The sequence below is a fragment of the Copidosoma floridanum genome, unplaced genomic scaffold (assembly GCF_036245765.1).
Source record: "Copidosoma floridanum isolate Cflo_tuat_1 unplaced genomic scaffold, Cflo_Japanese_pri ptg000019l, whole genome shotgun sequence".
NCBI classification, from domain to species: domain Eukaryota; kingdom Metazoa; phylum Arthropoda; class Insecta; order Hymenoptera; family Encyrtidae; genus Copidosoma; species Copidosoma floridanum.
This window is the reverse complement of record NW_028321896.1, coordinates 7,264,058-7,548,498: the sequence shown is the minus strand read 5'-3', so window position 1 is coordinate 7,548,498 and position 284,441 is coordinate 7,264,058. Positions and strand designations below refer to the sequence as shown.

Here is a 284,441-nt window from a genome sequence, read left to right as displayed (position 1 = left end):
CTACACACTATATATATATGAATATGCAGCTATGGAAAACCTCCCGGGCCCTGCCAAAATACGGTTCCCCTTTTCTGTATTATGATATATTATATACTTGGGCGATCGGTGAGTCCCGTGTCACATATATGCATGATGGTGCCTATTTGCTCACAGCACTTACTATTTTCTATTCTACAGGTGAACGAGGCGTGTACCCGTGTTTACCCATACATATACTTATATGCTCTCGGTTTTGAGTGTGCGGTTGATGCGCATAAAGGGGGGACCCCACAGTATGCACAAAACGCATATATATCGCGATGGTATATATATATAAATATATTGACGTACACAATTGCTTTTATAGTGGGTACGACGTAGGTATATATTTATGTATGATAATTATCACGTGGTGCGAGCACGCGAGATCCTAATCAAGGCATCGATAATTGTATATATATGCCATGTAGGGTGAGGGTGACGCGGTCTTTGTCTACCATACCTGTATATGTATATGTATATACGTATATTCGGCAATCGGTCGTCCCTATATGCGTCGATACGCTATATTTTTTTTTTCTCTACGTTTTCTCCATCAACCATCGTAGGTATAACTAAATTTATATGTATATACGTGCAAAATATATTTATTTCGTGTACAATGCGTACAGAACACTTGGTGCTTTTTCATTTACATGCATTTACCAATATATATATATACACCCCCGAGAGACGACTCGATTCTCTCACTCTCTTTTTTTTTTTTTTTTATAGTGTGTTTTCGTTGATCATACGTCAAAGTAAGTGCATTATTAGTCTCAACTGTTTTTGTTCTCCCTAATAATAATAATATCCTGGAATATTATCTACTATAGACACATTATTTTTGTTTCGATCGGCGCAGGATGTACTTACATATGTATATACACGCACTTTGTTGGTACCTCATGGGTAGTAATAAGTGTATTACAACAATGCGTCCACTTTGCATCTGTCAAAAAATATTTATATCTCAGGATGTATTACCATCGTTATTATTATTATTATTATTATTATTATTATTATTATTATTTGCACGCTCCGTTTCACGTTAAGCTGCGCTGGGCCATGACTCATTTCTGCAGGGATAAAACAATCATGCGCAACATAATAGACTATCTTTTGGGCTAAATAGGCTCAAACCATGGGGACTCAGCATTGGTGCTCAAATACTAAACGCAGGTTTATTTTTCCGTATACATATAATATGTCCACGTTCCCGAGCGAGTACGTAAGTATATGTATGTGCATACTAATGATGTTAGATAAAACATCGAGTATTCGTGAATCTTGCATTGTTTCGTTCGAGCGACGAGTGAGGGATATGGTGGGCTCTCTTATTAATATACATCTCGCGAAATCCACAAATTGCAGACGAAGCACAACCTTATAGGATATACAATACATATAATTTTACCTATACGAGTAGAACTTTCCTGCTATACTCCCTACACGCGTGCAAAGCATTTTTTTTTTACAACTTTCTGCGAATAACAAAAATTTGCAAATTATTTTTTCGAGGGAGACTCTATAAGCGTCCAGGAAGGAAAGAAAGAAAAAACGATTACCATCGTCCCCGAGCGTCCGATGAATTATGAAAACCCCACGGGTGGAGAGAGAGCCCGGCTGCACCTGCGAGCTTACATAACTGTATTTACCCCGCAATCGAAGATCACCCGCCCACACGATAATATACAGTCATAGACTAACGTGCATGTTATACCTATATGTGGAGAAAGAGAGACGTCTGCGAAGCCCTTCCTCCCAAAGTCGTGTAATATACACAGTTATCCCCTTTCTTCGACTATCCATGTAATACACGCTGCAGAGGAGCATCGGATCTCTCTCTCACTCTCTTCCTAATTATCTTTATTAATGAACGAAAGCTTCCGCGAAACCACGACTTCCCTTCCTCCCCCGCATAGCTCCAACCCTCGCGGCGTGCCTATATATATGCGGGTAAATTCGTTAATCGCGTCTTGCATCCGTTCGGAATTCACCGCCCCTTCCTCGATAATTCAATGTACCCCCGCGCCTATATACGTGTGTAAGGTACACGATTGCCGGGAGATTTTTTTTTCTCCGTTTACGCGTAGTCGTGTACATTTGTTTGTAAAATGAAAAGTATGCTTACTTACGAGTTGTTTCGATGGAAAGTGCTAATTTTTCCCATTTCCTCTTTTTGCTTTCGAACAGCCACACACGAACTATCGTCGGAATTCTCGATCGACAAGTGCACGAAAGTGCAAGTTGTACTTATACTGTGGACTTTTTTTCATTCATTCGTTCGTCCTTAAGGAAACAGCCGGCAGCTCGAAACACGTCTACTAACGATACTCACGAAGAATGTTACATTCAAACTTATATTGTGTACTTGAATAACTATACCTACGTAACCAACAAGTGATTTTTTTTCTAACCACATAATAACCCAACCTTACCTCATTCGCGAACCGCAAAACTTAAAATCTCATACCGCCTATAGATTCGTTGCATAAATTTACTCAATGTAAGTATACAACCCATGGAGCTTTGAAATCGTCGTTATCAGCGAATACATGTATGTACGCCTTGACCTTCAAAGTCTGGCGAACGCCATCTTAAAACGTCACCTTGAAACCACCCGCGCGCCGGTAAAACATATATGTATACGGTCACCGAGATAAATACATTGCACAACTCAACATAGCGGCTGTTGCTTTCAAGAATATAAAACATCTTCCGCGTACGAAACACTGTATGTACAAAACTAACCTCTAACGACGGGATTCGCTAAACTAACAACTTTAATGCTAAAAGCTCATGTGTCTCGTATAAAAACATGTTTAACCGCAACCCCTGCACGCATAAAGTAAGTATCGACTGCACTAACCTATAATCACACGTCGCGCATTTTTAGACACCTGTACCACGTCGTCACATATATATATACATATAATATATGCAACGTCGGTTAAAACTACGAGATACGATAAAGAGAGACAACAATCCTTTCTGCAGCCGTGCAGGTGGTTATTTGTAATTAAAGTAAGTAGGGGTATAAGTGTATCGGCCTACCTGGCGTATGTAACCACCATGAATTGATGAGGGACGCGTATTGGTGAGAAGAACCGCGACGCCGGTGATGGTGTTGTTGATGATGATTATGTTGTTGTTGCAGCAGCAGTTGTTGTTGATAGTAGTTACTGGGGCCGCTGCCAACCGGCGCGTACATCCTTCTCGGACTACGTCACGCCCGTCACTGCTTGCGCGCCACACTCTCTTATAGGTATGTATCCTTACACGAGCGATACCTTACACTTGGGGTACTCGGGCGCCCGCGCGTTATTATATATATCTACATATCACTGTACATATATAGATACACACAAAACCCGCAGTCTCTTGCGCTCACCCCTGTGTGTGCGTCTGTAGGGTGGGCGAAGGAAGCCGGCACACAAGTTGCAAGCTCGACCGCCGCACCTACACCCCCTAGCTACCGGCGTCGGTGGTCGGTGGCGGCGCATGCACGGGCGCGCGCGCGACCCCCATGCTTATATGTGTATACACATACGTGCGAAGCTCCCTCGTCGTATACCTATATACTTGGTACACGCGCAGTCGACCCCCGGGATATCTCTCTCCCGACAGTCATTTCCCCTTCTGTTTTCCTCCCTCTCGCCGCCCTCTGGCTGGACGAGGTGTGTGTGCGTAAGATAAGGGAGGGGTGTGTAGCTATACTCTGCAAGGTTACGGCCGACGCCTCCTCCTCCTCCCGCGTCCGACAGCGCCACCGTCGCCGAGTTTCCTCTCCTCGCACCCCTCGAGCAGCAGACGCTGTGGGTGGTGGAGTACCACCACCCCCCCCACCCGTCCAACCACTTTCGCTAAAAAGTACTTTCTCTCTTTCCCTTTCGAATAGGTATATATGCGTATACTACTTGCGTACCTGTACCTACGCCCATCCTGCAGAACAAGGGCTTTTTTTTTTTTTTTCCTTCCCGGCACCCCTCGAGCCTATATCCACATCTTGTGTTGATGCGAGCTTTTCTTCCTTACGTGTGGACATAATATGTGTATGATGCAGTTGCACCTATATACTCGCACACCCGTGTAGAACAATGAATCGACCACCACGAGAGTGGATTGATTTAGAAGAGGTGTAGAGGTATGTATAAACGATAAAATAACGTCGAGCGCTTCCTGGTTTTTTTTTTTTTTTTTTTCTTTCTTCTCGTTTAAAACAAAAAAGAAAAAAAAAAAAAAAGGGTTGAGGGAGGGAAAAGAGAGTTCGATCCTACGATGACGACGGTTGCGAGACGAAGAGGTCGAATACAACGTGTACGTATGTACAAGCGAGACAGAGAGAGGGGGGCTGAAAAAAGTATTGTGAAAGCTCGGGTCCCGGGCGCAGTGGTGAATACGGATGAGTGTGGAATCGGGCATACGATGTTAATACACACACACACCACGGGCGGGCGAACTAAAGTGCACGCGTCGAATGCATTATTGTTCACTTTTACCCCCCTCTCACTATTTTTAGGTACCTGTGCGATCCTCCTTGCCGATAGGACTCCGTACGAGGGGTTTAAAAATGTAAAAAAGTGAGTTTTCGCGTGGGTAAATGGCTCGGAGAGGGAGGAAGAGAGCTCTCCTTTCGTCTTCCCCTTTCAGCTCGCCTGACCATTTAGGTACGTATCTACTGAAGATAAAAAGCCTTCCCCTCGTTCTCAACGGGCATACGCGCACACATCGTATAATATGTCCCGTGGCAAATTAATTTTTCATTTCCCGATCCTCGAGTAAAGGGGGAACAAAACAACAATTGCTGTTCCAAACCATCATGCACTTTAACGATCGATCGTTGACATCGCGTGTGTGACACTTGATATTTCGTTGGGAGCAAAAAAAAAAAAAAATAAAAAAAATAAAATAAAAGGAAGCTCTTTATCTCTCTCTCTCTCCGCCTGCACGGCGAAATCAATTAAACGCGAAACGGGCCCGTACTTATTCTTCTTCTCCCTCGCCGAGCGACCAAGATAACCCCAGACAGGTAAGTGTACGCCCCCTACATATATATATATATATACATACACGAAAAAGAGCGAGCCTAATAATTTATGCAAAAGCCAAAAGAGGGTGCGCGTGTCAACCGGGAACGCAATAAGTATACACACCGCGGTGGTGGAGCCGGGGGGGGTCACAGACACACGGAATATCATATTTCACGTGCCCACGGGCAAGACCTTAAACAAAACAATGCAGCCCGATAAATCAGCTCCTCGCGAAGCGGTGGTTTGTAATTTTCGACGAGTGCGCGCTAATAGCTCCTGGCGATGTCGACCGCGAGCACTTTTCCTCTACCTGCATTTTTGCACGTCCATGGAAAGGGGGGGAGGGGGGAAATAGAAAAAAAGAGAGAGAAGCACGTACGTTCGTTTTCTCGGCTGTGCCATAGCACATATATATATATATATATATATATATATATATATATATATATATATATATATATATATATACACGGTACTGATCATGAGGGTAGATACAGAGGCGTACAACGGGGGTAGGCGTCGAGGCGCGAGGGGCAAGAACAACCTTGCAACCCCATCAGAGCTCTGTCCGCAAGCTTAGCCGTCCGATGTGTAGTATATGTACGTGCAGGGGTCGAGTCTGCTGGCTGGCGGGAGCCCCGAAATTTTCAGAGGTCGCCCCCGCAGAAGGAGAGAAAGAGAGAGCGAGAAAGTTCAGTGTACACGCACCACCAGCGAGCGGAGTAGGGGAAGTAGGGGTAGCGCAGACGACGGCGCGACGAAGGGCGAGCTTCCGGGGGGAGGGGTAGGGCGCAGTTAGAGCTTGCAAGAGGGAAAACCGGCGCGCTCTCTTCTACTCTCTTTCGCCTTCTCCTTTCTATGGTTGTACATATATACGTACACGGAACGCACATGCGTGCCGGGGAAAAATTTTAGGAGGCCAAAGAAGAGCGGAGGGGGGGGAGGCGAGGAGTAGCGTAGGCCGGGGAAAAAATGGCAGCCACGTGTATATACGTATACAGAAGGTAGGAAAAGAAGGAGGACCTGCACCCGGCAACAGCCGCTTCTGTCGGCCCCCCACGACCCCCCATGACCCCCCGCGAGCGACCGGCGGAGGACTGATCATTAACCTCCTTACACACGCAACCGTTCTCCTCTTTTTCGGCTCCTGTATTAAACATAATACATGTGTGCGCGTGGGGCGCACGTGCGTCTACACTCGACTGCTCGCGATATCAATAGGGATCGGCATGATATGTCTGCCGTCGGTATTACCTGGATCTGATGATATATATATATATATATAGATGTGTACGGAGAAACGCGATTTCGGAGCTCTATGTGTATACATACGCGTGGGTGACCACTGGACAACCGATATATATGATGACCCCTTGCTCACCTGTGCATGTGTTGTCGTATTATGCTTCCCCCTACCCATCAATTCCCCTCGCCCCCTATAATATTCACGACTGATGTAAGTAGGTATTACGTACACATATGTGTAATATATGGAACTCTTGTGTTTTTGCAATACCCCTCAATACGTATCTGGACACCGACATCAATATATATACTATATTTCCCTTTTGTGTACTTTCTTTTTTTGCTATCACTTTTTTTGTCCTCCAGCAGGGCCAGGGAGTGGACTGTTCCTCCTTCCGCTTCGTTTTTTTTCTGTACGTTCGTGTATATACTCTTGGACCGAGTTGTCTTCCCCCCCCCCTCCCTAATCTACCCTTTCCCTTTTGCTCCTGTTGCTGCTGTTCCTCCTTACTTTTTATGGCTAAGATACCGAGACACATTACCTATACACAGACGTTTCGCAGCTTTGGCCTTGAGGCCGTCCTTTCGCGCTCGCCCTTTTGACCTCGAAAAGTCGACCGATTCGTTGCATCCCTCGCAATACCTCCCCCACTGTACTTTCAAAGAAGATTCGAGAGACGATGTCGTTTACCAAGTGCTTTTTAAGATGAGGACTTCAAATTTCGAGTGCTCGTCCAGAGCATTTTTGAGAAAATTAAAAACAAATTTAACGACTACGATTGTTTTCCACATTTGTTGGTGCTTTTGCAATTATTTTAATGGTGGTGCAGAAGTTTTTGGTCCTTAATAATTGTTCTGGGCGAGCGCTCGAAACTTTAGACTCGGATAAAAAGTTGCAGTGAGCATTGACTAACTACCTGCGATTCGATAACAAGTGTACCTTCGACTTTAGTTTTGTTTCTTTTGTTTTTTTTTATGTTTTTGTTATATTTAAGTATACCCGTACGTATATTATACTCGTGAACTACAACGTAAAATGTGTAGGGGCGAAACGGGGGCAAAGTTCACCGATCTCCAAGTCAATGGAGTTAAGTTTGTAAAAATATGGGAAAATCAACGAAATAGTCTTATTGTTACCCCTATATACTTTTTTTTTATATTAAAGTGTACTAACCCGTAAGGGTATGTACATACCCCTATATACACAAGATGTATATGTGCTTGTGTCAAGTAAAAATAAATAACAAGCTTGCACGCGCGTGCATGTATAATATACATATATATTATATGTCCTGTATCGTAACCCCACCGCCCCACGTAAAAAAAATCAAGTTTAAAAAACTTAAAAAAAAGTTTTTTTTTAATTCTTTCTTGAGACAGAGCGAAACTTGGTCAGAACTTTAAACGCAAGTTTTAGAAAAGTTTCTCCAAACTTGGTAAAAAGTTTTTTTCTAAATTTAATAAATTAAATTAAAATAAAAAAATAATAATAATTAAAATGAAATAAATTTAATTAATTTAATTAAAATAATCTAAAAAGATAAAATGCAGATGATGTTGGAAAAAGTTAAAAAAAAAAAAAAAAATAATTTCAAGCAACACGATAGGAAGAATTTAATAATTTGAGATGATTATCGCTTACGTTTTTGTTCTTTTTATGAGCTGCTTGTACGTAACGAATGTTTGTTGCTATTATTAGCATTAGGCACATAAGAATACGCGCAGTTAAATTCGTTGAATATATGTAATTTATAATTCTTAAAGTTAAAATTCACATTTTGCACAATAATTATTGCATACTGTATTAATGAAATATATCACATGCAATAAATATATTGTTTATTTCATAAGTTTGAGTATAAACTTTGAATAAACTTATAAATAAATTTTTTTAAACTTTTTTTTAAGTAACGTTATAGTATGAGCTTCAATATGTTCCATTTGAACTTTATAAAAAATTTGTTTAACTTTTTTTTAGATACATTTACTTATAATTTAGGCAAAGTTAATTGACGAAAAGCCAAAAAGAATTTATTAAATTGAGTAAAAAACTTTTTACAAAGTACAGAGAAACTTTTTTTAAACTTGCGTTTAAAGTTCTGATCAAGTTTCGCTCTGTCTCAAGAAAAAACTTTTAAAAAACTTTATCTGAACAAGAACAAAAAACTTTTTTTAAAGTTTTTTAAACTTGATTTTTTTTACGCGGGGCGCGCTCAATTTGCAATATTTCCGATCACCTCGTGTCTCCTTGTAGGCAACTGTACGTTTCTCCATCAGGAACGCTTGCACATGAGAAAAGGGGACCTCTTTGATTTTCGTTTCGAAACGAAAAGAGAGCAAGTATACTTATACACGTATCGCACGAGGAGCCGAGCTAATTATATGAAAGCTCGAAAAAGCTGCGCTCCATAAAGTACATCAGAGAGAGAGAGAGAGAGAGAGAAAAAGTTGCACATCGCGTACCTACATGTACAATATCGTATATATATATATAGGTGCACGTGTAGGAGAATAAGAGGAAGAGACGAGCGAGCGAACGAAGGGAGTCCCGCAGGAGTTTGTATTATGTGGTACAGTAGCTTTTATAGTATATAATATATAGAGAGAGAGAGAATCGATTTTTCGGCATGAGCAGTATATGCAGGCGGAGGGTAGAGACTTTGGTACGTTTATGTATACATACAGGCGCACTGGGGTTGTGTACAGCCGAAAAAGAGCGTAATATACCTACGGGGATGTAGGCGCGAGCTAGAAAATAATATATACTTAGGTATATATTTAGAGTGTGTGGGTGTATACGCAATACATGTGTCCATATACATGCACGCACGGGAGCGCGTTGTAGATGCTATACGGGCCGAGGTGGAAGGTGGAAGTAAAGAGAACACGGAGAAATTTGCAAGTGCACTTGGCGCGTGGGGGTTGTTGCGCGCGGAGGAGATGTATTAAGGTATACATATATATATATATATATAGGGAGAGATTCGAGCAGGGGATGATGAATACTTCTTGTCTACCTATATATTTTATGTGTGTGTGTGTGTGTGTGTATGTACCTACCTATCGTATATGTATATGTATATATGGGTATGATGTACGGGATATGTGTACCTATGTATAAGTACACACGCGAGAGAAGAAGAAGAGATAGGCCGAAAAAAAGGGGCACGTATATAGGTGTGTACATCGAGGAGGAGAGAGAAAGGGAGACAAGGACGTGGGGGAGGAGGAGGAGGAGGTGAGCCAAAAGAGGCGAGAGGGTGGCAGTTAGGCGAATATGTACATATATATACAAGTATATGCGTGTACACGCACACTGCATTATAGTGTCATACCATCGCAACCCCACGAGCCATGAGTAATATAACACACACACACACACACACACGCACGCATGGTACGCAGTTGGTGTGGGTACACACACACACAGTAGAGAGAGAGAGAGGAAAGAGGGGTAAGATGTGCAACGCGCATCTATTGATTGTTGCCAAGGGGCTATTTCTCCTTCGCTCTCTTTCTCTTACTCATTTGCTTTCGGCTGTATATACATGCGTGGCCCACTCACTTTCGAAAGCGCACGCACGCACAACGATACACACAAACGTATATATACGTAACATTCGATTTTCTCCCCCTTTGGGGGTTATTTCATTGTGCGTTTGAATCTTCGAAAAATCTTTTTTTTTTTAAAGACTTTTTTTTATATGAAGCTATATAATATATATACATATTACTTAACACTATGTGTGCGTTGGGTTATCCAATTATATACGCAAGAGTAACCGCGACTTCTTTACTTTGGGCGCTCGAGTTTTCAAAATATATCTCCCTCAGCCTGATCAATGACAATTTATTTACCCTCATATACCTACATAATATATCTAATGTGCAAATCACGAGTTTTGCTGGCTCTACCGGTGTATTAGGCTAAAAAAAGCTATACTATATTATTGGTTATAGAAGATTTTACGGTTGCGTGAAAAAAAAAAAAAAAAAAAAAAAAAAAAAAAAAAAAAAAACCTGGTCTTTGTAAGGTACCCTATTGGCGATAAAAAGTGTTTTTTCTATGAAAAGCGATGATTTCATTGAAAATAGAATGAGAATTCGAGAACCCACAATTTTCAGCTCTTATACATGCAGGTACTTACAACAATAATAATACTCGAAGCGCATCTCAAGAGATTTTTTCACTTTTTTTTTCAAACAGCAAGAAAAGTGACTTTTTCAAAGTGGAAACAACAAGAGTATCCCGCGAGGCACGACGGACGTGCGATTCTCGAAAGAGATAACATCCAACAACGCCCTCCGAATAATTTGATGATTTTTCAAAAATTTCGGCGTATGGGTACATAATATATAACAAGCTGATGCACTAGACGTAGGTACACACGTGCCTGTATGCATGTAGGTAGGTATGTACATATAACATGTTCCAACGAAACTGTGTGTCAATTTATATTGGAGAAAAAGAATAAGAGCCAAAACAGGGGAGGGGGGGGGGGGCTTTCAAGTTCCAGACTTGTGCCCCCGCTCAATGGGAAGCCGAAAGGAAAAACTGGATTCTCTCTCCACTGGAGTGCAAGTATACAATATAGGTATACGGAGGCTCGCGGCGAGATGATGGGCTCGTGGATTACATTTCGCGATGCTGCTTTGTTTGCTCTCTACAAAAAAAAAGTTATTTGCATGTTTAGGGTGACTGCTTGTAATTTTACTTGTGGCAGTGCTTGCGGAACTTTTGCGAAAGCTCGAGATGGGGGCTTTTCGGATGATTTTTCGTCGAGCACCTGATTACTCAGATGCTTTTGAGGTGGTCCGGCGAAACCCTCTATCTCCCTCTCCGGTTCTTTGTATCTACTCGAGTCAACGGTTGTTTATTAATTTTTGATTCAAACAGGTTTTCTTTTAGGTACCTACTTACCCCGAAACGCTAAAAACTCGAATGCCTCTCAAACATTTTACTTGCAAGTCTTTTTTTGCAACAATGGGAAGAAAATTTTTCATGTCATCAACAAAAACAAAAAAAATATTTTGAAACTAGTTTTCCGTAACGTTTTTCAGTTGAAAAATACATTTATTTTATATGCAGATCACCCATATGTAGAATATAACAGTAAAATTTAAGTAATTAAATAAAATACGCATTATTTCTAAATGTAACAGTGTAGACGGGACTTTCAAAGTATTTATTGGGAAACGACTTTTCGTACGGAAATTGCTACTTATCAAGAGATAATGCGGGTAAACTGATCTTGCACAAAATTCGTAATCGGATAATTTTTTAAAGGAATAGCTAAGATTGGTTTTGAATGTACCCTATACGTTATTAAAAAAATGTGAGAGAAAATGAAATTAAAAATATTTTTTTCATACATAAGTAAATATGATTTTCGTAAAATTTACTAATAAGTTACTAACGCATATCCATGTAACGTACATTTGCTTGCAATGTTGACCAAATAAGTATAATGAACAAGTAAATCTATTGTATAATGTACACACTTGACAGGTGCAAGTGTGCATCACACGTGCAAATTTATAATAACGTCCATGACGCATAAACAATTAACAATAGTTGCTATAGGTTGGATATAGCTACAATAATAATAGGTACATATATAATACTTATCTACCAAATTGAGTACTACGAATAAAAAAAAATCAACTTACCTTTTTTTCGATTCTGAAGTTCCTCGAGGCTCCTCGAGTCGATGCAAATCATAACAAAAGTTCCCTCGCGGTACACGAATTATGATACAAGTGTTAGGTATACACGTCTTTGTAAGCCTTGCATTTGCATAATAAATATGCATGTATAACCTATCAAACTACGAGAGACTATAAGTATGCATGACGACGACGTTGACGAGGACGACAGCATAAGCGAGGACGACGCGAGTGCCACACGATAGGGCCGAAAAAACAAATTTCTGTATCACCCGAAAGGTTTTAAAATCTAATGTGTGCAACCAAAAAACAAAAAAAAAAAAAAAAACAAAAAACGAAACGAAAACAAACAAACAAAACGAAAATCACAGAAACAGGACGATAATCAACAAAAGCGTACCATCATCAATCACAAAACAATAATAATAATAATTATGCACTTGTTTACGACCGAAAGAACGTGGTAAAAATTTCGATGCACTCGCGTCGTTCCTTGCGCTGCCGGCAGCGTTAAGGGAGCCCCCGAAGCGACCGACCGATCGACAACTGCACGCCCTAGCCTCTATGTACGCGCGCGCGCGCGCGAATAAAATGCGTTTGGTAAAGAAGCAAAGCAGGGACGTCTCGTTTGGTGCTGCGTGTGCAGCCACTTTAGGGCTATAGGAACCCTCTCTACTTGCCTCCCTCCACCTCTATAAAACCCTCCCTTCCGCCCTTCCTTTCTCTCTATATCTGTCGCACACAGAAGGGCCGGCCGGCCGGCTCCCCCTTTTTTCGTGTGTACTGCATACTGCATCCCATGTACAACTGTACAAGTACAAGTACATTTTATGTTTGTGTATTCGCGACGCTTGTATATATGTATAGGTACTCTGATGTGCGTATGCGTATGCGTTTGCGTATGGTATGGAGGAATTGGTGAACGGTGAAGTAGTAGGATACATTTACTTCGTTCCTTCGTTGTACCACCATAGCGGACCATACGTGCATGGAATACACATGCAATACCCTGCAATGGAGGGAGGAACGACGAGACGTCTAAGCGCATATATTGCAAGGGTAGGTATATACATATATATGAAAAGAATAGAATGCGCCAATGCAAGCGCCACCCTATCGCGTGCGCAAGTTTTCTATGCATACGCATATTATAATCTTGGCGGCCCCGTATTATTTACATATAGACATCGAGGGAAAGCATAGAAGAAAGGCCATGTAGACTCTATTAAAGAGAATACTGCGTTATTGGATGTTTGGATCGCAATGTCATTAAGTTGTCAATTTACTGTGTAATTTAATATTTATCTTTTACGAAACGCATAAATACAATTATTACGTCAATCTTTTTTACTTTTTTTTTTCTCAATTGGTTTTTATTGGTTTGTTCACACATACTATACTGCAAGTTTTCTACTGCTCTCGGGTTGCGGAGCTTTTTATGTTCAATTGAAAACAAATTCAAACACTATAGTTGGAACCCCTTCGTGCTTACCAGCGTATCGTCAGTTTTCAAATTTTCTTTACAAATGTGTTAAAATGACGATGCACCCAATATCGTTGTTCTGTACGAAAAAAAGGATACACATATACCCTACTATCACGGACAATACAAACAAATTAAAGTATGTAATATAAGTACGCAGAGCTGGTCATTTTCGGAACGTATAAGTTGTGTTTTTATTCGCAGATGGTCAAGTGCTTATTCGTGATACACCAAAAAACTTATATATATATAGCTTCAGGAAAGGGATCGATCAATCGTCCAAGTAAATGTATCGATAGCTCGACGCTCGATTCAAAAGAAATCGATGCTTTGAGAATCGACTTCTATCAAGTATCGAAATCGCGTTTTTACCGAATCGATTTAAATATCAAATTCCTTCGACTTTTACCATGTGTATTTTTCACAGCCTGCATGCTGTGCTTTATACAATCGTCGAATAACCTTCTAGTAAATATTATATTTTTGAGAGATTGTTAATTTAAATAAATATAAGAAAAATGGCAAAATCTACACAAGAAGCTCACAGGCCTGGTGTGTTTAAAAAACCCCCCAAGCCCCACAAAACTGGAAGACACCGTAGCAAAGGTGCCATCGCCAACAGTGCTGGGGGTATGTTATTTCTGTTAATCAATTTTTGTATCTCAAACCAAATAAGATCAGAATTAAGTAATGATGAATATTTGTTTGTTTCAATGATTTTTAATTTATTATATTATAAGGTCTAGAAATAATTTTAATTTGATTTCTTGTTTTAAGGTTAATTTTTAAACTTGTTGACATTTTTTAAACACTTTCTTCTGATATTTAATTAAGATCAAAAATAACTTGAACTTATGATTATGTAGAAAAGTGTGTTTGAAATAATGTGAAGCTAAAGTACTTGCAATGTCTCAGTGATCATAAATAAACTACTTATTACTTGATAACCATAAGTACTAACAAATCATCAAAATCTTTATAGGCAAAGTTACTGTCAAGCAAAAAACCAAACATGTGAAGAAAGAGCTGAGTAAAGTTGCAAAAAGACATCAAATGATGCAAAATCGAACCAACCAACGAAACAAATTTTTAGATGAAAAACGAAAGTTGAGTGGAAAAAATAGTTCACCCATGCTGATTGCTGTGGTTGCGCTGCAAGAAGATTTGGATGCGCATAAGATTGTTGATATGTTGTCAAAAGCAGATGAAGAGGCAACTATTAAAAATGGGGACAATACGACGCATATCAGGTAACATTTAGTTTCTTAGTATTTGTGTATGGAAACATCATCAATCTTCATCACTCACATTTTTAAATTATTACTTAACAGTGTGCCAAGCTTGAAACAACGTTTCTCAATTGTTGTACCTCCTCAAGGAGATCTTTTTGCAACACTTGATTTAATTAAAGTTGTTAATACTGTATTATTTGTCACGTCTGCTACGTATGAAAGTGATAAAAGTCGAAGGGAGGAAGTTATTGATTCATGGGGTGAACAGGTAGTTCAATCGGTAGCTGCTCAAGGATTACCAACTCCAATTCTAGCTGTAACAAATTTGAAAAATCTTCCTGAAACAGTAAGACATTTAACTTGCCAATGCTTTTTTCAAACTTCTTTTGAATTTAGTTATATAACACAAAATATTTATTGAATTTACTAGAAAAGGCAAGCTCACAAAAATCATATTCAAAAAATCTTATTTAAATGGCTACCAGAGGAAAAAGTCATGGATCTCAATGACACTAATGCAATCAATATTCTAAGAACTGCAGCATCTCAGAAACAAAAAACTGTTATCTACAGGAACAAAAGATCATATCTTTTGGCAGAAGACATTAAGTTTCATTTGGATGAAAACGATGTAACGTGTTTTTTTTCTTTGTCTAAAATTTTAGGATTAGTAAAACATACAGTGTTGTCATGAAACTCATATAATTCTTCAGGATAAGAAAAATTTTGGAACACTTGAGATATCAGGGTATTTACATGGTATGCCTTTGTCAGTGTATGGATTGGTTCATATTCCAGGTCTTGGTGATTATCAAATGTCTAAAATCATGAAACTTGAAGATCCATTTCCTTTAGTCCGAAAATCAAAAAAGTCTAATATAGATGTTGAAATGGATAAAACAAATACAGTTGAAAAAATCTTTAACATCGAAGATTCATCGAAACAAGTAAGCTTTGTAAAAATATTTGTTTTTTTTTTCAATTCCTTGCAAAATGAATTTACATTATTTTGTCTTTAGGAATCACTGGAATCGGAAAATATACCAGATCCAATGGATGCAGAACAAACTTGGCCCACTGAAGAAGAATTAGCAGAAGCGAAAGCTCAACAAAAACAAGTAGTTAAACTCGTACCCAAAGGAACATCTGCTTATCAGGCAGCTTGGATTCCTGATGAGGAAGGACGTAAGACATTTTAATTTTTATTGTACATCAAATACTGTTGTCATGGAATAGCACAAAAAACCGTTTAATTGTAATTTTATAGTAGATTACGATGAAAGTAGCGACGATGAGGAAAAAATGGTTGTTGATCAAGCACAGAGTGAAATTAACAGTGATGATGAAAACACACTGACTGAAGACGATAAAGAAGAATACGAAACGATGTCCCTTTCAGATACAAATGAACAGCGTTATGATGAAAAAATGGATCTGTACAAAGAAAAAGAAGCTCTTTTAAAGCTCAAAGGTAAATTATAGAATCTCATTTGATTCTGCATTTTTTATCCCTTTGATAATTAATTTTTTTCCTACAGAAGCAAAACAAGATTCCGAATTTCCGGACGAAGTCGATACACCCCAAGATATTTTAGCCAAAGTGCGCTTTCAGAAATATCGAGGTCTAGACTCATTCCGTACAACATTTTGGGATAGACTTGAAAATCTGCCCTATGATTATGGGAGAATATTCCAATTCCAAAACTTTGATCGTACTCGTAGGCGTGTCGCTCAACAACGGGAAGACTTATTAAACGAAGAAGAACATGCACAAGTAGGTTATTTAATTTTTGTTTTGTTTTTCATTACGTAGTCTATTATTTATGTTTATGCAATTTTCTCTAGCCTGGATCATACTTGACAATTTCAGTAAAGGGTGTGAGTAAGGAACTATACGATTCACAAGTCTTGAAGAACAACCTGCCTTTAGTTGTGTTTGGATTGTTAGAATATGAACACAGAATGTCTGTGCTAAACTTTGTTTTAAATCGTACCCTAAACAGCAATTTGCCAATCAAATCCAAAGAGCGTCTTATTTTCCAATGTGGATTTAGAAGGTTTTCAGCTTGCCCCATTTTTAGTCAACACACCAATGGAAATAAACATAAAGTATGGTGTTTGATGTCTAGTAGTACACTGCATTTTTCCAAGTTTGTAATTTTGCAAAATATTTTCAGTACGAAAGGTTTTTTCAACCGAATTCAACTGTTGTCGCAACTACATTCGCTCCAATTACGTTCCCGCCATGCCCAGTCTTATGTTACATGCAAAAAACCGATGGAAGCTTGGTATGTCAACGATTCCTTTTTTTCACAATTTGCCAGAGAGACATTACTGCCGTAATGTAATTTTGTAACTATTGCATAAAGACTCTTGTATGTAATTAGGAAATGATTGCCACTGGAAGTCTCATGTCTGTAAATCCAAATCGACTTATTATAAAAAGAGTCATTTTAAGTGGTCATCCGTTCAAAGTTCACAAAAAATCAGCTGTTGTAAGATTTATGTTCTTCAACAGAGAAGATATTAGGTGGTTCAAGCCTGTAAAACTACGGACGAAATGTGGCCGTAAAGGACATATCAAAGAACCACTTGGTAAGTACTATTACGATAAAAATTATCTTCTAAAAAAAGTATTCCAATTCTTGTATATGATTGGATTATTTTGTACACAGGAACGCACGGACACATGAAGTGTATATTTGATGGACCATTAAAATCGCAAGATACTGTGTTAATGAATCTTTACAAAAGAGTTTTTCCAAAGTGGACTTACGAGCCTGCGTTGATGACAATTGGGTCTGGTGAGGAACCAGCTGATAAGTCAACTGATGTACAAATGGAGTAAAATTAAGTATAGAGTTGTACTTGAAAAAATGTTTTTTAATATTGAAAACATGTAATTTATATTAATACATGGAACTAGTAAAAATGAATTTATAGTTATTTCGAAACCTCCCTTTTGAAAGGATTATAAATAGTTAAAGATTTATCCAATTTACGTAAAAAGAGATTTGAATGAATCCAAAGCAATGTAAATTTGATAAGTATTATTATGCTTGATCACAGCATCGTACTTTTTTGCACATTTTCTATAATGCAAAGTTGATGTACATATCTTGAGTAGTTAAAAAGACTACCTTACAGTTCAAGACTATTCATAGACAACAGTCACGAGTTTATATATTTGCATGTATTTATTTACACGATTGTATTTGTAAATATTACTAATATTCACGTAGCAAAAAATAATTTACTTAAAAAATAAAAGGTTGTTTAAAAAAAAATATATTTCATTGGACAGATTAAAACTGTAAGCACAAAATTGTTTGATACGTAAGTGCTTACGTGTGATAAAAATAAAAAAAAAAAAAGTTAAATTGGAAAAACTAACTACATTTTTACAATCAGAAATAACTATACCTTCGCGTGTGTTAATTTTTTAAAGTTAATTCAGCAAAAAAAAATTTACGATGCTTACATCATTAAACTTTCAGTAACACTGAAGTTCGTCGATTTAAATTCACTGTAATATGTTATATCTATACATGCATCGCACTTCTTCATAATACACCTAAGTTTTAGTCTTTTATGCTTTTATATACATATTACACAATTCACACTATTTCGAGGAAAACGTTTACATTTTTTAGTAACAAAAGTACAAAAAAAAGTGAAATGCTCTTCGATAATTCCATTGCTAAAATTGCGATCGTCTTTGAAGGCGAAGTACTTCGCGTTTATTGTTTTCTTAAGCAACTTAATGCCTCCTTCTTCAGGTCGACAGGTAGAGCCGATGATAATCGTTAGCTCCAAAGGCGCAGTTGCACTTGGGACACTTTCGCTGCCGAGTTTCGTAACGAGTACGTAGACAATCCCAACAGAAGACGTGGAAGCACTTTGTAAGCACTGCGTCTTTTCGCTTTACTTTACAAGAGGGGCATGTTAACGTTTCTTTGTATTCACGAAGTTCTTCAGCCATTACTTCATCTACAGTCTCAGCCAATTCTATCTTTTTCATTCTCTCAACTTTCCGTCTGAGTTGCGCTATTTCTTCCTACAATTGAACATTAAAATTTAAAATTCGATTATGAAAACTCATGATCATATGAAAAATCAAGTAGACATACTTGTAATCTTTTTGTTTTGTATGCTTCAGCTTCCAAGGAACTTGTTTTCTCGGCTACAACTTGCTGAGCCTCTTTCATTTGTGAATGGTACTTTTCTACAATAATAATAGATTTATTAAACCGTTTCTATGGGCCAATGATCACTTTTAGTGAGTAAATAATACATCAATAATTTATATTTTTCAAGCTTCTGTGGTATTAAATGTTTTGAAAAAACTGATAATTGACACCAGCAAATGCAGAAAATTAATTACCAAGATGAAGTTTGAGGTCTGCGGCAGATTGCGCGCTTTCAATGGCTTTTCTTTTGTGCATCTCCATAGCCTGCTGACGCAATGCCAATTCTTTCTCCACGGTAGCCAGTGAATTCTGCAGCAAACGCTCTTTTTCCTCCAACTTTCTCACAACCAAGTTGGCCGCCTCAACTTGGGTGGTCAGAGTCGACACTTGTTCCTTCAAGACATCCTTTTCCTCTCTTGCCAGCTTGTGCAACTGGTTGCTCTTGATCCTCTCTGTCATCAATTTAAAGTTGGCGTCGTCCTTCTCACGTAATTGTTGTATTAGCCTAGAATTTTGCTCTTGCATGTCCTCGAAAGCTTGACCCGTGACCTCCATCTCGTTGAGGAGAGCCTCTTCCTCCTGCAACCATGCGTCGTTCTATTTAACGTTACATCACCGTTCCAGCACGAGCAAGAACGATGTCGACTTAGTACACCCATTAGCTACTACAGCTGCATCAAACCATGATTTCCAATATACAAGTAGACTCCAAATAAAAATTAGTAGATATTAGCAGTTGACATACGTTTTCAATGTAATTTTTTCATTATATTGAAAAACTTCTACTATTGCAGCTTGTTAATTTTTATTAAAAGTTACTTTGTACAAGAAATTTGTTAGATTGCAGATTAGAGGCAATGCATGCACCAAATAATTATGCATCTATCCAAGCCGGAGTATAAAGAACTACCTGTTTTTGAGTAGCCACCTGTCTTTGTAGTGCGTATGCTTGCTCCTCAAGCTTTTTGATCTTCAGTTGAGCATCCTCGTCGGCAAGTTTCTTTCGTTCTTCGCGTTTGCTTTCCTACAACATGAACATAGAACAAAAAAAAAAAAAAAAAAAAAAATCAAAAAAAGCGCCAATTAGATTGGGAAAGTTATTAAAATATAATGAAATCTCGTTATATTACAATCTGTACTTGTATTTTTTTGAGCTGTTGCCTCATGTCCTCTAACTCTGCTCTTGTTTTGCGCTCAGCAGCCATGAGCTGAGCTTTATCGCGTTGCTCTTTGCCGATGCTTTTGTACATGTCTAACAGTAGTTTCAATTCTTTCATTTCGTTCACAGCCTTTCTATTATCGTGGAAGGAAAAAAAAAAAGCTATAAGTACTTTAGAGAAAGCAAAGTAAAGTTTTACTGAATAAACTTACTTGAGTTGCGCCTTGAGATCCCTGACTATTTCCGACTCAGCAGCTTTGGCATCTTTAGATCTATGCATTGGATCACGGTGTTCCGTTTTGACTGATTCTTTTTTAATATCCTTTTCACGTTTAATATCTTTCTCTTTTTTGAGAGTCGGGGATGAAAGAGCGTGTTCGGAATTTCCTTTTTCTCCTTCACCTCCTTCATTGTCTCCATCTTCATCTGCTCTTTCCTTTTTAATACCCCCTTCTTCTTTAATCTTTTAAGCCATAAAATGATCATGAATATTATATTCAATACTCGTACGTGGATAAAGAAATTATTGAATACAAATATTGAAAAATTTGCCATTGCTAATAAAATTCAACTTACCTGCCCTGGCAGAGAATTTGAAGCATCTTCTTCTTTTCCACTTCCATCAGAATTGTTACCTTCTTTATTTTCTTGAGCCATTTGTTGACCAAGTTTAGTTGTCAATTCTTCCACCTCTTTTTTTAACTACAACACGATTTTTCAAAGTCAATTACTAAGAAAAACACAATTTTACTTAAAAATGACAAACTGCACGTACTCTTGGAACTTCAGCAGAAATCTCCTTGTATTTACGTTTATATCGATGAACTTCGCCTTTCAACTGTTGGTTGTGATTTTGTAATGAAGTAATGAGATGTCGCATTTCTCTATTAATTGGGCCAGTTTGTTCATTAGCAGCTAAATTCTGTTCAAACTCGATGCGAAGCATTTCATACTCTTTCCTCAACTGCGCTAGAACATCCTCTAATTGTATACATTCGCCTCTTAGTTTCTTTTGTGCCATCAGTTCTTCACTCTAAAAAAGTAATTATTGATAACAAATGAAGTCCAAGCAACGAACAGGTGATAAATATGTTGAGAGGACAGAGATAGATTTCTCAGGATCAGCAGATCCGGCAGATAGGGAGTGAAAATATGGACCTTCTAACTGCTAAAGTATGTGCAATAGCGTACTGATGACATGACTTGTTTGCTTTCAGTACGTAATGTAATATTTTTATCGTTATTTTACACAATTTTTAGGAACTGATACTATCAAAACGACAAGTTCTTTAACAATAAATTTAAATAATTAAAATCTAATATAACCCATGCGAAAGTTCTTTAAATTCTTGAGGATGAATGTATAAAAAAAGCATTTGATATATATGGAAAGATATAAAAATGTTTACTTACTTCCATCATCTCTATGTGACGTAGATGAGCGTTTTTGCTTGATTGAAGTTGTTGACGAGCTTCGTCTAATTGAGTTTTCAATTGCATTGACTCATTATACAAAACTGAGAATTGGGATTGTAAACACTTGTATTCTGTTGTCTCGACAATAACGGATTCAGGCAATTGACGGATCTACAAACATAATACTTTTTAATGCATTTTCAACATGAAAAATTAATCATAAAAAAGGTAAAAACACGTACATCCATCTTCAACTTTTCTACTTCTTTTAATGTATCACGATGTTGTTGATGTAATTTATCCAACTCTTGCAATCTGTTATTGGACAACTCACGAGTTTCTTCCAATTCCCTTTGTAAATCTTCCAACTGAATTTTGGAAAAATGTTTTTCATTACAAAAAAATTGTAAGTTGCTCTGAGTCTTTATAAGAAAAAAAAAAAAAAGAAAAAAAAATTGTCTCACCTTAGTTTGCGACACACTTGTTGCAACTATAGCGTTAGACTTGACACATCCTTTTTCATCTGAACCATGAATTTGTTGGAATGCTTTCAACTTTTCAATCGCATCACCAAGATGATGTTCTAATTTATCGTTTCTTGATCGCACTTTATTCAACTCGTACTGTAAATCATCTACTTGATTTCGAAGTTCAGCAGCTAATGTATCTTTGGCAGTAATTGTATCTTGCAATTCCGACATTTTTAGTGAAATTGTATGATACTTTTCATGCAGTTGGAGGTTTAGCGCTTGTAAATTTCTGTTTTCCATTTGAATTTCAACATTTGCTTTTTTTACCACTTCATCGATGTTGGGTGCTTCTTCTGTAAATGATGTCATAATGAACAATAATAGAAATTTTGACTTATCATTAAAAAATTGTCATTACCATTGAACTCTCCTTTGAGAGCAAGCGTGATTTTTTCATTTCTTTGGGAAAGCCTATCAAATGCCTGTACAACTTTCGAAACCGCTCGTTTCGACACTTGAACGCGGTTTGCAAGTTTATCATCCAACTCCTCTTTATCCCAGGAAGACAATTGCATGAGAAAAGAAGTCGTGGCTTCACTCTCATCTACAAAACAAGCAGATACATTAAAAGTCCTGAAATCCATGTATTTTTAAGCTCAGGCATAAACAGATGGTTGTATACTTTTATTTTCAGACTCATCTGCTGTTTCTGCATCAAACCTTTGTAGCAATACACGAATATCCTCGTTTAATTGATTCCAATACCTATTGACTACGTTTAGCACTGCATCATCCTGAGTTTGTCGTTTTTCTAATTGTTCTATTCTTTGCCTTAACTCGATTTCCAGACGCTGTCTTTGATCTAACCTCTTTGATCGGAAGCAATAAAAATATACGATAGTTTTATCACAACATAAAAAAATAACTTGAATAGTTTTGGAAAGTGTATGACTTATAATTTGAAATATTGTGTCTGCACATGAATCAACATGTCACGCATCATTCGATACTTCAACTTAAACTCACTCAAGTATAGATTATAGAATTAAAAAATATTATATTGTTGTGAACTTTAAACTTAGTCTATAAAGTAATTAGATGTATAAAAATGGCATACGAACTTTTAACCTTTACTTAAAATGATTTGTACAAGAACTTATTTGTGACATTCAATGATACTGTTTAGCATTAAACCAAATTCTTTCTAAATGGTTTATTTTTCAATATGACATCAGTCAAAATAAAGCTGATTTAGCAAACAAACGAGAGAAAATACACACAATTGTTTAGACCACTGATTTGTAGTTGAGGCATTGATAATATTATCTTAAACACATTCATCATTACCGTAAAAAATAACAATGTCGCAGTAAAAAGGTGATTATTAAAAGCCGTCTGCCGTAAAGTATAAAAATAAATAATATTATATACCTAATAAAACATTCAAACAAAACGATGAAAACATTGAAAACCATGACATTACCAATCAGTTTTCCCAATTAGTAAACAATAAGCCCAAGGACGATTAAATTAACGTATACCTGAGCCAGTTTCTTGTTCTGAAACTGCAGAACCTTCATATCCATCTCTTCAAGGGTGGATATAGGTCCAATGATCATGGGCTCGAACTGGACCTTCTTGATGGGTGGCTGGGAGCCCGAGTCCGCGCTGTCGGCCGGTCTCTTCGACATTTTGCTGCCCTCGTTTGGCGCCAACCTGATACTCTGGGTGTTACTCGTGAAGAAAAACCAAGGTCAGCCTCTGCAAAGTAAAGAGCCTTCATTTCGACGTCGCCCATATCGATTGAAACGAAATGCGTAGGCAAATTGTAAATCTTTTTGGAGATGTATCCAGGGGGACGAGCTGTATCTGGAAGTCTACGTACCTAGAGCCTTGCTGGCAGTATAGCCTTTGCTCTGCTCTTGTCCAGATAATGTGTCCTTGTAGCTCGGGTGGGTGCAAGAGTTTGTGTGTGTTTATTTATATATTACATCATGATCCTCGACGTCTTCCTCGAGCCAAGTGGATGAGGTGGTCAGCGGGAAGAGTCCATGTATACGCAATCGTGAGCTCTTTCGCTTGCTTTCACTCTCTGCTTGGCCCAGGGGCTGATCTGACAATAAGGACTCTGCAATTCTCTTGTGTGTGCGTTGGCTCGATTCGTCGACGACCAACTCTTCTTTTGCATTTTCGTCGACTTCGAGAGATGCGAGAGAGAGCTCTATACACAGCTACAGTGAAAGAGAGCTCATGCAGAAGACGCCATTGTAAAGAATATTTGCTTTTGAGAGTTGCACAGCATATTGATGCTGCTTTGCTGTTGGAGTATAGATGCACATACCACACATGTATATGTGTGTGTGTGTGCTCTTTATTCATGGATCGATTACATTGATCCCTCGATACCTCTGTGGTCGATTTATTTCGATACAATAATCGATACGTTTAAAATAACAAAGAATCAAATCAACTAGCGGATTTTAAAAAATATTAAATGTTTGGTGTCAAAGTTAAATAAATTCACAGACAAATGTTTTAGAACTTTTTATTACAAAATATATGCATGGCATCATATTAATCATAACAATACTTCGTTGTATCATTTCGAACACATGTAATACTATTGTCATCGCTTTACTCACGCATTAGAATTTTTTTTTTTTTTTTTTTTTTTTTTTTTTTTTTTTTTTATAAATTTCAAACATGGAAATCAAAAAAGTACTCTAAATTTTTAATGTAGCACGACTATTCAAGTGACTAAACATTTTTTTAAAGTTTTTCTCAACTTACACTTATTGATGCTACAAATAGGAAAAGAAAAAAATCGTGGCATATTATCAAAATACTTTACCGTTGCATCAGGTAACACAGTATATTTATTATATACTAAGTAAACAAAATATTTAGCATTTCTTTCGGGATTGTATTTCTTTCTGCACAGTAAGTTCCATATAGTGAAGGAAAATATTAAGGCTACAAGGAGTCGGTATAACATATCGTGCGTGTGTTAAGAAAGGAATTTTTCTCAACATCCTTCCACTCAGGCCAACGGAATTTTCTGCTATAGGGAATAGTGGACCAGCATCAAAATATCTCATGTTCTCATTTGTTTGTTGCATTAATAACTGTACAATAGCTACGTCCAATACTTCTTCAAATAAAATAAAGTTTGTCTGTAAATAACGTTAAAAAAATGCATTTTTAAATAATCCAAACTACACAAGCGATTTAAAAAATCAAGAGCCATTACTCTCATCAATTCTTGAATACAACTAAAGTAAATCTGGTAAATAGCTGTCACATTTGGCTCAGGTATAAATTGTTTGATATCCGCACGGTCGACGAATGCCACATCAATAGCTTCTGTCAAATTACTCGTGGTCAAAATTAAAACGTTCGGATGACGTTTCAAATTATCGAGTTGCGTTAACAACGCATTAACAACCCTTATGGAATCACTTGGTTCTGTGCCATTAGCACAAGAATTACGGGCATGGGCCAGTGACTCAACTTCATCAATTAGGACACATACTAAAACTGTTGAGTCTTCCAATAATTGTTTAATTTCATTGAAAAGATTCATTACAAGCTTCCCACTCTGTAAGAGGTAAAAAATGAATTGTTTCATTCAATGCAATTATAAGAGGAAATTTAAAAAAAATTATTTTGAGCTTACCTCAGAAAACCATTTAGAAAACAGGCTGTGACTATTTATCTCTATCAACTCTGTGCGTTGAAAGCGATTATTCAAGCGTACAGAAACTTTTTGTGCCAAAGCTTTACACAAACTTGTTTTGCCTGTACCTGGTGGTCCGTGTAAGAGAACTACTTTGTTCCAACTGATAATGTGAGTATTCACCTGCTTTTGTGAATACAGCATTGCGGTTTCGACAAAGTTTAGTAACTGTAACATTATTAAAAATGTATACGTATTTAAAAAAAATATATTTACAGCCGTTTTGACAAATTATTATTATACACATAAAGACAGATGTTTTTTTGAACAAGTGCCAACTTTGTAATTTTAAATGTACTTTTATCAATTTTTACTGACTTCATTTTTTTTAAACAAAACAAAAACATAATTTTTCAAGATCTAAGTACCAAAAAATGATTTGAAGTGTGCTATATGAGGGCTCTTATTTTTTTGTAAAATAGCAAAACTCTTAAGAAAGAAGGCTCTGCAGGGTAGACTATAATTATTCGTAATTGTCTTTTTAGTTTTTTGACAACTACATCGTTAACAATTCATACATAGATTTTAAATACCAATAATTTAAATTACAAAAAATCGATTATTTTTAGTTGAAATTTATAACTTTATTTTTCAGTGTATTTAATGATTTTGCATCACAATCTTGTTGAATATTGGTATTTGTTACTTTCCTAATATACATTACGAGATAAAACTAAGAAAAGGATTTTGTTAACGTAACATAGAAAAAAGAGGCCGGCAAGTGATAGGTGTTGGAACATGATACATATACTTTGTTGCTTTAAGCCTAAAGACTGTTGAAAAGTCTAAATGTAGACACTAGATGAAGTTAAAAGCTTGCCCTTGTTATATTTGAAGTATAGACCCAACACTTAAGGACTTGTGAAAAAAATTATAACTCGTTGAGTCTTAGTCAAATACAGATTGATAATATTTAAAAACGAACTGTGCTCATACTCTAAACTCCAATCAAAATTTAATGTATTTTTGTGTATGAAGAAGCCATAAGCCCAAAGAAACTAAAAAGGTGTGCTGTGAGTCCAACAAAAAATATTTTCTAACAATTTTACAGTTATGTTGACACCCATGATTTATAAAAAGTCGATATCAAGATAAATTTGGACAATTTTTGGACAAGACATATGACGACGCACTTTTGAATGATAGCCTATTAAGGTCCTTATAGAAATACATATTTGGTGCTTATAGGGTATTGGTGAGTAAAAAAAATGACCAAGTATTCAGCATTAGTAACTTGATTGAAATGCCGAACGTTTGCAAATTTTTTCATAAATTTGAGCGTATAAAAAATATTTCTAATGAACCACAAAATTAAAAATCACACTTACGTGTTCTTTGATGTTATCACCATAAAATAAATTCTCCCAAAGCCCATGAAACTCTTTTGAAGGCAAAATCCAATGAGTCGAAGTTGATATTTCTTCGCCATCCTTATCTATAGTTTCCATTGCTGCCTCATCTTCATTCAATCGATAAACGAAAAATTTACAACTATTCACTTGACTTAGTTTTATAGAAACTGACTGCAAAATAATAATATAACGACAAGTGCTGCAATTGTCACTCTATTCATAAATAAATGTATATAAAACATGAGGATACATACATCATCACGTCCAACAGAGAAATAAAGGCACTTTATATGCTTTTTTGTACTTGATTGCTTTGGAGAAAAACTCTCGATTGTTAGAGTTCTATTAACAAAAATGTCGTCTCTCGATTTTAGCTCTTGAAACACTATACTTTGTATATCTTCTGTAGACATCGTACTGCGCGAGTAAAACAATACGATGAATCGGTATTTATTGTAAAAAAAAAAAAAAAAATATTAAATAAAAAAACACCGATAGACACAAGTAACACAATTAAATTAGTTAAAAGTAGTTAAGGCAAGTACTGTAATCAAGTATATCGAGTCTACACTCACCTTCCGGTTGTCTGACAAATTTCCACGAACAACGTGTGCTTCACCAAGGGTGTGTGCTTGTACATGTCGGTCGAACGGCTTGATTGTCGTTTCCCAAGAACTCTTAATTTACTCATGTAGACAAGAGTTGATATTAATAACCGAATGATAAAATACTTTAACGAAGTAGGGAAGGATTGCATCAATGGCATGCAAGAACACCAGGTAAAAAAAGGCACGATGTGCACAAGTGGTACTTCAACAATCAACAAGTGCTGCAGAGAGTTGTCGTTGTTTTCAAAACGAAACGGACAATGGGACTCTACTACAGGTTGCAACGTGATATGTGATAAAACAAAAAATCATAGGGGGCGCGCGACAGACAGGACACACGACATTGGTGCACTACTGACACTGCTGTACAAAGCTGTTGCGTATAACCTGCCCTGATTGGACGATTTAAAGGCTTCGATTAAATTCAACCAACGAAACTTCTCGGTATGAGAAAAAATTAACCATTTAGAAAGTAGGAGGCGTCAACCTAATTTAAACTCATCGAGGACAAAAAAAAAATTTATCTGTCACCACCTCCACGTGATGTATGAACAAGTGAATTGTGTAATAAAAAAAAAAAAACAGTTATTAAATTTAAATTTAAATGTACAATCATGTATTCATGAAATAGAAAATATTAAAAATTTGTTGTTAAATATGTTACAAGTTGGAAAATTCGTGTCACCCAGGCGGATCTGCGACAATTCTACAGCGATTGAGCGTATAATGTGTTATTGAAAAAAAAAAAAAAATTATTACATGCGAATTAAAAAAAGTACCAGGGAATAAAGCAACCATCTATGTAGTAAGAATTAATAAACAATTTCAAATTCCAGATCTTAATTCATGAGTCTCTACTGTGTTTATGATTCTTTATAACTACTTTACACAGTTGTAATAAAAAGTCATAATTGAAATATTTTTATTACCGTCAACGATTATTTTACAAAAGTTATTCATGTATTAAATTTATTGTTACGTAGTATTAAATTATGAAATTGCCATCCAGGTTGTGTTGTTTGATTCCTAAGCCTATAGGCTGAGTGCATACTCACATTTTACAAATAATTATTCACACAGACAAATGGCACCTGTTCTCATAAGGTTGCAGGTGTACGGTTTCCCTAGAAACCGTAAACGATAAAACATACATCTTGGACCTTACAAAATTATTTCGTTCACTGGTCGACTTTTCCAAGGCTTCATTTACCTCGATAAATTAATAATTTCGACTTTAAAAAAATGGTAAATTCAATAGTTGAAGGAAAAACCGAGCCCAACTCGACAAATTTGGAAAACTTCAAGTTTACCTTGCACGATTGGTACACCAGCAATTGTGCTAGGTACGTACGTAATATACATATATTTTATACACCAGGGAGCACACGATTTTATGGATCTTCCAAAAGCGTAAAACTATTGATTTTACGATACAACGTCATTGTTTTACAGACTCCATTGTTCCGAAGCTCAACGTAATTTGGCTCGTCTAATCATCGCGAAATCCGACAAAGTATGCGAACTCACAACCGAAGCGGTCAAAGCCAACCGAGACAATACCAATCACCAGTTGCAGCAAAGAATAGAACACATTGAATTTTGCAAAGACGAGCTCGAGCGGTACCGCAACGTTTTACCCTTGGAAATAGACACCCTTCAAGTTTACAGGGAACGCCTGACCAATTCTCTGACTTCGTTGAGAAAAAATGCTCTCGACATTTGTCTAAAGTGCTTGCTGACTAGGTAAAGGCCTTATTTTTTTTTTGTTGCTTCAGTTAGTTTGAAATTACCCAGGTTTTGAGCTATGCACATTTATTTCCAGGGAGCACCGGTTGGGAGTAGATTTGGCGATCGACAAGGTGGAAACGGAGCTGCGCAAGGAGTGCGAAATTATCAAGTGCGCCGATAAATTGATGTCCAACACCTTGGACCAGACTCAAGAGCAAATTCGTCGGCTGAAGGCTACATTGTATTTCATCGACCACGACATTGAAGACAAGGAAAATAGTTTGCGCATCGATAGGCACAATTTGACTCTCAAGGAAACCAGTCTTCATCTCAGTATTTACCAGGGGAAATCTGCTTTGGAATCTTCGTACGTATGGAGTTTCTCTTGGATTTTTTTTTTTACTTTTTTTTTTCAAACGAAACGATTGATTTGGCAGAGGCATTAGCATTGACGAATGGAAAATGCAAACGAGAAAAAACATAGATTCATTGAAACAAGATGTGGAGATCGCCAAGAAAATTCGTCCCCACATCGATCAAATACTCCAGCAAGTGATAACAAAATTGATTTATCAAAAAAATGCCACGGATGAAGCTTTTAGGCGCAGAATCGAAGAAACAAAGCTCACTAAAGACAAGCTGGAAGAACAGCACTCTGAGGTAACTGTTTGCAATAAGTCGACCAACTGTACATAGTATACAGGTGTGAAAGTCATTTGTTCGTGATCAAAAGAAAATTAATTTCAATGCTCAATAGATCATGCAACAGGCTAACGAAATGACGAGTAACATAACGCGTTTGGAGAAAAAAATTGCCGAGAAGGAGGGATTCCTAGCGCTGGCACACACGAGATTGGGAAATCGTTGCCAGAGGCCGGGCTTAGAACTAACTCGCGACGAAGTGGAAGAAAGCCTTGCAAAAGAAGTTTCTGATTTGAGGGAGGTTGTCATCTCGCAGCTTCAGCAAACGTTATTCGAAGTGAGTTTACGTAAAAATTTTATATACTCGTTAACAGCGATCAACGTACATTTATATATATTAAATATTTGTTATTATAAATACGATAGGTATATACAAATATAATACAAAAAGTTTACACTTAAAAATCAAACTCTTTCAGGCTCAAGCGTCACTTCGTTTTCTGTTGAAGATGCAAATGCAAATTGAAGAAGAAATCAATATAAAAACAAACACACTAAAAATCGATGAAGTTCATTGTATGTCCATGAGACAAAGCATAGATTATCACGTTTTTTAAACTCATGATGGTAACCTTTTAAGTACTAAACATATTTGCGAGTTTTTTGTATGCCTTATTCCTTTCTTTGACTGAAGCAGCAAACGCTTGCAACTCCTTATTTATACCGTGCTGAAGTGATTTATCTAGCTCTGCTGCTTTAGTTAAATCCGCAATGGCTTCTTCCTCATTCCAAACTCCGATATGCGCTTTTCCTCTTCTGTACAGAGCTTTGACATTGTCTAAAAGAATTTTTGTACAACTTACTGAATAACGAATTTGTGATCAGATGCATTCATTTGCAGTATACTAACTTGGATCATATTTCAGCACTGTAGTGCAGTGCTCGATCACAACATAGTACTCTTGATTTATCAGTTTGCATTGAGCAAAGTTTAAAAGTAAGGGTAACTTCATACTATTCAGTTCTAGCCATTCCGTATCATTTGGCTTTTCTCTTGTAACAAAATAAATTATTGATACATTAAAAACTAAATAAATAGTGCCACATACAACCGACAAGTCATCATTATTAGACTCACGCCAGCATAAGCTGTTCTATTATTCCAATTGCTTGGGCATAAATGTTTGCCGCTGCTTCGTACTTTTTGTCTCTGAATAAAGCATTTCCTTTTTCTTTATAAACTGGAATAATTTTCAATTTTTCGTCTTCCGTCATTTGCCATGATTCTTTATCATATTCGTGAGGTAAGATCACATCTAGTAATTCTACGAAAAAAATGTTACCTAGGATGACGAAAAAAAAAAAAAAAATTCAATTGTAGAATATCTTTTACCTATGGTAAATTCCAAATTTTGAGCATTTTTAATGAGATCGTCTAAATCAGGGTAACCTATTCCTTCATTCTGCAGCGTTACACCACAACAGTGATGACTACGTTTTTCCCCCTTTGGTTTATCAGCTTCTCGCAGAGTCTTGGATACAAAAGGGTACGCTGTGACCAACTAAATTTAAGCGATCGATGAATCAAAACAACTAACCACCTTTGTAAAGTGCAATAAAAAATTGTACATAATTACACTTTTATCAACAGTAAAAGTTGCAACTTCGTTTACAGACATTTTCTGCACAATAGCCTCCCAAACTTCGAGTTTGAACTGTTTGCCTAGAACCAACTCCATTGGCTTGCCCATTTTTTTGCTGTCATCGATGACAGTCTTGTCTGAATCACATTTTGTTGTTTTAAAGTGGAAAATCACCTTTAAAAAAAAACAATACAAGAAACATCGATTGATTCTTATTAGTGTAAAGCACAGAAAATTTGGTGTTGAAGCGTCTCCCAAAAATAACCTATCAGTGAGAAAACTCACCTTAGTTCCGGGTATAAACGTAACTTCTTTGTTTCCGGTATGAAGTACTTTCTTAACGATTAAACTATCCATTTCGAGAAAAGGAAAAATAAATCAGCTTGATTGTCAAACTTTAAAAGAATAAGAAGTGCAAAAGTCAAGCTTTAAGCTGTAGTGTCAATGTCATATATATATAAATGTTTACGTTCACACCAGCTGTCTAGCAGACACACCACTATGTGAGCGCTCTCTCTCTCTATTCACTTCGTTGCGCGGGAGTCGTTTGAAAAAAAAAATGGTTCATTTTGACGAAACAAATGACATTTCGACAATTATAAAGTTTTTCAAAAGTAAACATCATGGATGATCGGCTCAATTTGCATCGTCGCTGTTTTCAATTTTTTTATTAATAATGTTTTAATCGTTGATTGAGGGAAGGATCCATCATGTTATGAACATAATCAATTTTTTATACTCTACATTTACAGTCAGTATCGAGAAGAAATGTAAAAAAAAAAAAAAAAATTTACGTTAATTATATAATTATCAAAAATACGGTTACCAGAAGACAATTGGTTGATTGGAATAATATCATCGGTTTGTATTGTTTTGAAATTTATTAAGTGTACACCGTATTGATGATGGCGATTTGAAATTTATTTTAAAATTTTCTCCTTTTTTTTAAATCTAATTACCGACTTAAAGAACAAAAACTCTTGGATATGTGTTAACGCTGATACTATTTATAAGTATCGGTGAAGTGAATTCCATAACTTAAAAATACGTTTAAAGTAAAATATGTATAATAGTGTGTAGTAATTAAAAATATGAAATGTATTTAAATACGTTTATCGTCTTAACAATTGTTTACTCACGTTTTTTTTAAAATTTTTATAAATTTTATTTCAACAAATGTAAAACTAGCAAATAATTTTAGGCATGTCTCAATATTGTTTTTAGCTTCAAAGAATGATTTTTTTTTTTTTTTAACAAAAGTAATCGTTGTGATGTTTTTTCCATATGTTTTTACTGGCCAATCAAATGTTTGAGAATAGCTGAAGTGGCTGCAGGGTTATCGGAAGGTACCTGTAATAAAAATACATATATATATTTACTACAAGGGGAATGTATAATTATTATACCTAAGTATCAAGTTAATTCCTTCTTTTTTATACTAGAAATATGTACATATTGCAAAAAAATTCATCCAAAAACATGTTTACAAATTTTTAAAATTTATTACCATGTGTCCAGATCGGCTGACCCAGATGAAGCTGAAGTTATTGTACTTTTTTATATAACCCTCAATAATATTGTTAACGGTCAATGGTGACCTTATACTTTTTTTCCAATCATCGATGTTGTTCCATTTTAGTTTTTCAACCCACAGTAATGTTCCTGCAAAATAATTTTTTTTTTTTTCAAAGGATTAAACGGATTTATCAAATAATTTAAACTTTTGCTCATTATTTGTTGGTTGGTTGGTTTTTTTTTTTTTTTTTTTTTTTTTTTTTTATCAAAATAGTTATTTGTAATCAGTACAATTTTGTTTTATTCGAAATAACAGTGAATCAAAAGGAAACAAATTTACCTGGTGTGTCAACAATCAAATCCAAATGTCCAGTGTAAACACATACTTTGAGATCGGTTTCTTCTAGTAAACGGTCAACTATACGTCGAAAAATTTTTTAAATAAAAATCTGAATATTAAATTGCACACACATTTGAATTTTAGCACGAAAATGTAATTAGCTGCTCAATAATACCTATGTGAGTGACTGGTTTCATGAAATCCTTAGAAAGATAACTGAAAACTCTGTTTCCCTGTGCACCCCAGGATACGTTGAGCTTGAGAGTATTTTTTACCAAACCGTTCATTAATTTATTCAAGGCAAAATCGTCATCAACCTCAACTCCATCTGAAAAATTAATTTTTACTTTTTCTCTTGGTGATTTTAAAATAATTAAATTACTCAAATTTGAGCCAATGATGCGTATGGTAATGATGCGATGACATAAATTAATTATTTTCACGCAACGTGTATTTTATATATTTCCATTAAGGTTCGTGGTGGGGGGAAGAATACCTCGAGTTTCTGCTTTCGCGAGATCTTGGGCTGTTTTTTTGTAATAGCTTCTTTTCTTCGTTAAAATATTATAAAAGTCAATGCCACCGGTTTCCGCTGAAATAACATTTTCCGTACTAGACCATAGCGACGTAGCTGCCAACCATTTTCCAGCATCCACCGCCGCCTTCGTGTCCATGGCTGACTTTTGGATTCTTTTGAAGCCCTCCGTGTCAATCATACCCTAAACCATATCGTGCGTTACAAAAAAAAAATTTTCTACATGACGTCTTCTCAGGTGTCACTTTTGTTTTTACCAAAGATGAAAAAAAGTCATAGCCAATTAAATAAGCATGGCAAAATTGGCATATAAAGGTTCTTCAATTTCTTGTTATTTCAATTTTAAATTTGATTAATTTAGTTGTTGTTGTAGCTGGCTTCGTTTGCTCGTATATTTTACACTAATTATCAATTTGAAAAAATTTTTTTCCAAATTTAAATCAGCGAAGCTAATAAGTATATTTGGGTATTGACGAAAAAAAGTGAATATTAAAATATTAACTTATGATTGTAGTTTCAAACTATAGTTTAATTATTGAATATGTCACTCAGTAAATAAATTTCATTTAATTTGTCAATAAATCAAATTCTCGAAAATGATGAAACAGGTTGTTTTTTCACAAAATGTAAATACTCTTAAAAAGTTATTAACCGAGTATTCGATGTTCAATCGTATAAAATAACTTTTGTTAAAGAATTTTAAGGCTCATTTTTTCGGTATCTAAAATGGATGAGTTTATTGAATAACGCAATGAGGTTTTCATTCTCACCTGAATCATATAAGATATTGAATATTAAAAAAACCCCTGCAAGAAATAATAAATATTTTTTTGACAAAAAAAAAAAAGAAATGGCTTACAATGACCTGCGTAAGAAAAAAAAAATTTTGTTGCTTTGCCCACTGATTTACAGAAAATTTAAAATATTAAACTGTCATTAATTAAATATTGAAAAATCAATGTCCCTCATGAAATGGAAATTCTGCTTTAAAGCTTGCTTACATGTTTGAGAAATAAAACGATCAATTTACTCACTGTTTTCAAAAGAAATGGGGCCCACGTAAGAACACTGTCAATCGGTGAAATCCAACTGTCACCAAGCCCGACACCCATTAACTTGCTGTCAATGGTACCCGATGTTTGTGCCTAAAGTTAAAAAGGTGGAGATTTTTTTTCTCCTCAGTAAGATAAAACTTTTTTATTTTACTGCCAAAAATATTGTTGAATCCAATTGCGTTTACCTTGTACCATTCAAGAGCGAATTCCGCAGACATTTTTCCTCCGTAAGACTCACAAGTAATGTAAGTTGGAGTGCTACGGAATTTCGGAAATTTTTTAAAAAACTGTCTCATCGTTTCCACTAAGTCAGAGGCGATCTGAGCGTTTGTTGTGGCATAAGCATTATTTTCGACGTAACTGAAACCAGTGCCCACGGGGTTGTCGATGAAAAGTACATTGTAGTCTTTTACCTGTACTTGAAAATAACTGCATTGTAACTTTTTTTTTTTTGTTACATTGTCATTTGAGAATTAAATACATGATTGATGTTATGTTACAATCAACATTGTTGTGTTAATAACTTTGTAGGTACACTACTTTGATAACACATTTCTTGTGAAAAAAAAATTTTTTTTTTAATGATTTTAAAACATTTGTTAACATTAACAACCAATTGATAATTCTTATTGTATGTACTGAGAGAAAAAAGTGATAAAAATTAAATAGCAATTCCAGCAAAAATTACCATTCCGCACAGTAAATCGGATGCAAGCTGGCGAAAAAGGAAAAAAATTACCATTTTTAACAGTAAAGGTTATTGTTTTAACAGATAAAAATTGTGGTTCGAAAAGTAAAAATTATTATACTGGAACAGTAAACCTTAATAGCATCGGTTAATAAATTTTACCTGCCCGCATCGAAATTTTTACAGTTCTAACCATAATTTTAACAGTTAAAACAATAACATTTAATTTTAAAAAATAACAACTTTTTCCTTTTTTGCCAGCTTGCATCCGATTTATTGTGCGAAATGGTTATTTTTGCTAGAATTTCTCTATTATTTTTATTATTTTTTTCTCTCAGTGTAAATTTCGAGCGCTCGTACCTATATATTATGTACACTTGTAAATAATAAAAACAGAAAAAATTAGAATGAATGGTACGTACCCAAGTATAATTTCGTGGATTCATGTTGACATCGTAGGGCCCGAGTTCCTCAAAATTGCCGAATCCAGTGGATGAGGCACCTGGACCACCCTGGAGCCAAATGAGCAGAGGCTTCTCGTAGTGGCTTGCGACGTCCTCGTTCGTGGTGAAGTACAACCACCAGAACATGTGAGCACCCGGACGCACAGTTGAATAATCCCATTCTTGCTCGCCCGATCCTACACCGGCTCTGCCCTGAACTGATTTATCGAGATGACGAGTTTTTATTTACCCTCTATCATTAGGGTGCTGTAGTTCATTTCAATTTTTTTATCCTTAGGATGATATGATTTTTCTATCTTTTTATGGACGGCGAATCAAATATATATGGAAGTTGAGATGTATGGTAAGTGATGTAAGTCGAACAGGGGTGGCTTGCTGGTGTGTCATATATATATATATTTTTTTATTACAATTCTGTTAAATATTTATACGTTATAACAAAAGAAGTGTCAATAACGAAGAATGCGCGAAGCGTTTTTAACGTAACTGTAGGACATTTAAAATTCAGAATAATAAGAGTGGATGGGTGTGTGTGTATAATGTGTGCATAGTTTTTACTCACAATTAATCGTGTTGATTGTAACTGCGTCTGATATAATATTTTTCATCTACATATACATGTACACTTGTATACACATTCGTTTTTCTATAATAAATTCTACGAAAAATCATCCCTTGCGGAGTTAGGTATTGAAAACAATTAAAATGAAAGTTTTTTTTTAATGCCTCTCAAACTGAGTTAACTTTATTCGTTACAATATTATTTGAATTAAAAAGCTGATGTGGAAATTTTGATTTGATATATCATCCGATGTATCACATTTATAAACAGTAGAACAAAAAAATAAAATTAATCTCGAAGAAGCTCAAAAAATTTAATAAAATTTTGAATCCGAGCTCAAAGTCCATCCCCTTATTAGACAATAGGTATGACTTTTTTTTTTTTTGTAGATCTGCTTGTGTAGTTATTTTTGTTTGAACAAGTTATTCAAGAATTCAAAGCACACAACTGACCCAATTAATGATCTCCAACCCGCATGAACAACAATTAATATTTACGATTTCAGACAATGACCTCAAAGATAAAAGAAATGTATTGCGTTGGATAATTGTTTCATCTCTTTCGAAAACACTGTATGTTGCAATTTTTTTTTCTCCACTCGATTTTTCCTCTCAGGCTGTTGGGCTTAGAACGTTTTGCCTGTACAATACTAAAAATATACTATGGTTTTTTTTTTTTTTTTATAAATTATGACTCGTCACTTTACTCATTATTTACTATTTTTAACAAATATGTCATTAAAAAATACCATAAAATACCGATACCACGATACTTTTACAATGATTAGTGAAAATGGAAAAAATATGCTTCCTTACAATAAAACAGTTCGAAATGCTTAGCAGAAATGTACGAATCATTATCTTAAATTAAGTTAAAGATGTATAAAAAAATATGAAATATTTTAAAAAACAATTCAAATGATAATGAATTGTCAAAACAGATATAATCATGAACTTGAAAAATTTTTATTTACGAATACGTAATAATAACTTACCATAAAAACCACTAATAGTTAATTAAGACTTTAAAATTTAATGGAATACGTACAGGCATGAAAAAAGTAACTTTTTGTATAGCAAAAATCATTAAAAGAGATTTATATTAGATTATATTTAAAGATGTACCAAAAAAGAAATAGGATGTAGGGAACACTGAAATATCATAGCTCTAAGTATGATACTTACTGTCTCATATTTAAGGTAATACCAGGAGTAAAAAATATACTTTTATTGTCTAATGAACATGCAAATGAATGGAAATAATTTTACCATTTCCGAAGGAAAAAAGGTAGAGGGCGATAAAACCAGCGATGCTCGGGTGTGCCATTATTACTGCCACAACTAATAGGATTGACTAAATAAGAATAAAAGTAAAGACGCGCTACTTCCACTATATACCCGCACATCCACCGTTCTAATCTACGTAAGTACCGAGATAAGATTACATTGTATTTGAATAAAGATTTATCATTTAAAAATCAGTGCTCGATTTCTCTCTATTTTTTTCTGATCGTTGTGGTTTATAACAACAGATAAAAATAACGTATTCTTGATACTGTAGTGTATACGTATAATTTAATTTTTTTCTTGATGTATAATGAACATTTTTTCAAGAAATTTATATCTTCTTTTCAAAAGATACAGAAAGTATCAATCGTTAATAGTGAATCATATTAAATTATTTAAAAAAGTTAGTTAATTAAAAAGGATTGTTTATAGTCAAGATATATGTTAACTGTTAACATACACCTTTTTAATTTAAACATGTGTATGTTAACAGTTAACATATATCTTAACTGTAAACAATTCGGTCTCTCAGTGTATTAACAATAAAATAGGTATGAATAGGCGATTGAACTAGTTGTATCAGAAACGCGCGGTACGGTTTATTAAAAACAATTATGAATTTTTAATTTGAATGTCTTGGTAAAATAAGTATATTAAAAGTTTTAAAATTTTTTAAAATGAAAACGTACGTGTAGTGCACTATAGAAGCAGTTTATTGAATGCAGTTCTACCCAATTTATAACTGAATTTAACATTACTGTATTTAGATGTATTTGGATCATTTTAGAAAAACTGCCATATTTTCACGCCATACTTAAGATTTTTTGAATTGAATGTTTAGAATTTTTTAATCAAGTTATATAAGGTCCAAACTAGTTGGACCGCTTATTTTAAGTCATGTAACAGTTGATCTTTTAATGTAGGATATATACATATACACCCTATGAAAAGTATGAGTTACTTATGGAGATTTCTCCCAACGGACAAAACTTCATCTTTCGTACAGTAAACTTGATTCGTGTCGTTGGTTTACCACTAAGTTATTCGAAGTTGCTATTAATGGTATATTATTAGTATTAACTAAATAAGACAAACGTAAATAACAAAATTAGATCAGAAATTATTGCGTAATTAGGTATAATACATAAATTCCTGTGGTATCCTGAAAAAAACTCATAGTTTGTAAATTATAAAATAAATATAAAAGCTCAGTTCCTTGGGGCAAAGTTCTCCCATTGCAAAAAAATTAAATAATCGTGCATTAAAAAAAAGGTGCTCCTTGCGCAATGCCCTGGTTGGATGCGCACCAAGCGCGAACTCGATTTTTTCTACCGAGGGTGCAGTAAACGTCCAAACGTTAAAAAAACGCCCAAATTAGGAAAAAAAACATGTTTTTATATGGTGTAAAAACTCATGTATACGATCATTTTTTACATTATAACATTTATTTTTCTTGCAATATTAGCACAGAGACATAATATATGTTGTATACACTGGAATTTATTTTGAAAAACGTTGCAAAATAAACAATATTCTTTCTACGAAAACTATGAATAATTCCATCACATGTTTGACCATTCATCGCTTTTATTATATTGGACTATAATTTATTGTTTGTGTTCAAAATATTTCTTCAAGAGCATGTAGAAGTTCATAGCAAGCTTCCACAAAGTTTCAAATGGTTAAAAAAATATTTTACTTTTTATTTCTTTATTAAATCAAACGAAAATGGAACAATATTTTTTTTTAATAAAAAAAATCAAAATGATACACCGATGATTTGACTTATAATTGAGTTTTGAAAAATATGGAAAAGATTCTAAAAAATATCGAAATCGAACCTTTTGCATCTGCGTGTACTATTGTCAAAGATCTCAACTCTGATATGGCATTGGACGAAAATACATAAGATATTTTTAATCTCAAAAATTTGAATGGGATCAAACCAAAGTAAGTAAAATATCAAATTAATGAAAAATTTTTTCCTCTACAAGTTAGTATTTTTATTTTCAGCCTATCTTTTGCCGTTTACCAGATGTTGGCGAAACAAACTTAAAAACCTATTTTCACGGCAAATGACTAAGCTTTGATAATATTCACTATTTTTATCGTGATCTGCGGGTTTCAATCCATATTGTGTCAAAAATGACCCTTTGGACGTTAACTTTTAATTTCAGCGGTTTTTTATTAGGACATGTAAACCCATAGAATCTCTATATATATACCTACCTATACTCTTATGTGTATGGCATGGTCCTATATATAATTTACTTTAGCCCAGCCCACATTGTTGTTGTGGTGCATGCTAACAAATTCGTTAATTATCAAGTAGGTAATAAACATGATGAGCACCCAAGCGAGGCCTTTTCAGCGGCTACCTGGCAATGTCAAACCCATTAACTACAAGACCGAAATCGAACCCGACATAGATACCTTTACTTTCAATGGTAAACAAGACATCACTGTTGAGGTTAGTCGATTTAGAGTCACAGCCAAATCCAAAAATTTAGTTTATTAGCCATTAAAATTTTGGGTAAAATGAGACTGTACGACGATTAATTTGCTACATTATTTCAGATCTTGGAAACTACTAATTCAGTTACCTTCAACTGTAATGAAATCGATATCAAGTCAGTTGTTTACGTCAACAGTGGTGGAAATAATGTTGAGTCCTCATCCGTCAACGTTGATGAACAAAACGAGGTGGTCACTGTTACTTTCCCAGAAAGTTTACCCATTGGAGGAACTGGTGTTCTCCGCATGGAATTTCAGGGACACATTAATGATAAGTTGAGGGGTTTCTATCGCAGTAAATACACTAGGTATTTTACATTTTTATTTCTCTTTTTTTTACTAGTTAGTTATATATTTTGTCCGTCATTATCATCAATAAAATATTATTTTGGTACAGTACTGATGGAACTGAAAAATATGCAGCAGTCACACAATTTGAAGCCACAGATGCACGAAGATGTTTTCCCTGTTGGGATGAACCTGCCTTGAGAGCCACATTTGATATTACATTAGTTGTACCAAAAGATTTACTGGCCTTATCAAATATGGTTTGTTTTTGGGGAGTTACTCTACAAGCAAAAAATATCAAGTTATACGTTTATTCACATTACGTGGCGTTTATTTTAATTTCAGCCTGTCAAATCGAGCACACCAGTTGCCTCATCAAATAAGATTTGTCATGTATTTGACACTACACCAATAATGTCAACATATTTAGTGGCCATGATTGTTGGAGAGTTTGATTACATCCAAGAATACGATTCAGATGGTGTTTGTGTGCGAGTATACACTCCAAAAGGAAAAACCGAACAAGGTGTATTTGCTCTTCATGTAGCCTCCAAAGTACTTCCTTACTGCAAGTCATATTTTGGAATACCATATCCATTGCCGAAAATGGATTTGATCGCGATTCCAGATTTCGCAGCTGGAGCTATGGAGAATTGGGGATTAGTTACTTACCGCGAAACTCGTCTTCTTGTTGATCCTGACAATACTTCAGCAGTCTCCCGGCAGCATGTGGCCTTATCCATTAGCCACGAGCTAGCTCACCAATGGTTTGGTAATCTTGTTACCATGGAATGGTGGACACACTTGTGGCTGAAGGAAGGGTATGCTTCATTCCTTGAGTTTTTGTGTGTGGACCTTCTCTTTCCAGAATACGACATTTGGACGCAATTCGTCACCGACATGTACACCACAGCATTAGAATTGGATGCTCTTAAGAATAGTCATGCCATTGAAGTGCCAGTTGGCCATCCCGATGAAATAGATGAAATTTTCGATGACATTTCGTATAATAAAGGTGCATGCGTCATTAGAATGTTGCACTCTTATATTGGGGATGATTGTTTCAGAAAGGGCATGGCTCTTTATTTGAAGAGACACATGTATGCTCATGCCAAAACAGAAGATTTGTGGCTTGCTCTTGAAGAAAGTAGCAACAAGTCAATTCGCCATGTGATGTCAAGTTGGACGAAGCAGCAAGGTTTTCCCCTTCTCACGGTCTCCGAAAAATCCTGTGATGGAAATAAACGGGTACTGAGCGTTTCACAAGAAAGGTTTTTAGCAGACGGCTCTGTAGATGCAAATAACAGCTTGTGGGTCATTCCCATAGCAATAAGCTGTTCTGACAATCCGGACAAAGTTATAAAGAATGAAATCATGGAGACTAAGACAAAGGACATAGAAATTGAAGGTGTAGCTCAAAGTGCCTGGATTAAGGTGAATCCTGGAGCAGTTGGCGTGTACAGAACGCTGTACAGTAATCAATTGCTGGAATGCTTATTGCCTGCCATTGAAAATCAAAGTCTACCACCTTTGGATCGTCTTAATTTATTGAATGACTTGTTTGCATTGTCACAGGCCGGGAAAGTTTCATCTAGTCAAATACTAAAACTGTTAAAAGCATTTAAAAGTGAAAACAATTGTACAGTGTGGACCAGTATTAGAAATTGTTTAAGCAAATTTAGCGTTCTTTTGGCCCATTTAGATGTTTACTCAAAGTACAAATCGTTTGGAAGATCACTTCTACAGGATATTCATGATTATTTAGGATGGGATACAAAGGACAATGAAAACCATTTGGATACCTTACTTAGGTACATAATAAAATTAATAAACTGACTGCCCTGAATGAAATTTATGATTTAGAAAACAATATTTTATTCTTAATTACATTTTTGCAGATCTCTAGTTCTAGGCCGCTTAGTGGCTTTTGAAGATGAAGCTGTCATAGCGGAAGCCAATCGACGCTTTGAAGCTCACATCTTTGGCAAAGCTATTTTACCTGCCGATCTTCGAAATTGTGTTTACAGGGCGGTATTCGCTAGTGGAGGCCCTGACATGTTTGAAACGTTTGTGAAGTTGTATCACGAAGCCGACTTGCACGAAGAAAAGGTCAGAATTCTTTGTGCCCTCGGCGCGACGAACGACAAGGATATGCTAAAACGCGTACTTGAGTTCTCGATAAGCGACGAGGTAAAACATCAGGACATGCCAATGGTTATAATGTCTGTTTCAAGCTCCTATGAAGGCCGTGTTATCGCGTGGAAGTTTTTGAAGGAAAACTATAGCCTATTGACCGAGCGCTACAAGAGCATTTCCCTGCTCGCGGCAATCGTCAAGTGCACTTCCGAAAAATTTGCCGAAGAGAGCTATGCTCAAGAAATCGAGCAATTCTTCAAAGCCAACCCTACCAAGGGAATTGAAAGAACTGTGCAGCAGAGTATCGAGAACATTAAACTGAATGTTGTTTGGTTGAAAAGAGACGAGAAGGCTATACGCGATTTTTTAGATAATATTGATTAGAGACTTTTGGAATGTTGAATGTTGGAACTTTTTATCATTTATGAGAATTTTGATGAGTCGAAAAATTTTATCATCTAGAAACATTTGCATAGGATAACTTGAACAAAAATTGAAAATTTTTAAAAGACTGTGGATTTTTTTTTAGATTGCCGTAATTAAGTCAATTTTATATTGAGCATAAACAACTTAGAACTAGCACAAACGAATCAGTAGAACTCAAACAAAATGTTGGTACTTGTATGGAAACTCGACAAATGTTTTATTCATACAAAATCGTTCGTTGAAGCCATGCCATGATATACTACGCGAGGTGTCCTACTGTTGAAATAACATTAATTACACCACTTGAAATGAGTGAAAAAAATCAGAGCAAAAAGTGCAACATTTATGCATGTGATTTTGTATACTTTTGTGATCAAAACAAATTAAATTTAATGATCTGTATTGATACTTTTTAATAAGCAAATTTGTAAACTGGTACATAAAGAGTGCAGCCGGTGTTCGAAGTTATTAGTACCAACGTTAAACGATTCATTTGTTCCTAAAAATGTTTGTATTCAGTGAGTGAGAGATGACTAGTATTTTCATAAACTTAGTGTGTTGAAAAAGCATTTCCTTCAAAAAAAATTTTTTGTTTTTCAAACGACTGAGATGGTTCCGAATGTCAATTTATAAATCTTTACGAAAGGTTTATAAAGAAAGGTTTATAAAGAAAAATTTTTTTGATAAAAATAAAGTTTTTTGTCGAACTAATAGGGTTTTTATTTTATTGTGCATAAGATGATTTATTAGAATTTAATTTTATAATTGAATATAAGTATTTAAAGGGTTGAGTCTTGTGTGTAGAATCAATCGTAACAGTCAAGTAGTGTGCTATGGTTTTGTGCACAATACGTACAACTATTAAACGAAGTAACGACCATTTTTCATGTTTATTTGTTAGGAAACTACTTAAGAATTAAAATTTCCTGGACTGCAAATCAACATCTAATGTATACATTTCTTTTGAAAAAAATTGACTAGGAAAACTTACTATAGGTCCGCGTCCGTAGGGGAGGGTCTATTGGAGCCGATCTATTAGACCCTCCGCTCACTTTATACAAATTAACTAGGAAAACTTATAGGCTATTATAAATATGTCCGCTGCAGAGGGTCTATTGGAGCCGATTTATTAGACCCTTCGATTACTTCCTATGTATCCACTAGGCCAGTGTCCGCTGTGGAGGGTCAATATTAAAGCGGCTCAGGGGTGGTAGGTATTCCGTAACTTATTTTAACCGTGCACGGTTCACATCATCACATCTTCACATGTGAGAGCTTAATTATTTTGTAGCATAGGCTGATGTACAGCAAACTAGTAATTTTTGGATAAAAGGAAAATTGTAAACTTGCCGCAAATAACACAAAAAATGTCAACTTTTTATTTTATATTTTCAAGATTAGTTGCGGCTAGTTTATAATTGATAAAGTGACTTTACTGTAGATAGCAATAATTATTTGGATCAGCGCCATCTAGCGGTCTTGATTTTTTGGCCATTGGTGGCTCCTAAAATTCTCAATCAGAGCAATTTGGATTAGAGCCATTTAGCCAATTATAAACCAGCCGCAACTCATGGTGATGCTATAAAATGAAAAAATAACATTACATGTGTTTTTGGCGGCAAGTAAACAATCTATTTTTTACCAAAAAATTGACCTCCTATGTATTTATACTTTTGAAGATGAATTTTCGAGCAAAAGATAGATTGTTAACTTGCCGCCAAAAACACATGTATTGTTATTTTTTTATTTTATAGCATTACCATGAGTTGCGGCTGGTTTATGATTGACTAAATGGCTCTAATCCAAATTGCTCTGATTGAGAATTTTAGGAGCCACCAAGGCCAAAAAATCAAGACCGCTAGATGGCGCTGATCCAAAATAATTATAGCTACTTACAGTAAAGTATCACTTTAGTAGTTATAAACCAGCCGCAAATAATCTTATAAATAGACGATAAATAATTGACATTTTTTATGCTACTTGCGGCAAGTTTTTACATCAATATTCTACATATCTTATATGGCTCATAAAATCGACAATATTTACAAAATTACAATACTCTTGACCTTTTACCATTAAATCATGTAAGCACAAATTAATCAGACCATTAAAGAGACAACCGAAGAAAAAAGGCCTGAAAAAGAAGCACAGTCACACGAAAAGTCTCATACAAGAATGGAGCATTGGATCTCACTTGATCAGAGAGAAGGTTGGGTTCTTTGTTTACTTAAAACACTTAAAATTTACATCTCTGTAATAAATGTATTTTTCAATTAGTGAGATCTGATGCTCCCTAAGACCTTTTTTCTTCCGTTGTCTCTTTTCGACTGATTAATTTACGTGTATATTTGATCGTGATTTACGATTTCTGTAACACAAATTTTGTTATGTACATATTATATAAGTTAACTGTTTATTGGAAATCTAAATTTGAAGGGCTGTTCTTTCATTAGTTAATGGTAAAAGGTCAAGAGTATTGTAATTTTATAAATATTGTCGATTTTATGAGCCATATAAGATAAGTGGAATATTGATAGTTTTGGAGGTCGATTTTTAGGTAAAAGATAAATTGTAAAGCAATTTAAATTAAGTGAGATCCAATGCTCCATTTTTAGGAGACTCTTCCTGTGTAACTGAACTTCTTTTTTAAACTTTTTTTCTTTAGTTGTCTCTTTTGGACTTATTACTTTACGTATCTATTTAATCATTGTTCAAGATTTCTGTAACAAATCTTGGTATGTACATATTATATAAATTGATTGTTTATTTAAACTATAAAGTTGAAGGGCTGTGCTTCCATGAGTTAATGGTAAAAGGTCCAAAGTATTGTAATTTTGTAAATATGGTAGATTTTATAAGCTGTATAAGATAAGTGGAATATTTGTACTTTTTAGGGTCCATTTACAGGTAAAAGACATATTGTAAACTTGCCGCAAACAGCACGAACCTCGTTAACTTATTATAATCTATCTATAAGATTAGTTGCGGCTGGTTTATAGTAATCAAAGTGACTTTGCTGTAAATAGCAGTAGTTATTTGTATCAGCGCCATCTAGCGGTCTTGATTTTTTGGCCATTGGTGGCTCCTAAAATTCTCAATCAGAGCAATTTGGATTAGAGCCATTTAGTCAATTATAAACCAGCCGCAACTCATGGTAATGCTATAAAATGAAAAAATAACAATACATGTGTTTTTGGCGGCAAGTTAACAATCTATTTTCTACCAAAAATCGACCTCCTATGTGTTTGTACTTTTAAAGATAAATTTTTAAGCATAAGATAAATTGTTAACTTGCCGCCAAAAACACATGTATCGTTATTTTTTCATTTTATAGCATTACCATGAGTTGCGGCTGGTTTATAATTGACTAAATAGCTCAATTCCAAATTGCTCTGATTGAGAATTTTAGGAGCCACCAATGGCCAAAAAATCAAGACCGCTAGATGGCGCTGATACAAATAACTATTGCTATTTACAGCAAAGTCACTTTGATTACTATAAACCAGCCGCAACTAATCTTATAGATAGACGATAAATAGTTGACATTTTCTATGTTACTTGCGGCAAGTTTACAATGTATCTTTTACCTGTAAATTGATCTCTACAAGTAAATAAATATTCCACTCATCTTATATGGCATATAAAATCTACCATATTTACAAAATTACAATACTTCGGACCTTTTACCATTAACTCATGGAAGCACAGCCCTTTAACTTTATAGTTTAAATAAACAATTAATTTATATAATACGTACATTCCAAAATTTGTGTTACAGAAATCTTGAACAACGATTTAATAGATCCGTAAAGTAATCGGTCGAAAAGAGACAACTGAAGAAAAAAGGCTTAAAAAAGAAGTTTAGTCACACAGGAAGAGTCTCCTAAAAATGGAGTATTGGATCTCACTTAATGAGAGTTGTTTCAGACATACAGAATGTGAAAATTCATTATTTTATGCTAAGGATTTGCGTTTATTTGGATAATAAAAAAAATTTGTTAATCAAACATAGAGCTTTATTTGCTTTACATTTAACAAATAATTGATGATGATTATACAAGCAGCAAGTAGTTTTATATAAAAAATTCATTTTAATTAATCCTGAAAAATGTTGTAATGGTCCATGTTGGATTGAAAAACTTTGAGTCGCTGAAATCTGTAATATTTTTTTTCTTATGTACATATTATATATGTTACTGTGCAATATGTCACACATTCATGTTGTGAAGTTTGAATATACAATAATTTGACAACGCACAAGTTAAAAGTCTCAACTAGCATCGTAAATAGTAGAATATATACGTAAATTAACCAGTCTAAAAGAGACAATTAAGAAAAAAGGCTGTAGAGAGAAGCACAGCTACACCAAGAGTCTCCTAAGAATGGAGCATTGGATCTCACTAAATAAAAAATACTTTTACTACAAAGAAGTAAATTTTAAGTATTATAAATAAACAAAGAACCCAACCTTCTCTGATTAAGTGAGATCCAATGCTCCATTTTTAGGAGACTCTTCCTGTGTGACTAAACTTCTTTTTTAAGCCTTTTTTCTTCAGTTGTCTCTTTTCGACCGATTACTTTACGGATCTATTAAATCGTTGTTCAAGATTTCTGTAACACAAATTTTGGAATGTATGTATTATATAAATTAATTGTTTATTTAAACTATAAAGTTAAAGGGCTGTGCTTCCATGAGTTAATGGTAAAAGGTCCGAAGTATTGTAATTTTGTAAATATGGTAGATTTTATATGCCATATAAGATGAGTGGAATATTTATTTACTTGTAGAGATCAATTTACAGGTAAAAGATACATTGTAAACTTGCCGCAAGTAACATAGAAAATGTCAACTATTTATCGTCTATCTATAAGATTAGTTGCGGCTGGTTTATAGTAATCAAAGTGACTTTGCTGTAAATAGCAATAGTTATTTGTATCAGCGCCATCTAGCGGTCTTGATTTTTTGGCCATTGGTGGCTCCTAAAATTCTCAATCAGAGCAATTTGGAATTGAGCTATTTAGTCAATTATAAACCAGCCGCAACTCATGGTAATGCTATAAAATGAAAAAATAACGATACATGTGTTTTTGGCGGCAAGTTAACAATTTATCTTATGCTTAAAAATTTATCTTTAAAAGTACAAACACATAGGAGGTCGATTTTTGGTAGAAAATAGATTGTTAACTTGCCGCCAAAAACACATGTATTGTTATTTTTTCATTTTATAGCATTACCATGAGTTGCGGCTGGTTTATAATTGACTAAATGGCTCTAATCCAAATTGCTCTGATTGAGAATTTTAGGAGCCACCAATGGCCAAAAAATCAAGACCGCTAGATGGCGCTGATACAAATAACTACTGCTATTTACAGCAAAGTCACTTTGATTACTATAAACCAGCCGCAACTAATCTTATAGATAGATTATAATAAGTTAACGAGGTTCGTGCTGTTTGCGGCAAGTTTACAATATGTCTTTTACCTGTAAATGGACCCTAAAAAGTACAAATATTCCACTTATCTTATACAGCTTATAAAATCTACCATATTTACAAAATTACAATACTTTGGACCTTTTACCATTAACTCATGGAAGCACAGCCCTTCAACTTTATAGTTTAAATAAACAATCAATTTATATAATATGTACATACCAAGATTTGTTACAGAAATCTTGAACAATGATTAAATAGATACGTAAAGTAATAAGTCCAAAAGAGACAACTAAAGAAAAAAAGTTTAAAAAAGAAGTTCAGTTACACAGGAAGAGTCTCCTAAAAATGGAGCATTGGATCTCACTTAATTTAAATTGCTTTACAATTTATCTTTTACCTAAAAATCGACCTCCAAAACTATCAATATTCCACTTATCTTATATGGCTCATAAAATCGACAATATTTATAAAATTACAATACTCTTGACCTTTTACCATTAACTAATGAAAGAACAGCCCTTCAAATTTAGATTTCCAATAAACAGTTAACTTATATAATATGTACATAACAAAATTTGTGTTACAGAAATCGTAAATCACGATCAAATATACACGTAAATTAATCAGTCGAAAAGAGACAACGGAAGAAAAAAGGTCTTAGGGAGCATCAGATCTCACTAATTGAAAAATACATTTATTACAGAGATGTAAATTTTAAGTGTTTTAAGTAAACAAAGAACCCAACCTTCTCTCTGATCAAGTGAGATCCAATGCTCCATTCTTGTATGAGACTTTTCGTGTGACTGTGCTTCTTTTTCAGGCCTTTTTTCTTCGGTTGTCTCTTTAATGGTCTGATTAATTTGTGCTTACATGATTTAATGGTAAAAGGTCAAGAGTATTGTAATTTTGTAAATATTGTCGATTTTATGAGCCATATAAGATATGTAGAATATTGATGTAAAAACTTGCCGCAAGTAGCATAAAAAATGTCAATTATTTATCGTCTATTTATAAGATTATTTGCGGCTGGTTTATAACTACTAAAGTGATACTTTACTGTAAGTAGCTATAATTATTTTGGATCAGCGCCATCTAGCGGTCTTGATTTTTTGGCCTTGGTGGCTCCTAAAATTCTCAATCAGAGCAATTTGGATTAGAGCCATTTAGTCAATCATAAACCAGCCGCAACTCATGGTAATGCTATAAAATAAAAAAATAACAATACATGTGTTTTTGGCGGCAAGTTAACAATCTATCTTTTGCTCGAAAATTCATCTTCAAAAGTATAAATACATAGGAGGTCAATTTTTTGGTAAAAAATAGATTGTTTACTTGCCGCCAAAAACACATGTAATGTTATTTTTTCATTTTATAGCATCACCATGAGTTGCGGCTGGTTTATAATTGGCTAAATGGCTCTAATCCAAATTGCTCTGATTGAGAATTTTAGGAGCCACCAATGGCCAAAAAATCAAGACCGCTAGATGGCGCTGATCCAAATAATTATTGCTATCTACAGTAAAGTCACTTTATCAATTATAAACTAGCCGCAACTAATCTTGAAAATATAAAATAAAAAGTTGACATTTTTTGTGTTATTTGCGGCAAGTTTACAATTTATCTTTTATTTAAAAAAGAAGCACTGTCACACGAAGAGTCATCTTAGAATGGAGCACTGGATCTCACTAAATAAAAAATACATTTATCACAGAGAAGTAAATTTTAAGTTTTATGTTTATCTTTCGCCCGAAAATTCACCTCCAAAATTATAAATATTCTACTTATCCTGTATGGCTTATAAAATCGACCATATTTACAAAATTACAATATTCCAGACCTTTTATCATTAACTTATGGAAGCCTTTCATTTACAGTTTCAAACTAAAATACACCATATTCCTTTGACAGCTCTGAACTATTATCTTTAAATTTTGCCCTTCAATCTTCAAGGCTGGCGGCCGATATAGATATTTGGTTTTCAGGGCCCTGTCGTACTTTCACTTTACGAGGTCGATGTCGGACTATGGGTATCTGTTGTACCAACAATAGGTATTGTCTACGGTCGATGAGACATGGCCCTGCATCAATTGACCTTATCGGCCATTTAATATCGATATGACAGGAATTTTACATTTCCGTCTACATAGCAGGTTCCTGCGACAAATCTCTTATCGGTCGTTGCGCGAAATTTCATATGATATTATTATTTATAAATATTTTTTTTTTGTATTAGGTAAATTAGATTCGAGGTTCTGACCTCGAAAGAAGTATGAACATTACAAATATATAATGGTTATAAATATTAACGTTTGAATTGTAACCATACCTACATTGCCGGATTTGTACAATTTGTTCTTATACACAATACAAATATACAAATAAAGGACGCGTGTAAATATACATTTATTTGGTGGTAATCGTAATTTTAAGTAGTCACAATTATAATGTTAGTTGGTACAGTATAAAATAAAGAGAGCAAGTTTACAACAGCGTCTGTATTATATATCTGTACACATCACGCAAACACCGACTGTGAACAGAAGTTGCGAACTGCGACAAGTTCACAAGTAGCGACAAAATTATCTCCGTACACTTTTGTATATATATATATATATGCGCGGCCGAAAGTTAAAAAAGTGTAATACGTTTACCGCAACTTTTGGGCCCTGATTGAGCCGGGCAGAGATTGGTAAGCCGTTAAAAAAGAGTGTCCCTCTTCCTGGACCAATCTAGCTCGCGGTCGCCTGTTACCTCCTCGACGGCATCGTCCGACTAACAATATTCCACAAAGATAACCTCAAAGAGCGGGAGCCCGACGAGAGAACTCTTTTTCCCTGTATTTTCTTTGTCGCTCGCTCTTTTTCTCTCGCGCCTTTTGACCCCGTGCCCGAGTGCGACACCGGTTACCAAAAATAGACCGGTCACGAGTAATCTGCTGTCGATCACCAGTAAGGATTAAGGGGGCAATTATCTTCATCATTATCATCCCTTGTTTGCCCTCTCGCAGCTCATCCGCTCCGCGAATCCTGGACTTGCGTAACCCCTGGCTGGCTGGGTACTTTTTTAATTACCATTTTTTTGTCTCGGCTGCACTGTCAAGGGTACCGGGGCCACAACCGCCCCCTCCTCTCGAGGCTGTTGTGATTAAAAAGACACTGGTGTGCGTGTGTTTGTGTTTTTGTTTTCACTGATAAAAGAGTTGCGGAGCACGTAAACTTTTTACTCTTGAAACTCTACAACGTATACTTATTTCAAAAAATCTTCATACTCTTGCTCCACCAGTGCAAAAACTGCACAAGGAGGTGAATAACTATCAAGCAAATCGCCTGGTTCTTTTGCTGTGGTTGTTGCATTCTCGTTTGTTTTCAAACGAAATGCTTTTTATTTTTGTTTGTTTGGAAACAACAACAGAGACACACCACTCTTCCTTTCTATCTTTGTGTGGCACTCGGGCGCGCGTTAAAGTAGTTGTTTTGCACTTGCAATTTTAGAGGATGTAGGTAGCGGTGGTTGTGAATTAATGTAATTATTACGCTTTTTTAGATAACCATTCAGAGGATTACTCCAAAGACGAGAAGGACAGGCTAGCTGTAATGCGAGGCGGTGGTGGAGGAGGCAAGGCACCCGCGAGGCCGCTCTATAGGCCGGGAAGCGGGCCACTCCGGAAATCTGACAGGGTTGATGAGTACGACAACGAAAACAACTCGCAGGATCGGTACAAGGGGTCGTCCGTGCAGGATCGCCTGAAGCAGACGCAATTTATGCCACCGAGCGGCAGTGGCATTGGCAGCAGTCAGTCCCATCAGAACAGCTCCAGGTCTCAGGAGATCAACAGCATTAGTGAAAAATTAAAGGAAGTTCAACTTAGTTACGCGAATCACAATGACAATCACAGTCAGAGTGGCACTAAGAACAATCATGCCGGGATCCATGATCCTAAGAGAAAGAGCAAGAAGCCTGAAAAGGAAGTATATGTACCAAAAAAAGTCAAGGAAGCTATGGCAGAGCAGGATACATCAAACAGGTAGGCTGCAAAAGTTTTGTTCAAACAAGTAGATAAGCCAAATTTGTCTAGATTATTTATTTTTTATTTTTGTCTTGATGACAGTGCTATTTGTGGTTTGTTTGTGATTTTTCCTTTGACATTTAGTATTCAGTATATATTACAGTAACATTATCACTGCAAGTATTGTATAAATTATTTATCAAAAATAACGGTACTAAAAGAATTCATTTTATTAACTGTCAAATTTTTGAAAAGTTTTATTTAGATTGAGTCAAGTATAAATGTTTTCTGAAGTTTGGTACTCATAATTTATAGATGGAATTAACATTGCCTTTCAGTAGCTAATGAGTTAAATGTTAATTTGTTCATCACTTTCACTACCAAACAAATTTTTTGCGTTGTGTGAAATGAAAATTTTTTACAATCAATTAACTCAATTTCAGGTACTAAAATTTAATTTCAATCAGTAAACAATTAAACAATGTTAAAATGTTTTCTACAAGACAAACGCATTTTCATCACGTAATTAATTGAATGTCTAATTTTTTTCAGATCTTCACAGCAAAATAGTTGGGATAAGGATAGGGATAGAGATAAATCAAATAGTAGAGATTGGGACACTCAATCAAATCGTAGTAACCAGCGGAATGATAGTTATCTAAGTAGAAATGTTCCTAATAATTATGGTGGAAGTCATAATGATAATGGTGGTCGTGGTAGAGATGATCATTCAAAGCGTTACTTGTCAAATAGGAGAAATCGTAACACTCTAGAAAGTGACGATCGGAGGAGAGCAGAATCACCTGCATCTAACAGAAATTTTGGTAACCGTAGTAGGGATCGTTCTCACGAAATGAGACAGGTATGTTGAATAGAAAAATTATAGTTAGTAATTCATATTCAAGACATTTTGTTTTTCTAGTGTTCAGAGCCGCTTTATATACCGAGGAATTCTAATGATTCTAATCGATCTCGAGACTTGCGCAGCTTAGAATCTTTTGCATATTCCGACAAATTTCAAGGTAAACCCCCTTCTGGAAAACGGGGTGGCAAAGATAATTATAATTCTGTACAGAAATTCGAGAACTTGCCACCTCGTCTTCGCAATAAATACCTGCAAGAAAGGGGGATAATTCCACCACAAAACATTCACCCAGAAGAATCTTGGGATGGTAATTCTGTAACAATAAAAGTGAGTAGAACTTCAAATAACGAGATATATTATGTAAAAAATATAACTGTGATCAACCTGATACATTTTTGCATACTTGCATGTTTTGTTATGAGTTGAATAATAAGTTTAAGATATCAAATTGTAGTTGTAGTGTTTTAAGACACATCTATCATATGATCAATGTTTTTACCTATGATGTCATCAAATATTTTTGAGTCTCAATTTTGCTTATTGCAATACCATTAAATTTAATATATTTTGTTAGATATAATTTATGTATTCAATAAGCCAAGACGTGATTTTTCATCAAATTGGGGAACTGATGAAAATTTCTCATTTTACAGAGCTCAGCTCCATCCTATCCACCAATTCAACATTCACAAACCATGCAAAGTCTACCGCCGCCTGGTCCTCCGCCACCTCAATCAAATTGGTCTAATACTATACCAGCCAGAAGTAGGGGGCGAGGCAGAGGCAGATTAGTAACGGAAGAGTCTGAAATACCCCCAAATTTTAGACCCCTTACTCCGGATCAGTTTTCTGTACCGAGTTCAAGATCTCAAACACCTAACCGAGAGTACAATAGGTATAACAAGTTTTTCAAAATATGATTCAACAAAAGTTATTTAACAAAAAATGTCTGTTACCATTCTAGGACATACGACCGACGTGGCAGCAATAACACAATGCATACAAGTATGGAAAGTTTAAACCGTGTTGACAGTGTACTAATGCCTCCACCTGCTACTTCACCGGGATCATATCGTCCTATTGTCAACAGATGTCAATCACCTGTTGATAGCCATAAGCGAGAATCGATGTCTTTGTGTAGTTCACAACGTCCTTCTCATCAAATGTAATAATTTTTATGTTTCATTTTTTTTTGTCATTCCCGACTTGAACATTTTATAATTTTAAATTTATTCGTGTCAGGTACAAGGCTAATGATAATTCAAATAATTTTTATGCTGTGCAAGATAAAGTGAAACCTTCACAACCTACAAGTAGTCCACCAAAAAGTGAATCTTGTAGTCCCGTGCCTAACGATAAGTCTGAAGTTTTGGTACGTGTTTTTTGTGTGGTATAATGAATGTTGTTGTATGCTCATCATCTTATTACATTTATTAGGATTGGTATGAAGAAGTAGAGTTGAGTGAAAGGCTAGAAGCGGAGCAAATGAGTCGTAGTTCTTCAGTAATGAGTTTACGTGACAATGTGAATGCGCCCACGAATCCTTCATCAACCAAAAAACGAAGTTCGAAAAAGAAAAAAAATAAGCGAGGAGGTGGAGACAAGTGTGTATATTTTATTTTATAACAATTAAGTTGATTATTAATGGTTATTTGATACTTGTTTAATGGAGAGCGAAAAAGATATAATAATAATGACTTGTTTGAACGACATTTTTAGGAGTAAAGATAAAATAGAAGAGATAAGCAAAGAACGACAAATTAATCATCAAAATCGAGAAAATGATAATTTCAATAACAATCAGAGAAACAGTTTGAATAGTGTCAATAAAAGGTTTGAGGGTAGACGACGTGGTCATCGTAGTCGAGAAACCAGTAAAGACAGAAACTTCCGCGGTCGTGGCCAAGACGATTTCTTTAAAAACAGGTATTTTTCTATTATTTTTTACTTTTTTAAACCATTTTTTTTCGGACGTTGAAAATATTTCTCAAAAATTATCATTCGACGCAGGTTATCTCAAAATGTAGACGGCATTGAAAATTGGAGGAGTGGTCGAACGTCAATTTGCGAGTCGGACGATGGCCGACGTACCCCATTGTCACATTCCACATCAGCAACAAATTCCGGTCCTAGTTCGCTTCATCGACTATCGCCTACTACTCACACAAATGCTCAACCACCAGGTGTTCTTGTTTTGCCTGATCCAATTCAATCGTCGTCCAATGTACCTTCAAGACCGCAGCATATAACGCAACAACAGAAAAAAACGCTTTTCGATCCCAATAATCCCAACAAACCTATTGTAGTGACTTCGACAGGAAATAGAGTTGGTCCTCAGTACAGGTGACGCAAAGCTTATTCAGAGTGTTGAATCCTCTTTTTTTGAAAACATTTTAATTGAGAAGAATATTTGAATACTCTTTTGCAGAGATAATGATTTTCCCGTCCAAGGATACCAACCACCATATGGAATACAACAAATCACATATACTGGTTATCAGAGTGCCCTAGATAGTACATCCCTATTGAAAATGTCAGATCAGTTTGGTGGTGTAAGACCAGCGTGGTATGATCCATACACTGATAGGTAAATATTAAATTATTTGTCAATAGCTTTATCCACAATTAAATATTTTTACAAATGATCAACTTTTTTTTCAGTTTTCGGTCAGCTAAAAATCCTCACTTATTATTGGATATTAGGCGTGCTGATTTAGAATTACAGTGTATTATTAGTACTAGCAATGTAGTTACTAGTTGGGATAAGATTATACATATTAGGAATTTTTACCAAAAGAGTTTGCAAGACCTTCTTATCACTGATCTTAAATTCTGTGCTGCTGAAAATGTAGAACAGCATATATGGAAAATTATATTTTATAATATCATAGAAATATTGAGAAAACCAGTTTCAAATGAAAGTGCTGAGCTTCTAGAGCAATACAAGAAACTCTTATTGAGAATAGTCGATGAAGGAACGGCGTATTTCACAAATTTACTCACCGTTTTGGAGGGCACATACAATTTCAAACTTGATGCGTTTTTAACGTCGTCCATACCGCCAAAGGGTCTTGGTGTGTTAGGCTTGGCATTGAACAGTGCTCAAAGAATATTATTAATTTTGGGTGACTTGGCAAGATACAAAGATCTAGCAAATGAGTCGTCCAATTATGGCAAGTCGAGACAGTAAGTGTTAAACTTTTAGCTCAATTATCAAGTAAAACGTGTAAACTTTATTTAAATTTATTTTCAAGATGGTATCTGAAAGCACAACAAATCAACCCCAAAAACGGGAGACCTTACAATCAATTAGCCTTACTAGCGTTTTATGCCGTGAGTAAATCGTACGAGTTTCACTTCAAATATACGTTCATATCAATAAAAATAATACATCCACTTGCTAACAACGTTACAGAGAAGAAAACTAGACGCCGTTTACTATTACATGCGGTCTCTCATGGCTTCTAGCCCCGTCCATTCTGCTCGTGAAAGTTTGATTGCCATGTTCGATGAGAACCGAAAAAAGGTGGGTAATGATTTAAGGTCGCAAATAAGAATAAGTATCTGTTGTCAGTAAAAAATAAAATCTTTTAACATAATATTTTGATTTCGTGTCGCTGCCAGTATCTACATTATGTAAGTAAAGTTTAGTACTTGATGTGAATTCTTTCACCAATTCACCAATCCTCATAGCCATAGAAACTATTTTCGGTTTTAGTAGACTTCATCTATTTTGCTACACTTAGACAATATTAAATTATTTTAATTTTCGCTTTGGTATTTCATGCGTAATTTAATTGCTCTCCGTTTCTGCACCCCAAAGTACATTAACTATAACGACATTTTTTCACCTCACACAAGTTCTCAAAATAATCAATACTTGGCAGTATTTTTTGTTTATAACTAGGTATAATGTATATCTTGTAATGGGTATCAGTTATTAGTTTATTATTAAGGAATGGCTGTTTAGAATTTCTCACTCTCTACCGTAAATAAAATGCTTATTTTTATTTCCTGCACAAATTCCGAGTACTATAAGTTTGTTTATTCAAAAAAAAAAAAAAAAAAAAAATCATTATGGCACATGGCAGCTGACAAAACTTGCAATTATGAGTAATACTCTGTAAAAATTATTATACCCCCGTTAATAATTTGCCCATCGGATTGACTGCTTGAAGTTACTTAATTTCCAAAAATCGTTACAACAATTCACGTATAGTTACTCTGTTGTTAATTGCGTTTATTTTTTTCTCAAAATCGACACCATATTCCATGTGGTTAATGTATTTTTAGTGCAACACAACACATGGGTGTACGAGCGTACACATACACAATGCAAAACGTACACTCTTGATTGTCGTTTTGTACACACTGTGCACGCAACATGTAGCTAATAGAATTTAGTATGCACGAACACTTGTACAATAAAAAAAAATTAAAAAAAAAAAAAAAAATGTCGCATTTGTCGCAAAACAGTACGAATCAATGGAACGCAAGCGTAAGGAAGAACGAGAGTTGAAGGAAAGGGCTCGGATGATGGAAAAAGAAGGAGCCAATCTTGCAGGTGGTGGCCTCAGGAGGGAGATTTGGATCCATCCTGGTGGAAAGAGAATGAGGCGCACTACGTCAGCCACGACAGCGACCGATTCGAGATTGGATAGTGACATAGAGGATCTTGCGCGGCTGACAAGCGTGGAGGTATTGGAGATTCATAAATTTTGCGCTTATGTGTATTTTGTTTTTATTTTTCACTTATTTTTTTTTTTTTTTTTTTACTGTACAGCGAAGAAAAAGTTACATCATTTTAATGATTAAATATTTGCTTATTTTTCTCATATTTATCTAATTTTGCATAAATTTAACAAATTTTTTCCAAAAAGTAATGAGAAATACTTTTTTTTTTTTTTTCAGCTAAATAAGCGATTCGTTACCTCGTATTTGCACGTACATGGAAAGTTGATAACGAGAATAGGGTAAGTTTTTTCGACTCATTACTGTTTTAGAAAAAATATGATGATGAGCTTCAGTAAAAATGAGACTTGAACAACCGAATCCGTCATTTTATCTCAAAATAACAGCCTATGGCTGCAGCAAAGTACTTTTCGAGAGAAAAAAAAAATCAAAGTCTTGTGGTCAATGCATGCACGTAGTCTTGCCTAGGCGAGAAAAGTAATAAAAGAAAGTAAAAGAAAAGAAAAGAAAAAAAAAAAAACAGTAGCTGATGTGCGGTTTTCGCGAGCATTTCTTGGAAGAGGTGCCTGCAAGGGTGTTTTCATTCCTTTTTCTATTGCTCTGGCCGAGAGTGCGGAGCGTGTCCGGTCGAATGTCATGGAACTATGCATGAGCGACACGACTCGACTGGAGCCTTACAGTCGTCGACATTCGAGCGACCGAGTGCCTTTAGCGCATTCCTCGATCCCCCGGGTGAATCGTTAAATTGTACGCGCGTGTGCACACACCTGTGCCGCACAGCTCTCTTGCACCCTCGAGTTCATTGACGTGCTAATTGTTATGCTCGTTTGCACGTTTTCAACTATCCGTCGAGGATTTTTCCTGCTTATTAAATTAATTTTGTAAAATTTTAAACGTTTTACGCTGTCGAGTATAAGATTAACTCTTGTAAATTCATCTTGTATTTTGTTCTCGAAAATAATATCTGAATTTATTGTTGCATACACTCATTTACCGTTACACTCTGAATGCTGTATTAAAACTTCCATTTTTTTTAATACCTTTTCTCTTCTCTAAATTGCATGAAACTTACTCGACTTTTTATGCACCTGGTATTTAATGGCAGTTTAAAATAGAAAAAAGAATGAAATAAAATTTCTACGTTACTTACAGATATATAATGTGATTTATCGAACGTTAAATAATGAATTTTAATGCGTTAAAGTACGGCTATTTATTTTCAATTTTGAAAACAACTCTGTTAGGGCGCGTTCGAAATCTATCGTTCGTTCCACAATAAGTGTAGCTTGAACCGAATACGGAACAAAACAATATTGTAGTAGGATACATAATAGTCTAATGTTTGTGTAAACAAACTGCATTTAAACTCGATGCAAATTCAAAGGTAAACATTTATCATTTTCAATTATTTACACATTTATCGCATGCAATGACTACTGCAATGATACGTTTTATACAATGAATGTCATATAACTAGATGTATGACCTCTTTGATACATTTATTATAAATGCTTGCGGTTCCCGATATGTAATGTCGGTGATCCTGCTATCATAATTGGTAGCTGCTATCACTTGTAATTACTTTTACGATGAAAGAGGTTAATTGAGTTTAAAAAATGGCCCTATATATTGGCTGATAATTGTTTTAGAACCGTTTTTCGAGAGGACCTTTTTTGGTTTTCTCAGCGGAAACACCTATTTTGTTTCTAAATTATAGTTCTTAATATTTATTGCAACAATTATGAATTTTTGCAAAAGTTATGAATTTAAAAAAGATGGCCAGAAGATCGATTTTTTGCTATTTGCGAAAAAACTGCTTAGGTGATTTGGGTTAAACGCAGTTCATTTTTTCGTCTTTAAATTACGCGATTTTTTTCATACAATCCTTTTTATTGTATGATTCTTTGATTTTTTCTAGACGCAAAAAATCTGTTTCGGCCATTTTTAATATTTTTTTTGGGGCTTTGTCTGGCATTGTTACCTGTTAAAAAGTACTTCAGTTCAGTACGATGTTGGAAAACTAGTGTTTAAATTTTTTCCATCCTAATATAAGTTTTCCTACTATTGATAAGATTTTCAGCTAATTCCATCATACTAAGAGTCAAACATCACACGGCTCGTTGAGTTATGCCTCTGCCCAAAGTCCGACATGGTCCTTCAGTAAAAGATAACTTTTAAAAAATATTATTTATTCATTTAGAATAGAATAGGTTTTCTCTGATCATATTTTTCTACAGTTTTGCAAAAGTTTCTAGTATGACGCCAGTTGTTGTTTTTTCTGAATTAAATTATTTCTATCACTTATCAGTGTCGTACAGCATTACTATATAAAAATAATCGAATAATCGTTAATATTTAGATTGTTAAAACATCGTTTCAACGTAAGAATACTTTCACTTTGTTATTATCTCAGTTGCATCGTATGATTACTATTAGTAATGCCTGAATGCAAGCTTCATTTCAAACCTGCAGTTTAATCGAAGCAAAATTTGCATGCCCTCCCTGTGTAAAGAAAGTACACCAGGTCTAACTATTTTCGATTCCGACTACAACATTTTTGTATCAGGCCGTAATAGTAAAGTAAGCAAAGTGCCATTTGTACAACAGAAAAGGAAGTGACGATGCGTTATATGCACTTGACGAAACCTAATAGAGCATCTTCCGTCGAGAGGGCGGTAGAAAACAGTGACAGTAACTTGCTGTCTGGTCTCTGATAAAGCGAGGAGAGCATTCACCAAGTTCTTTCTATATCTCTTTCGCAGCATCACCATATCACTAGCAATATCAATAACAATAGCATTAGACCCCTAAGGAATCTATGTAACTGGACAAAGTTTTAATTTGAAAGAATTACTGAGTGATCTTGCTAAAATTGAATAACAATGAGATGACGATAAGTTCTTTGGTTGTTAGGAAAAAACTTTTTCTCCTCGCAGCATATTTATACATGGCAACCCTTGAAAAATGCATCAAATGTTTGTTATCAATTATTTATATTTACTAAAAACTGTATTTTACTCTTATCAAAAATTTTATCATGAAAGCGTCTGTTTTTCATGAAGATAAATTTAAAAGAGTTGACAAGAATCTTTGTAGGAATGCTTTTTTCGTACATTTTGTCAAATTTACTAATATTTACTCACCAAAATTCCTTCGTTTATTTATTACACTAATTACTTTCCTATGGAAAAAACTAATTCCTAAAAATTAATAATAAATAAAAAGTAGCTAAATAGTTTATCATTAAAATAATTTGTTTAAAGAATTGTACTGTTCAAATATGTTGTATGAAAAATTTTGCAAACAAAATGTTATTTACGCAGAAACTGATAATACATTATTTTGTTTTCATTAGGTCCCTGGTAGCATTTTTATTATTGATGTAAAATAAAGGTTTTTCTAGGGTTGAGAGCTTTCCTAATGAAAAGCAAAACACAATCACGCATAATCTGGTGCATATTGCGTAATCTGTCGGTGTTCTTCGGTAAACCACAGCCATTATATTCAAGTAGCTTTCCCATCAGTGCTCGTGTTTCTCATACGAAAATTCAATACGTATACATGATGTAGTTATCTCTTGAGTCCAGAAGCTACTCCCACACGCTACATGAGGCTTATACCTGTGACTCCATCTGAGCGCAAGCAAGTACATAAATATATTATATACGTGTATGGCGGGTACTAACATATATGACAATAATAGTAGTTTAAGTAGTATTGGATGTTTGTATTAATTTTGAAGGATTTATAAGAGATATCTCTACTAATACTATAGGTATCCCACAATACTGTAACTACGTCATCTGGCTTCAGAATGTATTATGTATCCATTTGTCATGTGTGTGTTTTTTTTATCTGAAAATATGTCAAAGTACGTGTCAAAACTGAAGAGTATATGCGGGGAGTTTTACTGTACTTTTCCAATTCGAAGGATAATTCAGCCGAAAGTCATTGGTTACTATTGGTAATCATACTCCATCGATTTTGACCTATAAGTACAGCTTACGTCGCTATAAAAGTGTTAATTTTGACACGGTAGACGAAGAATGTCTAGGACAGCCAAAAAGTTTGAAGATGAATAATTAGAAACAATACTTGATCAGGATTCGTGTCAAACGCAAGAAGAACTTGCAGAATCATTCAATGTTGAACAAGCAATAATTGCCAGATGGTTGAAGGCATTGGAAATCATTCAAAAGCAAGGAATTTTGATACCTGTCAAGTTGTCGAGAAACATCGAATGGCAGCTCACATCCGAAATGCTGCTTAATCGCTAAAAAAAATATCCATTCTGCCCAAGTAATGACGTGCATTTGGTAAGGTCAGAAAATAGTGATCTATTGTAAGCTGCTGAGAAGTAATCATACAATCGATGGACCTCTTTACTGACAACAGTTGATGTGTTTAGACCAAGCAATAGGCAAAAAACGGCTGGATTGGGAGACTAGGCACGACCAATTGTCATCCATATAGTCCAGATCCTGCACCGTCCTATGACCATTTGTTTCGATCCATGCAGAATTCCCTTTCTGGAATATGGTTCGTATCAGTAGGAGGCATCAAAAACTGGCTTGACTTGTTTTTGGGCCCAAAATGTGGGAAGTTTTTGTGGACTGGACCGAGCTGGAGAATGCTTTGGATAAATTACTTTTATCCATTTCATTGAAATAAAAGTTGTTTTTTTTTTTTTCATCAAACAATCCTTTAAAGTTGATACACACACCCAATAGTGGTGGCAGCAGTAGTAACAGGGGTTCGAAGTTCCTCGCTTGCTTACTAGTAATCACTTACTTTCTCTTTTGGCTCGATTTTGCTTTATCCTTGAAATGTGGCAACCTTGCCCGTGAACGCGCACAACCGAGAAAGAGAAATAGCTTCAAGCACGTTCACGTAATACTACCGCTCGGTACGTCGACCTCGTTTGTATACCTGCTTGGGCTTGTGTGCAAATCCATATGCGGGTGTACATGGGTCGTTCTACCAAAAAGGGTCCAAGTCATGTACCACTCGATTACAATGTCGTGCAAGGAGATATCGATCTGGAAACTTTTTTAAATAATCAAGGGATGCTTTTTGTTGAAGGTGCAATGGAATGCACACCATAAAAAAAAGTATTGCTTTAGTTTTAGATGCAAAAAAGGGACCAAAGTAGCGTTACGGGCTTGTGTCTCACTTAAAAATTTACAATTTTGACGATGCCTAGAAGCAAAATACGGAGTTTATAATTTTTCTACGGCATGAAATCTTAAAGTTGCAAACGCAAACAACATTTTGACGCATTTTAGAGAAATTAAAAAAATTGTATCCAAGACTTGGTTGGTGTTCAAATTGCGGAACCAACATCTGACGAATGTAATATTCTCTCAGAAAATGCTCTCGCAAATGCACACAACTAAATTTGGGGACTCCAATTCGAACGTTTTGTATTCTATGGAGCTCGACAATTTTGCAGGGATTTTTTCCCGATTTTTCCATCCCAACAAACCAGTGCTTCAAGAATTTGTAAATTCAATCTCCCTAAAATAAAAACTGACAGCCCGTAACCCTATGGAATTTCATGTAACTTTACGAAGATTTGGATTATCGACTCAGAAGAAAGTGGGTTAAAATAAGCTGTTTTGCATATGATATAAGTGCAGTGGCAAATTTTTATGGAGAGCGCCGTTACCTTGATTATAACAAGATCTTACAAGAGCCCGTAATGCTCCTATTTTTTCCAAGAGTAGGTACAAGGTCTGAAACAAACAAGTCGTGGTAAAAATTTTTTTCGTGCAGATCCAGCAGGGCCCAAAAAGTTTTAGTTTATTTTAGTCACGGCTCGGGTCACGGACAATACGAAAAAAATATTAGAAAAATAAAAAATCCATTTTAAGTGTTTGTCCATTCCGGCCTTTGGACTATGCCGGTTTTTGTAGAACGACCCACGTGTTATACACTACCAGACACACAGGAGATGTCGTAACTGTGTGTGCAAAAGACTGAAAAGTAATCAATGGGATGCAGCGGTATTGCAACACTTTGCTCCGAAACAATAACAATGACTAAGGTATAGTAAAATCCATTTTTTTCCAGTTAGAGATATTTTTTATGTTTGAATGGTAAATTTTGATGTACACCGTTTTTCCATCATTGCATAGCCAAGCGTATCCCGTGTTATAAAGACAGACTAATAGCTCATCATGATCCTACTCGCTAATAGCTGAGGATATGATCCTGCACCGCTTATAACAAGGACGCGCGACATCGTAAGTACATCATACTGGCATTCAAACTTTTTTTCCCCGCCAGCCTTGATAAGATACTATAAAACAAATGCTACGCATCACGAGTAAGTGTGATGATGCACGTAGCACTTACGCTTCGATCAAGCATTTTGTTTTTGTTTGTGTTCCACCCTTTTTTGCGCTTATTTACTCGCAAATTGAAACAACCACTTGAATTTTATGAATTATGAAATAACGACATGTATCAATGGATGAATATACAAACATGCTATTTAAGAACAATAAACTATTTATTTGTATTGCCTATAAGCCGATTGATACTACCGCTTCTCTAAGCCTCCCTGTGTTCTGATCAACTCCGTCGATCACGAAAAACTTACCTTATGTATTCATAGGAAATTAGAGTAGGAAGTGGCTGAATAAACGCGACAAGCTGCCATTAAGTATTCATCTTCGCTTCCCTCCTTTGCCAAACAAACGTGTTGTCAAAAGCAACCCAAATCCATTCCCAGCTTTGCATCAATTTCCTTTAACACCGATGGTTCGTTGTTCACGTCTCCGAGTGCTTACATAGCTGCTTTATATTATACGTATAGTACTTACAAGCATCTCTCCTCCATCAAATATTCATTTGCTCAATTCGTATCTCACTTGCTCATTAATTATTTGCATACCGGCAAGGGTGCCGATGTTATGTCCTCCCATCTGCCCACACTAATGTCCCCGACTGCTGTACTTGACTCTTTTTCCGTCGCGTCTAAATGTACGTGCACGCATACATACGTGCAAAAAATAGAGATGACGGAGGGAGAGAGAATAATATGCTCCATCAATGATCTCTCATAGCCATGTCCATCTATATATATGCTTTTCACACGTGGTGCTGAGTGAGGTGCCGGTGAGTGCCTAATTCGTTGAGCTGCTGTGGCATTATTTAATATGAGGGGAGGATAAATTAAAACGTCATTTTCGAGGTGATACCTGTTTCCAAAAAGTTGTTGATGCTGAACAAATATTTTTACGCTAGTATATTAATACTGAAAGGCTGCGCACCCTTTAAGTCATCAAAAAGACTTTATAAGTCTTTCAAAGACTTCAAAAATCTTAAAAACACTTTAGACGTTTTATTAAGACTTCAAAAGTGCTTATAGCTTGAAATCATTTTAAAAAATACTTCAAATCTTCAAAAAAACGACTTCATATATCATTCAAAGTCTCAAAAATACTAAGAGTTGCTATAGCTTGAAATCAATTAAAAAAATACTTCAAATCTTTAAAAAAAGGGCTTCATAAGTTATTCAAAGTCTTTTAAAGACTTTAAAAATCTCAAAAAAACATCAGTCGTTTTATCAAGACTTCAAGAGTACTTACTTGTAGCTTGAAGTCATTAAAAGACATCAAGTCTTTACAAAAGACTTCAAGTCTTCAAAAACAAAGAGAGAGAGAGAGATAGTCAAAATCGTCATATGTCTGTAATTAATATGAAAATTAACTTCTTGTAATATCCGCTTATTCACAATAAAGCATGGACATTGGATGCTGAACGACTTTACGATCAAATTAAACTTCGGAGTGGGCGAATAGTTTTAATTAAAAGATATTGGCATGAATTGTATTCGTTTTGTTTGTCAGATTGTTTTTCTCCACAAAATCAATACCAGGGTAGATTGAGCATCGCCATCGAATTAATTGAAAGGTGTAGAGCAAACACATGGCGAAATAACTTCGCGAAGAATAAAATGATGTTCAGCAACACGGACGAAACGCCCTCGTCTTGACTAATGGTTATCACTCCATGTAAGCATACCTGAGTACGGAACAAGTTTTATCGATTGAAACATTTAAATAACTTCTATATTATGGAGTTACTGAGTCGGGGAGAGAAGGGTGGGGTACGAAATTCCGTTTGAGATCTCTGATGGGAAATACTCCTACATGATATAGTTTATAAGCCACGAGCTCTAATAGCTTTGCTCCGTGTAAATTGGCAAACACTTCAATGCTAATAATATTATACTGATTTTCAGCATCACTCGAACTATCTCCCGTTCATTTTTTTTTTTTTTTTTTTTTTTTTTTAAAGAGAAAAAATTTTCAAACTAAAACATTGGATGGAATAGATTAAGATAAACGCAATTAATATTGTATATTGTAAAAAACGTTAACTTTCATGATTCAAACAAAAAATTATAAATAAAGTACGTCGAAGCAGTAAAAAAAAATAATGAAAAAAAAAATAGGAAGCTTTGCACCGATAATTTTATATGCTGTCGTATATTTAAATTTGTAAAATTAAAACTACTTCGCAGTGAAATCGTGTTCAAAAATATCTCGGTGTAAAAACATTTTTTCATTCAAACGTTGTAATTATACTGGTATGAATGTAGCCTGTAAAATCATCATTCAGCGTATGGATTTTGAATAATAAACGAAAGCCATTTGATTTTCACAAAACGTTTTATGATTTGCCATTGCTTGTTTCATTTTTAAATTAAATAAATATATAATTTGAGAGAAAAAAATCACTCCAGAACTACTTATCCTTAAATTATTCAACATTAAAGCTACAATTGTTTGACTTATTAACATTGATTAGAAAAAAAATTTTGCCTATTAGTCTCAGTCACGTCCTAGCTTTACTGACTACATTTCAAGAGTGTAAAGAGGCTTCATAACTTTTTCTTGACACAATGAATTTCCAAAGAAAAATTTTTTTATTTTTTATTTTTACGATTGATTGTATCCAAAGTCATAGTGTATTGAATGTTTCGAAATATTTTGCGAATTATGCGCAAAAAAATTTAGTAGTTCCACAAATAATATTTCTCATTTCCAAAGATCTCTTTTCGGCTACTTCTGCACAAATTATTAGTGAAGTGTCCAAACAAATTCCAACTACGATTATCAGTATGACAGAATTAAAAGTTCAACGCCGGAATTCTAGGATCAAGAGTATTAAAAAATTATTACTTCGAAAATATCACAGGAATTCCGTATTCGGATTTATTGTTGAAAACTCTGTTGGAACGAATGTTATAAGTGCACTCAAGAAATTTATAGAATTTATAGTGTATTATACTCGAGAAACACCAAGATCCAAGTGTGCTATTTTTTTAGTTAATAATCGTAAAAAAACTAACTTTACTGAGTTTTTTGATTTCAGTTGGTCCAAACGATTCTTAAACGTCGTTCTATTTGAGTTGATAAAACTTAAAAATTATAATTCAAAGCAAATACTTACTGATATATCAAACTTCCAAGTCACGGTATACCAATACAATCCATTTAACCGTTCGTTAACAGTAGACACTTTTCCTCCTAAATTTACATTATTTTACGACAAGTTGAGGAACTTTTATCAGTACAAGTTACGAATTAGAACAACAAAAAAAACTTTGCCTTTAAATAAAAAAACTATTTCAAATGCAGACGTACTGATGACCTCAAAAGTGTCAGAATCTTTTCCAGCCACAGCTACAATGATAACTTTAATGGAAAGTTTAAATTTTTCAGCGCAAGTAGTCAATGCGTCTAAAAAGATGAATGATTATACATTGGTTGATTTCGCATTTCGGTGGGCTTTTTTGTGGGGGAAGTCTAAATCTTGTGAGAACGTTTTTTTATTCCCGGAAGTTCGTTCATTATTAGTTAAACAGTATGGTACGCACATTACTAAAGTGCCATATGCTTCATTATTAACTGCGTGCTTGCTCATTATGTTCATTTTACTAATTTTAATCGGTGTAAGACTTATGAAATTCGACAAAAAAATTTGGTCTCTGTACAACATAATTATTCTTATTATTGGTAATGCTCGAACATTCAGTCTTCGACAATTTTTCGATAAATTTCTTTTAATAAGCTTGACTGGCATTGGTGTTATGTTTTCAGCCCAAATAATTGAATCATTAATCAGTTTTCAACTTTACAATGAACAGTTTCGTGAATTTGATAAATTAGAAAGTGTGATTGCAGTAAAGATAGATCTGTCGATCAGTAACATAACAAAATTTTATCTAAGACGATCTGATAACAAAGACCATCAATATTTGATAAAATCATCAAGTACTTTTTATGCACTGATGGAACGCATGAGGTGTATAAGATTGTTGATTATGTCTACAAAACCAGGTGGGTGTGAGGTTGAATACGAAGAAGGAAAGTTATTAGTTACTCAACATTTGGATAACGTTGTTGGTTGGAAATTAAATCTCGTGAAGGAACAACTTTTAAGTGCGTGGAGATACATTCCGTTTGTCAAGACTTCTCCGTACGTTGATAAATTTCAACAAAAAGTCCGTAGCTTGCAGGAATCGGGCTCTATAGATATGTGGGTTAAAAAATCGTGGAATTCTAAAATCTTCAGTGTATTAAATCTAGAAGACAAAAAAATAAAAATTTTCGACACCAACGAAATTTTGTCGCAGTATTGGAAAGTAATATTTGCTTTCGTCTTTTGCCTTTTATTGTCTTGTTTAACTTTTATAGGTGAAGTCATCTTGAATCTAATCAAACAATAAATCGTAGAGATTGTGTGGAAGTTTAAAAAAAAATTTTATTACAATGACTACATGCTACAAAAGTTTATGAAAGTAAATGAAATTTTTTAAGGTTCATTTTGAATGATAAACTTGAAGGTACATAATATGTAAGCTGTGCAGAGACATCGAGTCGGAATAACAAAGACAACAATTTAAATACAGAACCTTAATTACAAATGTAAAGACTCATTGATGAAGAATGAAAAGTATAAATTTTATGTGAGGACAAAGTAATGAAGGCCGAAAATAGAGACCGAGTCATGAAACCGAAGTTTCAAAAATATAGTTTTTTTTCAGTGACAGAAAGATACCGAAATATATATAAACTAGTGGGGCTGCGCCCCCTCCTCTACTAATAGACAATGATTTAACCATAATCATTTTTTAAAGCATGGTAAAGTAAAACTAAAAAAATATTTAGAATAGATTATGGACAGCATAGAGACTCTTAAATTAGTTATGCATTAATTGACTAAGATGCACTGAAGTTTTTTGTTAGTTTTAGTTGTTATAGTGTGATATAATTTACAGGTTATGCGTATGTGTTTTTCTTCGTTTCTTCTCTATTTCTATCTTAAGTCGAGGCTAACTACATATTTCTTACGCAGCTTGGAGATTTAAAAGTTTCTGACCTTATGCGTGCAAAAAAAAAAAATAACAATCATATTAAATGTAAAAAATTTATTGAAAGATCGACGAATTTAACAAGACATGTGAGAAGTCATCTTTCGAGCAACCGAATAAATAAATGTGTAGTTTATGTGTTGAAAGCTTTTTGAGATTGCGCCATTTATGTAGACATAAAAAACGTTTTAATGCAAATAAAAACGATGAATTAAATAAATTTTGTAGTCATTATATTATTCTCCCTGTAAGTATTGTGTCTCCCAATTTAATAGTGGTAAATTTATGAGCTGCCCACGCTGTACCGCAAAATTTTTGGTGTTTATGTGACTGTTCGTTTTTTTGAGATTTATAATCAATTATTTCATACTAAATCCAATCAAGACGAGTTTTAGTTTTCTATTGGTACATCTGTTACCAATTTATTTTGCGACCATCTTTATTTAAAAATATTCCGCAGTAACATACTAAATGCAAGCAAATTAAATGTTATTTTGTTCAGTTTGCGAAAATTTAAAGAGGTATAATACGATCCTAAAAATGTGCAGTGATTCAAAAGTACTAAAGGTCACTCTGCTATTTATTGAAAAAAAGAATTTATTTTTTATGACCTTTTTCAAATATGAATACAGAAAATTCTAGATATTATTATCATTATTGTGAGGTATTGACCTAGGATTAGGCCAACAGAACACAGCAAAATCCCTTGTATTGTGACTTGATATTGTAAACTAGGATGTCAAGGACAGATCGATACACTATACACCACGAATTCACGTTCCTAAAAACATCTAATCTTTTACTGAAGTTTCGAAATAACCAGTGTTCACTCATTCATGTAGTGCCCACAGTCGTTGCTACTTATAAATTCAATGTCCGAAATAAGTTTCTACCAGTTTGTTGGCGTATCAATTTTTTTTTTTTTTTTTTACTTTTAATAAAATTCTTTTACCTGTATTTTTTATTTATACCCTTAATCTATTCATCGTAGATAATTTTTGTCGTGAATACGTGGCACCTTCTTAATTATGTATTTTTTTATGAATAAACTAGTTTCTCCCAGTTTCGATTATAAATTATTCAAAGCAAGCCTCCGTTTTAATAATATTATTTTTTGTGCCCATTTACAATTGATTTTTAACAACTTTCAAACGTCTTTTTTTAATTATAATTTTTTTTTTTTCATTGATTTTTCTTCTTCATTTGATGATTTTTACGTGCACCCTATACCAACCGTATACTGAGATTTTTAAATCTAATGCCATTCAATCTACCAAGTTTTTTCTCATCCTCCATCTCCATCTTCCAAATTAAAGCTGAAAAAAAAAAAAAAAACAACTAAAATGTTCAAGTTGACCCAGCTCCGCCCCATTTGAGCAGTCAGTCATCTGTTTGTCTAAGCGATCAACGCGCACACGCCCTATGTTACTTGGCGACTTGACAAACAATCCAAGCAACAAAATCATCCATCCCTTGAACGTGGTTCATCGGAGTTGACCGCTCATCGCCAACGACATGAACCACTCCGACATTCGAGCCCCTTGGAGCAAATGGTTATTGAAAAACCAGGCCCGGTGGTAAACGTTGATCGCAATCCTTCGGTCCGGCCTCTCACTCACGGCCGCTAAAACAAACGAGCTCGTGCAATGGCGCAATATCAGTCTCGAGGAAACGTCGGAGGATGCGATAATGGAAAACGTCCGCTGCCGCATGCCAGACCCCGCATGCACACTCGCTCAGTCTCTCGCAGTATATGTGTACCATTGCTCGTATACTTAGCTCCGTTCGGCTGATCCCACGCTCGATGGCGGCCGATTACAGCTCAAGAATCTCATTGAGGGAATCCCTGCTCGCACCAAGCTATGAATGAAAATGATGCTTCTGTTGCCACGGCATACCTCGCGTCACCTATATGTACATATACACACACAAGCTTGCAGTACATTGTCGGGTACAAGTGTTTTGCACGTACACGCGCGCTTGTGCGCGGATTCGTATATCGATATCCCCCGGTGGGAAGTCGAAGGGGGCATCGATCGCAATCTCACCGCCGTCGGGGCGTGTCTGTCCGTCTGTAATACGCGTTGTACGCGCGGACAAGAGGCTGGAGTATATACGTGTGTAGGGGAGTATCGCGTGCCGTCGCGGAAATGAGGATGTTACGGGCCGGGGAGCGATTCCCGCACAAACTTGCCGATGCTAATGTAACGGGAAATCGTTAGGGCCCGCGATCACCCACCTCCTTCATTTTTTTTTTTTTTTTTTTTTTTTCACTCTCCTCCCTTTTCCTTTTGTTTCCTCTAGCGCGGGCACGTTTGTTTCGGTTTTATCATCCCCCTTCGTCGCTCGGCCGAGCTTGCGATTGCTTCTTAATATAAACCGCGGGCCGTACGACGATGATAATCATTTTTCGAACGAGCGACCGTAAAGCCAACAACAAGTGCGGATAATGAAATCGCGGAACGAGCAGCTTCTCCCCCTCCCTTAGAGGGTAATCCTCCGGTCGCCGCGGGTGTGCGTCGAGGTTTACAGCCCACCGATTCTTTCCTCGTTTTTCTTAGCTCGGCGGGGACTTTTATTGAGGCGATTACTCGAATATACGGCGAAAAGATACGATGAATTTCGCCGTGCTTTGCCGCACGCGCGTTTTATTGTTTTTCGGGAAAATCGGCCCACGTACGAGGATTTTTCCCTACCTCCCGCCTTGCGTTACTGCCGCGGGGTAACGGTGCATAATATTTCTCAGAGTCCAAGTATAGAAGGGCCTCCTACGTTTTGCGTTTGTTATACTTGTCATGCGTACCTATACTTGGGTTTGGAAAATAAAGGAAATCTCTCCGCATTGCTTTTTTTATAGCGTTTTAACGCGATTATTTCAAGGTTTCAATATTTCGGATGCTTCGAGGATGACGTGATTGATGGCCAAGTCACTTGTCGTAGAAGTATTTTATAATATCATGCAGCACAGATTTACGAATAAAAAAAAAAGCTTAAGGGATTCTGACCTTGTAACTTGTAATTAGGTGAATAACAGATAAATAGGCGCTTTTTCGAATAAATTTAAATGTAATCACATCTTTCATGTCTCTTTTGGTGAACAAATGTAAAATATCTTGTGAAATCTAATAAAATATTACGATTCAAAATGTAGTGAAACAAAAATACGACTCCCAGATTTTCGAAAAAACTTTACTGATGATAAACCATAAGTTTTGAATGTAAAGTCATGGTTATTCTCATAACATCGGTTATTTAATTTGTATAATTTTGAGTAGGACTTACAATTTTTAATTGATTATTTACTGTTACTGTTATACTACATAATATGAACTTCAAAATGTACACAATGTGATGTAAATGACTAAAACTATTATCATCAAGTGTCTCACATTTCTTTTGCGTATCAAGTAAATATTTTATGCGCAGGTATACATTCAAGTTGGTAATATATGAGGCATTGGGTAGAGCATTAATATTTAAAAAGATATCACCACAGTGTAAAATATTCCTTATTTCTAAAACTTTCCATATTACACTTTTATGAGTATTGACTATGCATGTAGAAAATGACTTTTAAATAAATAACATTGTAGTTGTGTTTCAACGGATACTTTACATTTATTTTAACTAGTGTAAAATTACTGTTGGAGTGCGTTTAACTATTTTTTTCCAATACGGTCTCCAGTATCGTTAAATTATTGAGAGTAAATATGATTCAACAATTTGACCATTCTTAAAACAGTTACATACATAACAATGTGAACTATATTGACAGAATTAATTGACATTTTCGGTTTTGTAACTTTTAGCCCAATACAATGTAGTTTTAGAAAAAAATTTGTTTTTTTTTAACTCTTATATTTTCGCGTTGAAATTTATAATAGGCCAAATTTGACAAAACATTTTCATGACTTTCAGAAAAACTAATGTTTTAAATTGCCAAAACATTTTTCTCATTTACAACGAAACAATTTCTACGCAATAACAATTTTAAAATTTGAAACCGACAACAGTTTTTGTTATTCATGTCAGATAGTCAAGATTTCATAAATTTACTTCATTTAGTTTGAAATATGTAACCTCGTCCTTAAACTACTCTGAAGTTCAGGAAGTACTACGATCCACAGTGGTAAAAACTAACATCAATTTCAGAGCAGCGAAAATGTCTGTCATTGAGTCCCATGAGTTTGGATTCCAATTTCGATAAAGTATACTAACATCTTTTATATCTTCATACAACTTATATGTCAAAACAGAGTATCCAATGTCATCAGAAATTAGATAATAAAAAAAATCGTCAATACTCTCACAGTGACTTTGTGTTTCCGCTTCCAAATTAGAAGAACCGCGTAAATGATTTGAAAAAATGTGCCGAGTATGCTCTCTCCCCATTACCAATTCCAGATATACAATCCAAACGAGTTCGAATCCCAGTACCGTGCATTAGTTACGCGTTGGAGGAAAAAAAATCCTATACAGCTTCCAACAGAGCCGCCCGAGAGCCCCAGCGAGTCGAATAGTAAATTCCACGTGCGACTGCAAATTATCCCCGATGACCTTCTTCCTAAGCGTGAGAACCGCTCGAGTGTCGGGGCACCGTTCGCGCATTAGCACACGGACAGGCGCCAAAAAAAACAACAAAGTAAAAAAAAAAAAAACAAAAAACAAATGCGCAGTATGGGTAGCGGCTATACTTTAGACCGTACTGTGCATATGCATGTATTTATATATATTTATGCATGCATGTGCCGGAGCCTCCGATTTCGCTTGCACATATATGCACGCGAGCTCCAAACAGCTGAGCTGCTCTCGGAAGTACACAGTCGCTCTTTTATATAGTGTGTATTTGTACGGGCCGTGGCCGAATGATAAGTGAGAATCGGGGAAAGGAGGCCAACTGGACGTTAATGCAGGCTCCGGAAACTCGATGCTCATCGCGCCGGTCGCACGCGCGATCGGGGGGGTATCATCATTATCGCTGTTAGTTCAGCGTGGAAAAAAAAAGGCAAACCAAACCCAGCCCACGCAACGTCTCGCCGACACGGAGAGAGAGACTCGCCGGGAAAGGGTCAGAGAGCCGATCTGTATACCGAGAGTTGGTCATGGTTATAGAAAGCCCACTGCAGACACACGCGCGCGCTAGAGATCACGGCTGATCTATGGAACGCGCCGACGATGGCCCGTTATGTGCGCCAAAGTGCAAACTTGTTTTGGTCGTATGTGTAGCTCGTTCCCCTGGCTATATATTTGTGCACTCGGGGTTCGGCACTCGTTAAACGCTCGGCTCTCCTTTCCCGCGCTGTATCGACACAATCACCCGCGTTAATATAAATACGCGCTCCGAGTGTGCAAACAAAGCTCGGGGGACAGAACGCGTGCGGCCGAGGAAAGACAGAGTGGATGTCGAGAGGAGGGGGAGTTTCTAGGTGCGATTGAGGCACTTTTTCGATGGTCCGAGGTTTTTGTATAGTCTTACAGATTTTCAAAAGAATTTTCGGATCGAGGCAAGATCGGGGGACAATTTGGGAAAGACGAATTGGTCATGTTTGATAATCCTTCCAAGCCTTCGTATGGAGTCTCGATGGGTTTAAAGTCGTCGATTAGTTTTCAAAAAATCTTCCAAGTCATTGTAAATTTCTATATGATATTTAAGTCTTTATCGAGCCTCAATAGCTCTTAGATTTTATGCGTGAGGTTACGGCTGCCATTGTTTTTGTACTTGATCCTTTGATCTTGCGGCCATTATCTTGCTGGCACTTGCCAGTGATTTTGAGCTATAGGAATGAAACCAATGTTATTTTTATATCAGGTTGAAAAAATGGTTCGATCTCTTTGAAGTTAAATGCACAAAAGAAAGTCGTCGATGTACCATTAAACCGGGAAAAAGGATTCCTTGATACAATTTTTTCACTTATCGTAGTAAAAATCGAAATGATCAGTAGAAACATAAACTAGGTAAAAGAAACGGCCAACTCAAGATTTTAACGAAGAGTGAGTTTACTCATGTTTGGGTTGAAAAAAGGATAACTAACTGAACAGATAATTAAAGAAAATTTTTTTTCTCAAATTTCATAATGGTACTTTAAATTGATCCAGAGAGCTGGAAAGGTTTGCTATTATTGCGCCCACCAATAAAATGTCAAAAAAAAAAAAAAAAAAATTCTGGTTATCTATTTCTTTAACCTAAATCTAAATTATCCGTTTCTTTACTGACATTTTAAGTTGTCTATTTCTCTTTCCGAGTCATCGATGGGATAAAAATTGATCCACAATCACCACGAAAACAAAAACGATGCGTTCGAGCGAAAAGAAGAGCGAAAGACCCCATACATGAAATTCGATGGTTTCAACAACCACAGCTGACTTTTACGAATCGATTATAAACCAATACCCATAAAACTGTGCGCACGAAATTCATCAGCCAGCAGCAGTATCCGAGAGTACAGGTGCACACACGCCCGGACGTATATATATATATATACGTAAAAAACTGAGGAAAAGAAAAATAATAACCCTACACGTACCGCTGCGGGCTGTCGGGAATGGGCCACAGGAGAGATCGCATTGCGCATTATCACGCCTCTGGCGAATATAATACCCCCAAGGAGGGCTCGTTACCTCCATGCCATTGTGTCGCCGGGATGATTTTACAACGCGGGAATCCACGCGCCAACACAACAACGGATACAAAGAGAGCTTGTAACAGTAGAACACCTAGCTGTTCGCGAGGAGTTGGGGGGGGAGGGGGCATCCTTTTGTATCGGTGGAAGAGCTTCGATTGTACGGCAAACGAGTGCCTATTGATGTAATAGACCCGGGGATCGTTTTGTCGTATAATAAGTAATGGCTCGTATACAGCGACGGAGTAATGCGCTGGACAAAAAGATGTATACGTGTGCGGACCCAATAGGAAAACGAGTGGCTTATATCCGCGGACAACGCGCTCCTTTATTCGGTCCGCCGCGGTGACGATGAACCACGGCTGCAAGCGTCTAGCTTCTCCCTCCTCCCGCTGCTTGCTTCGCTATCTCGTATGTGTGACGTGAGAGGCAACTTTGATTCCATACACCAGCCATGCATGCGACTGCTGTGCCGTTATGCCCTAAAGTGCAATCGTCGTCGTCGTCGTCGTCGTCCACCTCATCCTGAGCCTTATTATTCCTTCCTTGTGTGGTGTGTGTCTGTGTACCAGTAAACTGCACTCCTACAGCTTCCTTCGAGGACGTATTTGTACACAGCCTGCTGTTCTTTTTTTTTTTTGCCTTATTTCTTTCATTATATCTTCCTCTTTTTGCTTGTATATGCCACTTTTTCTTTCAACCATATTCGCGCGCGTATGTGCTCACTCGTATTATATATATAACACCTGGGTGCTGGAATCTAGGATACAAGGCTATTATTAGCCCCGTGGGTGTGTAGTACAACAGTCAGAAAACGATGCAAGGGTAATAAATAATAATTGACGTGCTACCAAACGTGACATTTGATTTCCTAAACATCCAGCCCTTAAGTAGATGACAAGTCAAGTTTATGCGCCTAAGCATCAACGTATACTAGAAGTACAAACATATCTTATTGGCCGAGGAAAGTTCAGGGTTGCTTTTTTTATGCATTTATTGATAACTTACCAATTTATTATTTCTGTTGAGAAGGAGGACACTGAAATAACAAATATTTATAATTATTAAAAGAGCCAAATTAATGAAAAAAAGTAAGCTTTTGCATGGTAAGCATTTAAAAAAACGCTGCTTAATTATTTACCAGTTGAAGAAGTATAAATATTATTAATGGTGTTGCTAAATTTTCTAAGAAATACTTTTTTTCCTACCTCGGGCGTTTTTGAGGGTTGGGTGAACCCGCGGTAAGAAAAATACCTGATGCGCATCCAAATAGGGCAAGCCCTGCTTGCAGGTCTTTCGGGCCTGATGCTTATCCTGGCGATGTGCGCCTCCAGGTACAAAAACTACCATTATTTTTCCATTACATGAATTTTTTTTTTAAATTAAATTATATAAAGCACTCCCATGCATTGGTCGTGCCTAAAATTTATGAATTACTTTGTCATGCGTATATATTTTAATATATCAATCATAATTAAATTCTTTTAAATAGCCATAATGTTAAGATAAATAAAATTGCCTTTAGAATTCAGTGTACGTTTATTTAGCACTTGCAATCACAATAAGAAATACAATACATTAAAATAACAAAAGAAATCGATAATTATATTGAAAATAGCTTAATTATTACACACGAATCTGAGAAGCAAAACTTACATTGTATTATTTTAGCCAACTCTGTCAAAAATGGTGACTTGATAATTTATACACAAGTTCAAGATGACTTCACCTATAAAAGTTAGACAAGCCAACAAAAGACAAAAAACGAAAGCGTAGATTATTTTTCTGTACTGTGATGATATTTCATTGGTAGCGAAAACTTTGGTTCTCTTGTATTCTGGTTTCAATTCCTCGTATGAACTAGTTTTCAATGCTTTTTTATACCACAGATCTATGAAACCTGTTTCCTTTAAGCGACGGATTTTTTCCTGAAATTTTCCAAAGTATGGAGAAGTTGCGGGAAATGATATGTATCTCGACCGAGAAAAAAGTTCCTCCTTCACAAGACTTAATTTCCAACCATCAGAATCAATCCCGTACTTGGTAACTAGTGAAATTCCCTGTTCGAGATTAATCTCACATCCACCTACTTTCGTGGAATCAATCAACCATTTGATACACTGAAAACGTCCACTTTCTGTACCGAATACACGCGATGACCTAACAATGTTTCTACTATGTGGATGTCGAGCCATCCATAACAAATACTTAGTTTCCGAATGGATTGACGTATTCATCTTTAATTCGATTATATCTTTTAAGGTATCAATTTTTCGAAACTGATCATGATTAAGTTGAAAATTGACGATTAATTCAATGATTTGCGCTGAAAATGTAACGCTAATAATTGTCAAGCTTAGTAAAAGACATCTGTCGAGAAATTTTCGGGGACTGAATGAAATGGCATTGCCTAGCATGAGATTTGTGATGTTATAAATTGACCAACCCTTTTCTTTGGATTTCACAAGTCGAATACTGATCAAAGTAATTAGAAAAAAGGTAGCGAGAATGCACGCAGTAAATATAAAAGTATAGGACACTTCAGCCTCGTGTGTGCTATACTGTTTAACTATTAACATGAATTTCTCAGGATATAATATGATATTCTGAGAATTTATGTTTTTAAAATGAAAGAAATCCCTATCAAACATAAAATCGAGAGAAAAATTTTTATATCTTTGAAATTCTGCTTTAATTACTTGCGTTGAAAAATTTAATCTTTTCATTAAAATGTTTATTTTTTTTACATGTATGGGATACAAAGGTATGTTTGATAATGAAACACTAAGATGAAATATTTTTTCGCTGAGATGTAAATCTATTCCAGCAACCAAATTTCGTTGATGCAGGTTGTTTAACTTGTCGTAAAAAAACTTTATTTTAGGAGGAAAAGTGTCTACTGTCAATGAACGATTAAATGGATTGTATTGGTATACCACAACTTTGAAGTCTGCTACTACCTTAAGTATTTGCTTTGAATTATGATTTTTAAGTTTTATCAGCTCAAATAGAACGACGTTTAAGAATCGTTTGGACCAACTGAAATCAAAAAACTCAGTAAAGTTAGTTTTTTTACGATTATTTACTAAAAAAATAGCACACTTGGATCTTGGTGTTTCTCGAGTATAATACACTATAAATTCTATAAATTTCTTGAGTGCACTTATAACGTTCGTTCCAACAGAGTTTTCAACAATAAATCCGAATACGGAATTCCTGTGATATTTTCGAAGTAATAATTTTTTAATACTCTTGATCCTAGAATTCCGGCGTTGAACTTTTAATTCTGTCATACTGATAATCGTAGTTGGAATTTGTTTGGACACTTCACTAATAATTTGTGCAGAAGTAGCCGAAAAGAGATCTTTGGAAATGAGAAATATTATTTGTGGAACTACTAAATTTTTTTGCGCATAATTCGCAAAATATTTCGAAACATTCAATACACTATGACTTTGGATACAATCAATCGTAAAAATAAAAAATAAAAAAATTTTTCTTTGGAAATTCATTGTGTCAAGAAAAAGTTATGAAGCCTCTTTACACTCTTGAAATGTAGTCAGTAAAGCTAGGACGTGACTGAGACTAATAGGCAAAATTTTTTTTCTAATCAATGTTAATAAGTCAAACAATTGTAGCTTTAATGTTGAATAATTTAAGGATAAGTAGTTCTGGAGTGATTTTTTCCTCTCAAATTATATATTTATTTAATTTAAAAATGAAACAAGCAATGGCAAATCATAAAACGTTTTGTGAAAATCAAATGGCTTTCGTTTATTATTCAAAATCCATACGCTGAATGATGATTTTACAGGCTACATTCATACCAGTATAATTACAACGTTTGAATGAAAAAATGTTTTTACACCGTGACATTTTTGAACACGATTTCACTGCGAAGTAGTTTTAATTTTACAAATTTAAATATACGACTGCATATAAAATTATCGGTGCAAAGCTTCCTATTTTTTTTTTCATTATTTTTTTTTACTGCTTCGATGTACTTTATTTATAATTTTTTGTTTGAATCATGAAAGTTAACGTTTTTTACAATATACAATATTAATTGCGTTCATCTTAATCCATTCCATCCAATGTTTTAGTTTGAAAGTTGGTTTTTTTACGATTATTTACTAAAAAAACAGCGCACTTGAATTTTGATGTTTTTTCTATTAATTTGTCAATAACGTCTAAACATTTTTTTAATCTTCTTGTATCAGTGGTCACGACAGTATTTTCAATAACAATTCCATACAACGAATTTTCGCTATGCGTTTTGTGTAATAATTGTTTTGTACTCTCACTTTTACTGTCGCGACCATTCGTCATTGATTGCGCAATATTTATAACCGTAGTTGGAATTTGATTTGATATTTCTTTGACGATTAGCACATAAGTGCTTTTTTTTTTTTTTTTTTTTTTTTTTTTTTTTTTTTTTTTCTTATCGATGCAAAAACCGAAGCATACAGAGCTGATACTTTTTAAAACATTTATTTAAATTAAGAAAAATAATCATAAAATCTGTATTTTGAGTCATGGGATGTGTTACATTGTAATATTTATATATTCTTTAAGATTGTGACGAATCAGCCGTAATAATTCACTCTAGGAGTTGGTTATAGGTTAGCTTACTTGTGTAAATATTTGATGGCATGACGGCGTCGAAAGAATTGAATATCCCTTGTTTTCATTTATCCTCGAATTAACTCATTACTATATTTACGCGTTGCCTCGTAGCATGTGCATATTTATTTTAATTTAATTATTTTTTTTAATTCTTAAAGACCATCGTTGTGGATCAGTGCTTATTAATTTTATAATCGATTACGCAATTAAAAATTATCTTTCCAATTTCAAGTGCTACTGACCTAATAAAAATTAAAATATCTCTGGCACATGGGTGCGCTTACCCAGAGAATATTGCACACACATGTTTAGTAAGTAAACACCGTATAGCATTAAATTCCATCGTTTTATGTGAACGAAAATCTGAAGAAAGAAAAAAAGATAATCGAAAGGTTTTTCTGCTGATAAAAAAAGTATAGGGTGCAGGAAAAACAAAAAGGAAGAACGGATGAATGCATCCGCTATCGATAGAACTGTTGATCGTCAAATTGATTACGATTTGCTTACATGCTTTCATAAAACCATATTACAGTGACCATAAGACATTTTTTTTCAATTGGAATCTTTTTTTCTCAGAACGTTATTCAAGCGTTTATATGTACCTAACCCACACGTGATCCAACGACGAGGAGCATGTAATACCTCGTTGTCTCATGATTTTGCTCTTACACTGTTCACAAAGTATTTCTTACAACGCTCGTTTTCCCAGCGCGCGATAATACAATTTTCATCTTGTCCCTCGACTTAGAGAAAAAAGTATCTTGATGTCATTTGCGTATGCCTATAGGCGTTGACGTTAAGCTCACACTGGCGGAAGTTGGTAAATAACACTCGTTATGATTCATATAGCTATACATGCACGTGTGTGATGCACATTTCCGAATGACGAGCCTGTTTTTGCTTTTTTATTGTGGTGGACTGTCGTAAAATTCGTCGTAAAGTTAATAGTTATAGACCTACATGACCGCGAGAGAGGATAGCTTCGAGATCTTGCTCGCGAATAGCTCGTTTGAGCTAAGATTCCTTTACGCGGGTTGAGGTGAGTTTATGTATTATCAGCCAAATCTCAGCCCTATATATGTCCCTGCTGAATTTGATAAGATCGCGATAAGATTCCTCTCCCTGTAATGTATCTAACTGCTTATTTATTTCTGTACAAGAGGGGGAGATGCATGCAATATGCAAATTGTTATTCTTTGATGTTTGACACGTTCGTGATGCAGTTTATTACTCAATCATATAAAAAAAGCAACTTAGAATAAGATTTTTATTTGTTATGCGATAAGCTAAAAATTATATGTTACTGGTTAAAAACTATAGTCGTTTAACTGTCGAATTTTTAAAAGTCGAATAGTGATTAAAATGATTAAAACAAGTTTAGCACAATAAGATTACACGAAGTAAATAGAAAAGTATACATGGCACCTCAGCCTTGTGCGAACTGTATGATCTGTTTAACCGACAACAAATGATTTTCAGAATACAAGTAATGTTTTTACCACAACAATATATAATATACTTGTCAAATCTGAAATCGACAACTAAACTTTTACGTGGTAGATAAAATAGTATAGATAATGGTAATTAAAAACAGAAATTATCCATTAAAATTCTAACCGTTTCAACATAAATTAAATATAAGGACATGTTTGTCACAGAGATAATAACTTTTAAACATTTTTCTTTTGGGAAATGTCTACTGACAGCGAATAGTTGAATGGATTATATTAAAATATCATTATTTTGAAGTCAGCAAATCTGGTTAGTTAATGCTTGTAATTGTAATTTTTTAATTGTATCCATTGAAATAAAAATGGTTAGGAAATTTTTTTGTTCAACTGAAATTAAAACTCTTCGTTCAATCAACTTTTTTTTACTCCTATTGACTAAAATAATAGCTCATTTGAATATAAATTTTTTTCTATAAACTTGTTAATATCTTTAAAGTTTTTGATTGTTCTTATAACGGTGATCTAGATAGTATTTTTAAGAATGACTAAATGCAGTGAATTACGATAACGATTGAATAATATTTTTCTTTTCCTGTTTTAATTTAATTTTTGCGGCCATTTATTTCTCATTTAGTAATGATAACAATCGTATATTCAATTTATTATTTCTTTCATGATTAGCGCCGAAGTATCTGAAATACTTATTTTTAGAAATTAGTCTTAGTGATGGATAAATTACGTTTTACAGATACCGTGAAATATTTTGTAATTATTGACATACCATCGCTTTTTATGATTAGAAAGTTGAACATGAGTATTAAAAGAACACAAATTTTCTTTGATTTATTCCAATTGAAAATTTTTTACTTTATACTTTATTGTTTAGTTCTGTACATTATTAAGAACAATATGGAACGTCATAACAAAATAGACCAAGTACAACATAAATATTAATATATTATGTTAATTGTGTACCTTTTGACGACGATTGATGAATGAATGAAAATCATGTCCTAGGATTTATTTACACAAAAACCTTACAAAATTGTTCCCTGAGGTTTTTGAAGATTTGAAAACAAGCCCTGGTATGAATTTATACCTCAGAGTTGTGCAAGTTAAACAAAAATTTGATGTCACTTTACAAAAATGTAACCTTATAACATTAGATATGCTGGTAGCGTAAGTGGTTCTTGAGATCCTTCTTTTGCACAAAAGTCAGCGAACACTCGTCGCAGGGGTTGGTATGGACGATGCCCATGTGCTTCGTAAGATTACTTTTCTGAGTGAAGGTTAGTGAACATTCGAAGCAGCTGTAAAGCCTTTCGTTGTTGTGGGCCCGTTCGTGCCACTTGAGATAGGCTCTTTGGGCAAAACGTTGCAAGCATCTCGGACACTCGTATGGTCGATCGTCCGTGTGAGTGCGCAAATGATTCGTGAGATTGTAGTTTCGGCTGAATGCTTTGGTACATATGGAGCATACGTAGGGCTTCTCCTTCGCGTGAGTGCGCTTGTGCCTCGTAAAGCTGCTTTTATCGCCGAAATCTTGCGAACAAACATTGCAGTTGTATGGTTTTTCGCCGGTGTGAGTACGCTGGTGACCCTTGAGAATTGATTTTGTGGTGAAAGCTTGCGCACATACGTTACAGATGTATGGCTTTTCGTCGGTGTGCGTACGCTCGTGACCTTTGAGAATGGATTTTTGGGTGAAAGCTTGCGAGCACCATTTGCACCCGTAAAGTCTCTCAACCGTGTGGATGCGCTCGTGCAATTTGAGATAGGCTTTGGTGGCGAAAGTTTTTGTACATAAGATGCAAGGAAATGGCTTCATGCCTGTGTGAGTCGCCTCGTGCACTGTCAGATGAGCTTTTTGAGTAAAAGATTGCAAGCACTCAAGACAGCTGTAAGGCTTTTCCTTCATGTGAGTTCGGGTGTGCAATTTAAGATTGCTTCGGTCGTTAAAGGCTAGCGAGCATATAGTACAGATAAATGGCTTCTCTCCAGTATGGGTGCGTTTGTGACGTGCAACATGATGATGAGAGGTAAAAATTTTTTGACATACATCGCAAGTATTGGACCTTGTTTCCGAAAAACTCCTTTCCATTTTTATTTCATTGCTGAAGTACAGCTTAAAAGCTCCGAGCATGTTTTCTTTTTTTTTTTTTTACTGTCTGCCAATGAAATCTTGGAAATGGTAATAACGGTTTCTGCGATTTGAAGATGGGAGCTTTTTGGTAGAAAAGCTGATTCCTGTTGGAATGAAAATAGGCAAAATTGTTATCACATTGAAAATTGTAGTAGGCAAGTATTCTCTATTTTGAATGGTTATTGAAAAATTTATTATAAATATTTATTTGTATTACTATTAGGATAATAGTTGAATATCAAATATTTCCTTATTTTATCGGAAATGAAAATTAATGTTGAAGGACTTTTTCGTAAAGTTATGATTTTGTACGACAAACGATGATATGTTCATCAATTAAAGGGTTGAATAACTCCATCTTTGAAAATGTATATTGCCGTACCAGCAAAGCAAAACTTTTTAAATATTATTAACATTATAACAATATCGAATTAAGCAAAGCCTCAGATCACATGCATTTTTTAAGGACAGTACACAGGATTTTGCTGCTACTACAGAGGATATTTGTAGTTTACCACAAAAATTACAGATTTTCCCTTTACTGTATACCGTAATAAACATCGAATAAGAATAAACTGGGCAGTCTTGCTTTGTTTTTAATAAACGATTTAAAATAGAACGTATGCGTCATTTACCAAATTGATGTACTGTACTTACAATATAATTTACTTTTAATATACTGAATTAGTATGCTGTAATTTAGTTAACGTACTGTTTTTCTCTATTATCTACGAAATAATACCGATGGATAATTACTTAAAGCTGGAGACTATCCCCTACTTGTCTCAAGCTTCTATTCCAGTGACATACGTTGCAATACTTTACTAATAAGCAACAAATGCAATTTTTCCGTGGGAAGTTACGCTGCACCCTTAATCTTCAAATCAAGAAAAAAAATGTATTCTCAACAAACGAAGAATAAAACTTAAAACGTCTTTCGAGACTGGTCTGTCGATAAAACTCTAGATAGAAAAAGTTGAAACGAAGCTAGATTTTAAGTCGATTATATCAAAGTTTTTTTTATTGTAATTTCATTTAAAATCTGAAATACTTCATAGGATAGAAGTAAAAGTATATTTAAAAAAAAAATAGTGTACTACGCACCAATTGGGAAGAAATCACGGCATTCCCTCATGCACGTGAATTACCATTTAAGGCGGGGACGATTTTTTAACCTTCATCCGCTGAAAATATGACTTTTTTTTTTAAATCAAGGTTGAGAGTGCAACACAACCTTCCAGATAAAAATTGCATCGGCTGGTTTATAGAAAAGTATTTTTGGAACTCCCGCGTAAAGACACAAAAAGAACGGAAATTCAAAAATAACCATAATATAATTTCAAAACTAAGACTCACTCGTATCAATTGTGTTGTCCAAGTGTTTGATGTAGCAAATTTTTTCTATTTTGCATTAGGTATGTTCTATAGTTTCTTCCGAAGAATAGGCGTTTCCTCGTATTCAACCAAATCAATCAATTAATTTGGAAGCCGTACGTGTGCACTTGACATTTCTTTGTAAAATAATACTACATAAGTTTTGCGAGAAATTTTTAAAACACTCTTGTTGTGGATGAGTGGAAAACTGTGGCTTGTATGACATATGATACTCTAAAACAAGAGTTCGGTATTTAAAAAAAAATACACACGCACAATTGTACGTACACGATGAAAGATATGAAGTTAATATTTGGATAATGAACTACTAATGATACTGCTGCGCGTGTTAAGTGGGTCGGCTCTCACGTTGTGCTTCCTGACAACACTGGCCTGACTAAAGTCAATCGTACGCACTGTATAAATGCATACCATATACACTGTTATGAAATTTGATTCATTAAACAAAATGATAAAGTAGACTTGTGTTGGAAAATAATATGAATTATCAAAGCAGTTTCGCCCTACTTTGTTGCCTAAAATTGTGAAACATCAAAAAGAATAAGAACTATTTAAACGTTTTCATCGCCAATTCTTTAAATTATGAGTTACATCGAATGTTATTCCGGAAAAGGAATCTTAGCTTATAATAGTTATTTACGTATCAAGTGCAGAAAAGACGATTTCCCACAAGTTGCGTACAAGATTTTTCGCGATAAGTGTGAGAAAAATAGTAAATACGTTGTTGATTTGCAAGAAAGGTTGTGTGGAGTCCAAGGGTGGAAACAGGGGGAACAGGGGGCGGAGCCCCCCGTGGAGGGGTATGGGGGGCAAAGCCCCCCCCCCCCCCGACTGCAAAAATACCAAATGATCGTCCAAAAAAAAAATTGTTTTTATACCCAAATATAAAAGCAGAAATTTGATTATATTGAAATTTTATTTGAAAAAATAAACTTTGAATTACTTAAACAAAAACATTTTCAAAGAATTTTATAAGAGTAACAAATTTGGTTATAGAAACCCGCACCAACACAATCTCTTTTTTTTTGGACGTTCATTTGGTATTTTTGCAGTCGAGGGGCTTTGCCCCCCATACCCCTCCACCGGGGGCTCTGCCCCCTGGTCCCCCGGTTTCCACCCCTGGACTCCGCACAACCTTTCTTGCGAATCAAGCTACTCGTGCGAGTCAATCAGGACTCGTGCGGGAAATAGTCTTTTCCGTACTTGTTACGTAAATAACTATTAATGTAAAAAATCCATTGTTGTTGAGATCATTATTCTTCAAGTTCTTACCTTATAACGTCATGCGTAACGTCAAGGTCTTACATTACTGCGTACATTTACACAAAATATGAACAAGTGTTGCCGAACAAGCTTCCTGTCAGTGTCTCCATTTATCATCCACCACACAGTGTACATTAAAAACGAAAGGAAAAAAACGTAGCAGCAACAAGAATAATCTCTGTCTTTCGACTTCATCATACTTGTTGCACGCACGCTTCAACTTCCCGGGCCTTCGTTTCCACTATCTCCCCGTACACCTCCGACAATTTTCTCAATCCTCACATCCGCTCCCAGCTTGTCCAGCCAATCAACGGGTAAGTGTCAAGGATTAGCTGTACAACCTTTCGAAGGGACGTGCACACAGTCAAGGGTCTACGAACTAGCATCGGTTCCTCCAGCCCCAACAAGGGGATGGGGGGGAGTAACAGGTCCATGGCCGGTAAGTCGCGGAAGCTCGCGTGTTCCGTGGCATTTGGGAAAACGAGATGCGAAGGCGTGCGTGCCCGCGTAATCGAAGCCGGGAATGGTCCGCGGTAGTGCAGGGGTGCCGAGCGTGGGGGCGCGCGATGGATGCTACCGGTATACCCCCGTGTATGTAAGTATCATCATGTACGCGTGCTCGTGGCTTCCGTTTGTGCATCATGTACTGTTCGGTTAATAACAGGAGGTAAGCATCGGCTCGGCCAAGTTCAGGCCGTGTAAGTGCAGCGCGATGACGAACGAGAGGAGAAGAAAAGGCCCCTCTCTCTCTGTAAGATGCTACTGTTTGCGGTAATTCCTCGCGCGGTGTGGGAACGTGCGGGATGTTGCTGCTGTTGTTACTGCATGTACATGTATATGTATGCGCGTGTGTATAAAGCTGGGCTCTCGCGGGATGGATTGTATATAATTTCGGCGCTAAGCCTCCCCCATAGGCCGACTCTAACGGGAGAAGGATTTCGTTTAGTTCCGATGGATATACGTACACGCCGCTAGTTAGGATAGGTGTCGATCATCGTCTTGTGCCTTGTTGCGCTCTCTACTGCCGTTGCTGCGATTATCGACGATAATGCGTGCTCTACTGCAACCCGCTTGACTCAGTGGTTTTTTGCTGGCTTGGATTTTCTTTCTTCTTTTTTCTTTACGAACGGTACGTTAATATAACCGTTGAGGTAACGTCGGAGTTCCCCTTTTTTTTCTCTCAAAACTATTACCTATCTTTCGAAATCATCCCCCCGGTGTTTTGCATAATCATCGACGCGATAACTAATTGGGCACGTTATTTTTCAGCTCGAGTTTCCTGTTCGTTTTCATCATTTTCCAATTAAAAAATAAATTGTCTGTTGAAGCATGTCGTTAATGTTCCGGTTAACATCTTGCTCATCCTCCAAAGTTTCAACCTACGCGATATTTTTAAAGATGCCTAGTTATTTTACGAAAAGTGTTTACGTGCACATGGTATGTCGAGTGGAATTACCGTGTAAAATTGTAATTTTGACTTCGCGTTCACCCACGCATGCCATCTCATAATCATCCTTCTTTCATTTGCCATAAATGTGGTTCATAGTCTTTAACGTTATTAGTGCCTGAATGTTTAGAAATTTTCAGCGAAGATGATAACCAGTTGCATCTCTTGCAAGAAACTTTGAAATGAATTCGTTGCTCTCTTTTAGTCAGCTGTCGCACCCACGTAAGTAGATTGTATACCCATGTCACGTTCAGTCTGATGGGCTTAGCAAACATCTTGGCCAAAAAAAAAAAAAGAATTTCTGTATATTATGGGAGTTGAGAGTTTCTTACGTATTTTCACGACGGCATGAGAAATAAAATGAAGATCCCGACGAAGGGTGGCTTTTCGCATCGAAATTTCAAGTATTGTCTGCCACGCTGTTATCACTGAGCTGTTTGGTAGTTTTCCTACGTCTTGTATTGACAGGTGTGACAATGAACTCTGTCAGGTTCCAGAAAGTAAAAGCTCTTTCGAGTTATTGGGAATGGGATTTGTTGAGATGTTTCAAGGACTTCGAGGGTTGCGGAAAAAATTTGAATGTCAAGATGAATTCATCGTGGATAAGGAGATGAGTTTGTTTCGTAGTTATCGTGCAAAAGTTGTGAGCGTGACTACTTTTCAGAGTTTTTCTTCCCTTTGAAAATCATTCAGTTTTTTTAACACACCTGTATCTTACACATTTTCTTCTCTGATATTTCGACAAATTTTTTTACAACTTGTTTTTCCTATTCTTGTTTATTTTCTCAATTCATTTTCTTTATTGTATAACTAATTTTTCATACAGGTATCAGGAAACACGTGACTTTTTCACCCCATCTCCATCATACGTTTTGCATTTAGACAATCTTACTCTCATCCGTCTTTTTTCATCCCTCTACCATACTAATTATACCATCTCTGTTGCATTTCTTTCTCCTTCGTCTAATAAAGTCTCCCAATAGTATTTTCTTAGTCACGACCTTATGTTTCCTCGCTAATTCTTCGTCTACACTGAGAGAAAAATATAATAAAAATTACTGTGCCAGAATGGTAATCTGGTAGTGTTCCGGCGTCTAGGGACTTTTTACTTTGGCTAACCTAATTTATACTATACTCTGGACAGTAATTTTTATTGTACAAACATTAAAAATCACTATACTTACAACAAAAATTACTGTTCTAAACATTAAAAATTATTGTTCCAATAGTAAAAAGTCCCTAGACGACCGAACACTACCAGATTACCATTCTGGCACAATAATTTTTATTATATTTTTCTCTCAGTGTACGGATCGCCCTGTGGTGCAGAACCGGCTGCGAAGGAACCCCCGCCAGAAACAATTCAGAAAAACTCTAAATCTCTAATGTCCCCACTTAACCAATAAAGCTATAGATGCTCTCATTTTAATTTTTGTAACCAGTGGGTTGTCTTGGGCACCGAAAAATTGGTATGCCTTTCAAACAATGGAGCTATCGACGCTCAAAGTTTACAGGAAAGTATCGATGAAACTTATTTATCAATATTTTATTTTTATCGAAGGTTAGTTTCCCAGTGACTTCAAAAACAGTAATGGATTTATACTAAAAAATATTAAATACTCATAGCCGTTCTTGACTCACAATTGTTTTTATCAAAGTAAAAACTCTTATCACAAAAACGGTAACACCGTCTAAGGTGTAAGTACTAATCATCGTTGTGTGATAATTACAGTGCTTCATACTCGACGTATAATTAAAAAATATTGCGAGTATCGAGTATCATCGAAAATGTATGGAGTGTTTGGTTCGCTTCTTAATTAGACAGGGCGCGCAAGTACCGTTTTGTTACCACGATGGTTGATCAGCTACCGTCTACTTTAACACCACGAGGCAGAGGGGGGAAGGCAAAAGCGAGGAAACGATCGCTTATTTCTCAAGCGCTATTCACACGAGTGGCTCTTACACACACACACTCTCTCTCACGTACGCTTGTTTATATAAAACTAGGAGCTCTTGATGCACAACTGGGCTCAGCGTTTGATCCAAAATGAGGATAAAGCGCCTGCGGGAAAATACGTGTATGTGTACGATAGCCGGTTGAATATATATATATATTGGCCGTGGAAGCTCGGCGTTAGGAAAAGTGTTTCGAATTGTTACTTAAGGTGGCTCCAGTGGCCTCAATGTTAAAATTATAAATAACCCAACCGAGGTTAATAAAATTGAATTATATTCTTTGAATTTCCATCTTTCTATTCGTATAAAAAAAAATTAAGATTGACGATGAAAATTGTAAGAAATCATGCTTACAAAATCGTAGTTTTAAGACGGGTTCGATAGGAAATGCAAGCTTACGCCATATACAACCTACTGCTGCACTTATATAAATAACCCGTAAAGTGTAAAAAATATACTATCTTGTATATATTATTACGCAGTTTTCGATGACATGAGAAAAGTGTCTTGTTATCGAACAAAATCTTTAAATAATCGGAGACTAAGTATACAGTTGCGAGTGCAAGTCAGCTCTCAGCTGTCTGCATTCTGCAGAGTACATATATATATATAGGTATAACTACTCTTGAACTTAGGAGCGTACCGTAACAGTTCATCAATTAGGACACCATAAAACTTTTTTGCTTTTTTATATTAACTCACTAAAGTAACAGATAAAATGTAGAATATGGCTTACAACAGTCTCTACGATAATTTTATACCATATTTTAAAGAAAATAATGATTAATTTTTAGTCTCCCCATTATGATACGGCACTAGGCGCTGGAGCCACCTTAATGCCTGGCCATTATTTATCTTTTGCAATATATCGGATAATTTTTTGGAACTATGAAAGTTTTTTTTTTAATTACTTTTGAAATCTTTCAATTTCAAAGTGTTTCAAAATCGAAATTACTTTAATCACGTGCAATTAAAGGAAAAATCAAATTAAGCACAGCTGTACTAATAATCAGCTAATGATACTTTTTTTCCTTTACGTAGTTGGAACCCGCGTACAATGTGCCATGATATTTTCAATTTGCATACAAAATCCATCCTTGTCGAAAATCGTCAAAAACTCACTTATCCGCACCAACTATACTCCCATTTGCCATTAATTGTTGTTCATCTAATGCGTTAGAAATTCATTAAAAATAAAGCGCGTGGATACTAGTGAGCCCCAAAAATGAGAAATTATACGGCGTAGCTGTGCCAACAGAGAATTAATGATCAATCAATTTATCAATGGCCACCTAAAACTTGATAATCACCAAAACAAGTGCATCCATCGCTCATAACGTGCTCTCATTTTGCAATATTCTGTACCCAGTTGTAAACTCGCCGTGTAAATATAACGTTAGTCTAATTGAAACCATGAAAATTCAATCGAGATATCGATTACGAGGAATCGATTTCACGGCAGCTCACTCAATACGCGCGTATGTAAATATTCATACGAGAACTTTGGTTCACAATATACGCACGTGTACCTTATCGCATTCCGTGCACATGCAAATAAACGAGTGCGCGGAGAAAAGGGACCTGACCTGATCGTATGCTTGTTAATCACAACGAAATCAATCAGCGCCCGTGTAGGTACGTATAACACAGTGGCGTATATTGCAGATCATTTATTGGGGCGTCAATTATGATAATTATCTTTCAAACGTGCGAACCAACCCGTGCCCTTTCTCGTTCTCTAATTTCTTGTTTTTTTGCTACATACATTTAACGTGTCCTCTGGTGGACTACAATATTACAATTTGTACAGCCTCGGAGTGTACAATATATTAGAAAAAAAATAATCAATGAATCCAAGGTGACATGTTGTAGCCTCTATTCGAAAACGTGGTCGTGACCCATTCCAACGATCGATCACGCCATGAGAGCCGGTGTACTAGCGTATTAGATACCCGAGATGCCTCGTCATGCTAGATCCACCGCTAATTTTACGAGCAGTTAACTGCAGAAAAAGCAACAGACACTTGAGAGGGAGGACTGTACGGAAGGAGGGGCCCGTCAACGGTTCATGTTGACACGCATAACTCACGCGCGTAAATATGAGGGAAGGATGTCAGCTGATTCGTCGTGCAAGCATGGTATAGGTACGAGCACAATGAGGATGAAAAAAAAATCACTACAACAACAAACGATGACGACGACGATGATGATTATTATTATTACGAAAATCTTCGTCATTGACCATGACGAGGTCTAGTATATAATATATACCCCTCTCTCGAACGTTCAAGTATACTTTTGCGCGTACAATGCACGGAGGATGTAAGAGCGGAGAGAGGATGGCGCTGCCCGTCTGAGGTCACTCGGTAAGTTGGACACTGGACCCCCGTTCTCATCCACATGTGTATATACGTAATGTCATACTCCCCACGAGCCGCACTCGAGCCGATCAAAAGTCACTGCACTTATATGCGCGTGCTATCTTTCTCCGCCTCGAGTATTCGGTACGATGAGTCGGTGTGCACATACAGGGCTAACGGTATGCCTGCCCGTTCGTGGACACATCGGCTCGGCTCTTAGTTCTCAGCCTGCGGCTTCGGGGTTTAATGCTTAAAGGCGTCCACGCCACACGTGCACCACGTATCACATTCTGCTTGCGTGAGCTTGTTGTCTGAAGTAGGCCGGTTCTGTGGGGCGAAAGAAGCACCTGATTCGACGTCAATTTGCTTCTCATGGTGCAATTTTTTGTCCCGACTAAATTGCCCTGTCAGAAATACTGACTTTCAGCGCGAAGAGTGCCATTATACTTATTTTTGCACCAGAGCCTTGAGTTTATATAAACGAGTGGCTAACAACTTCTGAAAGTGTGTATAAAACGTCTTGAGGAGTATTCAAAAATCATCGAAAGTCCAACAGTCAATTTTTAACTGACCCAAGACATTAAATGATTTCAAATGCGTCAGTTCCCAGTAAGAGTTTACCGATTGAAAAAGTCTTCTCTTGGGTATTAGAAATTGTAAAGGAGCTTTCTGGAGTATGTAAAACGACTTTTAAACCATTGTGATTTTACCTTGATCTAAGTCTGACTTGACATGGAGTTATAAGTCTTTGAATGTCTCTAATTAATTTTGTAATCTTTACCAAGCTTTCCAAGTTGTCGATGCCTTGGTACCTGATCTTTAGAAATAATGGGATCAGATACGAATACGTGCAACGAAAAAAAGGGATTTACTCTCAGTGGATCGCGTTTATGGAATCTACTTAATATGGATTACATGCCCATCTTATTAGGGTATCGGGATTTGTTAAAAATGGCCATTTTAGATGAAATTGGCCAGTGTTAAGTAAAAAAACTAGCACACTGATAAGTTTTTACATCCAAATTTTTCAGGAATCTTCTCAAACGTAATGACGTGCCATTTTAAGTCACACAATTAACGTCATGAAGTAATGTACTCCTAATGTTTTGGTCACCTCGTTTTATCGACTGGTACGTTTTCGTGTTTATGGCCGAACAGTGGCTGAATTCTCAAACGAGATTAGCTTGCGAGTAACCTTCCGAGAATCCCTTACACCTAAAACACGAGATTAAGATACGTTATCCACGTTAAAAAGTAACCACGTGTTAAGAATCAGGCAGTAACTGCTTGAAGTACCTGTTTGGTCTGTATATTTTTCAACGCAATACGTGCATTGGTACTTACGTATAGATAATTGTATGATAAAGAAGTAGAATTTATTTCGTATTTAGCAAGTCAAATCTTTGTGGTAAGAGTGTAATACAATAAATCTGATTAAAAATAATATGATATGGAATAGCATTGGGATTTGTCGACTTGTACAGGGAAACTTTGTCGTGCGGACGACAATTTTTACCGTGCTGCACGGTAAAATTTAGTGGTGGCTCGGTAAATAGTCCGACGCGACGTTTTGTCCCACGATTACCGAACTGCACGGTAAAAATTGTCCGTACTGTCACTATAAAATTTTTGGTTTTTTTCGCTCAGTGTATCCATGCTCGCAGTGATGTCCTTTTTGTTCTTAGGTACACAAAAATATCACGAGAGTATGTCAGTAATACTATTCACTATGTTTTATTCTGAAGCGCATTATTATAATCCCCAGAGTAAAAATTACTGCCACCCTTCCGTATCTTTTTAAAGTTCAAACGAATATTACAATTACAAATTCGACTTTGATGTCTTAACTCACTGTATGAGACTTTGCTCTAGTGTATTTGTATAACCAACCAAGGATGTACAGCACTCGTGGTATTTATTTTTGTTTTTTGAATTGGTTTCTAAGTTTTTTTTTCATATTCAAACAAACTGCGGCTTTGACAATGATTTTCTTTTGTTGTTTCGCCGTCCACTCTGTCCGTACAATGGAGCAGTGACCGCAGCACAAAAAATCATCACTATTGCTTACCTTTTGTATGTATATGTACGTTGTACCGTACCACAAAACTCTCGCTCCTCTGCCAGGTAATTTGCCACGATATAGGCAACTATATGCTTGCTCATACGTGTGTAGGTACGAAAAAAAAACAATTGTATGTGTGTGCTCTCGCCCACGGCAGGTATTCAATTTCTGATTTTTCAATTTTCTGCGAATACATAGCTTGCGGCCTCGTTTCGTGGTGGCTCGTTTACTTTTCCCATTAAACGAAAAAAACTCTCTTCCCTTCCTTCTTTCCTTTCTTTTTTCATTTTTGCATTTTTAAAAAACAATTTTTTTTTTGTTTTTCATCGGGAAACACGACGCGCAGAATATTCGTTCCCCCGACCGCTTAATGGAACACGTAATGCTTGTTATTTGCACTCGAGATACAGGGCAATTTATTTTTCCCCCAACTTTCAACGCTGCGTCTGCAACTATGTTGTGCGATGGTGTGTATATTTTTTTTCTCGCATCACGTCAAGCATCAATTTGTATGGCATGTGCAGTACGACGGTATTTGTAACTTGAGACCTTCTTCGTTCCATCCATATGTGTACACGTGAATAAAGGACAGTGGATATCCTGCACAGGTGATGATTAAAAGGTTATTTACAGAGAGATTTTTTCACTCAAATGGATGATCACGCCAACGGAAATGATAGCGATGTAAGATTTAATTAGTTTTAACGACGCCACTCGAAATTCGACCCTCTAATGACACCTCGTTGAACAGCGTACACTTGTACAGGGGTGCGGTTCATTTTTCTCTGATCAAAAACAAACAAATCCCTCTTTATCCTTCACCAGTCAGTAAAGGCACTATATAATCTTATCCGAAGCTCCGATTAAAAGCTACGCGCAATATTAGCATCGAGTTTGTCACTCAGTGAAAAAGGATAAATTGGATAAGCGCTTTACACGCTCGTCTAGTTCGTTAAGTCATATAAGCTCGAGAGGTGCGAGGAAGGTAAACGCGCACCTCGAGCGAAAAAGCCGCAAATACGCAGTGCACTCGCGTGAGGTAGCATCAGTGGCTGCGAGGGGGTCGTCACGAGTTCCAGGGGTAGGTGTAGCTATCAAGTGAGACGTTTCGTACCGTACATTTGCCACCGGCGTGCGCGCTCGGCGAAATGGGCGAGGGGCTGTGGGAAGATAGTGGCTTTCGATGCTCAGCCCTCTCTCCGTCTTATGTGTACACTTTGTATACTTATTACAAGCCGAGAGTGGAAGAGGGAGAGATAGGCAGCCGCGTCCTCCTTTATCGTTTCCATCTGCCGAATGCGCGCCATTACTTTCTCACATCTCGAGCGAGAGAGTCTCTGCTACCACATATACCTACTAGTAGGTGCTGTTTAGCCGAGTACGTATGTATGTATGTATGTATACACGAGAGAACAGTATATATACGCTTTTCACGTGCGGGTATGCGCAGATAGTTGGTTGATTCTGGCTGCTGTGTATTATATACATATATATACTCGTCTCCTTTGCAAGCAGCTCAGCGAGAGATCCTGCCTGGATAAGCCGTGCTTATCTCGCACGCGCTCCCAGTCACGAGTGTGTATAACAGTGCGAGTAAAAGGAGAGAGAATACAGGGGGGGGGGACACTCCATTTGCCTTTTCATCGATCTTCTTTTCTTGAGCTTGCGACATGCTTTGATGTTATTGTACGCATACGAGGTGATACGTCGACATTTTCCGGGACATCAAGAATCAATGGTGATGGCGCATTGCGCGAATGGTTTAACCTTGGTTTGGCCGAGCGGTTGGACCCTTTTTGCTTCGATATTGTGATACATACATATATGTATATCAAAGGAAAATACGTAAGGTAGAAACCGTGGCTCTACTTTTCCAATTACAGCTCACTTGAAAAGGTAGTTCGAGTGCCGTATACCTGAAAGCATTTAAAAGTGCCTGAACTTGAGCTCTATTCGCGCCAAAAATATTGATTCGACGTCCATATGTACTATATGGGCTTCTTAACTGTATTACGTTCACTCGCGAACAACCTGTTCTTATCATCTCCGGCATCCCCATCACGTATACTTCTCTCGAGTTGTACGAATAACGCGTGAGTGTTTGCTCATTTGTAAGCTTGATGCCTAAGATATACGTATATACGATCATACCATCGCACAAGTATCTTGTGAGAAAGACTCACTTGCCGAGCTGTTTTCATTTTTTTTACGGGATGAAGAAAAGCTAGAGTACACGTAACGTGGAAGCTCCGAATGATGAACGCAGGTACTTTGATTTTTCTTATAAGCCGATTTAAGTGTGGATAATGCCGGTTCTCCTAACTTGTTACTGGAATTGAATATCGATGTTTAGTGTGTACATGCAATTGGTTTTTTTTTTTTTTTTTCCTCGCTTGATTACATTGGAAAGCGTTTTGTGCCGTTCGTTAACATCGCACAAATAGGCGATACGCGCGAGCAAAGTGTTTGTGGAAGACGCTTTCGTTAATTTGCGTCGATTTCATATCACCAAGATTATGCCGGTTTGGCGATAAAACAATATAAAAGACCGACACCCCTCAGCAGCGTATATTTACGCGTCCCGAGGTATCTCTATCCAACCCGTACTGGACGCGTCTTTTTGCGATGTGACGCCGATACGGCTGTACATCATAAAAACATTTGCACACGCGATGTTGCGGAAACATTAGATGAAAATCTCTCGTGTAAACAAACCGTGGAAAAAAAAGTGCGGGTCTGCGCTCTCACGCGGCCTAATCTCCGTATACACGTGAGCCGGCAAATCTTTGAAATAAGATTACAAGCGTATATGATACGCGCTCGGCAGCAGACGCGCCATCAAATTTAATGGACAACACGCGCGGACGTTATAATTTATAGATTAAGGCGTCGTTGTCGTTTTGTCGAGAGGCCCCGAGGAGGAGGTCCCCGCTTCCACGCACCGAGCTCCGGATAATTGATTTCATTACACGGAGCCCTGCTCATTAAACATCACCAATAAAACGCAAAATCGAGCCTCCGGCATCTCGATCTGCTTCTCTCGCGTTCCTTCGTCCGTCAAGTATATCTCGCCGACTCTTCGGGGGTTATGCGTTACGAGCCAGCGCATAAAAGGCTAAGCGCGATCGGCTTGTCTTTTCCCCTCGCATACGCTTATACTTCGTTATACCGTCGGCCGCTGTTGCGTACACACGCGCGCGCGATCGGTTGTAAGCCGTAACTCGCCGATAATCGAACTTCCGCGTGGATAATTCAAGCCCCCGGTCACACCCGTGCCGCTACCCCCGTGTGCCGAAGATATTCCTCCCTCCCCGGAATTTGCACTCGCTCTCTGTTCATGTTCCATCTATCGGTATATTTATATACCTGGTACAGGTATTACCAACCACCCCAGCGACGTAGGCTCTTTTAAAGTATAATCGATCTTTTTGCGTGATCTAAAGTTTTTTTTTTTTTTTTTTTTCCAGCACTTCAAACAAATCTCTTTTCCAGCAGATGTCTTAGGGTTTTCTCTCAGCTAAATTTGTTTTTACTCTCTCATATACCGGTCGCTGGAAATTCAAACTGTTACAAAGTCGTTTTTTGCCCAGGATAACTTTGATCTCGCAATAATGAATCAAATTTTTTTACCCAAATGTTTTGTTGTGTGAATAATCATGAGTGCTGTACTAGGGTACTGCGATCGTCGTGTAAGTGTATATTGTACTTAAGTTGATGATCTTACAGATTTTTAATTATGTTACTTTGACTTTTTTTTACCCCCAATTCAAAACCGGTACTACTTCTTTATTTCGTTTCAATTAAGGTACTTTGCGGGTCCAAGTTTTCCGTGCACCTCGGATATCATAGTACAGGTACTGTACCCAACACACACCCTTTATTGATTAGGCTGGCACTTACAAGGACTTTTTTGGGATTATTCAGACACACCAAGTCCACTTAACCGTAGAATGTGCCGTATAAAAACCAAAAAAGAAGTTCTGCACTGCATGGGACCTGCTGTTGATGATTATAGATGAGACTGGATCACAATTAGATAAGACAATAGAATTAGGCAAGACCTTCACACGGAGATGGTGAAGGTTCCCCGTTAGTAAGGCCGTTATGATGCGTTCTTGGCAACATATGAAAACAAATTAAAAAAAATTACTGTTATTGAATTTTTAGTGAGTGCTTAATAAATAATCCATCATTATGTCTTAATTAAATGGTGATTAAACTCGAATTTCATTACAATATTTTCCACTTATTTCTTGGATTCCAGCTATCGTTCTTGTCAACAACTTTACATTAATAATAAAAATTGAATCAACGCAACAATATTATGTTTTCTCGTTTCATTCATCGTACATATTAAAATCAAATTAATCTTGTATTTGCCCTTTACGTATACCAAGCCCAATTTAAACAGTACCTTTAACGCAAGTAAAACCCGATATTTATTAATCATAACTTTTTCCTCTTCCTCTGTTCGCAGGATGGAGACGTTCCAAGAAGCGGCCATTCAGATGCTGCGAGAGTTCCGCACCCTGTTGTACCATTCGCCTCTTCCTCTGCCAGGCTCGCGGCTCCTGCAGCTGTTGGCCCTGAATATGTTCGCGATCGAGTCGACACAGCTGAAAGGTAAGACAAAATTTATCCGTTGAATAAAAATTGGAAGGAAATGAAAGAAAAAAAAAAAAAAAAAAAAATCAAGGGGAGTTTCGTCGAGCTTCGATAAATCCCCCGGCAGATAAGAGCCGCGACAGCTCTATCTGTGTGCATATATATATATATGAATAAAAAAAGGGGCAAGAGGAGAGGGTGAAGCCGAGCTCTGCCGTATATACTTCAGATTGGATTGGCTCGCCGCCCCGACTGTTCCTTATTTAATGTTACGGCGCCTCCTCCCCCCTCCTTTTTTTTCCTAGACGCGGCGACTTTCGGTACATTGCAGTTCAATCGGCGCGGGAATTCCTTTTTTGTTTTCGGTATCTCCTGCCCTTCCCGGACAAGAGGTGCTCACCGTAAATCAAGCTCCCTCTAACTCCCTCTTTTTCTCTCTCTGGACAAGTACGGAGCACTTACACGCAGGGAACACACCACATTGCCCGCGATTGCTCCTCGATTCAATTTTGCGGTTCTTCCGGCCTCGAGCCCAACTTTCGTAATTGAATCTTTTCTTCTTCTTTTTTTTTTTTTTTATTTTGCACTTGGCTTGAATAAATCTCAAACTTCTCGGTTATAAGGTGGGCCTATCTCTCTGCTCTTCCGTTCTTGCGCGCAACAATAGCTCGAGCGAGGTAATGAAAGTTCCTTCCAAGTCCTTTTATAAATTTATTGACGTCCGCGTGTTTGTTCATATTCATGTAAGGAGTGAGTGGATGCAAGTCCCGCGAAGTCGTTCAAATTAACGCAGAACCTCGAGATAAATTCAAACAAATTCGTCCCAATGGAATACTATTTATATTACGTGTATTTATGCGCTGTTTGCACGTAAAAACATTTCCAATACTTGCAGAAAAGACCCTTTGGGTTTGAAAATCTTTTTATGGGCCATCAATAAACTAGTACAACGTAAAAGTAGCGTCTATGGTCTGTTGGCAGATGCGAGTTTTGAAGGTCTGCCCAAAATGCTCGGGTGATCTTGAAAAACGACTTTCAAGAGAGTCGTAAAAGTTGACGCTTTTTTGAAACAAAACTAAATTAGGAAGTATCTCGGTATACTGCGTGGGTGTAATGTGTATTTTGTGCATCGTTGCAATATGTTTCCTCAAGACAGTTGTTTGAATGGAATTAAAATGTGTATTTCATAGGGTTACCGTGGTGGAATATATATCCCTCTGACTTGACTTTTGTTGTAAAAATCGAATGATTAAGGGAGTTCAATCGGTTACAGAATTAACAACGAGAATTTGATGAAAATTCTTGACAAATTAATAAAGTCATGAATATCAGTCTGGCACGAGGGTTCCTAAGAGCCGAGTAATTAATATTAATAATCATCCAATTTTTACATGTAAGTTCATATAATATGCTGTCGTTCTTTTGAGCACTTGTGCTGTATTTACCTCGCTTGTTAGCAATGAACTTTCAATAAAAATTTTACCAAAGACAAAAAAATTTACTATTTTTTTGTTGGTTATTTTTTATCGTGGTATTCAATTATATAGTACCAGAAAAACGAACTGATAGTGAATGCTCATCGTGAAGTTCTTGGGTGTTCTAAACCAAGCATCCAAGACTAGCGAAAGAAGGAGATAAAATAAATAAGTAAATCAAGGGCTATACTGTTCATATTATTTATTGATATATAGTCACCTACATATAAATAAATATATGAACAGCATAGCCCTTGATTTACTTTTTTTTCTTCTTCGGTGTTGTTACCACAAACATTTTTTTTTTCTCAACAGATTTTTTAAACAACAGAAACCTTTCACGCGCACCTGTCCATTTGATGTTGTAATGGTTAGTTATGAAATGATAACACAAACATATCGTTCCAACGCGGACGTGTAGAAACGAATTTTCGAGACCATTAAAGGCGCCACAGTGAAGTAGTACGCGAGCGTATATGCCATTGCACTATTTCTCCCTGTTTGCATTTTTGCTCCATCCTTAACTAATACATACAGTTACAATTGTATCAAAGTACATTGAACGGTCGAGTGTAGCTTCGATAAAACTACACACTCAAAAACACGGGAGGGAAAAAAAAAAAAAAAAAAAAGAAGGGAGACAGACCGAGGGAGAGAGAAAGAGTCGTGCTGTGATGTCCCGTTACATTCCACGCAGCAATGCAAGTTAAACCACATAGCTCTCGCGCAATTGCCAGTGCTGTATACACACACTCGTGCTCGCGTACTCGCCGCTGCTTCTTATAATACATACAGTTTTTGTCCGCAACGCGTTTTGAATAGCTCAATTGCTACATGGATATACGTACCATCCTCAGCGTCAGAAATGACGAGAGCTTGCGGTTAAATGAACATTTCACCCTCACTACCAAGTTACGCGCAGCGTCTATCTCCAACATAATATATACGCGTGCTTACATCACACGACGTATCGAATTTCGCAGAAGCTATAAATATACACTCGATTCGCGATGCTCTCTTACCTTTCCTTTTTTTTTTTTTTTTTGTCGAGCTTTCGTTATTAATACTCGAAAATATCACAATCCGTGCGAGCAGAGCCGTGCACTTGCAGTCAACGCGCTGTAAGCGATACGCCAGTATATTATACGCGTAACGCACGCACGTACGTGTACCCTATAGCTTGCGGTGGAAAACTGGTCTCGTTCGGACATCAGGCGGAATAAGAGGTTGCCTGGAAATTTTATCGCTCGCTCGAGCGAGCGCAATTAGCCGTTGTTGCTGTTGGGCATATATACACCTCGACACGGCGTGTATGGGGGGGTGGGGGGTGGGCATACCTTATACACACTCGACACGGGTGTAATCAAGGGGTATAGGGTGTCGCCACCTTGACGCGTCAGCCCGGTGCCGTAGCTGCGGCCCAAGGGGAGGGATGCGGAGGCGCCTCCTTATTGATTTACACTCTAGGGAGACCGGGGAGATGATGGTCGTGTCGATGTACATCGGAATTGGCCCTCTGGCTATCATCCAATATCTCCGCGTACGACAACTACCGAGTTGTCGTTGGCGTCTGTGTCGCGTGGCCGCGAGCAACATATACGCCGTTGCTACTTACTCCTCTCCCGGCCCTTTTATTGACTCTTTTGTTTCGTTTCTTCTTTTTTTCGCTCCATGAAAATGCTGATCGGTTTTATGACGTGTTCTCGAGTTCTTACGCGACATCTATTATTCATTCAATCTTGCCTCAAGTGCTCCGTATGCGTAATTCATAGCGTGTGCTGTTGTGCGCTTCTTTTCCGTATACTGGTACCGCAGTTTTTGAGATTGAAGTTTTTTTTTTCGGGTATATAATTTTTGTACAACGTCAGTAAAGTTTTTAAAAGGTTTCAATACAAAATTGATTACCAAAATTTGTCCTTTGAACGTATATGTACAGCATGACACGACAATCAATCGCTTATTTGAATGAGGATTCATTTTTTCGCAGTGATGTAGCACAGTAGTATAACAATGGGTTTCAACGTAATAAATCACGAATCAGTGTTTATAGCGATGCAATATATTTGTACACTTACAATCATCGTGACATAATATTCTTGGATAAAACCTTCCATTGGATGTACCATGAGTATTTTATGAGTGTTGCCATGCATTTAAGTACAATAACAATTACATCAATTATCATCTGTTTATTTAAAATTTGTTCTTAACCCATCATAACCTCGTTACATAAGATGTGCATTGCCGAAATTAAGACTAAAGTACAAAAAGTGTGTGCACATAATTATTACCTGCTAGATATAATTTAAATTATACCCGAGATTATACTAGACTTTAACGTATGCAAGATGTGTATATTTATTTGCAATGAGAATTTTCAAACAAATATGCTTGTTATTGTTGTTGTCCACTATTTTTTGCACATATAGTTTCAAACATATTTTCTTATACGTTGCTCTATCCCACCATTCTTATCTTCCTTATCTTTAATCTCTTTTTTTCCCTATTTTTTACGCCCTACTTTATTTTCCATATTTTTTACCTCCGTTACCTACCTCTATGGACCCTATCAGTATTTTTCACTATCTTTGTTCGAAAGAAGTGTCGTAATCGTAGTTTTTTTTCAGTCTAAGGGTTTAGAAAAACGTGGTGGCTATTCGCTTATTGTTTTCTCGCTATTTGACATATTACTTCGATCACCCTACTATTTTTATCACTAGGTATCCAACCTCTTTTTTTTATATCACCCACAATCTCCCTACTTTTATTACCCACCTGTAACCACTACTCCATTACTTTATTGGCATTTACTTAAGTATTATATCGTTAGGATGAGAAAACTCAAAAAAAATCTGCAAAGTAGTTATGAAAGGATTCAAACTCACGAGTCTTTGATCAAGTCTGATCAGCCGAGAGGTTCGCATGTTAACTGCTGGGTGACCAAACTCAAAACGTTGGAAAAATCCATTAAAAAATCATAAACTTTTTTAACAAGCAATTAAACAGATGGAATCATGAAATTTTTTGTATTTCTTTACAAATTTTTATAACCTCTACTTGATAGTTTTCCATACGTTTTTCTCTCCAGTCGAAGTATCATAGAGCCGATGGAATATTCAAAGTCACTTGACTCGACGTCGTTCATTTTATGTTTGTATCCACCTGCAGTACACCTGTAGAGTCAGTCGCTTTGGTTACTTCGCACTCGCTCGAAGCAAGGGAGTGCGAACTACAGACCAGGGTCGGTAATTGAATTCGTACGGAGGCCCGCTGGCGATTGGCTGGCTTAATGAGCCGCCTGCCACTGCTGTCTGTGGTAACGGAGTCGATGTGTATGCGCGTGCACGACGATGTCGTATATAGCCTCTTCTTCGGCGAGCCTTCATCAAGTTTAACACCCCTGCGGTTAACCGCGCTGGAGGCTGAGTGACTGGTTAACTAGCTCCTTTGAGAAAATCCTCGTTTAAGGGCTGGCTCGCTCGTTTGCTCTCCGTCTTTATTGGGCTGGCTTCACTTGGCGTTTATATCCTAGTATGAAATTCGTTAGAAATGATAAATTTTGCCTCACTTTGACTCCTCCTTCTCATCCTGGGATTGAAAATACAGATTTGTAAACACCACTTCCTGTTTACAGATGTACTTTTACGTGTACGTTTGTTTACTTTTTTCCCTTCGATGACAAAATTTCTATCATTCATGGGGTGTTTGTTTTGTTTTGTTTACAGCATTTTGGAACATTTTTTTTACGTATTAGTGGTATTTTTTAGGAGAATAATTCACTTAGAGCCCATATTTTATAATCCTGATTAATGATACCCACTCGTTTTTAAGGATCGGGTGTGCTTCATTCATCACTCTAAGTGACTTGTAGGAAATATTTTGATTTGTCCATTCATTATCCATATACAGGTCCCAGTCTTTTTACTCTCTTACTCACACATAACTAGAAAAACATGAATGCAACACCTAGCTACGCAATTGTCGTTTCATATCTCTCTCTACCGCGTACAGAGAAATTTATTATTTTAAACTTTGTAAAAAAATTTGTCTATTTTTCAAATCAATTTGTAAGAATCTTTAATGTGAATGAAAACTGAACATAAGTAGCACATGCAGAAGGTGCAACATAAGTAGCTAAAAAAAATTTTTTCAATCAAAACTACAGTTCACACCATTTGAATTGAATGACCTTCGAATACATACTTATTTAAACTTGTAAAAATTATTATATGCATCTGATCAAATTATAGTTCTGGTATTCTTCTATATAATCTTTTTGAGAGTCAAGAAAAATGAGTAAAATGGTGAAATTCAATATGGTTTAAGGTGGCTTGGGCAGTTGGTACCGCACCTAGGGTAGGGTACCATAAGGGCCCCTAAAAAATCGACGCTTTTCGACGGTAAATTTTTCAATAAATATAGTTATTTCGATAAATCTAAAGTACCAGATCAAGAAATTGCCTGAAAAATATCGTGAATTTAAATTGTGAAAATTGGGAGATGTTATGAAGCAAGACAAATTAATATTTCATACTTTTCTTCTGATTTTCTCTTAAGTTAAGTCGTTGACCCTATATTTTTAAGAATTCTTTGTAAAAAAAATAGACAACAACTATTTCAAATTTTTGAGGCTAATAAAAGATTTCCGGAGATATAGTCGATTTTGTGACCGCTGTCCATAAGAATAGGTGTTAGATTGGTGAATTTTCAGTAGTGATTTGCGAAAAAATTGAGTCGTTGACTTCAGTATTTTCTCATCGCAAATGAATTTGGCATACTTTATTTACGTAATTCCAGAGTTTCAGAGGTTATGATCAAGCTGATAAAAATGGCCGAAGCCACCTTAAGACTTTCTTGTTTGTGAGTTTTTTTTATTGAAAATCCATAGATGTACATTTGTTTTCTGGTTTGTTGAAAGAAAACATTTTTCATTCTTTTACTCGAATAAACTATAATCACAACCTTAGATATGCTAAGTTTCCTTCTCAAGAAATGGGGATTTGCTCGACTCAACAGTATTTACCCTCAAATATGCAATGCATTAACTTTAAGCTAAAACCAATCATCTTATCGAAATCTATTTCCGTTAAGTCAGCGAGTCTATGAAATCAAATTCCTTGATAGTATCCCAAGTCTATGGGACGCGACGTAAGTTTTCCTCGGGTTTCCGAGCCAAAAGAGATAATCCTACCTCCCCTGCGTTCTTTCGAGAAAGAGTATTCCGCAGGGTAAACGACCCTTCGACCCTTTTTTTTCTTATTCCTGTGCCTTCTTCATCTGCGCGAATACAGCTCGCTCAATGTAGCCTAGCTGTGAATAAAAGAGCCAAGGCAAAATCTTGGCGCCTTTAGCGATTGCAGCTTGCGTATTTTACTTAACAAAGTGTTTGCATAAGATTCTAGAGCCAAAGAAGCAGAGGTAGAGGATAGAGAGAGTGAGAAAAACATAAGAGCCAAACTGACCAAACATCCTTCTTGCTTATTTATGTAATCAGTTGGCGTTGCTAGTGCGGTAGAACTTCGGATGCGCCCCATCGGCTCTCTTCCTTTTCGTCTTTTTTTATGTTTTGTTGTGTATTATATTCCTTCCCATTACAAATGGAAGGTTAATTCCTGGAATGCATTTTGAATAATTTCAAAAAACATGGATTGTTTATTTTAAGTGGTGTTGAAAGCTATGAATTTATGTGGACTCATCGAGCAAAAGAGGAAAAAAAAAGACATATTGTATATGTGTGTACTTAGGTAAAGGGGTGAGACCTCATCTGGTTGTGAGAAAAAATAAATAAAAAAAGAATTTAAAATGAGAAAACATATTATGTACAACCCGTAATTTTTATATTTGTAATAATTATATGCTAATTCAACATGTTATATCGAGAAGTAGTATTTTAGCATTAGAAAAACGTTCCAAGAGGTAGTAAGTTTGCTTTTTTTATGTAGACGTACTTTTTTACACATAAAGAAAGAGCGAGAGGCAGACTGTATGATCGATTCATACTTTTCTAAGTCATGGGGCTGTGCCCCTTTTGACCAGTATAGTACATGCATTTTCTTTGTGGAAATTAAATTAAATGTGATAATCCAAAATTTTTTGTTAAAAGATAGAGTTGTAGTATTAGACAAGTCTTCCAAATGCTAGTTTTTTTTCTTTCTTGTGTTCATATAATGCATTTTCCACACAGAAAGAGAGAGATTGATCAATACTTTTTCGGGTTACGAGGCTCTGCCCCATCTGGTCAGTAATAATCCAGTTCAAGCAATAAAAAAAAGCTGGATTAATAAGAATTGAGGTAGATTAACAATAAAAAGTAACATTTGAATGTAGAGAAAACAATGATATTTTCTTTTATATGAAAACCTTTAGGTGCATTTTCTAATGCGTTTTTCAGTACGCAATATATGTAAACTATGGGCAGCGAGCAAGAAGAGGCGTTGAGCACTATTTGTGTGATTACGGTGCCTAGCGCATACTTACCTGCAAATGTACGTATAAATATAGCCACCAGCCGCGTGCGTTCACATATGCAGTATTGCAAGAGTACACGTAGCGTGTACGACAAGTTGTACAACCTGCTTCCTATTAATAGCTCTCGCTCGCTTGCCCTTCATTTTCTCTCTCTTTCTTGCTTTTCTTCTTCCTCTCAACATCCGACCGTATTTACCTGGTTCTGAATATTATTGGCTTACCTGTGAATCTCGTGCTTGTACTCGACGTGATCGCTTTTCTGCCGCTGCGACCTTCATCCCTTTCTGCTCCTTCTTGCGTTACTAATGCTCGGTTTTCTCTTGGTACTTGTTTATGCAAGGTTGTTTTTCTATCGGGCGAAGAAAAACTTGGGTATTCGTATTAATAAAATATATAAAGATTCTTTTACACATATATTACCTTAGGTTCGATGTTTGTCTCCAACAAAAGGGTCGTATATATAGTGTCGTGCAAAACTAACTTAAGTAAGAAGGTTATGATCGTGAATGCAAAAAAATTAAAAAGATATATTTAAAATTTTTTTAACAGAAACTTTGTACAATCAAATAAAAAGAATCCAAAAAATTAAATAAACGAGAAAAAGACTTACTTTGTTGCTAATGAAGCCGAATATTTTCACTTTTTCTAGGAAAAAAAAAAAAAAATCAAATGAAGACTCGAGCCATAGTGCCGATATCATTTGAAAAAGGTACAAAATACTGAAATTACTATAACGTACAACGTACTCAAAAGCATTATAAGGATTAGAAATTTCCAAACAGTTTTTAATTTTTACATCAATAATTTAATATTTTTGACAACTCACGTATTTCAGGAGCTCTGTCACAGTATTTGATAAATCGCAAAAGTGGTTTTTTAAATATTTATATTAAATTATCGTACCAACTATACCTATAATTTGATGATTTTCGTCGATCGAATTCTGTATGGGATTAGTCTCGAGTGCTGACATTCAACTTGCTACCGTATTATCAACCGTATATATAACTAATCCCTTCTGTCGACTCGTCACGCCGTAAGTTCGCACGTATATCAGCACTTCATGAAGCCATAAAACGCAGTCAAGCATCGCATATACCTACCTATATGCAGGTACAGTGAGTAAGGGGGCGACTTCAGTTATGCATGTGACCAAGGGCATCACTGTGCTGCAGATTACACGAGGTGGTAGATATGAGGTGCATTACTCTTCTCTATTATCTGCGCGAACGTTATACTGTCCCTTCGAGCTCCCGAATAATGCTGAGTCTTTTCATTTTCATGTTAGCACTACTTGTGAGAGTAAATATTTTTCGATGTTCGGTCATCGAATCATTGCGGCTTTTTTTATAACATTAAAACGGATTTAAATGATAAGTCAGATATGTTTTAATCTTTTAACAAACTATACTGCAATTTGTAATATTTTTGGTCGTTACTTGATGAAGATAAACAATTATATTAAAATAAATAAAAAACGAGTTTATAAATCAATCTTCACAATTTACTACTAATATACGAGTGTACCGAAACAGTTGTAACACTCGTATGTTGGTAATAAATTGTGAAGATTGACTTACAAACTCGTTTTTTATTTATTTTAATTATTTTTTAACCATTCTATTTATTATTATTATTATTATTTTTTTTTTTTTGAAGAATTTATTTTAAAAAGCTTATTCAGTCCCTAAAATTATATTTGGATCACCATCCTTAACAAAATCGATTTAAAATCAACAGAAATAATTTATTAATTTACATAAATTGAGATATAATAAAATATTATCAAAAATATTATTAAATCAATTAAATTATTAAACTTTACTGCAATAAAAATTTTAGTGCACCATGAACTAATAAATATTTTAGTTTCCTTTTAAAAAAGTAAAAGTAAGTTTTGTTTTTAATGATCAAAGTATACTCTACGTAGTTGGATTAACAACTCTACTCAACTTTATTGTTAAAAATTATAGATTTCGAGATCTTTCTTTTATGATTAATATCGTGACGTGAAATATTAGCACTTAAAATATTTTTGAATAACTTTTGCATATAAATATTATTGTGTAAACCATCTACTACAACTCGAGTTTTTCGTATAATTTGATATTTATAATTATTTTTTAAAATCACTATTAGAATCATAATATTGATTTACTTATTATAATGCACGGGCCATGACTTATTTACGAAGAAATCATAAATCTGTTAAATAATTATTCAACTACCACAACGCAACAATCGCATACTTACAATTTATTACTATTGATTCATTCTTACATTGATTAATGTTTTAAACTCGCATTAATCACAACGACAAGTTTCTTTTTCGACAAGACGAACAAAATTTTTTAGAAATTGGTGCTACTAACTGTATACTTGGTGATGACATGAATACCAGACGAGTTTTTTTTATGAATAATACAAAGAAGAGTGAAGTTTTCGCATAAATAATGCAGCGAAGTACGAAGAGATCTGTATCAACCGGCGTGTCAAGATTGTCAATTTACTGACTACTTGGTTTTATTTCTTTAGACCCCCATTCAACCAAACGTGTATGTTGTATCATGTCGTTATCAGTTTGAATACTCACGTTTTCCATGAAATTTTTTGTTATTACATGCATTGATTATTATTAGGACAGTAACGTCAGTTAGCATATACATAACCTACACTATTTTCTTTCTTATGGTTAACGAGTCTGTAATAACTTTTTCACTATATTAATCCAGGATTTTGCTCTCACATATTTTCGTGACGTAATACTGTGACAACCTCACACAATACACTGTATATCCCTTGAAGGAAATATAATTTGATGTACCGATCCGTATGATGCAGCAAGCCATAATTCACGCCATCTGCAACAAAGCACCTTTCCGTACGAGGATCAGTTACTCGCCCTACAGTTATTAATTAATTAAGCCCATGCATACATGTCAGATTCCAGCGATCTTCGTTGTGTCGAGTACTTCTCAACAACTATACTTCAACGAGCAGTCTCTCGTGCTCGTTCGTCGGAATATGGGAATTCGCACGAGTTCCCTTTAACAAGCATGGCCACGCTAGACAAGAGCACCAGCCTTTCATTAAGATTTAATTGTACGCGAAATCGGCGGAGAATGATGATGATGATGATTATCCATCTCGAGCGACGATGAACGAGCGGCTTCTCTTTGCTTCCTAATAATCGAGAGCATAAGGGAAGGCAATCGCGTACGGTGGCACACGTGGAGGTGCACATGCGTGCCGGGACACGAAGTTCGTTATAATAAGCCCAGACGCGATGTTGATCCCTCAAAAGCCGGGTGTCTTTTTTTCTTCACAGTGTAGACTATCTCACGCGGTGGTAACTCGCGCATCATCCTCCGGAGGCTCTGGATGATCTTATCTCTGGCAAAGCTTCCGGAATTACGTATTGTGTCGTAAACTGGAATTTTGATGGCTTTTTCGCGTGTGTTAATACATGCTTTTCCTTCTTCAACATGTAAGACAATTAAAAACAAAATGCAGAGGTTCTCATACTGATGATTTTTTCATCGTTTATCAAGGTTGGACTATCGGCACGAATTTTCGTGAATAAAAATTAGGAGCTATTATTAGAGGATATATTTTATTACAATATTCGAACGGATACTTACTCTTACGTGAGTGGTTCAGATAATTTTGGATTTCAAAAAATTTTAACGATTTCGTAATGATTTCATTACTGGTGGTTAAACAAAATGGTTTATTTAGCCAGTTAATTTTTTCATGTCATAATTATACCTATCTTGGCTCATTCGATATGGTTTAAGTATTTATTGATTTCTAACTAATTTGAAATGAAAACATTGTATGAAACATGGTGTAATAAAATTGTAATTTCAGAATAATTTTGAGATGCCATTGATTTCATGAATTTTTCTATACCACTTTTATGGGAATTGAAAAATTATTTCATTGTTTGTAGTAAATTTTAAATTCATTTCGTAAAAAACATCCAAATGAGTAGATGAAACCAATAAAAATGTGATATAATTTTTTTTTTTTTTTTTTTTTTTTTTTTTTTTTTTTCATGAAATAGCTTAATAATCTGAGTTTATTGCTATTAAATTCGATAACAGTTGTTATCATACACTTGATTATTTTGTTAATGCAATGGAAAAAACAAAAAATTTAGAGTTTAAATTCAAAGAAATACAAATCTAGGTACAAGTTTTCCTTAAAGTTTTTGCCACATTCGATTCTTAAATTGTAAGGTTTTTCGATGACGACGAGCAAAAAACACGTCAATCTTCGTGCCTTCAACTTAAACCTCCCAGTTTCTCCTAGTGTCCGTTCGTTCAAAGATTTTGCGATTCGGTACATGACGCGTCACATTCCTGCTAGCCAATACTTACAAACAAGCACATACACAAGATAAAGGTAGGAGAAAAAGAGCGCGCTCGTGAATGTGTGTGAAGATGTGCGTTAATAGCAAAGGGAAAAAAGAGATGCTGTTAGGATGCTGAGGTACGTACATGTATTTTATGCACAGGTGATGGCACGTAATTCCAAGAAGGTGCCAGCCTTGGCAAGGCCAGAGCTCAAAAAGCGCTTGCCTGATGCATGTACACTGTCTCGGTGGTTTCTTGCGCGAATTCCTGCGGCTGACGCCTGCGTGATGCTGCTGTAGCCCTCGCGCATACTTATACTCAGTCCCCAGCGAGAGGTATCGAAAGCGATGATTCTCGCTTCTCGTCTCGATCATTTTTTTTGTCCCCTCGATCTCGGATTGCTCATGAGTTGATGTGCTCGTTGCGCCTGCGGTAAGCGAGTCCGAGGGAACGTATGGCAATTTTTTTTTTTTTTTTTTTTTTTTATTGCCAGGGTTAATTTTTAGCGGCCGACAGAAGTTTTTGCGAAAAAAAAATTTTTTTTACCTCATTGTTTATTTTTGTCATTACCTATACTTCATATGGGTTAAATTGACGCTGAAGACTATAAGAAACTAAGAATTAAAGATTAAAAGTAATTTGATGAAAAACTTTAGTGCTGTATGTCTGGTCTCTAGTGCACAGAGACCATATTTATGTAATCTAGGAAAAGTATTTTTATCTACCTTAAAAATATGAAAATGTTAGTTTCTTGAGGAACAAATTTTTTTTTCAGATTGTTTCTTGTTTAATTTTTTCTTAAAATGCATACTTCTTACTGAAAATGTTATCACAGTTTTGTAATTTTTGTGATGTGAACATTTTTACATAAAAAAATGTTTTATATAAATGGCAAAGTTATAGGGAATTTTATATGCTCAGAATAAGCCAAATATTCTAAAATATTTTTTAGCACTACACATATTGAAATTCAGGATGTGAAATGCATAAACAATTGTGGGTAGTTTTCTTTTCTTAGTTGAGCATGTCTTGTGCTAAACAAATCAACAACATTTTGTCCTAAAAATAAAAATTAAAACAGTACATTTTATTAAATGAGAGTCTACTCGCATTTACAACTCGGAAATATTTCAGATCCAATTTTATCGAAGTAGTTGTATATGTAATCATTGAAAACATTCTTCTTTGAATTTTCCCCAAAAAATAATAAATCAACTGATAGAACCAACGCATTTAATTGCATTTTATTCTTTGATGAGTTCTCAAACGTGGAAAATATCAATTTCTAAAATCTTTTATTTGAATTCATCGATTTAAAATTAACATACGCTTTTTTTTTAACTTTAGAACCATCGTAACATATTAGTGAATATCAAGTCATCGGTTCAATAAGATTTATTAAAAAATTCTAAAAACCCTTAGTATTCTTGCGAAAGAAAATCCAAAACATGACCTCCTTTTTCAGCAACACAGCTAATTCAGGGCCCTTTCAAAGATAATACTCAAATTCTATTAGGCTCTCGAGATCTGCGCAGCTTCATCTCAAATGAGCAGCCTAAGCATATTACCGTAAGCCCTTATCGCGATGTAGAAGACCTAGATTCCTCTTCCTTCTCTTCTTCCTCCTCCACCTCCTCCTCGTCTGTTATCCTCCTCAAAAGAGATCTCCAAGCTCTATATCTCTTTCCCTCTGTCTCGAAGCGGCCCGTGAAAAAAGGGAAAAAGTGCAAAACACGAGAGGCAAGCCTAATCGTGAAAGAGCACACACACACATACATCGCGGATCTCGAGAACGACCAAAAGAAGAGAAGAAACAAAGATCGGACACAAGAAAAGAATCGGGAAGAAACTGCTTGCAAACACACATGCACATACACACAGACTGTCTTACAAACGTACACCAATCGCGTGTACTGTGTGTGGATGTTGCACAAGCGTGTACAAAGTCGGCTGTAGGACTCGTCATTTAGCCAGCACCTGTGTTGTAGTACTGACTGCTCCCATGACTCAACCAATAGTGTATCTCATCTACACGAGGCACCCCCTGCGAAACCAATGCCATGTTGCGTACCTATACCTCTGACTCGTAACGCGTCATCAGAGATGGATTGCCAATACACTCCCTCTTATATACGTCTCGCGTCGATCTTATCGTTGCATAGATAAACAAATAAATATACACACGCCCGTATAATACTTACAGCACTTTGTCCCTTATCTTTTGTGCCCGATGCTTTTCTTCTGCGGAGCGTTACAGAAGTGTCCCACCAGACCTTTCCCCCTTACCCGACGGCCGTATTTATATACACATAGGTATGTACACTTCTGCCTTCGTGCTTGTGGCCCCTTTCGAGTTCATCATCTTGTTTTTCACTTTTTTCCGACTTCGTCTAACAGTTCGCTCGGTCGTGTATGACCGGGCTTGGTAATGAAGACTCGAGTCTGCTCGTCGAGCTGGCATGGAATATTTGTTCTCATGATTAATTAGCTGGCTTCGAAAAAATCGTAATAACGGTGATCTTTTTCCTCTCTCTCTCTCTCTCTCCCTCTCCCTCCGTGTGTGTGTACCGACAGCTCATGGATGAAAAGGGTTGTCTTCTTTGAAGTTGTTTGGTAAAAAGAGCTATCTCGGAAACTTGAAAACTTTCCCGTTAGATAGCGAAATCAAGCAGTTTTTTTTATCATGTTTTCCGCACTGAGAGTAAAATAAAAGAATTCAAGGAACGATTGCATTTTTTTTTTTTTTTACAATTTTTTGTATCTTAAGGGAACGCAATGTCGGACATAAAAAAAAAAAAAAAAAATATGTATCAGAACCTCAATTGATAACAATTGTTATTCTAAAATACACTGAGAGAAAAAAAAATTACTGGGCCAGAATGGTAATCTGGTGTTCCGCTGTCTAGGGACTTTTTACTTTGGCCAGCCTAATTTTTACCATTCCGGACAGTAATTTCTATTGTACAAACAGTGAAAATTATTGTTTTTACCATAAAAATTACTGTTCTAACCATTAAAAATTATTGTTCAATTAGTAAAAAGTCTCTAGACAACCGAACAGTACCAGAGTACCATTCTAGCACAGTAATTTTTATTACTTTTTTCTCTCAGTGTACATATTTTATGAAATTTTTATAGTAAAAATGTTATCTTATTACCTTCACACTGTCCATGGCAGACATTTTGAAATTGATCATGCATATTTGAAGTTAGAGTTAAATATTTAATGACCATTTAAGTTGAGATTTCAATAGCTAAAAATCATAATAAAATTTACCAAATATCTTTGATATAATAAATTATGGAAGACTACAAAATTTCTAAAATTTTTCAAAGATTTTTTTGTCTCTAGTATAAGTATAGTTCTTCCACAATAGCGAATTGAGCGTAAAACTTGAAATTAAAAATGAAAATGTGGAAGAACGAGACTGGATGTAAGAGAGTGGGAATAAAACACGGGAAAAGGAGTTTTCTCTCTGAGTGGCAAGTTCGAAAGGAAGAAGAAGGAGAGCAAAGATAAAGAGAGAAAGAAAGGGGGGAGGGGAATCAAAGAGGAGTCAAGGTGCACGCGCCCGGTTTGTTGCTGCAAATCGTGGGAGAACGTGAACCCACGCCGGAACAACCATGCAACTGCCTCTCGCGAGAGGAGTGAGCGGGCAATCGTTTGCCACCCACGCGCATCCCGGTTCTCTTTTTCTCCTTCCACTCTTTCCTTCTCTTCGACCCTCCGTCACCCTTCTCCCCTTTTTATTTTTACTTTCCCATCCTGCTCTCTTGCTCTGGACTTCTCTCGCCTGCGCGCGCTAACTATCGAAAGCTGTGTTTCTACCAATAATTATAGTCTTAAATTTAAGGGACACTTGCACCTCAAGTTTTATAATTAAGTTAATTGAAATAATTTTATATACAGTATTCAAAAATTGCATATGAGAGTGTCAATGAATCTCAACTGAAAATGAAATTGTGCTAACGTTTATTAACAGTCATAAACAAATTTCACACACCGAAAAAAAAGCTTGGTTGCATGATTTCTGTGAATCGGTGAATGGATTTTGAGTAAATTTATTGCACAAACAGAAAATTTGAATGTCAATTTTGATGACGCTTTATCTTTGACTTACAACTTTTTCATCACAAAAATGCTGGGGTAAATTTACACTACAAAATTAAAAAGAAATTTTTTGTACCTTTTTTAGCCAAACATTTAAGTAACACTCTCCCATCAATATTTTGAGTTGATATTTTCTTTTTCACCCAATCGTCGAGTCATGAATGGTATGTTAATGACTTATAAATAGCAAGAACAATTTTTTAAGTGATTTATAAAAAAAAGAATTATAAAAACTGAACAGTTAGAATAAATAGTAAATGATAAAAAAAAATTTGATTTAATTTAATTATAATTCTTAATGCTTTATATGTTCTTATAATAATTGTGTTTACTTTTGTTTCAGGTATGTATAGAGAATATATACTCTACACTTGGAAATCTTGTAGTTTACGTTTAGTGGTAAGTTTTATGTTTTTTATGGCACCAGTATGATAAATGTTAATTAGCTTTCCTATGAATAATTTATATAAACACTATACAGCTCACACTCCACTTATAAAATTTCTAAGGATTCATTACAAACACAAGTTACGAAAGTTATTTTGTTACTTACCTTCAGTGTGACAACATTTGTTTCTATAATTGCTAAAATAGTGGCTAAACTACAGTACCAATAAAAAAAAATTTTGTTAATAACATACTAGTTTTACTTGATCCTATTGCAAAAGATTTTGGTTATCGTGTATTGCGTATAAATTTTTCTCATCTACAGAATAATTTCGGTAGAAACACGCAAAATAATGGATTTCAGATTTAATTACATTCTTACAAAATATTATCCAACGCAGAAAAGAAACAAAACAGGAGTTTCGATACTTTAAAATCATATAGAAGATAGGAAAAAAAAAACTTACAAAAAATCACATAATTTATCTGATTAAATGCGGATTCAGCTAGAACTACCTTTGAGTTTGAAAAAAAAATTACAGAAAAAAAACGTTTTGAACCGCAAACGTAACATGCTATAAACAGCCATTGTCACAGGGATAATACTATATTATTTTAATTGATGTCAGGTGATGTTTATGTATAATTATAATATTTAGTTATCTATTTAATATTGGTACCATATTTACATGTGTTCTATTACTACTAGGTACTTTCACCATTTGACAGCTGTAAATACTTTTAAGAAAAATTGCTGGATATTAATTGGCAAAGGAAGAAAAAGCACTGATAGGGGTAATGGGTACACTTGTTGACCCCCTGATAGTGATTGACCGCCACATGCATTTTCAAATGTAGCCTTTATATATAGATATACAAATTATACAGGGGTCAATCACTACCTTAAGGTGTCAATAACTGTACCGTTTACCCCTAGTCACTTTCAACAAATAATTGAAGTTTATTCAATTAAAAAAAAAATAATAATGATGATAATGATAATGATAATGATAATAAAAGTAATAATAATAATAATAATAATAATAATAATAATAATAACATTCAAATAAAACGTCCAATGACAGTTGGTAAATAATTAAAAACAACGTCCAATGGTGGTACTGTCATATTTTGAATTTATTAAAAAACAAAACGACGTTTCGGCCGTTTGGACAACGTCCCGGCCCTCATCAGGTACAAAAATCTATGAGTAACAAAATTCTTTGCAATACAAATTGAAGTAAAATATAATAAACGCAAATTAAGTTACATGTATAACATACCTCTGACTCTTACGAAAGGGATGTAAAATCGTAATGTAGTCAGAGTTTCAAGCTAAGTTGCTTTTATACCCTGCACATATACAAATGACATAGTACACGCACGTAATACAATCGAATAAGAATCGCAAGCAGTTCCTTGAGACGCACATAATATTAAAATTTTAGACATAGAACAAAATTACAAAAAGCGCCTTTTTTCCGAAATGTTAAATATACATTACTTTAATAATAATATTAATGGACAACAAGATACAGAAAAATTGAAAGATTGTTATAGGTCTCTCGTTATGTCAATTAAGAAAGGTGACTAACTTTATTTACATGATTCGAGGACCCCTTTCATTCATAGTATTAGGAAAACATGAACTGTTTATGTGCGTCTCAAGGAACTGCTTGCGATTCTTATTCGATTGTATTACGTGCGTGTACTATGTCATTTGTATATGTGCAGGGTATAAAAGCAACTTAGCTTGAAACTCTGACTACATTACGATTTTACATCCCTTTCGTAAGAGTCAGAGGTATGTTATACATGTAACTTAATTTGCGTTTATTATATTTTACTTCAATTTGTATTGCAAAGAATTTTGTTACTCATAGATTTTTGTACCTGATGAGGGCCGGGACGTTGTCCAAACGGCCGAAACGTCGTTTTGTTTTTTAATAAATTCAAAATATGACAGTACCACCATTGGACGTTGTTTTTAATAATAATAAAAATAATAACAATAATATAGTGAATCTTATGATGTATTAATTTGAAGACGAATTGAATTTTAATCAAATTCCTTAGAATTTTATGATTTATAAAAACTAAAAAATTGAAAAAAAAAAAAAAAATGAATTAAGTTAAAAATTTTGGAGGCGCCGGGCATCGATCCCGGTACCTCTCGCATGCTAAGCGAGCGCTCTACCATCTGAGCTACGCCCCCTTGTACTCAGAGTACTCGTTTCAACGTTTTTACAGGCCACCAAGGTCTACTTTCGGTGAAAGGAAACGTCGAAAAATTTTAAACAGTTTGGACGAAATCATTCAAGTTTACGCTTTGAAAGTACGAGCGGCTGATCAATCAAATTTCAAATACTATAATGTCTCTCAAAATATTTTTATCACTTTACGAATCAGAATTATGAAAGTAAATTAACGGCACCTCACGGATATGACTAGAAAAAAAAAAAAAAAAAAAAATCGCTGACCTGCGGCATTTGAAGCTCGGGCGATAATATCGTACCCTGGAAAAAGGAGTAAGCGAGAAATGTATTTTTTTTCCACTCTCAACGCATACTTCGATGATACGGGCCCGATAGTATACATTTAAGCGCCAGATCTCGCACTCCTCTACCCAGAGCCGATCGTCCATCAAAATAGAGCTGTTTGACATCGGCTCGTATGCGCTCAACGACGACGACGCCGCCAGGAATTTGCGTAGGGAAATACCTCCAGGCTCCCGGGCCGCATTCTCTCTCTCTATCTTTCTCTCTTCTTTCCTACCTCCTCGATTCGGTTTCAAGATTATCCCGGCACGACTTCTGTTTGCTTGCGTGCCGCTGCTCCTCTCCCATTTATTGGTGTGCATATTAGGTTACCGTTTAATTTACGAACCGACCCTTCAAACTTTGGTATTTGCCCTTTTGAAGCAATCCGTGGGAGGAAGCTTTCAAATCTAAAATCAACATAGGAAAATGACGATTGAAAACTCTCGCGTTTTAATTTTTTCCATCAGGTTTTTGCCTGCCAATATTAACATCATGGTTGGTCATGCACGTTCCAGCGAGATTTTTTTTTTTTTTTTTTCAGAAACAGATGATGGTACTAGTAAAAACTTGTAACGATGGGATGGATACTCAGGGTTTTCAAACTTTTTTAAAAATAATTTTCTGATTAGTCCATTTATTGCGAGCTATCGTTTTCATTTTTCATAACTATAGACTAGTGGGGCTTCGCCCCCCCCCCCATTTCATATATCCGTAATTAAAAACACGATATACGATTGTCTTAAATTATTGTATAATAATTGAGTTTTTTTTATATGAAATAACTATTGTACTCATCAAAACATGACCAACACAATGACTCACAGCATAAAAATAACAAAAACAATCGAGAAAAATACCTTGTTAATTTAACCAATTTTTATTCATAAAACATAACACAGTACTATTGAATCAGTTTACCGTAAAAACAGTATTAATTAACACGTAAATAAAGGTAACAGCGAAGAATGAAATGAAGAGTATAGATTGCTTTCAAAGTTCCTTCAACAGCTTGTGATATTTTTCAATCAAAAGCCTCTCAGAGTATACGTCCCTTCGTCCTCTGCCACGTGTATCAAAACACTCGACGACCAAACAACAAACTCTACACGTCGCCAGTGGTCCCCGGTGCAGCTCCCAGGGCACTCTCGTCGCGTCAGCAAAGTAGTCCCGCGCGTATCACTTAATAGTCAGTCAGTTATCCGCGGTAGTCTCCCGACGCGCTGAGCAATTCGCGCGATCGGCGTCGTGTGGTCGCGCACACGAGGGTGCGTGACTCATATACTCAACCATCACCTCACCGGACCCTCCAGTCCCTTTGGGCGCGCATATCCTGTCTGTCCGTCTGTCCCTTTCGGGCGCAGCAAATTAATACGATAGGAGAGCAGAGCGTGTACAACCGCTGCTCCGAGCCATCGAAATTGCATGTTACGGGGTAATTGGCAATTTCTGTAACGTGATCCGCTCACTGGTGTATCCTATCCGCGGGCGGACAAGTGTCTCGGGTTGTAAGCCTCCAAAGAGAGAAGGAGAGAGAGAGAGAGAAAGCGTACAAATGAAGTGCAGAGACTTCGCACTCGCGTCTGGGATACTTCTGCTTTTTTTTTAGTTTATCCCGTGGGGAGTTGGGGCTAGCGACACTTACGTGGCTATACCGTGATGTGCGGACGTGCGTGCACACGTGAAGTGGAGTGAATTTTTAAAGCTGATGGTGATGATGATAATGATGTCCGTGACGATAATGAAGATTCTGGTGGGGATGGTAATGATGATAATGATGATGAAGATGAAAGTGATGGTAATGTTCGATGGGGTTGAAATATTTATTCTTACGATGGTAAGGATATAATGATTGAGGATAACGATTATGATGGTGATAAAAGGTAATTGAGATCATCTGTTCGTGCAAAATGTCGGACCATCTGAAAAGCAATTTAGAAATGTTATTTTTTCATACGATCCGGAAATTATCACATTGATTAATGATGAAGCAACGACATACACTGTGATGCACGCGTAATAATACAATTTGTTTATTGAATTAGATGTTTAACCAAGGCAGATTATAAGGGTCAGAACACTTATTGTATTTAGAGCATAACTTTTTTTTTTATTTTTTTTTTTTTACTACAATATTTTATTTGTCATTGTCAGGACATGGCTGCAAGTGTCAACGCATTAAAAAGTTGCAATGTAATATTTTGGTGCATAATAAATTTTTAAGGAGCTTCAATGGTTGAATAGCTATGAAGCCTTGACAAGCTTATATAGGTGCAGCCATGGGTTTAATTCCTGGCGAAATCGATCAGGATTGATTCTGGACGATTTAGACGGAATAAGTATCCATGATATATATACCGCTTCATTGAGTCATTGCTATAAATAAATGTGTAATACTAGGTATCGCGAATTCTAAATTCTAAAAACCTGCAAGATATGAAATATACATTCAAGTTTTTAGTCACAATATATACCTACCGAATAAAAATCTAAGCAAGCGTCAAGGTGTGCATGTGTCTCGTCGTCTTTTCGTTGAAGACGCAAAGATTGACGGGAAAATGTAATATTCAGGCTTGTGCGTTCTGGGATATTAACTTATGGTCATCATTGCCATACATCGCATGCATACAATGTATGGAAGGCCGGGCGGCGCATGTTGTTGGGTATAAATTAACATTACGCGCGCAACGAAAAGCTCGGGGCGGTGCACGGCTTTTTTTCCACTTTCAGCGGGACCTTGAGACTCGCGCGCCCATGTGCATGAATCACACGCGCACGAAGCCGGTCGCTAATTAGCAGACCCCACGTGGGCCATTTATATGAACTTGTCTACTCTCTTCGGCTCAACCCCTGGCGCAAATAGCCCTCCGTTGCGCCCGTTCCTCTTTCTGCACCGAGCCGCGGCTGTTAATCGACGCTAAACAAACACAGCCCGCGAGGGTGTTTGCCCCGACTCTTTGCACGCTATTCTCCTCGCTATTCTCTTTTCTTTTCTTCGACATTTTTCTCCAAGATACCCCCCGATCGTGTGTCTTTTCTTGGGCGACGCGCCTACGGGGGACAGCGGAAACGAAACAAAACGACCAGCTCCTCGCTGTCAAGGCACCCTCTGTTTGCGATGCCGAGAGGCGCGAATTACGAGACGGCTCCCCCTCCCCCAGTGTCAATAGCGCCGAGGCGGTCCCCGGTCGGAACCTCCTGTGTATTTTCGAATTCGAAGGCTATATGCGTGCCGGTGAGAACAACGAGGCTCGGCTCTATCGCTCGCGCGCGTTTTCGCACGTTCTTATGCGTTCGCACGTGGACGACAAATGAGTTTTACTCCGGAGAGGCTTTATGAATATTCAACTGCTGGGGAGGTGAAGGAAATATATTCTGGAGAGGGATATTTTATTAGAAGTTCTTTTCGTCCATCATTGTTGCGACTAATAATTGGGCGAGTAACAAATCTCACAATGATTGTTTTATTCAAGATTTGACCAAATGTATGTATATCCACTAGGCGTGATGTGCGATACCGAGAATTGCAACGAGACTTATCATATCGATATCGATATTTTCGGGTGTCGTCTCGATCTCGTCTCGAAGTCTCGAAATAATTCCGAGACTCTCGGAAGTCTCGAAGAAAATGTTCGAGACCTACGGTACTTTTGTGAGTCTCGGAGGTCTCGAAGAACATTTTTGAGACCTTCCAGGATCAGTACCATATAACTATTTTTCTGTACATGGGCCTATGTTATAACATAGGCCTGTGAAGCAAAAAAAAGTTATATGGTACGGCCCCAGACTTTTGGGGAGTCTTGGCGGTCTCGAGAAAGATTTTTAAGATTTTTGGTTTCTTTAGTGATCAGCAGAAAACTTGGACTATCATTTAAATTAAGTGTGAGTATGTCTGTACACCATAAATCCGTGACATTTAAAAAAACTCGAATTGTTTTTAAATGAAATACTTAAATGTGGAATTTTAATGTTGTTAATATCAAAGAGAATATCGTCTTAGTAACATCGGTATCATATCGTCTCGAGTATCAAGCCAACATTAATGTATCGTATGAGATTTATATAAATATTGGGTATCGTGCATTCCTACACACAAAACTAACATGAGCCACTAATATTGTAAAGTCTTGGCGCATATACATACATATCATCCGGTTAAGTTTTTTGCACTTACTGGATAATGTATATATAGCTCCGAGCTGCAGTCTTGAACCACAATGCAGATACCTATATACGGTAACGAAGTATAGCTTGGGTTAAAAGCAGGTGAAATCAAAGTGCAGTGCGCTTTGAGGAGAGATAAATAATTTCCAATCGCTCGAACTCGCGCGATAATAATATGTTACGCGCGTCGGAGATAATTCATTATTTCGATGCGACGAAGAGCCTCTCCACTTGCGCGTCAACCGATCCATACCGTGGGTCCGTCGAGCACCCAAGGGATTTTAATTAAGCGTTGCAAATTACGCCCGACGCACATCTCGGTTTTTCCTTTTTCACTTCCACCCGGACAAAGCGATTTTTTCACCTCACATTTTTCAACTCGCGCGGTAATAAATGCCGTGGAAAGAAGTGAGGCGAACACCTTGTTAATTCTCTCCTCGCGGTAATGCCTCGATAAAAGCCTTCAATTTTCCGAGTCGACTCGCGCTCAAACGATCTATTTACGCGCCCCCTCGGTCCTCGTCACGAGCAACAACGCGGCCCCTCGATCGGACGGACAGGCGCATGTAATTTCCCTGCAATCGCGCGTTTCTGTGTTCGCGAAGATTGAATGTTGAGCCGTGATTTTCGATCCGATCGGGAGTAAGCGTGCAACCTCTCAAGTAGCATTATGAGTGCTTCCGTTTTTATCTCGCGCTTGCAGCGGACGTAAATTATATAGCGAACCAGCGCTCGTTCGGTGTGATTAAGTCTTTTCGACTGTAGTGGAGCTGGGCGATGGAAAAATTTGTAAATTAATGCTTGCCTGCTTTGAAAATTGATAATTACGTTGAATACTGGCTTTCATGGTGCCCTTTTTCTTTTTCTACTGTATCTTTAAATGGGAGGTCCGATGAAAATTGTTTTATGTTAAACGTATCTCGTAATGGTGTTCAGCTAATTCAAACTATAGCTTTTGACTTACGAGTTATAAGTGCTGAAGTAAATAATATAGTGTTTTTTATTACGTAGATAATAACATTTTTCCGGTTTCCCAAAAATATACGTGTGTATATGAGAAAACCTACAAAAAATATATCGCCTATGTCCCCCGTTTTTTAAATAAAAAATTTCTTTGAGACACACTTGCAAAAGTCATATCTATATCTATGATATGTATGGATAAAAAAGTTGCATGTAAATCGTAGAAAAACGGTGTCACTTCTAGTACAATCCGAATTTACGATTTTTCCCTCCATGTACGTAGTACATGTCATTGCGAGCAAAATAAATCTAATCTCGAGGGTGTGCCTAAAAAAAAAAAATTGTATTTAAAACCGGTATACAAAAACTTCGTCCAACTTTAATAATTTTCAGTATGTATTAATATAAAAATGATTAATTTCTACATGATGATCCTGTATTTCTTGATCTGTATGACTTTATTATAATCCTGTATTTCTACAATGACATTATTGAGTATACTAATGGGAAACATCTTTGGTTTTGATTAAAACTGTTTAATTTCAATTACTTCCTACATAATCCAACTCTTCACATTTAGTATAACTAGCACTTAGTGATGATAAAAGTAGTTCAAACATTTATTAATTTTTACTAGAACTGAAAAAAATACCTACTAGTCTATTTTTCTGTTTTTTTTTTAAATTCTTTTTTTACTAGTTACTCTTATGTATCATGTTATTAAAATTTGTTTTCATCTTATTCATGTAGTTCATTTATGTTATAGCCAGTACCTCCTCAATGCTTTTTGATCATACACAAGTTTGAAAATATAAAATATTAAATTACCTACATTTTTTTTCTTCGTTATACCCTTGTTTTTTTTCTAAAATTATGATTTGTTTTGACTATCTTATACATTTTACTGAATTTTAATTCTATCTCATCTATAGTAATACCTATAGTAATGTCTAAATAGATAATTGTAATTATTTAATACAACAATATAAAATCACATCACAACATATGTACCTTAATTGTGGAAGGGATGGGGAATCTAAAAAAATGAAGGAAAATTAAAAAATGCCTTTCTAAATCATTATATAATATGTGAAATAAAAATTATCACGTCATTACAATTTCTACTGTATGTATAATAAAATTTTTCTTAGATTTCCCGTAGGAAAACTCATCCTGATGATGTTAGCAGCGTAAAATGAAAAATTAAAATGAAGCTAGACTATAACGCCCATTTTCTAGTGTTTATTAAAAACAAAAAATTTGTCATACACGCTCATTCAAACAATAATCGTAACTTTGCTGAAACCAAACTATGTTCAAACTTTACGGCATCCCTATCTAAGCTTTTGCTCACGAAAAAAAATATCCCGAGGCTACAAAGCACAAAAACTCCGAGTTCACGTAATTTCCAAGTAAAAAATTAATCACACGTACATACAATGCCAGACTTGCCACAGCCCGATCATCCAGCGCTCATAGCTGTTACACGGCGAGTATAGGTTCACGCGCCTTAAGTATCGCAGCACGTATCAATTTCCGACGCATGTCTGTCGTTGCTGTTGTTATCTGAAGACAGCTAAAAAAAAAAAAAAAAAAAAAAACCCAAACAAAAGAAAGCAACTACCTCGAGCGCGCCACAAAAAGAGCTTCGCAAGCCAAAAAGGGGGCTGCTGATGCTGTGCTTTTTCTTCTTCTTCTTCTTCTTCTTCTACTTCCACTAACCCACGTACTCTCGTGTCCAAGTAACGCACGTGTACATCACGAAGTGCCCGCACTACTTCTACGCGTGTAAGCAAAAACAAAAATGAAAAAAAAAAAAATAAATAAATACCTGGCCAGAGACGCAGGCGCTACTACTACACGCCATATAATTTGAATAAGCTCGCAATTTCGCGGGCTCCGGTCTGGCGCGCGCGCGCACGCACTAAGGCCATATTACTCGCGCTAACGCTTTTGCCCTTCGTCCGCTGCCGATGGCCATTAATGCGAGCGTTTGGAGCTTTGCTAGAAAAAACACGGACCCCATCCCTCTGATGTATTTCCGATGAATCGCGAGCTGTTGTTTTACGATCGTATATGTATCTACCTCCCCCGTATGCCTCTCGCTCCCTTTATTATCATTTTACCGCGGTCATTTTTTCGCGTGGAGCCCGTGACATCTTTCGTACATACCCGGGAAAGGTTTTTCCCTCCGTTTGGTTTCCATCCCCCGAGGCTTTTTGCCGAGGCACGGACAGTCCTTCTAGAAACCTGGTGCGCGTTATCGTCACGTGAATCGTTTTTCGATCCTATAAACACGTATAAATATATATACATAAACCATAGAGACGCGCACGCGTGCATTTGCAGCGGAGCTCGCGCACGAGTGTGCAGTACAGCCACCGCAGTCAGTCCGACGTGAAGAATTCCTCGGCTTATATGCGGCAGCGATCGGCGTCATGCATTATTCCGAACAAAGTGCCGGAGATCGATGCGCCGGGGGAAGAGATTGCTCGGGCTCTGGGGAGAGCGGCCCAACTACTTAACTCGGAGAGGATGCGTTTCGCGGAGCCGCGGATTTATACGGGAAAAAGTATGGATTTCTGGAGGAAGAGCAGAAGGAGGTGTACGAGCAGAAGATAAAAGAAGAAACGTCAAGCTCGGACGGCCTGTTACAAAGTCGATCCTTTGTTTATAAGGGGTTTTTCCCTTGAACCATGAATAGTAGAATCACACGCGTCTCGTATAGTGGATTCTCCCTTCTGGAACGCCACCGCCGGTACTTCCGATGGACAACCGCTACTATTTCTATTACAATACAATAGAGCTTCTATTGCGTTTCTGTATGTATACGCGTACACGTCTTTTTGTCCGAGCTCGATTTATAATTGTAATGCGCCGTGAGAGCCGCAGTTTTGCTGTGCGAAGATATAGTGCGTCATTTGTAATCGGCTTATTTATTGCAGCCTGTATGATGATAACGTCGCGTTGAAACGCGTGGCCTGTCTGTGTATGTCTGTATACCAAACGGAGTATTGAAAAAACTACTCGAGGCTTTAGCTTCTCGAAAGGTTTACGCGCGAAAGCCAGAGATAAAAAAAAAAGATATTCTTTGAAACAATAACAATGCTTTTTAAAAGACGTGAAATGTTTTATCTTTTTTTTTTTATGTATATACTGACAGCTTTCAGTGTAAACGTAAAACAAATATCGCTTTGAAGATTATAATTTTTTAAATTTGGAAATCAACTCGCGTGAATGCGGCATACATTTTCAGCATTGCATGTGTAATTATTTTATCAGATTTTTGATCTTTCAATAAATTTTAATCTGACTAAATATGTTTTACTTGTTATTTTTAGATTTTGATCACTAAAAAATAAAATTTTGCTAATCATATTATCTTTCCCTTTCTTTCAAGTAATCACATTATTGTATTAATTATTTTATTACTATTTTGTTGAAGAAAAAAATGTCTTGAGTAAAGTAAATGTCCATATTATGGCCATAAATTTTATCATACTTGCTTCTTTGATTTTTTTTCTTAATTGTGAGCTTCAACAGTAGAAATTTTGGTATTAGCTGGTGCGCTTTAAATTTACCATTATTATTCTAATTTTTAAATATGGTTCTTAATTGTTAAAATATTTTATTTTATAAAAAGATTATAAGACCAAAATGTACATAATTATGAAATGTTGTACCTATTGTTTCATATTATGCCCCTGTTTATGAAACTTTTTAAAAAAAGGAAATTTAGTATAATATTTTAAGACAATTAAGGTTTTTTCACTTGCATAACACTTTTATTTAATAAAAATAATTATATCGTTTATTTGTTTACTAGAAGTATATAAATTCCTCGTTGAAGTTTGGTGCCATAATACGTACAGTTCAAAAGATAGGTTATGTATGACTTTGTCTTTATTTATGGAATTATCTTTAAAATTGGCCATTCATTGTATGCAAAATGAAATTTTTCTTGTGAATTCATAAAGATACATAAAATATACAACTACTTAAATTTTTTTATCAAGTAAGTTGTATAACAGATACATAAATTTTCATATTCCATGAATAGGGACATATTCCACGATAGGGACATTTACCTTATTTATGTAATTTTTAAGTAAGTAGCTCTACTTATATAAAAAGTGGTATTTAAATTTAAAGATAAAATCATTCGTTGAACTACGATTAAAAACATTGATTTCAAAACCAAAAATAGTGTTCGTTTAAATAACTTTGAACCCAGAGCAAAATTTTTTTTTAAATTTAATAAGATACTCGTTCAATGATCAATTAACTTATTATTATTATTACTATTATTATTATTATTATTATTATTAGTATTATTATTATTAATACTACCATTATTATTATTATTATTATTATCACTATTATTTATTATCATCATTACCATTATCATCAGCATTACTTTGCACATTATCTAGAATTTTTTTTTGTTCATAATTTCTTCTTATGCAGTTCCATTAAGTATAAAATAATAAAACAAACAATATTTTAAAAATGATCAAGTGGTGTGTAAATAAATTTGATTCTAAAATTTATAAAAAAGTTGGAGGCGCCGGGCATCGATCCCGGTACCTCTCGCATGCTAAGCGAGCGCTCTACCATCTGAGCTACGCCCCCTGTTGATATGCTATGTACATTTGATGTACAAACCTGTGTTCAGATACTTATTTTGGACCAAAGTGAAAGGTCGTGAAAAGATATTGCTCACCCATATGTTACATGGTGTCCAGTTATTTGTCAGACTCTGGCTAGCAGCAAGTATTACAGTGCTGTATAAACATCTAGCTAATTAATAATTTTAGGCGTTAATTATTTATAGTTTGTAATTAGTGCATTGTTTACAAAAATTTCGTCCATATTAACAATTTTGATAGCTGAAAACTCATTTATACGGATGTCTGAATATAAATAACTGATTAAAATAAAAATGATAGAATTGATTGACACCTAACTTTTTTATTTTTATAAAAACTTTTCGTCAATTTGGCGTTTTGTGTCTTATTCTTAAATTTTCTAGCTATAAAACCTTATCAGTATGCAATTCATTTGTTATTGTGATTACGATCTTTTTACTTTAATTGAATTATAATAGCCAAGTTACTTTTTAACGGCTTAAAATTTTTTCCATTCATCACAGTAGAACAAGAGGATTCCTGAATCATCTTTTTCGTGAAATTTATGATTAATTTTTTTTTTTTTTGCTTTATCGTCTCGTTAACTTAGTAAATTATTTTACTTCAATAATAGTTATTTTCGATTTTATAATTACAAATTGTTTTCAAGCTTTTTTACATACCTCAAGGTACCATATGAACAGCTCAGTATTTATACAAAATGATACCGCTTTCAAATAAAGTACTACTCTATGAGGTACAACAACCAATGAAAAGCTCCGAGAAAAGCTCACAAGAAAATTCTGAAGCTATGTGTTTTTTTTTAATTTTCGCTGGTTATAACAAGAACAAATGCCTTGGCCCCTCAAATTTTTTAGGCTTCTAAAATGCTAACTCCGAACAATATGCTATGTAGAAACATTCTTGAAATTCAGTCTCTACATTATTGAATTTATCAATAAACTTATATTAAAAAATAATAAAAAATATTTATGTTCCTTGCAGAATACTCTATACAAGGTACTTGAAAAAGTTTTAATTTTCAAATCATTTCAGGTATGGAAAGCTAAGAATTCTGTATTATAATTATTTTTTTAAATAAGAAACCACGTCTTAGCCGCGAGCTGTATTTTTTACATATGGCCGGATAGTTTTGAATTACACTAATTTAAAAACTATCATGCATTTTTTTAACTGCGAGAGAATAGGCCAGCACACTCGTATTGATTTCTCAACACAATATTTATACTTGTATAATTTTTATTTTTATTATCATACATATTTTTACTGGAGGGTCAGACATAGCCACAAGGCCTCAATAAACTTTAATCTAATCTAATCTAACATAATCTAATCTATTATCATTATGTCTGAAAAACTCACTTGAAAAACATTTCTCTATTTTTAACTATTTTTAAGTATTATTACATTAAATACAATATCACATTAAAATAAGTAGTTTAATTTTACTAGATTACTTTTTTTAATGTACTTTACGACGTTTGATAATGACGCTTATCGATAGCTAAACCTCTATGAACATTACAAAATATACGAGAAAATAGTTTTATGGATCTCCCATCATCGGTGAAAATGAAAAAAAACTTTTTACCACCACTTGTCAAAGGAATCATCTGTTGGATAAATTCTCGTAAGATTAGCATTGTCTTGGACTCGTAACACTTCTCCCTTCACGTCACGTTTCAACAAGTATAACAAAAATCATATAAGTTTAATACATACATTTGAGTCAAAAATCTAAATTCGCTTAAGATAAATTTGGGCTCAAGTCGTGGACATTAGTTGCTATGCATGTAATTATATAGATATACTTTACATGTAATTATGACCGCATTGTAAGTCATCATAAATTGGAATACTATACTTAAAACTTAAGAGTGTAGAGTCAAAAGAAAATGCTTTTGAATTCTGGAAACTGGAAATCGAGGCAAGAAATTTTGCTATGTTAAAAAAATTATCCATGAGATATTCAAATATATTAACAACTGCAGTGCCAACAGAAAATTTACTACTGGTATAAAACCAAATGAAAAGTTATGGTAAAAACATACTCACTAACGACCATTTAAATATGCTAGTATTTTTGTACTCTGCTCAATTAAAGATCAAATTTTGCAAGTAGTAACATAAAAATTGTTGGGATAAATAATATATCAAGAATTACATTAACACAGTGCGACTGCTTTTTTTTCAGTTCCATACCTAATTATTAAACACAAACCTACAAAACAAAATAAAAAAGTGGGAAGGCCTTATAAGTTTAAATATTTATAATGTAGAAATTTGTAAAATTCTGAAAAGCTAATATTTTATTAAAAAGTCAGTAGTGGATTTAAAAGGCCAATAAATTAATAGTTGTTGCAACATACATTTTTTGTTTCTATTGTAAACTTGAAAAGTCATAAAAAATTCTGAAGTTGTGAATTTTTCATATTTTTAATTATTGTTGAGACTCACAAGTTTTTCGTTCCTTACACAAGATTGCATAAAAAGAAACGGTCATTAACGTACATAAACTTGAATCTCTTGATGTACTTCTACAATTTTTTTTTTTTTTTTTAGTTCGATTCTTGCTAGAAATGTAAATATTATTGTCAAATTACTCATTGTAACAAAATGTGCTACTAAAGCTGCTTCATTTATACACAGTAAATATTAATTTCATATTTACAAGATAATTATCATTGACTCTTCATAAATTGTAAGTTTAAATAAGCCAAGACGTAACGATTAAATAACAAAGCTGCAGAACTTGTTGAAATCAGAGCTACCTTTCTATAGCTACATCATCAGTCCGCAAAAAGCAAGCTTATCTCACTTGAGTAACAATTCCCTGGTGGTAAATAAAAACAGAAAAAACACAAAACGACAGCGAATTCAAAACAAAAGTAATAAAAAAGAGAGCAACTGATGACCCTACGCATAGCTGAACACACACACACACACAAATCGCTGACTCTCTTGAGGTACGCAATCGCGCCCGTGTATGTAAACATGTACGATATACGTACTCGAAAAGAGGGAGAGCAGCAGAGAAAGAGAGAGAAAACGGCCCCGGGCAGTCGGCCTTGCCCTCGCTGGGCCGGCCCGCATCAAGGCCATCTTGCTTCGAGCGCATTGCACCCGACTCTGCGCGCAACGTGCTACTCCGCTCTGTGCCGCGCCCCACTGCCACTGCCTCTCTGCTTCTTTTGTATACATGATATGCCTTCTCCGTAGGAGTTTAAGGTTGTTTTATGGCGATCGTTGGGAGGGTGAAGCAAGAGAGTATAGAATCCTATGATTCAACATTAGTACTGCCATTCTGACTAAACAAAAAGTGAACTTTTTAAAACCGCGAAGATCGGCTGAAAAAAAAGTTCAAATTAAAAAATAACATATATTCCAACTACTTGACTACTTCTTACGAATTCGTATTTTGGTACTTATTGAAATCAACAACATTCTTTTGAAAGTTTATGTTGCGTGAAAAAACATAATCAGAATAGAATGACATAAATGGCTTAGGATATGGAATGACGTAACTATAAAGTAGAATAGAACAGAGGATTTTTTATTAAGTTTTTTTCCTTTCAAAAACCATGTTTTTGCTGCAACAAGGGAAAAAATGTTTTTTTAAATATGTCACGATTTAATTTATACGTTTATTGATGAGAAACTACGACTATGCAGCATTTATTTATCGGAAAGTATCACCAAAAAATATTTTCTATTTCAATTTTAAATAAAGTAATTTTTAAAAATAATATTTAAACATCTCAAAAATAAATCATAAGTGACTTTTTTTTTTAATTTTCCGTAATTACAGAGGTGATGTAGGTGATGTATTATTTTTCCATCACACAGGTTTGTAATTTATTCGCAATGTTTTAATTTACCCCGGAAATTATTTTTAAGTGATATTTATAAATTTATAATTTTATTTCTATCTACAGAATCTTTCTCCAACTTGACAGAATTGTACTACATTATTATGTTCTAGTTTCGACATAAAAAGTTTCATTGATTTCTTCATACTTTCATTCATAGAACCTCAAAAAAAATGCATAATGCCCGTCTCACGTTGCCGACGGCACTAATAGGTGTAGGCAGCGCATGTCGCACCGTACCCTGACCCTCACTACTTGTCTCTATAATTTTTCATCTTCTCGTTTAATTTTTATTCCGCTTCATCATTCAGTTATGCAAGGTATATTATAGCTATTATGTTTATTTTAGATTCCCCCTCCCTCTTTTTAATGAAAATTATAAAAAAAATTTTATAAACTATCCAAAGAAACGTTTCTTTAAATTTGTTGAAGTTCAAACTGGAGTCTGAGAATCGTCAACACGTTGAGATCATAGCCAACATTATTATATAAAGAAGATTTTTAAAACGAGGATGGAAAAAGGAAAGTGGCGCAGATTTAAAGCTTAGTATGAATATGAATGTTTGAATGGAAAAGTAATTTTTGTATTAAAGGATAAGAGAAATCCTTGCATAATAAGTGTAGAAAAGTTACAATACAGGGATTATCGTAAATGAAAAAAAAAAAAAAAAAAATAGGAACGATAACAATCTCTACAGAACGCCATGATCTGGAGAGAGACATAAAAACAGCATGAAATTGCAAAGCAAGAAAAAAAAGAGAAGAGCTAGTGAAACCAGACTAAAAATTTTTAAAATAGTTTTCGTGGAAGAGAGACGATGGCAAACAATGACTTTGTACAGAGTCAGGAAGGGGCATTGGATTAACTTTATGTCATTAAATGTCAAAAAAGTTTCTTGATTACTACGTAATTAATAATGTTACTTTGACTCTTGACTTTAAAAACACATCAACCAACAATATCACAATTCATAGCGTTTGTGATTCCAAATTGTGTTAAAAAATTAATAATTCCTAACATAAAAAAGGTTGTCTTTTTCGTGGGATAACTTTGACAAATTCTCTCGCGATTCAATGATTCGACGTAAACCAATCAAACATCTGGAAATCATCCTTCATCTCACGGACTTTACACCTACTTACACGTTTTTTTTCTTGTTTCGTATCCGCAGTAGCAGCATCCTTCGCCATTTCCATCCTTGTTTTTTTTTTTTTTTTTTTTTTTTTTTTTTTTTTTTTTTTTTTTTTTTTTCGTCGCCCTTCTCGGTAAGGTACATAATATACATGTATATGGCTCACACAACAAGAAGCACAGGTGCATGCATCATACCTTTCGCGCGCTATAAATATCCCAGTGAGGTGTTATTTTTAAATCTCGCTGCTCACGCGCGCGTGTCATCGTTTCCCCACTGTAGACCATGGGTACGTCTTCGTGTGTGTGTGTGTGTGTGCAAGGAAAAAACTTGTTTTCTGCTCTGGGTTGGCCGCTGCTGTCACTACTATATACATATACATATTCCTCGTTTCTTCCAACCACGAAAATCACGGCATAATCTCCAGCTTTATTCAAAAGCCGTGCAAGCGATATCCATGCACATACACAGAGAGAGAGAGAGAGGGGGCTCTCTCTATTTATAGGCACGTTTATTGCCCGGGATTTCTTGGTGATCGACAGTATAAGGCAAATAATCATAGTCCTCTCTTCACCGCCACTAAACTGACGCATCTTTTGCGGCCGGTGTCTCGATCATATAGCTAGATGCGTGTCTTTTTACCTACTGTCAACTCAAGTTTCCCCTCCACTTGAGCTAGTTTTTCTTAGATCTTTTTCACTTGACACTCTGTTTTTTTTTTTTTGTTTTTGTTTTTTTACTTTCATTCCCGTCAAACGAGAGTGTGCGTTGTCTTTTGGTTCATCGTTTTTTCTTTTCTTTCTAATCTGTCCGTGGTACTCAACCACGTATTAGGTACTAGTATTAGGTCTATTTTTTCCCTTTCCTGTTATCAAGATTTTCCTTTCCCCCTCAGATTTTCCTCGTTCTTATCTCATCGTTTTACATGTACTTCCAGAACTCTAGAGGTAAATGACCCCACACACTGCATTTACTTGCCGTAAACCAAACGATTCCTTGTAAACATTCCACTTTCCAGATTATAGTCCATATCCATACACTTACAATGTACCAATCAAATGTAACGTAGTGTACCAATCGATGAATAATCACAAAGTACACCTGTACGAACTCGGGATGAAAAGAGCCCATTACGCTTGCGTTAACAGTTACACGTGCTCGAGAAGGATATAAGATAACGCTCGCCATACTCGAACGCGCGAGAAATACCAAAGCTGAAATAGTTCATGCTTTGCCTTGGCGCTAATTATAATTACATGCATTTTCTCCTTGGCTATTTGTACAGTTCAGCTACAGTTAAAAATACCCACAACTCATCACGCGTGTTTCTATAAGGTACATGTGTATGCGCACGAACAAGACGAGCGCATCGGCTATTTTAATGAATTAATTAATAATCTCTAAGAAGCCATGGGCAAGTAAAAGAGCAAGAGAGAGAGAGAGAGAGAGAGAGAGGGGGAGTTTTTTCACCTTCCTCTTCTGGCCCCCTTCCGCTTCTTTTTTGTCCTGCTTCTGGTCCATTATCTAGCCTCGGACAAGCGCCGCGCCGTTGTAGCATCCGTCCACATACACTTGCTTCACTTTAATTTTCTCCCATACGTCCTCCTCGCAGGAGCATGACGCCACGAGTTGATTAGCAACCCTCCCTCTCTCTTTTACTCCCATGCAGCTCCCTTTTGTTCCTTCGTTTTTGCATTCCCTTCCGTACCTCCGTACAGTCACGCGCACGCCGGGTGTGTCCCATACACGCGTGTACCCCTAAGCGAGTCCATATTTTTTCCCTCCAACAGTTTTTTTTTGTCCTCTCTTCAATTCAGCCGTGACCTTGCGAAGGTCGCTTGGGTGAACGAACGGAAGTGCGTCAACCGCCACCACCACGGCGACAAGAAGGGACGGGGTATACACATAGGGAGCTCCCCGAGTTTCTCCACTGCGACTGCACCGCGCTCGCTTCTCATTCGACGCGAGTCATAATTTTCTTACCACTCACCTGCGCGCCGCTTACGTAGGCGAATCCTCCTCGCTCGCTCTGCACGTACATATATAGGTAGGCTTTCCTTTTCTCTTTTCTAGCCCGTTTTTTGCCCTCGCGCTCACGCAGTTTTTTTCTTCAAATTTTATTTCATTACCTCTATTATTTTTCTTTGGAACAACCACTGCTGCTCGCACCCATTCCGTTGTGCGCGCTAGCTGCATTGTGATGGTTGTATCCTATATGTACGCGCCGAGGGGATATTCCAGGAATCATTTTCAGCGCTCCAGGTGCACTTTATCGTCTGCCTCATAGGGACTTTGTAGGACTTGTCTTCGCGTGTACAGCTCGCACACGCATACAATTTTTTGGAGCAGAGAGGGACGCCTCGAGGTCCACTGTGGACTGTGGTGCTCTCGTTTTTGATTTGACAGCCAAAATGTATAGCCAAAGTTAATGTAAATTCTCAATTTGCCTAAGTTGGAAGGGCGAATGCAGGAACAGTGAAATATATACCTTATATTCAACGTTGTCTTGATGTTTGATAATCAACACCCTAAAAATGTGAGTTAAGTACTTTTTATTTTATTAAAAAAAAAAAAAAAAAAAAAAAATGGAGTCTTATTCGGGTATACCTATTGCCATAGGATCGTTTTCTTTCGTTGTTGTTCGTATAATTTGTAAAGTCAAATGATTCAAACGCAAATGCCGCAGCTCCCGTTATTTACGAAAAAATCAAGCATCGATGAAAAAAAAAAAGCTCTGGAGTATTTTTCATCCGTCGAGTACCTACGTTTACAGCGTACGTGGGGCAATCAATCAAGATCAAATAATCAATTTTCAATATCACATTCCCCTGCCATCTCGGCTTTCGCCCGGTGTGCAATTCCCCGCGCACGTACGGGAGGTACAGCCGTGAGTGAATTAATCGCCCCAACCTTTTCATCGGCTCGGCATCGTGCATAAACAGCCCGAGGGCGCACAAGTCGGCACTCGGGAATTCGCTCTGGGCGACACTCCCCCCCCCCCTTTTGATTTTTCAGAGTCGAGACTCCTGTACAGGACTCGGCAACCACGCTTATACAACTCCCAACTGAATTTGCATGATCTCGCAGGACTAACCCTAGGTCCTGATATTTTCTCAGGACTCCTCGTGTACACAGAGTATGATGCACAGTGGAGGGGGGAGGGTGGGATAGTTTGCTCGGTGTTGTGTTAATAGCACGTTGCTGAAAGGTGTTTGGCCTCGATAATCTGATTGCATAAAATTGGAGGGGTGTGTGTATTGTACATCCGTGAGTGCAGGGCTCATTCCTTATTATTGGGATCAAGTTTAAGGACTAGTGGAGTTAAGGATCTATGACACTATTTATTGATAATTGTGATGAAGATGTTAATAACTTTACGTATGGGTCTTTCAAATTCAGTACGTCTTTTTACAATGTCTACTTAGATTACAATTTGATATACCTATAATAGCTCGTGTGTCAATGACTGAAAATTGTTTAATAGCAAACATTTAATTGATGTAAAAATGGTACTGGTGCTCTAATTTTTCCAATAAATGTTTTAGTTTTCTTTGACTAAAACTCTAATTTTTACGTTTAAGCTAATAAAAAACTTGTTTACTGTTCCAGGTAAGACTGAATTTCGCCCAGAATTCACACGATCGAGTAACAGTAAGTGTCCTGTAATAGTATATTTCATAAATGTTTTACAAACGAATGAAAATCAGAAACCAAGCTCTCAAATCATGATACTAAAATGTCCCTATAACAATATGATGTATGTAGGCAGTGGAAAACTTCCCCGCAAACTCCGTCCCGAGCAAAGCCGGGCATGTCGAGCTCCAACTTAATCTCAATCGACCAGTGGCGGCACTCGAGTGCAAATAATCGAACGACCGATAAAGCCGTAACGACCATATAAATCAGAGAAGCTCGGGCGCGCGTTTAACGACTCGCGACAACTTTGCACATTGTTCCTGCACTGCCTACCCAAAGCCGTCTTGAAACTTTCAAGTGACATATATACCCCTTCCACTGCCCTTCCTCGCTCGATAATTCTATGGGTTAATCGATGGCCCGACGTTTACGTACGTACACCTACCTCAACTCTGGAGTAGCAGTGGCACAAGTAGCGACGATGGTGAAAAATGCATAAATCAGCTGGGCACGATGCGGAGGCCGTTAAGTTACCGCGGGCTAATGGCACCTTGAACCGTAAATTTCGCAGGAGCCAAGTCGTGCGTTGACTTCGTACCTGCGTGGAAACGTATGTGTGATGTGGTGTTTGCATCGTCGTCGTCGACGTCGCCGGAGGACACTTCTCTCTCCTCTTTCGTTGGGACTCGTGATTTACGAGCTTGCGCGAGGCTGTTTCACGTACGCGTAAATCTACGTAAACTTGATGTGAGAAAATCATCGAAATTGTTCATATTTAGTTAGTCTTATTTTCAGTTTCCACTTTGTGACTCGTGGTTTTACAAGGACTTCTTACATAATTTGCGTATAACATTTATAGATTATTCCAGTAGATTACTCAGATATTTAATTTACAAATTTTCGTACTATTTTAACGCTAAGTCACTTCAATTAACTCATATCATTTCATATCTTACACTTAACTTAATACCATTTTTGGAATTAACGTTTTGTTCATAAACTTGGCTCCTCTGAGTACAGAGTCATTCGCTCGAATTTCACTTTTTTCTTTTATTTACAATTAATCTGTGATAAGTTACAAGTATCTCCCAACTTATTTTTTCTTAAAAATCTCTAGAAACTCATCTAATGCTTTTTATTTAATTCTTAATCTTAGTTTTTTGCCGTTACTTATATTTCTGTTATAAGACTTAAAATGTGTTAAATTTTTTTTTGTTTTTGTTCTTTCATATAAGTATTTCACTGCTTATCTAATTTCTCAGTGTCTGCATTAACCTGGCCTAATCTAAACTCTTTATCACTTGTACATTTAACTGGGTTGTACTGTATGTATGTTTGATCTTCTATTTTTATTTTTGTATCTCATTCTTTTTTTTTTTTTTTTTTTTTTTTGTCAAGTCGTCCAGCAAATGTATGTTAATTTTTCTTTCGTGTTTCTTTATTTATTTATTTTTTTTATTATATCTTAATTATCTCAACCCCTTATCTCATCTTCCATTACCCAAGTAACTTATAACCCTTATCTTTACTGTCCAGACTAATATCTTGACTATTTCATAAAATTTTATTTCATTTATTATACCTCAGTTAGCAGCTTATAAATAGTATGAAAAAATTATCGATCAGAAAATTTTCTGACAATCATTTTAAGTTAGAAATGTCAAATAACCTGACCTTCATTGACTTCTAAACTTTATTTGGCATCATTTTTTTCTTTATAACAATTCCACTTTGTACATATTTTTTTCAGTCTTGCTCCTCTTATGATTTCTGGTATGTTTTCTTTTCATTTTAAAAATGAAAGTCACACTTTTTTACTTGAGTAGATCCATTTAATTTCTATCATGTTTATCCCTTCTAACCTTGTCACCTTTCATCACTAGTATCTGCCTTCTTTTTACTTTCTCTTTTGTATCATTTTCTTTGTCAAATCTTTCGATCTCTTTGTTGAGCGTTATACAATTATCTATACAGTTGTTTTGTAACTGCCTGTTTCACTTTTTATTTATTTTTTTTTTTTTAATTTTTCTAAAATCCTTTCTTGATTTATGACCTTTGGAAATGTTTTTTTTTTAATTTTTAGTTTTTTTATTTGTTATTTCATACTAATTTAATCTTTTCCTACGTCAAAGCTTTTGGTTTTAATGTTTTATCATTGCTTCTCGTGCTAATTTCTTTCTTTTGTTAGTTTTTGACCAAACCTAACCTCTAATTACGATTTTAAGTTTTCCTTTTTTTTTTGAATTATCATTATTAATTTAACTAGACAGATCAAGTACGCTTCGCGCACCCATTAAAAGTGTTTTCTAGTGATATATATTTCGTCGAGTAGTTTATTCATTTAAAAATAGTATTGACAATTTGATCATTATATTTGTTTCACTTCCTAATACGACTATTTAGTATGTTGTTAAAAAAATACTGTGTAATACACTGAACCTATACACATTATATATAGCATTATGACCGTCATTTTTAACTCTTTCAATTTTTCACTTAACTTTTAGTTCCTTATAATTTTTTTTTTTTTTCATGCTTTTACCTACGTTTGATGTTATCGCGTTATAGTCTATCACCGTTTCTTAGAAGCCTAAAATGTTTTAATGTTAATGGTGTAAATAATATTTGTTTACGTTTTACTCGATCTGCATATGATGCCCGTTCAAAGCACGAAAAACGAAACTTCATAATGTAGTTGAACAAGCAACAGCAGCCAATGCAACGTACACTTTTGGACGATATCACATGAGGGCGTGACGATCGATTCGCGAACTCGCGAGAATTTATCGACTTGATCATTCGGCCCTTGCAGATTTGATTTTGATTTTTCGGCTTGGCAGTCGAACTCTGCTCTCAATGCTTCGATATCTTTATACACATAATACATACAGATGTGTTACCATACGGACTCACAGCTAGATCGCGTTACGCACCAACACATGTAGCGTATAACCGCGTTCCAGGAACTTCCCAGGGGAACTAGCCCGGGAAAAGCTGCACTCGAGAAAATTACCCCATAAATTCGTCTGGGGAGCTATCCTCTTCCTCTTTTGCTTCGCGGTGCGCTAACTTTTTCGACTTGCCTCGCAGTTCCTCCGTGACTACTGTGAAGTAGTTAGCCCCCCCCCCCCCTCTACGTACGTACGTGTGCGAGTACATAAAATAGTCTCGACGGAGACCTCGAGTTTTCCACGTACTATCCAGCGAGCCACTTATCCTAATGTCGAGCGGAGTCTTGGCCATTTTATCGCAAGCATTAGTCTCAATTTTATCGGCGAGAGCTTTGTATATTTTCTGTTTATCTTTCACAAGAAGTGCTGGAACGAGCGTTCACAGGGGCACTTTGAAAAATGCCGTGATGGTGCTGATAAGGGTCGCTTACGCGTAGAACAACTTGTCGTTGACATGGCTAATGTGAATGTAATGTCATTGAATCGATTTTGTAGCAAAAGTGGCGATATTTGACTCCATTCATCTGAATCACCCTTGATATATTAATAGTGGACAATACTTGGTTTAAGTTGTGATTTTCACTGTCCATCGTTGTAAATTGCGTCCATTGCTTAATCAATCCATACATACAAGCAATAACAATTATAAGCTTAAACTGTAAAGCAAAATGCACGCATATGAGGTCTCTACGGTCAGCAAACTCAGCATAGATGGCGTACTGTAACTAAGAGAAAAATGGCGCCACTGACACACTACTGTTACTATAAGTGACGACAATATACGGTAATGTAGACTTATTTGACAACATCTCCGTCACCCTGACGTCAGGAGATCATGGATAGTACATTTTTGTCAATGACACGCCATTTTTCTCTTAGATACGGTACTCCATCTATGCTGAGTTTGCGCACCGTAGGGACCTCATACGGTACAAACGAGATAAAGAAATCCCGCGAGACTTCTTATCCAACCACAAAATTATGGAATTGGTTTGACCAGAATATTTTTCGGTAACAGCGTAGGATTTTTCATTGTCCTCAACGAAATAATGGTAGAGTACCAAAATTAAATCTTGTTAAAAAATCCCTCATACAATACAATAAAACAGCTATGAATTACGATCAAATCAAATTATTTCTGCATGACTACTTCGTAGAATACCGTGGAATTTGAAACATCTAAACAATTTTCGAATAATTTTCCAAAGATTTGACATGGATTTTCATCAATGACTTGGGATTTCAATTTCATCTTATCGTGTCTGGAAACGAGATGAAATTCCATCCTACACCTCAGCTTTTTGGGTATACATAAGCAGTACACAATATATAATATTATTGTCCATGTCTCTTGCTTGTGCACACTTTAAAAATCCAAATAATTGAGATATCAAAGCTGTCAAAAAAATGTTGTTAACCAATTTCATCCATCGAGTAAATCGAATAGCGTCCCAACATACAACCGTAATGCAAATACCAAATGTATTTTGAAAGCTCACGTTCTCTTCTCTCATGGTGAATCCTTCAAGTTCCCATACACACTAGCCAATCACGTATCGCCAAACAATTAACGATACTCGTCGGATGTGTGTATCTTGGTACAGTCACGTCCGTAAAATACTATCCATCCGCGCATTTGGGCTTAAAATTATTCATTGCTAAGTGCGGTGCTCGATCACCGGCTCGTATTTGCCAATGTCTCTCTCTTTTACTTTCCAGAAGGCACACAAACATAGACTTGGCTGGTCATCGACTCTTCTTCATCTTCTATGCATAAAATTACGTAAAGCTTGTATATCGCTGAAGATTCTCAAGGGGTCATTCCCGTTCGTCCGTTATTACGTGTACATTATACGTCATCTTTTCTTTTGTGACTTCTCGCATATCTTCTATTTCTGTGCAAATATATATGGCCAAGGAAACGAGCCAAGCCACATAAACTCCGCGAATTTCCGTTCACACGTGCAGGTGTGACCCAACCGGTCGGCCTCGTAATTGGCGTGCGACGTAGGTTCCCCACAGCTAAGGAAAGTAGCTGCGCGTAATTCTATTACGCGACACTCTATTTTTACTTTTGCATAACGGTATGTTTTCTCATTGTTGATGCTATTTACTCTCTTCTTTCTCTTTTTTTTGACCTTTGTGCGATGTTGACTTACCATTCTCTCTCTTTCAATATTTGTGCATGTGGACATGTGTATGTGTGTAGGGTTAACGTGCCGTGTATACTAATACGTCTCACCTTGAAATCTCGAAGAATAGAATGATAGACACGATCGAGACTGTTGGATACTCAGATTGCCTGTGTCTTGCCTATCCATAATGGATTGCTCCACGGAATTGATAGAATTTGTGTAAACTGAGCTGATAGATAGGCCTGCCCTCTTTAATAGTATATTATCCGTGTAAACTGACTGGTAAAGTGTTATCCATATTGTACACGTATGACCCATCAGACTTTATTTATACGAACCCAATTGGTAGGAAACAAATTGAAATGACGTGTAAATAAGTTCAGATAAGTAGTGATCATTAAAATGATTGGACACGTGTTTAAAAAAAAATATGTTGGTTCCAATGTGACTCCAAGCTCAAATCTAAATGATGTTTTTATCCTTTTGTTTCAATAAAAACTCCATTAGCACTCGCATAAATCTCAAATGAATTGAATAAATTAATCGTTTACTGATCGCTGCGAAAATAACTGTAATAAAAAAAACAATAACAATAAAAAGTAACCGTAAACATTGCTTTATGCAGTCCGAAGAGTTTCGATCCGACTGTTTACCTAGCCCCGAGCTACTATTAATGAGTGTGAGCACGTATTCTACGACACTTCTGGCTTACTTAAAAAATTTTTTTTCAACAGGAATAACTAAAAAAAAAAGAGGAAGGGCTTATTTAATACACTGTGTTCTACTCCCAACACCCTCGAAGAAAAATTATGCAAAGTTTTTCGTCGTCGTGGTTACAGTCGTAATACGTGTATATTGTTACTATAAGCCGGTCATTCGAGCAATCGCAACCCTAAATAATCTTCTCGCGAGGAGGTCGCAGCTCGCAGATCAGACTCCTCTGTGACGCTGACCACAGTATTTTTCTGTATACTTGGGTCATTTCATTAAAAAGAGATATCTACTTACTTCGAATGAGGAAATAATTTTTTTTTTCATTCACTTACACTTTATTGAAATTTTAAAACTTGCAGATTGAAATGGACAAGTGTTTGATATGTTTAATTGAAATAAACGTATCAAAGACGTCCTGTTGTATACTTCTAAGTTTAGATTATTAGATATGTTTATTAGTTTATATTATATTATATTATATTTAGTTTTATTAGATATGTTGTATACTTATTAGATTGTGAATATAAAAAATTTCAATTCGTTTGCTTGCAAAGTACCAAAAAATGAAAAAAAATAAAATAAAATAAAATTTGAGAATGCATACAAACACGGGAGTGAGGAAGGGAGGAAAAGAGAGAGGTTACAGAGGAAAGTAGAGAACGAGTGAACGAGCAAACCTAATAAGACAAAATGAAAAAGAGGAATAATAAGAGAAGAAGGAGGAGGAAGAGGAGGAAGAGACGACAGTGTATAAGTCCCCGGGGGACTGTATGCATAGCAGTAACAGCAGAAGCAGGGCCGGCTTATCTAGGGGACGAGCACGATCGGCACGATTCTCCGAAAGTAATTGAACCGATTGCCCATTGACATCGGGTAAGCAAGCAGCCCTTGCGGAAGCCTGACCGGTTGGTCCGGTAACGAGCTGTTGCTGTTACTGTTGCTCGCCCCGGTAGCAACAGTGCTATCATGCTCTGATCGACTTTCGACACTACAGTTGTCATTAAGGCGTGTCATTGCACTCCAACTGAGTCTAATATATGTATACTATTACGACACGTCATGATGGAAATGGGTATTGGAGGAGTGAGTTGCGAAATGTAGCTGCTTCTCGTTGAATTTTGGAACCCAGTTAACTCTTTGTTTGACTTTTTTTTGGACTTATTAATTTTCATCAACATAACCACTTTATCATGACCTACCAATTCCTTGATTGTTTGAGAGAGTTATTGGTTGTTTAGTGATTGGCCGTGAGAACTTATAAGATTGTGGGTTTGATCAAAGTTTCAACGAAGCCTTCTTGGATTTTTTCCTTTAGGATATTGGTGTCAAACTACTTATAATCTTGGTAATTCAGGGAAATTTTTTCTACAGGCTTTTCTATGAGTTCCCTTGAGTTGAGGTGGTTGTATGCTAAATTGAATTAATGATGAGATTGTTATGAAACTTGGCACATAGTTAAATTAATGTATAATAAGGATGATGTTTAATTTTTGCGAGGCCGGGATTTCTCATGAAATGAGAAATAATTATTATTGTGCACACACATTCCATACTTAACGTATTTAAGACATTATTTTACTACTTTAGTGGCACTGGTATCACTAAATCAAGATTAAGGTTATGTTAGAATTTTAAATACAGTTTTGTACTGTAGTAAGTATTTCAATCAAGAGCTTCGATGGCTTAGTGGTTAGCGTGCTAACCTCCTAGCCGGAGATACTCGAGGGGTTGTGGGTGTTCGAATCCTATCAAAAATTTTTGAGATATTTTTCTCGAGCTTCTTCGATGGGATGAGTACGCAGGACGCCGAAACACCACTTATCCGTTTTTTTAAAACTAATAGTCAATTTTTCTGGTGATGTCTGGACCTCCAGGGTTTCATTTCAAAGGTAAAAGCCAACACCTGGCCAGCTCATCAAGTGAAGTCACTGTTAGTTGTAATAAAAATTACGCGTGGAGCGTTTTGTCCAAAAAGAGTAAAGATTACATAAACGCTCCACGCTTTCTTTCATAATAAATCATAGTAAATATTTAATAAAGATGATTACCTACTTATAACCATTTTGCATAGGTAATTATTTATCGTTCATCACGAACTGAAATTGTTTATGTTTACCTGCGATCTAATGAAGATTTGGCAAAGGGAAAACTCTTGAGTCATCAAACTAAATGTCCGAATTATTTTGTAATTTTTAGTGCGTGCTAAAAGCGTGTTTTACAGTTTTTTAAACTATTATTTTTATTTTATACTTTTTAGTCTTACGGTAGACCCCCCCCAGAGATACATGTAGGGGGGCAAGGCTAATAACAATAGGGTTGCGCCCGGTACCCTAAGGTAACGCTAGCGACATGATATTTTTTACCACCCTCATACCATTCAGCCCTTGGCGTGTATCCTACCTTGGCTTAGGTGGGATTTCATAGACTCCAAGTCCAATCTTCGTATTCCTCTCGTCGAACCTTATTGATTGATACCCATGACATGATAATTTGGTAAGAAAATGTTATTTCGCATTATTTTCAGCGAACCGTTTCATTTTATACCTCAATCATAGGGCTGCATTTCAAATAGCCAATCCGCCACCTGGGGACGGCCGCCATGTTGGATTTAGGTCACCTGATTATTTTTTTCGTATCCCATTCAGCAAACCCTTTCATTTGATACCTATATCATGGAGGTGGATGTGAAACAGCCAGTCCGCTATCTTGGGGAGGCCGACATATTGGATTTGTAATGACGTTTCTTAGCTAGTCATGTATTGTCACCAGAACTCAGAGCGTGTGCAAAATTTCATCCTAATCGAAGACCGGGAAGTGGGTCCAATTAAAATTCCAAGATTTTCTTACATACATAGTTAGTTACAAGTGAAGCTAATAAAAGCGTGTTAAGGACGTTCGGTAGAAATAGCGGTGGAAAACATTTGCGGGGCAAGGGGAAACCAGCGATGAGTGAAGATTTGACAACGCCGTACGAGTCTTCAATGTGTGAGTCAAGTATTTATGCACACGCATCAGGTGTCTGCACTATGTGCTCGTCTGCTGCGTCGGTTAAAACAGTGTTATACGTGTATGTTCAATGTTTTTGTGATGAAGCAGTAAGTATTTGACTTTGATTCGTTATAAAAATGTAATGAAAATGAATAAATAAGTAATTTAAAAAACTTGTGACCATTGTATTTATATTCGTAGATTTCATTCGTAAAAATGCTCAAAGCCAAACAGTATAACCTCCAAATTACGACAAATGAGAAGGGAACAGAAATAATCATAAATTTGAAATTTTATAAGAAAAATAAATAACGTGTTATTAAAATATATTGTTATTTTCTTATGGGGAGGGGTGGGCGTAATGTACATACGCTCATACACACATAATATATAAGCTTGTATTTTACACAAAAATGCGTAAATATCTACGATGATATTGAAATATTTACTGATTGACGTCCCAGAGCATTTTGAATTTCCCGCCACTTGCGACGTTGCCATTGCGTTTCTATCGAACTTTTATTAATTTTTTTATACATTAACAAATCAGACGATCGCGAAACTTGGTATACATTAAACTCATAACATTATCTGTGACGTATACAAAAATTGGAGAAATTCACTGGGTCAATTTGCTTAAAACTGAGTTTTAATCAGTTTTCCCATAAGCGACTGTGTTAACATGACTGAGCTTTGAAATTTAATATCTCGAAAACAAAACAGACAAACATCTTAAAATTTGGACAGGTTTATTGCAACAACAACACGAACGTCTGGTCAAAATTTTAGAAAAATTCACTGGAAAATTCTATCTCTACCGAACATCCTTAAAAAGGGTCGGTACAGCGAGTTAGATGGTTCATTGGAAAAATATCTTTCCATTAAACTTGATAATAGCTAGGGTATGCTTTATTACAATCGCTGCGCCTTGTAAATAGTAGAAAAACCACCACCTTACGTAAAATTTACATGAGCTATTTTTGCTGTTAGCATTGTTCAGATCCCAATACGACCAATCAATCTTGTGGTGAATTTTTAAGTGGGACTTGAAATTGGACTGGCAACACACCTACTATATCATATGGAAAATAAAGTTACACATATTAAAGAAAAAAAAAAAAAAAAAAAAAAACAACAACAAGTTTATCCCTGAAACATCGTAATTATACTCGAAAAAACGTAGCCTACTTCTAGAGCCATCATTTACTGTGCGAATTTTAAATAAATTATGACTAACCTTGTGTTTTTACAAAACATTTGATGATTTTCCGTTTCTCTTGTCACATTATGTTTAGTAAATACACCACTCAAGTGAATTAGAGAAAAAACATTTTTTCAAAAAGTACTTGTCGTAAAATTATTTTAAGTAAAAAAACATTTGCTGTATCGATTAAAACATATCACCACAAAATTCTGTCAACTTAACTTAGTCACCTCCTAACTGTATTAACAAAACCATCTAAAACCGTAGAGTACGAGTGAATTTTGCCTTTTAATTTCCTGCTTAATACAATGAATTTTCAAAGAATATTTGCGTTCTTTTTAATTTACACTTTCAATTACGTAAAAAGTTTCAATATTTCCAATTTTACGAAATACTTTACAGAATACGTCAAACTAAATTTATCAATGTCTCACGTGACATTACTCATTTCCGAAAATCAGCTGTCAGCTGATAGTACGCAAATAGTGAAAGAAATATCACATCAAATTCCAACTACGGTTATAAATATTGCGCAATCAATGACGAATGGTCGCGACAGTAAAAGTGAGAGTACAAAACAATTATTACACAAAACGCACAGCGAAAATTCGTTGTATGGAATTGTTATTGAAAATACTGTCGTGACCACTGATACAAGAAGATTAAAAAAATGTTTAGACGTTATTGACAAATTAATAGAAAAAACATCAGAATTCAAGTGCGCTGTTTTTTTAGTAAATAATCGTAAAAAAACCAACTTTACTGAGTTTTTTGAATTCAGTTGGTCCAAACGATTCTTAAACGTCGTTCTATTTGAGCTGATAAAACCTAAAAATCATAGTTCAAAGCAAATACTTAAGGTAATAGCAGACTTCAAAGTTGTGGTATACCAATACAATCCATTTAACCGTTCGTTAAAAATAGACACTTTTCCTCCCGAAATACCATTATTTTATGACAAATTAAGGAACTTGCATCAGTATGAGCTGTTTGTTGCAAAATATAAACCAATTGGCAAAAAAATGAAAAAAAAAATTTCACTATCTAAAATGTCTCTCTATCCTGTGCATGTAGAAACTATGAAAATTCTGATGAAAAAACTAAATTTTACGACACAAGTATTTATAATAATTACGAATCACGCGGATACACCCATCGATTTTTTATTTGATGTAAATCATTTATATGCTAATTTTCTAACCAGTAAATCCTTTTTTTTACATTTTGAAAATTTTTTGATGTTGGTCAAACAATATAGCACTTACGAGGCTGAAGTGTCCTATACTTTTATATTTACTGCGTGCATTCTCGCTACCTTTTTTCTAATTATTTTGATCAGTATTCGACTTGTGAAATCCAAAGAAAAGGGTTGGTCAATTTATAACATCACAAATCTCATGCTAGGCAATGCCATTTCATTCAGTCCCCGAAAATTTCTCGACAGATGTCTTTTACTAAGCTTGACAATTATTAGCGTTACATTTTCAGCGCAAATCATTGAATTAATCGTCAATTTTCAACTTAATCATGATCAGTTTCGAAAAATTGATACCTTAAAAGATATAATGGAATTAAAGATGAATACGTCAATCCATTCGGAGACTAAAAGTTTATTGTGGATGGCTCGACATCCACATGTTAGATACATTGTTAGGTCATCGCATGTATTCGGTACAGAAAGTGGACGTTTTCAGTGTATCAAATGGTTGATTGATTCCACGAAAGTAGGTGGATGTGAGATTAATCTCGAACAGGGAATTTCACTAGTTACCAAGTACGGGATTGATTCCGATGGTTGGAAATTAAGTCTTGTGAAGGAGGAACTTTTTTCTCGGTCGAGATACATATCACTTCCCTCAACTTCTCCGTACTTTGGAAAATTTCAGGAAAAAATCCGTCGCTTAAAGGAAACAGGTTTCATAGATCTGTGGTATAAAAAAGCATTGAAAACTAGTTTATACGAGGAATTGAAACCAGAATACAAGAGAACCAAAGTTTTCGATACCAATGAAATATCATCACAGTACAGAAAAATAATCTACGCTTTCGTTTTTTGTCTTTTGTTGGCTTGTCTAACTTTTATAGGTGAAGTCATCTTGAACTTGTGTATAAATTATCAAGTCACCATTTTTGACTGAGTTGGCAAAAATAATCCAATGTAAGTTTTGCTTCTCAGATTCGTGTGTAATAATTAAGCTATTTTCAATATAATTATTGATTTCTTTTGTTATTTTAATGTATTGTATTTCTTATTGTGATTGCAAGTGCTAAATAAACGTACACTGAATTCTAAAGGCAATTTTATTTATTTTAAACATTCTTACCTTATTTTCTGTAAAAACGAAATTCAAGTAGTTAATGAAAATGTTTTTTATATATCACTGGTGTTTGGTAAGTGAACATTACTGCCATTAGCTACATACAACTGCCCTGTACAAGTCAATGTTTTGCGGAGCTTAACTTCATTTTAAATGTGACCATATTGATTTCCTTACGTCCACCAAACTTTGAGCTGAGGATATTATATTTTCAAGGATTATAAAAAACTACATAATAGCTCTCAAATCATCTCCAAATTAACTTTACAAGCCACGAATCAACATGAAATTCTTGAAAGTTCTGGAGAATGAGCTTCGTTTCGCAATATGTATTCTCTTGGAAGCATTTTACATGTACGTTCTGTACTCAATAGCTTGGTGCTTGAGTTTCTGCTGAGTAATTCAAGCCTGTGCTGATGTTGTCATTATATATTTCACGAAGCAGTTGTATTGATTTTTAAGTTATTGAAAATAAAGTTAAATACTTCTAAAACTGAAAAAAGTTCCGCTAAAGAGAGAACAACTGTTGAAACGAAACAACTCGTTAATGTTAGTTTACTACTGATTTACATGCACATACGTTCATAAATGTTATGTACTTTCGTATAAAGATGTAAGTGTACATTCCACAATGAGAGTCGCAAAAAATGGTAATGGCGAACACGCAATTTCTGGGAATCCCTTACTACCGATACTACATTCGTGAAGAATTTTAATTGAGCACCCGAGGTACGTACTCACAGAAGCTGATGCCAGTCAGAGACATATAATAACAAGATCATCGCCGGTCGTCATGTGAAAGCTTTGATTGACATCGGTATAGCGCGAGTAAACTCGGTCATTACTCATACAATGGACCCTAAGAGGCAAAATATGTCCATCATCGAGTAATGCTAGTCCCTGCAGTTGTGTACACCTATACCTCACACGCGTCATCTTTTCAGCGTCAGGTACCTACATATTTGTACACACCGCGCGTGTAACATCAATTAAACAGTTGTAGCTATGTATCGGAAGTTTTGGCGTGGGGTAATGTCAGGGTCATTAGTGGACGTCCCGGACTTTTGCTGCGCGAGCATAATCGTTATCATACACGAGTGTGCGTATTATTTCTGCACTGATTATAGGAAAGCCGAGCTAATGCGTTCTTCGTGCCTCGTGTGTACAAATGTGCATTTAATGCAGCCTCATACCGTGGAGGGTATGAAGACGAATGCAAGAAAAGTCAGCGGTCGATGGAAAAGTCCCTTTTGCTGAGCTTGTGCGGGGCGTACTTACGGTGAGATAAAAGGCGCGTGCGTCGAAAGGGAGGCGAGAAATGGTTAGTTTGCGTGCGCGAGGCCGCGGATGGCGTGACGCGACGACAGCGATAAAGCCCCCTCGTCCTTCCCGTGACCTTTTTTTTTTCCTTTGCACTTGAAATGTAGAAATATATTTTTCCGAGGCAAACTTTTATCCATATGTACTACACAATTAAAAAATCGTTATTTCGATTGATGCCTATCTGTGTTTGTAATGTGACTGATCATTCAAATGGAATTTGTGAAAGATTTAAGTAAAGAATAGTCGTACTCGGTCGTACTTTTGAACTATTGAAGAATAAGGTGATTAAGAAATTGAGTTATGTCTTTGATTGGTAAAATATAGGGAAGCCAAAGTTATTGATGATTTAACGCGAGTGTTGGTCAGTTTATGTATGATATTTTCTTAGCTAAGCGATAAGAAAGTTGAAGTTGAAGGATCATCAGTGTACTGATCAAATATCTTTTACCGATTTACATTGACACTGCACATTTGTCAACGATGGCAATCTGGTCGAGAAAGGTAAGGCATCAACTCATAAATGACTACTAGAAAATGACTTGTATTTTCAATTTGAATAAGTCTACACGTGGTTCAAGTAAAATAATCATTTTCAAACGATAATTTAGTCCTACTATGAGCAGCTGTTTGCGTATGACCTTCAAGTGATTAACTCCTGAAAGGAACCTACTGATGCCTGTACATAGTTTCCACTCTCTCAAAGTGACTTTTTACCCAAAGATACTTAACAGAGCACGCAGAGCAGTTAAGATGCACATCGCAGGTATACTTATAGGCATGATAATTAAAGTCGGAGCACAATGCGCGATGGTACGAGAATCGACGGTAGTAATAATACAAGGGTTAGAGATGCAGCAAAGGTCTATACGTATGGCTGTTTACATTGTTCCATTTACATCTTTTCTTGGCTTGGCGACTCGAGGCGTGTGCTCTCTACTGTTTTTACGCGTTTCTTATGTGTTTTAGGGAGAGAGAGAGAGCGCGTTCAGTGGATGCACATTACGTTTGTACGTGCGAATGACTGTACGTATTTATAATCTACGCGAGTCAAAGACAGCGATGTATAATAAGGTGGAGAAGGTGCAGGAGAGCTAACGGAGGGACGCCTGTATAGTAAGCTTTTCTCTCTCTCTTGGTTGCGGCTGATGCCGTCGTTCCTGTCTTTGGGCGAACGAACGAATGAAAGATGGGGGATAGGAATCATGTCGGCGACCTCGGCAAGGCCTCTTCAAGGTCGTACGTTGAGCCCGAGCTGTTGCTGCTGTTGCACCAGCAGCAGGAGGTATTTCACCACCGGCTTACTTATACTACACTACTGCTATTACTATCTTATATATACCTGCGAGCTGCCGCCTGCTCTCTTTCTCCCTTCCCTACTTTGCCCACGTCGCTTTTCTCTTTCACCTCCTCCTTTTTCTCTGTCCTCCTATCTGCTAGCTCGCACGTTCGAGCAATCTTTCCGGCGTATCTGCTAATTCATCTTGCTCCAGCGCGAGTTTTTTGCTCGACCCTTGGGTCGTTTATTTATTTTTGTTCCATGTCATTATTATCATCATCGTCGTCGTCATTTTGTTGTTCCTTGTTGCTGTATTGGCTCCACTCTCTTTTATACGTCTGCAATGGATAAAAACAAAAAAAAACAAAAAAAAAAGTAATTGTGCTTCCTCCGTAGGTTTCCGTGATATTATTCGATTTTACGTGATGAACTTTGACAAAAGTGCCAAAGGAACGAGATGAAGGTTGTCACGGAGACTCATAATTATGATGAGATAATTTTTTATTTTCCACTGTAACTTGTCGTACGTTCTTATTTCACGCTAGAACACTGAATTTTCAATGGTTGTCAATGAACGTCCATCAGTACTTACAACCGAAAATAGATGTTAAACAAATAATTAACCGAACCATTATCTCCACACACTCTTTTTTTTGCACCAAGCAACGAGCTTGACTTTCGTTTTTGTTGAATTTGTTAGTTTTGTAACGTCAAATGTCTGTCATAAAGAGTCTCCGCCCTGCCGAGGTCAGCATCCAATGCACTGTTCAAACATATTGCTCTGTCATGCTTCAGCTTTGTGATTAGTTTTGTGAATATGTATGCATTGAGTAGCAAACACGGCATCTTTCACCAGACTTATCTGTTTATTCGTAGGGAATTGCGATTAGGGACACGCATAGACAGCTGAGATGGGCAGGTTGGTCATATTATACTTTACTATGGATAATTCGAAGGGCTGAGCTGAGCTACAGAGCGAGGGTTACAATGCGGCGAACGATCGGAAGGGCCGCTCTTTTTATAGGCTCGCAGATTGCTTTTCGCTCTCGAGACCGAGGGGCTCCCTCGTAGGTATCGTGCGTTAACTTTTGTTTACCCGATTCCAATTGATTTTTTGCTGCTGACCTGCAGGGAGTAGTAAACAGCATACATATGTGAGACGCATTTGCTACGTGCGGGTGCTTTTTTTCCATAAACTTTGTTCCTTTGTTGTGAAACCAATTTTTTTTTTCGGTTGTTATCGCATAAAACTGATTGGCTATAGTTGACATTTTTTTATGATTTTTTATATTAATATAAAGGTTGCAGGAAATACAAATGGATACCAATCGTTTTATACAGCTGTACTACGTACAATATGCTGATGTAAAAAATCATACCAGTTTATTACTGATAAAGTCTTATATTGGGTTTTTTCAGACGAGGTGGGGTTTCGCCCCCTCTAAGCAGGGGCTTAGCCCTCTGCAACCCCACTAAGGACCCATGGACCCTGCACAACTTTTAGACTAAACCTATAACAAGTATATTATAATTTATTCTCTAGGTCTTAACGTTACTACTTGAAAAATGTTAACTTTATCAATTATTACAAAAAAATTATATCTTCCATTAACTAACGAAAACTTGAAAATATTGATAAAAAACATTTTAAAAACCTCAATGAACTAAAGCACTACTACTTTGTAACGTTCTACAAATTATTTGTACAATTGTTATTAGATTTACGCCGAAGTTTGTTTCATAATGAATAAAATTTTTTTTCATCAGTTCATAAAAATCAGCGGTTATTATGTTTTATACATCATGATTTTTTGTGACAAAATAATTGTTCTAATACATGAAGTGTAATTTTGATTTTTACAAGTACCAATGTAAAGTACACAAGAACTACAACGTTGTTTCGGTGTAAGACTGGCAAAAAAAGTTTTATACTAAAACATTGTTACCAAAAAAGCCAACGTACGAATGGCGCCCTCAAATTTCGATCGATCGCCATGCACACACGCACGTAAAACTCAAGATTTCGAGCTCGACTTCGCTTGCGCGCCACAAGCACGAGATTTCCGTGCAACGCAAACGAAAAACTACACGCGGACTCTCGATACAGGGGCATACAAGAAGCGCAGCTCACGAAAGCTTGCAATTTCTCAAGCGCGAGGAGGAAGAACTATTTGTCTCGGCCGAGCCGATCGTGGACGTCGGATCTCGGGGCATTTCTGCTGCCACCGTGGAATTCGCCCCTCGCGCGAGGAGCCCGTGTTGTACCTGCACGCGGCAAACACAAGGGGATATCGTAATCGGACACTTCCTTAAGCAGGAGTCGACGCCGCCAACGCTGCAGGCGCCGCTTTATTGAATCGTCCCGGCTCCGAGGTCGGATCTTGCTCACGTGTTCGAAAGCCACTACATGTACACGTATACACACTTTGAACTTACTTCACACGCGTCTTTTCGAGGCTCGCGGCAGATCCAAGGGTTATCTTTTTTCTCCCTCTTTTTCAAACAACTGCACAATAGAGTTATAAATTTTAAGTTAAATTCTTGCTTTCAGGAATAAAAACCATGGCTTGAAAATTTTCGAGAAGAATATTCGAAACCTCGATTCATGTGGTAGAGGTTTCGAAATACCAGCAATTTTCAGAATTATTTTTAATTAAGTGTAAATCTATAGTTTAATATACGACCCGGGTGTACTACAAACTATGCAGCGATTATTCAATTGTACACCCGAGAGAGTATATATACTGCGTAACAAGGTCCTTGAAAATCTGAGAGATCCGTATGGAACTCCCCTCCCGCATTCCCGAGCTTATTTTCGCAACGCGCTATCTTCATTCGATTACAAAATATACAACGTGCGAGCTATTTATACCCGGGAATATTATCCTTCGCGCTTCGGTGCACGAGTGCGACATTACGAGAAAATCGAGCTCGATAATAATAATAAAAAAAAAAGAGGGAGAAACGGAGAAACAAAACAATCACATGCGCGGAAACCAGTTTTCGCGATAAGCATTCGTCGTCTCCGCCCGTGGGTAAAGGAATCCGAGAAAAATTGCCAAGGTGGACCGGTGCTTGCCCATCCTCGGGCTCATTTTGTTCTCTTTCGGGCGAGCGAGGAGCCGCGCCGACGGGACGGGTATTACGAGAGCGGCCGCGCGTGAGTTCGCAAGGTGCTCATCGCGGAGACGATGATCGTTCGCTGACCCGCTGTTTTTGCTCCAGCGCGGGTCTATTTATAAGTGCGTTTACCGGCGCGGCGCCTGGCGCCTCCTTCCTTCTTTTCTTTTTTTTTTTTTTTTTTTTTTTTTTTTTTACTTGATTACCTGCCGAAGGGATTGGTGGTGCGTGATGCGATTCTTGGCGCAAAAGGAAGGGCCGTGTGATTGCGATTAACTGAAAGTGAGATAATTCGATCGAGATAATTGGCGAGCCGATGTGCACGGCACCCGAGTTATTGAAATTTTCCGTCCGTCCGTCGCCTGTCGGCCCATTCATTAAACTCTGCACGCGGGACCAATGGAATTTCTTGTCGATTAAGCCGATACATTTTGCTACGCGTTTGCGCGTAATAGGTACAGTTTGTCGTTTTTTGTGCACTTGGTTTTCCGAATTCTTTTATCCCACTGACTCTTGGAATGATTGCTGTTTACGGCGCGTATTTGATGATACGTCTGTCAAACTTACTATTGCTCAGTTGGTTCGATAGTTTATTTTTTTCCATTTGTTTCTGTACAATTCCCTACCAACCAAAACACTCGCTATTTTTTGTCGGTTTTGCATGTAATAGTTGCAGTTATCGTGCTCGTTCCATCTTATGCTAGACAATCGTGGTCACACTCTTTGAGGTTCAACCTACCTCCCACGCATCAAGCCACTTTTGAATTTCTCTTTCCAACGAAATTGCGTGGGCAGCTCATCAAGATTTTACTTAGAATCGTTAATTTACAGTCCTCTTTGTGGTTTCGGGGATTCGACAGACTACTTAGCTTCCTACAAAAAATTAATCTATATTTTTTTGTGATACCTATACTTTTTACTACCTAGTTATTGGATTGATGACAGGCAGAGTGTAGGCGGAAGGTTCATAAGCTAATGGATTACGAATCACAGAAAAACTAAATAAATCATTGCGTTATCTGTGGAAGATTAGTGGAGTGGGGAGAAGTAAATATTATGATCCAAGTACATCCAGATAATAGGGAAATATATACATGTTGGCAATTATCCTGATCCTCCAGATTGCAGAGCAGTGGCAGTAGCTAACAAAGCTAAGAGAACTACGTAAAGTAGCAGTAAGTTGATGGTCCACGTAAGTCTGAATACGAGATGGCTCGTGTATTTAAATAACGGAAGTACTTAAATTTATGAAAATGAGAATGCAAAGTTTAAAAAAATTCATTCATTCATTTTTTAATCACCCTGTCGACAAGAGTCTTTTGACAGAAACTCAAGCCCGTATTATATACAACAAGTCAGTGGTCATTAATAAAAAAAAAAAAAAAAAAAAAAAAAATAGTTTCTCAAATGTAAAACTTACTGTAATCCTCCATAGACAAATCCGATTGTTACAGAGTACAATTAGATGATGACCAAAATTTTTCAAGATAAAAAACTGGCCCTCGAGCAAAAATTTCTTCTTCACAGCTATTTAATTACGACGAGCGACAATATCTTTCATTACGTGGCTAAAACTGCGAGCAATGGACTCCTGTAGGCAAATACAATATTTCCCGTGCAAGAAGTTCGATTAAAGTGCAGCTACGCTCTATACATCCCCATGCATTCTACGGTGCGCGTACACGTACGCGCTTTACAACACAAAAGTCCGATATAGAGCAAGTTAAGTACAAGTAAGGAGAAAAGAAAAAAAAAAAAAAAAAAGGAGAGAGAAAGACGTATCAAGAGACCCCGGTGCGTGCGCGTGGTGCGTGCGTGCTCGTACACCCGTGCACGGAAGCGAGCAAAAGACGCTGCTCGGTCGTTAAGTTATAAATCCTACCAATTGGCTTGCAGCGAAACGCACCTTGCTTATCTTACTTCTCTTGTATTGCCGTACCCTCGCTATGATTTTTCTCGTGCTCCCTTTGCTGTTTTCTGCTCGTGCCTGGGTCTTGTTTTAACTCTGCGGGATTTCATTACGGTTCGCCAACCGAGAAAAAGAAACAGGAATTAAGTCAAGCGGTTCTCCTCTCCGCCAAGAGAAGAAGAAGCTGCGGGCAAGGATCAAACTTTCAGCAATGAAGCTTTACTGTTTCTTTTGGCTAATTTTGTGTAAATAATTGATAACTAGAGCTACGTGTTCTCCCCATTAATATCACGATTACTCGTTGCAACTCAAGTCCTCGTCAGCCATTGAACTTTTCCTATCGCGAATTCCATATCCTGTCGATTCCCATTCACAACTCACGGGTGTGCTGTGCCGCAGAGCCGTATGTAATTGACGTTGGTCTGATAGCTCGGCAAACAGCCTCGTGGTCGAGGAAAAAATATAGCTATCGAAGAGCTGCACGTGCATGGGGGGCTTTCATCGGCAAGACAAGTGGGATGGATATTTTTGAGCAAGCACCCTAGTATCGGTATTACATCGTAGAAGTGAAAAAGTCGGCGAGGGTGGAGGGTATCAGGCTGCACGTTTTAATTTGCCGTGTATTACGTCCGTGGATGGTCTCTCTGACTCCCGCTCTTTCGACTACGAATGATTCTTTCGAGTGTGTATTTCATATCCGCTTCAAATATACTCTGTGATTTATAAGTTGACTTTGAGACCCTTTTGTTTTTTTTTGTTTTTTTTTGGAATTTTGTAAGTTATAATGATACCATAGAGTTGTTAAAACGCATTAATCTAACGTATCTTAAAAAGAAGGAAAAATTTATCAAATAAAATATCTTTGTATTTTTACAATATTACCTAAGCCATTTGATACGCGTTTCGGAGATACCAACTATCTGGTCAACTATTTATAATATGGGTTGAAAAACACTTGTGAATTTTTCTACAAAAAGGCACAGAAGATACATAATAATTATTATGTGCGTTCCAAACATTGCAAACCTGAATGAAAAAACACGCTTAGATGATATTCGAATACGCTGTAAAATACAAGTGTATTGAAGTACACAACAGTTCTTATTCATAAAATGATAAGAATTTGAAGAACAACCAAATCTATGGTGCACCAAGTGGTTTACTAAACTGGATACTTTCGAATGAAGAAAACCCGAGAAAACCAGTATAGGAAAGCTGTGGAGTAACAAAACTTAGCTGTCACAGATTTAACTCGTTTACAAGAGTGTAAAATCTGTGACATAAGTGTTTTACTCTACAGTTTTCTTACATTAATTGTAGAAGAAAAAAATTGTTTAGCTTACATACGAGACAAACTAGTTTACGAAGCATAGATTTGATTTTTTTTCTTTTTCTAACGTTTAACAATACTATTGTAGTGCATTAAAAAAAAAAAGTTATTTCAACTACACTCTGCCTACGTGTAATTGAACATACTTTGATTTACAACGCATTGTAACTGAGCTGCCAACTCTATCAGAGCATGCAGTCAATGTACTCGTGTCAATCACTTTGACTATCATACAAATTTATTCAGGCACGAGGTTGTCTTAATGAGTGATCTTGAGAAGAATCGACATTTCATCGTTTCTTCTTTTTCTGTCTCACAATATTTGTTAAGAAAATTGCGTGCTTTGTAATTTCATTATCGACAGTAGGAGTGTATAGTGCAATCGTATATAGACTATCATTAAAATGTTTATCAATGTTGAAACCTAAATTCGAACTCAAGAATGAGGCACTTATCCACCTGAAGTGCCATTTTGGGTAAATCTAGCCTTTACCGATGGAAGGTGGAAAATCATTTCCAAATCGAAAATAACAGAGGAAAAAAGACTCCTGAGTCAATTAATTTTTAAAATCGTAGTTCAAATTACTTGATTACAGGTTTACAGGTACATTTTCTTCCTGGTCGGCCAGGATCACAATCCGAGAAACTGCGGAAGAGCCCGACACCGGGAAGCAGATGCCCTATCTAAAAAATCGAAGAACACAAGCCGAGTGGTCCGATAATCTTGTTTTCAAGTTTGTTCGCCGAAGCGAAAAGTCAAAATGGAAAAAAAAACAACAACAAGGAACAGGAACGGAGAAGGGGCAAGGAAAACTGGCCTTGGGGTATGCGCCGAGGAAATGGAGACTCGGACCGCGCGGCTAATTATTGCGAGTAGCTTATGATCCGATCGGTAATTAGTCCACGGGGATCGTCGATAAATCTCTGGCTAACTAATTACCTTTTATATACCCCGAGCCGGTAGATACGACCCCACGTTTACGTGCCCGGCAAAGTTAGCTCGGCAATACATGCATGAGGGCGAGGATTCGATCGCTGCACTGAGAGGAAGAAGAGCGAGCAGGTTGGCTAATTATTATCTCCCTCGTACGCAACAAATTTAATCTGCCGGCGGCCACGAGTCGACTGTGCATCTGTAGTGTGCACGTACATATAGTCGTCTTTATCGTTTGCTCGTGGCTTTGTTGCCGACATACCGAGACGTCCTATCGCACTTTGATTCACCTCCAGATTAGATATTATTATCTGTTACCGGGCTGACGCAAGGCAGGGAGAGGAGAGGAAGGGCTCGCGAGGGTTGACGCTCGAGGTAATTGATGGAATGATGCGATCGTGTGTACAATGAAGTTATCCTTGCCCAATGGCCGTGAATACGGTTTGGACAGGCCTAATTGTTCGTATAACTTGTCTTAACTATCGGACTGGCTTTTAAGGGTTTCATAACTCCCTTGTCACTTTCGGAGTTGTGAGCTTCGTAACTACAACGAGTAAAAAAGGGCTACACTCATCAATAGAAATACTAGTGGTAGCAGTAACAAGTATATTGGTGATGAAAATTCTTTTATTGAAGTTACTATTGGTCAAAAAATTCGTCTAAAATAGCTTGTACCTGTAAAAATTTGTCTACTATTAATTTAGTCAATTAAAGCGCTACAGTTAAACATCAAAGTATTACCTAGAATTCGGGTTGAATATTTTAAAAATTAGGTTTTTCGTCAAAAATTGCTCGTGTCTCTAATTGTAAGACTGTTTCTGTAATGAGCAAATTAGCCGATTTCTGTAACCAATTTTTCACAATTTTCCAATTTGTCGTTTATTTGTATGTTAGGTAAAGTACTGTACTTTGAAACATAAATTAAAATCCTAGACTGGCAGTGTGATATCAAATTGTCCCTATAGACATTTGTTAATATCCAATACCCACAGTTATTAAACAATTTTTCTTGTCAGTTTAAAAAAAAGGAAAAATTAGAACTTTTACAAATTTATTTTTCAGTTATTTACTTATCACTTGTATCTTTAATTATGAAACGATTACTGTGAACGACAACAAAAAAAAAGGGAAAACCACGTTTAACGTATCTGTTGTTTAGTTGCCTTAAGTCGTTGAATACTATCGTAAAATGTCAAAACAACAGCTTAAACCTTAAATTTTTTGTTGGAATTCGCTAATCATGATGATCTGGTAATAATGATTAAATTACTACAGAATTTTAATATTCCTCATAATCAGATAGATTTTAAAATTGGTGTTGAAAAAATTGTGAGGGAAACTGAAGTATGTTCATACATAAAAGAGCAGCGATGTCTGTTTACCTGAATAAAACAATGAAAAAAAATCTATCAGGTAGCACGGGTACAACCAAATTCTAAAGTCTCCAATAGTGTAAAAAAAGCACCAACAATCAAATAATGCTTTTCAAACCAAAATCTTTCGGGGAAGTGATGCTATGAACTTAAAAAAAAGCAGCTAAAGAAAAGAGCATCTGAATAGTAAAAAAAAAAAAAAAAAAAAATTAAAGGCCTATTGGAGCTCAACAATTCGCAAATTGACAGAAGCGCACATAATGGCACTTTTTTTGGGAGCAGCAGCAGTGCCCGGAACGTGAGCACACCTGCTTATGAGCCGAACAAAAGAGAGGCGCACGTAGCAAGAAAAAACACACACACACACACACACACCGAGAAAACGAGGGGCAGGGACGAAATCACGCGAGTTCTTATTCTTCATGACCCACGGAACGAAATCGCGTTTCCCTTGAAGAAGCCTCGATCACCATCATCATTACCACACGACCATCGTCATGATGGAGCCGCCGACACGCGATTTCTCAGGATGACGACGATGTTGTTCTCGTCTCCTGTCCTCCCCCTTTTATTCGCTCCCCTCTCTCGAGCCAGACAACACAAAGGTACGCCAGAGCTAGCTTATTTCCAAAAACATTATCCTCGAGAGTGCTATTATAATATTAATATTTAAAAAAATAATAACAATAATATTATTATTATTGTAATCATCATCATTATTATTATTCTTTCCCTTTAAATTCCAACACTCTCGCCGAGCGCTTCCGTACTATTTAGCTACGAAGACGTTCGCGGGGAAGCAGAAAATAACCTGCGAGCCGCACAGATACTGGCTCCCTTATCTTCGCCTTATTGCCTAATTGCCTCAACTCAGTAGCGACGTAACTACGATCAAGCAGGAAGGTGTTGAAAAAGGGAGGAAGAGAGTAGGGACGAAGCGAGAGGCTGAGATTGCAGATGTAGCAACGATTTGTCACCATCACGTTGGGCACCGTAGCGTTGTTTGCACGTCTGGTGGTTGCTTCGCAGTGTGGATAAACGCACTCGTCTTGTACACACACACCTCTGTATGACAGTGTTTGTTTGCTAATGGGGGAAAATTATATAAGTGATCTTGACAAGGTAGTACACACATACATATTCAAGGGTCTGTTAGAATTGTGATGAATTGCTAATCAAACGAACGTCTAACGAAGTTTAATCTCAATTACTTATACGAATGCTTGTTCGAAGATATTTACCGAGCAGTACCTTTTCTCGTCCCACAGATGACACCAAGCCGGAGGCTTGAACGACATCAGCAGTTCTGTGTTACTTCTGATGTCTTCCGACTTACTCATATAGTGCTTTATCATACTAGTAACATATAAGGCCTAGTCGTGGAAAGGTAAAAAGCTTGCATAGGACAGATAAGCTCCTGGCTTTGAAATTTTGGTAAACTCTGGCATCTTAATCTCGATTCTTTTATTCGGAACTCCCTTATTATGTAGCTTTATAAGAGTCAGAGCTTGTATTCCGAAAGCGAAATCCAAGGCTACAGTAACATTGCCACTTTTGATGACAGAGTTTTTAAATCCAATGTTTCCAAAGGATACCCATGACGCCTATACTTATTCAGAACTATGTAAACATTTCTCGTCGCAGCATACTTAGGGGTAGCTGGCCTACTTCTGTACGCCTTTTTGAAGGGTTTAGTTAAAAGGCTAGAGTTTAAAAAGTCATGTACGCTAATTAGAGAAATAGCTGCTCTTGTGGAGGACAGTGTGCCAAAGGCTGCTCTCTCATCGAACTTCTTAATCAAGAATTTAAGGACTTCTTGGACGTCTCACCTAAAAGGATCTTTGAGATGTTTTTGCCAAAAATCACACTAATATTTTAAACCAGTGTCGTAAAGTTTGGTATAGGTCCTGATGCTCAAACGCCTGATTGACACAAGCATTGCCACCTGGAAAAGGCTTTGTGCTAAAGAATGGATAATCGTCCTGTACGAGGAGACAAAAGGAGTTTATTACTAGGCTTCCATACAAATAGACTTGTCAACTAAGAGATGCTTGAATCCAGAAAACTACGGCTGAGACGACCAAAGAGGTACAATTAGATACACATGCAAAAGGGAGAAAAGCATACTTCAATGATTGCAATCAGGACTTGTGAAAGCTTTGATTTTCCAAGCCTCCGGGTCTCACACTCAGGAGCAGTAATCAACACATTTCTTGTTGGCAAATTCATGGCACACTTTTTGGAAGTCGAAGTCTGCCAAATCCCATTCAGAATCTAGCTTATAAATCCTGGATCTTTCATCTGCGGGATTGTCTTTGGATGTAATATCTGTAGCTCTACACAAGCTCCTTGGTTAATACGTGAAGGTTCTGGTGTTTCTTACGTACGTATGCTAAGGCTGTTGCGTTATCGATTTCTGGCAGAATTTAGGTACCACATCTAGAATAACAATAACACAGCGTTTTGTGACGTATTTCGAAATGTGCGTGTCAATAAATTACAAAAGATTCAGCACACGTGTTGTTTGGTATATGTAATAATTTTGAGGACAGTCGCAAGAGGAGGATTTTCACGATTTTCAGCGAAGCCTCGATTCATTTCCATCAAATCGATCCATCAAACATTTTTTCCCGGGACCTGCATACGCCCGGAGACAATGACAGAGCAGCAGGTAGCTCGGAGGATGATAAAAAAAAAAGCGGCGGTCGGATGTGCCGAGGCAAGGTTTTCGCGGATAAAAGGCACCGCCCGCAACGTCGCCCTCGTAAAGTACTTCTGGGTAGTAGCGACGGCGCTTCCTTATGTATATATGCATGTACCTACGTATTTACGTATGTACGTTCGGCTGTGGTCGATACGAGGCTCGTGCGTACCGCGCCTTGTGTTTGCCACGCACTGGCGCTCGAGAGAGAGGGACGGATGCCGAGTGACATAAAAAGGAGCGGAGGAATCGCTCGGAGGGTGGAAAATGCGAAGGGGTTTCCGAGAAACGGGGGGAGGTGAACAAGATGGTTGAATGGGCGGAATATGATAATGGAGGATGAAAATCAGTTGAAACGCGGGATGGTGAGACGGAGGAACGTGGGAAAGTACGATAGATGTTTTCTTCGTGTTGTGCACCAGTACTCAACGAGTGATTTTGAAGCGTTGGATGATACAAAGAAGGGATGAAGATGGAAAGGCCTTGTATACTCCGATGATTTACTCTTGTGGTGCAGATACGTCAGAAGAGACAATCGCGTGGACATTTATAAGGTGCCGATTATAAATATGTTGTAGAGGGATGCGTGTCTCTATGGACATGTTATTTCATCCATTACTTTTTATTAAAATTTAATGTTGTCCTGTAATTTTTTTATCACCGTTTTATACGCTGCAAAACTCTTGACAGGTAAATGCAGTGCAGCCAAACAGTACCCAAGCTGTACAGAATGTGTGAAATGGCTGGAATAAAAAAGTTGTTTTTAAAGATACAACTGAGTATTCATCCACAAATTTTGACAATTACCAAGTAAAAAGTAATCTAGAAATAGATTTTCAAAAAGTTTTGTCAAAGAATTTTACTTTTCAAGTTCTTAAAGGCTCAATATAGTTAATCAGCAGTATTTGGAGGAAATTTCTGTGAATTTCTTAGCACGTACGTTTTAAAAATTTATAGTTAAACACATATTGATATATGTATAAAAAATACAGACTGTTTCCAAAATAATAAACAAAAAACGAGCGAACCCCATTCTCATTTCAAAAGTCACAAGCAAGCTGCGGTTTATAAAATGAAAAAAAAACACCCTAAAATCATTTTTATTAAGTAAGGAATAATACATCTGCTACATACAAGTTTAGTCTTCTGGAAGTTAGGAAAATGATGTGCGAGAAGGCAGAAGATAAGATAAGGGATAAAAATATTTAGTAGGTGGAAAGGCAAGGGCAAAAAAGGAGGAGAGCAAGAGAAAAAGAGGAAGCCGTGCGACAATGCCGATTACAGACGACAGATATGTGAGATAATGAGAATCCTCTTTCTAGCTGGGTCGTGCACACGCTTCCGTGTATCTAGATTCTACTCCCTTCTCGCGCTGCTTGCTTCTGTACAGTATTCCGTTCTTCTCCTCCTTCTATTCCTCTCAGAGAAGTAAGGATGTATACGTGTGGCGCGAACGTCTTGCGCTGGGCTTTCTCACTCAATTGCCGCTGAAATTCAAGTTCCCTCTTGTTCTCTGGTAGTACTTATGTGGTACGTTAATGCTCGTTTCGGAAAATGAGTATAGCCCTGCGATGAATTATGATGGAAAAGGAAAAAAAAAAAAAAATCGAATCATGAGCGTACATCTAGTTTGGTTGAGTTTTTATAGCGCGTCATTGCTTTCGTCTCTCTATTCTTCTTTTCTCGGAGAATCCTAGAATTTCCTACTTTCAGTGCACAGTTGTGGGAAACACATTTTCATTTGTAATATCATGGTACAATGATGCTCATAAAATATTGATACAGCTGAGCCTGTGTATAGAAGTTAAAGTAACTTGTTATTTGTTTACAGTAGCGTTCTTATTTTTGATTTGACGTCCTGTATTTGATACGTGAAATGTGATTTTTTTTTAAATTGAATTCATTGTGAATCAACGTAATTTAAATTTCTGTATTACACGTTTGTTAACCATTTTTTGACATTATGCACACGTTGGATCAGGAATTAATTATTATTCCTTCACCTATTGCTCGCTCATTCAACTGTTGATTTAAGTATCATTAAATTAAACATTTGGAACACATTGGAAAATCACTAGCATGTAAAACGAACTTAATATTTTTTTTTCGTATAGTAATCACTTGAAAAGTATAAGTATTTTTGTATGATAATCATTTGCATAAAAATCACTTGGTTACGACTCATTAATTTCCTTCGCAATGAAGGATCAAGTACAAGCTCGTATGTGTTATAACATTACTTTTTTTATTTTTGTAAACTACAGCTCGCCTATCGCTTTTGGAATGAGAAGAAGTTTGCTCGCTTTAGTTTTTATTTTAGAGGTATAAATTGGAGTAATGTCATTTTTATCTCAACACCAATTACTTATGTAGGTTATTCTTAAAAATTACATGTTATTCTTAAGTTGGTTTCGCAAATTCTATTTCTGACAAGAATCCTCGGAAAAAAATTATCCAAGTACCCCGATCAGGATCCCTTGAGCCGTGTTGCTTTCGAGGCTAACACGCTAACCACTAAGTCATCAACGTGCTCTTGAATGTATATGATTATGATACTCATAGGTTAATTGTCCTGCAACAGCTAAGATTATAAATTTTTGTTCACCAACCCGTATTTATCGGACTGATTACAAAACACATGAGATAACACTTTAAATGAAATGTAATCCACGAGCCACAACGTCTCTCCTGGTTTTGTTAACCGTGAGTATGCAACTGTGCAACTGTACGACGTATAAGGGCACGATGAGCATTTTATTTCATTTTTTCCAAGAATCGTCACCGAACCGGCTCCTCTCAAACCTAACGAATGGTCACGAGAGCGCCTCGGCAGTGGTTTCCCGACTCGTTATACTTTCCATTTCCGGTGATGAGACCTACTGAGCTATTTCGTGATGCGATTCGCCCTTTAACGATAGCCTCCTTAAAAGCCCGAACCTCCCGCTCTCAAAACAACTTGATATCTCGTCCTGTTGATCGCTTGGTAAATTTCTCCCTTTGGATTTCAATTACAGATTCGCAGATGGAGCAAGGGTACAGGTCAGAGGTCCAGGAGCGGGCCCTCGTCGTCTCGTTGCAGATGTTCAGCCTGATACTTGAGCGCGGCGTCAGCCTACTCAAATCCCAGCTCGAGTTCGACGAGCGCCCCAGGCTCGTCGTCGTCGAGGACATGCAAATACTCCTGCCCGCTATAAAGGTATGCATAATCCCATTTGTACTTGTATACTATTTCATACGTAAGTGTGTAAATACGAGCTGAACAAGGTTTTTGACATCCGATAACTTTGTACCTTTGATTGGCTCACGACATTTTGTAGTCACGTAGCTTGTTTTTTATCTCGTTTTTTTTTTTTTTTTTTAATTTATACAAAATGAACGTCTTCCTTGATTCGTTATTATAATATGAGTTTGCCTAATACCATCTATTTATAACCCACAATATATTTATCAAATTAATGGGGTCTATCAAAGATAAGACTACTTTTGAAGGTGATTAGTTGTTAAATAGTTTTTGTAAGTATTTAGGTATTTAATTTTGATGAAAAGTCATAATGTTAAGATATTTAGGATAAGTTTGATGTTGATTTTTAGAATTATCAAGCTGATGTTACGTACGATAGTAGTTTTTAAATAAATTTCTAAATTTTTATTGCCAAAAGATTGGGTTTATTTGGGATAGGCCAATCACTAGCAGCTATATACACGTATATATGCTTTAAGTAGTTTGTTTACTTGCAATAATATTTGTGTGATTTTGGCTAGAGAGGGCACAACCTCTGCGTCGGCTCGTAGCGAATATTAGTGTTTAATCAGCTTTATTTGATATCGACTCCAGAATCGTGTTAGTTTAATCAAGAACATGTTTGATTTTGCTGGTTTCTTCGCCAGCTAGGCTATAGATTCACTTTAAATGAGAAAAAAAATTGAGATTTCGTTAAAGGTAAAAATAAATGGATTCAGCAAATTTCAACTCCGTTTCCATGTGTTGTATTCCACTCTGATTATTTATTTATCAAATCTTAGAATGGAAATACGAGTAATGACGCACTGATAAAAATTCAAGAGTACTAAACTCAATTATAGCCAGTTTTCACGGGATTTGAGAAGGTGCATAAACAATCATAAAACGAATACTCGTTATTAAGCGGTCATTCCACGTGTTGGCTTCGTATACATGTACGCCATGTATGCTGGGATGAAGAACACTTCATAAAGATCGATCGCTATCTTTTGTCACTTCGAGTATCCGTGCGCCATTAATATTACCGATGAGTCAGGTCAGATAGCGCGCGAGGTCTTGTGCGAAATTACTCCTTTCGCACCGCAAACGTGAGAAGGATTGATCGTCGTCGCGCTAATCCCCCCCCCCCCCTCCTGATATTATTTATGTGCGCAGCGCGCTGCGATCATTCATCGTCATTTTTTAACTTTTAATTGTTTTATTGTCCTAACAATTTTTGTAACCGTTGGTTTTTGGTTTTATTATTCACGTAGATTTGGTGCGACTGGATGGTCTGCCACAGCACAGTCTGGAACCCACCACCATCATGTACGGACTACAGAGTTGGGTAAGTTTAATTTTCGAGCTCTGACATTTTTCACCCTATCCAAAATTTTCACCCAAATTTATTTGCTCGCTCTACATCACGCAATTAAATTCTGTATAAGCGATTTGCAATGGAAACAACAAAAATAATATCAACTGTATCGCACTGTATCTGTACAACACCCTCCCAAAAGTAGTGACAGCAGAAGCAGTAGTGCAGTAATGAAGTCATGGATATAACATTAGGAAATGAAACAGTTGTGTTGGTAGAGAGAGAAAGAAAACAACCATAAGAGATTCTGATTTTTTTGTTCAGACTCCCACTTTATTGACTCGAGATGTTGGTGAATTGAGACAAAGTCAGCATTGTTGTGGATGGAAAAGGTTATGGTAAATATCAGCACGACATAATGCGTCTAAAGAGTCTCGGCAGACGAGGTGTTGAGTAGAGATGAATATTAAGTCCAATTTATTATTTACTGGATTTAATGATTTATCATGTTGTGACAGATAAAATTTACTAGCTAACAGTTAAAGTTCTCGCATAGAAACACTATTATAATGACCCACCGCAGTTGATATTCTATCATTTACAACCCAGTCAAATCCAGGTATGTTAAAGTCACCTGCTAGAGTTCATGTTGGATATTGAAGTCGCTGCAACTCTAATGATTCACCAAAATCCTGAAGAAGCTAGAGTGGTAGAATATACAATACCGACAAAAGTATGGCCTCCTTGTAATAGTGATTGTTGAATATTCTTAATTGAAATTATGAGATGGACATAGTCCATTTTTTAACTACATTATCCAAAGAAGAACGAAATAAATTATTGTGACATTCTTTAATCTTTCCTTTAGACTGTATATATTTTAGTAGTAAATATTAATAGATCAATTTACCAGAAATTGGCTTCTACCATCCACAACTATAGTTGCTATTGTCTGCTATTAGTATCCTATGTTTCAGTATACACCTTCCACGACAAGATCTAATGCCTGGATCTATTTCACCGCCTTTTTGTCTTCTTTCAGCTCAACCAATGTTTTTTTTAATTACAGTTGCTCCTTTTTAGTCGTATCCGTTGAATACTCACTACCAACTCGATCTCTGCTGCGAACGTGATGTAGCATCCAATGTACCAGATCCACTGGTTACATGTGTAAACACAAAGGTCTATTTTTAGCATTAGACAATTTGCCTCAACGAAGCAAGGACAACTTGGAAAGTTGTGCTTTTTGGAGTTCATTTATAATCGCTGTGTTGTCATTGTCTGTAAAGTTCTTGTCTGGCACTCTACTAGCATCTGCGAGGATTTTTCTCTTTTAGCAAAGGTCGTGACGGTCCTTTCACCCCTTTTCGAACCTGTAATGACGGTAGCCTCATACAAAAGTCCGCGTATGCAAAATAAAAATCAACTTAATAGCTGCAGAGGAGGTGCGCTATTATTTATAAGTACGTACCTTTGAACGCGTGTGCACGCAGAATCAGATGGACGTGTAGAGAGAGGGAAAAAGATAGGTGCGAGCAATGTAGGCGAGAGCCTAGGTCACGGGCGTCACGGCCGGCTGGGCTGGCATCGTTTCTCTCCCTTCGCCGATAGTTTCTGCAAGATTAGCCAGACAGACGGGAGGTGGCCACGCGTGGTTATCGGTTGTTGGTGAACGCTGTTTTTCTTCGTGCGTCGCGGCTCGACTTTTTAATCGCTTGCACGACTCCTGCGATTGGCATACGCTATAAAAGCATCCCCACACATGACCGTGCACTCAAATCTACCGAACATCATGCCGCCACACAGCAATCCTTATCTTTCTTTTTTTTTCCTTTGCCTCCTTTTTTCTATTTTGTTTCAACTCCAGCGTTACGCGTCCCAACGGAGTTAAAGCAAATGGATTTATCGATGGAGCTGCACTACCGTTGTCCCTTGAAGCACTCGACAACGAAAGCTGATATAGCGCGGTATATCAGGTAACAGAACACTGGCGTTGCATTTCCCTTTGTCCGTGTATGCTTTCCCCCGTATCTTCTCGCCTACACGGACTTCATAATAGATGGAACAACACGTCGTTAATATGCAAATGCTCGAAGATCCAGTACGGTAACATTCAAATTAAGTTCGACAACGCTTTAAAGGTTGTTACCTGCGGACGCTTGTGTTTCTCTCTCTCCCTCTCTCACTCTGTGTGTTGTCGGTTTTTACAACCCCGCGAGATTTGTATAGCAGGGCGAGGCGACACGCTACTAAACCAACTGCTCGTGCAGCTACTGGAATACAATCTTCTGTTGGCAGTTACGTTAATTAGCAGTTTTTGAATTCGAACAGGTAGTTTGGTAAATGTGTGCGATGTGTGTGTGTGGGTTGCTTTGCTTTGAACGTGACAATGAAAAGGAGAATCGAATGTGGTCAGGTTTGTTTGTGAATCGAGAACAACGGAGCGTGTTTCTCTGGCGTTTACTGCAAATTTGGATTTTACACTCGGATAATGGAGGCCCCCAACGCTTGTGGGTACTTTGTTTTTGTGTTGATTACTTTGAGTGAGTAACCAGTTAGTTCAAACTTATTTACCAACGAAGTAGTTTTTCTGTATCCGAATTGAATCCTTATACTCTCGATTGAAATTGACATTTATCAATGTACACGTTGAGTTGGGAAACAACAACGCCTATAAATGTAAATTAATAACTGGTAATAACGATGGTAGTTACCGTTAGCTGTACCCACATAACAGTCGTCATTCCTTTTTTCCACCTTTGTAACAGCTTAAGATGTGGCCTAGTTTGCAGAGTTCTCACACTATCTTTGTATAAAGGCAGTGCTCGATTCTATACATCCTACTTCATTTTTACACCATTATTCCAGTTGTCCTTGATTATTGTGAGTTATAATCCACTGTTCGGTTGATTTAATTATAAGGTGATTTTTTCTATTTTCGACCACTTAAGCACCCATGTCAGAATAACCTGTCAATACGTTTTATATACAAATCATTTGTTAATTAATATGAGATCATAGTTGAAACTGACAATATTCCCGTAGTAAAAATAATGTGATGAGCGTAAAAAAAAAGGTATAATTACCTTATGAAACGATATTTAACTATCAGTTGTAAGATAATCATTGTTTACTAACAGATATCCCAAGTTATCGAACTTTTTTTTGAAGTATTCCTTAAATTGATCATAACTTAATATCTAAACAAACTAAAAGCTTAAAATTTCAAACAAGCTACTACTGTTTTCACAGTACAATCAATCAAAGAACTGCCTCATCTGGCGTCACGCTTGTTCACACGACAACACATCGCGTGAAGTCCAACGTAATATTTTACGCGTAATAACGTACCTGAGTGGCACATAATATCTTAATAAATTAAAGTACTTAACGATGCGTCGGCGATAAAGGCAATTTTTTTTTATACACACATTCAAGTTCACGCGGTGCAATCTAAAGAGAGAGATGGGGATCATTGACCGCTGCGGCGTTGAATCAAATGCTCTCCCACGCGCCTTCTCGCTTTTCAACCGCCATGGACAGTATTTCATTAAAATCTCTCTCTCTCTCTCACCCTTTCTCGGCCAAAAGCAAGCCGGAAAAAAAACAGCAAAAAGGACGCCCCTCGCTTCTCGTAAAAAGCGCTCCCTCCTTTCCATTAAACTTCTCGAGCAGGTTAGCGTGTCCGAAAAACTGCTGGGGATCGAGCAAAGAGCTGGGCCCCTTCGAAAAGTTCATTTGTATTTTCTTTTTCTTCCCTACATACTGTAACGCACAATATCGTTCCGCGAAAAGTTGCAAGAATCACTACACCAGCAACTTCTTACCGAGGAACCTGTTTGGCCGCGCGTGTATGTGTACCCAACCAATGAATTTCGAGGCAAAGGAAAGAACCTGCAGAAGGAGGAAGAAGGGCGCGCCGAGAGGCTGGTGGCTCCCAGAGGGCGATGATTCGCCGAGACAGCAGTAGCAGTTGGAGCCAGTGAAATCCTGCGCTATATACAGAACAAATCTATTCCATCCGGCCTAGAGAGATAGGGAAGAGGCGAAAGAAGAGGGCGCGACTGATTCTTGCTTTCTCGTTAGCCGGGCTCGATAGCGCCTTTTTGCATTCCGTGCAAGCGCTTCTCTGCGTCACTTTTCTTTCTTTTTCGCCCCTTTTCATCCTCTCTATCCAGCAAAGGCGAACAAGGCAGATTATTCACTCCGTGAGTAGGCAAGGAGCTTTGTATAGGTTCCAACGAGAGGATAGGTAAAGCAAGGTAGAGGGCTCTCTTTACTACCTACGCTTTATTGGTCTCGTATTTCTAAGTATAGGGTGCTAAAGGCTCTGGAGCTTTATGCTTGTTCCATGCGCTGTATATGCGAGAATTTAAATACACATATTCTATACGTATACATCTGTCTGGCTGAATATGTGCACACCTACAGAGGGTATCAAAAAGTGAATATCAAGGAGACTGTTGGTGCTATTTGATAAAATATACTCGTCGCAACAACTAAACGAACGATCAAAAGAATAGCGAAGGACATACGGATTTGATTACGTAACTGTATTCAGAGGATTATACAAGTGATGCAGGATGGTGCGGTGTTACTTACCACAACGTGCGTACGCTCTTTTCCTTTCTATTTTCTGTTTTATCCGCAGATACTTATGCGAACGTAAGTGCTCATCGATACTGATTTGATTGGAGTGCACTTGATGATTTACTCATTCTGCTACTGTGCTACTGCTACTATAAGGATCAATAAATGTCCTAGTCCACCATTTTTTTCCTCAACTGTTTGACTATAACGTGAAGTATTTTTTCATGATTTGGTTGGATTAAAAAGACGTGATTTTCTTGTGTTCTTTGTATGGATATCATAACCTCAGATGTGAGAAAGGCGCACTCGAGTGTTAATATTGTGAGCATTGATATAGTTAGAAAAATAGTATACTTCTTTACTCAGACGTTAAGCGCACTCAAAGGTGTGAAAGCTTCTTCTCGAGTTACGTATTCTATTTTTCTCCTGAAAAATACAAAGTGAGGTTAATATTGTACGTATGTGCAAAGTATTATAAGTATAGTTAAAGAATTTGCCATAAATATTATGTCCATATAAGTTCTTTCTTGAATAGTTAATTTAATTTAGTGGCATTGTAAATTATCACTTTGGTATGCTGTATCGCGTACAATAGTTTTAACGTACACAAGAATGATGGTAAAATTCAAATGCAATATACTTTATTTGGTAGAAATGCATGTCAAATAAAGTGTGTGCTAAGCCTAGTGGCGAGATTACTAGGGGCAATACTGGGGCTGAGCCCCAATTGTGGGTTCTGGGGGCTGAGCCCCCTTATATTTTTTTTATTGTTAGATCACATTTTTGAAAGTTAATTTCGTATGGCGAGATGCTTACTAAGTACTTCAACAAAATTTTTACATAAGAAGCAATTTGTTAGTAATCTAGAAGTAGCAAAACTAAATGTTGTGTCGTTTGTAATAACTATTTCGATAGCATGCATGACTATGCCAGCAGATACGGAATTATGTAGGAAATTATTTTTAACGTATGTCAGATACAATAAAAATCAGAGCTGGGCCTTGTTATTTATGAGATCGTATTTGTCGAGAGTATAAATGTAAATTGATTTTCGATGCTGCGTTTATTGATCTCTGGTACACTTTACAAAAAAAAGTCCTTGACAAACTTTTATTGAAGTGCTAGTGGAAAATTTGAAACAAAATAAATAATAATAAAATACACTACATGAACCGAGTTTTTATACGATTTTTTTACGATACTTCCTCCAATTAAGATAAATGTTATGATGTAAAATACACGCATACTCATAAGTGCCAGAAAAAATGAGGGTCAAAATATTTTAATTATACGTTGAAATGCGTGTGTGTGTTTATCATATTATCGTATGTTTTTTTACAGCCTCTTTTCAGAGTAGTTAATGTGTATTTATTATCCTGTCTCCGATATGAGCTCATAGTCCGTTTATCTTTCCGCTTTCAAAATTATATCATTCGTGTAATAAACGTTATGCCTTGCGAAATACAGCTGATCAGAAGGAGAGTATGGAAAAAAAAAAGTTTTCGAGCCATCCTACATTTTAGGCATTGCTTTGCGTCTTTTTTTCAACATAAAAAATGCGTCCACTTGTAAGTACAAGTAAAAATAAAAAATAAAAAAATAAAAAAATAAAAAAATAATTAATAAATAAAAGAACATGTATAGCTCCAAATTCTCCATACGCAGTCTGTACCAATCGCACTTTAATATTAATAGCTTATTGCTTAAAAAAATGAGCGTATTATATATATACACATGTGATACGTAGGATCTATAATACCCGCGTACAGAGAAAAACATTGGCGTCGAGGATTCCAGCAGGAGTGCAAAGAAAAGGAAAAGAGGCGTACACATGAAAATAAAGGGAAATCAGGCTCGAGTTTCTTGCGTCGGAGAGGAAAAAATAAAAAATAAAGAAGCAGTGGTAGAAATAAAGTAGAAAAAGCTTGCGACCGTAGTGGTGGCGGTGCTTGTGCGTATAGGTATAAAGGCAGATGGCCACGTATAGCGAAGCTCCCTTTGGAACGGTTGGCCGCAAGCGCAAGGTAAGTGTATATAGCATACGTATCCTCGGGCTTCTTTGTATCGCCATTTATTTCTTAATAATATAATTTACGCGAATCACGGCAAGAACGGACTGGTGTGCCACAGTAAAGCCAGCAGCAATAGTGGCTCGGAAAGAAGCTGCGGAGGAAGAAAAAGAAAGGACGGAAGGAAGGGCAAGAAAAAGAAGACGAGCCAGCGTGACGAGAAGACTATGGTAAATGTGTATTACCAAAAGAGAGAAGAAAGGCGAGGGACGAGCGAGAGAGGCGCGCAGCTCGTATAACCGGCAGCTATGCGATATCTATTGGCTATTAAATGGCCTCCAAGGCCTCTCGCTCAGCTGCTGTTGTTGCTGAACCTCCCCCCCGCCCCTCCCCGACTCTTCCTCCATTTTCAGCCCTACGGACAAGTTTATTATTGCGGCTGCTTAACGATTTTACAATTAATCGCAATTGCCCGGTATGGATTAGTGGCTGTTTGTGTGGTCTGAATTCGGCTAAGTCTACAGTGATGCGCACCATTGCTTGCGATGCATTTTTTTGTTTTAATCGATTTTCCACCCTTTATTACTAGCTATCAATTCTAGCTCATTGCAGGTGAACGTACGAACTCTGGGATTATTATTTAAGTCGAATTGTCGTCTTCATAAAAACGTAAAATCTTTTACAATGACCATTGATTAAATATCACCTATTAAAAATTGCATTAGTAATGTATTATGGTGACTCATCGTACATGATATTTTTATGGCAATGACGGGCATTTTATACTTAATTTACTCAATTTGTATACTTTATCCAAAATGTTGTATAAATAAATATTATGTATATTTATTCATTCTCTTGTATCGTCCCATGTTAAGAAAGAGAAAAAAAAAATAATTAAATTCCACTCCTGCCTATACGAAGTATCGAGATCAGCGTTTCATTGACCTGCAGATGATATACTTACATAATAAAACACCCGTCTTACAAATACATGTGCATCCTTGGGGAGCCCAAAAATATTTCTTTCTCCTTGTTCCCTGACCTTGTCAATCAAAACAACCTTGTGTATATACACATTAGAAGCCTGTGACTAACGAAAAAAAAATCGCTCTCCTAGGCAGGTTAAACGAAGCTAAACAAAATCAATAGAGCCGACAGGTTGGCAAGCGCACGTATACACGTATAAATACGTTCAGCGCTGCGTGCTATGGAAAACAAAATCACTCATGCATGTAGGAAGGGACAACGAGAAGGAAAAAAAAAAAAAAAAGCAGTGCACGGTCTCCCCGAAGAAAGTTATGCATGCGAGATCGGCTAACAACTTCCGTCATGACGTGCCCTGACAGAGAAGTATAACAGCAGCCTCGTCGTCGTCGTCGTCGTCGTCTATGCTCATCTTCTGTCTCTTTGGGCCTAGATATAGCTGCTGCTCGTAAAAGGTCAACAGTTAATTGCATCGACTTGGCGACTCGTTATACCGGCAGCCAATGAAAATCCATCTCTCCTCGGACGGCGAGGATCGTCGTCGCTCTCGATTTAACCTGCCGCTCGCCCGACGACTGTTACGCTTGCCAGCGGCAGGAGCAACTAACTGGCAAGCGATAAACGGACCGGAGACTTGCTCCGCAGTTTCGGACCGCTCGAGAGCCACTGTATCGGTATGTGTGTATAAATTTTGTACCCATACCCGCGCGAAGGAGACAAAGAAAACGAAAGAGTGGGCTCGTGCGCTGCATTGTGTTCATTTGTCGCGAGGATATATGATTTGCCTGTGTCCCAAGACAGTGCAGTCCATGCCTCGAAAAATAGTTTAACTGAAGGTTTCAAGGTGAAAAAAAAAACTTATTTCCGTACAAAATTTCCCTTGGAATACGAAAAGAATAGTTTTGATGTGGTTAAACTCACATGTTTGAAAAAAAGATTTCTGTAGTATTCTCCATTGCTAAGAAACGAGAACCCATACAATTACGTTCACAATAATTACAGCCAAACTTGAACAAACTCTAGCATGAAATAATGTATGTACATTTCTTAGGTATAATATTATCGCCTTATTGAAACGTCATTTAGATATTTTGCCCTGGTTTAAAATGAAATTCAAGAAAATGGCATTTTCTAAGTTTGCGTTAGTCCACGTCTCACCCCGAATGTAAGGTTCTTAGCTTTCAACCATATCAAAACTGTTTTTTCGGTATTATTGGGAAATTTTGTATGGGAAACAGTACAAATATGCAAAACGTATCTTCTTGAGCTTCGGGCCATGAGCTAGTGCATCAAAGCCTGGATGCAGGTAAGCACGAGGCTCTAGATATAACGAGCATTGATGCATAATCATTATGAACCGAGATATGGCAGAATGGTAAAAGCGACGAGGGTGTACGTTGTCTTCCGGCGAATAATCCTGATGTGATACACATACAACATTGTCCACCGCTACATTGTTAAAATAAGAGTCTCATTGCTTGGAGCAATTATTATCAAAGTTTGAATTTGATGCTTCCGAGGGAAGCGAACGATGTGCCTCCTTATGTACCCAATTATGTGGTAGGTGAGCCGATTTGATTTTTTGCGATCCAGTTTCCCAATGGATGGTAATGAGTTAGTAAGCACCGGATAAAGTATTCCACTCTTGTTAAACCGCTTAAGTATTGTGTTTATTTTTTCTTGTCAAGCTATTACTTTTCCTCTGATAATTTACATGATTACATTTATAGTTTAATACACATGTTTTACCAGCGCATAATTAAGTTCGCCAACTTCAAAAATTAGTTTAATCTGTGTACGTGTGCACACACGTAACGCGTAACATTATAATTGTCAGTCAATCGACATAGTACCATAATTATTTCCATTCTGGAAGCTACGTATACGTATACTTTGAATAATATTATCCCTATCTCTTTTTGAATCTCACGCAACAATTGAGAAAGTACCTCACCAGCATAAGCAGCGCCATATACCTTAGTGAAATATATCAAAAGCACTTAATATACCCGGAGCGTCAGCCTCTTTTCCGTCTCCCTTTATCACCACCATCCAGGCCGCCGTAAGCTGCCTGCGATGAGACGAGCTATTTCAGTGTCCGCCCGCTTTGATGTTGCTCATCGGCTGATGCTGCCTCGCTTTTTTCGCAGCTGCAAAAAAATTTTTTACACACACTCATGCGCTCGATTAGCCACGCTAATCGTGCACGCCTTCGAGCGGGATGCTCGACTGCTGAAATGGCCGTGCACTCGAGTGAATCAGAGTTTTAGCAAGCTTTGCTCTGGCAATTTAAATTTTATTTGCTTCCAGCTGTATATATACTTACGTTTCGTCGAATGATGTTACGATTTGCGCACGCACGTGATTACCTGGGCGGTTTTTGTGTTTGTTACATGAACAATTATTGGTGATCAAAGAGGAAATGACTCTTTAATTTTGGTTATTGCACCAGCTAAGAAGTCCTATGAAACTCAGCAACTGCTGATAAGTAGTAGATGAAAAGTTTCATACATAATGCTATACGTAAGTCAGAAATAGAGAAATACGTGAACGAACTAGTCAATTGTTAATTCGTGGATAAAGTGTCATACTCAATTTTATCTAGTTCAAATGATAACTCAAATATTTTGGTTATCGAGATCACCCGTCAATGTTGAGGATAACTAGTTTTATCATAGTTGTCAAAAAATAACAATTGATATACAATGTTGCCATAGTGTACATCTCGTAACTGATCACCTGTAGTTTTGCGTCAAACACTATTTATTTCAGATCTTGTGAGCTGATAATAGAAAATTAGAAGGCAATCATCATAATATCGCTCATACAGCACATAAAACTCCTGATATTTATGAAGAATGTAATACTTAAGAGGTGCTAAAACAGTTTTAATTATCCACTGAGAGGCATTGGAGTACCATTGATTTCTTTACGCACCGAATTATTGACAAAAATAATTGGAATTGATTAGAAAATCTAAACCATCGAGAAACTTAATCTTGCTAACATTAAGAAGATCTGAAATCCTTCCCAATTTTTTTCCTGCATAATTTTTTAATAAAGAAAAAGAAATTAGTGCATGAAAATGTAACACTAATAAAAAAATAGAAAAACTATCAGAAACGAGATCCTTTTCAGAGCTTGTTTAACTTCAGATGAATCTTTAACTGAGTAAACAGAATTTTGGTACAAGAAAGACACAATATGTTTAGTAGGACAACTATGCTATGGATCTCAATAAGGACATCTGCCTTTGCCAAGCTACTACCACCCAAACAATCAACACCTGTTTGTGAGATTCGTGAATAGTAAAGAATATCGGTATCTGACCAATCACTCATAAGTTTTTTTTATGGCATTGACCAATTAGTTTAGAGAATAGTTCCTTTTTTTTAATTTTCATCTAACTATAGTGTGTATATCATTATTCAGGACAACTTCAACTTTTTTAATGTAATTGTTTTCATCCACGACAATATTCCATTCCATTATTAAATTATGTTCAGTTTCATTATAAAAATGCTTCGAAATAAGAAAGAGTAGAAAACAGATGTCTTTACAATCAATGTGAAAAATAAAAATACCCCACCGTAATCCCATGGCGCTGATAATGCAAATTCACGTTTGTACCGAATGCATCTATACAGCGTTCCCACAGCCCAAAGGATTCCTTGGCAAAAGTCGCTAAACACGCGCTCGACAAACTATCGGATAAGCAATAATAAACTCATCGCGTGCAAAAAAGCAGTTGGCAAAAAACAGCGTTACTCTCGTCTCGCACGGTAGTCCATTGCAATCATACCCCCTCGAACCCCAAACACACTAGCACGAGACACCGCTAAAAATCGGTCAGAGTCGTTATTCTGTTAAAGTGCTCATAAGCTTCGTCGTCACGCCGTTGTTCCATTAAACCGATGAATCACGTGGACCTTGTATACATAGAAACACATGCATCGAGAACAGATGGAGGCTCTCTTCGCATGAGTACATGAGCAGCAGGAGACACGCGAAAGTAAGCGAGGAGGTCACAGCGCCACAGGAGGTAACGCAACTACCACCTTGCACTAACCCTTGCCTCTCTCTCTTTGTATCTTCCCTGCCCGATGCCGCCGCGCAACTAATACAGTGTAGACCAGACCGGCATTCCGCCTTTCCTTCTCGTCATGCTTGCAGTCGGCCTCATGGTGCGCGCGAATTAGGTCCGCGCGAGGATTCTAGGTCAGAGGTTGCGTCCTGGAAACGTGCAAACAGGTCCTTACGGTTTTTCGTCCTTTACTTCCCTCTTTCTCTCGCTACTCCACGTGTGCATGTGTACGTGTGCATACGATTAGCCGCGAGGGGATACGCGTGTGCGACCGTCGTCGTCCTCGTCGTCAGATTCGACTCTTGCGCTAGGCATGCCAGGCGCACCGCACGTGTAGGTATACTAATATATTTATGCTCGGCCAGGCGAGCTTTTGATATGGAGATACAGAGAATACGTGCTACAATAGCCATTGCCGCAGCTGCTGGTGGTGGCACTGGTAGCCTAGAAATGCACATGCCACGTTTGGAACGGACTGGTTTTGGCGGAGCAGACCCTTAAAATTTTTTAAGGAGGATCATGTTGGTCCTGGTTGTCACTTACAACAAACACCCGTACGATAATTGGGCCTATCCTACATTATCATCCTTACGAACAACTTACAATTGTACTACGTTAAGCCTATACATTTCCTACAATTTACAATTGCACTATGGTAAGCATACATTTCTTACAATTTATAATTCCCACACTTCTACTCATCATAGTATAATGTACAATATCCCGTACGGATTATGTCCTACGTCACTCCTCTTTCAATCATACTTAACTTCATAAAAATATCAAAACAATGTTTGTGATATTTATTATATGTAACAAAGTGGTTCTTTTATGACATCAATTTTTAGTTAAGCCAAAAATTATTCATCCCTTACTACTTACATCGTTAGTTGATGAATTAACAAATACAAGTCTCAGGTATAATTTAACAATTTTATGCTGTAAGCTTTCGAAATCCTATAAGCTCATAACGTAAGCACCTGTTACGACACATCTTCATAGTATAAGCTTCCAGAAAGAATTATAATAAAGTGGCCGATGTGTGTTGGTACCACCATTAGTTAGACTATTCATGAGTAACTAAACTTGAGAAGATGGAGTAAGCAGGTAACGTAGGGCAGTAGCTAATTGGTTGCCACGGTCCATACGTCTAACACAGGGCCACCAAGTGTGTTTTATCGTAGGTGTCAAAGTTATGAAGAATATGGCTACTGGTAATACCTATTAAGTCAACAACGCACAACGTAGGTTTTTGAAATCCTGTAACTAATCATTAAGAGTTTTTGTAACCTATTACTTATTAAGGTAGTTTCCAAATGACAGCATTTTTAGTTTTTATACCTCAAAAGTAGAAAGTTTTATATTTTAGTAATAAAAGATTCCATGAACCCTATGATGTGAGCTCTCATTTCAATCCTTATAACTTGAGTTTTTTTAATCTCAGTACTGAAGATTTTGTCATAGAAGCTAGAAATGTATTAAATAAACATTAAAAAATCAAATAAAACGTAATTCCTGGGGTTCTTTGAAGCGCATACTACATTATTAAAAATTTTTCGTACAACTAAAGATTTTGTTACACTAGGTTGCTAAAACTAACACTAAAATCCCTCTTAGTAGATAAACAGACTTAAAATCAATCTGTTAGAGTTTCTTAAGTCCACAAGTACCATATTATAAGTTCTTTAGGATCAGTAATTTTACTATGTCATACATCTTTTTATCTTTGAACTATTAACCAAATACTGTTACGAGGAAGATATATCTTATTCTGAGTACTGTTTTTAGAGCTTGAACACTAAGGTAACGAAGTTGTAGAATTAAAAAATTGGTGTTAAATGTCTTCCAGTTTCATAACCATGCATTTAAGGGTTGTTAATTTAGAGAACTCTCAGAATAGTGTTTTTGTATGAATGATATTTTATTGGTAAACTAAAGGCTCCTGGACGAAGTTCTAAGAGTTATGAAGTCAAAGACGATATTAATAGATTAAGTGTATAAAAGAGTATTGTTGGTTTTAAAGAACTTGTAGTACCGTAGTAGAAGATATTTTTTATTCTAGATCAATTCTAGGATTTTTTAATTCAGGAGAACTTTCATTGTTCGATTATTGGACTCAACGGGCATTCATTGTGTGGTATTGTTGGGTTTGGGGAGCTAATATTAATTCTAGATATCTTTCTCTCTCAGGGAAATCTTAGAGTTCTCAGATTTAATTGTCTACTTTACAGCAGCGTTTTTTAACAAAAATAATTTGTATTATAGAATTATTGGTTTATACCGGAGGTTTTAACATATATTGTTAGTTTACACATTGAGTTACACACTGGTTGATTCCAGAATGTTGCAGCTCCTTAGTAAATATCTGAATAATTTTGTATAAGAAAGCTAATATAATGCGAAGTTGTCAAATTTGAAAAATCCTCTTTAACGAGGTGTAAATAACCTGTTCTTGCTCAGTGTTGCAAGATTTTAGAAGTTAGGTAACAATTTTTTTCTATTACCGGGAATCATGTAGAAAACAAAAGTTCCGTTAAGATTTGATAGTAAAAATCTCTATACCATGTTTGTAGGGATGTAGGAAAAGTTAAAGTTAAAAAATACAATTTAATTGTAATTACGAGATACATAAAATTTTGAATCGTTAATAAATTAACGAAGACACGCACGCTCTAGAAAAAGTATGATTTTTATACATATAAATAGCGTTTCTCACGCGGTGGATAGGCCAAAACAAAAGTCGATGGGCAATAAATATCATTAGTGTTTCCCGTTAATCGTTCAAGAGCAAGGGAAAGAAAAAAAGATCGAGAGGGGAAGAGCTTGCGCTAATTTAAACTTAGACTTCATCTATATATATATATATTTATTAAGAAAAAGCCAAAAGAAAAACGTTGGCCAAAACCGTTTTGTGGCCCGTAATGATCCAAGAAAGGCTACGGTAGAACTGTACGATTAACACTCGGCACGTGTGCTTTCTGGTTGCAGCCCCGCAGGAGACGCGTGGAGCCGACTGGCCACGATGGTCAATCTACTGGAAAAACTGAACTACTCGCGGGACCTGCTGATACAAGCCAAGGATGCCGAGGGACGGGAAGACGGTAAGTACCTATATATACAATACACCGTGTACCTGTACACACACATATGTGCACATGGTGGCGCTCACGCGACCATTATCGTGTCGGCCATAAATTATCGATCGCTGGCCAGCACCACAATCAAAGGCGAGCTATCGGAGCTTGGAAAACGATATGTGCTGTCCGCGTGGAGTAATTGGGCGAAGGAGGGTACGGGGCGGTCGATATTGTAATCGGGTATCGGGCGTCGATTGCAGATCTTACGATTGGAAATCGCTTCGCGATCTTGGCAGTGGTGCTGTGTGTTAACAGCAGGGGATGATCCCGAGATTCGATATCTCCGCGCGGAACGAATCCTTTGCCCCTCTTCTTGGGAATTCCAGGAATTGCACCGGCTTTTAATTATTCGCTACGGGCAATGTGCTTATTAGGACTTTTTTTACTGCAGCTCATGCAAAAATGAAATTTTTTTTTTCTTTGGAAAAAAATTTATTTACGGAGGAATGCAATGAGAGAGTATAAAAAAATTGGCCGCTAGAGAGCAGCATGGCGTTGGGTTAGCCTACCCCAACTATTCGTCATGAGATGCGAGGGAGAGGTTTTAGTTCCAGTTATTACCGCATGATGATTTTTTACATTGTAAAATGGCGCTAAATTTTCGCAGTTTTCTTTTGAACACTTAAAATGGTAGAGGTTTCAGTTTCAACTTTTGCCACTTTATTTACTTTTGTAAGGACTCTTTGGCGCTAGTAGTCGCGTCTTATAGGGAATACGTTAAGTATCAAAGTTATTTTTTACTTTGTATGCAAACTGTTTGATGAATGATTGTGGTTGAAATGAAAACTAATAATATTAAGAAAGTATTCTTTTAATTTTTTTTTTTTTTAATACAGTGTAGTAAATTCAATTGTGTTAATCATGAAACATCAAAAATTGGTTAACAGAGTTGCAAAAATTTACAACGTACATGCTTTACGCACCTTACTCAGTGATTTCTATAATATTTCGTAGCTGGTCTTGTACCTGACACCTACTTGGGAACTCTGTCACCTGCGATGTCTTGTAAAATTCACTAAGCTTTTTGGAATTGTTTCTGTGAACAGTATTAATTTGTTCATTGTTGGCATCAAGTACAGGTATCGTAAGTGAGCATCGTTTGGTTTGAAACATGAGTTGTTGAAAAAAAGATATACATATACATGAAAGGGTAGCAGTGCCTGTGGAATCTCTGGTGCAAAAAAAATTACACACTTTGTGTTAAGCATCTTATTTGTAACACATCAGTATTTTTTAAGGTTTAACTTTTTTATTCAATATATATAAACGTACCCATGCCGCTCACAGGCATATCGCTCGATAATTCCAGAACATGTTCAACGCATTCTTAGTCCTCTCTTTGTGTACTTTTTAAATTACTATCAAAACACATTTTACATCGACTGCCGATCGTGTGCCATGGGGGCCGACAAAAAAGATCGATGCTCCACGTGGCAAAGGCACGTGCACAACACGCGGGCATTAACGTGTTATCAAATAATTTCTAATACCGTTGCTAGATAAAATCGACGCGGCTGCATTAAACATGAGCAAATATGAAAAACACGGGGGAAAAAGAAACCAATAATCTACTGATAGATGAAAAGTAGCCTCGGGCAGAGTGTGGGTTATCAACGCATTGGCGCGCACACGCCACCATTGCGTTGTGTACACCTATAGGTTGTTTATAAACAAAAACCAATTTCTTAGCGCTACCGTGAATTTCAGCGCCTGCGGTAACTACCTCCGTTTTCTTGACCGACTCCCACCGTACATGGTTTTCTTTTCCCGGCATACACTCGACACTTTCCTGCATGCACACACGCGCTATAACGGTGCAGTTTACCGCCCGGCCACTGCAAAACGTATTGTCCATATCGAAAGCCGGGCTCGACTCGTCGCTTTGGCATCCGAATTGCTGATCAGCTGCTCCGTCATTAAGAGGAGACGCACGCGCATAGTTTCAGCGGTCCTTTCCATCAGCATAAAGACCGCTTAACGACGTACTAACTCGTCTGCCGGAGAGATTGAGAGAAAGAATATACACTCACCATCCCACCCCCCTTTCATTCCTATAAACGGTTATTCGCTGGTCGTATGTGCAGTGCACAGCGTTGCTGCCGTGGATTTTTATCTCGCTCTTGTGTGCTGACGAGCAAAAGTTTTCCAACTCGACTCTCTGGGCTGGAATCAAAGGGCTCGAGCAGTAGCTTTTTTCCCCTTTTTGTTCACTCTCCACATGCGAGCACCGCTCAATTGTTTCGTCTGGCCGCGAGAGCTGCGGACAACGACGTTTGTATACGTAGCTCATACGATGAATAATAGTTGATGGTTTTCGACCCTATTTGGCGTTTTTATGGGGTTTTTCAACGACTGGCTCCAGGTGCCCGTGGTTTTTACTTTCATGGTCCACTCAAATTGCAGATTCCTGCGAAGGCGATGGAACATATGCTTCAAAGATTGTCATTACCGGTTAATCGACTGATCTTGCAGTTTTTATCTTTGCTAAGATATTCATTTTGTTGCACTAACAACGAGTACTGCAAAAGGAAGTTCTTTACTTTCGGCAAGTTGATTAAACGCAATCATTTAATCACAGTATACGGATGCTTAGTCATACAAAATGAAAATCGTAGTCTTTTCATTCGTATCAGCAACCGGACGTAGATTCAATCTTTTTTGTCCATATTTCTGGCTCTACTCGAACAAAAACCGTACGCATCCGACGTAAAAAGCAGCAGCAATGCTTTTAGGACCCATTAAAACTCATCGTAAATACTTATAAATCAAGTAAAAAGCCCCAAGAGTCGCCCGGGAAAAGCCGGGGAGTTGAGTCGGACTTTCCGCTATCACTATCTTCCTCTTCAACGAGCGTATTCATTCCATGTTTTGTGTGCACCTACGTGGCGTTGAAGCACCTACGGGGTATTTATAAATGGAAACTGAGTGAAAAAGGACGGTGGGGCGTAAAAAACGTTTTCATCGAGATTGCGTCCGGTAGGAGAGTACATAAATAAAAACGCAGGTTGGCATGAATAACGTGGAAATACAGCACCAAGTGCTATCTGGTCAACAAAAGCGTGTACCTAGCATTATTCGTATGCACGCGGAGAAGCGGGCTAAACCAAAGCGAGGAAAACGTGCGCTCCAGTTTGTTACACACGCCCGCTGCACGTCCTTGCGCTCGCTTCGGTGTTACACTAACCCCGGCCCCTTGTATTATCTTTCTCTTTCAGTTGAAGTGCCGTGCGCACGTTGCACGCCCCGGGAGAGCGCGAAATGTAAATATAAGTTGTCGCGCGAACGCGTGACTCCGAGCGTTTCTCTTTCTTGGGCCGCGTGACCGCGCGTCTTATATATGTATTTACGGCTAGTTGAGTATTTGTGCATGTGGATGAGAGAGATTTTCGCAAAAGATATGGATGGCTGAACGTGTATTTAACGGTACGCCGGACCAGCACGACGTTTGGACGCGCGCTTGGAAACTGGAGATCGACGCGCGAAATTTCAACCTTTATGCACGTTTTTAAGTACACCCCTAATGAATTATCATTCATATTATTATTATCATCGGTTTCACGGCGGTTTTTGTATTTATTTTTCCTTGATTTTTTTTCTTCATTTTTGATGAGTATGCAACATGAAGTGATCACGACTCTTGTCTGTATTTCGGTCTTCTTATCCCGGTAACTATGTCTTTATCTTTGTGTCATTTTTTTTCTTCATCGATGACTACTTCTCTACGGTTGTAATATTTCATTTTCGTAATACTTACTTTGTATCTCCAAATCTGTGCTTTGATTTTTAATTATCATCGCATTCTCACCACTAAATCTCTAATACTACGTTTGGTTGTCGCCTAAGAGTAGCTTTTTTCTTTGTGTCTATGTCTGACTCCTCACTTGTGCTGGTGTTTCTACATTTGAATGCTTCTATATTTCCGTTTATCTGTGTCTTTTTTTTTGTACATCCATACATCTTTTTTGTTTTCTACTTTTTCAAATCTCATTAGCATCGATTACTTTGAATTGATGTTTTCCTATGTATCTATCTTATAATCCCTACACCGTTGCATTCGTTTTTGAGTCTCTACAACTTTTTGTCCGTATAGATCTTTTTCCATAACTTTTTGCGATTGTAACTGTACGTTATATATCTCTTTTTAACTAAATGTTTCATCCAATTCCGTTGATGGTAATGCGTTCTAAAAAATAAAAAAAAAAGAGATGTAATCCCACATCTTGTGAAATAATTCGTAAGAATTGTATTAATGCGTCAAAAATTTTTTGTAGACCCCATGGGAATGACAAAAAAATCGTATTGAAACTTGCGTTACGTGTAAAGTCACGTGCCAATTAAAGACTATATTGTTCGCGAGTTACGCGGACTGTTGCTAGCGCATAAAAATCTCATTGAAGTGTGCAATACCTCGAGAGCTGAGCAACGATAGCGCGCCTCAGCCGTTTGTACGCCGTCGAATTCCCCAGCAGTAGTTTCTATACGGTTTTACCGTAATTCCAATTTCGACGCGACGCGCAATTCATATGTACGTGCCGAAGAGAGTGGAAAAGCGAGAAAGAGAGAGACAATAGTCCATCCGAACGAAGGATCGTCGATTCGATTCCTTTACGGCTATTCTTTCTGGCGCCCATATACGTACGACCGTCGAGAAGAAGCAGAAACGTTATAACGCTTTCGTTTGATTTCCTGATAAATTCTGACGGTTTCCTCGCCGATGGATTCGATGAGTCGTACGTTTTCCTTCTTCGTTCGCTTTTTATGTCTCTTCTTCGTCTTCTTTTACAACTTGCTTACTTTTTTCTCTCATTTTCTTTCATAGTTTTCTTCTTGTTCACTGATCGAGTTTTCTGATCCTTTCCAATGATTTTGTTGCAGCTTTATTGGCTTCTTATGACCTTGGTGATAAACGATTGCCATCTGCACCATACGTTTCTTGATTTTACGGGTGGTCTTGAAATATCCTACACTACGGTTACTTTTTCAATGTCACCCGAGATACAAAATTAAAAAAAATTTTATTTTATCGTTGGCGTAGTTCATCGGTATTGATGCTACAGTTTTTGTTCTTTGTTATAGTTATCGGGGCATGTGGAGAAGGGTGCATTGCGTTCTCGTATGGTTGTAACAAGTTTTAGTTATATACAAGAAAAGTATCAGATTCGTTTATAAAGAAAAATTAAATTTCTCCTACAGTTCATTCGGGTGTTTCTGTTTTTATAATTCACATGCACAAACAGAGCCTGAGGCTTAAAAAATTTCTGATTGCCCTAAATTACATATTATTAGGTGCATTATGTTTCTGAACACTTTGAACTTCATTATAACTTCCAGAATTACAGACACAATATTTTCATTTAATCACTGAAAAAATAAAAAATCATACAATTCGTATCAATGTCATTCTCATTCACGTTGTCTGACAGCAAATTGTCTGACACACAACTTGTCTAATCAAGTACGATAGTAACGTGATTTTTGTGACTCACCTTATTAAAATATTGATGCTTTTGGTGCATGGGAATACCAGTCTGGTACAGCATAAGCTTTATTGCTTTAGTCACAGAATTTCATAAGAAAGAACGATCTTTAAAAAAAGCATAGAAATTATATACTTATAGAACAAATTGTACCAAGGATTAGGGTGTATATATTATGCGTTTGATTAACTACATGCCATTCATTCAAATTTTTTGCTAACAGTAAAATATTTTTTAAATAAGACAAAGAAATAAAATTTTAAACAGTAATTCATTAAATATTTTAATAGTTACGTAATATTAAAAGTATTTTATAATTATGCTGTTAAGTACACTAATATATTTTCATGTTATACAGCTTTTAAGAGTGTACTACTGTATATGTTAAAGCATTTTTTATCACATGTTTTGAAATATAATTTTACGCTCTACGCAAAAAATTAATGGCATCTTTTTGAGGTAAAATAATTCCCGCCAGTTAAATGGAAATGATAACATGGTTACGTATGATTTCTTAAAAGTTTGTTTACTTTTTTATCCCTTAACAGTTTTCGGGCTTTACATGTTGAATTAAATTATATATAATTACACGTACTGACTCAATCAGTTTACTTGATTCTATAGTGATGTTCAAAATTCTTTGATGCTTCATAAAATTCTTTAAAGATCGTTACATAATGAAATCGTAGTACATGATCTTCATAATTTTCGATTTAAACTTGAAGGTAAAATTAAAAATATGTTTATCTTAATAGGCTTATCATTGACGTAGCAAGAACGTAATCACCTCAAACATGAATGACGTGGTAAATAATTTTGCAACACTAAGTTTTGCATATCGTTTGAAAAAGCAACACACCCACTCGGTTGAAATATCTGAATTAAAAGCTCGTTACAATATTTTTCTTGATTAACATCAGCATCTTGATTTAATTTCATTATTAATTGTTCCCGTCCGCTAAAGGACTTCCAAGTAACAAATTGCTCTCTAAAGCAAATTTTCTTCATGGATTTTCTTATGTACTTTGCAGAATTGAAACTGGTAAAACTGCCGGAGGACACGTCGCTGTCTGGATTCACGCCGCTCATGTCGAATCCTCAGGATCCGTTCTACGCCGACAAGAAGGAAGACATGGTGAGTGTATTTGTTTTTCTCTGGACCACATAAACGACCATATCCCACTTGATGTGTCCGCCTTTCCTTCGGCTTCTACCCTCATTTTCAGACTCGAGATTTATAACTCGGAAGCCAAGTAATAAAGCCTTTAATGGCCGACCGAAGGCGGTACATCCATCCTACCTATATATTTCCTTTCCAACCTGTGTATTTGAGACACTTTTAATATCATCTCGAAGGACAAGCATTTAGGTCCATGTAGTTTTCATAATGACGTTTACTCTGCAAAACACCGTAATAAAGCGCCAGGGATATGTTGTATTTTCATCTTCAAGCGCTCACTCTTTCCGTTTCGCGGCTGATCAACTCGTTGCGAATACTCGATGAGTACATTATCATGCAGATCGCGTTTAATTTATCAAAATGCAAAACACACCGCGGCACTCGTTCATCAATATTATTATGAATAATCATACACTAGACTGGCGGCATTTTGTCACGTACTTCAAATTAACTTGGAAACTGCACTACTTACTTTCGATACGTCAAACCAAGTTGAGTAATCAATGACAAACGATCCAGGGGTAATTATTGTGATATATTTACGGACATGTGACACCGGAACGCGAGTGCAATCGAAAAAAATGAGCGACACGCGTTAACAAACGTCATCGTTCGCATTCGCAGGAAGTGGTGCAGGTCTGCCTGAGGATACACAAGATCCTGTTCTTCGGCCAGGTGTTCCTCTGCGGCCTGGAGACGCCCGTCCTGAAGTTGCAGAAGAGCGAGGCTGGAGTCAACGAGTACGTCTCCGTGGTCGAGGCCTCGAGCACCAGCACGCCCGGCTCGCCACCCGAACAGGTACACCCATCGTATCCCCCGATGATGGTTACGCAAGCGTAAATTTCTCGATACAAGGGAGCGCTTGCCGTCGTTAATTTCGCGACAAGACCGGGGCGAAGCGCGTTACCGATCCCCTCGGGCCTCCCGAGCCTCGTCCACTTCTTTCGCGACGAAAATTTATGAGACCAGCACGCGCAGGAGTATGATTTTTTGCCCGAGAGGAAAATACAGGTGGCTCTCGGGGTGTAACAAGCGATCACCGCGCGCAGACTTGTCGATTGTCTTGTTCGCTCGCGATCAAGGTCACTTTGGGAGGATTTTTATTTATTCAGACGGTATTGTAATTAACGTGGTTACATCATCTCCAGGCTGGCTCTGAAACGAACACTGTTGAGCAGGTCCTTGTCGTTAATTTCCAATTATTCAAACGACGATGGCCTAACGAATGGAAAATCTGTCGATGTCGAGCTGAAAGTCGTTTGTAACGCCCCCGTTAAGTTTTGCCACCGGCTCAGTAGAGACATCAAAGTTACGCATACCTCGTCGGCAATTTGTCAGCCTCCGATAAACGAGCAAACGAGTTTTCGCGACGTACAATGTTTCGAGAGACGGCGTTGTGATTTTTTTCTTTTATTCGTGAGACAAATTGAAGTGTAAACCTATCGGAAACGAGATAATAAGGTCGCATCGACTGAAAGTCTGGCTCGATGAAATTGCAGAGCGACTCGGAGCTGATGGTCGAGAGCTACAGCGAAGACGAGGATGGGTCCTCGGTAGCCTCGCCTAGGCTGTCGATCGGCGACACCAGCTACGACAGCGGCGTCATGTCGTCGACGTCGACGTCCGCGTCGGTGCCGGTCGGCGAAATCAGATCGCTCATCGAGCGCAAGGAGGAGCTGGAAAAAAGACAGCGCAGACAGGACAGGCACCGCCAGCGGGTACAGGTTAGTGGAGTTTTGCGTAGCTTTTGTTTTTTTTCCTTCCCATCACCATCATCGCGATCTCGAATGCAATTACCGAGATGGAAAAATGTTTGCCCAACATTGGCCTTTTGCACACGCTGTTCAATGAATATCAATGGGGACGGCTTTTGCTGTCGCTTGTTTTGCCGATGGTGATGTATTTATGGCCAAGTTAAATAATTACCATCCACATTACGTGCGAGAAGAATACCGCCGGCGCGGAGGCATTATTAAAATCGATTATAACACCCCATGCGTCACGTGGACACTTTTTTTATGAATTTCATAGGTGCTCAACATCGATTATCCCCGTATACGCAAGCACGTATAAATAAATTACGCAAATTCTTGGACACACCGATAAAAGAAAAACAAAACAAACAAAAAAATGTCACGATAATGCACTTTTTCGTACGTACCTTCCTCTTATTTTTATTATGATAACAGGGCGCGTGCCTCCCCCCTTGCGAGCACCCACAGGCGCTACCGCGTAGGTGGCTCCTTGGTCCCGCGTATAGTAGTGGCGATAAATAAACCAGGGGAGGGATATCGGACGTGCGGCTGGAAGTCTGCCACGTAAAGCCAGATAACCGACAGCCGAGTCCAGTCGAGTGAATGGAGTTGCTCCCTCCTCCCCGTAGCTCGGCTGCAGCTTTCAAATATTATCAGATACACCGCCGGCCGTGGTGGTCATCCCCCCCTCGATTTGTTCCACCCATCGCGCAAGCTCGGATTTGCAAGGGGAGTTCACTAGACGCTTTTTGCCGACGATGCGCGGGATATGGGTGGGAGCTTTTTTTCCCGATGGTAATAAATGCTGGATATTTCGTATTCTCTTATTGTGTACCTGACCGCACGCGTCCGGGGTGGATCTTTGTAGGTTTTGCTTTTCTTCAAACTCGTTGGATGGAAGAGATGTATTGTGTTGCTTTACCAGTCACGCGGGGAGGTGAATGGCGGGATTTTCGTGATGGAACTTGTGTTTCGTAGAACGGACAAGATTACACAGCTCATGAATTTATGCAGGTAGTGTTAATGTGGGGTGAGATCGCCGTTTGGGCAGAAAGTGTTGTTAGGTATGACGTGGTTTTTTCCCCCTTGAATATCACTGGTACTTGGGATATCACAAAAGCACGTCATCACTGTCGACGGTAACAGTTTCGCAGACAGGCCGTGAATTTCTTCCTCCAACAGTAACTTGCGTACGCAGGGAACAGAAACATGAACACACATTATTTGCAAGAAAAAAAAGAGAGGCGTGGACCACTCAAGATTTCGATCTGACGTTTTCCCATCCCTATACTTATGTGCTCTCGACATATCACGGCGCTCCGTAATGTCACTCGCAGGTATCGCATTTCACCGATTTGCAGACACGATTGCTATCTCTAGAGATATACATGCATACATTTGGTTCAACCATCCCATCTGTGTTTTTTTTCTTTTTTTTTTTTTTTAGTTTAAATGATTTTATCCATCATTATTTTATTTTCCATACATTAATCTCATTACGAATATTGTGATTGAAGATTATTGCCGTGCGAATTTTTTTTATCATTCAAATGAGCTCTGTAAGATTATTTATGTCTTCGTAAATTAACGTGACTTGATGCAGTTTTTACAACGAAGGGAGAAAAAAATAATACCGTGCCCGTGCGTACGTGCAAGCGATATAATTATCTTTATTAACGCACTTTTTCGGCCATTAAATTTAATGAAAAGCACTTACAACTTCTAGAAAACTCCGCGGGACTAACAGCTAGCACTAAACGAACTTAAATCGCATGTTATGGAAAAGAAAAGAAAAAATAAAAAAACAAAAGGAACAGAGAAATGGCACACCTGATTTAGCGTGTTCCAGCAATCATGCGATCCGGCTGAAAAGTCATAAAAGAAAATTACCAGCCGCCCGCTCACTTGCTCGGAGCACAAAACAATTTAATTCAATTTGATTCAGCTTAATTGAAAAATTCCTTGGCCACGGGCCTCTACCCCCGATTATTTACGTCAAATGCATATACAAATCGACAAAAGTGCAAGTGCGCGTCAAAAAGCAAAGACCATCGAAAGGAAAGCCGCGCCAAGATTCCAGGTAAATCAAGAGATTATGCGCATTTCTTCCTCTTGTTTTCCTTTATTCATAATCTATTACCTTTTTTTTTTTTATCTCATTTCACTTCATCGATGTGGTGCTTTTTTATTTTTCTCCGACCATCTTCGGCATTTTTCTTTTTAACACTGTTTATTTTCCATCGCATTGACGAAAATAAACGAACGAGAGAGGCGTGGAGGAACGCGAGTCAGCGACCCACGACGATCTGTTCATCGTAATTATTTATTGTCCCCCCCCCTGACTCCTCTGCTATCGTAGCGAGCTAGCATTAAACAGAGAGGAAGAGAGGTGGGAAGGGGCTCGTTCCAGCCGAGCAACGAGATTTACGAGCAATCAAGTATGTATTTAAGAGGAGAAAAAAAAAATTGATTTATCGAGCCGTACCTCAGCTACTCTTGGCTTTGAACAGTCTCGATGATTCTTTTTGGTGTGTACCTATCCACTGCCTATATACTGGTTGGCTGACTGATTCTCTAACACGATGGCTAAGTGAATTTCCAAGATTTACTTTCTGTTAATGATTATATGCTTAACGCTTTACTTGCCGCGTAGACATCATAGCCTCTTATCCGTGGATGATTGTGGTTATTAATGCTTAGTGTCTGATAGTAGGTATTAATTGAATTTTATTTCTATTTTTTATTTATTTGTTTGTTTGTTTGTTTTTTTTCAACTGTAGGTTTCACGTTTGTGTTTTATATCGGAAATTTATACAAGTGATATATTGTACAATATTTAAAAAAAATTTTTATCTCCAAAAGAATTTTAACTCTAATCTATACTTGGTTGTATTTGAGAAAGATATTTCGTCTTTAAGGGACCAACCTAAAAGGTTATGTGTATACATTGTTGGAAACAAAAAAAAAGACATTAGAACTTCGCAGGGTAGATGGCTTAACTGAAGCGGAATTTGGCCGGCTAGTTTTTAGATTTCTGGGAGAAGTGAACTTCATCCATAAAAAGTCCATACGGCCCAGCCGATAGTTTTTGGACTATTTGTGATTTTACCAAATTAGCTGACCCACACATTGGCCTTTTCGAAAAGAACCAGCTGACAATCTTGTCAAACAAGACGACAGGATGCTTCTCTTGGAAGAACTGCTGACATGACCCTACGAAGTTAGCACACTAACCACTGAGCCACCAATGACAATTGTCTCGATATAATGTGTCAAAGAGTTGAAACTTTGTTGTTCTAAATGTTACTATATTTTCATTTGTTTGTGGATCAAGTACTTTAATTTTTACATGTTTACCCCATTGTGTCATTAACGTATTCGTGTATCCCTTGGGGCATCTAGTAACACTCTTAGGCATGAAATATTTTACCGATGGCATTATCTGCTTTCTAAAACAATATCTAGATTTTCTTCTTCATATTCAACTTCACATCCACCTGTTTCTGTAGATTTAACCAACACTTTCGTGCACTGCAAACGTCGATGTAACTCAAAGCAAGTTTTTGTTGAATCAACCAAATACGGAGTGGTGTTCTGGAAATAAGTTGTTCAACAATACTGGGCGAGCGCACCGAGGTTGGAGAGAAAAAGATTATCATGGACATGGTTAGCACTGGTAGCAGCATTGGAGTCGCGTGCCCGAAAAGCAGTGAGAGCTATGCAGCTATAGCTTCAAGCGAGTGGGTCGAAGGAATCGGCCCGAGTGATCTTTGAGTGGACACTGCTGCTGTTGCTCTCGTACCACAGACACTACTCTTGTTTTTCGTGGCCCAGCTGCTGCCACTACTGTGGTGGAAGTGGTGATTAATCGCACCCAGTTCTCTCGTGGTTGCTAACAAAAATTCGCACGTTTAGCCATGTATTTGTGTCACATCGCGACCACGCGTGTGTTTACCGTAAGCTTGTCTCCTCGTGTGCTCTGAATCGACGAGAAAATCGCGCGTGCCCGTGAGCTTGTGGGGGACAAGTTTCTCTATGCAAAATGTAATAAGAACTGACTTGAAAACTTTGACAATCAAGCTATCTTTATGTTTAACCTTTTAAGCTGTATTAATAATCAAAATGATTGAATTGTACTTGACATCAGCTGTTTAAAGTTGGGGTGATTGTTAAAAATTACTTTCATCATCTGTAGATAGAGCCAGCTCGCTCAACCTATTCTATTATAAACACCTCATGCAGCCAACACCCTCCTCACATTTCCAAAAACCCACGCAAATTTAGCAAAGTCTGAAGTTCTTCACTTCTGTTAACATATTAATTCCACGCCACATCTTCTACCGGAGCTTGTCGAAAGATGAGCCACATCGTCGAGTCGATGGATGGCTTGGAGAAGAATGAGTGGCAAGGGATAGAATGACCAGTGAGAGAGCGAGAGAGAAAGTACATCAAGCCATTGTATGTTCTGCTCGTGGTTGGATGAAGAGAAATGGCGATAGCTGAGAGCAGCCTATAGATGTACGTTGATTGTAGAAACAGTACTCACAGCTTCCAGAATTTACAATTTATGGAAGATAAGGGATGGGGGAGGAAGTCAGTGTATGCATAAGGATAGGTACGTACGGCATACAGAGCTCTCATGGAATGCGAGATGGCCATGTAAAATACATGTACGCACAGGGGCGTATTATTCGAACACCGATTAGGATCCCTGAAATTGGATCATAGAGGCTGATATGCCATGGTGGTGTTCACCTTTGATTCGCTGCTATGGGAGTTGATGTATTACCCACGTATTTAGGGTTCAGGACGAGGGTTCAGTCTGTATATAGCATATATATATGTAAATCCTACAGGCATTGGTATTTGTCGCAGGAGCCAACCCCCTGTATACACGTACATCATTTCTCCCATGTGCTATTACTATCACTTGCTCTATACGTTTATGTGGGCTAGACAGGCGCGTTGACGCTACGACAGTCTCTGGGAGCGGCGGGTTATTAATGTGGATCTGTCACCCGAGTTATGTGGACTCGAGTGCTGCCTATGGGTTTGGTCAGTTTTCAAAGGGGATGTCGCGAGCGTGTGGCAGGTTTAAAGCCAACCTGGCGCTAATTTCAGAGTACAAGCGAGGACGATTCAATTATCATTCGGCTGAATTTTCTGCCACGTGGTCTGGAAAATCGGATGCTTGCGGACTTTGTTGTTGGGTGGATTATTTTTCAGAAATTATCATTTTTTCGTACAAGTAGCAAAACAAAATATCCGAAATTGGTGATCAATTATTTTGAATCGCATTACTTTGCAGTCACATACTACCATTCTAAGCTATTGAGATCGGACATGGACCAAATTCTATTTCATGAGCAAAATGTGTTATCCTGTTTTGGTCAGCATTTCCAGTACTACGAGTACAAACATAAGTAATAAATATAGTGGACATAAAAAGTTTACTTAAAGTACTATTTTATGTCCAATCCCAATTTATGAACTGAGCCCGCTTGTGTAGGGGTGGATCGTAAAAAGATGGATTTGTAATTCAGTGTCAGTGGTTTCAAGTTTTAATCTGGTTACATGTGATGATCTCAGTGAACGAGCTGAATAAAGACTCAGCTTGTATCATTTCATAAACATAAAATTCAAAATGTCATCCTTTAAAAAGTTGTAATATTATGTAATCGGATTCGTGAGTTGGTCACTCCTGTTCATTCTGGGATTAACAAAATTTGCTCCACCGAACCATAACAACATCCAAAATCCACCAAACTTTCCGAAAAGCGCACTCTGTTGAAGCGAAACGCTCAACTGCTTATATAATTCGGATAATCCGATGGGCGCATCATCACGCGCATACACAAAGCACTCACACAGAGCAGCCAACTTCCCATTTGTCCGACACGATATCGTTCGGTACTATCGATCCACCGCCAGAATAATACACATGTATTCTTGTGGCGGTAACGAGGTTGTGTGCGGCGCATTGACTTTTCGGATTTCATTCGACTTTATATGCACCCTCTTGCTGCGAGTGTCGTTGTCACCAAGATACCTCGAGGCGGAAAGGCAGAGTACTGTCGGCTGTGCACGCGTACACGTAAGCCGATCCTGTCGCGAAATCATGCAAACCAGTTCAGAAGGGGGATAACGAAATCGTTGCCGAGGTTACATCTATATGGGGTATATGTGCAAGCTCTAGTGGAGGAAGTGCCGTTGTTCGTACAAGAGCTGGAGATAAGCAATAATCGCGCGCCAAAGTACGTTCTCGTTGTTACAGCTGTACCCCCTGCTTTCTCTTGTTGCGTGGGTTCCATCTCTGTTGGCTTTATGTATTCACCTTACGTCTAGGGCTGCGAAGCGCATATTATTATACTCACCTGTGAACTCTCTGAGCTTTACTAGTCCTACTTACTATTCCTACTTATCCATCAGGTTTTCACAATTTTAGTCTTTATCTCCTTTCCACAAGAAAGATAAGCAAATCCGTGGAATTAATGATGGATGAGATGTTTTGTCAAGTTTTTCCAAAATCCTCCCACAATGTCTTTATGTTCGTTCATTCAGTGGATTATTATTATGCTTTTATATTTTCAACAACCACCAAATCTGAGAAAGCCGAATGAAATGGTATCCTATTAAAAGCTGTGTATAACATTCTTAATTTTCCCAACAAAGTATTACGTGAGGTATTACCGAATAATACGCGTTTTCATGGAGTTAGTAATGTGCCAATTCCTCATTAAAATCGGCATTGTGGAAGTCCGAAATAAAACAAAAAACTTGAGGGGGGATAGTTACAATAATTTTTACTGTAAAAGCAAGGGAAAGGTTCAAAATTATCAACAAAGACGATGTCAGAGATTGATTATGTGTTGACAACGTAATGGCTCACATTATTTACTATTAAGCGAATTAACCAATGTCAAACAACGTAAATAACATATCAATGACATATTACATGGATTGCCTGTAATAAGAAAAAATTACCTCAGCTTAACGAAAAAAAGTTTTGCTATTTAAAAATTTCACGAATGTAAATACGATGCAAAAGTTACGGTAATTTTTCTCCTCGTGTTTCTTAGATGTTTTCTTCAAAGCTAACTTGAAAAAAAAAATTGGATTGGATTTTTTCTCAACATAGGTAAGCTGTTCAATGAAATTAACAAATTTTCTCAATAGCATGGTGTTTAATTCTATTACGGTATACCGTTATTTGTGGCTTACCACATTAGTCTAGTTCTACTGAACCCCATTGGATTTTAAAACTATTTTACCGCCTTCTAACATCGCAATACGCTCTGGTAATACTCAATGCTCACCTCACTCACTGTAGGCCCAACACAATCATAAAGACAAGATGAAAAAAAATACGTTCCGTTCATTTTAGTATTCCTAGCTGTATCATAACATTGCTCACTTTTTTGCCTCGCCCACATGCTCAAAGCGTCTTTTTGTTTACGTCCACACAGCGCACCTCGTTGTTCATCCCTTTTCCCTCGCCGTCTGCAGCCATCCCCTCGTCATTCGCACGTAACTCCCTCTCTTCCTTCGCCTCTATACCGTTCTATTTTATCATCTCGCTCCCCGTCTCGTTAACTCTAATCGTGCGAGCGCGCGACCCCGGAACTAGCACTCCTTGCCAAGCACGTAGACGTCTGTATTATACTCCATTGGCCTATCCACCGAGAAGGAGCGAGACTAAGAAATAAGGGCGAGATGAAGGGACAAAGATATTTCGCGTCCGTGCAACCTCTCTCTTCTTCACAAACGTCCTCCTACCGTAGATGGATTATACCCTCGGCTGATTCTTCTCGTTTCATTCCGCGTTATTACTCGGCGCGTCATTTGCTTTGTACAGTTACTCGCGCGTGTAGAGGCGCGAAAAAATGCACGCGGTTCCCTTTATATTACCCGCGAACAATGAGATCCGTTCCTCTCTCTCTCTCTCTCTCTCTCTCTCTCTTTCTTTCAAAACACCTCTTTTTCTCCAATACAGGGTACACACTTGTAGACACGCGTGGATGAGACTTACAGTAGAATTACTTGTCTCAGGTACACTTAAACTAGGCACTGGCTAGGAACGTGAAGAAAAAAAGAAAAAAAACTGTTTACTCGTTTTGTGTGTCATTTTTGGAGATACGTAATACACGCCTTGCCGAAATTCTCTTTTGGGCCGCATAATTACGTATAGACTGCTCGTGGTCGGGTTTTGGGTGTCAACGACTTGCCTCCGCCAAAGAGAACCGTTGGAATTCAGTGCAGAGATAATTTTGACGTGTATTTTCTGATTCGTTTGATGAAGTAAGACACGATTACGGAGAAGTAAAACATTTCCAAGATGAATTACGAAACTTCAAAATTTCAAATATTGGTACGATTAATTACCATTGCGGTAAAAGAAATTTGTTTTTACGCACACATGTGTACCGTAAAAAAAAAAAATTATGATTGGTATTATTGTACAAAAAAGTTTTCCGTAACTTTTCGACTGATTGATACATATAGAGTAATAAATAATCATTGTGCTTAAAATACGAAATTTTAATTGTATTTGAAGTAGACCTGAAAGACTGAACTTCAAAACCGAAAAATGAAGATAAACATAGAAATGTAGATATTCAAATCACATTCATAATCATCATATTTTGTACGTAAATATAAAAAAACAACATTTTATCAGTTACATTATAAATAACAAAGAGGTACAATCCTCCTGAAACCATCAATCTCTCTATCGTTGAAAACCGTAAGTAACAATCCTGTCCAAATGATCTTTTCATACTCACACTAACGTTTCCCATCGCAGATGCAAGTAAAAAAAAAAAAAACATATATATTTTACGTCCTGTCAAAACAACGATGCATTTGTATTAAAAACCAACGATCAGATATCTGTATACACTTCCGTTGGACGATGCCACCGCGACGACGGCACCGTCGCAGGGATGGCGTTGAATTAGCCCTTCGCGAAACTAATTAAGCCATGTAAGAGCCGGATGCGTGCACAAAAACGCGAGTCGAGTGGCTCTCTTGGCTCGTTAATGGACTACTGCATGGAGCAGCGCACATGTACATACGTATACACAGGACAAAAGTCGCGGGTACATACATATAAGTCGCGAAAGAAGCCGGAGTGGGAGGAAAAAAGAGCTCCTCGCTGGCGCAGGAAGTATAATTCGAAAAGAGTGCATCATCTCCCCCTAAAAACAAACAGACAAACATTCATTCCCTCCCGCGTATGATATATATATATATATATATATATATATATGTATATAGATGTATACGTCTCTTTCCCCTTTTCACGGATACGCGCACTGCCACAAATGCGCGCTTTCAAAATTTTCATGTACGCAGGAGAGAGCACAAGATACGAGCCGTCGTTGATGATCCACAGCGCGGCTCGTCCCTATGCGTGTTTCTCCCCTCCGGCACACGAGGGAAAGCAGGGGATACGAAATCAACGGATGCGTCGTCTGCTCGCAGCAGATAACGGGGCGCACAGGGACGAGCACCCTCGCATCCTCGACTGCGTATATATGTACATACATACGGTGTACCAGGACGCGACTCGAATTTACGGGGGTTGCTCGGAAGTAGGTACCGCGACTACGGTCATTGTGTGTCTCTCGTTTCGTTCTGATGTTGGGTAACGAGCGGCGCTTCTTCCACTCGAGAGCGCGAGCATGCACCTGCTTCTTGCGACGACCCGCGTGCGCTTGTACTTATTTCTCGTGATGTTGAGAGACGCGTATCAAGTCACACAGCCGTGGTCCCCTTGACTTCCTTTTTTTTTTTTTTTTTTTTTTTTTTATCACCGCCGTACACTGTACTCCGCCGACGCGCGTTTCCGGTGGTTTATCGCTGGCAGCTTTCGTGCTTTTTTTCGCGCGTGCTGCAAGCTCAATCGAGGCTGTGCTCCGAAACGGCTGTTAGCTTTCGTCCCGAGTTCCTTACTCTGAGGGAGCTTTTTTTAATTTATCGAGGGGAGTATCTATTTTATTTATCAGTAGGTACAGGTAAAGGATACGATTTCATAGATACATCGCTCCTTTTTGCGAACTGACATGTCTACGTCGGTATAGTACGTACTTTTTTGCTTACCATCGTTTTACGGCTTGTAATCTCGTTAGTATGTATGCGATATTATGTGACTATCTACATTCGGATAAGGATGATTGCGTTTGCTGCTCTGTGAAGTAAGCCTCGCGTGTTTATCTTTAAAACGCAAGGAACAAATTTTCACGAAGAATCCAAGGGTGACCGTTTGCAAGTACAAGTGCACAACGTTTTCGGCTGCGGGTGTCATCCCGTTGGTGTCGACTCTTTATCCTCGAAGTTGTGTGCCTTCTACACACGAGTGGCTCCCACTTGCTGCACTTCGGCACTTTGCACGGGAGCCCGACTGACTGTCTGGTTCTAAAGGAAGAGCAAAAAAAGGAGGATGGTGGTGACGACGACGACGACGACAATGTCGAGGGCAGAATGACCACGTCAGTTGCGCGAAATGTGCGCACAATGAGAGGACCCTCGAGGGAGCAAAGGGGATATACTGCCGAGTCACCGCCCAAATTGTGCACGGGGTCCCCTTTCGCTTTTTACTGCTGCTGCTTCGGACACCTCTCGTCCCCTCGCTGTTCTTCCTCGTTTTATAATCCGAGTGAAAAGTTGCGCCATGTATACAAAGCGGGAACTTTTTGTGCTGCGTGAAAGGAGAAGCTTTTTAAAGTGCACTGTGGAGTTGACTCCCTCCCGGTTTTGTTGAATTGCCCGCTGGCGATGTTTTTCCACAAGCCGAGCGTGTTTTGGACAGGATTCACGTAAATTCATTATGTAAAATGAGTGGTCCCGTTCAAGGGCTCGATTCGTTGATGTAATTCATGTTAGGTACTTAAAAACTCCATAACCCTATAACCTCATACCCTGGTGAACAAAGGTAGGGAGGAAGAGATTTGAAAGTGTTTAAAAGAGCTTTGATCCAAGCGTTGGTTTTCACTTCACAGTTACAAAATCCATAATCCTCAAAAGATCAATAAATTTATTGGGATCTCTTGCCTCTTACTGTGTGTGGGCACTTGATTAATGGTAGTCCCCTTACCCCTCATGTTGTTTGATTACCTCAAATTATGAGAGGTGAAAAAAATCACGTTGATCAATCATCCCAAATGTTGAGAGGCAAGAGGATTCGCGTTAATCAAATATCCTGGATAGGAAATTTACCTTCTATATTCACATATTTGTTTCTGGATATGACAGAAGGTAGGCACGTATAGGTGGTTGCAATAAGGAAAAGTTCTACTTTACAGAGCTTTAGGGTTATAAGATTTTGGGGTTTGAAGTTAACATTAACAATATCCAGTTTTTGTGGTACAATTTTTTTTCTTTTTGACACACGTTGTATAAAAAAAGTCTCTTCATCGTTTACCCCTCCCAATAACGTCCAAAAGTTCTTAGCAAGTTTCAGCAAGGATAAGTAACTCTACTTGTCAATAATTATATAAAAATAGTTTTCGTACAATGAGCGTAATGCAAAACTTCAGGTAATTCTTCTTAGGAGCACTTGTTTATTTAACTTCAAACTTGCTTTGTGATACTACACTGTGGGAAAACAAAGTACTGTGCTAGAATAGTAATCTGTTATCATTCCGCTGTTTAGAATCTTTGTACTTATGGCAACCTAATTTTTACCATTCTGGGCGGTAATTTCTATTGTACAGGTTAACAGTAAAAAGTCTCAAGTAATTTTTATTTTTTTTTATTAATCATTATACTAATTTTTATCATTCTCTCAGTATTTTGGAGTTTGAGATTGTACTGTTTTAACATATCAAGCTTGCAGTGATAGTATTAATTATTCTTCACTATATTAACGACATAACACATTTTTCTACTGAAAAGCATTACAATAAATATCTTTTCAATCACATGGTATACATTGACTCACGATAAGCCAGTGTTGTCAAGAAAAAAAAAAAAAAAAAACTTAATCTTACTTATATTGATGGCCTAATACTCATTATTTTACCATTTATTGCTTATTTTCCGTCGCAGGTATACTAGCTTAGTAGTGTTTTAGCTTTTTGACAGTTTAGGAGCCAATATCTGAGCTCTTCATTCGGTTGCAAGAATATAATTTTAAAAATATCTTGACAAGATTTACGTAGTAATACTTGGATAATTTATAAATACACAGTTTTGCATGGAAGAAGTGCACTAACAAATGGCCTGAATTACTGTGATACAAGGTATAACCCCTATTATTTATTGAAGGATTATAAGTGTGTCTTTAAGAACTTTGCGATTTAGGATGCGATGTTTCATCTTTTATTGTAATATCATTTATATTTACACTAGCATTCAGATTTTTATTGCTGTTCTACTTTCATATTAAAGAGGTTCAATGATTTTCTCAAAATGCTGAGTATCAGGAAACTCAGAATTTTTTCAATATGTTTCACCATAATTTTTTTATCGATATTACTGTCATAGATATTACTGCTTTTTCTGCTATTTAAGAAAATTATTGAACTTTCTTAATTTGTTTGTTTTCAATTGTACATGATCCGTATGTCATTGGACAAACTATATTATTTTAGTAAACTTTATTTTTTTTTTGTAGTATTTCTTGTAAACTGTGACTAACATTAGTGTACCAAGAATAGTAACTTAATTAAAATCATATTATAGTTTTGCTGAGAAGTTATCCAAACTATTTTTAACTATAGTACATTTTGTTATATTTTTACTCGCTGAACACCAATCCACGGCCTGGATGACTGTATCATTTCACAATTCTTTTAATAGCAAAGTTAGCTTAATCAACAATGTTTTTACGGTAATATTATCATACACTCCCTTATTTTTTACTGTGACAAACAAATTCGTGCTTTAAATTTGTTTTCATCAAGTAGAAGTACGTACAAATAATATGGTTTTTCTTTCAACGCTACGTAATGCTTGATTAGTTTACAATTGAAGTACAACATATATTAGAAATCGCCTTGTTTTTCACATTGCAGCACCAATATTGCCACTCTTAAAGATTAGGCAGTAATAACGACAAAGTTACCAAGATAATAAAATTTCAACTGGCTGGGAACTCGACGAACATGGCGGATAAAGCAAGTATCTCGAGAACTCCAAATTACTGCAATATATGCCAGCAGTTTTTCAAATCGAACTATGACCTGACAAATCACAAACGTACTCACACGGGAGAGAAGCCTTATGCATGCTCCATATGTTCAAAAGCTTTTTGTAATAAAAGCGATCTTAAAAAACACGTTCGTATTCATACGGGCGAAAAGCCTTTTGTATGCCTCAGATGTCGGCAAGCATTCAGCCAAGGGCCTAATCTGACAAGGCACATTCGTTTTCACACTGGCGAAAAACCTTACCGATGCCCCGAATGTTACAAAACGTTTGCGTGTAAAAGTAATTTTTCAAGGCATACGGGCATTGTCCACACCAGCCATTGCACCGAGTGTTTGTTGACGTTCGTCCAAACCCATGATCTCAAATTTCACATGCTCCAACAACATTCTCATCCATGCGATGGGTGATGCTGACGAACTTTCGTCCCATCTTCTGGTCTCCCAAAGCATAAGCTCTACGGTCATGAGGGTCGGTTGTGATTTCCAAAGATCTCAAGAGATAGTTTTGTGGAGTCTACATGATTACAGTCTAATACTCATCTTGGTGAAGTTTAGAGGAGCTGACATCATTTACTAACTGGTGCACTTTTAAGTCAATGCAACCGCACAACAGACTCAATACACGTTCATGTGCGTCCACATCTAACCACATAACGTAGGACTTACGTATTTATAAAAAGTGTTTTTACCAACAAATAAACAGTGTATTGAAGATCATTTTACATTTATGGTTTGTATATATATATATATATATATATATATATATATATATATATAAAAATTGTAATTGCTTGTTAAAAATAAATGTTTTCTAATGTAAAGTATGATTTGCTTGCAATGGATTTTTTTGGCATTTTTATCGATACCATTTCGAACTTGAAAATAAAAAATCCTTTTGTTTGGTGTTATTACCGAAAGACTTAAGTAGGTAAAAAAGTTTGAAATTCCCATCACCGATTCTCGTCTCCTGCTCCCTTCCGTAGGTTAAGCGATACCCCGTAAGGCCAAGGGAATAAAAATGCAAAGCAGTTAACCTCAAGGTGCCAGGTGTATAAAGTCGCTTACGAAACGACGATAGCTCGCAGATCCTCTCGACCGGCATGTCATAAAATAATTAAACACCCCCGGACAGTCGCAATTACTTAGACGTCCGTCGCACGTATATACATGCTCGTACGCGCGAGTGCGAAGCAATCAAACATAATTTGCCTCCTCCCAGTCCATAGCCTATTCCATCGGAGAAAGAATACCTTTTCTAGCCTCTAGATTAACCCAACGCAGTAAACCTAAATCAAGCCTAACTACATCCTCAAGCAATCAACGATCACGAGCAACAGCACCAGCAGCGGCAGCCTCTCCTTTCCACCCTCATTTTCTCCCTAAGCACCTAACCCATACACGCCAAGCTGATTGCTCCGCAGTGGAAAAAAGTGCCACGCTCGAACCTTAATAAGACGGGGCACGCTTCCCTGAACTGGACCCATCCCTTTCCTCTTCATCTGTACTTTTCTCTATGCACGAAATACATAAACAAGCATATATATTATATATATATATATATCAGCCGAGCCGCGTTCAAATCGCGTACGCGGTGTACATGATATTATAACGAGCACTGGGCGAGCAAGAAGAAGAAGAAAAGCTCGAAAGATATAGCGACAAAACGTGAATGTTCGTGCGTGCAATTTTTTTCATCGCATCCATACAGAGTTTTTGTTTAGCTCGTTTACCTATGCGCGTTTATATGTGTAGGATCGCCGAGGCATGCAGAAGAAAGATATTCGTGTCGAGGGGCTCCACCGAACCAGTCTCCGTGTATCTCTTTCTCTCTCTCTTGAACTGCTATACCTCGATGAGCCACCATTAATTTCTAGAGCCTTCTACGCCTTCTTCGCTCCCTCCTCCCGCTCTTCGTCTTCTTCTCATCCAGGAAGAGGCTCGATGTGCTCGTCGTTCTCTCGCTGCGTAGCTTGTTCTTGTCCCATCTCTCCATCTCCCTCCCTCCCACCCTCTTCGCGTCTTCTTTTTGCCCTCCTTGAATATTTCGAAGCTCGTTGCTACACCTTTTTTTTTTTCGTTTGTTTGTTTGTTCGTTCGTTCGTTCGTTCGTTCGTTCGTTTGCTCGCGTGATTTCTAATCTCTCGTTCCCTCTTCGCTGTAGGACGACTCTTTTTCGCGCTGGGGCTGTTTCGTACGTCTGCGCCATGGTTCTTTATTAGCGGTCGAGAAGGAGGTGGGGTGACGAGGCGAGGAGGAGGAGGAAGTGGAAGAAGCTACGGGTGCGTGGTCTCATTTATACGTGGCCGGGCTGACGTGGAAATTATACAGTCCCCTGAGATTTTTGAGCAGACTGTTACATTCATTATCTAAGCTTGCACGTGATGGGGCAGCGCGCGTTGCGTGGCGTGGTGTTATGCGCACCTACGTACACGTACGTGCTTGTGGTGTATTATAATTGACTTGTCATGGAGTTTATTAAATGCTAATTGACGATCTGCCAATGGTTGTGCTCGTCGTTGCTTTCTCTGGTCAAATTTGTTATCTTCGGTTAATTATTACATGAAACCTTTCGATTTGAGCTAGAGCACATTGCCATATGCTCTTTAATTACGTTCTCGTAAGATGAACAGTTTGTATTCTTTGTTTCATTGTTTTTTCGTACAAGATATCCATTTTAATTAAACTCAATGCACGTAGATAGCATATAGCCAGATGTTAATCAAACCATTTTGAAAATGAGATATTAGGATTAGGATACTTCATTATACTCAGTGTGTAATGGGTCACACAATAATCCTAAGAATAAGTAGTACTAACACTATTACTAGTGTGACAAACACACAAAATGGATGATCAACCTATGGAGCTTAATATATTGTCCAGGTGAGCATAGCCAGTACTGGCAAAGCTATGTAGTACTGAAAAGTTACGATTGTTCAATCATGTTTGCATTGAAGAATTCGAAGAATATCAACGCATCAAGTTTATCTGTGTCAACCAGAAAATCCCTAAAGTTCACTTATCTTGGGTCCATACTTGTTAGAGTAAGTCCATAGCATACCCCCTTGGTTTGGTTAATATTCATGGAGGATTGGAACCTTAAACAATATCAGTTAAAACATGGAAAAATGTCAAAGGGGCAACGTGGAACAAGTATGATGGAGAGAAATAACTTTGAACAATATAAGCAAACAGAAGATAAGGATGATCAATATTTTGTTTCTAATGAAGTGTATAGGATGCTTCCAACTAGTACGTACCTGTTTTGCAAGTGGATAAGCATGAAAATTTCAGCTTTTTGCTCAAAATTGATAGAGTACAGCTACTACTTCTAATTAATAAGCACTCGTCAAATTTCATGAACAAAAATATAACAAAAAGGTTAAATCAATACAAGTACCCTACCAAAAAGAGACAATTCCACCTACAAACATCTATTGTCAAATGGGTGCCCCATTTAAAAAAAAGTTATCTACGTTTTAGCTATTTGAAAAAGTTTTATCTACGCTGAAGCAAACAACACTGCCAATGTCTCGATTATTAAAAATAATATAACTGATATAGTGCTCCTCAAACAAAACCAAAGAAACCAATTTAACAAGATAGATGTCGTTATCAGTTTCACTACAAAAAATTTTTAATCATACATGACGTAAAATTACAACGACTCTTAAATGCAGTACACACAACAGTCAATAACAACAACTTTAAGCTGCAGAGAGTAAAAGATGTAAAAGATGTTGGTACGAACTTCAAGTATTAAAACTATATTTTTGTCTACCGCCTTATTTTCGTGAACATATGGTTCATTTTGTCCCTGTATTTCCAATTTTGAAAACGGAAAAAAAGATGAGGAACTTCCCATCACAGCTCCATCATTCCTCTTACACCTGTTACACAAATTTTCGGTGCTATTTCAAAAGGTCAGGCAGTTCGTTGACCCTTGCTCTTTGAATATTTATAGCTCAAAAAAAAGGTACAAAGATGAGTAATTCTTCCTTACACGTGCTCGGATGTTTTTTGTTCAAGCCGGCTATCTTTGAGCATGGCCCACGAATGGACGAGATGGCCTTTTTAGTCATGACAATGAAAAAAATTTTTCCCAGCACCTTGCATCTGCATAATCTTTGAATCAATGGACATTGGTCATGCGAAAAAAAGCACTGTTCCCGATATTCATCGCCTCAATTTATTTCGACTAGCTTAACCACGAATCACAAATAATTAAGCTAAACAATTTTGCACGCAAACCCTACCTGATTAGTTCTTCGAACATGTACAGTTCCGTCCCCCACAATGGCCCTAGATCCAAACAATTTAATCTAATTCGAACAAACACGCGTTACCCAATACAATCATGATGCATCTAATCACTATCCGATAAAAACTCAGGTAGAGTATCGTCTAATTAAAATATACCTACATTATTCACGAAAACAATGGCAATCGCGGTAAAAATTCCATTCAAGTGAGCTATTACGGCCACGCACAGACGCACACTTCCTAATAGATAACCACCAACGCGTAAGCGCAAGACTCGATTCCCCATTCACTAACTTTCAGGACCACTTGAAATAGACCGCAACGAGCCCATGGAAAAAAAAAAAAAAAAAAAAAAAAAAATCATCAAGAAAAAAATGCACTGTCAAGGAGATGTGTGCGTACAGCAGTCCCACAAGCCCATGCACTGGGAAAGCAGAACCAACAGTAGCTCTAAGATTGCAACATGCTTTTCATCGATATATATCGTACATCAGACTCTCCCTCCCCCTCGAATCTCCGACTTATTTTACAATCGTGCGCAGCAAGTTCCACTGCACGCCCTGCTGTTGTACACACCGCGCAGCTGGCATGAACCTGTCCCCAATACTGCGAATGCATGCGAGCGTCGCGCATTTGCAATGTTACGCGCAAAGGAGAGGGGGAGATCGTCGCGTATCACCGTTTAATATGCGGAAAAGTGAGCCGCAGAGTAGGCGCGCGCCTCCAAGCCCTCCCGCGAGTTCTCACGGCCGTGCCACGGACCGTGAAACTTTTTTTTTTTTTTTTTTCAGCTGAGAGAGACAGAGAGACAAGACCGGCAGAAAGATCTTCGTTTGCGAACGTACACTGTATAGAGCGGGCACGCCTGGTTTTGCGCTTAAGGACGAGTACCTACAATTAGAGAAACGAAGAGGATCTAGGAGGAATGCTCCTATGGGTGGCTTTATGTGCTTTGTTCCCCCGAATGTCTCAAGGCTACTTTCTCAGTTTGCTCGAGCGATTGCGTCAGAGGAGCGTTCAAAAATTTTTCTTTACCTATACGTGTTTAAATTGTAAATACGCCGATTGCTCATATTTGTATCCCATTTTAAAGGAGTTTGAAATTGCGTTGGTGTATTTTTTCCTGAAAGTCAAATCCTTTGCCTTGATTGTTATTGTTGCAGTGGTAAGTGACTTGGTAAATTGTTATTTCAATACAACGTTTTTGTTGTGTCTACTTGGGCAAAGTTTTAGGAGCGATCTTTAGAGCTTCCATGGCCTTTTAGTTAAGAACACTTTAAGAATCATGAGTTGGAGTCCCATCGAAAAATTTCGAAATTTTAAAAAATGACAGGTACGATGAGGTACGATGAGGTACGATAGTTAGAAGAAATTTCTAATTCTAGGGAGCAATAAGTGTGAAACGTTAGAAAACTCAGCATAAATGGCGTATTGTAGCCAAAAGAAAAATTGCGTCGCAGAAACACTTTTTTATTTTATACACTATTTTACTACAAATGATGACAGTACATGGTAGTATGTGGACTTGTTTTTGTGACAACATCTCCGTCACGCTTAAGTCAGGAGATCACTGATATCATATTTTTGTGACGCTATTTTTCTTTTGGCTATAGTACGCCATCCCTGCTGAATTTGATGACCGTAGGGACCTCATATACTCGTATATTTATTATGAAATATATTCGCTAAGAACATAAGACTCGATTTCATGCGTGGCTGATTTCCCAAGTATTGAAATTTCTCACTTAGATAAAATTCATACGAACACGTTAATCACTCACAGCTGAAAGTGTTACCTCCTTTGGTATCCTCTTAAATCTCAAAATTTTTCCTGTACTTTATAAAATTCATCAATCTTTATTCCAAGATTAATGAAAGATGTGCAATCATTTTAAAGATGCAAAACTAACTCAACGAAAATAAGACTAAAGGACTGACCAGAAATTTTTTTTTTTTTTTTTTTTTTCAGGCAATTTTACAAAAGTCATCATTGTCAGTGGAAATTGAAGTGAGGCCAAAACATTTAGTTCCCGACACGAATTGTTTCATCGACTACCTGTCGCAGTTGCAAAGCATAACTAAGGCCACGTGCGGAGCTCAGCCAATGTACACACTAATGGTTCCTCTTGTTGGTGAGTGATTGGTTTTAAATTTCTAAATTATATCTAAGCAATATTAAATTAAACGGGTCTGAGTATGTTTTGTTTTAATAAAAAAAAATTAGTATTCTGATAGTATCAACGCCTCATATATATAGAATAATATTGATAGTATTAATAGTATTGTTTCAGCTTAAAAAAAAATTTTACATACTTCAATTGTCAAATGTAGTACAATTAGTCTAAAAATTCAATAACAAAAGTTTTAGTTGAAGCCGACTACTAATTGATAACAAAAAAGTTTTTAAATACTGTCAGGAATTACTGCTGATACTGAGGAAACTAGAGAGTGTGATCCATATTTATATTTCTCAGTTGGATTCGCTCTAGTAATTTCTTACGCATTTGCCAATAGAGTGATGTAGCATTATTTTTTTTTTATTTAAATGGTAAAATTTTAACGTGAGCAACGGTATTTCCGATAAATAATGTTAATATAAATATTATTTATAAGATTAAAATAACATAGACGACGCAAAAAATAAAATTAGATTTGTTGGTGTGACTTAACGTTACATGTTGCAAGTGTTGAATTATTAATGATGTTTGAAACAGTAGGTTGGCATTATTCAGCGTGAAAAACGGTACTGATTTTTAGTTTGTAATTCTACGAGTCATAAAAAAAAATATATATATATATATATAAAATATTAAAAAAAAAAAATAATAATAATGATTAAAAATCCATGTCACTGGATAAATTATCACTTGACACCACCAGTATTACATAAATATTTCCAAGCTGCACTCGTTCGGCAGAACGAAGCCTTTGTTTACTCGAGGCCTCCTGCAGCTCAACCGGAAGATCTATCAATCATTGTCACAGCAGTCAATTCCTCCGCATTCCTGCTGATGCCTTGTCAGCGACAGCAGCAACAACAACACCTGTAAAAGCCTTTCCTTAATAATTCCCGCGTTCGCACCTCATCTCCCCGTTGTTGCCACATGAAAATGACATTGCAGCCACCACTGGCACCTCGCTGCACGACTGCACCAATAACGTATGCACCTATACATATGTAAAAAGCAGCACATGCAACGTTGCGCAACTTTTTAACGCGTGCCGGAAGGGAAACGTCGACTCGTAAATTTTTCGATTTGTTGTTCACCGTGACCTCTCTCCCCCTCCCCCATCGATCACACAAATGTGGCCTTGTTCTATCAAGTCGCGGGGGAGCGCGACAAGGTAAGTTTGATGAAAAAGCAAACGAACCCTTAGCGACCACGTTATTATTTTCTTGAGATTCGCGTACTCGAATTTTCAAATAACGAAAAATAAATATTTTTGCCGGTATGCTTGATGTATTTTGATTTAATTCAGTCCCTTTAATCCCATTTCATAGCCTTACCGAGAAATATAAGTATGTCAAAAAGTCGTTGGAATAACGAAAACGCGACCTATGTGTCTCAAAATGCTCAAATACATTTTCCAAATTTCTTCTGGCTAATCATTAAGTTATCTCAATCAACTCAGCAATTTGGGAAGTTGATAATTATACATTAATAATCAATTTTTTAAGTAGTAGTAAAACAAGGAATTGCTCAATAAAAACAATTGTTTAAGTAATTTGTACATCACTTTTTCGGTTTTCGTACGTATTTTCGGGATGAATACTTATTTATTGTAAGAATTACTTATCTATTAAGTAAGTGATATGGAATGTTTGCATGGATTTCATCAATACACAAAAAAAGAGAGAATGATGAAACTTAGTTGTATAAATGATGAAAATGTTCGGGCATTATTTTGATCTATTTTATGTAAGGTTTACATGCAATATTAGTCAAAAATCAATATTACTTTGTTTAATTTTATTAAACCACGAGTACTAGACGGTATTATACTACGAGTATCACACAAAACGTATGCTGAGCAAAAAAAAAATAATCTGACTGTTTTTAATCTTTCATTTTAGAATTTAGCAAGGCTAAAGATTTATTCGGAATAATACTATTCATTGCCAGTATATGAAAGCTTCAGAAATTTCTTTACAAAGTATTCTGTTAAAAGGCATTTTTATGGGGTATGTATATACGGGTCATGTATACGGGACTATTTTGTATATCCATTGTCAGTTGAGAATAAGTAAATCGAATCTTCTTCTCTATGTACGTAGTTGCTGAGTCTCGTGTGGTCGAAGGTCTTCCTCTTTCTCTCTCTTTCTCTAGGCTCAGGTTAGAAGAGAGCCGTTTACAGGGAAGAATAGTCGTTTTAGACAAATGAGCTAGGTGATAAATATATGTGCGAGGAAACGTATACATGCACTTGCGGTTCTTACTCGCTTGTCGAGAATGGCCTTTTGACATTTGTATCGGACGGCTCTTTTTGTCGGCGTGCCGCTGGATTTTACAAATTATGTTTGCCGACGAATTGATGGATCTTGCCAACAGATAGCGCCTCTAGCCATGCGCGTCGCATGCATGGCATATGGCATTGCGTGACTCGCCAATGACTCTGGGCACCATAGATATATATTCATCCACTATTTGGCCTTTTTCTCCTTTGATTCAGTGATTCTAATGCTTTTATTTGTAAATACATATTTTAATTGATGTTAAAATGTGGGGTAGTGGCCAGGTATTTAAGAACTTTGATGTAGTACCGTATTTTACAAGTCATTTATTTCATAAAGTGTGAATTGGACATGTTTGCGTTATTAAGATACACTTAGGGCTGTAAAATAAAAAAAGAGTCAAATTATATATTCTTATGTTCGTTTTGATAATATGTGCAGTGCAGATTTTTAATATTTTCATTAAAGATTGAAAACTCTTAATAAACAATTATTTATCATCAGTGTTCGGCGCGAATCACTTGAAACAGCTACCGATTTTCAGGAGATGTCAAAAGATAATTTTTTATTCAGAACTTTCAAAAATCATCCTACAAGTCACTTACCGAAAATTCATTTAGAACCAGCATACAGTTCAAACATTTGAATTCTAATGCTTGTTTCGTATGAAAATAAGTTAACGTGCAGCTAAATAAAGATCAAAGTGCGATGAGCAAACAAGGAACATTGCAATTCTTGCGTTCGATAGTTTAAATACATACAAAGTGCCTCGGAGATCACTACGCTGACTCATTCAACTGATAACATTTTCGTCAACATCGAAATTCGATTCGCAAAACGGGATATAACGAACAGAGCACGTCCGTCTTGGTAAAGTCTCTATAGTAATTGAGCTCGGTTTAGATATATATACGTGGTGTTTCATTTTCACCCCTTTTACGTCTTGACATAAACTATTTGGGGGTACTGTTAAACTAAACTTTCGTGGTCTAAGGCAGATTTTATTTTATGTTCTTTGACTCTGCTTTTCATCCATGTTAATACGTAACTTATGATGATCTCAATGCAATGGAGAACCAATTCTAGTCAAAATCTTGTTCTTCACATTTGTCATATGCACTAAATCTGTTAATAAGACTGCACCACTATTTTTGTATAATGTTGTGCAGACAAAGTACAGCAGGAGGATAATGTATCAGATTCATTTAACCCGTAATTTACCCCGATGTGTTACCATGTATTGCAAAGTCATACATTAATAAGACGTCATTTATGATGAAGTAAATGGTACAAAAGTTAGGTATAGGTGGTATTAGTTGATACTAATAACACACTTCCGACATAATGACTGTAGACTGTAGAAAATTGAAAAGGGTATTTACCATTTTACAAAGTCGAGGTGTCTAATGAAACAATAGTTTGTCTTGTAACAGAAAGCCTTACGAGATAATTGTACATCGTGATTTATGAGAGTAAACAATACGGAACGTTTAAGGATTTTGATGAATTCCAAATTAATCCTACCAACCTCCACTCGTTAGAACTATAGATATTTCCACAATTCAGTTCACCCCGTAGACAATGGTTTAGTTTCTTGGCCGTAAACGCCCAAAACTAATAGACGAATAACCTTCTTATCGATGTTCTGATCTAAAAAGAGCGAAAGAGAAGTAAAAAAAAAAAATAATAACGTAATCTCACCAGACGCACATTGTAAGTACTTTGCCTCCTACAGTTACAATCCTAATTTGAGAAACAGTTAAGAGGCACAACAGGTACAACGACCGGACCACCGCCTGAACCAGTCAAAACTCACATGACTTTTCAAATAAATACGCTGTGAGAAAAACAGCAACAGCAGTAGCTGATTTCCAGCTCCTAATAATACAGTTTCGAAAGAAGAAATGTGGGAAAAAAACAACAACAACTACAATCTCCCGATCTTATCCAATCGCGCCGTCAAACCTTTTTCTTCGACCAGACACGTACACCTGGCTTCTCTTGGTGAACGGAATTCAATGTACACCTACGTGAGTTTTCGGGCGAAGCACGTGGAAGTACCCGGTGTATCCGCAGGCCTCGAGGCGCGGGGAGATAAGTCAAGGTCTCGGAGAGTTCACGCGGAGGAAACGGAAGCCGAGCGTACACCAAAACGAAGGAAAAAGAGAGCGGTAATGGTTATTGGACTGTTGCCGCCGTTAACGGAAGATGATTGCTCGCGCGCGAGTGATGTAATTACGTCGCAACGCGGGATACATCGGCGGGGCCTAATAGACGGGTGGCAACGCGTGTGATACACATATCAAAGAGAGAGAGAAAGCTCCCGTAACGGGAGCCCCGCTCGTCGAAGCTGTAAATTCGCCGATGAAGGAATTCGATTGCCACTCGCGCGTGTATTATGCAAACGCCGAGAGCGTAATTTTGCGGCGAGAAAGAGCGTTAACGGGGCGGCGACTTTGTCTCGGTCACTGCCTCCTCGTCGCCCCTTCGTACACGAGAATCCAGTCGTATGGATGTGAGTCGTGTTATCGGGTTCGCGTATGCACGCGGGGCTTGATTTTCCGAATGAATCGGCGTAACTTTTAATGATATCAAATTGTCAGCCGCGCTGAGGATGAAGGAGCGGATGGTGCTTGAAATCGCGCGATCGATCGGCGTTTATTACTCGTCCCGTCGTTTTACGATTACTCGCGTTTATCGTGCAGTCCAAGACTGACTATTACACTCGGATGCCGCGAGTTTAGCTGAAAACGTGCCATTACATCCACCTGCTTTTGTTTGAAAATTATTGTTTTGAGGAAAAATTCCTTTTTAATCGGGCGCTGTGCCTCACCCGTTCCTTATGCTCTAATGACTCTTGATTACACATGTTTTCCGTCCGTGGGATTATTTTTATGTTAAAATAAACGATTGATGGTTCGTGATGTGCAGGCTTGTCATATTCTGATTTCCCAACAGTACGAAAACAAAGGGTGAAAAAGTTATTTCATAAGCAGAACATGTGACAGCAAACTAGAGGATCTTACCTTGTGATGGGAAATTCGAAAAGGCACTGCTCTTAAGTTAAAAAATAACTCAACAATTTCAATAAAAAAAAAATAAATAAATAAAAACCTGTATCCTGAAAATGTCAAAGTATGTGACAGTACCCTTCGCCTAAAGTACTTTCAGGTCCATGGCATACATTAATCTCCTCCTGAATATTGGGTCTCGTAAAAACCAATGTAAAGGTTCTCCTATATGGATGTCCTGCACCCTTTTTGTACAAACAGACAGTTGAAGAGTAAATGTAGAAGCACGTTACCGTTTTAAAGATCACTGATTAAAGTTAGAAGGTGCCTTAAAATCTCCTAAAAATTTTCTTCACCCAAAACAAAAAAAACTATATTAATAGGAACTTCAAGGTAGAAAAAATTAGGAATTATCATTGTTGTATTTGTATAACGCGAGCAGGTACATCCTCATCACCGTAAATAATAAAGTATCCCATACTCCAAAACTTTTCCCAGCAATAGACATTTATTAGCGACCATCTATTTATACTGACGATAAAATAAGTAAGACGCGTAATGCATTAAGATATAGCACAGCATTACCTTAACAAGTTATACAATCGAAAATGCATCGAGTGACCCACTTTCAGCCATACCTTCTCCATTCCCAAATCAATCTTGTAAGATTCCGGTCAGTTGCCGCCTCTATGGAGGATGGGCTGGTCAAAAGGGAGGCGGGGGGTCTAATCAACGTCTCATTTATCTATCCTCGCGGTAATTTCATCTCGGCGCGCATAATGCCACATAACACAGAGCCGCCAGCCGAGATGACCGCGAATATACGAGCTGGACACAGACGGTCGAACCTTTTTAGTGTGCTGTATATTCGCCTACATCAACGCCACGTAGGTATACCTATGCAGTGTATATGCGAGCGGGCGATTCGTGCAAAATCGTCCGCGAGTGACCTGCGACCCCGTCTCTCTCTTTCACTGGGCCCTCATTCTCTATTTCCCTCCCTCCCCCCCCCTCCCTGGCCATTTAGTATGGACTAGTGTGTGCATGTACCCCAACCGGTGCAGACGAACAACGGTGAGTCTTCACAGTTAGGTTCTCACGGCTAGCAAGCTCGTTCGCTCGCTCACCTTCCTCGAGAGGAGAGAAAGAGACGCACGTGTGGGAGAAAGAAGTGCAAGCGAGCGCAGGTCGACTGGCCGCCGGGGGGACTCTTGCTCTTTCTTTCCACGTGGGTATATGTTCCGCCAACTCTCGATGTACAAGAAAAGGAGTGTATGGAGGGGGGGGGGGGTTGGCCCGACTGCTCCGGCCGGCTAACTCGGACACGTGTGGGCGAGGTTGACTTGCACGCCCGCGAGGAAAATGAATTTTGAGAGATAAACAGAGATGCTGTGGCGCTCGCAATGTGTTACTGGGCCGAAAGAGAGAGAGAGATAGATAGATAGAGAGAGAGAGAGAGCATCACTTTAATTGCCGGCCTGCAACAGGGGTATAGGGGCATTTTTATCCTCTGATCGTCTCGAGACAGGCGTGAGCGTCTTCTCTTTCGTTCTTTATTCCCCGTCGACGTTTTTGCCGCTACGTACCGATGTAATTGAGGGAGATTGTTCGAGTCGCACCGTCAGGTATATGGAATTACACGGGCTCGATTAAGTTTCGCTGGAGGGATACGTGTTAATTCAGATAGTGTAACACTTTCTTGATTATTGAGCTTGGGAATCGAGTGGCAGATACGACGGGTTAGCGTTTTCGATGATATTCGCGGACGATTGACTATTGGATGATTTTCCATAGTTTGCGGTTTTTGCTGGAATCTATGCTGTCACGTGATGAGGAAAATAATTGAGCCATGTTTGATGTCGAGGTGTGTAATTTTGCGCGGGAAAAATATTCCATCTTATCATTACTCTCAAGGGAAGTTGGAATCGAAATTACCGTGGATGGAAGATTGATAATTTGTAAACTTAACCCGAAATATGGAACCAATTGGTTGTCCTCCATTCGCACGTAATACCTACCTTTTCTTTTATTGTTTTTGTTACATCGTGATTTCAGTGCATTGGCCCAGAAACTGACCCAACTTTCTAGCTTTGGGAGAAAAGAGGATGGTAGCGGTCTTCGCTGCAAGTTTGACACATACTCTGTCCACTAATGAGCTTTCGAGCACTATACTCTAACGATACGAGGACAATGTAGATACTAGAAATTTTAAACAAAGTTCAGGAGTGCACTACTACGTATGCCAAACAACCCCCACCCCTTTTGGGACTAAAACCTAATTCTCACGGGACCAGTTGGGAAGATTATACACCCTTAAAATAGGAAAGAATCCATAAGGCTTTTTGTCTTCTGAAAGTTACAATTTCACCTTTATTTATCATTTTGCCAACAAAACTTACTGTTCCCTTTGCTTCAGCTATTAGTTGACTTGGAATTTTCTAAATTTGTTCTTTGCTTAATATTTCTTAGTTAATTAAATTTAAGTTTGTTGTTGCACAAGTTGAAAATGGATTCAGTTTCCGAGCACCACTTGGATTCACATTGTTATCTTGATCAGCTAGCCGGTGTACGTGTAGAATATGTATTATGGACTCATGGGAATATTTTTGATTTACCAATGTAACCTTGACACTCACATGTTTTAAGGACAATCTTTTCTTACTTGTGCTGTTTAAACTTGAACAATCTTTTGTTGGAAGATAGATTTTCGTTGGATTCGCGAAAATGGTCATTGATAAATCCAAATGTAAAACGTTTTTGTTTTACAAAATGTAAAGGAATGACAAGTTATTGTTTGCTAAAATAAAAAAAAATAAAAAATTCTGTCTTGTCTGTGTGTTGCAGTTCTGAACGAGCTGGAGGGTCTGTCGCGGGGTGCAAATCTACGAGACTGTGGGCCAACGTCGAGGGCCGCGCTGAATCCAGAACACGTGGCGCGCGTAGCGGAGAACGCCAAGGCCGGGCTGAGCTTCGCCAGGAGCCGAAACCCTGCCATAAAGTGCCTAACGACCCGTGGAACGGTTCTCACCTCGAGCTCGTTCACCGATGAAGAGGACGTCTGCCAGGTGAGGGAGATTATGTTTTTGTACTCACGTCATTATGCTGTATACTTGCGTCACGATGACGAGAACCGCAAATACTACGCACGTACACCATTGCATGGATTTTTACTACCTCACAAGAACCCGTTATGCAGACTCTCTGGTCCATCCTAAGATCTCGCTTTTGGTTTATTCGTCGCTCTTTGGTAAGCGTTTCGAAGAGCCAATCTACATTTGCCAAACGGCGCTTGATGTTTCGTGTGAACACTTGTGAGGTCGATTAACTTTGTGCAACTTTTTGTTGAACAATTCGTTGAGAACATTAATTTCCACGCCCTTGTGAAAAATGGTAGTATCTTGATTTTGAGTTTTAAATAATAGATGTTTCGATTTTTATTTTAAAACGTTTATCTCAAAAGTAAATTTTTTTTCTAACCGATTTCAATGCTAAACTTGAAAGATTTATTTAACTACAGACTACTAGAAGAAAAAGAGTAAATTTTACAAGTATTTTTTCAATTCTGAGGTAAAAACTTTTTTTTTTTTTTTTTTTTTTTTTCTTTTTCTCAAAATCCAAAATAAGATATTGCCTTTTTCACGAAGACGTTAATTTTAGTCTTAGTTTATTCAAATTATTATTTATGTTTCGAACATACGTAAAAAGTTAATTACATTACTTATATTTTATTCGCATGGAAGATAACGTTATTTTTGGATGAACCATTTACGAGATTTTCCATTGGGAACCGATGAGTAAGAGGTGTAAAATTTAACGTTTATCAATTGAAACATCTTTGCCTCGAGACCTATAACTATATCTCAAGTTCTACATTTTATTTGTTTTTGGGGGAAAAAAAATTAAACCGATTAAGAAATAACTCTTTCACATGTGATGAAAAAATGTGTGTGGCTCATACTGTTGCAGGATGGTTTGACAAGAAACGACGATCGGATTCTTGCTACGTGCCTAAGTCTATGCAGGTCTAACAAAGATCAAGTTAATTCAGGTAAGTTATTTGTACATCTTATACGCATTCAGAGGCGAAACACGTCTCTTGTAAAGGCACTCATGCATCTCGTGTATGCTTTTCACGTTTCACCTGTTGACAATATTACACCTGCGCGAAAAAAAAGCCTTCGTGAGTTCTCCGTCTCAAGAAATGTTATGTAACAAGCGTTTGAAGTTAAAGACTTTCTATGCTAATAATATGCGTAACAGTATGCGTAACCAGCAGTAGTAATAGGATACCTATTTAATAGTTTGCATAATCTATTTACATAATTGAGTATCCAAGAATCCTATTCTTATTTTCACACTGAAGGCCCATTTTATAACCATACTGTTTATTTAACTTTCACACATGTCAAGTATCGATTTAAAGTAAAAATAATAATGATGATAAAAAGCTCGGCAATGTATTGAAGGTAAGAATGAGTCCGAATAAGCTTAGTCCTGGGCTCGAAATCTTAATGTTGTGAAAATAATTTCAAAAATAAAGAGGACGAAATTCCTTGATCTAATGTGTAGACGAAGGTCAGCCGAGACGAGTGAAGCGAGATGTGGTGCTGCTGACAGAGGACCGCAACTTGAGGGTTAAGGCCCTGGCCAGGGACGTGCCGGTGCGCGAGGTACCCGACTTCATTCAGTGGGCAGGCCTTGGCTGAGTCGAGCCGTTCCTGCCCTGGAGGGCAGCCACTACCGTACTAGAGTCTACGCATGTCAATGTCGCTCCTCGCACGCAGCCGAAATTCAACAACAATCGCAGCAACAGGAAAAGCGGCTACTTCCACCACTATTTTCACAATTACCACTATCGTAGCTACAATAGCAACACCAATAGTAACAATAACAATAACAATCACAGGTGGTCTGACCGATACGCGCTACGCGGTGAAATCGGATCTCGTATATAAAACTGGCGTAGGGGGAGTCCCACTCCCTTCGTGAGGCTCTCCCACGATACCACACCTCGTTCAGACCAATCGTTACGATAGGGTTGCGAGAGTTTGTAATAACAATAAAAATAATAATAATAATAATAATAACAATAATAATAATAACAGTAATGATGATACGTAAGTTGTGACGCCCGAGTGACATCGCGCGGACACTACCAGCCGTACTTGCGACTCATTAAGGAATAGTCTGATGAGTATCTAATACTACTATGAGCTTTGCTCTGGCTTTACTATCTGCACCCCTCACCCCCCCCTCCCTTTCTCATCGACTCCCCGAACATGGGTGTTCTTGTCAATTTTTACCAAGTTTTATAAGATTTTCCTTCAATTTTTTGAACTTTATTTATTACTCGTTTTTTCTACCCAGTGCTTTGTTTTAGAGTTCCTTTATTTTCGATATGTCGGCTTGATGTCACGAGCTAACGTGTAACGAGCCGATTTTACTACATAATATTATATACCTACCCTACACTTACATCAATAACAAGTGGAGAATGATCTTTTGTTGCTATCATTATTACTACTATTTTTATTATTTTTATTATTATTATTATTATTACCATTATTACTACTATTTTAGTGGAGAGAGATGACATTGTATACGTATAGGACTTTTTTAACCACCACACAATGAGGTAGACATGCTTAATCAAAGCATTAAAAGTGTGATGTACTTTGTTACAGTGTATAAAAATTTAGATATGTAAAACAATATAAAAGTAATACGATAGTATAGAGGTAAAATAATAAAACAAAATAATGTCTCGATTATTGTGCTGCGTACTGCCTAAGTGATGCTTGACACTTTAAAAAGCAATGACAAAAAAAAAAAAAAAAAAAAAAAAAAAAAAAAAAAAAAAAAAAAAAAAAAAAAGTGATAAAGTAAGATGAGAAAAATGTTTTAATCGACAGTGGACTTGTTTTTCTAAGTTTTTCGTTTAAATCAGTAGCTTGTGGTTGCGCTCGTGACATGTCTTGATAAATTCATAAAAATATTGAAAGATTCAGAGCTTTGTGAGTCGGTTTATTTTGGATAGTTATTGTAAATTTTTTTTGTAGATCTTTAAGATTTTATCTTTTAAAGGACATTAATTTTTATCATTTTAGTATTAAAAAAGCCACTTCTCGGGTTTAAGACCATTTCGAGAAAGTAAGTATCGTGATTTACAAATGATAAGCTATTATTTGTAGAGATGCTTTGGACTACTTACTACAAAAAAATAATGCTGTTAAAGGCTTTAGTGTTTTTTAAATTTGATCAAGTTTTTCTTCGATTTATTTGGTTTGATTCTTCGAGATTCAAAGCGATCTTCTTACAAATCATGATACTAGTGTTAAATTATTTGATATTCTAATTAGCAATAAAAAATAAACTTAATTAAGAGTAATGCTGCATTAAGTCGCGTGATAGTATTATGTTATGAACCATTGTTAAAATGTAGAAGAATCGAAAACTAGTAGCAGTTTAGAAAAATTTATTCATAATGTTGAATTATCAATTTTATCGATGAGTGTTGCTTGAAATTCAAAAAGACATGAAAATAAATTTCATCCTTTTAGTATTTTCCCTATAAATAATAAGAAATACAGTTACATGCTGCGGTATTTAGAAATCTCTCCTTATTTTTAAAAACAATTTTTGGATGGATAACCAGTAAATATAAAACAGGATACAATTTTAAATTTATGTACGTATTTTACCAGCTAACTTTATTAAATCAATTCTGAATGTATGAACTTTAAAAAAAAAAATTTTAATTGAAAAAATTGAAGCTTTGAATTATTGCAAGTTTGGCAATCATAAGATTCATGATATTCATTACCTACTGAGGATTATTGTACTTTTGAAAAGATGCATGGTATATGATAAAAAATTACTATTAGTAAATTTTTTTTAATACGTATACGTAAATAAAAGATTAGATTTTTAACAAGTTGTATTAATTTCAATTAATTAGGAAAAAAAATTATTCTCATGTCTGTGTCTAAAACTGTTATTCTGCTTGATTTTTACTTTAATTGCCACGGCTCTTTTTCTGTAATAATAATAAATAAAATCTCAACTTTTATATTTACTTTGAATAGAGGCATTAAAGAAAAGAGAAAGGCATTAAAAGTACACATAGAATAAAAGCCAGGGCTGAAGTTCTGTCTTCTAGTTATAAAGAACTGAATAATTATGAACCAAACTTAGATTAATATCGACAATATGGCATTGTGTGTGAATCTTTCTGAAAAAAAAAAAAAACATTCCGAGTCTTAGCAATTGCTGACTCAGGTAATGTGTGCAATTTAATTTTTAGCCTACTAATAGTCACTTTCTTCGTAGATTTAAAATAAAAGCTGCACAGATTTGCGAGTACAAAGTGTAAGGAAACAATATAGCCCACCCTCTGTATCTATAAAATCTATAAATTTATTTTTTATCGAGTTTTGTATGCTTCGTCAAAAATATTCAAACTTAAATTTACTCAATACTGACCCTGTACATAAATAACACGTAAAGCGTTTAGAAAGCAGATATCTATACAATGTTTTGGATCGCGTTGTTACTGAAACTAGAGGTGAGGAAAGTAAATGTGCGATTTAAGGTTTTTGGTAGTTCTGCTCTCTAGATGGGCCATATATACTAATATCTACATTTATAGGAATTCACTTTAGTAGGCAATTATACTATCTTTCATAATTTATAAATACAAATCTTACATTTGCACATTAAAATAAAATATTTCAGTATCTGAAAATAATCCACCGTAATATTTTTATTTTTTTTTTTACCATACATGTAAAAAACCAAGAAAAACAAACAGAAAAAAAAAAAAAAAATTAAAAACATGAACACATGAATTGTTATTTTTGTAATTCTAATTTTTTAAGTCGTTTTTTTAAGATAAATCATTTACAATGAAATTTTTTGTATCGTTATTAAATCATTCTCACTAATAAATCGTAAGTACTTATGTTCCTTGATCATTATTTCTCTCCTGTAAAAACCAGAAAAAAAAAAAATTGAGTGTCTCAAAGTTAATGGAAATATTACTTTCGTAGAGATTTTTTCAAATTTAGTCCTTGGTTCTGGTGATCCACATATTTTATCTAACGCTAAAAAAACTTATTGCATACAAAAATTTATAAAAAAAAAAAATTTCTTTTATTTGTGAAACAATTTTTATTTTTCATATTTGTGTTAAACTGACCAATTTACAATGAGAATAATTCATTATGACAAAAATTGGAGGAAAGCTAAGCAATAATTATACTTGTGTACTCTGAATATTGAAACATTGTATGTATATAAAGCTAAATTTTTGAAATAATATTTATGTTAATTCAATTTTGTTTGTTTTTACCAAAAATTAATTATTGCCTGTGAAAAAAGTATTGCTGAAAATAAATTCTCAAACTACAAAACTGAATTTCAGTGAAAATTTGATTCGACAGTTCCTACACAGCGATTTCGACGATATCGGTAAAGGACGTCAAATAACAATGGAACTTGAAGTGTTCAGGAGAGTATAGACTTTTTAAGGAAAAATAGAGAACCTATTTTTTTCAAGTGTTGGAGAATCGCTACGTATCAGTAGAAAGTGACTGCATGTGACTACAATAGATAAAATTTTAAGTTCAATGATAAAGTAAAGTTCTAAAAACGTTTTAATTCTTTTTGCTTCGGTATAGCCTTCCAAATTTTATATCCAAAGATCCACTGTAGCATTACGTATATTAAAAATCTTAGAAAAACTCGCTATAGTTAATTTAAAGTTCACAGAAAATTTATAATTATCATTGTATCCAGCGACTTCAATAAAGAACTTTTCTCTTTGTGCTTTATCATCAATCGCTGAAAATAAACAACAACCGGTTACGTTATCATTTGTCGAAGTTAATAAAGAAAGTTAATAAAGAATCATTCGATATCATATTCTTACTTGGTTGACAACTTTAAAGAAATACCAAAAAGTTTTAAGAATATGTGAATGTTGGGGAAAAAAGTAATAACGCAACCAGAAATTCAACCCTAGGCTCACTGTGGACATAGAAAAAAAAAACGGTTTATTTTTCGAAAAATTTGTGTGATCGATTGTAATTGCGCTTAAAAAATAAATTTAAAGAAAACAGCTATGAGTGTCTATACAGATACAGAAACCTTCAAAAATAAGCTTTCGTGATTAACTGCCTCACAATTTTTTATTCAAGGAATCAAATTTTTGCAAAGTTTGTATATTAAAAATCTGGTATTTTTACATTACGCTTGTTACAATCTAGGCATTTAATAAAAAAAAATAAAAAAAATGTAATGTAACATTTAGTATTTGTTGCCTTAGAAAATCAAGAAAAGAAAAAGCACTAGATATGTGTTTTATTATTCGAATCAAATAAAATAATATCTTCACCTTTTTGATTATTGTATTCAATAAAGAAAAATTTGACGTACACAAGGACTTTTTTCATTATTAAATTTTTTGTTAACCATACGAGTACTTGTGATGGACTCACTTCTTTTAAATTTTTTAATCGTATCAAAATTTAAATAAATATTAGATCGAATATTCATTTTGAAAGATTATTTCGTGTGGACGGAAAATGTTAAGTATCCTAAAGTTAAATAGTCTAATAGTTAAGGGAGTTCACTCTTTAAGAGAATTAACGTCAATATATTGATAATACTTTGAACAGAGATCAATTAGTGTATGAAAAACCTTCGATTTAAATTTCAAGTCCCATTATGGCTTATAAAGTGAGATATTGATAGTCTTATTATTGAATTTTTAACGTGCAGTCTTATGAAAATCAGTACTATTCTGATACATAACCTACAATATTTGGATAATCGACGTCAAGACTTGATTGAAAATTTTTTTTAAAATAACTAAAAACTTGGTGATTACGTGGCTATAGTCTCATCTTCACTCATGGCTTATGGAATGAACAATACATTAGTTAATTAAATAATTATCTTTTGACAGCTACTGTTAGTACATCACGTTATATCTGTACATATAGTCATGCAGGTTACAATGCTGCTAATCTTATGCGTCAAAAAAGTTAGGTACAAGGGAACTCCCTTAAGGTACAACATACAACAATAGTCGACATTACTAATGAATATTTTCTGAAGTATAAAGATAATATACTCCCGGAAAAAGGGATCGCAGGCTGCGATTCGCAGCGAAGGACACGGAAGACGCAACAACGAGAAAGTTGGTGAAGATTTTTTTGTTCTTTTTCTCGTCCCCAAGACATCATAGATCATCATACTCTGTCTACTTTGGTATAAACCGTTACGTATCATCAGTAGCAGATACCTCGTGTAGGCGTGGGCATGCGTGTACGGGTAAAACGCATGCCTGTATAAATATGCACTTCCTGGCTATGTGGCGCCAAAGAAAAAAAAATCTATGCAGAAGAAAAGAGAGAGACTAAAGGCGTCGCCGGCAAGGTTCGTGTCACGATTCCAAGATCACGCGAACCAGTTTAAAGCGACACTGGTGCTGCGCACCGAGAATAACGAATGACGACGACGACATAAGAACGACGACGAAGAGCACGGAAAGCGAACTCGCGTGCATTCCTTGCCCCCCTCTTTTTCTCTCTTTTTTAGGGTCAGTTTTTCGTGTCCGAGGTAAGTATTCGGATCAGCACACCTTTAACCACTTGCCTTGATTCCATATACCTTTCCTCTTTCTTTCTCTCACTGGAATTTGATCGGGTACTATGGGTAAGAAGAACGGGGTTAAGCGATTTTATACCAAAGTTCCTACGCATGTTATTTAATGGATGAAAAGTGATTTTACTATTACAGCATCTGGTAATTATTCGCTTCCGTTCATTGGCTTATTAATTTGTTAGGATCAATAGATTAATTACTAGCAGTATTTTTTAGATTTTTATCATCATAATATTTTATAAATTCCATTGTGTAATCATTTTTACATCATCGCTTTTGAATTTCAAATAAAAGGTATACGAAGTGGCATGAAAAATAAACATCACTTCCTTCAGGACCAAAAACGTACATATATACGTTTGCTTAAGTTTATTTGACGAGTGACACATATGTACGAAATTACATACTTTACAAAGCACAATCATAAGATGTAACATAAGATGCACATGATTGCTCATACATTTCAAAAATTTGTTTCCCGTTATGTTTTTCTTGCCAACATTTCAGAGGACTCTTCTTTCGTAGTGACATCCCAAAAAATCTCTTTGCATTTTATCAGACACAAGCAAGTCAAAAAATGTACATTTGTCAAGGGTGGTGTGTCTTGGTTTGACTTCATTCACGCTTTTCATAGTTTTCGTAATTTTTTCAACATCATAATTTCCCAACTACCAAACATGGCCACATGATTAATTTGGTTCATCAAACAAAGTTCATCGTTTAAAGAAGTAATAATATACACACATGCACATACATATATGTATAATTTTTTTAATCATGAATTTTGTTCTTTTTTCACGAATTTCCAATAGTCGTAAAGCTTAAGAAATGTTACAATCCTCGTACATTTTTTGAACTGCAAATAAATAATAATAATGTATTTCTACGATTGCGTCGATAAAATACATTGAAAAACATCTCTATAAGGTTAGTAAAGTAAACGCAAGAATAACAATAGAGATTTTTGTGCAATTAAGAAAAATCCTAAGAAATGCCATAATCTGATCGACAGAAAAAAAGTAAAGTGTTAAATGCCCGCGTGATCACGAAGCAGAAAGAAGGCTTCGCGATGAATACGATGAACGTTTGATTGCCGATTGTGATCTTACGTATATTTCATGGAAGTGCTATTTTACATCAAACCACTGCGTAAAAACTAGCAGTGAATGTTATATAAATTCAAGATAAGTGATATTTTATTGTGCTCAGCCGATACGCTGTACACCGGTGAGTTCGCTGTTTCTAAACGGATGAGTAAATTTATATTTTAATTAAATTGTACGATGTTTAATAAAGCAGCCACTTCAAGTTTTAGACATAACGGAACACGTCTGCAGCGTGCATTTGCGCAATTCTATTATTCTGACTGGTTTCTTGCTCTCCATGGAAGTAAATAAAATCTCGCAAAGTGCATTCTTCAGTTGAGCTGATTCAGCCATCCTTGACAATAATTCATTGCATTAGCTTAACTTCATAGAGATCGAGTAATTCATTGAAGAAAATACACTGCTTTTCTTTTTGTTGGCGATATCGCCTCTGTTTGACACCATAAAATAATTTTTTGTTTTAGTATCATAATCACACATGTATCACAAAAAACCATTGTCAAGTAATAAACATCACACAAAATAGCATCGACAACGACAGTTGCAGGACCTACGTAATGTTTATCTCGGTATAATCAGAAAGATTTCGGTTATATCAGTTGTTTATCTCGGTATAATCAGGTTTAATATAGTTAAAAAAAAAAAGAAAAAAAAAAAAAAAAAAAAAAAAAAAAAAAAAAAATACGTTGATTCCTCGATCAACAAAACAATTAAAAGTAACACTTGGCAGTAGAAATAACAGACAACAATTACCTCCCATAATCAACGCATAATTTCTCAACTCCTAATGCATCACATAGCTTTTTACTCCCTCTCCCCCTCTCTCTCTTACGCATTCACTTAACACACTAATGAGTACCGTACCAGCACAGAAAATATCGTTACATCACACACACACACACAGAAAGTTTCTCCTTTTGAGCTCTGTTCGTCACAACAGGCAATAAAATGAGCCGAGCACATAATACTCTGACTGCAGCAGCAAAGAAAACTAGACCAAAAGGATAAGTTTCAGAGCGCTGTACAGTGTCATGGGAGTCTTGCGGCCGTCAAATGTACTACCTCTCCACCGTCTCCTTTTTCATTAGTACGGGCGGCGAGAAGTTCAAGATCAGGGTCATTGCTCGTTTTGCCATAAGGACAGAAAGAGATTGAGCGAGAGAGCAAGCGAGACTGTTGGCTGCGGGCCAAAGTCATGTGTTCCGATCCAGGAAAAAAAGCACATTGCGTGGGAGGAAAAGGTGGGCTCAGAAGTCCTACTCCCTCTCCTCTCTGAAGTGCAGTGCCAGGATCCGCGTGCCTCTTTTCTCGTTTACTACATTTTTTTTTTTTTTTTTTTTTCATTTGTGCGATTAAGTGGTCGCGTTGTGTAATAGATTTTCCGAGTTCATGCTTTTCTTTACATGAGATTTTTTTTTTTAACATCTTATCTTATCTTATCTTATCTTACTAATATATAAAGCAGAAGCGCTAAAACCGTTGTAATCGCTAACCGCGAAAACTACTAAACCGATTTCGTTGAAATTTTGCACACTGATTCATGATACTTCCTAGATGGTTTTAGCATAGTTTTTATCTTAAAAAATTTAATAACAATAGCAATAAATGAGCTCAAAGTTTTGCAAAAATATGCCAGCTTTTCTCTTTAGTTCAGTAAAATTCGCTAGGTGGCGTCGACATAAAATCGAAGCTACCTGCAACATAATTAAATAAGTGTGGTTATAATCGGCTGGAGCGTCTCCATAGTATTATAGTCGAGTTTCGGCAACTCAACGAGCTGCACAGAGAATGCTTATGATAGTCTTGCAGCTGGGTATCCCGATTACGTACGACACTATTCTCTAAGGGGGAAAGGACTTAGGTGTCCATTTACCCTGAAACTCGATGAGAGCGATCAAAAAAAAAAAACTAAATCCAACCGATGCCATCTCTGCCACAATACCAGGAGACATATGTAGCCAGAGCACAATCTGGTTCAACTCATCAGAGTTGTGAGGGAAGTCCCACCATCCCACCTGGTGCAGTTAGAGAATTTGTGGCTACAAATATAAGCAAGGGAAAACAGCTCTGAGCTCTGAGGGGCATGGGCAGCCACAACGGCTACCTTCTTGGTCGTCGCGTCCCCAATGCGCTTACCCACATGTTCCCGTCTAACGATGAGCTGTTGGTTATCCGGGGAACGACCCGAGACGAGATATTCTTTGGTCAGCAGCGTATCTTCCTCCATCACAGTCTCCGTACATCGAGACTCCCAGGGTAAGAATCAAGCAACCCGTAGCCAGCTCTTCATCATCAGGAATAATAATGAAGAATAGCCTGGAAGTTTCACCACTGGCGCTTTTTAGGGCCGATATAAGTATTTACGTTCCCTACTTAACCATCAATTTCATCGGTTCTTTTTAGGATCCACCTAAGTGTAAACTACCTTGCCAACAAATACATTTTTATTACCATTTCCGGAAGCGATTCGTCGACTAAAAGACTATATTAACTAAAGACGGGCACTATTAAACCAAGTCAGCCATTCACTAGCAGACGTCACCTGCGGAGTTGTTCTTCGCAAGGCTGGAAAACCCGGTGACCGACGACCCTATACTACCCTCTCGACTCTAAGCATTCAACCAGGAATCACTGATCCTCTCCAATGTCTGCGTTGGGCAAACCTATAACAGCTATGTAGGAAAAAAAACTTGAGCCAACGGGACAGCCTCCACTGGACAAAAATCACTAACCAATCTCCCCATCTAAGATCACCAAAACAACTGAATCTGCAACTAAAAAAGGTGCTTTAGACACCAACGTCTTCGACGTTATACCAAGAGACGTTGGGAAAGAGCACTACAACTAGCCCCAAAGCTTCGGACTTTGTAATTTTTCTCCCAATCAGTCTGAGTCTTCAACAGCAAGCCAGAGAAGATTACCCTGAGGTATCAAGGCAGTCACAATTGCTGTTAACTGCAGTCAAGAAAGAGTTAACTTAAAAAGCTCACCGGTCTTTTTTAGGGCCATCGGACGTCGAACTACCTTGCCAACAAATATATTAGAACTTAACAAAGTTGACAGAAAACACACTTTAGGGGTCACACAAATTTTAAGCATGCCAAAAGTCGCAAGAGGGTGAATCGGAAGAAAAACTTCAAGTGTATCTAATAAATACAATTTTACTTAGGCGTCAAGAAACTGACGCAGAAAATTTATCGAGATTGAAACAGCAGCGTCAAAATCGACAACTAAAGAGTCCATTACGTGAGAGATCAGCTTTTCATTGTACCCTCACAGCAATCTCTGAAATCTTTAAAGATCCTACTTCAGATTTTTTAATGAGTAGAAAATGTGTTTGTGTGTTTGTGGCAATAAAAATGTAGGGTTTAAGGTCCAGGACTTTGGTGCTCTGGTAATAAAGTTGTGAGATAAGAAAAACAAAATTTTTTTTTAATATAAATTTTTTGGGGGTTTAAAATCTTAACAGCTTTAAAAAATAGCCGTTTTCATGAATTACATGTAAGAAACTGTAAATCAACGGCTTCTTATAGCCACTGATTGATTTATGGCATAAAGAACGCACGGTACGTTTCAGCATAATTTTTTTGAATTTTTACACCTCATTATTTAACCAAATAAACTATATGGATTCCGAAAAAATTTGTTTTTAATAAAAAGATTTTTGTTCTGAGATGTATTCGGAATATGTGTAAAATTTCTAACTGAAAATGTTTCACATTAAATGTCAACACACTACGGTGTTTTATTTAGTAAGTCTCGGGCGAAGCCGAGACGGGGGCTGCTAGTAACTAATATTTTTCAAGATTCTCCATTTAAAAACTTACTCTCAAATTCACCTCAATTTGTTAAAACATTTTTGTTGTTATAAATGTTAATAAATGTAATGCAAAACCACACTATACCGCAGCTGTGCTAACAGAGTAAGTATTTGAGGCACTTTCACTGTAACTTAATTTTATTTCAGGGGCTTTGTCACAACTTTTGATACCTAGCAATAGTAAGTATATTTTTAATAATTCTTAGACTGCCCATGCGCCCAACTAGTCTTCTATAAATTATCGAAAAGAAATACTTATTTTTGTGAGACATCGAAAGTAGCCACAAGGCCCCTGGAACATTGTATTTATACTCGTATCAATGTAGACTACCGTAGAATTTCTTTTCAGAGTACGACATTAAGTTAAAAAACTAACATCATCTGATTCTTAAATGACATTGTGGCATTCAAGTACTGTCACTTGTTTCAAATAAACTTTACACTTAGGAAATATAGGACTCTGCAATTTTTAAGAAGCAATATTCAATACGTGTTTTTTCTCTGTACAAATAACTCACTAGCAAACCGGTAAATAAAGTCTGCTACGAATATTGATAGGCCTACCGATAGTCGAACGATGTATCTGTATTATTTTTATACCTATATGAATAACCTACTTATCTCACATCAATAGTATACTCGAAACACAAGTATAACACTGTACTTGATTGATATTTCTAACAAAATATTGATAAAAGGTGAATACGGATATATTATTACCATACTGTGTTTTTCCATGCCAAGAATGTCACTGTACATAATTTACGATACAATTTTTTTTTAATATTAGCAAATACTACCCGTGTCATGGCACATTATAATTATTGAACACAAAAGCTGAAATTTCTTCATATATTAGAATTAACCAGTACTAAAATTTCGCTCTTTTAGTGTCAGTCACATCATCGTCACGTCTTAAACTTATCAAGTTTTAAAGCCTTTTTGGCTTTATAACTATTTCTTCTTGCTACTATGAATTTACAATTATCAATTATCTTCTGTACTGTAACAATTACATCTGTTCACAGCTATAGCATTTCAAACGTTTCAAAACATTTTGTGGAATATGCACAACAAAACTTATTACTTCCCCGTATAATTGTTCTCGTTTCAAAAAATCGGGTGTCAGCGACTTCTGCACAAATTATCAAAGAAATGTCAAGACAAATTCCAACAACGATTGTCAATACTACAGAATTCAGAATAAATAGCCACAATCGTCCGACCCAAGAAATTAAAAAACTGTTGAGGAAAACATATCAAAAACATTCAACGTATGTAATTATTGTCGAAAATTCTATTGGGGCCAACGTTACAAGAACACTAGTAGAATTCATAGATTTTATAGTGATGTACACTAATAAAACACCAAGATCAAAGGTCGCTATTTTTTTGGTAAATCGTAGTAATGAAACTAACTTTACGGAATTTTTTAAGTATACTTGGTCCAAAAAATTTTTAAACGTCGTTTTATTTCAATTAATACCACTTGACAAAAATCTAAAGCCAATACTTACAGGATTATCAGATTACAAAGTTATGGTATTTCAATATAATCCATTTAACGATTCCTTACAAATAGGCACGTTTCCATCTAAAATAGTATTATTTTATGACAAATTAAAAAATATGTATCAATATAAGTTGCGTCTCACATCGGCGATAAATCAGTTTATTCCAGATGCACAAACGATTAAAAACCTTAATATATTTAAAAATTTTCCGAATAACTTTTTAGGTGCGATATCAACTTCTACTTTGATGAATTTTTTGAATTTTTCCGTACAAGTATCTAACAAAACATTTTTTAATGATCCAGCAGGTGATTATGCTTTACCATGGATATTGTTCACGGGAAGCAGTTACCGCGGTAATAGGATTTTAATACATTATGAAATTCGCTCATTATTAATTAAACATTTTGGTACGCACAAAATTAAGATACCCAGTAGCTTCTTATCTAGTGCATGCATCCTTATAGCAGTCGCTTTTTTAATTGTAGCCATTTTGAGACTTGCGAAAATAGACAAGCATATCTGGTCCTTACATAACGTAATTCTGCTTATTATTGGTAGTCCCCAAATTTTTTGTCTTAAAAACTTTTGCGACAAATTTATTTTCGTGTTTTTGACTTGCGTTGGCGTTATGTTTTCAGCCCAAGCTATTGAGTTAATTGTTAATTTACAACTTTACCACCAACAGTTTCATAAGTTTGACACGTTAGAAAGTATTGTTGCTGCAAAGATGGATCTCTCAATTTTTGGTGTAACGAAACGTTATGCAAAATCTTTTTCCCATAAGACTAGTCCGTATTTCATGAATTTAACAAAAACTCATGAGGGTCTTTATAAACGTATGCTGTGCATAAAATTTTTAGTAAAATCGACTAAAAGATATGGATGTGAAGTTAAAAATGAGGAAGGAAATCTATTACTTGCTGAATTCATGGATGGTTCTAAAGATTATAAGTTCGAACTTGTAAAGGAACCACTTCATACTTGGTGGTTGACTATTTGGATGGCCAGAACTTCTCCATACATTTACAAATTTCAGAAAAAAATCCGTATCTTTCAAGAATCGGGTTTAAAAATTTTGTGGTTGTGGAAATACTTGAAAAGGTTTAGAAAATATACCAAACAATTTAACTCAGAAGATAAAAGAAAGAAAGTATTTGACACCAACGAAGTCTCATCGCAGTATTGGAGAGTAATTTGTGCATTAATTGTTTGTCAGTTATTGTCATGTATAATTTTTGTAGGTGAAGTCCTCTTGATCTTAATGAAAAAGTAACAATTAGAATAAAGTTTTAATTGAAATTATTTACAATAATTCTTTGTCCAAAATGTCTTTTACCTAAAGTTTGTCAATAAAAATAAAGCAATTAATAACTAAAAGTTCTAATTTCGTCGTTGTTTGTGTTTTATCAAACCTTTGGTAGTTTGTGTACATTTTGTATTAATATTTTTCAAACATAAGTATATTTCTGTCTATCATACGAACATTTACGTTCTTAATTAGTTTACTTTAACTTTATAAATCAGAGATTATTTAATATTATAACAATTTGGTTTCTTATTCTAAACTATCATTTAATTAAAAAACAGCTAAAGATAGTTGAATACTTTAACTGTATCGATGGGCTCGATCTACTTTAATAACTGTAAAATATTATTAATTAAAAAATAACTATTTTATTAAAAAGAAAAATTGGCCTACGATTTTTAAATCTTAAAGAATAAACTAAGCCTTAACTCAATGGATTTTATAAAAAATTTAAATAAACAAATAATATAGATCTCGAGAAAATACAACTTGAAACTACTTATACGTACTAAAAAAATTGTGTTTTTATGCCATTAAAATAGTCATGAAAGTTAGACAGGTTCTAAAGATCAGTTTTTTTGGTACATCTTGAAAATCCGAAACTTACACATTGGGTGTTGAACAAAAAGTGGTTAATCTTGAAAAGGGGCTTTTTTTATTTGATATAATTATTTTATTTTTACAGACCCACCTTTATACCACAAAAATTTAAGAAAACATTAAAAGAAGTGGAAGGATTGTTTTCACTTCTTTCGGGCGGAAAGTGAGGGCCGAAAGTACTTTATTATACCTTGGGCTACTTTGAGGGTTGGATGTAGCCTTGGTAGAAAAAACATGGTTCGCACCTGGTGCGCATCCAACCAGGGCAAGCACAAGGAGTCCCTCAGTCCTGGTGCTTGCCCTGGCGACGTGCACCACCAGGTGCGAAAACTACTATTCAGTGCCTTCTTTACAGGCGGAAAGTGAGACCTCCCGCTCGAAGGCGGAAAGTATATTCCCGCCCGCAAATAAGGAAAATGAGTAAATTATGTAATTGGTGCTGCACATCATAAATATGTCATATGCAACAACTTTTAAACGCCTTTCTTTGTACATCTTTAAAACAAGACCTGATTGTTGTATGAAATTCTATTACATACTTTGTATAAATCTTCTTACAAAGAAATTAAATACTTGAATGATAAAGTATCTAAGGCCTTAGATCAGGCATCCAACTTTTAAAAGTGACGACCAACTCTGAGTTTCGAAAAATTGGTTGCCTAAGATGACGATTTCTTACTTTTATGTGTAACTTATGTACACTTAATCATACATTTAGAAAGGAACTACAATTTTATTTAGTTTGAACTCAAAGCTTAAAGAGGAAAGAGCGAATGACAATGATTTCCTCTGGTAGTCATTTTTTGATTCTCATACTCTCATTCTAACAAGTTTTTTTTTTTTTTTGTTTGGAAAAAGGTTGCAAATTTCTATTTTTTGAATGATCATTAGGTTTTTTGGAAGGGGGGTTTCACTGTACCCCCTTGTCCCTCCCAGGGACTACCGCCTTTGGACCCGGCACAACCTTTGATTTGAACCTTTAATTGTAAACAATGAATTTCTACCCATTTCAACAAGTTTTCTACCTTACCGACTACTTCTTTAAAATTTTGTTATTTTGTAGACAAAATGACACTTTTTATACTGTGTAGACTTTTTTCTGAATTACCATTCTGATAGTCCAGAAAAATAGGAACATTTAACAATTTTCTTAACAATTGTCTTTGTCAATTATAGTGTGGAATTGATTTTATACCATTTGTGAAAAAAATGTGTTAATCTTTTAACAAAAATACTTTAATATAAATTATTTGCATGTGACATATTTTTCTTTATCAAGCTCTTATAAATTAGAAAAAATATTACATCATAAAGTAATTAAGTGTCTACTAAAAAAAAAAATTTTACTTCTTTTAGGTGTCTTTACTGAAGTCATTCTTTGCTACTGCTCGTATGTTACCAAGGATTAACTAATAAACTCTCTGTCTCGACTAAATTTTCTTTAGCAAATTGTTATTACTGTGCAATGGTATTTGAGCAAATTAGAGTTTTATTGTAACACACCGATACTACAGTTTAATTTGAAGCGAAAGGCGAACAAACCTTTGTGTTTCTCGTCTACCTGTGTTTACAGATTGTTTATTGTAAACTTTGAATGCTCAATTGCTAAGGACTAATATACACGCTTCGAAGTATTTTACATTTACGATGATTCTAAATTTAAAAATTCACTCTTGAATTCACCTTAATTTTTGAAAACATTTATTTTATTATGAGCGTGAAGAAATGTTATTCAAAGTCTCACTATTTGCCTTGGATAGGGTAGTTCCAGCGCCACGCGTAGCCACCAATGGAACTGCTATGACAAAACTTACATATACGCATGTAAACAAACCAAATAAGAATGGATGGTGTTGACTTTTGACTGGTGCTTTGTGCAAACGTCACATCAAAGACATTGATGCTATGCTATGTCATAGGCATATGAAAATGATGGAGCATTATTTTAATCTATTTAATGTAATCTTATCTTATCTTACTAATATATAAAGCAACGTCGCTTAAACCGTTGTAATCGCTAACCACGAAAACCACTGAACTGATTTTGCTAAAATTTTGCATACTGATTCTTGACACTTCCTAGATGGTTTTAGTATGGTTTTTGTCTTTAAAAATTTAATAACAATAGCAATAAATAAGCTCAAAGTTTTGCAAAAATAAGTCAGCTTTTCACTTTAGTTCAGTAGGATCCGCTAGGTGGCGTCGACATAAAATCGAAGCTACCTGCAACAGCGTTGAATAAATATGGTTATAATAGGCCGGAGCGTCGCAGAAATTTCTGCATTCGTCTACCTGCAGTTCAATGAGCTGTGTCGAGAAATTTAATAATCGTCGTTTATCTGGGTATTCCGGTTACCGACGACGCTCTTCTCCTACACGTAAGTGATCTGGGTCTACTATCACCTTGTACCTCCTGGCGAGTGCAACCAATAAAAAATTAATTCCAATTCTTGACGTCTCCAGTGAAGTGCCAGGAAACGTGTCTAGCTAGAGCATATCCTGCTCTAATCCTTCAGAGTTGTATGGCGGTACCACAATCTGGCCTGATGCCGTCAAAGTATTTTGTACTACAAATGTAAGCCAGGGTAAACAGCCCTGAGGGGCATGCGCAGCCATAACGGCTTTCTTCTCAGTGGTCGTGTCCCCAAAAGCATCCTCACTTTTCCCCGTCTAACGATGAGCGGTTGGTGATCCGGGAAACAACCCAAAGACGAGATATTTTTTGATCAGTGGCGTACCTCCCTCATAAACGGTATCCGTCCACATTAGAAACTCCGAGGGTAAGAGTCAAGCTACCCGCAGCTGGCTCTCCATCATCAAGAATAATAATGAGGAATAACTGGAAACTTCACCACTGGCCCTTTTCAGGACCAATGTAAGCAATTACGTTCCCTACTTAACCATTAATCTCATCGGTCCTTTTAAGGGCCACCTAAGTTTAGATTACCTTGCCAACAAATACATTTTTACTTCGATATCTGGAGACGATTCGTCAACTATAAAAGACTATGTAAAGCCGGCCACTATTAAACCAAGTCAGTCATTAACTGGCAGACGTTACGAGCAGAGTTGTTCGTCGCAAGGATGGGAGCCACGGTGACCGACGACCCTATGCTACCCTCTCGACTCTAAGCATTCAACCAGGAATTACCGATCCTCTCCAAGGTCTGCGCTGGGCGAACGTAACAGCTATGAAGGGAAAAAAAATTTGAGCAAACGGGAGTCTCCAACGGGCAAGCATCACGAAACCAATCTCTACTAATCTCTCAACCTTAGATCATCAAAACAACTGAGTCTGCAAAAAAAACTATCCCCAAAGCTTTGGACTTTGTAATTTTTCTCCCGATCAGTCTGGGTCTTCAACAGCAGGCCAGAGAAGATCATCCTGAGGTATCCAGGCAGTCACAATTGTTGTTAACTTCAGTCAAGAAAGAGTTTACTTAAAAAGCACACTGGTATTTTTTAGGGCCATCGGACGTTGAACTACCTTGCCAACAAATACATTGGAACTTAACTAATTTGACAGAAAACAGCCTTTAGGGCTCACAAAAATTTTAAGCATGCCAAGTCGCAAGAGGGTGAATTGGAAGAAAAACTCCAAATGTATCTAATGAAAACAATTTGAGGTGTCAAGAAACTGACGCAGAAAATTTATCAAGATTGGAACAGCCAAAATCGCCAAATAAAGTATCTATTACTTGAGAGATCAGCTTTTCATTTTACCCTCACAGTAATCTCTTAAATCTTTAAAAATCTAAATTCAAATTTTTTAAATAAGTAGAAAATATATTTGCATTTTTGTGGCAATAAAAAATGTAGAGATTAAGCTCCAGGACTTTGTTCCTCTGGTAATAAAGTTGTGAAATAAGAGAAAAAAAATTTTTTTTAATATATATTTTTTGGGAGTTTAAAATCTCAACAGCTTTAAAAAATAGCCCTTTTCTCAAATTATACGGGAGAAACTGCAAATCAACCGCTGCTTATTACCAACGATTATTTTATGGCATAAGGAATGCACGGTACTTTTTAGCATAATTGTAATTTTTTAATTTTTACAGCTTATTATTTGCAAATAAACTGTATGGATTGCGAACAAATATGCTTCTAATAAGGAGATTTTTGTTCTGAAAAGTGTCAGGAATAAATGTAAAATTTCTAACTGATAACGTTTCACATTACATGTCAACATACTACGGTGTTCCATTTAGTAAGTCTTGGGCGAAGCCAAAACGGGGGGCTGCTAGTATTTAATATAAAATACTAGTCAAAAGTCAATATTATTGCACGAAGTTTGATTTTATTAAAGTGCAAGTACTAGGTAGCATTATACTACGAGTATCACACTTATACTACGAGTATCAGACAAAACGCACAATGAGCAAAAAAAATTTTTTACTGTTTTATACTTTCATTTCAGATTTTGGAAGGGCTAAATATTCATTAGGAAAAATACTTTTTATTGACAGTGCATCAGAGCTTCAGAGATAACTTACAAAACATTAACTGTACACATCAAATCTATCCAACCGTTTATTTTTATGAGGTTTAAATTACAATTCTGATAATTCACAATGCAATGACCATTTAAAATAATTTTGAAAAAAGTCTTCGACGATTTTGGTGTACAGTCTACATCATACCACCATCATGTGAATAACAAAAATGTTAATCTTAAAGAAAAATACAAATTGTCCATATTTCTTAGTATCTTGTTAAGACTTGTTTGATGATCTTGTAAATTGAAAAAACTATTTTGGCATGAATAATCAGTTCTTGTACCGTAGATTTTGTTGTAAATTTACGTTTGTATATTATGAATTTGTGTTGTAAGCAATTGCGCCTGAATTGCAAAAACTAAATGTATGCTTTAGCCGCTTGTTGCAACAAAAAAAACATTGCAAAGTAGACAACGATTACTTGTCTCAAGTGTTTTTAGTAAATCAGTGGTTAGCAACTCCTCATATGATAGCAGAAATTAACTGATAAATTTTTCGATTCGACTTAATTTTCTTTAGCGAATCGTCAAAACTTTGCGATAGTATCTTTATGAACCTAATTTTTGTAGCAACACACTATTGTTACGGTACAATTTTAATTTTAAAGTAAATAAACCTTAACTATCCTTACATAACTGTGTACATATTATTTTTGCAAAATTTTTTTGTTTATAACTTCTTGCCCTATAAATGTAAAGAATTTGTAAGGACTTATGCTCCTGTATATTCTCCCTAATAACTAATATTTTTCAAGATTCTCCATTTGAAAACTTACTTTTTTTTTTTTTTTTTTTTTTTTTTTGTTTGATGGAGCGGGGAGGGGAAAATCTTCATAGACACCCCAGCTAATCCGGTGGTAGTGTCGGATTCACCCGGTGTGCCTACCGACTAAAAACTAACCTCCCCGCATGGGACAGGTCCGTGAGGACCACTCCCCTAGAAGACAAAAGGGCATAAGAGGAGAAAGAAAAAGGAAAATAACGGAGAATTTCGGAGGCCGACTCGCTCTCGAAGAGATGAGAGGAGGGGGCACTTACGCATCTGGGCGAAGCTCGAGTCTTGGCTTGCGCCGGAATAGAGTTAGAGAAGCTTGAATTTTGTGTTATTGTATGTGTGTGTGTGTGTGTGTGTGTGTGTGTGTGTGTGTGTGTGTGTGTGTGTGTAAATGTGTGAGTCCGCTGGGTATTGTGTATTTGGAAGCGTACTTGTGATTAGTGTGAGTGTTGTATAGGGTTGAGGCCGTAGAGGATACGGCGGATAGAAGGGTGCTCCTGAAGGGAGCGCACGAATTGAAGTCGCGTTCGTTTCGTCGAGATCATGGAGATGGAGATGATGCATCCGATGGAAGCAGGGGGGATTGAAGACCTAGAGTGTATTGAGGGTCTTCGGGGTTCTGTGCTAGAGCGCAGGGACGTCTTATAAGGTCGAAGCGACCGGGTTGGAGGTTCGCGAGTGCGGCGATGGTGGGGTTTGGGTGGTCCGTAATGGAGGCGCGGATTTTAGACGCAAGGACGGGGGCTGCTTGTATTGGAGGGACGATGTTAAACTCCTTGATAATCTGAGTATTCCTGATGTACCACGGAATACCCAGGACCGACCTCAGTATCTTCATGAAAGGGCCCTGGATGCCCTGTAGTCGGTTTCCCTTTGCAGCGCCCCACGTTGGTATCGCGTAGGTGCTAATGCTTTTGATGATGGCGTTGAAGGTGCGCAGCTTGGTCTTCTGGGATACGGCTTTGTTGTTGAAGAAGGGCTTTAGTTGCACGAAGGCTCCATATGCCTTTCCGCGGGTGCTGTTGATGTGCCGAACGTACGTGAGTCGACGGTCTAGCGTTACGCCAAGGTACTTGGCGGAGTAGCTCCAGTCGATATCTACTCCGTTGACCCTTATCTTCTGCAATTTCTTCCTGGGATTTTTCCAGGAGACGAGCATGGCTATAGTCTTTGCCTCATTGACGACCAGTTTCCAAAGACTATACCAGTTGAGTAGAGTGATGATGTGCTCGTTTAGAAGGGTGGTGCACCGAGAGTGTTGTTTTGACGTACAGCTGACCGCGACGTCGTCTGCGTAGACGTACGTGTTGATGTTTTCGCGCTGGGGCAGGTCGTGGCAGAAAATGTTGAAAAGGGTGGGTGAGAGTTTGGAGCCTTGGGGGACTCCGGAGGTAATTGGGCGGGGGTTGGAGAGGGAGTCGCCTACTTTAACGCGGATAAATCTGTCCGAGAGGTAAGATTTGACAATACCTATAAGGTAGTGTGGAAAACCTAACTGTATAAGCTTGTACAGGAGGCCCTCGTGCCAAACTCTGTCGAAGGCCTGCTGTACATCTAGAAAAGCTATCGCGGAGAAGTTTTTGTGGATGAGGCTATCGGAGAGGTCTTCGGTGACTCTCAGAAGCTGGTGAACTGCCGAGTGTCTGGCTCTAAAGCCGTACTGCACGTCTGGAAGGATGTTATTTTCCGTGGCGTGCTTGTTTAGGCGGGTGAGAATGACGCTTTCAGTGATTTTACTGGGCGATGAGAGTAGGCTAATGGGTCTGTGGCTCACGGGGTTGCTGAGGGGTTTTCCCGGCTTCGGGAGGCAGATGACTGTAGCCACCTTCCACACAATTGGGAAATAACGAAGGCGCATCACGGCGTTGGTGATGTTGCAGATCGCCGTGATGAATTTTTGAGGGAGGATTTTCAAGACGCTATTGGAGATACCGTCACTGCCAGGGGCTTTTCGAGTTTTTAGGGATCGGATGATGCCTCTGATTTCGAAGGGTGTGCAGTGTTCGAAATCTGGATTGTCAAGGACCTGTTGCTGCACCGTGTGGGTGATCCTCGCGTGTTCCTGCGCTAGTTCTTCAGCGCTGAGGTTGGGGGAGCATTGATTTTGCAGCGAATCTGCAAAGATCTCTGCTTTGTCCGAATCTAGCGAGTAGAGTTTGTTCCCTTGTTGAAGGAGGGGGAGGGAAGGCCGTTTGTTACGGAGTTTTTTAACGACCTTCCAAGCATTTCTTGGGTGGGACTCTGCCTCGGTTATGAATTTGTTAAATTCCTTGTTTCGGAATTCGAAGACTTTGGATTTGACTTCCCTTTCAAGGGAGTTAAGATGAACTTTTAGTTCGGGGGTTCTCCTTTTTTGCCAGAGTTTCTGGACTCTTTTCTTCTCCTTGATGAGACGCAGGAGGTCGAGAGGGAGTTTAAGTGTGTGTTGGGGATGAAAACTTACTCTCAAATTCACCTCAATATGTTTCAAAATTTTAGTTATAAATGTAAATGAATGTAATGCAAAACCACACCACACCGCAGCTGTGCTCACAAAGTAAGTGTTTGAGGCACTTTTACAGTAACTTTATTTTATTTCAGGGGCTTTGTCACAACTTTTGATACCTAGCAATAGTAAGTATATTTTTAATAATTCTTAGACTGCCCATGCGCCCAACTAGTCTTCTATAAATTATCGAAAAGAAATACTTATTTTTGTGAGACATCGGAAGTAGCCTCAAGGCCCCTGGAACATTGTATTTATACTCGTATTAATGTAGACTACCGTAGAATTTCTTTTCAGAGTACGACATTAAGTTAAAAAACTAACATCATCTGATTCTTAAATGACATTGTGGCATTTAAGTACTGTCACTTGTTTCAAATAAACTTTACACTTAGGAAATATAGGACTCTGCAATTTTTAAGAAACAATATTCAATACGTGTTTTTTCTCTGTACAAATAACTCACTAGCAAACCGGTAAATAAAGTCTGCTACGAATATTGATAGGCCTACCGATAGTCGAACGATGTATCTGTATTATTTTTATACCTATATGAATAACCTACTTATCTCACATCAATAGTATACTCGAAACACAAGTATAACACTGTACTTGATTGATATTTCTAACAAAATATTGATAAAAGGTGAATACGGATATATTATTACCATACTGTGTTTTTCCATGCTAAGAATGTCACTGTACATAATTTACGATACAATTTTTTTTTTAATATTAGCAAATACTACCCGTGTCATGGCACATTATAATTATTGAACACAAAAGCTGAAATTTCTTCATATATAAGAATTAACCAGTACTAAAATTTCGCTCTTCTAGTGTCTGTCACATCATAGTCACGTCTTAAACTTATCAAGTTTTGAAGCCTTTTTGGCTTTATAACTATTTCTTCTTGCTACTATGAATTTACAATTATCAATTATCTTCTGTACTGTAACAATTACATCTGTTCACAGCTATAGCATTTCAAATGTTTCAAAATATTTTGTGGAATATGCACAACAAAACTTATTACTTCCGCGTATAATTGTTCTCGTTTCAAAAAATCGAGTGTCAGCGACGTCTGCACAAATTATCAAAGAAATGTCAAGACAAATTCCAACAACGATTGTCAATACTACAGAGTTCAGAATAAATAGCCATAATCGTCCGACCCAAGAAATTAAAAAACTGTTGAGGAAAACATATCAAAAACATTCAACGTATGTAATTATTGTTGAAAATTCTATTGGGGCCAACGTTACAAGAACACTAGTAAAATTCATAGATTTTATAGTTATGTACACTGATAAAACACCAAGATCAAAGGTCGCTATGTTTTTAGTAAATCGTAGTAAAGAAACTAACTTTACGGAATTTTTCAAGTATACTTGGTCCAAAAAATTTTTAAACGTCGTTTTATTTCAATTAATACCACTTGACAAAAATCTAAAGCCAATACTTACAGGATTACCAGATTTCAAAGTTATGGTATTTCAATATAATCCATTTAACGATTCGTTACAAATAGGCACGTTTCCATCTAGACTAGTATTATTTTATGACAAATTAAAAAATATGTATCAATATAAGTTGCGTCTCACCTCAACGATAAATCAGTCCATTCCAGATGCACCAAAGATTAAAAACATAAATCCGTTTAAAAATTTGCCGGACAACTTTGTAGGTATAGCAACAACTTCTACTTTGATGAAATGCTTGAATTTTTCCGTACAAGCATCTAACAAATCATTTCGTAGTGATCCAACAGGTGATTATGCTTTACCATGGTTATTGTTCACGGGAACTGGTTACTATGGTAATAGGATTTTTGTACAATATGATATTCGCTCATTATTAATTAAACATTTTGGTACGCACAAAATTAAGATACCCAGTGGCTTCTTATCTAGTACATGCATCCTTATAGCAGTCGCTTTTTTAATTTTAGCCATTTTGAGACTTGCGAAAATAGACAAGCATATTTGGTCCTCACATAACGTAATTCTTCTTATTATTGGTAGTCCCCAAATTTTTTGTCTTAAAAACTTTTGCGACAAATTTATTTTCGTGTTTTTGACTTGCGTTGGCGTTATGTTTTCAGCCCAAGCTATTGAGTTAATTGTTAATTTACAACTTTACTACCAACAGTTTCATAAGTTTGACACGTTAGAAAGTATTGTTGCTGCAAAGATGGATCTCTCAATTTATGGAGTAACGAAACGTTATTCAAAATCTTTTTCCCATAAAACTAGTCCGTATTTCATGAATTTAACAAAAACTTATGACACTAATTATAAACGTATGCTGTGCATAAAATTTTTAATAAAATCGACTAAAAGATTTGGATGTGAAGTTAAAAATCTGGAAGGAAATCTATTACTTGCTGAATATATGGATGGTTCTGAAGATTATAAGTTCGAACTTGTAAAGGAACCACTTCATACTTGGTGGTGGACTATTTGGATGACCAGAACTTCCCCATACATTTACAAATTTCAGAAAAAAATCCATATCTTTCAAGAATCGGGTTTAATACATTCATGGCTCAGCAAAATCGATGTATTTTTAAAAAAATATTTGAACAAATCTAACCCAAAAAAAAAAAGAAAACAAGTTTTTGATACCAACGAAGTCTCATCGCAGTATTGGAGAGTAATATGTGCTTTAATTCTTTTCCAGTTATTGTCTTGTATAATTTTTTTAGGTGAAGTCCTCTTGAGCCTAATGAAAAAGTAGCAATTAGAATAAAGTTGAAGTTGAATTTGTTTACAATAATTCTTTGTCCAAAATGTTTTAGACCTAAAGTTTGTAAATAAAAATAAAGCAATTAATAACAAAAAGTTCTAATTTTGTCGTTATTGGTATTTTATTAAACCTTCTGTAGTTTGTGTGCGTATTGTATTTATATTTTTTAAACATAAGTATATTTCTGTCTATCATACCAATATTTACGTTCTTAATAAGTTTACTTTAACTTTATGAATCAGAAATTATTTAATATCATAACAATTAAGTTTCTTATTCTAAACTATCATCGTTAATTAAAAAACAGCTAAAGATAGTTGAATTCTTTAACTGTATCAATGGGCTCGATCTACTTTAATAACTGTATAATATTATTTATTAAAAAGAGAACTTTTTTTTTTGGAAAGAAAAATTGGCCCACAATTTTTATATCTTGAAAAATAAATTAAGCCTTAACTCAATGGATTTTATTAAAAATTCAAATAAACAAATAATATAGATCTGGAGAAAATACAACTTTAAACTACTCATACCTACCCAAAAAATTGTATGTTTATGCCTTTAAAATAGTCAAGAAAGTTAGACAGGTTCCAAAGATCAGTTTTTTTGGTACATCTTGAAAATCCGAAACTTACTCATTGGGTGTTGAACAAAAAAGGGTTAATCTTGAAAAGAGGCTTTCTTTTATTAAATATAATTATTTTATTTTTACAGACCCACTTTCATACCACAAAAATTAAAGAAAACATTGAAAGAAGTAGAAGAATTATTTTTACTTCTTTCGGGCGGAAAGTGAGAGCCGAAAGTACTTTTTCCGCCCTCGGGTGGTTTTGGGAGGCTGGTACTTCCTCGGGCGGAAAAACAGTTTTCCGGAACTCGTTAAAAAAGTCTCCTTTACGAACCTCGTTACGTCCCTCGCCTTCGGCTCGGGCCACAAACCTCTCTGTTCGCAAACAGAGACTTTTCAAACTAGTAGGAAAACTACCATTTTCTACTTTGAGCTACTTTGAGGGTTATGTGTAGCCTTGGTAGGAAAAATAGGGTTCGCACTTGGTGGGCATTCAACCAGGGCAAGCACAAGGAGTCCCCCAGGCCAGGTGTTTGCCCCGGCGACGTGCACCACCAGGTGCGAAAACTACTATTCTATTCAGTGTCTTCTTTACAGGCAGAAAGTGAAACCTCCCGCTCGAAGGCGGAAAGTACATTCCCGCCCACAAATAAGGAAAATGAGTCAATTATGTAATTGGTGCTGCACATCATAAATATGTCATATGCAACAACTTTTAAACGCCTTTCTTTGTACACATTTAAAACAAGACCTGATTGTTGTATGAAATTCTATAACATACTTTGTAAAAATCTTCTTACAAAGAAATTAAATATTTGAATGATGGAGTATCTAGGGCTATAGATCAGGGATCCAACTTTTAAGAGTGACGACCAACTCTGAGTTTCAAAAAATTGGTTGCCTAAGATTACGATTTCTAACTTTTATGTGTAACTTATGTACACTTAATCATACATTTAGAAAGGAACTACAATTTTATTTAGTTTTAACTCAAAGCTTAAAGAGGAAAGAGCGAATGACAATGATTTCCTCTGGTAGTCATTTTTTGATTCTAATACTCTCATTCTAACAAGTTTTTTTTTTTTTTTGTTCGGAAAAAGGTTGCAAATTTCTATTTTTTGAATGATCATTAGGTTTTTTGGAAGGGGGGTTTCACTGTACCCCCTTGTCCCTCCCAGGGACTACCGCCTCTGGACTCGGCACAACCTTTGATTCGAACCTTTAATTATAAACAATGAATTATTGCTCATTTCAACAAGTTTCCTACCTTACCGACTACTTCTTTAAAATTTTGTTATTTTGTAGACAAAATGACACTTCATTTCAAATGAGTGATGCAAAATAAATTTTAATAGATTGAATAGAAGTTAAACAAATATTTGTACATTTTTAATCCTGTTGTTACACTTTTATTAAATCAATTGTTAACCAGACGGAATAAGATCTCACTTTGCCTCTTCAAAAAAAAAATAGGATACGCAACTCGTGTGGAAGCCTCCCTGCCCTTGAGCGCCCTTTTCGCGCTTCCAGCACTTTCGGTCCTCAGGGAGACAGTGCTTATCCGCTCTGCGGGTGGGAATAATCTCTGCCATTGGGTCGAAAGTACTCGGCGGACAGAAAGTGCACCGTAGGGTGGGAAGAATGGCACTTTCCACCTTAGTGGTGTAATATATTATCTTTTTATGTTTTACATCGCTTTCATAAAAGGTGTAGGTGAAGTCAAAAGAAAAGTAGATCTCAACGATATCCATTTTTTTATACTGTAGACTTTTTTCTTAATTTCCTTTAGCGAATCGTCATTACTGTGCAATGGTATTTGAACAAACTCAAGTTTTTTTGTAACATACTGTTATTACAGTATAATTTGAACCGAAAGGCAAACAAACTTTTGTGTTCCTCGTCTACCTGTGCTTATAGATTTTGTATTGTATACTTTGAATGATGAATTACCAAGGGCTAATGTATACGCTTTAAAGTAATTTACATTTATCATGATTCTACATTTGAAAATTCACTCTCAAATTCAACTCAAATTTTAAAAACATTTTTATTGTTATAAGCTTGAAAAAATGTCATTCAATGTCACGCTATTTGCCTTGCATAGGGTAGTTCCAGCGCCACGTGTAGCCACCAATGGAACTGCTATGACAAAGCTTACATATAAGTACGCATGTAAGCAAACCAAATAAGAATGGACGGTGTTGACTTTTGACTGGTGCTTTATGCAAACCTCACATTGACGTCATTAATACCATGCTATGTCGTAGGCATATGAAAACGATGGGACATTATTTTAATCTATTGAATGTAATATTTAATATAAAATACTAGTCAAAAGTCAATATTATTAAACGAAGTTTGAATTTATTAAAGTATGAGTACTAGGTAGTATTATACTACGAGTATCACACAAAACGTATGAAATTTTTTACCGTTTTATACTTTCATTTCAGATTTTTGCAGACCTAAGGATTCGTTAGAATGAATACTTGTTATTGCCACTGCATCAGAGCTTCAGAAATTACTTACAAAATACTAACTGTACACATCAAATTTATCCAACCGTTTATTTTTATGGGGTTCAAATTACAATTCTGATGATTCAGAGTGCAATGACCATTTAAAAGTAATTAAAAAAAAGTCTTTGTCGATCATAGTATACAGTTTACATCATAAGACCATCATATGAATAACTAAGTTGTTAATCTTGAAGTAAAATACAAATTATCCATATTATCCATATTTCTTAGTATGTTGTTAAGACTTGTTTGATGATCTCGTTAATTGAAAAAAACTATTTTGGCATGAATAATCAGTTCTTGTACCGTAGATTTTATTCTTAATTTATGTTTGTATATTTTTAATTTATGTTATAAGGAATTGCGCCTTAAATGCAAAAACTAAATGTATGCTTTAGCCGCTTGTTGCAACAAAAAAAATATTGCAAAGTAGACAACGATTACTTGTCTCAAGTGTTTTTAGTAAATCAGTGGTTAGCAACTCCTCATATGATAGCAGAAATTAACTGATAAATTTTTCGACTCGACTTAATTTTCTTTAGCGAATCGTCAAAACTTTGCGATAGTATCTTTATGAACCTAATTTTTGCCCAACACACTGTATTTCCGGTACGATTTCAATCGAAAAGTGAATAAACCTCAACTATCCTTAAGTAACTGATGCGTAAGTGCCCCTCCTCTCATCCCTTTGAGAGCGAGCTGGCCTCCAAAATTCTCCGTTATTTTCCTTCTTCTTTCTTTTCCCATGCCCTTTTGACTTCTAGGGGAGTGGTCCTCCCGGACCTGTCCCATGCGGGGAGGTTAGTTTTCAGTAGGTAGGCACACCGGGTGAATCCGACACTACCACCGCATTAGCTGAAAAGTCCACAAAGATTTTCTCCTCCCTGCTCCATCAAACAAAAAAAAAAAAAGTACATATTATTTTTGCAAATTTTTTTTGTCAATGTACAACTTTACCACGAATAGTTTCGAAAGTTTGTTATATTAAAAAGTGTTGTTGCTGTAAAGATGGATCTCTCGATTCCTAATTTAACAAAAGAATATTTCAAAATTTCTCTGTAAAAGTTAACTCCGTATTTCATACATTCAACAAAAACTTATGAGAGAGTGTATCAACGTATGCTGCGCGTAAAGTTTTTAGTAAATTCTACAAAAATCTTTGGATGTGAAGTTACATTAAATCAAGTAACTCTGTTACTTGCTGAATACATGGATGATTCTAAAGATTATAATTTTTACCTCGTAGAGGAACCGCAATTTGTGGACGACTATCGGGATGGCCAGAACTTTTCCATTCATTTATAAATTAAAAAAAAAAAAATCCGTATCTTGCAAGAATCGGGTTTAATAGGTTTATGGGTGACAAAACAAACGACAAAGTTTAGTAAATATTTCAAGAAATACCAACTAAGTCTCATCGCAGTACTGGAAAGTAACATTTTCTTTTATCTGATGTCTGTTATCGTCTTGTATAATTTTTGCAGGTGAAGTCATCTCGAGCCAAATGATAAAGTTACAATCAGAGTAAAATTAACAAAAAATTTGTTTTCAATAACCCATTGTCTAAAATGTTTTGCACCTTAAGTTTGTGAATGAAAATAATGAAATGAATAACAAAACAGTTTCTGTTGTTATTCGTGATTCATTAAATCTTTGTTGCACATGTAAGTAATTCGTATTTTTTGAGTACAAGTTCATTTCTATTTATCATACGAATCGTTACTTTTATAATCGAGCGACTTAAACTTAATGAATTAGAGAGTATGTACTGTTATGACAAGTCATTTTTTCATTTAGATCCTTGATCACCTAGATTATAAATAATCAATATAATTAACAAAAAAGTAGTAATCATCAAGGTAAAAACTGAAGTAAAGGGCAGTCCAGAGATTAGTTTAAATTGTCTACCATATTGATGGGGTCGATTGAATTTAATAGCTTTGTAACATCATCAAATATTTAGCTATTTTATTGAAATTTTTCTACAATTGACAATATTTTATTTTCATCCCAATCAGTGAATTATCTCCTTTTTTTTGGTGACTATCCTCTGAAGTTACACAAGAAACCAGAAAATTCACAGCGATTCGAGAAGATATGGCACGTTTTGGAGTCTTTGCCGATCTCGCTCTATCAATATAGGTATACTCGTATATTTTGCAGCGTACTTGTATCTTTAAGTTAAGCAAATTTTGTGTAGGCATACTAGATGTCGTACTATAATTTTTGTTGTTGTATGTAACGTTAATGCTTTATTTGGGTGGTTATAGAGATGGTAATATCATAGAAAGTTCAATAAGTTTCTTTTATGTTCTTAACATAATATATGTCGATATATTTTTTTGTGAGCTCGTTTTCTCACTTTAACGTAGGCCCTCACACCGTCATTATTCCTGGAACCCATCCTGAAACAGTTTGAAACAGCTTGGAAACAACAAGACTCGACCTTTGCGCATCTCCAGTTAACTTTGTTAAATATTTAGAAATACCTAACAAATCATCAAAGTTTCACAGCGATAGCTGACACCCATCCGAGGAATTACTGTGGCCAGTAGAAATATTTTTACAAGAGTACAAGTACCAACTTATGATCATATTTTATATAATACATTATTTTTTAATTCATTGAGAACGTGGATAATGCTTTTTTTGTGAAAATATCCATTTCATGATTACCAAACTCCAGAATTTAATTTTTCATGATAACTTTTGCTGTACCTTCCAATGACACATCCTATGTACTGCGGCTGACCTGGGGCTCTATCACGGCTTTCGATATCTCGCAAAAGTCAGTATTTTTTTCGATAATTCTTGGACTGCGCATGCGCTCAACCATAATTTTATTTAAATTATCGAAAAAAATACTGACTTTTGCGAGATATCGAAAGCCGTGATAGAGCCCCTGGTATATCGAATACCTACGACATACACGTGATCGATTCAGTCACTCTAATCAATTTTTTTTTTTTTTTTTAAGCAGTCACCACATGCAAGGCAATTAAAAAAAACTTATCTGCAATCAACCTTACTTAAATCGAAGCACATTTCCAGCCTACTCAGCTGACACTCAAGCGTTCAAACAGAGTCCTTGACGCGAGACGAAAACGAAAGAAAAATAAAAGCCAGGGCGGAAAAGGGCGCGTGATTTCCATCAGAGAAGCAGGCCAGGAGACATCGGCCGATTAGACGTACAGACAGACAGACAGTCGAAGTCCACGGCCTACGCAACGCTATCACGTAATCTCACGACAACACCAGCTGGCGCGTCGCGCATACCAAGGTCCAGTGTTTACTTAAGCCGGCCAGATGACTGCGGCGCTAGGTTCTTCACTCGGGCATGGTGGAATCACCAGCTTGCAATTCTTTCTCCTCCTCCTTATCTATTTTCACTCTTAGTTTCCATGCAACTATTCTAGCAAAGTCTTCGAATGGTATGGACGATGACACCTATTTTTGACCTAGGCTGGGGTAAAAGAGGTTCACATTTTTATTAGTGACTATCATGACTTGTGCGACTGTAAACGTTCCCCAGACAGTTAACAAAACTTTAAGTATTAGTTCATAAAGGTACTTATCTTTAGATTAATTAAACTTGAAATGAGCAAAACTACTATAGCCATTCGTATCAAAACAAAAAACGTGATTATACTTATATATAATCAAAATGATTTTAGTTGTACCGTTTTTGAGAAACATTAAGCCAAATTAAAATATGAATAAGTATTATGAAAACTACAAGAGAGATTATCTGTTTGAAGTAAAATTAAAAATTCTGAATTGTGCCTGTATTCGCAAAAGACGTCTACATATATATATGTATAATTACTATTAGGGCTTCGCCGTATGCTAATTTCACAGGGTACTATATATATGTACTAAACGTACGTAGAAATAACAACAAATTTTTCTTCAATTATCGTTCGATTTTTATTACTTTTTACGTGGTTATAAGCTATCAAAGTGCAGTCTCAGATGGAGTTAAGAAACGAATATTCCGTGACTTTTAAAATGGCTTAAAGATTTGAGATTTAGTTTTATGAAGTGTTAGGAAAATCGTAGTTCTTGTCTATTATCTCTGTCTCTAAACCTCTATGACTCTACACATTAATCTTTTCATCTTGAAAATCAATCATTCTTCATCGTGCTGTTGATCTATTAATTTATATCATATTTTTCTACCACGGTAAATTTTACCATGAGGTCTCTTTCTTTATATCTCTGTCTCGTTACCTTCTTTAATTATTTTTACGTCTATTTCGAAATTTTCTGAGTTAGTATTTTTTTTTTTTCACTATAATTCTTATTAATGCGTCTTTCTTCAACTCATTAAATATTTTTTGATTTATCCTTTTTCAATGTGCATCGCAAAAAAAATTATACAGCAAGGTGTTCGTTGCATTAGCAGTAGCAGAATGTGGAAGCCTTACCTCGCCTTTTTTATTTACTCTCTGGACGCGAGAGTGTGTCTATATTTTTTTTGTGTCCTTTGCAGGGGCGTGTAAGCGCCCGCGTGAGACGAATAGACGATGCCAGAGCCATTTGATGTCCGATGCTAAGTGGCTGGAATCGGCAGGCTAGATGGAATAAGGAACAAAAAGCCCGAGATAATTGCCTCCTGATGTAAATTTAAAAGCCCCCGACCCCGGAGAACCGCAGTAACAACAACTACGTCGCAAAAAACACTTGCCGTCGAGAGCAATGGCTAATGTATGGGCATGAGTTTAGCCCTGGATTGGGTACTTGCGACGCCGAGATGAAAATTATGCCCCGAGTGCTTCAGTCATCTTCTTTTATTATTTTCCCGCTTTTTGTTTCCATGTGTTAAACGTACAGTTGGTTTTGCTGTCGATGGGTTTTACGTACACTGTGCAAATCAACGATGCTCTAGTTAATTTCCAGTTCAGGGTTTCTTTTCCGCGTAAAGTATTTTCCAGTTGGTGTGAAAAAATTATAACTTTCACCTATACTTTTTTAGATGCGTATACGAAATTACTTCCAGAAGAAAAGCCATCGTTAAATAGGTTCGAGTGAAATATTCCAGCAACTGTGGTTCTTTGTTAACATTTCATATAAATTTCATACGGAAAAAAAAGTTCATGACGTTAAAAAGAAAAAAAGTAATAAGTAACTAAAGTTTTTCTACGCCGACAAGAAGTAAAACGAGTAATTGCTTACATGTGTACAAATATACGTATATTAGTGTACATGTAATATGTATAATGTTCACGGACACGCAGGTCGTTGCACTATTTCTCACGGCTTATGCACGTGACATAAGTATACATACCTGCGATTAGAAGCGAGGTCGTGTCGAATTTCTTGAATATTGTACAAGTTAGTTCAAGCCAATGATTAAGAGATCACGCCATTTCATTGCCGAGTAACTGCATTGCAATTGCATAAGTAACTTTGTACCGTTGATATGGTAAATTTTTTTGTATGTGCTCCAGAAATCAAGTTTTTTGCTAGTTTTTTGTAAAATTGCGATTCTTTACTTCTCGAGAAAGCAATTTCTATAAATTGCTTGTACGTTCATTTAAATTGTTCAGTAATTTGAATCTTGCACCAACGCTACGATTGACGGACAAAAAAAGAAAAACTTAGAAGAGACGTGCCGCTAACGCTGACAGTGAACCAAACCGTCTGGTATTCGGCATACGTGACTTGAATCCCCTGTGATGCCTTGGGGATTCTCTTTGATTCTAATTGGTAAACTCATTTTCGCTGTTTTTTCATTGTTCATGCATAAATGTGACAGTAAATCAATGTAATCATGTTGAAACAAAGATAAGTTGTTGAAACTTACATATAAAAAAAGGTAGTGTGTGACCTCGTGAGTCTTTCGCAGATTTGTTTTCGGCTATGGTACATTTTTTTGTGATTTGAAAAGTCACATAATTATTTTATAAAACCATGAACTTAATGCACAGCAATTTAGACAATTCAAGCATTTTAATTTTAATTTTGCGCATAAAACAATACTTGTTCTCTATTTCGTATACGATGAAATCTAATTACGTGAGATTTAATTACAATGGTTACACCTAGCATAATTATATCAATATGACATACATAATGTGTACATGCTGAAAAGAAGAAAATTCTTTATAATGAACATCAGAAAATAAAAGATTTTTTGTTAAAGTTTATATAGTGGCTGGTTACTTCAATAATTTACTTTCAACTGAAATGAACACATGAGATCCATTTAATTCCAGATAAAAGAAAAGAAACAGGTGTGAATTTATTAAGTAAAATATAATAAATTATTTTGAAATTGATTATCAACACCGTTGTCATTCTCATGAAAACTTTAATAAAATTTCAATGGCTTAAGAAATTTTTCTTAGTTTTTTTTTATCTCCTTATTAGCACCTCAATTATGTACTAAATGTGCACAGGCATCCGAATTTCACCAAGTACTTTTGCTTTAATCTTGAGCATCATCAACTCGAATCGACGAAATTTTGACAGTTATGCAAGAACTATTGAGTTAACAAGTCAAGTTTGGATTCGAGAAGCTGGTGCATAATCCACAGGGAGCAAAGGTATACAGGTACCACCTAGTTGAGGTAGTAAAAGACGAGCACGACTGCAACGTAGTCCTGCAACAATAGGAGCCGTTGATTAGTGGGAGGAGGGGGTGCAATCACGTACGGGGTGGTGAATAAGATAATGCGGCTATCAGACTTTCATGGCGCAAATGTAAATGCTTAGTGCCGCGCTACTTCCCATGTGCCACATTTGGACGTCGCGCCGTTCGCCTCGATGTGACGTAACGACCTGTACATACTTATAAAAGAGGCTCTCTCAAGCACATCGAAAACTTCGTTTTTTTACTTTTACAAGTCAACATAGCTAAACATTAAAATCATTGGGGAAACTGATTATCACATAAGCCGGTGTGATATGTCGTTTTTTCAACAATCGAATCTAAATATGATATTATAACCAGCGAATTTCGTGTAATAGACAATCATGCAAAAAACGTTTGCAAAATTCAATACGATGATCTTGAAAATTTTTTGTAAATTTATTGATCCTTTTTGTTTTACATTCTTGAGTTTGCAGTGTACTATATAGTCAATTTTTAAGGATCTCTCTAAATGCCATTATCGTTTTCCATACGCAACTTCAATTTACGCTCTGGCTGGCCCTTAAGGCCTGATCGTGTGAAAGTAACAAAAAAAAAAAATAAATAAAACTCATATGGATACGCGTGCGTAGATCCCCCCGTAATTACCTCAGCTGAGGTACAACATGCATCAATTATTCGGCTTCGCGATCGTGTGGTGCAGGAACCAGTATCCTCTTTTTCTCCTCCCTCGTATTCTTCATTACGTTACCCAGCGCTGCAGCCTCGTATCAGCAGCAAAATGCATGTGTATAAAGGTAAGCACCGATCAGTGTCGTACATCATCTCCCGACCGTGCACTCATTGTGCACAAAGATTTCTGCATTCCATTCTGTAATACAACCAGTCCTCCTCCTCCTCCCCCCAGCATCATCGTGGCTTTCTTGCATTCACTCTCATTTTTTTCCACGCACGCATTATCTGGCTTGTTGTTCGCCATTGGACTCGTGGGATTTCGTATGATTCAATCTTGTCTCGGGAGAGAAAAAATGAAGATGAATTTTTTTACTCGGGGAGAAAAAAGGATACGATCCTCCCATAAGCGTGGAATTTCGGAAGATGTGATAATGATAAGATGACCAGGGTTGATCGGAAGTTATTACTCATCGCGAGGATTGTCTGAGCTTTGGTAATTTTATCTCAGTTATGCGATGCAAAATAATACACGTTCAAATAAATTTAATCTAGGCAGAGTACGAGTTTTTTAAAAATTATTTTTAATATCATTCTGTAATGATGTCTGCAAAAAAAAAACGAGTGAGAAATCGCATGTGTATACACGCTATACATATACACTAGACAGGTTTTAGTTTCCTACGGGCTTTGCTTACCAAAATTATTTTTAAGTTAAAAATTTTTTAAATCAAATAAATTTTACTGGAATGTTAAAAGCATCGTTGAGTCACTGTCAAATTGTAATCTTTGATGAAACCAAAAAATTGACGTTTTGCCACCATTGAAATAGTTTTATGGTTCATGTTTTTACTTTATTGAGTGCAAAACAAATGTTCTTCCTTTAAGTGATCACGTCTCTGTGACTCGGTCCCCTCAGTTTTTATACCATCAACTTCATCAGCTCTATATTTTTATCTTTGTGCCATTTAGTTCTTAGCTTACAACTCTGCATTTCCGTTCTTTGTTCATTGCATTTATTCTGATAAAGTAAATCATTTTCTGTAGTTCTATCTTTACGGATTTGTCTTTGAATCATCAAGTATATATTTCCGCATGGCTTTGTCTTTGTATCCCTGTCTATCTCTCTAACCCTAATTATATTTTTGTCTGCATTCCTATATTTAAATATGTGACTGTTTGCCACTGCAAGTGGATGAATTGTGGTTCGTCAAAAGAGTTTTGACCAGTGTGGTTTATTATAATAATTATCGTTTATACATCACAGTATACAGTCATTATCAAGAAAACTGAGCTCAACACAATAATACATTTCATCAGAAACAGGTTCATATTATCTCAGGGGGTAATAGCCAAAAAATGGCTAACAAGTCATAAAGTGCAAGTATAGACTATGTGTTCTGATTGCCCATACGCACAAGTTCCACGTGAATCGTCTAGACAACTTGCACCATCAAAAGCAGAAGAGCGCACATAAAATGTATTCCAAGCATCGACAGTCTCAGGCTTCCTAGTTTTCAGTCCCGCTCGTGGAAATCAGAAGCAGCAAATCGTCAGTCACGACACTATAAGCTTCGATACAACAAATTGGAAGAAAAATCCTCGAATCCCATCAGTCGAAGTAGCAGCAGCTAACTCGTGGAAGAGTTGAATAGTCGTCACGCGCCCATTAGGCGGTGGATCTTTAAATTCCATAAATAACGTGGACGCTGCGTGCGCGCGTGTACCTGCACAGCAGTCTCTCTTTCTCTGCCCTCGCTTCAAGATCATTTCCGCGTGCACCTTCCACCGGGGACGACACGACTTGTTTGTCCGTTCGTTAATTCAGCTCTTTCTTTTTCTCTTACCCTTCGGCCTTTTTCCTGCACTGGCCGTTCTTAATCGCTTCCCCTGGCGCTATTTCTCGTACACGAAATATAAACTCGCCATTTTCGCAGTTGGCAAAGACAGATGTGTATAATGAAGCTCCGCGGACGCTCGAAACGAGCTATGTACGTCGTCATGTAAATTTCGCGTCTCCTTTTTTTTTTTTTTTTTTGTTAAATTAAGTTAGCACTGAAGTAAGAAAAACGGATGTACTCAAATGCAGTGGGATGCTTCATAGTTAGGTGATGATGTTGGCTGGAATGAAAATGTTTGCTGTCAATCGGGTCTCAGCGAATTTTCAACTTACAAAATCAGTAGGAATAAAACGCTCATTGCGATACGGCCAAGTTGATGCGTTGATTTTGGAAATATGTTGAGAGAATATAAATTTAATACTTACTTCAAATCTTCCATTATGTGTTAAATAGCAGGAAATCTGAATTAAATTGACGTATAATCAAGTAATTCTTTTTGATATCGAAACGAGTCTCATCATGAGTAAACCTTGGAATAAACACATATTTATCAATAGCCTAGATATATCACGGAAATTTTTATATCTTAGGGAGCATGTAAAATCATAATAATAGTTTATCATCGTGAATTAATTAGCATCTTTAACAACTCATAAATTATATTGAGTTATACACGTGTTAATTTTTTAATTATTTTAATTTTAGTGTAAAACACAACATAATAATTAAATTAAAGTAGAGATTTTGAGCTACAAAACGAAAGCTCCTTATATAAATTATATAAGTACATAATTTAGCAAGTTGAAATAAGAGAGTTACGCAATTGAACACAGTTCAAAGAACGATTGGTACTAAAAGCATGCAAAAAGGTACAATTAAAATCAGATATACAGATACACAGAATTGTAGGAAAAATAATACTAAGACATATGTATTTAAAGTCAGAAATTCAGAAATCAAAATATTTATATAGATTAACTCAGTAATACTTCACAAAAATTGAATAGAGATCGTTAAAAATAAAGACAATAATAAGACAAAGAAATTTAATTTTAAATGCATAGATAAAGATAACTGCAGTGACTTGAAAATATTTATTTATTTTTTTTATTTATTTCATACTCCGTCCCTTACGGGTTTGGAGGGGTTCCGTAACATTTTGTACAGACTTGAAAATATATTAAGAAATACAAAGACTGTATCAAGTCACTGAAAAAATCAATAAAAAAATCAAAATGTAAAAAAAATAGATACAAAGATAACATTATTTAGTAATCCTATGATAATAATAAAATTGTACCATGAATTGAAAAATAATTAACTGTGTAGTAAAGATACATCACAAGAATCGTCATATGTATGTATGTATATATACGTGTGTTTATAGCATACATTAGTCATCAAATTATTTTTACAGTGCATTAATTTAAAAAAAACTACATTCGATTCATGCAAGGCCAATCGTTAAGGCCACACAGTATCACTTTCTGAGTGCTCATCCCTTTGTCGGTCAAAAACTGTAAAAGTATGTATGTATGTAGACACACCATCAGGAATACTGCAAACGTACTGCACGTCCCACCATCTATCCGTCAACAGTAAACAGTTAGCCCTTGGAATGCATCGAAGGCATCTCTCTAACGATGGAACTATCTTTAAAAAAAAGTCGCACGAGTGCGTGCTTTACTTACCCAGAAGTACAGAGTAGAGGGACGATGTTGTGGAGGTGCAGCAAAGGAGGAAAAAGGGAATTCTCTTCGCTGACTTTTTAGGAAGATGACCTTTATTGGAAACTCCGACTAACGACAGTAATCGTTGATAGAAGAACGGGGGAGGGGGTCAGGCACTTGCCACGACTTTCCGTAACGAGTGATATACCATGTACTGCAGTGACAACAATACTATCAATGAGATTGACATAAAGTGTAGCAGCAGAGAATTCTTTTATTATTATTATTATTATTATTATTATTATTATTATTATTATTCCTCTATTTTTCCATATCCTTTCCCTCTCTCTCTCTCGCTCTTCATTCCTCTGTGAATCGGAGACTTTTTGACCATCTCTTCAAGTAAGTTTGGAAGACAGAGAGACGGACTTCATTTTTCTCATCTTCTGTTTTCTGCAGCAGTTTCACTCAAGTTATCTAACCGCTGACGGCAGCAGCCTAATTACTGGGTGTCCCCGCTCTAATAAATATGCAAGAGGAGGCTGACTAATCATAAGGCTCTAAGATATCTTTTTTTTTTTTATTTTCAACTGATTAAAAAATTTAGAATATCATTATACTTCATTTTTAAGCGAAAGAAAGACCCAATAAAAGATTTTTTGAACTCAATTGAAGTGTTTAAGTGTTATTTTCTATATTTTCGGCCTTTTTCGGATCATTGTACTTAGTATATGATTACAATTCTGAAAAATAATAAGAAAGCAAGAAAGTGGTTTTTCATGCTTATGCAATATAAAAGAAAAAAAAATTTATGAAAGACAGATAAATAATGACCAATATTTTTTAAAGTAAAATTAATTTTTACAAAAAATAATTCCTTAATCAACGTAAAAGTATACCAAGAATAGCGTTAATTATTCTCACCATAAAACTCGTTACCAAAAACATAATTGCTGCCGAGACAGTCCTTATCCAGATCTTTGAACAGCAATAGTTCCTACCACATCGGAGAATCGTCCTTGAGACGAAATTTCGAGAATCGTCTGAAAAGTTTTTAAAGAGTAAGTTGAATCGTCGGCTATTCTCTCTCATCTTCTCGAGACCATTCAAAATTTTTTTTTTCCTTATTCCGTATTTATGTATCTTGCAGGAAAGATGATGTAAAACAACTGTTTGGATTTAGTCTTTTGAAGGATTAATTGAGAAACATGCGTAGTTTTTTTCTTGTCGCAAAGTAAATTTTTTTTACATAACTTAAGTGAAACAACATAAAAATGATATTTTTCGATACAATAGAACTATTATTTATACACTAACTATCAAGGTTTTTTTTTTATTAAGACCACGTTAACCATCATATACTAATTTTAAATCGGAGTTACCGAAATAAATTATATCATGCAAATTATTTTTTTCTATAAAACCCTATTTCTCTAAAAAAAAAAAAAAAAAAAAATGGGAAAAATAGGAAAGATAAGAGAATAAGGACTCAGTCAAGAAAAAATGGATGACATACACATGTGTATTGCTGCAGCCTCCCTGTGGTAGTAAGACACTGTTATTTTTATAAATCTTGTTAATCATTTTTTTAAATTTTAAAAAATTTTTAAGATCTTTTGTCTTAAACCACATTTTAATTCATTTCTCTAATAAATCATAACATCATTCAATAATCATCAACTTTATCACCTATACGTAAATAATAACCATACATGCTAAATACGAAGAGGTTACCTTCAAGCTATCAATTAATAATTAAAAATAGAAGCTCGCAACGATCGTAAAATCTCGTTTATTCAATCACTGAGCAACGTACATGTGCGCACTATAGGACGCATAAACGTTATCGAGCAACGTCTAGACAATGAACATAAATTTTAATTAATTTTGACGATAATTATAAATCGCGGAACGCATTTACCCAAGTCTTCGACGAGTTTTTTCACGAGGCGTATATTAAATAACTATCAAAGTGACTCGTTAAACTGTCGCTTTATTGGTCACCTGCGCAACGACTTATGTCTCTCTAGCACTGTAATCACCATCACATGTATATAATATATAATATATTTCCAGTCACTAATTTTTTCGTTCTAAATAAAAACTTCTAGTTTACGAGGTACAAAATTCACTCTGACCTCTACTGTTAATGCTTCGCTCATTTGATCTCGTCAAGTTGCGCTTACGTTTACAATTTTAATTATTTGTCAATATGACTTACCGAGAGCTCATCATTGGTTGAAAAACTTATTTTAATCACGTAGAAAGTCAAACGAATCGTTGTTAACTTCACATTATTATTAAATAATATTATTTTGATAAAATATTGCAATGCAATACGAAATGTTTCCAATGTATTTAAAATTAAATGTATTTACTGATTGCCAAGATAGGGCACACTATTAAAGTTACCGACCACCGTTGTTGAAGTTACAATTTAGTTCGACTCTTCTGCTAAAATTTTTGTAGCACGTGGTTATGTCTTTACAATAGATTCTAGTGTTAATGTCTCCTTTGATAGTAGCTGATTTATTATACTGGAAGGTAATTTTGTATTATGAACAAAACGAAAATTTAGAAGTATAGTGATTTTGCGATTTTGTTGAGTACATACCATTACAGACAAATATGAACTATTGTAGTGATTGCATAACATAGATTTCCTACCTTTGTATATACAAATGAATATTTACAAAATTTAGATGGAATTTGGCCTCGTTCGGCATATGCTTGAGTATTAAATTTTCTATCATCATTTTTGACAGTCGTATTGATCCACAGACAAGAAATGTTTGCCATTTTTCTTCTTGTTCTTTGCCTCTGGAGCTTTTTCGGTGGATCAGGTCATTGGCTAGAGAATATAGATAATGATCGTGTTTGGTATACATTCAATTTTCCGCCCTCGGGTGGTTTTGGGAGGCTAGCACTTCCTCGGGCGAAAAAGCAGTTTTCCGTAACTCGTTCAAAAAGTCTCCTTTACGAACCTCGTTACGTCCCTCGCCTTCGGCTCGGGCCGCAAACCTCTCGGTTCGCAAACAGAGACTTTTCAAACTCGTAGGAAAACTACCATTTCTCCCTATCGGACGCAAAGTGAGGGCCCAAAGTACTTTTCATGCATGCGTCATGGGCCCAAAGTGGAACTTTTCTGCCCTAGGTCGCAAAGTACTTTTCTGCCCGCCGGGCGCAAAGTAATCACAGTTCTTTGTACACCATAATTCATACTTTTCCTGTACTAGTGTGCATAAAATGGGCTTTTTTCACATTATTTGAAGTACCAAAAATCAAATTTCCCACACTGTACATGAAAACAGTGTGCAAAACATAAAGTATCAGTCTTTCAAAGCTATATAATAATGTGAAATAGTATAATTTTGAATTATTTTAATTCTATAATGAGTTTTTAAAATTAAACTATCAAATTTGAATGAAATCATATTTATATACAATTTTTAAAGAATGAAAACGGATTTTTTTTTTTTAAGAACGATTTAAGTTTTGCAGGCTTCGGACCCCGCACAACCTGTCTCACGAAACATACCTTTATTCCCCTTAGTTAAAAGCAATTTAATGCTACTATCTTTGAAGTCAGCACACTTATATTTGAAAAAAAATATATGCCCATATATCAACTCAATATCGAATATTAGTAACTCTGTTACCGTCCAGACTGAAGACCATTTAATACTACTAGTGCCAGTATACACATACATACCGCTACATTGGCAGGCAGATCGTAAATGTTGTACTAAGTATAGACTCTAAAAAAAGCATGGTTTTTGGCAATGGGCATAACGCAAAGCAGCAATATCGGCAGCCTAGGCTGCGTTCAGACACAACGGCAATATCAATCTGCACGCAATCTATTTGAATGCACGGGTGCGAGAGAGAGGGCGTACGATCTGTCATCTCTTCGCCCTCTTTCTCTCGCACTCGCGCATTCAAACGGATTGTAAAAAGTATTGGCGTTGCGTCTGTACGCAGCCTTACAACATATTTATACCTACTGGAGTTAACATATATATGGCAATGCTTGCATACTAATTTGAGGTTTATAAACTTTAATTAATTTTTTTATTATACATGTAGAGTTGATAACCTTACTTTGTACCCTTAAGGAGAAAAATAATATACGCTACTCGAGCGCAAGCCTTTGCACTCTTGGGCGAACTTTGCGCCCTTCGACTACTTTGGTGACACTTTGCGCTCTAGTGGCGTAATGTACTATTTAATCTTGATCTAGTTCTTGATGCCACAACAGGTTGCCTCTGTTTCTGATTTCATGTATTTCTCTACCATAATGTATAGTTTCTTTTTTATTGAGTGATGTCCAGTCTAGTATAGAAATCAATTCGTCTTTAAAAGAAATTTATGACCAGAGACTTGGATAAAATCAAGCCATACGTCCACTGTAGAAATTCACTCCCACTTCGTTGGAACTAACTGTCGTTCAAACTATTAAATTATGCCAAACAAATAAAGCAACACACCAAATTGGAGCTTAATCGGATGGAAACTATTTTAAATAGTATATATTTATATGTTTTCGTGCATGTAGATTATATACGTATATCACCTACAGTGAATACCACTCGAAGTAGCTTCATACGAGGCTTCATATTAAACATTACAATTCACTAACACGAACAATAAATAGTTTACATGTGGCTGCACTTTTGGCTTCAAGAAAATTATAAGACATTCTTGTAGAAGATTAATGTTAGTAATTGTAATTAACTGTAAATAATGTCAAGTAATTGTTCGCACTCAACAACTACTGCTATATTAACCTTGAATTGGTCACATGATCAGCCGCTTCAATTGACGACACCAAACAATTAACCAAAATTATCTTCCCAAAAAAGTATACGCCACGTACCATATTGAGCTGTTGAGAAAATTTTTTTCGTAAGTTTTCATTAAAAAAGAAAGAATTATAATTTACACAAGCATACATCAGTAGCAGTCATTAATGATTTTGTTTTTGGCATGTACAATGTAACATGTTACTTGAATGCTATCAAATCGTGAAAATTAAAAGGTACATTAAGCAAAAAAAAATATCGTACGTGCATCATGATAAAATACGTGAAAACCAAATTCAAGCAGAACCTCTTATTCTCTTCTTTTTGTGTAAAATTACAGAGGTGAGTGAAATCTACACATAAATGAATTCAAGACCCTAATCGTACTTGTCGGTTTTTCGTGCAGCTTGCTCGATCCGTGAATAACATCGGACGTGTCATTGTTCGTTGAACTTACATGGTACACCTGACGCGTACGTCATTCAAGACAAGACGGGTGTCTTGTCGGGGTATACCCACCATCCACGAAAGAGAAAGAGCTAAACGAAAAGCAGGCGGGAAAGTGAACAGTCTGAAACACTCTCAAGAGCCTCTAATCTCGACGAGATGCTTCAAAGCCCCTGCAGCTAAAAGGTGGGAGGAGTTATTATTGAGTAGGTGGTCAAGTGGTTGGGGTAGTGCGAGGCTGGTTCTTACAAATCTGCTCTGTTAAAAATTGCTGCACATGAATTTGCAATTTTAAACGTTTCTAAATCAGGACAATGATACTTCTACTTGACACGTCGGTACAAAGATTGCTCTACAGATGAAATATCTTTGGTGAATGTAACACGATCTTTATCCGTTGCGATGTATTCGTTGACGTAATAAATCTGCCAATTTTATAAAAAATGTCGAACTATTTTTGTATCGAGGTGAGTGTGAAAAATTGTCTTGCAGTAAAAAAAAAAAAAAAAAAAAAAGAAACAACCAATCGAGGTCATGAAGAACGTAGAACTATTTTATTGGAGTACATTATTTATCATATTTTAAAGTATTAGTAACAAATTTCTTATGCAACTTGTTATTGAAATTTAGTTATTCAAAAACCTGGAGTGGATTACGGATCAAGTTCCATTACAATTCTGGTCTTCGTATTCGTACTTAAAACAAATTCAATGACAGCTTCATACTGCGCTTGATATATTAAGTAGTATCTTGAAAAACTGAAACTCTTTTAGATCTAAATTAAGTTTTTTTTTTTTTTCTTTTTTTTTTCAAGCATGTTGTTCCCGATACTATAATTATAACTGCATCGCCGACACATAACACACTGACTTACGTTTCGCGTTGAAATAAAAAAAATGAGGAGAAATCAGAGGGGGGAACGACCTGACGTCATGTAGAAGCGATTAGCAGCGTGTGACCCCATAGGAAGAGCGAGGGAAGATCTCGCTACGGCGATATTATGAATGTTAAAACGACCGAAGCCGAGTGAGTCACTCGCTATTTACGGGAATAATACGAGAGGAGATCCTATGAGAACGACTTCCTCGGTAGAAGCGTGCTGGGCTTTTTAATGCAAGCGTCGGAATTCCAATGGCATTGGGTGCCATACTGCGCCGAACAGCCAGCGCGCAGTTTCAAAATTTATTAAATGACCAATTCTTGATCCCCCCCCCCTCCCTCCATTTGGATATCACAAGGCATTGAAGTTTATTGCGCAATTCAACATCGCCTTTTGCTGCTATTGTTGGTGTTTTGAAAATTAACGAGCCTAAGGTTTTCGTTTACGTGAGATCAGTTTGTCGCGTCGATCGTTCGATGCTGTCGCAGAGACACCCGTCTCTCTCGTGATTTAACTCTTGGTTTAAATTAATCATCAACGATTAACACGCATTACGATTCATTAAAGCGTACAAAAGCACCTCTTTTGTGAAGAGTTCGGGAACTACCATATTAGTCAACTTCAACGAGCTCTTAGTTCTTATGCAAGTGCTGAGCTTTGCTAACTGTTCATTCTAGTTGAATTCAAATTTATTGATAATAGTGATTTATTGTTCACTGAGCAGTCTTTACTTAATAGTATTCTATTGAGACGACTTGGTATGAATGTTCATTTATGGCGGTGTTATTTACGTAAACGTTGCAGAAGTACAATAAAAGCCCATGAAAGTACGAGCACTATGTGAGAAACATATGATGAAACAAAGACAGGGGTACTGATGCATATAGATACTCAAGTTCAGACACTAAAAGACAAATACAACTTGAAGATTTAGTACCAAAGGCATATAAGTATGAGTATAGAGGCAATTACACAACTGACAAAAGGATGAAGACGTAAACTTTAAGACTTATATGACAGGGCAAAAAGTAAAAATTACAAAGATAAAGATACGTGGTCAAATTTATGTGTGCAATAATAAGATCATAGGAACAATTAAAAAATATCTCAGATACAAAAATACAAGCGCTAATACATAACTAACACGAAGTCAGGTATTAAGTCTTAGAAACAAACATTTAATATCTATAATGACGATGGCAGAAGATAATAAGAAAAAATCAGATGCTACAGAGGTTTAAAACAGAGGTACAAAAACAGAAGTACAGAGGAAGAAATACAGGGTCAGAAATTTGAAAAAAGATGATATACCTAATAATAAAAAATAAAAGCACAAAGACATAGACGTAAAGATAAAATGTTAAAGACAAAATGATGTAGAGCCATAAACAGAAAAGAAATAGCACGAAGGTAAAAGAATGGCAACTGCAATGAAGAGACGAAAATACAGACGTTCATAAGGTTAAAAAAAATATAAATTAGAATGGAGGTTGTCTTAGACTTTTAAAAGTGATTCCATATGCCTCTGATCGACCTTGACTATTACAAAGCCTTAGTACTTTATTTTTAGCAAAGATCACACTTTCAGAGTTAAATTACATAAAAAGTAATAAAAATAATCATAACATTGAAAAAATCGTAAATTATGTTTTATACAAGTATCCATAGATACGTCTAGGCAGGAACACAATAACATAATCAGATGAGTTCAGAATAATCAATTTCCTAACAAGGATAGATAGTAAAACTTATTATGTTTCCGCAGGGATGGGTATGTGGACTACACAGTAGGACGGAGCCCCTCTAGTGTCCAGATATAAGCATGATTTTTGTACAACAGTTTTATGAAAAATTATGTAAAAAACCTTACATGCATTAGAGAAAGAGACACCTTTAATGCAATATAAATTTTTTTTTTACTTAGAGAAACTAACTACCCATAAAAAGGTACTAAACAAAGATATGTTGTGCTGAGACCGATGTTACACTTTGTATTTGAGAACGTATCGTAAAAATTGTAATAAAGATAGGTCAAAAAAATATAAATAAAAAAATCTGAAACCTTATTGGAAATTGAATCATTGTATGCTTTAACGATTTTGTTTTAATAGCTAATACTGAGCTCAGAACTACTAAAAGCAAAGGAAACTCAGAGGCTGAAAATAGTCTCCAAACAACACATCAATCGATGTTTCACTTTTAATGTAAATTTGATTCATCAGTCGACTAAAATCAATAAAACAGACTACAACAGGTTTTTCATTAATTAAAGCCACGCTCAGCACGTTTGATTTGAAGATACAGCCATCGAAAAGCGGAAATGAATCACCGCCCAGAAAAAAGCGGAAAAGGTTGGATTACTTGAAACCATAGAAGAAGAAAAAAAGAAACAAAAGTCGCTCGATTTGTAGGGATATTGAGCGATTTCTCTATACAAATCATCCACCACAATATTCCAACTATGTCGCACAAACGTAAAGACACAAACTAATAAACCATACGAGTCGTGAACGCACACAGCTAATGTCATTGTAAAGGCAGACGACTTTTCTTTTGCCTCCACTCGAAAGCACATACACACAGCCTTGGCAAGGACGTATACTCTGATACCCTTCCCCTCGATTCTCTTTTCTCTCGTAATTGCGCCTCATTCGGATCACGCATGATCATTACACTGGCCGAGCGAGCAAAGACGATTGCGGCATCCGCCGATTTGTTATTACGACAATGCTCGCTCACACACATGTGTGTGAGTCTGTATAACGACTGCTCCGCGGTTGTAGACATGTATATATGCGCACATGCTCGTCATCGTGAATTACAAGGCATTTTTTTGAGATAGCATATACTTACGTTTTGTTCTTGCTTCTACCTGTACGTGTACGCCCTTTACTCATAATATTTACTTTGGAGACGTGCGTACACTCTTTTGGTGTAACGGGATGGTGACATTTTTTAGAAAAACTTTTTAAAAAATTGTGCGTGTCGTCGAATGTTTTCAACTGAAGTAAAAATAACGCAATTTGATTGAACCCAATAACAAAAACAACAAAATCCATTTGATAACTGTTGTATACACCTTTTCAAAAAGCAAAAAAGAATGCAACGAGAAGACAGAAACTTCTTATGTCGGCAATGTACACGGTTTAGAACTGAAACAAAATTTTCTACGCCTAAAACTTGTTTTGTAGCAGTAGTAATAAAAAAAACGATGATTAGAATATTAGTCAGCTGTTGGTCATCGTTACTGGTTTATGTTATGGCACTGTGACAACACGTATTGACAGGAGTTATTATTATCACTATTATATTGATGTGAAACTAGTAATAAAACCGTCAGCAACATTAAGTCTTGATAAAAGCTGGAATTTTTGGCTAGTATTCTTACTTACTATCAGAATAAAAAATAAAGCCAAAATACATGCTTTACTCGCGTGAATGTCGATTCAGTGAATCTTTAGAAAAATAAGTACACGCACCAGCAAATTATTAACTAAATATCTAAAGCTCTGATAAAAATAGCAAAGTAACATATTTTATTTGGACGACTTGTAATGAGCGCTAAATTATCCTCGAGATTGATACATCTTTAAACTCCCCTGACATGAAGTAAAAAAAAAACAAAAGAGCAGATACACTTACAATTTAAATTTCATTTGTATCATGAAAAATTTTATGAAAGACGTTATATACCAGAGATTTTTAATTGAATCAAACTTTTTTTAATGTTTAATGATGCAAATATTCACAAGGGCTAAGTCTCTCGACTTTAACTTAAGGCTATTTTATATATTTTCTCTTCATATTTTCAACACGTGAGAATAACGCCTCGAGCATGCACGTGCATTCAGGCATGCGGAACCAAGAGCTAATTCAATTGGCCATTTGGGAAAATTGAATTACCTACTTCATCACGTACACGTTATGAAAAAGGGTTCGGTTGAGAATTGTACGTTTATAAACCATATTACTACACCCTCTGATAGACTTGCACTTGAGTTAAAAGCTGCGTAGTATTTCCTGGCTCACGTCTTTTTTTGGTCAAAGATTTATGTTACTTCTAAGGATTTAACATAAGGCTTGGCAAATCCAGTACTAAGTAAGGAAAGAATACAGTACTGCATCGGCAAAAATTGTAGGGCCCTTTTTTACAAAGGTACTCGTAAATATTATGGTTATTGAGTAATAATAGTAGGTATTAAAATTTCAGTGTGTCAAGCTTTTTCCAAATCATTTACACTATTTCCGACATTGGTTTTGGATCTCACCACTTTTTTTATTATGAATGAATTAAGATATAAGTTCATGTGAATACTAATCAAATAATTGTATTATAATTGTATCTAATAAAACTAAGGTTCAAATTTTCTATAGCTATATTTTTATAGATCAAATTTTCAATCAAACAAATTATGTATTTAATGTACATTAAATCAAGAAAAAAGATACTACATTCATTAAAAACTCCTTTTTTAATGTCTGTTTTTATATCATTATATGTTTTTCTTTAAATCATTACGAATCCTTACGTGTGTTAACCTATCACCTCTTGTCACTATGTACCATTTTTTATCAGATATCTTACTATGTATAACCATTTCGTTGTCCCTTTTATACTATCAACAGCGAAGACAAGTTAAATATATAACAATGACAATGGATACAATTTTTTTTGTAATAAACAAAAAAGTAATTTGTAACTACTCTGAAACGTATTGTAGATCTCAGATAATTAATTTTTCCTCCTTTCCAAGAACATTTCTGCCCTGGGGCGGAAAGTACTTTCCCGCCCGCAAATAAGGAAAATGAGTAAATTATGTAATTGGTGCTGCACATTATAAATATATATTATGCAACATCTTTCAAATGCCTTTCTTTGTACATCTTTAAAACAAGACCTGATTGTTGTATAAAATTCTATTACATATTTTGTACAAAATTTCTTACAAAAAAATTAAATATTTGAATGATTAAGTATCTAAGGCCTTAGATCAGGCATCCAACTTTTAAGAGTGACGACCAACTCTGAGTTTCGTAAAATTGGTTGCCTAAGATGACGATTTCTGACTTTTATGTGTAACTTATGTACACTTAATCATACATTTAGAAAGGAACTACAATTTTATTTAGTTTTAACTCAAAGCTTAAAGAGGAAAGAGCGAATGACAATGATTTCCTCTGGTAGTCATTTTTTGATTCTAATACTCTCATTCTAACAAGTTTTTTTTTTTTTTTGTTCGGAAAAAGGTTGCAAATTTCTATTTTTTGAATGATCATTAGGTTTTTTGGAAGGGGGGTTTCACTGTACCCCCTTGTCCCTCCCAGGGACTACCGCCTTTAGACCCGGCACAACCTTTGATTTGAACCTTTAATTATAAACAATGAATTTCTACTCATTTCAACAAGTTTTCTACCTTACCGACTACTTCTTTAAAATTTTGTTATTTTGTAGACAAAATGACACTTTTTATACTGTAGACTTTTTTCTGAATTACCATTCTGATAGTTCAGAAAAATAGGAACATTTAACAATTTTCTTAACAATTGTCTTTGTCAATTATAGTGTGGAATTAATTTTATACCATTTGTGAAAAAAATGTGTTAATCTTTTAACAAAAATACTTTAATATAAATTATTTGCATGTGACATATTTTTCTTTATCAAGCTCTTATAAATTAGAAAAAATATTACATCATAAAGTAATTAAGTGTCTACTAAAAAAAAAAATTTTACTTCTTTTAGGTGTCTTTACTGAAGTCGTTCTTTGCTACTGCTCGTATGTTACCAAGGATTAACTAATAAACTCTCTGTCTCGGCTAAATTTTCTTTAGCAAATCGTCATTACTGTGCAATGGTATTTGAGCAAATTAGAGTTTTATTGTAACACACTGATACTACAGTTTAATTTGAAGCGAAAGGCGAACAAACCTTTGTGTTTCTCGTCTACCTGTGTTTACAGATTTTTTATCGTAAACTTTGAATGCTCAATTGCTAAGGACTAATATACACGCTTCGAAGTAATTTACATTTACGATGATTCTAAATTTAAAAATTCACTCTTGAATTCACCTTAATTTTTGAAAACATTTATTTTATTATGAGCATGAAGAAATGTTATTAAAAGTCACACTATTTGCCTTGAATAGGGTAGTTCCAGCGCCACGCGTAGCCACCAATGGAACTGCTATGACAAAACTTACATATACGCATGTAAACAAACCAAATAAGAATGGATGGTGTTGACTTTTGACTGGTGCTTTGTGCAAACGTCACATTGACGTCATTAATACCATGCTATGTCGTAGGCATATGAAAATGATGGAGCATTATTTTAATCTATTTAATGTAATCTTATCTTATCTTACGAATATATAAAGCAACGTCGCTAAAACCGTTGTAATCGCTAACCACGAAAACCACTGAACTGATTTTGCTGAAATTTTACACACTGATTCTTAACACTTCCTAGATGGTTTTAGTATGGTTTTTGTCTTTAAAAATTTAATAACAATAGCAATAAATAAGCTCAAAGTTTTGAAAAAATAAGTCAGCTTTTCACTTTAGTTCAGTAGGATCCGCTAGGTGGCGTCGACATAAAATCGAAGCTACCTGCAACAGCATTGAATAAATATGGTTATAATAGGCCGGAGCGTCGCAGAAATTTCTGCATTCGTCTATCTGCAGTTCAATGAGCTGTGTCGAGAAAGTTAATAATCGTCGTTTATCTGGGTATTCCGGTTACCGACGACGCTCTTCTCCTACAGGTAAATGATCTGGGTCTACTATCACCTTGTACCTCCTGGCGAGTGCAACCAATAAAAAATTAATTCCAATTCATGACGTCTCCAGTGAAGTGCCAGGAATCGTGTCTAGCTAGAGCATATCCTGCCCTAATCCTTCAGAGTTGTATGGCAGTACCACAATCTGGCCTGATGCCGTCAAAGTATTTTGTACTACAAATGTAAGCCAGGGTTGACAGCCCTGAGGGGCATGCGCAGCCATAACGGCTTTCTTCTCAGTGGTCGTGTCCCCAACAGCATCCCCACTTTTCCCCGTCTAACGGTGAGCGGTTGGTAATCCGGGAAACAACCCAAAGACGAGATATTTTTTGATCAGTGGCGTACCTCCCTCATAAACGGTATCCGTCCACATTAGAAACTCCGAGGATAAGAGTCAAGCTACCCGCAGCTGGCTCTCCATCATCAAGAATGATAATGAGGAATAACTGGAAACTTCACCACTGGCCCTTTTCAGGACCAATGTAAGCAATTACGTTCCCTACTTAACCATTAATCTCATCGGTTCTTTTAAGGGCCACCTAAGTTTAGATTACCTTGCCAACAAATACATTTTTACTTCGATATCTGGAGACGATTCGTCAACTATAAAAGACTATGTAAAGCCGGCCACTATTAAACCAAGTCAGTCATTAACTGGCAGACGTTACGAGCAGAGTTGTTCGTCGCAAGACTGGGAGCCCCGGTGACCGACGACCCTATGTTACCCTCTCGACTCTAAGCATTCAACCAGGAATCACCGATCCTCTCCAAGGTCTGCACTGGGCGAACGTAACAGCTATGAAGGGAAAAAAAATTTGAGCAAACGGGAATCTCCAACGGGCAAGCATCACGAAACCAATCTCTACTAATCTCTCAACCTTAGATCATCAAAACAACTGAGTCTGCAAGAAAAACTATCCCCAAAGCTTTGGACTTTGTAATTTTTCTCCCGATCAGTCTGGGTCTTCAACAGCAGGCCAGAGAAGATCATCCTGAGGTATCCAGGCAGTCACAATTGTTGTTAACTTCAGTCAAGAAAGAGTTTACTTAAAAAGCTCACTGGTATTTTTTAGGGCCATCGGACGTTGAACTACCTTGCCAACAAATACATTGGAACTTAACTAATTTGACAGAAAACAGCCTTTAGGGCTCACAAAAATTTTAAGCATGCCAAGTCGCAAGAGGGTGAATTGGAAGAAAAACTTCAAATGTATCTAATGAAAACAATTTGAGGTGTCAAGAAACTGACGCAGAAAATTTATCAAAATTGGAACAGCCAAAATCGCCAAATAAAGTATCTATTACTTGAGAGATCAGCTTTTCATTATACCCTCACAGTAATCTCTTACATCTTTAAAAATCTAAATTCAAATTTTTTAAATAAGTAGAAAATATATTTGCATTTTTGTGGCAATAACAATTGTAGAGATTAAGCTCCAGGACTTTGTTGCTCTGGTAATAAAGTTGTGAAATAAGAGAAAAAAAATTTTTTTTAATATACATTTTTTGGAAGTTTAAAATCTCAACAGCTTTAAAAAAAAAACCCTTTTCTCAAATTATACGGGAGAAACTGCAAATCAACGGCTGCTTATTACCAACGATTATTTTATGGCATAAGGAACGCACGGTACTTTTTAGCATAATTGTAATTTTTTAACTTTTACAGCTTATTATTTGACAAATAAACTGTATGGATTGCGAACAAATATGCTTCTAATAAGGAGATTTTTGTTCTGAAAAGTGTCAGGAATAAATGTAAAATTTCTAACTGATAACGTTTCACATTACATGTCAACATACTACGGTGTTCCATTTAGTAAGTCTTGGGCGAAGCCAAAACGGGGGGCTGCTAGTATTTAATATAAAATACTAGTCAAAAGTCAATATTATTGCACGAAGTTTGATTTTATTAAAGTGCAAGTACTAGGTAGCATTATACTACGAGTATCACACTTATACTACGAGTATCAGACAAAACGCATAATGAGCAAAAAAAATTTTTTACTGTTTTATACTTTCATTTCAGATTTTTGAAGGGCTAAATATTCATTAGGAAAAATACTTTTTATTGACAGTGCATCAGAGCTTCAGAGATAACTTACATAACATTAACTGTACACATCAAATCTATCCAACCGTTTATTTTTATGAGGTTTAAATTACAATTCTGATAATTCACAATGCAATGACCATTTAAAATAATTTTGAAAAAAGTCTTCGACGATTTTGGTGTACAGTCTACATCATACCACCATCATGTGAATAACAAAAATGTTAATCTTAAAGAAAAATACAAATTGTCCATATTTCTTAGTATCTTGTTAAGACTTGTTTGATGATCTTGTAAATTGAAAAAACTATTTTGGCATGAATAATCAGTTCTTGTACCGTAGATTTTGTTGTAAATTTACGTTTGTATATTATGAATTTGTGTTGTAAGCAATTGCGCCTGAATTGCAAAAACTAAATGTATGCTTTAGCCGCTTGTTGCAACAAAAAAAACATTGCAAAGTAGACAACGATTACTTGTCTCAAGTGTTTTTAGTAAATCAGTGGTTAGCAACTCCTCATATGATAGCAGAAATTAACTGATAAATTTTTTGATTCGACTTAATTTTCTTTAGCGAATCGTCAAAACTTTGCGATAGTATCTTTATGAACCTAATTTTTGTAGCAACACACTATTGTTACGGTACAATTTTAATCTAAAAGTAAATAAACCTTATTTATCCTTACATAACTGTGTACATATTATTTTTGCACAATTTTTTTGTTTATAACTTCTTGCCCTATAAATGTAAAGAATTTGTAAGGACTTATGCTCCTGTATATTCTCCCTAATAACTAATATTTTTCAAGATTCTCCATTTGAAAACTTACTCTCAAATTCACCTCAATATGTTTCAAAATTTTAGTTATAAATGTAAATGAATGTAATGCAAAACCACACCACACCGCAGCTGTGCTCACAAAGTAAGTGTTTGAGGCACTTTTACAGTAACTTTATTTTATTTCAGGGGCTTTGTCACAACTTTTGATACCTAGCAATAGTAAGTATATTTTTAATAATTCTTAGACTGCCCATGCGCCCAACTAGTCTTCTATAAATTATCGAAAAGAAATACTTATTTTTGTGAGACATCGAAAGTAGCCTCAAGGCCCCTGGAACATTGTATTTATACTCGTATCAATGTAGACTACCGTAGAATTTCTTTTCAGAGTACGACATTAAGTTAAAAAACTAACATCATCTGATTCTTAAATGACATTGTGGCATTTAAGTACTGTCACTTGTTTCAAATAAACTTTACACTTAGGAAATATAGGACTCTGCAATTTTTAAGAAACAATATTCAATACGTGTTTTTTCTCTGTACAAATAACTCACTAGCAAACCGGTAAATAAAGTCTGCTACGAATATTGATAGGCCTACCGATAGTCGAACGATGTATCTGTATTATTTTTATACCTATATGAATAACCTACTTATCTCACATCAATAGTATCCTCAAAACACAAGTATAACACTGTACTTGATTGATATTTCTAACAAAATATTGATAAAAGGTGAATACGGATATATTATTACCATACTGTGTTTTTCCATGCCAAGAATGTCACTGTACATAATTTACGATACAATTTTTTTTTATATTAGCAAATACTACCCGTGTCATGGCACATTATAATTATTGAACACAAAAGCTGAAATTTCTTCATATATTAGAATTAACCAGTACTAAAATTTCGCTCTTTTAGTGTCAGTCACATCATAGTCACGTCTTAAACTTATCAAGTTTTAAAGCCTTTTTGGCTTTATAACTATTTCTTCTTGCTACTATGAATTTACAATTATCAATTATCTTCTGTACTGTAACAATTACATCTGTTCACAGCTATAGCATTTCAAATGTTTTAAAACATTTTGTGGAATATGCACAACAAAACTTATTACTTCCCCGTATGATTGTTCTCGTTTCAAAAAATCGGGTGTCAGCGACTTCTGCACAAATTATCAAAGAAATGTCAAGACAAATTCCAACAACGATTGTCAATACTACAGAATTCAGAATAAATAGCCATAATCGTCCGACCCACAAAATTAAAAAACTGTTGAGGAAAACATATCAAAAACATTCAACGTATGTAATTATTGTCGAAAATTCTATTGGGGCCAACGTTACAAGAACACTAGTAAAATTCATAGATTTTATAGTTATGTACACTAATAAAACACCAAGATCAAAGGTCGCTATTTTTTTGGTAAATCGTAGTAATGAAACTAACTTTACGGAATTTTTTAAGTATACTTGGTCCAAAAAATTTTTAAACGTCGTTTTATTTCAATTAATACCACTTGACAAAAATCTAAAGCCAATACTTACAGGATTATCAGATTACAAAGTTATGGTATTTCAATATAATCCATTTAACGATTCGTTACAAATAGGCACGTTTCCATCTAAAATAGTATTATTTTATGACAAATTAAAAAATATGTATCAATATAAGTTGCGTGTATCGCCGACGATAAATCAGAATATTCCAGATGCACAAACGATTAAAAACCTTAATATATTTAAAAAATTTCCGGATAACTCTTTAGGTGCAATATTAACTTCTACTTTGATGAATTCTTTGAATTTTTCCGTAGAAGTATCTAACAAAACATTTCGTAATGATCCAGCAGGTGATTATGCTTTACAATGGATATTGTTCACGGGAAGCAGTTACCACGGTGATAGGATTTTAATACATTATAATATTCGCTTATTATTAATTAAACATTTTGGTACGCACGAAATTAAGATACCCAGTGGCTTCTTATCTAGTGCATGCATCCTTATAGCAGTCGCTTTTTTAATTGTAGCCATTTTGAGACTTGCGAAAATAGACAAGCATATCTGGTCCTTACATAACGTAATTCTTCTTATTATTGGTAGTCCCCAAATTTTTTGTCTTAAAAACTTTTGCGACAAATTTATTTTCGTGTTTTTGACTTGCGTTGGCGTTATGTTTTCAGCCCAAGCTATTGAGTTAATTGTTAATTTACAATTTTACCACCAACAGTTTCATAAGTTTGACACGTTAGAAAGTGTTGTTGCTGCAAAGATGGATCTTTCAATTTTTGGTGTAACGAAACGTTATGCAAAATCTTTTTCCCATAAAACTAGTCCGTATTTCATGAATTTAACAAAAACTTATAATAGTGCGGCTAAACGTTTGCTGTGCATAAAATTTTTAGTAAAATCGACTAAAAGATATGGATGTGAAGTTAAAAATGAGGAAGGAAATCTATTACTTGCTGAATTCATGGATGGTTCTAAAGATTATAAGTTCGAACTTGTAAAGGAACCACTTCATACTTGGTGGTCGACTATTTGGATGGCCAGAACTTCTCCATACATTTACAAATTTCAGAAAAAAATCCGTATCTTTCAAGAATCGGGTTTAAAAATTTTGTGGTTGTATAAACACTTGAAAAGGTTTAGAGAATATACCAAACAATTTAACTCAGAAGATAAAAGAAAGAAAGTATTTGACACCAACGAAGTCTCATTGCAGTATTGGAGAGTAATATGTGCATTAATTGTTTGTCAGTTATTGTCTTGTATAAGTTTTGTAGGTGAAGTCCTCTTGATCTTAATGAAAAAGTAACAATTAGATTAAAGTTTAAGTTGAAATTATTTACAATAATTATTTGTCCAAAATGTCTTTTACCTAAAGTTTGTCAATAAAAATAAAGCAATTAATAACAAAAAGTTCTAATTTCGTCGTTGTTTGTGTTTTATTAAACCTTTGGTAGTTTGTGTACATTTTGTATTAATATTTTTCAAACATAAGTATATTTCTGTCTATCATACGAACATTTACGTTCTTAATGAGTTTACTTTAACTTTATAAATCAGAGATTATTTAATATTATAACAATTAGGTTTCTTATTCTAAACTATCATTTAATTAAAAAACAGCTAAAGATAGTTGAATTCTTTAACTGTATCGATGGGCTCGATCTACTTTAATAACTGTATAATATTATTTATTAAAAAATAACTATTTTATTAAAAAGAAAAATTGGCCCACGATTTTTAAATCTTAAAGAATAAACTAAGCCTTAACTCAATGGATTTTATAAAAAATTTATTAAACAAATAATGTAGATCTCGAAAAAATACAACTTCAAACTACTTATACGTACTAAAAAAATTGTATTTTTATGCCATTAAAATAGTCATGAAAGTTAGACAGGTTCTAAAGATCAGTTTTTTTGGTACATCTTGAAAATCCGAAACTTACACATTGGGTGTTGAACAAAAAGTGGTTAATCTTGAAAAGAGGCTTTTTTTATTTGATATAATTATTTTATTTTTACAGACCCACCTTCATACCACAAAAATTTAAGAAAACATTAAAAGAAGTGGAAGGATTGTTTTCACTTCTTTCGGGCGGAAAGTGAGGGCCGAAAGTACTTTATTATACCTTGGGCTACTTTGAGGGTTGGATGTAGCCTTGGTAGAAAAAACATGGTTCGCACCTGGTGCGCATCCAACCAGGGCAAGCACAAGGAGTCCCTCAGTCCTGGTGCTTGCCCTGGCGACGTGCACCACCAGGTGCGAAAACTACTATTCAGTGCCTTCTTTACAGGCGGAAAGTGAGACCTCCCGCTCGAAGGCGGAAAGTATATTCCCGCCCGCAAATAAGGAAAATGAGTAAATTATGTAATTGGTGCTGCACATCATAAATATGTCATATGCAACAACTTTTAAACGCCTTTCTTTGTACATCTTTAAAACAAGACCTGATTGTTGTATGAAATTCTATTACATACTTTGTATAAATCTTCTTACAAAGAAATTAAATACTTGAATGATAAAGTATCTAAGGCCTTAGATCAGGCATCCAACTTTTCAGAGTGACGACCAACTCTGAGTTTCGAAAAATTGGTTGCCTAGGATGACGATTTCTAACTTTTATGTGTAACTTATGTACACTTAATCATACATTTAGAAAGGAACTACAATTTCATTTAGTTTTAACTCAAAGCTTAAAGAGGAAAGGGCAAATGACAATGATTTCCTCTGGTAGTCATTTTTTGATTCTAATACTCTCATTCTAACAAGTTTTTTTTTTTTTTGTTCGGAAAAAGGTTGCAAATTTCTATTTTTTGAATGATCATTAGGTTTTTTGCAAGGGGGGTTTCACTGTACCCCCTTGTCTCTCCCAGGGACTACCGCCTTTGGACGCGGCACAACCTTTGATTTGAACCTTTAATTATAAACAATGAATTATTGCTCATTTCAACAAGTTTTCTACCTTACCGACTACTTCTTTAAAATTTTGTTATTTTGTAGACAAAATGACACTTTTTATACTGTGTAGACTTTTTTCTGAATTACCATTCTGATAGTCCAGAAAAACAGGAACATTTAATAATTTTCTTAACAATTGTCTTTGTCAATTATAGTGTGGAATTGATTTTATACCATTTGTGAAAAAAATGTGTTAATCTTTTAACAAAAATACTTTAATATAAATAATTTGCATGTGACATATTTTTCTTTATCAAGCTCTTATAAATTAGAAAAAATATTTCATCATAAAGTAATTAAGTGTCTACTAAAAAAAAAAATTTTACTTCTTTTAGGTGTCTTTACTGAAGTCGTTCTTTGCTACTGCTCGTATGTTACCAAGGATTAACTAATAAACTCTCTGTCTCGACTAAATTTTCTTTAGCAAATTGTTATTACTGTGCAATGGTATTTGAGCAAATTAGAGTTTTATTGTAACACACTGATACTATAGTTTAATTTGAAGCGAAAGGCGAACAAACCTTTGTGTTTCTCGTCTACCTGTGTTTACAGATTTTTTATTGTAAACTTTAAATGCTCAATTGCTAAGGACTAATATACACGCTTCGAAGTAATTTACATTTACGATGATTCTAAATTTAAAAATTCACTCTTGAATTCACCTTAATTTTTGAAAACATTTATTTTATTATGAGCATGAAGAAATGTTATTAAAAGTCACACTATTTGCCTTGGATAGGGTAGTTCCAGCGCCACGCGTAGCCACCAATGGAACTGCTATGACAAAACTTACATATACGCATGTAAACAAACCAAATAAGAATGGATGGTGTTGACTTTTGACTGGTGCTTTGTGCAAACGTCACATCGAAGACATTGATGCTATGCTATGTCATAGGCATATGAAAATGATGGAGCATTATTTTAATCTATTTAATGTAATCTTATCTTATCTTACTAATATATAAAGCAACGTCGTTAAAACCGTTGTAATCGCTAACCACGAAAACCACTGAACTGATTTTGCTGAAATTTTGCATACTGATTCTTGACACTTCCTAGATGGTTTTAGAATGGTTTTTGTCTTCAAAAATTTAATAACAATAGCAATAAATAAGCTCAAAGTTTTGCAAAAGTAAGTCAGCTTTTCACTTTAGTTCAGTAGGATCCGCTAGGTGGCGTCGACATAAAATCGAAGCTACCTGCATCAGCATTGAATAAATATGGTTATAATAGGCCGGAGCGTCGCAGAAATTTCTGCATTCGTCTATCTGCAGTTCAATGAGCTGTGTCGAGAAAGTTAATAATCGTCGTTTATCTGGGTATTCCGGTTACCGACGACGCTCTTCTCCTACAGGTAAGTGATCTGGGTCTACTATCACCTTGTACCTCCTGGCGAGTGCAACCAATAAAAAATTAATTCCAATTCATGACGTCTCCAGTGAAGTGCCAGGAATCGTGTCTAGCTAGAGCATATCCTGCCCTAATCCTTCAGAGTTGTATGGCAGTACCACAATCTGGCCTGATACCGTCAAAGTATTTTGTACTACAAATGTAAGCCAGGGTTAACAGCCCTGAGGGGCATGCGCAGCCATAACGGCTTTCTTCTCAGTGGTCGTGTCCCCAACAGCATCCCCACTTTTCCCCGTCTAACGATGAGCGGTTGGTGATCCGGGAAACAACCCAAAGACGAGATATTTTTTGATCAGTGGCGTACCTCCCTCATAAACGGTATCCGTCCACATTAGAAACTCCGAGGGTAAGAGTCAAGCTACCCGCAGCTGGCTCTCCATCATCAAGAATAATAATGAGGAATAACTGGAAACTTCACCACTGGCCCTTTTCAGAACCAATGTAAGCAATTACGTTCCCTACTTAACCATTAATCTCATCGGTCCTTTTAAGGGCCACCTAAGTTTAGATTACCTTGCCAACAAATACATTTTTACTTCGATATCTGGAGACGATTCGTCAACTATAAAAGACTATGTAAAGCCGGCCACTATTAAACCAAGTCAGTCATTAACTGGCAGACGTTACGAGCAGAGTTGTTCGTCGCAAGGCTGGGAGCCACGGTGACCGACGGCCCTATGTTACCCTCTCGACTCTAAGCATTCAACCAGGAATCACCGATCCTCTCCAAGGTCTGCGCTGGGCGAACGTAACAGCTATGAAGGGAAAAAAAATTTGAGCAAACGGGAGTCTCCAACGGGCAAGCATCACGAAACCAATCTCTACTAATCTCTCAACCTTAGATCATCAAAACAACTGAGTCTGCAAGAAAAACTATCCCCAAAGCTTTGGACTTTGTAATTTTTCTCCCGATCAGTCTGGGTCTTCAACAGCAGGCCAGAGAAGATCATCCTGAGGTAACTAGGCAGTCACAATTGTTGTTAACTTCAGTCAAGAAAGAGTTTACTTAAAAAGCTCACTGGTATTTTTTAGGGCCATCGGACGTTGAACTACCTTGCCAACAAATACATTGGAACTTAACTAATTTGACAGAAAACAGCCTTTAATGCTCACAAAAATTTTAAGCATGCCAAGTCGCAAGAGGGTGAATTGGAAGAAAAACTTCAAATGTATCTAATGAAAACAATTTGAGGCGTCAAGAAACTGACGCAGAAAATTTATCAAGATTGGAACAGCCAAAATCGCCAAATAAAGTATCTATTACTTGAGAGATCAGCTTTTCATTTTACCCTCACAGTAATCTCTTAAATCTTTAAAAATCTAAATTCAAATTTTTAAATAAGTAGAGAATATATTTCCATTTTTGTGGCAAAAAAAAATGTAGAGATTAAGCTCCAGGACTTTGTTGCTCTGGTAATAAAGTTGTGAAATAAGAGAAAAAAAATTTTTTTAATATACATTTTTTGGGAGTTTAAAATCTCAACAGCTTTAAAAAATAGCCCTTTTCCCAAATTATACGGGAGAAACTGCAAATCAACCGCTGCTTATTACCAACGATTATTTTATGGCATAAGGAATGCACGGTACTTTTTAGCATCATTGTAATTTTTTAATTTTTACAGCTTATTATTTGACAAATAAACTGTATAGATTGCGAACAAATATGCTTCTAATAAGAAGATTTTTGTTCTGAAAAGTGTCAGGAATAAATGTAAAATTTCTAACTGATAACGTTTCACATTACATGTCAACATACTACGGTGTTCCATTTAGTAAGTCTTGGGCAAAGCTAAAACGGGGGGCTGCTAGTATTTAATATAAAATACTAGTTAAAAGTCAATATTATTGCACGAAGTTTGATTTTATTAAAGTGCAAGTACTAGGTAGCATTATACTACGAGTATCACACTTATACTACGAGTATCAGACAAAACGCATAATGAGCAAAAAAAATTTTTTTCCATTTTATACTTTTATTTCAGATTTTTGAAGGGCTAATCATTCATTAGGAAAAATACTTTTTATTGACAGTGCATCAGAGCTTCAGAGATAACTTACAAAACATTAACTGTACACATTAAATCTATCCAACCGTTTATTTTTATGAGGTTTAAATTACAATTCTGATAATTCACAATGCAATGACCATTTAAAATAATTTTGAAAAAAGTCTTCGACGATTTTGGTTTACAGTCTACATCATACCACCATCATGTGAATAACAAAAATGTTAATCTTAAAGAAAAATACAAATTGTCCATATTTCTTAGTATCTTGTTAAGACTTGTTTGATGATCTTGTAAATTGGAAAAACTATTTTGGCATGAATAATTAGTTCTTGTACCGTAGATTTTGTTGTAAATTTACGTTTGTTTATTATGAATTTGTGTTGTAAGCAATTGCGCCTGAATTGCAAAAACTAAATGTATGCTTTAGCCGCTTGTTGCAACAAAAAAAACATTGCAAAGTAGACAACGATTACTTGTCTCAAGTGTTTTTAGTAAATCAGTGGTTAGCAACTCTTCATATGATAGCAGAAATTAACTGATAAATTTTTCGATTCGACTTAATTTTCTTTAGCGAATCGTCAAAACTTTGCGATAGTATCTTTATGAACCTAATTTTTGTAGCAACACACTATTGTTACGGTACAATTTTAATCTAAAAGTAAATAAACCTTAACTATCCTTACATAACTGTGTACATATTATTTTTGCAAAATTTTTTTGTTTATAACTTCTTGCCCTATAAATGTAAAGAATTTGAAAGGACTTATGCTCCTGTATATTCTCCCTAATAACTAATATTTATTAAGATTCTCCATTTGAAAACTTACTCTCAAATTCACCTCAATATGTTTCAAAATTTTAGTTATGAATGTAAATGAATGTAATGCAAAACCACACCGCACCGCAGCTGTGCTTACAAAGTAAGTGTTTGAGGCACTTTTACAGTAACTTTATTTTATTTCAGGGGCTTTGTCACAACTTTTGATACCTAGCAATAGTAAGTAT

At 36.4% G+C, this 284,441-nt stretch overlaps 8 protein-coding genes and 2 non-coding genes across 14 annotated transcripts; 4 read left to right on the top strand and 6 right to left on the bottom strand.

The window, feature by feature from the left end:
• The first annotated feature begins 13,872 nt into the window (after positions 1 to 13,872).
• Positions 13,873 to 17,606, top strand: Tsr1 (Tsr1 ribosome assembly factor). The gene is made up of 12 exons (XM_014350570.2): positions 13,873 to 14,079; positions 14,432 to 14,699; positions 14,781 to 15,027; positions 15,112 to 15,312; positions 15,395 to 15,628; positions 15,701 to 15,866; positions 15,949 to 16,152; positions 16,220 to 16,455; positions 16,527 to 16,790; positions 16,859 to 16,969; positions 17,069 to 17,276; positions 17,357 to 17,606. The coding sequence occupies exons 1-12, from the start codon at positions 13,968 to 13,970 to the stop codon at positions 17,527 to 17,529; spliced, it is 2,424 nt and encodes an 807-aa protein (XP_014206056.2). The 5' UTR covers positions 13,873 to 13,967; the 3' UTR covers positions 17,530 to 17,606.
• On the bottom strand, positions 17,562 to 24,228 carry Bre1 (E3 ubiquitin-protein ligase Bre1). 5 transcript variants are annotated; one of them, XM_014350566.2, is made up of 15 exons: positions 23,802 to 24,228; positions 23,458 to 23,677; positions 22,599 to 22,785; positions 22,335 to 22,520; positions 21,911 to 22,269; positions 21,689 to 21,814; positions 21,444 to 21,617; positions 20,806 to 21,063; positions 20,607 to 20,732; positions 20,243 to 20,493; positions 20,002 to 20,164; positions 19,782 to 19,895; positions 19,066 to 19,468; positions 18,812 to 18,906; positions 17,562 to 18,738 (listed from the first exon to the last, which is right to left on the bottom strand). In XM_014350566.2, exons 2-15 carry the CDS (start codon positions 23,605 to 23,607, stop codon positions 18,457 to 18,459), a joined length of 2,874 nt encoding a protein of 957 aa, XP_014206052.2. In that variant the 5' UTR covers positions 23,608 to 23,677; positions 23,802 to 24,228; the 3' UTR covers positions 17,562 to 18,456. The 5 variants fall into 5 exon arrangements, with proteins under 5 accessions (XP_014206052.2, XP_014206054.2, XP_089449712.1 ...); XM_014350568.3 differs by having other exon boundaries at positions 19,066 to 19,450; XM_089593586.1 differs by having other exon boundaries at positions 19,800 to 19,895.
• A 352-nt stretch (positions 24,229 to 24,580) lies between these two features.
• Positions 24,581 to 27,880, bottom strand: pch2 (pachytene checkpoint 2 protein). The gene is made up of 6 exons (XM_089592910.1): positions 27,580 to 27,880; positions 27,259 to 27,421; positions 26,981 to 27,175; positions 25,593 to 25,820; positions 25,167 to 25,514; positions 24,581 to 25,089 (listed from the first exon to the last, which is right to left on the bottom strand). Exons 1-6 carry the CDS (start codon positions 27,768 to 27,770, stop codon positions 24,820 to 24,822), a joined length of 1,395 nt encoding a protein of 464 aa, XP_089449036.1. The 5' UTR covers positions 27,771 to 27,880; the 3' UTR covers positions 24,581 to 24,819.
• A 974-nt stretch (positions 27,881 to 28,854) lies between these two features.
• Positions 28,855 to 30,604, top strand: Tektin-C (Tektin C). Its single transcript, XM_014350588.2, has 6 exons — positions 28,855 to 28,955; positions 29,065 to 29,355; positions 29,435 to 29,707; positions 29,778 to 30,000; positions 30,098 to 30,319; positions 30,462 to 30,604. Exons 1-6 carry the CDS (start codon positions 28,855 to 28,857, stop codon positions 30,597 to 30,599), a joined length of 1,248 nt encoding a protein of 415 aa, XP_014206074.2. The 3' UTR covers positions 30,600 to 30,604.
• LOC106637703 (AH receptor-interacting protein) lies at positions 29,873 to 32,107 on the bottom strand. Its single transcript, XM_014350589.2, has 6 exons — positions 31,911 to 32,107; positions 31,620 to 31,799; positions 31,376 to 31,544; positions 31,121 to 31,307; positions 30,893 to 31,035; positions 29,873 to 30,820 (listed from the first exon to the last, which is right to left on the bottom strand). The coding sequence occupies exons 1-6, from the start codon at positions 31,980 to 31,982 to the stop codon at positions 30,618 to 30,620; spliced, it is 954 nt and encodes a 317-aa protein (XP_014206075.1). The 5' UTR covers positions 31,983 to 32,107; the 3' UTR covers positions 29,873 to 30,617.
• Positions 32,108 to 32,618: 511 nt separating this feature from the next.
• LOC106637689 (retinoid-inducible serine carboxypeptidase-like) lies at positions 32,619 to 38,124 on the bottom strand. Its single transcript, XM_014350564.2, has 9 exons — positions 38,053 to 38,124; positions 36,181 to 36,419; positions 35,256 to 35,483; positions 35,050 to 35,160; positions 33,977 to 34,199; positions 33,656 to 33,808; positions 33,481 to 33,558; positions 33,133 to 33,287; positions 32,619 to 32,975 (listed from the first exon to the last, which is right to left on the bottom strand). Exons 1-9 carry the CDS (start codon positions 38,108 to 38,110, stop codon positions 32,916 to 32,918), a joined length of 1,305 nt encoding a protein of 434 aa, XP_014206050.2. The 5' UTR covers positions 38,111 to 38,124; the 3' UTR covers positions 32,619 to 32,915.
• A 2,233-nt stretch (positions 38,125 to 40,357) lies between these two features.
• On the top strand, positions 40,358 to 44,042 carry Psa (puromycin-sensitive aminopeptidase). Its single transcript, XM_014350563.2, has 5 exons — positions 40,358 to 40,540; positions 40,648 to 40,892; positions 40,982 to 41,132; positions 41,218 to 42,683; positions 42,771 to 44,042. Exons 1-5 carry the CDS (start codon positions 40,412 to 40,414, stop codon positions 43,390 to 43,392), a joined length of 2,613 nt encoding a protein of 870 aa, XP_014206049.2. The 5' UTR covers positions 40,358 to 40,411; the 3' UTR covers positions 43,393 to 44,042.
• A 7,271-nt stretch (positions 44,043 to 51,313) lies between these two features.
• On the top strand, positions 51,314 to 222,193 carry LOC106637693 (Smg6 nonsense mediated mRNA decay factor). Its single transcript, XM_089592533.1, has 28 exons — positions 51,314 to 51,328; positions 51,673 to 51,817; positions 52,413 to 52,893; positions 53,428 to 53,737; positions 53,798 to 54,067; positions 54,394 to 54,635; positions 54,705 to 54,905; positions 54,983 to 55,112; positions 55,178 to 55,344; positions 55,460 to 55,666; positions 55,751 to 56,083; positions 56,169 to 56,327; positions 56,402 to 56,926; positions 56,995 to 57,073; positions 57,156 to 57,266; positions 58,217 to 58,438; positions 58,652 to 58,713; positions 99,622 to 99,767; positions 166,790 to 166,971; positions 168,270 to 168,343; positions 182,972 to 183,084; positions 189,629 to 189,732; positions 190,402 to 190,575; positions 191,277 to 191,501; positions 210,915 to 211,077; positions 219,254 to 219,474; positions 220,376 to 220,457; positions 220,979 to 222,193. Exons 1-28 carry the CDS (start codon positions 51,314 to 51,316, stop codon positions 221,113 to 221,115), a joined length of 5,280 nt encoding a protein of 1,759 aa, XP_089448659.1. The 3' UTR covers positions 221,116 to 222,193.
• On the bottom strand, positions 118,691 to 118,763 carry TRNAA-AGC (transfer RNA alanine (anticodon AGC)). The gene has a single exon. It is a non-coding gene; the product is annotated as a tRNA-Ala (tRNA).
• On the bottom strand, positions 128,772 to 128,844 carry TRNAA-AGC (transfer RNA alanine (anticodon AGC)). The gene has a single exon. It is a non-coding gene; the product is annotated as a tRNA-Ala (tRNA).
• Positions 222,194 to 284,441: the final 62,248 nt, after the last annotated feature.

Bases quoted from the DNA above. Each gene is read 5' to 3' on its own strand.
- Psa (XM_014350563.2), top strand. From the start codon at position 40,412: ATGATGAGCACCCAAGCGAGGCCTTTTCAGCGGCTACCTGGCAATGTC. The intron at 40,541-40,647 runs GTTAGTCGATTT...ACATTATTTCAG, and splicing joins AACAAGACATCACTGTTGAG to ATCTTGGAAACTACTAATTC. The intron at 40,893-40,981 runs GTATTTTACATT...ATTTTGGTACAG, and splicing joins TATCGCAGTAAATACACTAG to TACTGATGGAACTGAAAAAT.
- Bre1 (XM_014350566.2), bottom strand. From the start codon at position 23,607: ATGTCGAAGAGACCGGCCGACAGCGCGGACTCGGGCTCCCAGCCACCC. The intron at 22,270-22,334 runs GTAATGACAATT...CATCATTTACAG, and splicing joins TCTCAAAGGAGAGTTCAATG to AAGAAGCACCCAACATCGAT. The intron at 21,815-21,910 runs GTGAGACAATTT...TCCAAAATTCAG, and splicing joins CAAGTGTGTCGCAAACTAAG to TTGGAAGATTTACAAAGGGA.
- pch2 (XM_089592910.1), bottom strand. From the start codon at position 27,770: ATGCCATTGATGCAATCCTTCCCTACTTCGTTAAAGTATTTTATCATT. The intron at 25,821-26,980 runs GTAAGTGTGATT...ATAATGTTACAG, and splicing joins GTGATAACATCAAAGAACAC to TTACTAAACTTTGTCGAAAC. The intron at 25,090-25,166 runs GTAATGGCTCTT...CGTTATTTACAG, and splicing joins GTATTCAAGAATTGATGAGA to ACAAACTTTATTTTATTTGA.
- Tektin-C (XM_014350588.2), top strand. From the start codon at position 28,855: ATGGTAAATTCAATAGTTGAAGGAAAAACCGAGCCCAACTCGACAAAT. The intron at 28,956-29,064 runs GTACGTACGTAA...ATTGTTTTACAG, and splicing joins TACACCAGCAATTGTGCTAG to ACTCCATTGTTCCGAAGCTC. The intron at 29,708-29,777 runs GTACGTATGGAG...TTGATTTGGCAG, and splicing joins AAATCTGCTTTGGAATCTTC to AGGCATTAGCATTGACGAAT.
- LOC106637689 (XM_014350564.2), bottom strand. From the start codon at position 38,110: ATGGCACACCCGAGCATCGCTGGTTTTATCGCCCTCTACCTTTTTTCC. The intron at 33,559-33,655 runs GTATTATTGAGC...TTCGACGTATAG, and splicing joins GAAACCAGTCACTCACATAG to TTGACCGTTTACTAGAAGAA. The intron at 33,288-33,480 runs GTAAATTTGTTT...ATTATTTTGCAG, and splicing joins TTTGATTGTTGACACACCAG to GAACATTACTGTGGGTTGAA.
- LOC106637703 (XM_014350589.2), bottom strand. From the start codon at position 31,982: ATGGATAGTTTAATCGTTAAGAAAGTACTTCATACCGGAAACAAAGAA. The intron at 31,800-31,910 runs GTGAGTTTTCTC...TTTTTTTTAAAG, and splicing joins CGTTTATACCCGGAACTAAG to GTGATTTTCCACTTTAAAAC. The intron at 31,036-31,120 runs GTGAGTCTAATA...TTTTGTTACAAG, and splicing joins ATAGAACAGCTTATGCTGGC to AGAAAAGCCAAATGATACGG.
- Tsr1 (XM_014350570.2), top strand. From the start codon at position 13,968: ATGGCAAAATCTACACAAGAAGCTCACAGGCCTGGTGTGTTTAAAAAA. The intron at 15,028-15,111 runs GTAAGACATTTA...TGAATTTACTAG, and splicing joins TGAAAAATCTTCCTGAAACA to AAAAGGCAAGCTCACAAAAA. The intron at 17,277-17,356 runs GTAAGTACTATT...TTTTGTACACAG, and splicing joins ACATATCAAAGAACCACTTG to GAACGCACGGACACATGAAG.
- LOC106637693 (XM_089592533.1), top strand. The intron at 55,345-55,459 runs GTGTGTATATTT...CGACATTTTTAG, and splicing joins AAGCGAGGAGGTGGAGACAA to GAGTAAAGATAAAATAGAAG. The intron at 219,475-220,375 runs GTGAGGGAGATT...ATACTGTTGCAG, and splicing joins ATGAAGAGGACGTCTGCCAG to GATGGTTTGACAAGAAACGA.